This window comes from Girardinichthys multiradiatus, chromosome 5 (assembly GCF_021462225.1).
Source record: "Girardinichthys multiradiatus isolate DD_20200921_A chromosome 5, DD_fGirMul_XY1, whole genome shotgun sequence".
In the NCBI taxonomy this organism is placed as follows: Eukaryota; Metazoa; Chordata; class Actinopteri; order Cyprinodontiformes; family Goodeidae; genus Girardinichthys; species Girardinichthys multiradiatus.
The window spans coordinates 32,383,009-32,669,810 of record NC_061798.1 but is presented as its reverse complement, the minus strand read 5'-3'; the positions used below and the strand labels follow the sequence as shown (position 1 = coordinate 32,669,810).

At 39.6% G+C, this 286,802-nt stretch overlaps 4 protein-coding genes across 17 annotated transcripts; 2 read left to right on the top strand and 2 right to left on the bottom strand.

Annotated features, from left to right (window-relative positions):
* Positions 1–53,946: 53,946 nt before the first annotated feature.
* Positions 53,947–211,981, bottom strand: add3a (adducin 3 (gamma) a). Of its 11 annotated transcripts, none has more exons than XM_047364332.1 (17): positions 211,886–211,964; positions 174,045–174,086; positions 105,947–106,193; positions 84,076–84,214; positions 83,305–83,456; positions 81,680–81,760; positions 77,237–77,386; positions 76,790–76,933; positions 76,363–76,461; positions 75,225–75,401; positions 72,516–72,767; positions 72,259–72,363; positions 65,758–65,844; positions 63,865–63,888; positions 63,330–63,444; positions 59,663–59,755; positions 53,947–55,722 (listed from the first exon to the last, which is right to left on the bottom strand). In XM_047364332.1, the coding sequence occupies exons 3-17, from the start codon at positions 106,139–106,141 to the stop codon at positions 55,481–55,483; spliced, it is 2,055 nt and encodes a 684-aa protein (XP_047220288.1). In that variant the 5' UTR covers positions 106,142–106,193; positions 174,045–174,086; positions 211,886–211,964; the 3' UTR covers positions 53,947–55,480. The 11 variants fall into 11 exon arrangements, with proteins under 11 accessions (XP_047220288.1, XP_047220292.1, XP_047220291.1 ...); XM_047364336.1 differs by lacking the exon at positions 211,886–211,964 and adding an exon at positions 202,273–202,414; XM_047364335.1 differs by lacking the exon at positions 211,886–211,964 and adding an exon at positions 186,373–186,449.
* A 23,898-nt stretch (positions 211,982–235,879) lies between these two features.
* cusr (Copper-only SOD repeat protein) lies at positions 235,880–254,504 on the top strand. Its single transcript, XM_047364343.1, has 10 exons — positions 235,880–236,036; positions 239,764–241,834; positions 242,394–242,493; positions 243,391–243,468; positions 244,176–244,280; positions 244,676–244,808; positions 244,960–245,074; positions 247,830–247,954; positions 251,673–251,753; positions 254,067–254,504. The coding sequence occupies exons 1-10, from the start codon at positions 235,967–235,969 to the stop codon at positions 254,159–254,161; spliced, it is 2,973 nt and encodes a 990-aa protein (XP_047220299.1). The 5' UTR covers positions 235,880–235,966; the 3' UTR covers positions 254,162–254,504.
* Positions 254,505–257,003: 2,499 nt separating this feature from the next.
* xpnpep1 (X-prolyl aminopeptidase (aminopeptidase P) 1, soluble) lies at positions 257,004–279,036 on the top strand. Of its 2 annotated transcripts, none has more exons than XM_047365927.1 (20): positions 257,004–257,150; positions 258,795–258,919; positions 259,349–259,412; positions 259,831–259,935; positions 260,148–260,240; positions 261,475–261,618; positions 261,750–261,845; positions 262,196–262,277; positions 263,494–263,704; positions 271,285–271,374; positions 271,483–271,533; positions 271,896–271,954; positions 272,484–272,561; positions 272,653–272,724; positions 272,910–272,970; positions 273,087–273,156; positions 275,580–275,753; positions 276,986–277,062; positions 277,175–277,273; positions 278,660–279,036. In XM_047365927.1, the coding sequence occupies exons 2-20, from the start codon at positions 258,803–258,805 to the stop codon at positions 278,777–278,779; spliced, it is 1,863 nt and encodes a 620-aa protein (XP_047221883.1). In that variant the 5' UTR covers positions 257,004–257,150; positions 258,795–258,802; the 3' UTR covers positions 278,780–279,036. The 2 variants fall into 2 exon arrangements, with proteins under 2 accessions (XP_047221883.1, XP_047221882.1); XM_047365926.1 differs by lacking the exon at positions 257,004–257,150 and adding an exon at positions 258,580–258,639.
* Positions 279,037–279,250: 214 nt separating this feature from the next.
* Positions 279,251–284,996, bottom strand: si:dkey-246e1.3. 3 transcript variants are annotated; one of them, XM_047365930.1, is made up of 4 exons: positions 284,714–284,996; positions 284,516–284,612; positions 283,897–283,906; positions 279,251–281,583 (listed from the first exon to the last, which is right to left on the bottom strand). In XM_047365930.1, exons 1-4 carry the CDS (start codon positions 284,817–284,819, stop codon positions 281,560–281,562), a joined length of 237 nt encoding a protein of 78 aa, XP_047221886.1. In that variant the 5' UTR covers positions 284,820–284,996; the 3' UTR covers positions 279,251–281,559. The 3 variants fall into 3 exon arrangements, with proteins under 3 accessions (XP_047221886.1, XP_047221885.1, XP_047221884.1); XM_047365929.1 differs by lacking the exon at positions 283,897–283,906 and having other exon boundaries at positions 284,714–284,978; XM_047365928.1 differs by lacking the exon at positions 283,897–283,906 and having other exon boundaries at positions 279,251–281,703; positions 284,714–284,956.
* Between the last annotated feature and the right edge of the window lie 1,806 nt (positions 284,997–286,802).

Below are 286,802 nucleotides of genomic sequence, written 5' to 3'. Positions count from 1 at the left end.
CAGAGAAAACAGGGAACAGGTGTGACAAGGAGGCAGGGAAGCAGAAGGAACAGGTGAAACAAATACAAAGGCTGAGGATGGGCAAAGTAACTAATAAAAAACAGAAACACAGACCAAGCAAACCTATAGACAAAGATAAATAATCAAATGGGGAATAAGAAAACTAGAATAATCATGACTAAAGTAAACAGAGAAACTAGAGGGAACATAGGAACAACAATAACAACCTAAGAACAAACAAAGAACCCATAAAGAAAACCTGAATACAATAGTAAACAAACCTACCCACACTGACTGAATTAACTGGAAAGGAAACAGAAAATAAACTAGTAAACAAGAAGAGTGCAAAGGAACAAATAATAAAACACAAAGATACTAAAGAGAAATAAAACTAGAGAATCCAGGGAAGACCAAAAACTATAATAATTACAATAATAACTAGAAACCTGCAAGCAGCTTTGAAGGCCCTCGCACTGCTCAGCGCAACTCGGGCTGTTGAGCGACCGCAGGAGCCTGGCATCACCTCATACACACCACATACGATGACACCGCGTCACTTCAACACGTCGCCAGTAGGTGGCACTTTGAGCAACATGTGATATGATCTTCGGTCATGCAGAGATCCGGTCTGGCAAAAAGCATTGAAAATTTGGAGTAAATCGGATCTTCCAGAAGGACGCTGCAGTCGCCTGTTTGTTTGTGGGTGGAGCTAAAACAACATCATCAATTGACTGTGTCAAAATGTCCATCATTAAGTCATGATCATGTATACTACATTTCAAGTGGATCCGATGATGTACGAGGGAGATATAACCCTTGAAGTGTCCTAGGGGGCGCTATTGATCCAAATTCCAATGCAATCCAACAGAGGTGTTTGGGGGTTGACAAAGATCAAGCATATTCAGTTTGGAGTGAATCGGACCATGCATGTGTAATTTAGACTCAAACGTATGGCTGTGGCGTGACATCAGAAATTCGCCACGCCATCATAGCCACACCCTCCAGCTGCAGCAGTAAGTACTGGCGACTGTCTAAGACCATCATGTTATCTGTTACTTGGGACAGTTTCACATTGATTAGGTGAAGAACATCAGACACTGATTCTCTAAAGGAAAACGGGACACCTTCTGTTCTCAGGGGGCTGGGCTTCGATGATGTCAGCATCTGACAAGTGAATATTGTTCAGGCCTAGAGGCAGATCAATCCCAGAAGGTTTCATTTGTCTGTGACTTTCCTTGTAGGAGCTATATCAATGTAGTGTTTTATGGCGAGAAGTCATATTTTGCAGCGAGGCCACGCCCACACGCTTTCATGTATGAAAAAGATTTTGATAACTTTTGATCCCCAATCCCTTAAGAGTATACTGAGTGATTTTCAAGTCTCTAAGTCAAAAGCTGTAGGAGGAGTTTGCTCAGATATGCGGGTTAGAAACGGCCAAAACAGGTTCAAAATGGCAACTTCAATCCAAAATGGCCGACTTCCTGTGGGCTTTGGACCAATGCTCCAAGAGACTTTTTTGTAGGTCCTGAGAAGTTACATATGTGTACCAAATTTCAGATTCCTCGGTCAAAGCATGGCTTGGGGCTGATTTTTTCTAATTTTGTAGGGGGCGCTGTGGACGAATTAGGCCACGCCCACCGAATATGTCATCAGATCTCTGTTGGGGACTGGAGAAGGATCAATCACATTGAATTTGTTGCAGATCAGATGATCTATGTGGAAATTAGAGGCAAACGTATGGCCATGGCGTGACGTCTGACTTCGCCGTGCCGCCATGGCCACGCCCTTTTATGAAAAGTCACTGTGCCTCAAACGAAGTTAGACCCACTAGCTATCTGTCTTCTGAAACACTTTCAAGTTGATTGGGTCAAGAGGGTCAGAGAGGCACCTTTTCAAGTGAAAAAAGTGACTTCCGGTTCTGAGGGGGCGTGGCTTTGATGATGTCACAATATGACCCCATAGGATTGTCGGGAACCCAAATGTCCTCCTTCATGCCAACTTTGGTGTGATTTGGAATTTTATTGGGAAAGTTATTGCAATTTTTAACTTTCAGCGGGAACGCCAAGTTGGTGGCCCGGCCACGCCCCCTAAACATGGCCAAAAACTCACGATTTTGATAACTTTTAATCCCCCATGCCTTATCAGCATATAGACCAAATATGAAGGCGATAGCTCAAAATGCCTAGGAGGAGTTCGTTAAAGTTCGAGGTGAGTAAAAGTGAAAAACGGGCAAAAAATCTGCCTTTGACCCAAAATGGCCGACTTCGTGTGCATTTTAGGGCATACCCCCAAGATACTTTTTTTCTTGGTTTGAGGAGTTCTAGCATTGTGCCAAATTTCAGATCTCTACGACTTACGGTTCGGCCTATCTCACGTTTGGGGGCGTGGCTAAGTGGTTTGGCCACGCCCACTGACGACGACATTAAAGAACGAACATTTCACGCGGGGGACAATTTTGGGTAAAATTTGGTGAGTTTTGGGGCATGGCAAAGTCCCCATATTGCCCCGCCAACAGTCCCCGGAAAAAAGAATAAAGAATAAGAATTCGAGCGATTACAATAGGCCCTTGCAGTTTTCCTGTTCGGGCCTAATAATGATAATGATAAACCATACAATTAATAAAAAAACAACCAAAAAAGAACTTAAGAAGTAAACACTAGGAGGCGGAAGAGGGAGAAAAGAAAACATGATACAAAAACCAAAATAGAAAAATCTAAGCAAAAGGTAAACAAACACAAAGCTACAAACAAAGTTCAAAAATGTCACTCCGTGACACTTTATTAGAGAATCCGAAAAGAAACTAATTATCACACTAAATTCGTAATTTAACAGGGAGGTAATTATTTTTGCCACATTTGTTTGCATATTTTTTCCTTATTAAATACATTATCATTTCAACATATCAACGGCCAATAGCCTTGTCTTTTTCTTTCCTTTTTGTTTAGTTGCAGCTTCCTGTTCCAGGTTGGCACTTCATGTTTGAAGCCTCTGGCAGAAGTGATTGAATTATTCCCCTGATGGCTGAACCAATCCCTGAAGAGTCCTTCTTATTTAAATGTCGCTCCTCACTGTGGGAAGGGGGGCTGGAGCTTGACCCGACATTGTCTGGGAAATGTTTTACAATATTGCGCAGAATAGGGCAGCCTGATTCTGATGTAGGTTTTGTTTGGGTTCCGGCTCACGTAGGTGTTGTTGGTAATGATATATCAGATACCGTGGCTAAAGAAGCTTTGAAGCAGGAAAAAGTGGGAGCTGGGGTGGCATTGGGGCAGTCCGAAGGGCGTAGTTTGATCAATGAATATGTTGTTCGCAAGTGGCAGAAGGAATGGGACAGGAAAACAAAAGGAAGGCACTACCACCAAATCCAAAGAAGTATTGGATCCCGTCAATTAGTTTGTGGGAAAGTTCGGAGAGAGCAAGTCATCCTCACAAGGCTTAGACTCGGACATAGTAGGTTGGCCAAAAATCTAGCTCAAATTGGGAAACACCAAGATGGACTCAGTGAGTTCTGTATGTAAAAAAAAAAACTGAGTCAGTTGGACATGTTCTGTTGAAGCTCAAAGTTCAGTTCACACAGATGAAAATGAACTAATTCATGTTCATAGTTCACTTTTTCAAAAAATGAACCAGGTTCACAAACCTAAAAATGAACTAGTTCAGGTTTATTTGTTACATTAAGCCACTATCTTACACAGTAGAATCTCTTCTTAACCATGCCCAGCTGCAAATCACTGCCAGTCCAAAACCAATCAAATGATTGTACCAATAAAGAATCAGGGACAAGAGAATATATTTCACTCCTTAAATAATGTGTGATCGTAATATGTAGAAAGTGGAAAATATCAGGTGCAGTCAAGGTATACTGTATGTGCAGTAAAACATTTATTTAGCCAGCATTCAGTCGCAGGTATTTCCCAAGATAGCTTGGATGCTTTAACTCGATGTGGCGCTTCAAATTTGAAGTGGAAGTGGCTGACGTACGTACTTGTTTGGACCCGGTGGGCACAGTTTGCACAAAAACGTGAAGTTTTTGTGCAAACTGTGCAAGCGTAAACACTGTCGTTTTCGTAAAACCTGACATTTTCCAATGAAAAGTGGCGTTATCAAATGAACGTGAACTTGAACAGTCCGTGTTGCTCATTCTTCTCAAAGTGAACAGCGCTCTCCTTTACATTCATTATTTGAAAACTGATTTGTTCAGTTCACCGTTCACTGAAAATATGAATGTATTTGGTGAACGTCTTTCATTGAACATGTTCATGCTGTCTGTTGAAATGTAGCAAGCATGTCGGCATGTCAGAAAGAATCTTTTTGACATCATAAAGATGGGGTTTTCCTCAATGTCCTTAAGCATTTTGTTAAATCCAGATGTGAATCAAAAGGAGGTTGCTGTTCTTCACTTTATAACTTCTATTGGACTTCACAAAAAAATCTAACTGGAATGTAATGGTGATATAACTTGCGAGACGACTGGAGGAGGACAGCGACATGGCTCTTGGTGTCTAGTTTGCCAAAAATGAAAGAAGAAGAAGGAAAGGTGCGGTGTGTCTTTGTTGGAGCAGCTTGCCTCTTTGCTGGGTGTTTTTGATAGTTTTGACTTGGCTGTTGCATTTTGTAAGATTTATGTGAGTTAATAGTTTCTGCTTTGTGCTCTGGTTAGCTTTGACCTGTGTTTTAGTCTAATTTTATAGTCTAGTTTTTGTTCTCTGTATTTTCATGAGCTCCTACTTGTCTTGTAGCCTGGTTTTGCTAGGGGTTGATATTCAAATACTGTTTTGTTTTAAGAGGTATACAGCCCTTTTGCAAACCCCTACACTTTGTTTGCGATTGCTTTAGTTTTCTGAACCTCAGTGGTTTGTCTTTTGATTATTGTAAATTTTTCATCTTTATTTTAAAAACAAAACAATAAAACATTGTTCTATAAAAGCTTTAACACATGGATGTAATGTTACTCCCCCCCTCCCTGATTTAGCTGGGTCGAAACATTTAAATCGGAGCTTGTCCGGGATCATTTAAATGACCCTGTGTTTTTAATTTCTGTAGAAGTTTTTTGGTTTTCTTACTTGCATCTGTATGGGTTGCGCAGTTGGTTGAGACCGGCTCAGTTTGATAATAACCAGTTTTTGAAATATCTTTAGCTTGATCAACTTGATTGCCATTAATCTGACTCAGCCCTGATTGCTAATCACTTTTCCATTTCCTGTCCTTTACAACGTGTTAAGAAGGAGTTAAAGGAGATTGTGTACAAGCTGGTTAAGTTGGACCTATTGGCTTCTCCTTCTGAAATTCATGTTGCCTCGTCTGTTCTACCAACTGTTGTTGTGTCTTCTACAGAGTTGCCCTCTGATGGTTCTTCTCACAAGATTGCAATGGAACCTCAGGAGCTGACACCAGAAGTGAACACAGAGGTTGGAAGTGGGATTCCGACTCCTGTCACACTTCCTCGGTTTGATCCCCTCTCGGTTTCCAGTGGGTCTGTTAATTCCAAGCTCGATGCTTGATTGAAGGTTCATCTTGCCAGAGTGCAATTTGAGGCCCAGGAAAAAGCAATATAGACTATTTTAGCTTGAAGTCCAGCGGTTGGAAATTAAAGCTGATAAGGCTGCAAAGCTGCGACAGCTAGAGCTTTAATCTCAATTGAGGTTCAGTGTACCTGTTACCACTATAAGTTCTGCTAGTGGTTCCAGTGGGTCCTCTTCATTGAGACCCTTTGATGTTACTAAATATGTGGCTTTAGTACCAGAGTTTCGAGAAACTAAAGTTGACTCTTATTTGTCTGCTTCGAACGGATAGAAAAGCACAGGAGGTTGTAGAGGTTTTGCCTCTTGACGACACCCTTAAGTATAAAGTGGTCAAAGCTGCCATTTTGAAAGCCAGTGAGCTTGTTCCTGAGGCTTACTGGCAGAAATTTAGGTCTTTCAAGAAAAGCCCCACTCAGACCCATGTAGAGTTTAACAGGAAGAAGCCTCTTTAATTGGTGGTGTGCTTCAAGTAAGGTGACCAGCTTTAACACTCTGAGCGAATTAATTTTATTAGAAAAATTCACGAACTGTCTACATGAACGTGATGTAGTACATTTAAATGATCAGAAGGTAGACTCTGTCCTCCGCTGCTTTTTTAGCAGATGAATAAGTACTTACACATAGGACTGTCTTCCTGGCGTGGCCCTGGTGGTGTAGGGGTTAAGCATGTGACCCATGTATAGAGGCTACAGTCTTCAAAGTGCCCGTCCTGGGTTCGAGACCTTTGCCAAATGTCTTCCCCCTCTCTCTTCCCCTATTTCCTGTATACCTACTGTTGGAAAATTGGAAAAATAAAGGCCTCTAGTGCCGCAAAACAAATATTTAAAATCAAAAACGATGTTAAAAAAAAACACTGTTTTCCTGTCTGTACCTAATAAAGGTTTGTCTGTGAAAACAGTTGGTGAAAAATCAGAATCAGAAAAGCTTTATTGGCAAGTACAGTTTTGGACATACAAGGAATTTGTTTTGGCGTAGTCGGTGCAATACAATACAAATGAAACAGTATAAACATATCTACAATATAATATAAATATATGTGCACAGTTTTAAGTGAGTGAGAGTAAATGTAGAGCAGTATAGGATGCGAGAGCAGTACAACAGTGCAGGTGATCCCCAGGCTAACTCTACAAACATGACAAGGAATGTTTCTATTGTCATAAAATGGGTAATGTTTTACTAATTATTTAGCTTTGAAATGAAAAGAGCAGAATTCTTCACAGACCATACCAAAAGGTGTGGGCTTCATTAAAAGTACAGAAGACATTATTGAAAAACCTGAAAGTGGCTGCACTCCTGATCCTTGTTTTGAACCTTTTTTTTTGAGGGTGGGTTACTTTAACTTTCTGGCATGCCAGCGGATCAGCGTCCAATTCGCATTCTGCATGATACTGTAGGCTCACACTCAGTTATCTTGGCAGATTCCTTACCCTTCTCTGAGCTGTTTTCCTGTGGCTACAGTGTTATACTACAAAGAGCTTAAATGGGCTATGCCCGTCGACCTGTACATTTAGAACATTTGCAATCAAAACTGGTTTATCGCACTTTTCCTGTTGCTGTCTGTCCTGCATTGCCAATTAAAGGCATTTCCTTTCTGCTAGGTAATAATATTGCAGATGGTAAGGGAACTCCAGCACTGGAAGTATTAGATGTCCCCTGCTTTGATTAAAAGGATGAGAAGTCCACACAACCTAATGCCACTACTTCTTGTGTGCTCACTCGAGCTCAAAACGTAAAATAAAACCCTGCAACTGATGTTGACTTGTCTGACAGCTTGCTTATGTCAATTTTTCAGATGACGGAAAACCAACTGTCACTGCAGAGATACCTGTGACCCACCAGGTAAGTGATCAAGATGAGCTGCAGTCTGGGGAGCATTCCCTCCCTATCACATGTGCACAACTGTGTGGAACCCAGAAGATAGATCCAACTCTTCAAAAGTTTCACAAGTGTTGTAAGTGCTAGTAACGCTAAAGTTTAAACAGTAGTGTTCTATATCGATGATGGAGTGTTAATGTTCAAATTGCGCCCTGTTGTTCTCCCCGACACTGACTGGAATGTGATTAACCAAATTGTAGTTCCATCTGTTTATCGTAATCACAATTTGTCCTTGGCACACATAGGAAACTGGTCAGGAGATTTGGGGGTAACAAAAACTTACCAGATTATCCTGAAACATTTTTACTGGACAGGCTTAAAAACTGATGTAGGCCAGTATTGCCACAAAATATACATATTAAGATGTAAAATTGTAAGAGGTGAAGGCATTACACAAAACACACACAGTTAGACACACAGGTAAGACAGCGGGAAACACACAAATCAAACATAATTTCCAAGCAGAAACATCTATGAGACACCAATTAGAAAATACTCCTGATTCTAAACTCTTTGTCCACAGGGGCTTCAGACTGGTATCTCTGTGTTTGTCTGCCTCTCTGTTGGAGGTTTGGCACCTAACTGCCCTGCAATATTACAACAACCCGCCCACGTCTCTGATGTGGGACATTGCCAAATTAGCCAGGAAGGCTTTGGGGCAGTGTGTGTCTTCTGCAAATTAGAGAGTAGAGAGAGGGGAGGTTGTGTGCTATGGGAGGCTCATTTAAAATGACCAGAAACTAGGGGTGTGTCGAGATCTCACACCATGAGCCACAACATGTCTCGTCAAAGTGCTAATAGAGCTATCCTGTTGCCATCCAGTTGCTGAAAAATAATTATCATATTGGTATGTGCTCTATATCCTGTATCCTATATGTTTGAGATTCTTTCTTGAAAGGAAGTACTTCTTGAGTTGCGCTGTTTTGGTTAATAAAGACCTCGCATAGCTGGTCACCATCACTTCCTTACACAAGCTTTGAAAACGCTTGGTTTTTATTTTTTGTGTACTTAGTAATTTGTAAACGCAGCGACAGTAGAATAACTGGCCAACCGTTAGCCACTAATGTCAATGTAAAGTTAGCATCTGTAAAATAATGTTTTACAATGATTCCTCTTAGACACCATGTATCATATCATATGTGCTCCCAGTATAATTAATGGCTGTTCATGGCTCATTTGATAGCACATAGAGAGAAATGGGAATCGATTTTGGGAGGGCAAGGCTTTACAAAAGCCAGAGATCCAAAATTGGCCACAAAATTCTGATCAATGCCTCCATATGTCATATTGGTTCAAAAATAAAACCCATCAGTTTATTCCATACATAAATATTCTGGTTTTCCCAATATGAAACTGCAAGAAAAGCTGTTTGAGTATTTGCTTTAAAGAACATTTTGTTAAGGCTTGCCTGGAAAATGGAAATGGCATTCCTTCAAGCAGTGACGACACTTGCAATATTAGTTTGTACTAAAAAAAAAATCAGCCAAGCACAGTTCTGCTTTGTTGCTTTCATGTGGAAGTCATAATCATTATCAACAGAAGATGATCATTAAACAACTCCAATTGTCAGGACACAAGTAAAGCCTTATTACTCAACACATAGCAATGAAGGCACGCTGTACACATTTATATTGCTCTCATTTTTCTTGTAGCTGTGACTGGCTTAAGAGCCCCAGAGACCACAGATGATGGCACACATTCAGAGGAGCTGAAGCAGAGGTGAAAGAAAGGAGCCCGAGGATAGGAAGAAAGCATGCAGACATGCAGAGAGATGCTGTGGGAATGCTCCCTCTGTCATTTTCACACTGGCTTCCTGTTGCCACTGCTCCCATTTCCTGTCCCAGAGGAACTCCCGTGTTTAGCAGCTAACACATCAAACTCCTTACAGTCTATGTTTTTACAACCTATAGTCTGTGGAGCATAGTTTTATTTTGGGATTGATACCTGTGGTGTTTACATCTTAATCCCTGGGAAAGAAATAGACCAAGGTGGTTTTATATAGGTAGCTCACGTTACTAAAATAAATGTGTTACTATTAAAAAAACACAAATTAAAATGTTGGATATATGCAGTGTGGTGGTAAAAATGGAACGAGGGCTTAATTAAGCTTTAGGTGCACTTAATTTGAATCTATAGGTTGTTCTGCAACAAAGAGTGATCTAACAGGTTTGACACAAAATCAGACACCTTCATTTTATCTTGGCTTTGTGCACCGCCTTCCTCCTTCTCAGATGCTTCAGATTTTTTGCTTCTCTCCTTCATGTCTCACTCCTTCGCCTCTCTCCCTCCCCCCAGCTCCCGGTCTGTCTCCGAACGTCCTCCTCTCTCATTCCCCTCCATTCTTTCCTTGTGGTTTTCTGTCTGTTGTGCGTCTGCAGGGGATGTGGGAGGGGGGGGTTTGCAGTCTGCCTGGGGGTGCTGCCTGTGAGAGGAGTGGTAACCTTTCTTTGGGTCTTTGCTGATTTCATTATTTTCATTATTGGGAGACTTCCACCATGGCAATCCCATTAGGATAAGACGGGGCCCAGCAGGAGAGGGCATGCTGCCTGGAGGTGATGGGTGTGTGTGTGTGTGTTTGTGTGTGCCTGTGTACTTGTACTTGTTGCTGAGTGAGAACCAATTTTCGTATTTTTATCGCAAAGTGAGGACATTTTGACAAAGTGAGGACATTTTCCTGGTCCTCACTTTTCCAAATTCCGTTCTTGGGACAGGGTTAGGTTTAGGACTAGGGTATGAATTGAGTTATTGTTAGGGTTAGGATTAGGTATTAACTGGTTAGGGTTAGGGTTAGTGTTAGGGTCAGGGTTAGGCACTACAAATCAAGGAAAATGAATGGAAGTCAATGGAAGTAACTGAAAAGTCCTCATAAAGATAGTAAAACACGGATGTTTGTGTGTGTGTGTGTGCATGTGTGTTCCTGTCTTGGCATCACAGTGAGAACCATTTTCCCGATTTCACCATCAAATTGAGGACCGTTTGTACCAAAGTGAGGACATTTTGCTGGTCCTCACGACCTATTTTGCTAACGGTTAGGTTTAGGACTAAGGTGTGAATTGACTTTAGGTTAAGGTTAGGGTTAGGCATGCACTGGTAATAGTTAGGTTTAGGGTTATTGTCAGGGTTAGGGCATAGAAAGGGTTGAAAATGACTGAAAATCAATGGAAGTCAATGGGAGTCAACACATGGTCCTCACTACATATAGCAAAACAAGAGTGTGTGTGTGTGTGTCAGGGATTTTTAATTTCTAAATCTTTTAGATGCATTGCCAGCTCAGCCACCTTTTGTAATAGATAAAATAACCAAGCTATTAATTTTATAACTGACAAACCACTACATGTAAAGGTGACCACTGACTAAGTTTACTTCCAAGTTATTTTTGTCATATAGCAAATCTTTATGTAAAATGCAGGGAACACAGAGCTGGAAACTTAGCTGTCAACACACTTTGAAGCTCAGATCTCACCGCTATTCACCCAATCTATTAAAATTTTCTGGCAGTAAAATACAATTCTAAAATCTACAATCCAGTGGTTCTGTTTTAAAAAAAAAACTACTTAGCTGGAGAAGTTGCTAAAGACGGATGGTGGATTGAAGATCACAAGCCCAATAGTTGGTATTACCAACGGGCAGAGACTGTAACAGATGGAACAATTCAATTTGTTTATCCTTGCTAAAGTGTTTCATCAGGAAAACAGAAAACATTAAAAGAAGCTATAAAATATTACAAAGCTTAGCAATTTAAGCTTTAATTTGAAAAATTAGAGAATAAGAAGTCAAACATTCATAGATGTTGGAACAAAAATGTGCTAGCTTCGTCTCGTGACATCAGACCTTTATTTCTTATATTCTTGTTCATTGTATATTTGTGTTGTGGTCAAATAAATACATGGGATAAAGCCTTTCCACAGTGTACATTCAGATACAATTTTGGATATGCCCATAGGCATATTTTGGCAAAGAAAAAACACATAAAACAAATAAACAAAAAATATATTTTTTTGGTAGATGCTCAACAAGTCAGAAATCTTCAGCTGGAAAAGTATCTGGTTCACCCGTGACATCACTGCTCATATATCACAGGGATGAGTGTTTTTCAAAATCAGCTAACAATACTGATTTTAATCAGTATTGTAGTAGTAGTTACTACTTGTAGCAGTAATGAAACAAAAATTAGTATAAAACAATCTTTCTTTATTCATCAAAACTCATCTAAAGCTTATTCATTGTTTATGTTGTGTTCATTATATTTGTTTTGTGCTGAAAACTACATAGGTCAATTAAAAAGTATAAACTCAACTAGAATGTTAGATAAGACAAATGTTAGATAAATGTTAGAGATCAGTCACATTAGAAAGCACCTTTTTAAATTGTCAGATATTTTGTTGTCCTCTTCATCTATCTGTCTTTGTGAGACCCTTTTTTCAAAATACAGACATTAACAGTTTAACAAAGAAAGCCACAGACCATGCACTGTGTGTAATCAAACAACTGCATCATACAGATGTATGTGGGTGTGACATTTATTACCCATTTTCAGACAAACTGGTAATTTACATCCACATGTCTCTGAGCTCCCGGAATGAGCATCAGTGGGAGAAAGTTAGCAAATGAATCATCATTAAAGTGAGGAGATGGGGACCTCAGAGGCCTCCCTACAACATCATCATGTGGAGCAGGACTCCCGCCAAGCCCTCATCAACGTGACAGCTTAATGCCCCATTTAGCACCCTTTTGTGTATGTTTGTGTGGGTGAAAACGTAGGAGGGGGGGACGGAAGGAGGCTAATGGCTAAAGAGCCTCATTTAAACCTAAGGGGAAGTGTGGTGGATACGTTTATAGACACCAGACATTTCATCATGAAACCTAGCAACAGTGCCCTAGACTTATACATGCACACACACAGGCTGAACCCTGGACAAATACACTCCTGAACGCTTGACTGAAGAAGCCAAATCCTTATAAGTTCAATACTTTAGTGCTGTTGTCAGCAAAATAAAACACCTTCTCACCCTAAATTGGGTGTCACGGGATACTGGGGTCATGCAAGTTATGATCAGCAGCAAAGTAAGTACACACTGCATGATTAATCTCCAGTGTAAAACAAACCTATAAACAGGATGGAATGGCGAACGTAGATAAAAGCCCAGTAATGGAATTAGACTGGAAAAAGACTGGAGGATGCTTGTTTGTGATCCATGGTTACAATGGCGATTAAGATCAAGTGTCATTACTAAGTGCACACATCATTCCTCATGGTGATCCACACTTGAGATCATTTAGATGTTCTCTAAGGGAGAAGTTATATGTACATTGGCCCAAGTCATGTGAAGGGTTAATTTAGCAAAATCGGACCGTGGAAAATAGATTAGAGATGTTTTTTTGTTTTTTGTTTGTTGTGTCTGTTTATCTTTTGTGGTACTTATATTGTGTTTTTATTAAATTAATTAATTTTGGTTAGTGGATGCAAATTAGATGTGAATGCATGGACTGGTAGGCTACAGATGAATTGCCCTTTGGGATTAATATAATTTTGAACCTGAATCTGAATCTAAAATGTCGGTTGTGATAGCAGCAATAAAACACTAGCTGTTGGCAGAGATGAAATGCCATGGTTACTAAATATCTGTTTGATATCTGACCTGTTGATCTAATTTGTGATTAATAATTAATCTATACCCAGCTGCAAAGCTGTCACATGAAAGGTGACTTTTAGAGGGTGTTTCCCCCGATGTAAGATTAAAACTCGTAAAAGTTTAGCAAAGGAGGTTGATAACATTTCTCTGATGTATTTAACTTTGAAGAAAGTTTGCAAAAAACTTATTTGGTTTCATATCCATGTGGTCTAATTTTTGCAAAGCACAAGATGGTATAAGGTGTAATTAGTTTACTGCTGTAGAAGAGGTCATTGTTGTTACTGGTTCTATAATCTAAGAAGTAGAAGCCATTTCATTCTTGTTAAATCAATGTTTTGCTTTATCTTTGATTTAAAGAGGGCACAAATAAGTGTAGATGACAATTTCTGCCATTAACTCAATGTTCTCTCTTTTTTTCTTCCCCATAGAAAGTATTCCAGGCTCATTGCTTCAGTGTTTACATTTGTCTCTTTCCCAGACAAATCCATTTATGAAGGTACTGTTGCTATTACCTCTGTGAACTCTTTGTTTTTCTTTCACATAAACAGCACTTTGGGACCAAATCAGATTATACTGTGGACCAAAATAACAGCAAATTTTGTTTAGCAATGGTCTGATGCTATAAATGGGTACCTTAACGTAAATTAAGGAAATGGTCCATATAAGTCAAAGGAAGGTTTTTTAAAACCTTTGTGAAAACTGTATTTTCTCCTCTTATTGACCAGTGGTGAAAAAAAGGGTGACCTCAGCAGTTGGTTGTGTATAGGTCTTCTACTTCCGCCTCTCTGTCTGCTCAGACGTTTTTCTCCTAAGCTCCCTGCTTGCTTGCATTCTTTTACTCCTAACTTTTGATCTCTTAGCCAAAATTACGGAAATATTGGACTAAAACTACTTCTTACCAGCGACTCCTGAGGATTATTATTATTTTTATTTTTTTTCCTAAAGGATTTTGATGTTTTTATAATTGAACTAGAAAGCAGGACAAGTTGACGCCAGCTAATCAGCACAAAATGCCTCCCTTCACCACAGAGGACTTCGACAAACATTTACAGAAATTGGCTGCTTTGGAGTTGAAAATCCACCGACTAGAAGTGAATGTGGAGGTGAATATGGGGTACAACGATGATTCAACTCTGCCTGTGATCCCAAACAGTGTCAGCCAGCTCAACAACTCAGCCGGCAATCAGAACACTGAGAATAAACCTACCGGCAGACCCCCCTGGCATGTTTTAGGTGCAGGCCCAAAAAATCAAGGTGGACGACTCACTGGAAGATCTCAGCAATTAAATAAATTAGAATGGCCAGAATTACAGAGAAATGTCCCCGTTTCCCCTGGGAAAAGGAGACTTCAACAGCCAGCTACTGTCACAACAACTGATAGGAGTGAGACAGCTGGAAATAATGGAGTTCCCCTCCAAAACAGATTTGCTCCACTACAGAATGAAAACCAGGAAAACTATCCATCTTCTGAGATCAATAAAAGGTTTGAGAACAACCTTCATTCTAAACAATCTTCTCCTAAATTGCCAGAGAAAAAGCGCCCCACCGGACCAAGAACCCTAATAGTGGGCAACACAGCTGTGGGTGGAATTAAAAACTTCTGCAACAAGAAAAACACAGAAGTTATGATTGGTACCATCACAGAAAAGTGCCCGTCTCTAGAAAACCTTATTATACACAGTGGAGCCATGAATGACGTGGATAAGAAAAAATCAGAAGGACTGAAGGAGGATTTCACTCGTCTGCTGAATATTGTTGGAGGTCTCAATATCAAGGTGCTTCTCAGCGAACCCTTTGCACCGATTTTCTGTGGAGATGAGGTTTTTCCGAGACTTCTGATGATTAATAAGTGGTTGAAAAAAACATGTGCCACCACACCTGTGAACTTCATCGACAACTTTAATATTTTTTAGGAAAAAGGATAACTCTTCAAGCAAGATGGTTTCTGTTTGAACAAGCTGGGAGGCAGACGTCTCATATCTAATCTCTTCTATTCAGTAAATAATCCGCCAGCAGCTTCGACCTTCAGCAGAGAACATGGAGTATCAACAACAATGATAACGCTGCCTCCAACACCTCCAGCAGAAACAACCGGCCAGTTAGCTGAGAAAGAGAGGTCATCACAAAAGGTTTCCCCGTCGAAATCCACTGGAGAAGTGGAATATTCATAGGCCTCCTAAGTCCAAAACAAACGTTTTCAGTGATTTTAATGAGCTTTTATATGTGATATGGGTTGATTATGACTGTTTAATTATTGTGCGAGACTTCAACATTCACATGGACAATCCTGAAGACAGAAGTGCAATAGATCTATGTGACACTCAGAAATTTTGGTTTGACTCAACGTGTTAAACAGCAAACGCACAAACAGGGACATATTTTGGACTTGATCATCACTTTTGTGACTATGAATCTGAACATATTATTTAATATTAATACTTTAATATTTTATCAAATAATATTTCGGTCTGTTAAGGGTTGTCCTGTGAATACCAGCCCAGTAAGGCGATGGTATTAGGACAAAATAGAAAGGTGTGAGACGAGCTCTGACATTATTGAACAGCATAAACTCTGCACATACATGGAATGAATTCACACAATTTCTTAAAATACAAGAATTTATTAACAAAAATAAGTAAACTCAAAGTCAAACATATTTCAATCAACAAACTCTTTACTATGCTAAATAATCCAAGTAAACTACCAACCATAATTAAAGAATCGGGAAGACTAATGGGCTATGTACAATATAAACCAGTTGATTAAAGATGGCTGAAACCATGACCAAAAGAGTGATGCAACATTACCATGCAATGTTTATGTTTGAGAACCAAGGATTATCTTGAAGAATCTGGAAATGGAGTTAAGTTATTCTTGAAACTATGCTTTAGACATCCATTCACAATGCAAGATCAGATAAAATATTATTTTATTAAAATAATGTTTTAAAGAATGATCTGCTGAATAAAACCAACCTTCTGGATGACTAATTCTCAATGGTGTCTCATTAGCTACCTTTATTTATTAAAATAATATTTGAAGAAATATTATTAAGGAAATAGTAAAATATTTAGGGAGGTATTTTGGAAAAGAGCCAAATTTTTTCTGGAGAAATGGGGCTTAATAGTGTTTAATTTGTTATCAAGTTTAGTAAAATAATGTTTAGGGAACTATTATTTACTGGATTGAAAACTAACAACCTTTCTGGGTAAATATTCTTTAGTAGCAAGCTTGTGTTCTTAGCTGTTAGCAGTTAAAGCTAACAAAAGGAGCTGATAGCTTTGCACCAGAATCAAACACACACCTTTAAAAATACCATCAATAAAAAAAAGGGTTAACATGCATAAGCGCGGACGGCTCGTTATGATCAATCTTCTGTGTTTAAAATTACCCCTTTAAATAAAGTTGGTCTTAACTTTAAAAACACACAAACACAGAACACAAAACTGAGTATGTGTGCTGCAGATAGCCTGCTAGCAACAAGATAGCTGAGTTCAACACAAACAGAACCAAACTTCATAAAATGAAAAACGTTTAGATTATTTCATTCTAAATACTTATATCTCTCTGCCCAAACCTAACCTCTGAACCGTGCTGAGGAAACGTTGTCCGGGGCGACGAAGTGTGAAGAAACATCCACTTTGAACCTCCAGAGCTGTTGGGGGCGGTGGCTCGCTGTCCGGTCAACCAAAACTGCATGTTACCGGTAACCATGGTGATGCGGTTCCTGTTGTCCTCCTTTCAGAAACTGCTTCACTCAGCTTACTGGGAATTCTCTGGAAACAGTTCGCTTCTGCAGATCTCAGAGAGAAAGTCAAGCAACGCTTGTACCTTAATGTACCCCTTTTTATGAATGAATACCGGATACACATACAGTGATTCATTTGTACTTAACTTGTGCATATGATTGCGTGATCTTATGACACCCTTGGATCCAGTTGAAGAGTTATGTCTGTTTGCCAGCAAAAAGACATTAGCACGCTGGGCCTCTCCTGTCCCAGTCATCACCATTGTGGAAGAGACAGGATGTAGCAAGAGCGGTGCTTTTATGTGGACAGTGATGTCGCAGGAAGTCCGCAGTTACCCCGTTTCCTGTGCCGGAAGTAGGTTAATGCAATTTATTTTGAAAGTTCCAGAAAAGTTTGTACTGGCCTTTCATGTTGTAACCATGGCTGTGGTCCCAACATCACTAAGGGTCTAAACATTTCCAAGGTGTCTGCAACTGATGTTGCCCTATCTGACCACTTTTCTGTTATTTTTGAAAGCATCATCTCCAATGGATCTGTTTGCCAAAGACACATTATAAGAAAAAAAGCATCTTTAAGGACGGTGCTGCTGAAACCTTTAACCAGATTTACTCTTCTACCTCCACTTTGCACTGTAACAATGTAGATGAGCTGGTAGATAACTTTCATTCTAAAATCTCGGACATCATTGATTCAATTGCTGCAATTAAAGTGAAAGTCATTTCTGGGAAGAAAATGTCTCCGTGAAGAATTGTTCCACCAGTCAGAAGTGAAAAAAAGGAGTGTCAAAAAGCTGAATGCAGGTGGCGAAAGACTGGACTCCAGGTTCACTATATTATCTATAAAGAGAGACTATACAGATATAACCTACAACTGAAAAATGCAAGGGAATCTTTCTTTTCTGAGATCATCAGCAAAAACATTAACAATACTCATGCATTATTTTCCACGGTCAGCAGGCTAACAAACCCTCCTGTAACTGTAGCATCTGAAGTCCACTCTACCAGAGCCTGCGATGAATTTGCTAACTTCTTCACTGAAAAAACCCAAAAGATCAGAGGGGCAGTCAGCACATCCACATCAACTCCAGTACCAAAGTTGTCACCAATTAGAACTGATTTTGACAAAATTTCACAATTTCACCAAATAAACTACAAAAACTTAGAAGAAATCATACAGCAACTAAGCTCTTCTTCCTGCTGTCTCAATTTTTTACCCACAGCATTCCTTAAGAAAGCTTTGCCCGTAATAACATCTGATTTAACACAAATAATAAACGCGTCCCTTTTGTCAGGTGTTTTCCCCCAGGCCCTGAAAACAGCATTAATCAAACCTCTATTGAAAAAGAGCAACTTGGACAAGCTCCTACTATAGAACTACAGGCCTATATCAAACCTCCCCTTCATCAGCAAGATTATTGAAAAAGCTGTGTTTCAACAGTTAAACAACTTCCTAACAATGACCAACCGCTTTGATGTCTTCCAGTCAAGCTTCAATGCTCAACACAGTACAGAGACTGCTCTTGTCAAGGTGTTCAATGACATCCGTAGAAATGCAGACTGTGGAAGAACCACAGTGCTGGTATTATTGGACCTTAGTGCAGCATTACTGTTGATCACTCCATTTTATTAGAGCGCCTGGAAAACTGGGTCGGCCTTTCTAGTACAGCACTCGATTGGTTTAAATCCTACTTGAAGGACAGGGACTTTTTTGTGTCAGTAGGTAACTTTGCATCAGAGCACAAAAATCACATGTGGTGTTCCCGAAGGATCCATCTTAGGGCCCCTCCTATTCAATATCTACATGCTCCCCCTAACTCAGATTTTAATAAACAACAACATAAGTTATCATAACTATGCAGACAACACACAGCTATACGTTACGATGTCACCAGGTGACTATGAACCTGTTCAAGCGCTGGGTAAATGCTTAGAAGAAATCAATGCATCAATGCATGGATGGGCCAAAATTTTCTTCAGCTGAATCAAAATAAAACTGAAGTAATATTCTTTGGACCAAAGGAAGAGCGTTTAAAGGTTAGGACACAGCTTCAGTTAATACAGCTGGAAACCACCAGTCAGGCTCGAAACCTGGGTGTAGTGATGGACTCAGACCTGAACCTTCAGAGACACATAAAGGCAGCAACAAGGTCAGCCTTCTATCACCTAAAGAACATCTCCAGGATTAAAGGACTAATGTCTCAGCAGGACCTTGAAAAACTAATCCATGCGTTCATCTTTAGTAGAATTGATTACTGCAACGGTGTCTTCACAAGTCTGCCTAAAAAAGTCGATCAGACACCTGCAGTTGATCCAGAACGCTGCTGCCCGCATCCTCATTAGAACTAAGAAAGTGGAGCACATCACCCGGTTCTAAAGTTCCTACACTGGCTCCCTGTAGCTCAGAGAATAGAGTTTAAAATACTTCTGTTAGTCTATAAATCACTGAATGGCTTAGCACCAAAATACATTACTGACTTATTGTCAGTGTATCAACCAGCCAGACCTCTCAGGTCATCTCGCTAAAATCTACTCTGCATACCCAGAACCAGAACCAAACATGGAGAAGTAGCTTTTAGTTCTTATACCCCACTGATCTGGAATAAACTCCCAGAAAACTATAAAAGCGCCGAAACCCTAAGTTGCTTTAAATCAAGATTAAAAACGTATTTGTTTACAGTGGCCTTTGAATGTGTTATCTAAACATTATTAGTTAAGTTTTCAGTCCAATTTTTCTTTCGTTTTCTTATCCATCATTCTATTCTTTTTATTTTTATACTGACCTCTGTTGTTTGATTTTCTGTATCATTGTAATGTTTTTCCTTATGTACAGTGCCTTAAGTGCCTTGTTGCTGAAAAGCGCTATATAAATAAACTTGACTTGACTTGACTTGGGTAAATAGGTCCAGGATGGGCCTCAAGCGAGGCAGAGGCCTGGCCAAACAATGAGCCCCAAAGGGAAGGAGCAGCAGAGAGGGTCCTCCAACCTCCACAGTCAAAAACTAGGTCTTTCATTCTCTGCAGACAATGGGGCTGGATGGGGGTGAACGAGTGCAGGAGTGGGAACTTTACTGTCGAGATGATTTGCGCCAGACTAGCACATGTGTAAAAATTGTTCACTCATGAGGTCAAACCTTCATGGCAGAAACATATAAATACAGAGGGAATCCCTCTTAGCTTGGCCTTGTAATCAAGTGTTTTTATAAGGGGGATCTAAATCTGCCACCCTATAAAACATCAAAGTGTTGGCAGAAACAAACAGCTCTCCTCTCTTCATTTCTCTTTACTCTTATAGCTTCTGAATGGTGATTTGATGCATCCTATTCAATCCTCCAGTCACAAACTGTGCTCTGGGATGTTATATTCCCATAGAGATTTACAAAACAAGAATGTATCTTATATCCAATTTCCATGGCTGATTACATGTCAGAACATAAAATTCATTAAGAGTTAAGTCACCAAGGAGGCCAATAACTCTATTTATTTATATAGCTATCATAATCTATTGTTTTTTAAATGTAAGTTTATTTTTGAAAAGGTATTTTTCTGAACAATCCAGAGTGAATTAGGAAGAAGGGATGAAGAATTTTTCTTTTTCTCTCTAAAATGTCTGGACAAAGCCATTGGGCTATGTGAACAGTCTTGAAGAGTCAATTGGTAACTCCCAGGCAGACAGAGGCTTGCATTGTGCCATAGTGATGCGAGAAACAAAGTAGAAGAAAGAAGAGCTAAGTGTTGATATATTCTTCTGATTGAGCAAGAGACGGCGGGAAAAGTTGTTCTTTCTTTCCGTCTTTCTTGTGGAGAGAGACGTGAATAATCAATAAACAGAACGAGGCCAGATCTTCTCCACCTCCTCCACGTTGTAGTTAATCTTTTAGTATGCCCGTCTTTTGCAGATCACCCTGTTTGTGTACTTGTGTGCAGAGGGGTGTCTAGAAAAGAAACAGCCCCACAATCCCCCACTTCTAAGACAAAGGGCGCAGATGGCTAGCTGGCTCTCCTCTGCTTTGAGGTGGGGTGCTGCAAGCAGACGCCTGCAACGGAGCGCCGCGCCCTCCCATGGAGTTCATTTCAGCTCCCCACTAAAAGAGATGGCAGACAGGGGGGCCCTGCTTATAACAAAAAGGGCTCAGACATCCTGAACTCGCCCCCTCTTGAACAACCCAGAGCCCCCTCGCTACTGGCCCACAACCTTTTGCAACTTACCAGGTCAGCATGTGCAGATATGAAAGAGGGAGGAATGCCAAAGTAAAGTACAACATGGATATGAGAAAAACATTTAACTTAAGGAGTTTAGAGTGTGGTAATTTTACTGTAAAGTGGAACTTTTTGGAAGGTGCACGTCCGTTTAGCCTCTGCCAAACAGCTAATACAGTGTCAGCTTTTTAATCAAAATCAAATGTTCAATGAAAGCCATGATAAAGTTTCAGGGGGATTTATTTTGTCTACATGAACACCAACACTTACAGACAGCAACTAGCAGCTTTTAAAACCCAGTGTAACCTGAGTGATTCAAAGAAAGAAACCATGAAAGCGCAAAACATATCAGGAAATGAACAATACTTATATAACTCCAACACAAGAAAAAGTAAATGGCAACCAAGAAATATTTACATAAATAAAAATCCCTATGACTACATTAACTGCTGAGGAGACGAACCAGGAAGTGGTGAATTCTGCTTCTACCAAACAGTGATATTGTTAAAGTGATTGGCATAAACAAGTAAAGATTTAAGAAAAAACACAAATCTATGTTATTAATTGCATTTTCTTTAGACAGGAAGATGCTATATGTCGCATCACTTTAGACAGGTAATTTATGCTCAAAAACCCTCCAGTGTTTCACAATTTTAAAAATCCTGCAAAGAAAAGCGAGCTAAAATTCTTGCACAGTTATGTTAAAGATGTGTTGCAAATTATCACAAATGCTTCATGAGAACCTTTACTGCCTAATCCGACAAAATCAGTTGTTAGGTTTAGTTGGTTGTTACTTTTGACATATAATGCTAGGTCAGTTTGGATATCTGATTTCCTTTCAAACATGAAATCACTGTTTGAAAATGGCCTTTTGTATTTACTCAGATTATCTTTGTCTATTAAGATGTGTTTGATGATCTGAAACATTTAAGTGTGTCAAATATATATATATAAGTGGGTAAAAAAGGGACTGTAGTCTGAAATTCCCTATTTACATTGTCTTCATGAAGTTCCTTATTTATATGGTCAAACATATTGATCTGATTGTCTTGTCTTTTTTAGTGTTGGCCCTTTAATAAGCTTTTGACTTGTCCAGGATGTGCCCCTCCTTTTGTCCCCTGACAGCTGGAAGAAGAATCAGTCCTGTCGCAATTGGGCCAAGTGGGTTTAGAAAATAGATTAATTGAAGGACATGTCCAGATTGGGCAGCAAATATGGAAAGAATCAACCAGCAGATGAGATGTTTTGATCTCTGTGCGCCACTGGGAGGTTATAAGGTCTGTCATGCAAGAAGTACTTTACCTTTTTGTTATATATGCATAAATGCATAGACGGTACTACTGTGAGACTTTTGGATATAAGGATTTGTGAAAAAAAACAACATGAATAAGATTTATTCCTAGGATATCCATCATTGGACTGCATGGTGGAGTAGTTGGTAAAATTATTGCCTTGCAGCAAGGAGGTCCTGAGTTCAAATCTAGGTCTGGGGTCTTTCTGCATGGAGTTTGTTCTCCCTGTGCATGAATGGGTTCTAGGTGCTCTAGTCTCCTCCCACAGTCCAACATGCATACATGCATACTGGCTACTCTGTATTTCACTACATTATAGGAATGATGTGCAGTCTGGAGCAGCACAATTGTAGTGCTGAAAACATTGTTCTCTTGAGAAAAAAAATGCATTTATGATAAGAATATGTTAAGTAGTTCTCCTTGTTGGACCACTTGTTTGCTGAATATTGGACCATTTGCACGTTGCTGGACGCCACCAGGCCTCTTGGCGTTTTCGGCCATTTTGTATCCAGGACAGTCCGTGCCTACAGATCCCGTCGGCCCCCGTGGCTGATAAGACAGGGCCGTCGCAGCCCTGAGGCCACCGTCAACTATATAACAGAGGATGAGACGACCCACCATTTGCTTTTCAGCTGGAGACCATGACACGGTTACCAACATTTGAAGCATCACCCAGAGAAGAGTCCCGAGTGGATCTCATTTATTCTCTCTCGTTGGCCAACGAAGAATTCATAACTGAGGTTTCTGGAATAAGAAGGCCAGAAATGTCACTTTGCCGATCGAAGACGTGAGCTTAACACGTAACTAAAAAAAACCACGGAGTTTCAAGGAGACGAATCACCACCGTGTTTTGTCCTAGTCAACTTTGATGGTCAGATCATATTTTCCCTTTCGCCAAGGAGGCCAGAGGACGAAGATTGACCACTTTTCCTGAAGTTAACTGTGGACGCACAGTAACTTCCAACTTCCACCCCATTCTCTCTCAACCCTGCTCAGAAGGAAGGCTTCAACAAAGTAAAACCCATCCTTTATTTGTATTTCTTTCTTAGAAATTCTGGGCAGGGTACAGGAGGTTTTAGTGCGATGAGATTTGCTATTTAATCTAATGTGTTCTGAATGATATGTGCATGTAACCTTTTATTGAAACTTTGATGTGCCGTGTTGATGTCTGGAGGCCGCTGCGCTCCCCAGCTTTGTGTGTGTTTTGCGGGGTTGTTGAACACCTGAGAGCAAACGCAGGTGCGCTGTGAGACTGGACTGTTAAAATAACCTCACGGTGAAATGCCCCATTTTCTTTGTCTTCAACCTTACTGCTTGCTAGCTTGCCGCCAAAAGTTTTATAACCCTTTGTCTGCTCAAGAGTTGGGGGAGGTTTTATGACTGAGTATAACTGAGTTACAGTTTGAGCGGCGCCCCCACCCTCCACTCACCACCACATTCCTTTGTCATATTATCATTTTTGCCATAACTGCTGGTTGATTCCATACACACCCACTGCTGTTTTGCTTTATTTTGTTTAGTTAGATATTTTACCCCTTTTGTGTAGAACTTTGCATGTTTGAGTAGGTGAAGATTATTAAATCGGAAGAGCGAGTGTATCAGGGCTGTGATTTAATAAATATTCACATAGATGGTAACAGAAGGCATTCTGTGTTTATTTTGTGCAAGAGTGATTCGTCAGTCAAGATAAGGTTGAAGTTCCACACGTTTCGGCAGAAACGGTCGATTAAACAGTGACATCTCTGGTAATAGTTATCAATTATTACTGAGTATTTAACGGTTGTAATTATCAGAGGCGTTGAGCCACAATTACCACACCAGAAGACATCTCTGGTCTCGATTCATAAATGAGGATTTTGGTTAAGAAATTAATTTTGTCAAATTATTATTTTTAATTATAATTATAGATAAAGATTAATTAATCAATAATCATAATTCTAACATCCTTCTTTCCCCAAAATATTCTGCTATGCAGAAAAAGTTTGGAAGATTTGGGAAAATTAAAAGGGTAGATTTATTCTCACCCACACAAAATAGTCTACAAAATAATACACTTTTAGTTCCAGTACAATTAAATAAATGGAGGCCTTGATTTAAGAGAAAGAATAATCCAAATCTGAGGGATAATGATGTGCCACAAAACAACACAGAGCTCTTACACAGTCACCAGCCAGACCACTGATGCAACCTCAGGTGTTCTATGGAAGGAAGCATAAGGCTTCTCACACAAGAAAATTGGCTTTTTTACTGTGATTTTTACTCATTATGTCGTCTGTTAGTACAAAACATCTACTGACATTGGGAGATACTGACATTGGGAGACTAAATTATTAAAATAAATCCATAACTTTTGTTTTCAAGTGTTCCTCCCAACATGTCTTGATCATCTATGAAATCCCATGTTAAGCAGATTTTTAGGGTATTCCTATTTCATCTGTGCAATACTGACAAATGAATATCCAGTTCCAGATGATGCATAAAAACTAGTAATTCATCATTAGCTACCTGTAAAGCCACAATAATTCTGTGAAAAAGCCTTCAGCTGATCCAAGATGTAGCAGAGAGAGTTGTATGTATGAATGCATGGAGTTGAATTTAATTCTGTCTTTATAATTGGATTTTTAATATATTTCTATATTTACATTTGATCCGTTTGTCTTATATAGTACCTTGATACGACATTTGTTGTTAATTTCTGCAATATAAACGGATTGAATTGAGTTGAACCTGTGATTTAGCTAGGCTAGCTGATAATACGATTTCTAGGGGTTAGCTTCTTAGCTCAACTTTTAGCTGCTAATGTGGCATGCATGATTGCATGTAAATTTAAATAAACATGGATTTACTTGTAGATTTTCTTCGTGTGGGATTAAACAAATGAGATAAATGATATTAGACAGGGCCAGGCTTGCTATTTTGCCCTGATTCCACTCATTATGCTCAGATAATCTTATCTGGATTTAGCTACATTGGTGAACATGAGCTAACTTCCCGACCAGTCAGTAAATAAAAAAATATATATAACTAACATGTTGACCTATTTATTTTTAAACCCAGGCATACAATTTTCTTATCTCCAAAGAGTCATACGTTGACAGCCCCTTAAGATGAACTAGTAGCAAAGAGAGGAAAAGGAAAAGATAATCAGCAAGAGAAAAAGATGATAAGGAAAAAAGGTTTGCTTATCATTCAGTTTTATCCTAAAGAAGGCTGCTTGCATGTGTAATCACTGTCAGCCCTACTTTACTTGACCCAGAGTTGACTACCTTGTTTTTGTCACTTTAACCCATATCTGATAGCTAACTTAGCAGAGTTCCCACTCCTGTTTCAGTCACACCCAGACATGTCAACACATATTGTCTACTTTCCCTAAGAGGAGTTTGATTAAGGCCAGGATTCAATGAAAGATAATCTGCAGGTGATTATCTATGGTAGATAGGGACGAGGAAAGGGGAGCCAGATTCATAATCCCTATCTAATACACAGCATTTAGTCCCTTTGACCCAATGGCCCATATCCTGCCTTGTAGAATGCAGAGCCTCTATTGTTATACTGAAAGGCTTACAATGGTTTATCTGGTGGGACCTCAGACACAGTGACATGCTTTTCAGCCCACTCTTAATTTGAGAGGATGGTTTGACCACAGTGTGTGCATTATCAGGCACAGTGAAATGTATGTAAAGAGCCTCGGCAGCTGTCCCATAAACTGAACAGAAAGTAGGGATAACTAAGTAGACAAGGATGGCAAGAGAAAGAGGGGAAGGTGGAATTAAAACTGTCTGTCTGCGAAAGAGGCATGTGTTATGAAGCATATATAGTTTCATTGTTTTCTTGTGGATGTAAGGGTGCATTTATATAACTTGTTTATGAATTTGCAGGATTGCTTCAGAGGCCATTTGATATTTGGAAGCTATAGAAAGCTATAGAAATATGTCTATATGTGAACACCTACAGTACATGTCTGATGCAAATAAATAACCTCAGACATACACTTTATTCCTTCCCTCCATCCATCCATCCATCCATCCATCCATTTTATACCCGCTTCTTCCCTACAAGGTCGCGAGGGATCTGGCGTCTCTTTCCAGCGGTCTACGGGCGAGAGGCTGGGTACACCTTGGACTGGTTGCCAGTCCATTGCAGGGTAACACAAAGATGCACAGGACAAACAACCATGCACCCACCATTTCATACCTAAGGACAATTTAGAGAGACCAGTTAACCCAACAGTTATGTTTTGGACTGTGGGAGGAAGCTGGAGTTACCCGGAGAGAACCCACGCATGCACGGGGAGAATATGCAAATTCCATGCAGGAGGTTCAAGGACCTTCTTGCTGCCAAGCAGTTGCACAGTTCTACCAGCTGTACCACTGTGCAGACCCACAAACACCATATTGCCAGAATTCATTGATTTGGTGGTGTGACCCAATACTTTTGGCAATATAGTGTACGTATGAAACATTCATCAGGATTATTTGCAATTCTGAGCGTGGACTGGCATGCGTTTTGGAGCATGTGTGAGCTGTATTGTGGTATGTGAGAGATAAAGGAAGGCTTGTGTATCTGGTTAAGTGCTTGAAAACATTGTGTGTAACTTGTAATATATGCAAAAGCAGAGAAGAGATGTTGCAGTTTCTTTTGCAGTGAAATAAAGTGTGTGTGTCTGTAAATCCCAGACCATTACAGTGAGTGGAGCCCTTGTTTGTAACCAGCGAATCGAGGTCAATGTAACTCCTGAATAGCATCTTAGTGGCAGAAAAACATGACTGGGGGGAATAAAATCTTCAGCTCCTCTTCGAGTTGGATAAAAGAACCTTTCCTAGGTTTTCCTTTTCCTTTGGTTATTTACTTGATCTTCAGACACATTGTGTTTTGTCATTTATCCACTCAGCTCTCTAAGTTAATGCTCCCCCACCATGTTCCACTCTAATAAAGGCTCTTCCCTGTATATATGGTTTATCTTTTATTTAGTCCTTGCTAAATGTTGTGAGTTGGATCCGCTGGAAGAGGAGAAAGCCGGACAGACTTGGCAGTTCCCACCGCATAGTGAGAGTCTCCTGGGAACGTCTGGCAGAGCCCTCGGCCAGGGATGTATTCAACTCCCACCTCCGGGAGAGCTTTGACCAGATTTCGGGGGATGTTGGAGACATAGAGTCCAAGTGGACCATGTTCTCCTCATCTATTGTTGATGCTGCTGCCCGTAGCTGCAGTTGTAAGGACTGTGATGTCAGGAACTGGGTTGTGTTTGTGTTTTGTGCTTGCTACATGTGTTCAGTGTTCTCAGACGGTGCTGGAGTTCTCAGGTATGCTGGGTGACAGGTGTGACTTATTCTACTGATTACTTTGAGGAGTACTTAAGCAGGAGGCTGCCAGCACTTCGATGCCAGAGTGTTTTGCCCACAGTGGTAACAAACTCAAGCCAAGTGTAACTTTGTTTATGCTCCTTCATAGGCTAAGTAAACCTGAACCCTGGATTTATGTCACTGAATACTGACTACGTGTCCGGAGTTCTTGCTGGATGATCAAGGCTATCTACGTTCTGAGGATTTCATTTCCGATCTACTGTCTTCATTTGTATTCGAATCTAGCTGGCAGTTTCCTGCTACCTTTGCCTGCTGGACCTAGCCGTAAGCGTACCCTGTCCACCCTCCAACGTAAGCATCTGCACACCGAACTCAATCCTGTTTGCTCCAAGCTCACACTAAACAGCACCTAAAGAAACTTCTATAAACCTGGATCCTGAATGCCTCTTCCCCTGGTGACCTGACCCCACCTATTTAGTAAGCTGTTCTCTTAATTGCATTAATTCCTTGTTCTTAGTTTGACATCATTCAGTTCCCTATTTTCACCAGTTCTCTTCCCTTCTTTCCATACAGTTGGAGAATCATCCGTTACGTTCCCGATTATCTTTGTCACAATAAACATCTTCTATATATTCTGTTCTCTGGAGTGTTCTCTGTATGTGGGTCAGATTTATTGCAAACAAAATGACATGCGGTGCCTGTTGCGGCGGCAATCTCAGAACCCGGTGGCGGACACCGGCAGTAAGGGACGCTGTCAAGCTGAAGAGGGAGTCCTATCGGCTGTGGTTGGCTTGGGGGACTCCTGAGGCGGCTGACGGGTACCTTGAGGCCAAGCGTGCCGCGGCCCGGGCTGTGGCAGAGGCAAAAACCCGGGCCTGGGAGGAGTTCGGTGAGGCCATGGCGAAGGACTACCGGTTGGCCTCGAAGCGATTCTAGCAAACCGTCCGGTGCCTCAGGAGAGGAAAGCAGTGCTTCGCCAACACTGTTTACAGTGGGGGTGGGAGGCTGCTGACCTCGACTGGGGACATTATCGGACGGTGGAAGGACTACTTTGAGGATCTCCTCAATCCTGCCATCACGCATTACCTGGTGGAAACAGAGGCTGGGGACTCGGGGTTAGACTCTTTCATCACCCAGGCTGAAGTCACCGAGGTGGTTAAAAAGCTCCGCGGTGGCAGGGCTTCGGGGGTGGATGAGATCCGCCCTGAGTACCGCAAGTCTCTGGATGTTGTAGGGCTGTCATGGTTGACACGCCGCTTCAACATTGCGTGGCGGTCAAGGACAGTGCCTCTGGACTGGCAGACTGGGGTGGTGGTCCCCCTTCATAAGAAGGGTGACCGGAGGGTGTGTTCCAACTACAGGGGGATCACACTCCTCAGCCTCCCTGGTAAGGCCTACGCCAGGGCATTGGAGAGGAGAGTCCGACCGATAGTCGAACCTCGGCTTCAGGAGGAGTAGTGTGGTTTTCGTCCCAGCCGTGGAACACTGGACCAGCTCTATACCCTCTACAGGGTACTCGAGGGTTCATGGGAGTTTGCCCAACTGGTCCATTTTGTTTTGTGGACCTGGAGAAGGCATTCGACTGTGTCCCTCGTGGTGCCCTGTGGAGGGTGCTCCAGAAGTATGGAATCGGTGGCCCTTTATTAGAGGCCATCCGGTCCCTGTACAAGCGGAGCAGGAGTTTGGTCTGCATTGCTGGCACTAAGTCGGACCTGTTCCCGGTGCATGTTGGACTCCGGCTGGGCTGCCCTTTGTCACCGGTCCTGTTCATAACTTTTATGGACAGGATTTCTAGGCACAGCCAAGGGCCGGAGGGGGTCTGGTTTGGGGTCCAGTGGATTTTGTTACTTCTTTTCACAGATGACATGATCCTACTGGCCCCCTCTAGCCAAGACCTACAGCACGTGTTGGGGCGGTTCGCGGCTGAGTGTGAAGCGGCTGGGATGAAGATCAGCTCCTCCAAGTCCGAGGCCATGGTTCTCAATTTCTTCAGTAGTATAAACATTTAGCCTATAAAGTTAATTAGGTCCAATTTGTTTCTTCACCTATACTTCATTTTATAGTCTCCATGTCTCTCCCTTCTTTTCATACTTTTTTGAAACCTTTATATAACCGGGATATAGTCCCGTTGAGCTTAAAAAGCTCTTTTTCAAGTTAGTCCTGGCCAAGAGGCAGAAGTAAATAAAACACAAAAAGTTACACAGTTTAAAAAAACAACAAGCTATGGAAAACAAGTACTGGTACAGGTACAGGGACTTCCTGGAAGAGTTGGTCACTGGGGAGACACACGTGTCTTCTCTCTTCTTGTAAAGTTTTTCACTGTTGTTCCTTTAAAATTTATTTTGGCTGAGAGGGAAGGTTTGAGTGGGACAGACACAAAGTATTAAACTTGTACCTCCCATGGTAAACCCACTTCACCCTCCCTCCAATTGTTGTTGTTGTCACCCTCCAAATCTCTTCTGGCACAGTATAGACGAGAAGCCGGCAGGGGACAGGAAGTTCCCCATGTTTTTTTTAAGTAATCCTTCTCTAATATCAGGATTTGGCATGGCACTTGGAGGGTTAAGGGATTTGAGAGCAGAAGCCAGATAACATGAGCGGTGGCTTCCAGGATGAGTGTAACTACCTCTGAAATGTTTAGGAAGATTAGCATCATACAAATCCAACAGCATGTTGTTACTGCTCAGTAATACCACCTACATTCTGTAAAATAAGCAACGTAAGGATGTTTACTTTTAAAGCCTGTTACAAGTCACCCCACAGCATCTCCGAGTTTAAGATTTGGGCTTTGACTCGGCCCAGGACGGTCCATTTTATTAATTTTTTTTTACTTAATTTATTAAAAAACAAAACAACAAAACAACCATCCTTGGAAAAAGGAAACAAATTATGAATTCACAAAAAATAAAAAATAGAAAGTCCCAACTCAGAGGTCCATCAGAAACACAAGGAAAAACCCACTCAAAACACCAAGACACATAACAAAACATCATCTTAATTATTAACATAATGCTTCATCATAATAAGTTTCAAATTTCTTTTGAAATAAAAAAAAGAATTAGAATGCTTTACCTCACTGTCAAGATCATTTCACAGACTAACACCTTTAACTGAAATACATCTTTCCATCCGCACAGTTCTACATCTATTTTTAAAAAAATCTCAGTTCCTTTTAAATTATATTTACTTTCCCTTTTAATAAATCTGATTTGAATGTTGTTTGGTAACGTTTTCTCATGAGCTTTGTACATATATTTTAAAATACAAATTTCAATCAACTCATGAATATTCAGTAAATTTACTTGTACAAATAGTGGATTTGTATGATCTCTATATCCACTTCGACTAATAACTCTGACAGCTCTTTTCTGTAAGAGGAAGATTGAATTTAGATATGTTTTACATGCGCTACCCCACACTTCCACACAATACGTCAGATATGGTACAATCAATGAGTTGTACAATATATACAAAGCCTTTTGTTCAGAATATCCTTGACTTTATTTATTTCAGCAATGGTTTTAGATACCTTTAGTTACCTTTTATATAATTTATATAAGGTTAATCAATAAGAACACCCAAAAACTTAATTTATTTTGTTTTTTGTACTTCAAATCCTTCAACATACAGTTGATCATCAACACCTTTTTTGCTGCTGCAAAATATCAAATACTTTCTTTTACAAATATTTAAGGATAATCTATTATTATTAAACCATTTTGTTTTTTTTTATAAATTCAGTTCCAACTACCTCTAATACATTTTTTATATTTTCTGCAGGGTAAAAAAAGTTGTATTATCTGCAAATAAAATCCACTTAAAAATTTTAGAAATCATAGTAATATCAGTCATATACAAAAGGAAAAGTACTGGGTTCAATGACTGATCCTCCTGGTACCCCAAAACTAATATTTAGCACAGCAGATTTTGTGTTACTAATCTCTACAAACTGCCTTCTATTTTTTTAAATAACTTGTTAAACATTCTTGTGCCACTCCTCAGATACCGTACTTGTATAACTTTTTCAATAATATTGAGTGATCTAATGTACTGAAGGCTTTTTGTAAATCCACAAATATACTCACCAACTATTGCCTTTTATCCATTGCTGTTGAAATCTCTTCTACCAGTTCAGTTATTGCTGTTGCAGTTGAATTATTTGAGTGAAAACCATATTGACAATTGCTTAAAATGCTATAATTATTGATAAATTTGCTTATCTAGAAACAAATGATTTCTCTAAAATCTATGAAAATTATTGTAGCAGCCAGATCAATATTTATTATATTCGTGCTTATTCCTACCTTTATAGATTGGTATTATTTTAGCAATTTTCATATTGTCTGGAAAAACCCCTCCTGAAAATGACAAATTACAGATATATGTAAATTGGTTCACAACTAAATTTATAATATTCTTAATAAATACCATATTCATGTCTACAAAATCATTAGTGGTCTTATTATTGTACAGCTTGCAATACCTCACTTTTCCCCACTCCATCAAGAAAAGCAAATCGTTACCATATTTCAAATGAAAAAGCATTTTCAGAAATGCTTTTTCATTTTAAGAATGTGGCTGCATTGTTTGACTCAAAAATGAAATTAGTAATCAATAGTCCTATTTGCATTTTAATTTTCTTCTTCAAGACTGCTCATTCTTTCACTTAATTAAAATGAAAAAGAAAAAGACATTTGAGATTTATTTTTCAAAATGTACCCCAGCAAATAGATACCAAAATTCAATTTGAAATGTAAAATTTGAAAATGAAAAAGCATTTCCAGAAATGCTTTTTCATTTTAAGAATGTGGCTGCATTATTTGACCCATAAATAAAATTTGTAATAAATCATCCTATTTGCATTTGCATTTTCTTCTTCAAGACTGCATGTTTTATGCCATAATCAAAAGGAAAACAAAGCAGACATTGCTTTTTCATTTTCGTGGTCTGCCCGCAAAGTACTGCCCAGAACTTGAGAACGAAAAAGCATTCCGAGCGGCGGGCGCAGCAGAGTGACGTCAGCAGCCGCTCCCTGCATTATTCACCCAGTTGTAAATAAACACTTTACCGAACAATACCGTCTCCTGAATTGCTTTCTGCATGTGGGTCAAGTCCTTTAAACTCAACAGTATTATGGTAAGCTTCATCAATAGGTATTTGTTGTGCTAAATTTGGTCCAATATTTGCAAAAAATGTGTTGAAGTCATTTACTATAACGTCTTTATCATAAATATCTTTGTTATCTTTAGTTAAATAATTTGGAACTTTAACTTGTGTTTCATTCTTCTTTACAACTTTATTGATTATTCCCCATACGTCTTTTATACTGTCCATGTTTTTCTCTAACAATTTACTGTAATATTCCTTTTTTGTTTTCTTATAATCCATATCAGTGTATATTTATATTTTTTATACCGCTCTTCTGAATCTTTTGTCCTTACCTTTTAAAACAAGTATTATTTTTTCTAGCAGGCATTTTTTATCCCATTTGTTTGTTGATGGCATTCCTCTTAATGTTACCTCCTAGTTTAATTAAACTGCAGTTTGTATCATATAAGCCAACCAATATTTTAATTAATAAATTTTTTTTATACTAAAGCAATATTGACATCGTCATTATATACTTCATCCCATTGTTGTTTCCTAGGGGTTCTCATAAGGCATTTATAGTCAAGTCAAGTCAAGTTTATTTATATAGCGCTTTTCAGCAACAAGGCACTCAAAGCGCTGTACATGAGGAAAAACATTACAATGATACAGAAAATCAAATCAAATGACATTAATAATCCTTGGGGATTTACTGGTAAGAGCTGGTTCTAATCCAATCTTTCTAATAGAGGTAATTAGCTCACGCTGGTATGAGGCAGTTGTTGTCCCATCATTCAAATAAGCTGGGTCACTGGTATAAAACAGTTTTAGTCTAAACTTTTTTTAAACTAATTATGTTTGGCTGTCACTGGTATGATATACTGTAGTTGTAATACAATCCTTTTAAGAAATCTAAAATTCTCTGGTCATTGGTGTAAAAACAGATTTACTCCAAATTTTAAATACTAATAATATTTGGCTTTCACTGGTAATCCTTCTGAGAAATCAGAAAATCTATAAAAGTAATGAAATCACACATTTAGGTAGATGAGAAAAGAGACCACGTTAAGTAAGAAGAGGGAAAAAAAATGATATTTCACACTTAGCAGGATACAGTTTGAGATTGCAAAAAAACCTCAGCAAAAAGAAGCAACACATATACGAAACAACATTGTGCAGGGGGATCCGGTGAAGGCGGTGTGAAGGGGTGCATATGTTTATCTTGGGCATGTGTGTGTGTGTGCATGTGAGTGTGTGCAAAGTAAGTCCGTGAAGCACTGTTACAGAGGCCATTGTCCTTGATGATTCAATGGAATGTTCATCAACCGGCCACAAAGTTCTGAGCAGGTCCACAAATGTCCTCAGGGAAGGGAGGGGGCAGAGGGAGCAGAGCGTCATGTTTACATAACTTCCAGGAGACGTTGAAGATAGCCAGCAATCAAGGCCGTGCAGGGGAGCCAGATTAAAAAACAACAATTATTTGGGTTAGGCTGACTCTTAATTTTCCGTCAGCCTTGAGAGTCTCACTGGTGCTTCTCAAAGGCGAATCCAAACAGCCAAATTCCTGGTCTTTCGCCAGATCCGAGCGAACAACTTTCTCCAAGATTTATCCCATTTCACCCCTGAGTCCAGGAACCGCAACCTGCCTGCGATCTTGTGTAAGGATCACATCCAGTCTGCGATTTAGCTCACGTAACATCTCAGTGTTAATCGCTCTGCAGATCCCATCATCCATGCCAGGCAGCTGGCCAGAACAGCTGCTGACGTTTTTTTGAATTTCTCGATATGCCAGGTAACCGCCAACGCCAAATAGTAGAAATCCTGTTATCAAACATCCAATTGTGTACACATCCTCGACTGACAATATCGACAGACACACAATCCTCCACTTCTGCCAGGAGTCCATCATGTATCTGGAGAAAAATGTCCCATCTGGACAATAGGGTTCCCCTTCACCCTGTCTTCTCATCGAGAAAATTTTATCAATTGCTTTGAGATACCAGCTGACCAAATCCATAACTCTGAATTTTGGAAGATATGCAAAAAGAGGCTCCAAAAAGAAAGACAAGACACAGAGCTGAAGCAGGGCAGATATGGGAGGGTGCGGGAGACAGAGAAAAGCGTCCTCCTCCACCGAGAGCAGAAAGAAAAGTCAGTGTATAGCTTTAACTGATCGATTCCTTATAACCATCTCTATAAGAACCTGTGTCACAACACTACATTGACTCTCACAGACAATAAACACAGGGAGATGATCACATACATCAGTCATTGATATTTGTTCTAATGGCATTCTATCATCGTTGCTAATATTGACAAAGATGTCGTCAATAATTGTTGCGCTATGTGCTGAAATTCTTGTTGGTTTAGATATCATGGGAAACAGCCCTGTGCTAATCATAGCATTTACAAACTTGTCTGATATCTGTTGTCCCCCTTCAAAGTCTATATTAAAATCCCCGCACAAGAACACTGATTTACGTTGAATCTTATCAAACATCTGTTAATTTGTCAGTAAATAGTTTTACACATGTCCCCAGCTTTCTAAAAACCCATGAAATGATAATATTTTTACCTGTTTCATTGATTATTTCCACTGTAATCATTTCCATGATATCACTAACAACAGCGGTCATTTGGTCAACATGTCTACATTTTAAATTTACATTGATGTATAGAGCTACACCCCCTCCTATTTTATCAACTCTGTTTACATAATCGATTTCATAACCATCAATCTGTACTTCATTTACATCATTATTTTTCAACCAAGTCTATGTCACTGCAATTATACTAAAAGTTTTACTATGTTGACCCAAGCAGTACCTCATCTTGTCTATATTGCGATTTAAACTTCGAACATTGAAATGTACAACAGAAAATGCTCCGTGCATGAAAGGAGCCACCGGATTATTTCTCTGTATAATATCAACAGCCATCATTCCCATTAGGTCTTTTTTCTGATCTCCTCCAACTCACTCAGCTCTTTCATCATTTTTGCAAGAGATCCTTATTTTTCCTTAATGTAAATGTTACCGTTACGAGTCCAAGTTGCAATGATGTATTTCTGTTTTCTTAACCATCTTGCCTCACAAGCAATATTACTGTTCTTCTTTGTCAGATGCTCTTTTATATACACACTAGTACCTTTCAGCTTATTTGATTGCATGAGCAGGCTATTTCCCAGTTTCTTACTAATAAATCTAATAACAACAGGTGTTTTATTTCCTGCCTTAGTAGGTAGGGTGTGACAGATTGTGACATGGATGCTGATGTCCTTGCTGTGCAAAAATTAATCCAGATATAATTAATTAATCTCTTCTCGTGTATTGTTCCAAGTTATCCACTCTTTTATCCACAATTTTCAGTGTTTTAACTTCGTCAATCAACCCAATCAGTCGATCCTGCTGCGAAGTTAGTTTCGATAGGTCAGCAGACATATAGTTCAAAGATCTTTTTATTTCTTCCATGACTCACCCAATTTAGCTCCGATGTTGTCCTACTGACGAGGGATTGGGGCATCAACGTGGGCCTCCTCACACCGCGACCTCACACCAATTCCTGGGGTCTTCACTCTGCTCCACTGTGGGGTTTGGAGGTCCTAGCCTGCAAGCACGCTAGCTTGTTAGCTCGCCAGCCAGTTTATTGCAACTGCATGGCTCGCCGTGGTAATCCACCATTCTCCGCCGCCTTGACTCTGCTCTGCTTCTTAGAAAGTTTGTTTTAGGAAAGTGCTTAACCTTTTGAAACTGTCAGTTAGCCTTTGGTGGATTTAGTGGTATATTTTGGGTCATTGTCAGGTTGCAGAGTCCAGTTCTGCTTCACCTTTAAGCACCCTCTGATACACAGTAAACTGTATGTGCGCTGGCTAGGTCCTGCTGCAGCAAACATCTCAAAACCATAGGATTTACAGCTCCATGCTTCACAGTTATTATGAGGGTCTTTTCCTGGGATTGTGTTTGGTTTGCCACTCATGTAATTACATTTCAATTATTTTGGAGACTTCTTTTAGTATCTTGCGGTCAGCTCTTGAGATGAACTTGCTTGTTTGGCATTTGTATACTAATTTGTATACAGTGTAATGTCTGATCTCAATATTAGACCTTGGGACCCTTTTAAATCCCTGACCAGACTCAGAAGCTGCTAGAGTCTTCTTTCTGAAGGCCTCAGACAGCTCTCTGCATCTTACCATGGTATTTGTTCTCACTTCAACAGTCAGCAGTACACCAACCTAAATGTCTGGTTAGAATAGGGCAAACCTCCTTCAAAGGAGGGATGGGGGGCTTTGACCAAGCACAAAAAAAGTCCTATCACTCCCTCAATGTCGTAAGCCAAGAAGGTGATTTCCGTCTAATGGCCAACTCCATCCTTAGGCAGTCCAACATTGCAGCTATTAGAAAAAATCCAAGTTTTGGAGTAACTCGACTTTGGATGCTCATTGAATTATCCCCATTATACTTTTATCCTCTTTCCGATTATTGTTTTAGGTTTCCAGTCTATAAATAAGCCTTACTAGTTTAGGTTTTCAGCAAAAAAAAAGTTTTTTAAAAGAGTTGTTCAAACAATAGTAGAACTGTATCATCAACAAATTATACAAAACAATCGACATTAAATGGCCAGTTATAATAACTCTGCTAATGCAGACCACACTTAATGGAAAATGCAAAATAGGAAAGAAAAAAGGGGTAGGGTTTGGCTGGAGTTCGAGGGTCTATCCATGCAAGCAGGACATGCCCGAACACCCTTGTTATTGTTGAAAGAAACAACGATAATTGGATGTGAAAGGAGAGGAGGAGGGTGTGAGGATACCAAACGCAGAAGCTACAAAATTAGATGCTTTTATAGTGTGGGATTAAACTGGAAGTGATTTAGGTCTTGTCTTTTTTCCAAAAATAATTACTTCACAATTCCTCCTTGTAAAAGCTCTGAGGTGTTTGTTGAATGGCTGGTTTCGACATTATTTCCTAACTTGCTTGTTGAATATTTTCTGTTGTCAAGAAGATCCTCTGCATCACCTTTAAAGGGTTATGATAAAGTATTTTCTTGACAACACAAACTTTCTGCTAATTATTACCTCATTGTGCAGTTGTTCTGTACTTTGACTGGTATGTTGCCTTCTTTCAACTCAACATTAGCGTTTAACCCAGTGGTTCCCAAACTTGGGGTTGGGGCCCTACCTGGGGTCAGAAATCTGAAAGTTTGGGGTCTTTATATTCTTTACTATGAATGTTATAACAGCAAAAAACAGTTCTTGAAACTAGATAAAAATAATACATTTAGTGCTGATGTGGTATGTGTTGTCACTATGTGCCTCTGTTTAATTGTCGATAATTGGGGTCACTTGCAAAGTTATCTTGTGGACTGAAAACTGAAAAGTTTGTTACCATTAATGTAAGTGGTTTTTGATCATTGTTTACTAAAAAGTTCAAGACAATCGGCTGGATCTCATTTGACAAATGGTCTGCAAATTATAACAGCATTGTTTAGATAAAAGTATTGATATTTTCCCTGTGGAATTGGTTACAGCTGAACTGAAGGGAACTTCTAAAAACAGCTACTATAAATATTCCAGTCATTACCATTAGAAGTGACTTTGTTGTGTTCACAAAATGAAGGGGAAAACAATTGCAGTAACTGTAATTTACCAAGATACCCTGCAAGCTAAGTAAAACTAATTCTGCTCCCAAAAAGTCAAAACATTCCTTTGAAGCCCCAACTTTACTTGAAACTTCAAGGCCAGATAAGTATAGGCTCCTACTGATAATGGGGAGCAGGATCTTAGCCAACATTCCCAACCATTAATCAGTGTCACTTGAAAAACCAAGCCTCCCATTAGCGTTCCATTGTAGAGATAGTGGCTGACACAAAGGAGGAGGATCAGGCCACAAGACACAACTCCCAGCAGCCAGGCTGCTCCTATTGACCCCCCCCCCCCCCCCTATGGCAGATGCACCCCTTTTGTGAAGGAACAAGGCTTCTGTCGGAGGTGTTCACCTCTCCTCCCCCATTGCCATTTTGCCATTTTTGCAGTGAGTTCTGACAGAAAGGAAGGAAGAAAAGAGAGCATAAGGAAAATGGCGTGCTCAGTAATTTAAATTATTCTCTATCTGAGATGTCCTTTGACCCTGCTTGTAGCATAGAAAGGATGTAAGCCTAAACACTATATATGTCGGAGGAGGACTTTGGGTCGGACCAAAGCGCAGACAAAAGCTCGGTAGCCGCATCATAGTTTATTCTTAAAAAAGGTCGAAACGTAACAAAAACACTGCAGGTATGAATCCAGAGACAAAATGTAGCATAAAATCAAAGCGAAGCATAAACAAAGCATAGACGTGGTAGGGAACGGGGTAGTAACACAACACAAATAACAGAATAACAGAGACACCAAACCAACTAATATACTGGGGAAATAACAGGTGCGACAAGGGGGCAGGGAAGGAGCAGGAACAGGTGAAACAAATACAAAGGCTGAGGAAGAGTGAAAGGACAGAAAACACAAACTAAGCAAGAGAATAAATCAGAGGAGGAAATAAAGAACTAGAATAACTATGAACTAAAGTAAACAGAGAAACTAGAGGTGAACATAGAAACAATAACCTAAGAAATAAACAAAGAGCCATAAGGAAAATCTAAATTACAAAATAAACCATCACAAGAACCCATAAAGTCCAAAATGTCACTCCATGACAATATCTGTTGCATGGGGTTGTAATTGTTTTTAGATACAGAGACGTTTGAGAATGAAGGTGTGAAAAAAAGGTTAGAACAGACAGAAAAATACAATCCAGTTCTGTTTATTTAACCCTGTGGATCTGTAAGTTTTATTCATCAGATCTACATCTGTAGGAAAGTTGTAACCTCTGAGCTTAAGTTACTTTTCCTAAAACTAGTTCCCAGTTTATTACTTCCTCCCTGTGTACTAAAAGCATTCTGTCTTAGTCTATTTCTCTTGTTTTTTTCATGAATGATGGAAGTGCTCACAATAATGCTCCAATGTTTAGCAGAAAACCAATAGTATATATTATCAAGACCTTGAATTGCAATTTATTTTCATTTATTATAGTTTCTTATCTCATTTTGGACCCTTTATAAGCTACTGATAAACAGAAATAACTAAAAGCAAACTCCTACTGGATGATAATTACATTATCATGCAGTAAAACAGTTAAGTTGAATCCTTTCGAATTAGCACATTTTAGAGTGTAGTTGGTACTTGCTGTAAATTAAAGAAACCCCACAATTATTTAGTTTAAATGAAAAACCTTAAATGTTGCTAAGTGTGGCTACAATTAGTATAATTCTCAGAGAGACCTTCATGACAAATTTAGCTAGTTCATGCACTAACAGGGTGCAATAATGCATTTTGTGGGCTGGTTGTTGTCTGCTGTGTGCAATCCATGCAGTTAGGCTATTAAAGACACATTACAGTGTTTCTGTTTTTCTGTGTACTTTTCCTTCTTGCTATAAGCATGGCTATAAGAATTAAAGGTTTGTACTTTAACCATCAATACTGAAAAGATTACTTAAAAGAGTACCATTAGTTTTGACCCTGTGCCATTTAGTGCTCTTATAGTTTTAGTCGGTTTGTACCAGACCTTTTCAGGTACAAAACTTTCTGGTTCTGATCATGCATAAATTCCCAACTGCCTTGGTGATATTTTGTATCTAGTTTGACAAGCAAATATTAAAATTCATTTTCTGTCATCTACTTACAATCTGTTGTAAAGAAATGTAGTCTAATTTAGAAATGTAGTTTATGTGACTACGTATACCAGCAGGAGGTGGCTGATAACTACATGGTTTGATCTGGGTATGCAATCTTTCAGATTTCAAAAAAGCTGACTGGCCAAAATGGGACTCAGAACCAAAATCAAAGGATACAAAATTATGTAATATGAAACCTTCAGATAATAACATATATTAAATTTTAATAAGTTAGTATTTTTATGTTAGTTTTTTCTACATTTCACTAAACCTAGTTAATTACCAAGATAAATAAACTGCTATTTACAGATACAGTATATAGGTATGAGATGCTCTAGTTACACAAATGGAATGGATGGGTATGCATGGATGGGTGGCAAAATGTGTGGTTTAAGCTGGTCAAATTAGTCCAAATTATCCCTATTTTCTTCGCTGTTTGATACCAATAACAATTGTGTGAGAGGGTAGGCTTGCATTTATCTATACGTAACCATTGTCTGGCACCTCTGGACTCCAGATTGAACTCTTTAGTGCAGAGGTATACTATTTTTCAATGTACAGAGATTTCATAATGATTTCCTCAAATTGAAAAAAGTGGCAGCACTAATGAGTGTACAGTTAGCTTAAAGCTACTTTGCTCATGAAAAAGTGTCATAGTTGAGGGTTTTTGTGGATCAAAGTGCAGAGACAGGCGAGGAGACAGCATGGCAAGCTGAACAATATTTAAATCCAAACTGGCAAAGCAGAAGGCTGGCAGGCAGGGTGTACAGAGGGTTTTACAGGAGTCCAGGTCAGACAGAGTAATGAGAAAACAAAGGGAACTAGACGCAGGGAAGGTGACGCAACAAACCAGCGAGGAATAAGGAAAACAAACCAACTAATATACAGAGAGTAATCAATGTGGAACAAAAGACAGGTAATCAGTAGAACTAGGGACAGGTGTGATATGGGAAGCAGGGAGGCTGAAGGACAGGTGAAACTAATACAAAGACTAAACCATGGGAGAAGGGACTAATTAACAAACTCAGAGAAACAGACCTAAGCAAACTATAACAACCTAAGATATAAGAACCTGGCAAATAAGAATTAACAAAAGAAACCATAAAGGAAACCCTAACTGCAAAAGTAAACAAACCCAACCAAACACTGACTGAAACTAACTGGGAAGGGAGCAGAGAAAGCGATGACCTAGAATAAATGCAAACAATAAGTGGAACAAAGTATAGTGGCAAACAATAACTACATGCTAACCTATAGAAGGAACTGAAACAATAAAAACTAACACGGGGAACTAAACTAGGGATAAGGCTGAGAAGAACTACAAACATAAAGGGAGATGAACACTGAGTCAATAACTGAAGGGGAAACTAATGACAAGAGGAGTAACAGGGAAAATAAACTAATAAACTAGAAGAGTGCAGCAATAACAAATAACCTAACCATAAACAAACACAGAGACACTAAACAGGAACTAAACTAGAGAACCCAAGGAAGCAAGAGAACTGTAATAATAATAATAATAATAATAACAATAATAATAATAATAATAATAATAACAATAACAATGAGAAACCATTCTAAGTAATAAATAAATGGGAAAGCAACCACCAAGAGAACTATGGGCAAGGGGAGAAAGAACTACAAACACTAGGAGGCAGGAGAGAGAACAAAACTATCAGGAAACAGAAGGGAATAAACAAACATGGCTACAAAACCCAAAGACATACAAACACGGAACTGAAGAGTAAACAAACACAAAACCACAACAAGGTCCAACATGGCAGATCCTAACAAAAAGGGTCCAAATTCTGTTCTGTTATCCACAGACTTTAGTGTGATTTTTATAGTTTGAGACCATATAGTCTCAAAGTAACCTCCCCTTGTACAATTCCACTGAAGTACTGTTTGTTTTCGCGAGTCATTGAAATTCAGATCAACACCACCCAATAAACCCTGTCAAGTGCAGTTCGCCCAAATCCAGTGCACTTCATTCAGTTCAATCTCCTTCTCTTTAGGTCAATTTCATTGACTGGACTCATGCCCAGGGCAATCAAATCCAGTGTAGCCTACTTCATCCCACTTTAGCCCAATCCAGGAGAGTGGCTAAGTTTGCTTTGTAAAGTATTCCTGTCACGTCATTCCCCGTAAACCAACACCAAGCCAAACCGAGCTTGGATCAACATATTTTCAGGCCTCTCTCCATCTCTTCCTTCCTGCGATCCCTGGTTTCTGGTGATAAGGAGGTTATGCAGTGTGTTTGCTGTTGACAAGGCAGTATAGATCACAATAAGTAGCTCTTCCTTTTTCTGCTGAGGATGCATAAACACAAGCTTCCGTCATCTTCTTTGTAAAAGACCATCGATTCTCAGAGCAGTTCAAACACAAGACCAACAAATGATGAGGTCAGGATGAGAACATTGCTTTGACACTCATCAATATATATAGAGGTCAGACACTGTGCTTAGTATAAAATATGTACTGAATTTTGCTAAAAACTGAGCAAAAGTCCATTTCTTGTTACTATTGAATCATTGACATGTGCAGGCGGAAATAGGATGCTATTGATCTTCTGTTGAGGTTTGGATTTCCAGCTGGGAGAGGATGCTGGTCTCAGTGTAGAATAGGAGGAGAAGATAACCGAGTGCACTATATATAACCTTTAGCAGGGAGTCAATAGCTGGGGGAACAAATGAAATGGTGGCTAAATGCAATTTTTGCCACTCACTCCTCCCAATCAATTGCCAAATTTGTCACATAGATCTCTTAATATTGAGAATAAATCATGCAGAAATTAGAGGAAGAGGCTGTTTTATATGGGTCTACTTTAAGTTTTCTTCATTATGCAATCAATTCTAATTTTGTATTGCTTTATTATGTATTTTTCTTTTTGATACCACAGCTTTAGTGTAGTTTGTTATTTATTTTTCCAAACCTTGTCACAGAGCAGAAGAAACTTTCTCTTTACTTTGTCCATGATTTTCCATTCCAATCCTGGCCTGGGCTCTTTCTGCGTGGAATTTGCAGGTTCCCCCTATACTCTAACTGCAGACCACAGTCCAAAAACAAACTGTTAGGTTCATTCCCTTCAGGTATGAGTGTGTGCGTGCATGGTTGCCCTATGTGTCTCTGTGTTGCCCCGTGATAGACCGGCAACCTGTTGTTCCCCGTCTTCCGCCCAATGAGTGCTGAAGATAGGCACCAGCGTGGTCGGAAGAGTAGCGGTTATACAGGTCCTTCTCAAAATATTAGCATATTGTGATAAAGTTCATTATTTTCCATAATGTCATGATGAAAATTTAACATTCATATATTTTAGATTCATTGCATACTAACTGAAATATTTCAGGTCTTTTATTGTCTTAATACGGATGATTTTGGCATACAGCTCATGAAAACCCAAAATTCCTATCTCACAAAATTAGCATATCATTAAAAGGGTCTCTAAATGAGCTATGAACCTAATCATCTGAATCAACAAGTTAACTCTAAACACCTGCAAAATATTCCTCAGGCCTTTAAAACTCCCAGCCTGGTTCATCACTCAAAACCCCAATCATGGGTAAGACTGCCGACCTGACTGCTGTCCAGAAGGCCACTATTGACACCCTCAAGCAAGAGGGTAAAACACAGAAAGAAATTTCTGAACCAATAGGCTGTTCCCAGAGTGCTGTATCAAGGCACCTCAGTGGGAAGTCTGTGGGAAGGAAAAAGTGTGGCAGAAAACGCTGCACAACGAGAAGAGGTGACCGGACCCTGAGGAAGATTGTGGAGAAGGGCCGATTCCAGACCTTGGGGGACCTGCGGAAGCAGTGGACTGAGTCTGGAGTAGAAACATCCAGAGCCACCGTGCACAGGCGTGTGCAGGAGATGGGCTACAGGTGCCGCATTCCCCAGGTCAAGCCACTTTTGAACCAGAAACAGCGGCAGAAGCGCCTGACCTGGGCTACAGAGAAGCAGCACTGGACTGTTGCTCAGTGGTCCAAAGTACTTTTTTTGGATGAAAGCAAATTCTGCATGTCATTCGGAAATCAAGGTGCCAGAGTCTGGAGGAAGACTGGGGAGAAGGAAATGCCAAAATGCCAGAAGTCCAGTGTCAAGGACCCACAGTCAGTGATGGTCTGGGGTGCCGTGTCAGCTGCTGGTGTTGGTCCACTGTGTTTTATCAAGGGCAGGGTCAATGCAGCTAGCTATCAGGAGATTTAGGAGCACTTCATGCTTCCATCTGCTGAAAAGCTTTATGGAGATGAAGATTTCATTTTTCAGCACGACCTGGCACCTGCTCACAGTGCCAAAACCACTGGTAAATGGTTTACTGACCATGGTATCAATGTGCTCAATTGGCCTGCCAACTCTCCTGACCTGAACCCCATAGAGAATCTGTGGGATATTGTGAAGAGAACGTTGAGAGACTCAAGACCCAACACTCTGGATGAGCTAAAGGCCGCTATCGAAGCATCCTGGGCCTCCATAAGACCTCAGCAGTGCCACAGGCTGATTGCCTCCATGCCATGCCGCATTGAAGCAGTAATTTCTGCAAAAAGATTCTCGACCAAGTATTGAGTGCATAACTGTACATGATTATTTGAAGGTTGACGTTTTTTGTATTAAAAACACTTTTCTTTTATTGGTCGGATGAAATATGCTAATTTTGTGAGATAAGAATTTTGGGTTTTCATGAGCTGTATGCCAAAATCATCCGTATTAAGACAATAAAAGACCTGAAATATTTCAGTTAGTGTGCAATGAATCTAAAATATATGAATGTTAAATTTTCATCATGACATAATGGAAAATAATGAACTTTATCACAATATGCTAATTTTTTGAGAAGGACCTGTATATTGATTGTATTACTGTATGACGGCTGAATAAGAAGGCTACTGCCAACACTGTTGCCTCTTAATTTGCTTCCGGCCCTCGTTGTCATGAAGAAGTGAGCGAAGCCGAGCAGCAGCCAAATAATCTGTCTTCCTAGTTTAATATAAAAACAGATAAAGTCTCTGCAGTGTTTGTCTTGGAGAAAAGTATAGAGTGCATACTAAATGAACTACAAGAAAGCTTCATAATATTTAGAGATGACCACGTGGTCCGATTTGGAGTTAGGTGAGAATACACACCACAGGTTTGCAGCAGTTTTATGACTTTGCATATTTGTGTGTTTGTGTGGGTGGTCCCACAGGGGTGGGGAAGTTGATGAGTATTTGTACTCAGACCTAACTGACCCCCTATGTTATTGTTCTGTAATTTATTCCAGTGGCGTCTGGGCATCACTACAGTCTTTGGTGAAGTGTGAAGTGCAAGTGTGTGTGTGTATTAGAGAGTGTGTGTCATTATTTCCACAATCCCCTCTTAGAACATCCATCTGGATGTGAGTAGATTTTTTGTTTTGACACCCGTAGCACGGTGCAGTCTGGAAAAGTTTCACCTCTTTCTAAAAAACATGTTGAAGTAGGGCAAGTTTGATGATGACTTATTTATTACAGGAGTGTTTGACTGGCTACACAGTATATTAATGTAAATATTAATGTGAATACGTCTTAAATGGGACCAAAATTCAGGCAGGAGCCTGTGAGGAACATGGTGGCAAAAAGGGTTGAATGATAGCAAAAGAAAAACTTTCTGGTTTAACAGGAGGAGACCAGGGCACGGACCCAGGGTGAGCGGAACACAAGAAACCAACAGAGAACAATGAAAACCAAAGAGCTTAAATACACAGAAGCGACATAGAACCCAGGTGAGTCTAATCAGAGAGATGCCAAACAGCTGGGGGAGAGTGCTGAGCAGGTTGACCTGCAAGACACAAACACCCATGAATCATGACATCATGAGTTTTTCCCATGTTGTACAGTTACAATAGCAAAAATAGCAAAAAGCAGTACATAACTGTGAAATGGAAGGCAAATGACACATTAATTTGTTCACAAAGAAGATAAAGAAAAGTTCGGCCTACATTTGAATTTATCCTTCTTTGGTGTGATAACCCTAAATAAAAGCAACCAATCACTTTCTGAAGTTCCTAATTAGTCCCCCTGTGTGTTATTATACTGTGAAGTCCTCAGAGGTTTGTTAGAGAACATTAGTGAACAAACATTATGAAGACCAAGGGACACAGCAGACAGGTCAGTGTTAAAGCTGTGAAGAATTTTAAAGCAGGGTTAGGTTATAAAACAATATTTTAAGATTGGAATAAGATTGGAATATATCACAGACCACTGGTGGTCCATCATCTGAAAATGGAAAGAGGGTGGAAGAACTATAGAAAAACAAATAAGATCAGGGATTAAAACCATTTCTTCTCTGAGATGAACAGAAGCACATCACACTGCAGTTTTCTGCATCAAGAAACTGAAACAAAGTTCCCTTAAGACAAACAAAATGCACAGTCTTAGAATAATTCATACAACTTTATTTTCTAACAGGAGAGTTGACATATAAAATGCAGTATGCAGATATCACATTCACTGACACTGGGACAAGATTATAGTGTTTACATACTTAAACTAGCAGCATTTATAACATAAATGAGGTTACATAAAAGGGAAAATGGGACCAAACTAGTTTCCTTAATTTCTGTCCAGCACACCTTGACAAGGTTCATTTGGGTTCTTAAAATATCCAGTTAAAGTGCTTGGGTTATCTGTAAAAATTTAAACATTAAAAGTACTTCTTAAAGTGCAAAAAAGAACAAGTATAGCAGTTTATATTAACCAAGGGAAATCCATGGAAGCTTATATGACTAGTAAACATTGTGTTGTTGGATTTCTAAGTCAAAAATGAGACTTCCAAGAAAATAATTCACTATTTACCACAAAACAAAAATAATTTATGAGTGATAAATTGTACCAACAACACCATATATTTGCATATCTTTATGTTAATCTTACAGTGTAAGAGGAGGAAAGGCACAAAGGATTTTCAAAGGCCCTCTGTAGCTTAAATGCTTGGATTCTGCAGATAGCATCATGTGTTGTGACTTTGACTGGGATCCTTGCAGCATGAAGCATGATGCTTGATAATAATACCAGAAGATGTAGAAGATGTGGATATGGCTAAAAAACCTGAAAGCAGGCAAGTCCTTTAATGGCTATTGAGCCTTAAAAGAGTAACTCCACAAATCTTTACACTTATTAGAAGGTTTAAAGGTCACTTTACAGAAACATCTCATCAGTAGTTATCTGCAAAGAAAGAGAAATAAACATGAATATCTCAGACGGCAAGCAAACAAGGTCTCATTCATGCTCAAGACTTAAATAATTCTTTCACTTTGGCTTGGATACCAAGCTTATTTTCAATGACCACAGTTTCTTCCTCAGTCTCTCAGTCTCCCCTGCCTTTTAATGAAGTTTGTAACCAAATCAGTTAAGATCAAAAAGATCATAGCATGGGTCTTTTGAAGCCCTTGAGCTTCCTTGGAAATGACTGCAATTGAGGAGGGTGTGGCTCCAATCCCCTTTTTAGGCTGAGAAATGTTTTGGTTATATACACCTGTAGTTTCTAGAAATGCGTTAGGCTTAATTAGGTCTGCACTGCAAGATCAAATCAGGGCCTTTACTGTAGGACACACAAGGGGAACCATTGTCATTTGGAGCATTTGTGGGTCATGCCAGCAGAAGTTTCAAAGTTTATATTCCTTTGTGCTTTTTGTGGTTCTTCAAATAAACATAGGAATGTAGCTTCAGTTCTGTTGGGTTGGAGTTAATCAAGCTTTCAAGATGATATAGCAGAAATTGTAAAACTTATTTTAATCTGATGGCTGAGCTGGATCTCAGGCTGCTCGATGCTTTGATTGTGACTGAAGATTATTAGTTTCAAAAATAATATGAAAACATTATTGTAAAGATTGTCGCTCCGGTTTTACAGCATCTGTGGATTTTCTGTCTAATGTGAGCCAGAGAAAGGAATGCACACAGGAATAGATCAGTGGATGTAACATCACAGCTTCTAAATCTTGCAGCTTCCTGGTGTGCAGAAAGTTACTTTTCTAAGGGGGGCTGTGGCCATCTTGACCCCACTGTTCAATATATTAAGCTCACAACATGTTCTGTGCAGAGGTCAACAACAGAGCTGGATGGGCTTTTATTATGGAGGCTATTAATCCCTGAAATGAAAGCAACATGCTGCAACATCGTTGATGTAAACCTCTAAAACTTCTTATGTATAAGCATATTTGTCAAGTGGATGCAAACGTACACATCATTTCAAAGTTGTTTCAAATACAAATATATAAACAATGGTGTAAATTTGTATTTAGCCTGTAAGAGTCAACCTTCCCCAGCAATTGCTTTGCTTTTTGGGTATGTGTCCACAAACATTACACATCTAGAGCTTTTGTTTGCCCTATGTCCTTTGTAAAATAACCAAAGCTCAGTCAGATTGAATGGAGAGCATCTGTAAACAGAGGTTTTAAGTCTTACCAAAGTTTCACAACGGTTTTGGGTCTAGACTTTGACTGGTCCATTAGCTTTGATCTAAACCATTCTATTGTAAGTTTCTTGGCTGTGTGTTTACGGCCACTGTCCTGCTGGAAGGTAATCCTCCACTGCAGATTTTCTATCATATTTTACCTTAGAGGTGGTGGGTTTAGGAACTTATTCAGTGTTCGTTTGTCCTCGGAAAATTATCTGACCAGAGCACCTACTTCCGCATGTTTACTGTGTCCCCTACATGACTTGCAGCGAACTGCAAACAATAGTTCTCATGAGTTTCTCCTTGCCACACTTCCATAACAGTCAGATTGGGAGAGTGCATGCCAAATAGTTGGCCTCTAAACAGATTCTCCCACTTGAGCTCTAGATGTCTGCAGCTCATCCAAAGTTACCACAGTCCTCTTGGTTGCTGCTTTGATAATACTCTCCTTGTTTATGTGGACCATAATTAATGGGTAAGTTTGCAGTTGTGCCATGCTCGTTCTACCTTCAGATGATGGATTGAACAGTGCTCTTTGAGATGTCTAAAAGTTGGGATATTGTTTTATAACCTGACCTCTGTTTTAAACGTCTTCATCATTTTATCCCGGACCTGTCCGCTGTGTTCCTTGGTCTTCGAGATGCTGTTTGTTCACTAATTCTTCTAACAAATCTCAGAGGCCGTCACAGAACAGTTCAATTTATACTGAGATTAAATGCAAGGGGACTTTATATGCCAATTAAATCACTTTCTGATGGTAGTGCGATACTTTTATCAAGGGGTATCAGAGTAAAGGTACCTAAATACACGTGTAGACCATATTTTGTTTTTCTTTGTAAAAAGTTTGGAAAACATGTAACCAATATCTTCAAAAAAGTAGCTACCTTGTGTTGGAATATCATGTAGAACCACAAAACTATATGAAATATGTGGTCAGAAATTCTAAGAAGTTCAAAGGGTACAAATTACTTTGCATTGTACTGTAAATATCTGCCTAAGTGTTTGCCACACGGACAAAATCCACAAACAGATCATAAAAAATCCTAAGAGTTATGAAGTAATAGAAAATAAAGTTTAAAAATGAGCTTTTCTGACTTCCTGTAGTTGCTAGCAGTGCTACAATGTGAAAACCTGCTTGGACATTAAGAGGAACAACTGGATTTCACATCTTTTCATCCTCCTCTACTTCTGTGCAACAAAAATGACATCATTCTTCATGTAAAAATATCACAAGGGGGGTACAGTCACTTGTAGCCGCTGTAGCTTCTACTCAGATATGCATTTTGACAGATACTTCACGTCTTATAGCCACACATCAGCACTTGCAGGCCAGTAGATAGCCTTTATTAGTCAAAATGTTAAAAAACAGGAACTAAGCAATTCAGAAATAAGGTAGAAACTTGCAACTGCGTAGTACTTCAAGCTTTGGGAGACTTTTTAGAGACATAGAGTATATTTTAGATTAAACATCTGGCTAATTTATAAGTGTATTTACTCTCTACTTTCTCCATTTTCTGTGCTTTTTTCTTCTGACCTTTAAAACAACCATAAACATATTCCATATGTTTATGGTAAATTCTTGTTCTGAATAAGAGGCTGCTGTTAAAGCTGTACCCTCCCCTACAGTTAAGATGGTAAATTAAACAACATGAGAAATGCCAAACTTAACTTGAATGAAATGGGTTGTGATGCAGAAAACATGAAAAAAATGAGCTTCCTTTTCTTAAAATACCGTTTTTATTTGTGAATTTACACAGATTAGCAACACATCTAAAAGCAACTCCATTAGATAACCATTTATATAGGATTTCACAGATCACAAAGTAGCTTGGCTCATCCTGACATGCCAAAGCAAAACGCATTCTTTTTGTTTTTGACAGAAAAAAAAAGAATGGATAGAGAGGCATTAGTAAAGCAAGGTGCAAACAGTTAAAAACACAATAGGAGAAAATAAAACGGATGAAATGCATTTCTTCTTAGAGCAAGATCAGCTCATAAAATACTTAAAAGGAGGCCTCAAGCTCTCTGCAAACTAAAAGCAAAGTGTGTTCTGTGGTACAAATGGAGGATGGAAAAAATACATTTTCAAAAGGAGAGATGTTACGGAAGTAGAAAATCTGAGTGATAAAAACATGGTGTGTTAGTGTCAGCTTGTCCATTCCTCTCTCTAACTACACACACAAACTCCATTTCCAAACTCACGCCTCGCTTCCCTTCTCCACCCTCCAGTTGTGTGACCCACCCACACCCTCGCCCAGAGCCAGAAAGCTGTTGTTTAACAAGCTAAAGATGCTCCCCCGCATCCTCCATCCAAATCCAATACTTCACATTGCTCGCTGGGATATTGGTACATCTATTTAAACTGCAAGAAGGGGGGATGGGGGTATATGCAGCACGCCATCGCCGGTTTGGGCTGAGCAGAGTTCAGCTGTGGGTCATCTGACTGTTGCAGCGTGATTGTGTTTTCAAGGGCAGGCTTTGAGGAAAAACATAACTGGGCTCAGAGTGGGATCAAATAAAGATAAAAACATCTATCATGTAATGTTCCAGTTTTTAAAGAAAATTAGAATGAATTAAGTAAGCAAGACTGCATCTGCTATGAATTGTGAGTTGGGGAAGCCTGAGGGGAGTCAGTGCAGTCGCTGGAGGGATTTCTACAGATGTCTCACTGGAGCCCATGAAGTCCGAGCAGGCAGATAAGAGTTTCTACCTCTGTCAATAATAAAGTTGGAAAGAAAATTAAAATATGGCTTAAAGAAAAACATACACCAACACACCACACTAAAGACAACCCAACTCCCATTTCTCAGGCCCTGTCCACATCAACCCAGATATTTTACAAAACAATTTATTTTCTGCTCCACTTGTAGGTAAACACTGAGATTTAAAAAATGCTTTTCAAAGAGGAGACAACAAACACACTTCTAGTGTATACCAGCTATTTACCCCCCTTGGGAACGTTTACGTTTTGTAAATAATTCCCAAGTGGCTTTAACTAGTTTAGCAAAAAACAGAACTTAACAGGTTAAATATTATTTGCTGCCTTAAGAGCTCACATTTTTATTTAGCCATGACAAAAAGAAGGTGCTTTCATTGTGTAGTCCTTAAAGCTTGTAAAATCAAGTTGAAATTTAGAATTTTCTCCCAATTTACACGCAGTATAAAGACTATAGTAAAGGTTTGAGCTGCCTCTTGATGAAAGCTTCAGGCCAAAAACAAAATAAATCAGTTTAGACTTCAGGAAAGGAATTGATGCTGACAAAGCAACATTTCCAAGTGTCAAGAACTGGAGTGAGAAGCATCATTAATGAATTCAAAGACAGTCACAGAGCAAAGAAAACACCTGGCAGAGGTAGGAAGCTCAAAAGATAAAAGACACCAGAAAGAAAACTAGTAAGTGATGTCTCTAAAGAACCCAGAACAACTGCTAAGAGACAAATGAAGGGCCTGGTCAAGTCCGGAACAATAATCTGAAAGAAGCTTGTCCTTTGGCCAGATGAGACAAAATTACAGCTCTTTGGCCATAGAGACGCTGCCTATACTTGGAGGAAGATGGAGGTCTATAACCCAAAGAATACCATTCCCACAGCACAACATGGTGATGCGAGGATTATGGTGTGGGGTGTGGTATGTTCTAATGTGTCTAGACCTCGGAAATTTCATCAAGGTGGAAGTAAACATGAAGAAAGAGGCATATGTAAAGATTGTGAAAGAAAACCTAAAGGAGTCAGGAGAAAAACTGGGTTTTGGTGATTGAAGTGTCCTAAAACAAGACAAAGACACAAAACACGTGTTGCTGCTGGTGAAAAAATAGCTCCAGAAAATCAAAATAACTGGCAGGACTACGCAAAGCCCTGCTAGAAAACCATCACATCACCATCTGAAAGAGTCTGAGATTTAACAAAGAAGAATTGGTTGGCAGATGTGTCAGACACTTACAATAAAAAATACAACAAACGACTGCAAGCTGTGATCCAGCAAAATGGATTATTAGGATTGAGGGGGCTAATTATTTTGACCATGGCAGTTTTTTTATTTCTGTAAAATAATTGTGTTTCCTTAATGAAACGTGAAATAATGTACATCCAAATTAAACCTAAATGAGTTGTTGATAATTATTTGCTCTGTTTAACAGCACTTGGGAAATACATAAAAAAACAAAGAAGGGCCAACAATTTTTAACTTAACTACGAGACGAAAAGTTAAATAGCTACAACCTAGCCCTGCTTTAGCCTCACTCTTCTTCTTTTGAATTTTGATGTATTTAATCACCACCTGCTGGTGCTGAGCAGCTATTATAGTGTTACTGATCGGAATCTAATGCAGATTTATTCAAAAATGAAGGAAAAAAATGTGGGTTTATCACAATATCCAGAAGAATAATTAAGCTGGGGCCTAAAGTTCAGCTGTCGAGCGTCAATCGCTTGATGTTTTTAGAGAAAATAAAAACAAACAAAACACAAACAGGATCTGACCTAAATTTTTTTTATTTCACCCAAGATTATCCCTCTCCTATCTTTCTGCTCACTTTCTAGGCCCCGACCTTTCTCGAACACCATGCCACGCTTGCCACTTGCACGACTTTTACCAAATACTTTATAATCTCCTTCACCGGTGAAAACACGTGCAACAAAAACATGTCACATGCTGCAGGAAAAGTGCTGCGCAACAACAAAATAAAAGCACAAAGTTACCAATCTACAGCCAGAATATCCAGTTTTCACATGATCATGCTCCTCGAGATTACAATGCTGGCGAGGATATCCAGTTGTTGCTCAAACAGAAAATTTGTGCTATGTCTGAACCCTGCAAAAGCTTAGAAGTGAGTGTTTGCACCTGCATTGGACACTGTGAGATTTTCACTACAGTTTCATGGTATTTACACAAACATCTATAACATAATTGATCCTATTTAGAATAGAAGATCAACTATAGGTCAACATATTGATTATTAAAGTTATGATATATATAACATTTACTGACAGGTGGCGCCCCTTCAGTTTTAACGCTATGACTGAACGTGTGTGTGAATGTTTGTATCGGTAGATTCTGTTTAGTTCTGACGAAAGGTCAAAGTTCTGTTTGTCGTTAACTTCCTGTAAGACTTTTCAGTGGGGGTTACAATGTCTGGGCAGAGAAAAATAAAAAAAATATCAAGTGTATTTAGGTCCTCATGAGCATCCTGATCATTTGTTTATCTTCGATTTACCACAAGGTATTCTGAAATTATTTTTGGAATGGTTGTGTTTCTTTTTTAATTTTTACCACAGGTAAGTTATAGTATTTTACTGTTTGGGGACTTTTGGGGACTTAATGTGGCTAGCTCTTAACAGAAATTATAAATGTAAATTGGTAAAAATATGTTTTAGCATAATCTTAACTGAAACAACCAGATTTTAGATGATAGTTATACTGAATAAATTAGGACATCCTGATGCTGATGATGCTCGTTTTGTCAGATAATACCAAAATACCTTTTGCAATAACAACCTTTAAGAATGTACTACACATACTTCTCATTAGACCCACATTTCTGTATTAAAAATACTTTTTTATTGGTCTGATATAATATTTTAATCTTAAATGTTGCGTTTTTCATTAGCTGTAAGCGGAAAATCATTATAATTAACAGAAATAAAGTCTTTAAAACATTACTCTGTGTGTAATTAATCTATATATTGTGTTTCATATAGTGAACTAAGTTACTAAAATAAATGAACTTTCAACAATATTCTAATATACTGAGATGCACCGGTATAACCTTTGAGTCAGTAACTGGCCCATGCCTCGTGCAAGACGGTGTTGATTGATATAAAACTGCATTCAGTAAAAACGATCATATTTCATGAGAAACAAACAGAGACGCTCTCCTAAAATGATTTTCTCCCAGTCATTTTGGCAAACAAAAACAACAGTGAAGAGAGATGAAGAGGACACCATGTAAAAAATGCTTCATAAATATGAGATGATGTCATTTGAAACAGTCAGCCTTCCTCCTCACTATGTACTCTAGCAACCTTTAACCGTATCTATAGTTCAACCACAATCTTTGGAGGAGAAAGCCCTCCATGCAGAGCAATTTAGGAGCCACAGTAAATATATCAGCTCAAAGCTTCCTGCTGTTTTTATTCCCAAAACTAGTTTTCCAGTGTGATGTAATATCTTATGTGGCCTCTCTGTTTCCTGTGCAGACAAAGCGGGAAAATTCAAAGGGGGAATGCAAAGGACTATATGAAGCAAAACACAGACAAAGAGGCTTCCAGTTTAGTTTCAAGTCAAGGTAAAAAAAAAAAAGGGAGAGGAGCCAGTTATTCAGGATCTAAGTGACACTTCCAAGGAGCCGTGTTAGAGTACTGCAAGAGTTATCAGGTATGTAGAAACACCAACGCCAGCCCTTTTCTTATCGCTCCCATCTGCTGCGGCTTTAATCAGTGGGCCCATACACCCACCTACCCCGAAGTTTCACAAACATTCTTTCTTTGCAAAATTACTTTGTCTTTTTATTCCAAACTTGTTTTTTTGATGATTTTGTTAAATCTTTCTTCTGCCTTTTGTACATAAAACCTCTTGTTAAAAAAATCAAATATAATTAAAAACAAAAACATAAAGGGACAGACAAAAACAACAGAAAGAAAGGGGATTCGGCCCCTCTTTTCTCTTTACGCGGGCACTGCTCCAGACTTCTCCAGCTGTCCGCCGCCTACTCGCTCTCTCAGGCCTCCATCTTCTCTTTCTTTTTGTTCTTCTTCAGGAAGGACGGCGTGCGGAACTTCTTCTTCTTCTTGGTGTTGGGTGACTTGGAGGGGGAGCTCTCGGGGGACAGCACCTCTTCGATCTTCTCGCTGGAGCGCACAGTGATCTCCACGCTCTCTGCGCTGGTGGTCAGCTGACTTATGCGCTTGGACAGCTCCTCGTCATGGTTATCCTTGCCGTTCATCAGGCCCGTGTGGTTCTCTGGAGGGAGGAGAGTAAGACACTGTGAAAGTAGCACTTAATTCTAAAATACATAACCACAGATTGATTGTTTTTAATGACTATCTCTTTTTCATTGTGGAATAACTTGGAAAAAGTCTCGGGTCAGCTGTCATCGCCGTTCTGTTTCCAGGTACTCAAGTATTTTCAGCAACTATGGATATAAATAGTTATCAAAATGCTCAAATATCGAGTATACATTTATTTAATCATTATTACTACACCCTTTTTTCCATTTGTTGTGGTTCTGATTCTGGTTTGGCCCATTCGCCTATTTTATAAATGTGACATATTAGGGACCCTGTTTAAAACATATTTAATATAACTTCATGCTGGTAGATATTTTTAAATAGAGTCACATACATTACATTAGCAGATTACAGGTCCTTCTCAAAATATTAGCATATTGTGATAAAGTTCATTATTTTCTATAATGTAATGATGAAAATTTAACATTCATACATTTTAGATTCATTGCACACTAACTGAAATATTTCAGGTCTTTTATTGTCTTAATACGGATGATTTTGGCATACAGCTCATGAAAACCCAAAATTCCTATCTCACAAAATTAGCATATTTCATCCGACCAAAAAAAGAAAAGTGTTTTTAATACAAAAAACGTCAACCTTCAAATAATCATGTACAGTTATGCACTCAATACTTGGTCGGGAATCCTTTGGCAGAAATGACTGCTTCAATGCGGCGTGGCATGGAGGCAATCAGCCTGTGGCACTGCTGAGGTCTTATGGAGGCCCAGGATGCTTCGATAGCGGCCTTTAGCTCATCCAGAGTGTTGGGTCTTGAGTCTCTCAACGTTCTCTTCACAATATCCCACAGATTCTCTATGGGGTTCAGGTCAGGAGAGTTGGCAGGCCAATTGAGCACATTGATACCATGGTCAGTAAACCATTTACCAGTGGTTTTGGCACTGTGAGCAGGTGCCAGGTCGTGCTGAAAAATGAAATCTTCATCTCCATAAAGCTTTTCAGCAGATGGAAGCATGAAGTGCTCCAAAATCTCCTGATAGCTAGCTGCATTGACCCTGCCCTTGATAAAACACAGTGGACCAACACCAGCAGCTGACACGGCACCCCAGACCATCACTGACTGTGGGTACTTGACACTGGACTTCTGGCATTTTGGCATTTCCTTCTCCCCAGTCTTCCTCCAGACTCTGGCACCTTGATTTCCGAATGACATGCAGAATTTGCTTTCATCTGAAAAAGGTACTTTGGACCACTGAGCAACAGTCCAGTGCTGCTTCTCTGTAGCCCAGGTCAGGCGCTTCTGCTGCTGTTTCTGGTTCAAAAGTGGCTTGACCTGGGGAATGCGGCACCTGTGGCCCATTTCCTGCACACGCCTGTGCACGGTGGCTCTGGATGTTTCTACTCCAGACTCAGTCCACTGCTTCCGCAGGTCCCCCAAGGTCTGGAATCGGCCCTTCTCCACAATCTTCCTCAGGGTCCGGTCACCTCTTCTCGTTGTGCAGCGTTTTCTGCCACACTTTTTCCTTCCCACAGACTTCCCACTGAGGTGCCTTGATACAGCACTCTGGGAACAGCCTATTCGTTCAGAAATTTATTTCTGTGTCTTACCCTCTTGCTTGAGGGTGTCAATAGTGGCCTTCTGGACAGCAGTCAGGTCGGCAGTCTTACCCATGATTGGGGTTTTGAGTGATGAACCAGGCTGGGAGTTTTAAAGGCCTCAGGAATCTTTTGCAGGTGTTTAGAGTTAACTCGTTGATTCAGATGATTAGGTTCATAGCTCGTTTAGAGACCCTTTTAATGATATGCTAATATCTTGTGAGATAGGAATTTTGGGTTTTCATGAGCTGTATGACAAAATCATCCGTATTAAAACAATAAAAGACCTGAAATATTTCAGTTAGTGTGCAATGAATCTAAAATATATGAATGTTAAATTTTCATCATGACATTATGGAAAATAATGAACTTTATCACAATATGCTAATATTTTGAGAAGGACCTGTATGATTAAAATATTAGATAGAATACAGAGAATTATACTACAAATCAAATGTTTGGAAGCAAGATCCTATTTCAACAAAAAAATGGTTTCATTGGTTTAATTTGCAACACAATAAACATAATTATTATATCAGCAGTCACTTATCAAAATACCCTTGTGATGCAGGGTCAGTACGAAATGATGAAACATCTCGGTCATGGCTAAACGTTTTGAAATCAAAAGAGATATTTTTTACAAACCAAGCTGTGAATTGAAATTGAGTCTGTTTTAAAAGTGATCAGTCAAAATGCATTTAATTGTAAAATAAAAGAAATGTAAATGAAAATTTACATATTTTCAAAAACCTCAGTTGTGTTGTGTTTTAGGCCAGCTGCGAACTGGCCTGCTGCCATCATTTCAGTGACCTTATGGTTAGCTCAGGGTTAAGTGTTAACAAGGACAGGGCGGCTCGGATTACTCAATCAATCCTTGCAGAATAGTTGCTTTGAAATGGGGCGTTAGCACTATAAATATTGATGCTTTGCACAAACTTGGTGTTTTTTTTCTGAAACCTATAAAACAACAGTTTTTAGTCTTAAAAACAATTGCTCATGACTGCGCAGAGCATCAGCCTAAAATACAAACTGTAATATATTGCTGATGTTTTGTCCCAGATGACATTTCAGAAGTAGGTTTTACAAAACACACCAATTCCCTTCAAACCCCCCTGAACTTTCACTTTCAGCTCATTATGCTCCAAATATTTCGTAATAATCCATCACTAAAATAAATAAACAGAGTCCAGTCACCTAATAGCCTAGAGATTCTGCCCTCCTTTTCAATTTAACAAAAACAGTGCTGTAAAGCCACCCTCCTATTAACCGTTCACGTAACGGCTCTAATGGTGTCGTATAATTTGCTTTGGGTTAATGCAAGTTAGAGGATCCAGGGCGCTGATATAACGTTACAGCACGAAGCACGTCACTGGACCTACCTGTTTATTTACACATTAGAAAATGGCAGGCGATTTAAAGGAGCGGTGACCTGGTTTCAGTACAAGAACCGACTGACCCCGTAACGGTGGCGTCAGATTATACGGGCCCCCTGAGTTAGACTGCTGTCATAGGGGTAATTGCTATTGTGTGGCTTTGCGTGTTTGCGCTGGAAGGAAGTTGACAGGAACTCAATCCCAGGGTGCTATTATTTACAACTGCTAATGGGCCTTGTGTGATCTTTGTGGTGCATTAACCAGTTTCAAGTGTCACATGTGAAGCTACATGTTGAAGGAGAATATACGCTAGGCCAACACAGCAATAAATCATGTTATCTGCCATTTCTGAGTATTTATTTAACTCAAGGTGAAACATAAATAGTATATATTTTACCAGCATTAATGTAGTATCAGACAGGGAGTCGGGATTTCCAGTCGGCTTATTTTAAAGGGCATAAATCAAAATCGGGGACAAAAACACTCGATCATGTTTATAAAATAATAAATACAGTAGCTATCATATACACAAGTTGATATCCAACTCTCTAATGCCAGATGAAAGCTTTTTATACCTAAGATCTCAAATTTGCTTGTCTGATGGATTTTCTATTTAAAAGACCCGAGTTTCATGATGCCTCATATTATACAGTGAATAAAAGTGGATGTAATTTGATAAAAAGAACATGCTTTAGAAGCTTAATTTGTATTACTAAAGCAAACTAAAGTAAAAGTGAAAATATGTTGACAAAGACAAAAAGTCAATCATCTAATAAGCTGTGGTTTTGTGTGAAAAAAAAAAATCGTTAGTTCAGAATCAAGCAATAACATAAATATGGAGAAGAAACCCTGCATGTTAAATTTTTAGTTTAAGTAAAAATTTCACTCTCATGCCCAAATATTAAGGGACATTAGATTTAAGAGACAAACAGCACTGCAACAGTCTCTCTCTGTGAGTGATACCTTCTTTAGCCGGAGTGCTTTGCGGGGACTGGGTGACAGATAGAGACTGAGAGAGAGTGGAGCCGTCGTCGGAGGTTAGCTCGTGCTCGCCATCTGCAGGGAGGTTGGTGGGGGGTGAGGGTGTGGGTGAGAGGATTGCAGCATAACGTTGGAGTGGAGTGGGGGTTAAAGTAAAGGGATGACAGAGGGGGTGAGTGGGATGAGAGGTTGGAGAGATTTAGGAGGGAGGGGAGGAAGAGATTAGTGATGATACACACACACAGACGGACACATGTTAGAATCAGGCCATGCACAGCTGATTTCTCAAAAAACTTGAAAAAGAAAATCCTTGTCTGCTGATCATCAGGCTCTCTTTGTGCCATCAGTCTTTTTTCTGTGGGTGGCTGAGCCTCCTTTGTAACATGCTAGGCTCTAACATCCTAGTGAGGAGACAGATGCTCTGAGCAGCCTCTCGCTGACCACAAAAGCATCTACTTCTCCCCCCATAGTGACAATTTTACAGCACAGCAAACCCAAGTATTACCTTTGATCCTCACATAAAGCGGTTCAAAGACAGCAAAATTAAATTGTTGTTCTGGAGACTTTGTGGCCCCAAGAGGCTTTTTTTCTGGGATACATGACAAACATCCTGCATGTAGATGGTGTGTAATGGGTGTTATGCAGACTTTCTGACCCCAAAATGTCACCATCTGCTGGGGCTGGTGGACCTTGCAGATTGTTTTCTACCTCTCTTACCATCCTGCTGACTGTGCATGGTGGCAGGATAAATTTCGGTCCTCATATAGGCAACTTCAAGTTAATGTTTATGTATCAATTTTCTGACTAATGAAGAACATCCATTTAGATTTACCTTACATCAAGGGCATGTATTCCTGTCTTTCCCATTGTGAAGACTGGGTAATGAGAAATGAACCCATGCCATGTAATATTTTTAACCCAGGGAAATAGTAAGTCACAGATTAATAATTAAAACTTCCTAAACTATCTGATCAAGTAGAAATTAAAAAATCCCTTTGTTACATTTATTTTACTGATATTTTTAAAGACGTTCCTAATTGGGGATTTTAGTGAAAACAATTATTTCATCACCAAGTTTTTTTTCCATTAAGGAATTAATGTTCTAAAATTAAATGTTGAATTTTTGAAATATTTTACTACTATTCTAAAAACATTTGATTTCTTTATTTGAATTTTAACGCATTGTCACCGGGTTTCGCATTGAGCAATAAGGGCTGTGTATATATTTATGTAAACATTTTGCAATAACTTTGACGCTAGCTTTTCTCAGTAGTTTGAAACTAAGCCTTGCATTAGCAGCTTTTTTAGCCCTTTGCAGCTCCTCTGAACACACCATTTACAGAGGGGTTGTGCAACAACCTGGTTTGTGTGGTTCAAATGTCTTATCACATGTTCTCCATGCGGGGAATGAAGCTAGAAACTGGTCACATCAACAATGTGGAGATTAGTATCAGCTTAGCTTGAAGTGATACTTTTGCTTGGGTCTTGTCATTTAAACCAATATTAATCTTATTAAAAGTGCTCTCCGTAGATGCATGGATCTGCTCTTTTACATTTTTTACTCAAAATACGTTTTTGGGATTCAAAATCATGAGCATCCATACTTTGCAGGAGACAATTAATCAGAAGTCAACATACAACCAAGTGCATGTGAGCACGTTTGTATGTGTGGAGAATGTCTCGGGCCTCTCCAGACGGTCTTCAACATGCATCCAGATGGGTCACCAGAGATTCATGGGGCTGTGGGGGCAACAGTGTCATAGCAACGGGCTGTGATCATGTGGCGGGTGTGAAGACCTGCTGTTGGTTCAGTCTGCCGTCTTAGTCACGCTGGACTGTCACGCAGGCTCTTTCATATGCACATGACAGTACAGAACATTTGGACGTATACCATACACATGCATGAACACATGCCCTCGCTCGTACACACGCACACATAAAACAACCAGATTTAAAGCTGGTCCAATGTGCCAGGAGCTCTGCAGAGTGACAAGTTAACCACAAGGAATGAACCCCTCCACTGCTGTCTGCCCACTTTTGACTTTCTGCTCATCTTTCTAAAGAGATAATATGATTAGCATTGACTTTGAGCGTCTGCAGACAGAATACTGCTAAAGAAGGCAAAAAAACTCCTGTTTTAAAGTTGTCTGCTGATTAGACAGAGGATGCAGCGCTACAAACGCAAGTTAAATCGAGGTTTACCACCAACTGCAGAGTTCAAGGAGAACGAACCTGTTTCAAGAGAGAAGTAATAAATCTGCAAGTCGAAATATGAGGGTAAGGAGGACTGCAGAACACAATTTCATCCGGATTAAAATAAAGATCAACTAGAAATCTGCTCCAAATGTTTGATCTGATCTGCCAGTTAACAGCTGAACAGCTTTTTTGCTTGAATGTATGATGAAAATTAGATTTTAAATGAGCTGAAACCAATGACTACGCTTTGCTGTGAACGCATATGAAACAATAAACATTGATCTGAAAAAATATTGACCTTTAAAGGCTTTGATCTTTTTTTTGCAAAGATTAGCATTTTTAAAAAGGCAGAACCTTTAGTTTCAAAGTTAATAAATATTAAGAAGAAAATTCAAATTAGGAATAAAGTGCCTTTTGATGTGTTTTACTTACTGGTGATTACAGAACTTTTTTTCTTGTGTGGTTTCAGAGAAATGTGAAGATGCTGTGCTACAGTGGGGGAGATCTATGATGATTTTGACCATTATGACCATTTTGTTACTGTTTAGTTTGTTCTTTAGGTCTTGCTTTCTTTTTATTTCCCTACGCGTGTTGTTAGGTGTTTTCCTTATTACTTCAATCTTTTGAGTTTTCTTCCTTCTACTGGTCTTGGAGTTATTTTCTGTTAGATATTTGGGTTTTCTTGTGTTTCTGTTTCTGCTCTGGTTAATTAGTCTTCCACCCTTGGCCACAGCCACCATGTAATCTTGTTGATTCTGCTCACCTGCACCACCTCATTTTGTCTACAGTGTGCACCCGTTTCTTTTCCCTTTTAAGCTCCTGTTTATCTGTGATGACTGCCTGTTATTCTGCTTCATTCTTGGTTACTCTTCATGCCCATTTCTGCCTGTTACTCCACCCATGCTGGGTTTCCAGTTGTTCCTGTGCAACTCTGCAAACAAACTCTGCATTTGGGTCCTTCACAAACTGAATCACTTCCAAGGAGTTCTGCGCATGGGTTCTTGTGAAATACAAAGTGTCCAGGCCAGAAAGAACTCTGTTTTTGATTCTTGCAGCCTCGAGTAAAAGAACTAATTTCTCATTTGAGGTTTTAGCCTCTGAAGCAGAAATACACCTTTTGGCTTTTAGTAAATTTTTGCATCTGCCTTTAGGGATCGTAAAAATAACATTTTAACTGTTAATGTTGCACCAAAAAGAGAAGCAACTATTCATAACAACTAGCCTTAAAAGGACATTTGCACTATCAGTCCAACTCCTCCTCTTGCGTCCTCAAAATGGTCTTATCCTGTGTGTAAATGGGCTGTATATGATTTGCTGATCTGGTTTATTTAGGGTTGCCAATATTTTGCTGTACAATGAAGCATCACAAGTTTGTACGACTGGATAGCCACCGTCAATGCGTGTTTGTGAGTATGAACATTGATCCGTGTGTGTTAGTGTGTGCGTGCCATACCGCTGAGGCCAAGTTGCCTTCTCTCCACGTTTTTGTGGTACTCCTTTTCCAACAGCTCGCTGAATGGGTTGGGAGGAAGAGGAGCCATATGCTCATCCTCTGTGGGCACGTATGGCTGAGGAGGAGGAGGGGAGGACGAGGAGAGCAAAGGGTGAGCACAGGAGCACTGATGCACATACAGACTAAAAACACTGATACCAGCACTGTTCATAACAATGATAAATCAAAGTACATCTAATAATCCAACATATATCCTTCAGTCAAACTACAATAAACACTTCTGCTGAGATTTGCATGTATAAACAAGGGATGAACACGTATCATGCTCCAAATAAAACATCATAATTTAACAACCCATGACAATAAGTGAAACTTGTCCAAAATAAATATTAAACTGGTGGAAACAAATTAAAAATAAAAGTCGGTCTACAGGCACAACAACATGCAGTGTCTGAAAATGAAACTAAATAAACTGAAAGGTGGGGACAATGAATTAAAACCCACTACAAACAGGACAATGCTTGACAATATTTACCAGCACTCTTATTTGCCCCAGTTCCTTCAAGACAAAATACCAACAAAGAAAAAAAGGAATCAGCACCAAAGAGTCTGGATATTTATTAACATATAGTTTAAATGTAAGTTATGTTTTATTCTTGTAGTTTTGAGTGATGCTGTGCAGAAGTTTACATTTCCTGCTTTATTTACATGTTTGTCTCCCCCTAGTGGCCCAAAGTGAACGATGGATGATAGAGAAGAAACTGACGACAGCAAGGTGGGCTTGTCAAGCTTTGAGTCTTTGTGTATCTATACATGTGCATCTGAATACAATAGAACATAATCTTAGGGATTTTTAATACAGAAATGTTATGTTGTGGCCCTGTTGGAACCACTGCAATCATAGATAAGACTGCAGATTTGAACTGTCCAGCAGACAGTAATTAACTACCTCCACAAGGAGAGCAACCCACAAAAGGTCATTCTTAAAGAAGCTGGCTTTTCAGAGTACTGTAGCACATCAATGGAAGGTTCAGTGGAAGGAAAAAGTGTACTATAAAAATTTCCAACTGCAGCCTTAGAACGATTATGATTGATGCAAAGCCCATTCAAAAGGCTGGGGAGATTCACAAGGTTTGGACTGCAGCTAGAGTCGGTAGTTCAGGAGCCATCACACACAGATGTATCCATAGGCTACAACTGTTGACATCCAAAGCCTTTTACCCAGGCTAATGAGAAAAATGACTGGACTGTTCCTAAGTTCTCCAAAGTCCTCTTTTCAGGTGAAAGTAAAGTCTGCATGTCAATTGGAAATCAAGGTCCCAGTGTCTGGATGAAGAGTGGAGACTCACAGAATCCACATTGCTTGAAGTCTAGTGTGAAGTTTCTACAGTCAGTGATGATTTAGGGAGCCATGTCATCTGCTGGTGTTGGTCGACTGTGCTTTATCAAGTCCAAAGTCAGGGCATCAGTGTATCTTTAGAAAACATCATGGTTCCTTCTGGAAATGCTGGTTTCATTTTCCAGCGGGACTCGGCACCTGCACACAGTGCCAAAGGTACCCATACCAGCTTTAATGATCATTGGCTAGCAAACGGGCATGAACTAAACTGGAGTTCTGTCAAAAGGAAGATGAGAGACACCAGAACCAACAACGCAGTGGAGCTGAAGACTGCCATAAAAGCAACCAGAGTTCCTCAACACCTCAGCAGAGCCACAGGCTGATCTTCTCCATGTCCCACTGCATTGATGGAGTAAATCATGCAAAAGGACCCCTGACCAAGTATTGAGACATATACTGTACAGTATTTGGACATACTTAATAGGAGAACAACAGTTTTGTATTAAAAATGTTTTTATTGATCATAGTGTAATTTTGTGTCTAATTAATGGGTTTTACTCAATCCATATTCATTAAAATATCAATTAAAATCAACATAAATAAAAGGTTTGAATATATCACAGTGTAATACATTTTTGTGTTGAATCACCAAAAATATACTTTTCAATGAGATTCTAATTTATTGAGATGTGAAATGCATTCTGGCAAATCTAAAAGGAGCCACCGGCATCCCAACATGACCTTTAGTTGATCGGGACACAACTCGTTCTTTATCATTTCTATACGTTTGTTTATTTTAAAATTAAAAAAGTGACATTCTGATTAACTATCCTGTAACCAGAGCAAACATAAACAAGACTGTTCAGTTTTTCAAATGCCTGCCACTGCTTTGAATTTAACAAAGAAGCCGCTTTTTACCTGTAACATCAAATACAAGCGGCATTAAGTCCCACATTCTTGTAAAAACACGCATTCTTCCAACGCTGTCACAGAGCACAGAGCTACAGTAACATTTGAAATGACCACAGATGCACAGCTGTGTTTGTGGAACTCTGCGTGTGGTGTTTTTCTATATTAGATATTTCTCACCTGTCGTGGTTGATCAACAGGAATGCCGGCAAGGTGCTGAGACCGCGGGCCTGATGTCATCACATCTAACCGGTTCTGCTCTCTGATCTGAAACGAGACAAATAAAAACACACCATTATGATGTCAGCAGGAGTCTGAAGGGTTTAAAACTGGTGTTGTATCTGCAAACAAAATTCAGTAAAACATAATTTTTCATTTTCAGTTTTCATCTTACTTAAAATAAAATATAATCTGACAATAAAAAATAAATGTTTTATTGAAATTACCTGAGCCTAAACTATCGGCACCCCAAACAATTGCTATAAAATAAATATATAAGATGTGTATTTCTAAATTTCTCCTTTACTTTTTGAAATTGTTCAGATTGTTCCCTGAGACAAACACGTGATAGGAAAATGGGCTAATTTTCCTGAGCCGGGCTTCAAAATGGCAAAAACATGAGAACTTCAAGTAGGGCAAATGAGTGTTGCTAATAAAGTTTATCTTACCTTTAACCACAGTGGGCAGGGTTGTACAAAAACCTCCAAATCTCACTGTTAGATAAGTGCAGCAAAGAGTGGCATCTAGGGGGCAACACGTCTACATAATAATTAGATGCTGCCTAGATGCCATCTAGCTGTTTGGAAGGCATGGCAGAAAAAGGCTTTTCTGTTCTACCAGTACAAATGTGAACGTGTGATTTCCTAAACTTTTCTGGGTCTTTACCCAGAACTGCTATTGTAGTATAGTGCTATAGTCAGGTGAGGCTGCAGGGTTCCTACACAGTCTCGAAAGGTTTGCAATTTGTTTAAGTATACATGTCCTTCTCAAAATATTAGCATATTGTGATAAAGTTCATTATTTTCCATAATGTCATGATGAAAATTTAACATTCATATATTTTAGATTCATTGCACACTAACTGAAATATTTCAGGTCTTTTATTGTCTTAATACGGATGATTGTGGCATACAGCTCATGAAAACCCAAAATTCCTATCTCACAAAATTAGCATATTTCATCCGACCGATAAAAGAAAAGTGTTTTTAATACAAAAAACGTCAACCTTCAAATAATCATGTACAGTTATGCACTCAATACTTGGTCGGGAATCCTTTGGCAGAAATGACTGCTTCAATGCGGCGTGGCATGGAGGCAATCAGCCTGTGGCACTGCTGAGGTCTTATGGAGGCCCAGGATGCTTCGATAGCGGCCTTTAGCTCATCCAGAGTGTTGGGTCTTGAGTTTCTCAACGTTCTCTTCACAATATCCCACAGATTCTCTATGGGGTTCAGGTCAGGAGAGTTGGCAGGCCAATTGAGCACAGTGATACCATGGTCAGTAAACCATTTACCAGTGGTTTTGGCACTGTGAGCAGGTGCCGGGTCGTGCTGAAAAATGAAATCTTCATCTCCATAAAGCTTTTCAGCAGATGGAAGCATGAAGTGCTCCAAAATCTCCTGATAGCTAGCTGCATTGACCCTGCCCTTGATAAAACACAGTGGACAAACACCAGCAGCTGACACGGCACCCCAGACCATCACTGACTGTGGGTACTTGACACTGGACTTCTGGCATTTTGGCATTTCCTTCTCCCCAGTCTTCCTCCAGACTGGCACCTTGATTTCCGAATGACATGCAGAATTTGCTTTCATCCGAAAAACGTACTTTGGACCACTGAGCAACAGTCCAGTGCTGCTTCTCTGTAGCCCAGGTCAGGCGCTTCTGCTGCTGTTTCTGGTTCAAAAGTGGCTTGACCTGGGTAATGCGGCACCTGTAGCCCATTTCCTGCACACGCCTGTGGACGGTGGCTCTGGATGCTTCTAGTCCACACTCAGTCCACTGCATCCGCAGGTCCCCCAAGGTCTGGAATCGGCCCTTCTCCACAATCTTCCTCAGGGTCCGGTCACCTCTTCTCGTTGTGCAGCGTTTTCTGTCACACTTTTTCCTTCCCACAGACTTCCCACTGAGGTGCCTTGATACAGCACTCTGGGAACAGCCTATTCGTTCAGAAACTTCTTTCTGTGTCTTACCCTCTTGCTTGAGGGTGTCAATAGTGGCCTTCTGGACAGCAGTCAGGTCGGCAGTCTTACCCATGATTGGGGTTTTGAGTGATGAACCAGGCTGGGAGTTTTAAAGGCCTCAGGAATCTTTTGCAGGTGTTTAGAGTTAACTCGTTGATTCAGATGATTAGGTTCATAGCTTGTTTAGAGACCCTTTTAATGATATGCTAATTTTGTGAGATAGGAATTTTGGGTTTTCATGAGCTGTATGCCAAAATCATCCGTATTAAGACAATAAAAGACCTGAAATATTTCAGTTAGTGTGCAATGAATCTAAAATATATGAATGTTAAATTTTCATCATTACATTATAGAAAATAATGAACTTTATCACAATATGCTAATTTTTTGAGAAGGACCTGTATAAGTATGGAAAACAAATTGAAATGTGGAAAAGCACCTCCACGCCCACTGTTAAATACAGTACTGTTTCTCTTCCAAAAGCCCTGAAAACCTTGTTAGAGTACATATCATTGTGAACTCTGAAATACCACGAGATTTTCAAATAAAAATATGATGGTTTCTGCCAGAAAACCAAAAATAGGTAGTCAATTTGTCACGGCTTATATGGCGGAGGACCCCAGAATGCAGACAAGCAGGCAGCAACGTGGCGTGGTGAGTTGAAAAAAGATTTAATAACCAAAAAGAAACTTGCAGGCAGACAGGTAGTTGCAGATGCAGGCGAAAAACCAGGTGAAACGAGGAGACTGAATACTAGGTGCAGGTGAACCGAATGAAGATGATTGAAAACAGACAGGAGAGAACAAAACGTGGGTAGAGCAGAAAAGAGACTCTTAAATACAAACTAATAGAAACATAACTAGCCCCGCACAGGCACAAAGTTCAGGCAGGCACCAGGACCTGCAACACAGAGTCCTGGGTGGTCGGCAGCGAAGTCGTGGAGGCCGACAGAGGTGTAGAAACCGCCTGCGGAGGCTGGCGACGCCGACGAAGGCAAAGACAAGGAGGCCAGCAGGGACGTAGAGACCTTGGCGGCCGGCAGCGAAAACCAGGAGGCCAGCAGGGATGTAGAGACCTTGGCGGCCGGCGGTGAAGTCGAAGACCAGGAGGCCAGTAGGGACGTAGAGACCGTGGAGGCTGGCGTAGGCGGGAAACTGCAGGTTGGTCGGGAAACCTGTGGTGGCTGAACAGGAATGTAGGAGGCCGGCGATGAAGGAACTGAAGGTCTGGAGGTCGGCCAAGCAGAGTAGAGGACCCTCAGTCTGGAGGTCGACCATGGAGCGTAGAGGACCCTCCCGAAAACTCGGTGGAACTCCGGAGGATTGGAGTCAGGCTTGGAGTCAGGCTTGGCCTTTACGGTGCCTGGTGATCCCTCGGAGACAGGAACAACAGAGCCGACGGGACCCTCGGAGACAGGAACAGAGCCGACGGGACCCTCGGAGACAGATGCAGAGTCTGGGGGACACTCGGAGGCCAGAACGAGGACAAGCTGCTCCTTCAACCCCTCAGAAACAGGATCCGGCGGTGCTTCCTCCTCGAACCCCTCGTCTCTGGGTTCAGAGGCCAGGATGAGGACTAATTTCTCCTCAAACCGCTCAGGAACAGGATCTGGTGGCGGGTCGTCTTCAAATCCTTCATCATAGGGTTCATGAACCAGGACGAGAACCAGTCTCTCGCTGAACCCCTGGAAAGCCTTTAGACCAGGAGCAGAAGCTAAGGCGTCGCCGAGACCCTCAGTGGCGTGGGCAGGGGCGGAGGGGTCGCCGGGACCCTCAGTGGCTTGAGCAGGGGCTGAGGCATCGCCGGGACCCCCGATGACTTGAGCCGAGGCGTCCCTCTTCCGACATCCTCTGCGGCGTGTGGAGGAGGTTGAGGCAGACTTGGGCGGCACAATGGCGGTTCCCTGGAGACCTGGAGTGGGTTGCTCGGCAGCAGCGCTCTGAAGTCCTGGAGAGGATGGAGGTGGGCGACAGTAAAACTGCCTTATTGCTGTCCGGTAATCCTCCTTCATCTGCCTGATTTTCTTCCTAAGCTCAGGAGAGGAATACAGGAGACTGGTCCTCCTGAAGCTCTTAATCTGGCGGCAAAAAACCTTAACCGCTCCTCCAGCTCGTCTGGTGTTGCCACAGAACATTGGACTGTAGCGAGCGAAGACGGCATGGGCGGAGCTGCAACGAGCCTGGGAGACAGTGCTGTGGCAGACAAAGACGCAGGATTACTCGCTGCAGCCCTCACGTCAGCGGGCATGGAACCCACCTCCATGCCGGCCGAAAAGCAGAAAGTTTCTTTGGCAGGAGGAGGACATCGGCTTTGCTGCCAGATCTGGGTGTGCAACCAGGGGAGCAGGCGGAGAACGGCGCTGAACCATCTCACGCTCCATCTGCTCCAGCAGCAGTGGTGAGGGCAGAACCTCCAGATCGGCCGGCAGATGTCTCATCCATGTGCTGCTGAACCCAGCGATCACTGGCGCTCTCTTGCTTACCGTCTGTGAAGTCCAATTTTGCCGGAAACATTCTGTCACGGCTTGTATGGCGGAGGACCCCAGAATGCAGACAAGCAGGAAGCAACGTGGCGTGGTGAGTTGAAAATAGATTTAATAACTGTAAGGATTATGATTATTGATTAATTAATATTCATCAAGAATTATAATTTAAAATCATAATTTAAAAAAATTAATTTCTTCACCAAAAATCATTACTTACGAATAGAAATCAGAGATATCCTCTGGTGTTGTGATTATGGGCTCAAAGCTCTTTAATAATTACAAATTATTAACCAAACCACAAACTGTCACTGTTTATTCAACCACTTCACCGAAGGTGGGGGAACTTTGACCTTGTTTTGACAGATAAATCACTCTTGCACGAAATAAACACAAATGCTTCTCTTAATTATATATATGAAGATTTACTGAGGCCAAATAATCCTGATATACCATTATTCTGGTCCAAAAACCTTCACCTAACTAACAAGCATCATTCTACACAAAGGGAATAAAAATGACTACCTAACCATGGTAATAAAAGAAAAATATGTATATGCATTTAGTGTCTATGAAGATCAAACCAGCGGTTTTATGGACAAAATGTGTAATTTGAGTTAAATGGAAAGAAATCCTCCTGTCGTGTTGATGTCTCAATTGCAGCAATCATGAAACGGTGTGGCCACGCTCCAAATCTTGACAAAGAGTCCTAAACTCTGAGGCGGGAACTCAATGGAAAATCTTCAGCAATAAAACTGGAACAAAGAGTGGTCGGGCGAGGCCCAGACCGCAGTTGCTTTGAATGAAAACTTTTAAAAGTCCAACTTCTAACTCCTGGCTGATTTGGGATCAGCCGGACAAAACATTAACCACAATTCAGCAGCGCTTGCACAGCAAATCAAAACACAGCTCAGCATATCATAATTCAATCAGTATTGCATGCAACAACTTGATACCTTGGAAAAACTACTGGTGATCCTACATCACCTTAACTGCCTCATCCTGCCCAGACCTCTAGATGCACCTATCCGGTTTAATATGAAAAGAACGAAATTACTTTGACGTTGATTTCTGCTCTCCACTGGTCGAGGAGGGATTAGGTCTGAAGAAAAAGGAGGGGAAGGGGATCACGCGTCCGTGATCGAATTAAGGAAAAAAATGGTAATTTCTCATCCGTCCAGGAGGGGAAAAGATGAAACGTTAGTCGACTGCATACACAAGGAGGAAAACTCATCTCCGTGGACATAGAACCTCTGTGGGTCTCCACCTGCGCCAACAGCGGCGCGGTCCTCGATCGGTAAATAAATCTCCTGATCTTCTCGTATCAGACAGATTTGCAGCTTTCAAGCTCGTAGGGAATGGCCTTGTGGAGCAAAAGTTCGCCTGCGAGCTTTTGTCTCTCCAGAAATGCACCTCCGTTGCGCTGTCCTTTGAGACAGGCGGGAAATGGCAACGAAACTCTGCATCTCAGCCGGTTTATACTCCCAGTGATGTGTCTGTATGGAGCAAGAACCAGGTGAAACGAGGAGACTAGGTGAAAGAATACTAGGTGCAGGTGAACTGAATGAAGATGACTGAAAACATACAGGAGAGAATTCAAAACGTGGCTAGAGCGGAAAACAGACTCATGATTCAAAACCTATCAAGAATAATAATAATAATTATTATTATAAGAATATCTGTACTAAGAGTGCTAATAGGTGTGGAGGACCGGGATATTTAAAGAGATGATGCTTTTCACTTCAAGAACAGTGAACATCTTTAAAATCACTGCTTTTGAGGTGTCTTGTAAGTTTTTGAAATGATTAAAAATGACAGAGAACCCTTGGTTTGGTTCTGAATCGACTATTTCAATAAAGAAATAAAATGACATATAATCCTTCTTTTCTTATGTTCTCATGATTGAAATCTGTGCGTTCCCATTGACTGACAAATAATTAAGCTCAACTTTCTAAATTCTTAATGTGCAAATAGTTCATCTTGCAGAAGTAACCAAGAGAAAGAAGCTTGACTCACCTTGTTCCTTTTCTGCTGCACCTCAGTGGGGTCTGTGTTTAGAGGGACGAACTGATTTGGGTCTTCAATCCGGATCGGAGTTCCTGTTTCATCCGCCCTCATCCACTATGAAGGGCAGAAAGTTAATTGCAAATGAATCACTTTTGCTGAGTTTTATGTTGTGCGTTTACCGTTCCCCCACTAGATGGAGCTCTGGCACTGCATGTTTGAGAAGAAAAAGCCAACTGTTTTGGATGCAGGAATATTTTTTTGCTCACCGTGGTTGTCCGACTGTTGCAGCGCTCCTCTCCGGCCTCCACGCTGACCTTGGTGTAGCTGTTGGGGGAGTTGAGCCAGCGCGTCTTCTCCCTCTGCTGCCGCTGCTGAAGGAACTTGAAGGGCAGCCGCGTGGCGTCTACGTCCTCCTCAAACGTGAACGCCGTGACGGTGGCGGGGATCTCCACTTCACTCTTGTGCCTCGGCTTCTCCCGAATGATGGGGTGTCGGTAAGCATAACCTGTCCTGTAGCCCTGAGTTGAAGGAGAAGATGGAAAATAGTCTTTAATCTGGAAATGTTTAGATTCACCAGGGTCTTTACATGGGTATGTCATGTCACAAACACACATTTCAGCGCATTTTATTAGGACTTTATTTGATAGACCAACACAAAATACAGCACTGTTGTAAAGTGGAAAGATGCATGATGCAAGGTTTCCAAATATATAAAAATGTGTGCATTTGCATTTGTATTTAGACCATTTCCTCTGACATCCCTAAACAAAATCCAGTGCAACCAGTAACCATCCAAAGTCATATAATTAGTAAAATACTTGCAGTTTATTATTAGTCATGCAAGGGATACACCAAACATGTGGAAGAAGGTCAAATGTAAACAAAACCTTTTTTGTCCAGCATGCAAACAAGCTATCTAGGGAGAAAAACTAATGATGTATCTTCAACCACCCTGCACAAACCATCCACACAGTAAAACAAGGGGGTGGCAGTATCATGGGAAGATGTATGGAGCTAAATACAGGGTAATCCAGGACAAAAACCTTGTAGAGGCTGCAAAATAAATGAGACTGAGGAGGAGATTCACCTTCCAGCTGTAAAATGACTAAACATACAGCCAGAGCCACAATGGCCTATTCATCTGTTAAAATGGTCTGGTCAAAGTCTATATCCAATATGGCTAGTCGTATATATATATATATATATATATATATATATGTTGTTTGTGGTCGTTTGTGGTTGTTTGTGGTCTTAAATGTGACACAATCAGGAAAGATTCTAGGGATCTACACACTTTCACCAGCCACTGTGAGTCCTACTGTCTATCAATTTCTAAATTTACAATATCCATTGGGCATTTACTCTTTGACATTTCCTTCCTGTTAATGCTGGTTTAGTTTTCTCATAGGTCTTCATTCAGATGGACAAAAAACCCAAAAACAAAACAGCGCAGTAGCTGCAGAGTATCAAACACAGCAGAAGACAGACTCTGAGCTATTTCCTCTCACATCCATCTCCCTCCGTCCTTCTCTTCTTTTGCTCTCCGCTTCATCCTAATTTCTCCAGTTATCCCTCTCATATTCCCATTTCCTCTCACTCAACTGTGTCACTGCTATTTTTCACTCAACTTTCCACACACATCTTTTCTTTTCATCTACACCCCGCGGTCAAAGCTGACCTTTTGACTTGACTTCATCACCCAGCTGAGCTGGCAGAGATCTCTTTCCGGCAACATCCTGCTTTCAGTGCAGTTGTTTCAACACTCACAGCTGGAAGCTTGAAGAGCTCAAGAGGAGGACAACTCTGCTTTTGTCGCCTTCGCTCTCATCGCTGTCTCTGCCCCTTGGGCAAAGACCAATAACTTACACAAAATACATGAGTAAGAAGGAAAAAGGACAGCAACCGACTTTTTGTTCATCAGGCTGAGGCAATGGCTCACTAGGTAAAAAGTTGAAGTGATGGAAGCACAGAGGGAATGGAGGACAGGCAGTAAGAACACAAGACGAACTCTACAACACTAAATCTCTGCCCGCCTCCTAGAGACATAGAAGCTTCCTGCTGTTATCATGTAGAAAAGAAAAGGACCACTGACCAGAGCACCTTCTTCCATATGTTTGCTGTACCCTCCAGATGGCTTGTTACAAATTGTTATCAGAACTGCTAAGCGCTTCCTTTACTCACCCCTCTTCAATAAAGGCCAAATTTGTCAACTAATAGTTCTTATGTAAACATTCTCCCACCTGAGCTGTGGGTCTCTACGGTTCCTCCAGAGTTGCCATGGGCCTCCTGCCTATTTCTCTGATTAATGCTGCCTAGCCTGTCAGTTCAGGTGGACGGCCAGTTTGTTCTGTGAGATGTTCACGACGTGGGATATTGTTTTTGAACCTAACCCTGTTTTAAACCTCTCTTCAACTTTATCCTCCATCTATATCTGGAGTTTCCTGTTCTGATGCTGTTGTTCTTAAGACAACCTCAGAGGCCTTCACAGAACACCCGGATTTATAATGAGAATAAATTACACACACTGTTTACTAATTAAGTGACTCGGAAGGTGACTGGTTGCAAGGAATTTAATTACAGTTTAAAAGGGGCTGCATACACACTTGTCAGATTATTATTTGTAGAAAATTCTTTTAACAACTTTAAACAGACCGTTTAATCAGAACCCTGCCACTGCTTTTAATTATTCATTTCAATAAGTGGATGATACAGGCATGTTTATTTCCTTTTTAAGTCTTGAGTATTTATGATATTGAATATTGTGTAACGCTTTAGCTTTGTATTTTTGCTGTCTATGTATTTATATGTGCTGTTTTCACCAATCATCTTGACCAAGGCTTGCAGGCAGCAGGTCAAGATGATTGAATTAAGCCACTTAATTAACATAAAATCAAGCTTCAACCACCTTTACCAGGGGTGCCAATAAATGCAGATTTTAATCCTATTTCTGATGCCAAACAAGTCCATTAACTCACCAGATTATCCAGCATCCTCATCAGAGACTCAAACTCCAGCTCTCCAATCTTCCACTTGTACTGCCCGGCCATGTTGACGGCCGCCGCTGTAGCCACGGCAAACACTCGAGACTTGTACTTCTCCGGGTCCAGCACTATGAGGTTGTCAACTCCTCCAGCACATGAGATGGCATTCACCTATAAACCATACGTTTTGGACAGAAAGACGAGAGTGTGAGCTTCTGTTGCCGATGGACATCTGAGATTTTAGATCATACACTTCAACTGGAACTCAGCTTATTTCTGTACAGGGGAAAGACGTGATTTACCAAAACTAAAGATGAGATAACACAGAATCAAACAGTAAAGCAGCTCAGAAGATACAGAGCCCGACGTACAGCAAATACATCCCAGGGGTTTATTTTGTAGAATTTAAGCTGGGCTTTGCAAGATGGATTAATGTTTTTCTTTTGCTTGACAGGGTGAGAGTCATTTGGGAGATTTGGTGTGCTATATTACAGAAGAAGGGGAGGAGGGGCGAGCTGTCAGCTCAAAATCCAGTGTTTACAAGCAACCACAAAAAAACAAACATATATAAGCAAAGACTGTTCGGATTTACATAATTTGAGAATGAAAGTTAATATAAGTCAGTATTTACTGTTCAGGAATGTCCCCTGCTTCAATAAGATTCAGAAAAAACAGCTACAGAGCCATATAACAGTATTAAAACACATGGAACATTTTCACATTTTGTTATAATCACCAACTTTAATGTATTTTAATGACAACTATGCATCGTTTTCCTGTCATTTTACAATTACGCACTGCTTTGTGTTGGCCTACTGTATAAATACACCAATAAAATAAAGTTTGTGGTTGCAACATGACAAAATATAAAAAATCACACAGACAGTTTCTCCCGTCATTGAACTCCTAATAGTCTAATTAAAAGACTGTGTTTTGCCAAACATTGTCTGGATGGCAAGAGATTATGAGTGTACTGACTGATTTTCAAATGGTCTGAATGGGACAATATGAGAGCCGCTGGTGGGATATTAGATTTACTGGGAAAGCTGCCGTCCTGCTGGTTAGCTGAATGTTTGCAGAAGCTGAGGGGAGCTGGGAATGTGCAGTAGGCTCCATGTCTAACTGTGCATACCTGGATTTCGCAGGCATACTGGGCATTGTAGATGTAGTGGAAGGCCTCTTCGATTGTCTCCCCGAGAGCGACCACGCCGTGATTTCTCAATACCAAAATCTGCAGTAGGTCAAAAAGGGAGGGGGACATTTTTGGAGCATTTGTTTGTCTAGCATGCTTCAGTTCAGAAAGACAAAAATCATAAATTAACCCAAAGACAGAGGATACTCCCACAGGATGCACCACTGTTTCCTTTTTCAGATACACCCCACCCTGATAATTACCTCTTTATTTTCTTTACTTCAAGGCCCAGATATAGAACTTCCTTTGCCTCGGATATTTTTAAAACTACTTGAGATACATGCTTGGACCAAATAATTTAAAAAGGATGGGGACAACCCCACTAGAGAATATTACTCATTGCAAAGAGCTATCCTGGTCCTCCCACCTTTGCTGTTGGACCGAGGGCTTTCTGCAGCTCTCTGCGTTCCTCCTGGTCATCCAGGCTGCCTTGGTAGTTGTAGTAAGCGATATCTCCCAAGATCAACGCCTCCTGGGAGATGGGTAGGATGCCATACTTCATAGATGACACCTAAATTGGGATAAAGGAGAAAAAAAGCGAGACGGGATGATTTGGAAGGGCTGCTTCATGCATCTCAGACATCTGAAATATTCTTGAGATCCTATAATCAGTGCACTTTGTTTTCATGTTAAGAGTAACTGTCTTTTAGATCAGTCTTTACGTTTGTGATATAAATGCAATCTTCAAATTCCTCACGCCATCTCTTCAAAATGAGCTTTGTGCAGTTAGCAGGAGTAGCATGCAGAAACGTCTAACAGTCACTTGCTATAGGGATGCCCAGATAAGACACTGTCTGATGTAACGTGTACTCACAGCTGCTGTGGCAGGAGTGTGCACATGTATGATGCAGCGGATGTCCGGACGCATTGAGTAGATGGCAGCATGTGGACTGAAACCCGCCGAGTCAATCCGCAGGTTGGTGGAGCCCTGCTCAATCACGTCCCCAATGATGTTCACCTTCACCTGAGAGCACGAGGACAAATGATTTGTTTTGGTTGTGTGTGCCGATGTTGCAATCCCGTCCCAAGTAACAGATCCATCCAGGCATATTTTTACTTGATTGGCATTGTAATCATTTGTCAGTTGCACCAACACAAAGGCCCTTACTTTTTAAAGGGCACAATTTTGATCAATATGGGCCAATTTCAATATGCATGGCTTTCAAAACTGCCATGCTTATTGTAGTGCTGATCTAATAAATCTGGGGATTCGCTAACTGTCTAAATGTCTTAAAATGATGCTTTCAAGGACAGAGTCTATATTGAATGCTGCATCATGTGACCTGCTCCACAGGTGTGGGGAAGGTCAGCATAGAGAGCAGCTGAAACGGCAGTAATAAAATATTACAACATTCGAAGAAAAACACAAAGTTTACGAAGTAAGAGATTAACTTTTTTTCTGAACGTATTAAGCAAAAATGAACAGCAACAAATGACTGAGTCATATTAAAACATGGGGTAAACATGCTAGCATGAGCCTTGTACAGGTATCATTATTGTTTTCAATCTAAAGATCTAATCAAACCTACTTAACGCTTGGAAAAAAGATAAATAGTATTTTATAAAAAACATACACTCTAAAAATGGTTTTATTGTAAAAATTAAAGGCTTCAAATGAATTCCACTTGTATTTTCAGTTTTAGAAAAAAAAACTATATTATTCACTTTTACAAAACTTTTTTTGCAGTAGTGTCAGAAATGACGTTATCTGCTCCTCTAGAGGAAAGAAATTGGAACACCACCAGGAAACGTAATATAAACAGGGAATGATCATGATGTCCTTTGCATGGACAACTTCATTACCAGTCAATTAGTAGTTATTACATTACCTTACAGAGGAAATTTAAAGGCAATGATAGAGCTTGAAGTGAGTCAGAATGAAGACAGACATAAGCAAACATCTAAACCTGAAGGAGGAGCAACACCAAAATTGACAGCAGATTCCAGCTGTCACAGTAAAGCAGAATAACAAACTGGAAACTTTACTTTGCCTGCAGATATTGTACATCACAGTAACCACATGTTTTCATGATATGCTCCAGGGCTGGCCAGACCAGATTTCTCTTTCACAAAGTCCAACACCACACGAGAAGCCATTTATCATTTAGTCAGATGCGAATGCATAACGCCTAATTCAACAAAGAAAGGATGAAGCAGCAAAGAGGATGTGCTGGGAATAAGAGTGCTGTATCTATGGTTGAAAATGACTAGCCCTGTAGCAAAAAGCAACATCATTTTAAATATCTTTTAAAATCAAAATATATATCATGCTAAATAAATAAGGAAACAATCTGCTATATGACTTAAAGTTGTCACCCTGCAATTAAACCTCCTGGGCTTTGTTCAGAGCAACATCCCTCTGCTCAGTAACCGTTTCAGGTTATTGGTTTGAATTTTCTCTTTTCTTGATTTAGTTGAATACATTTTTTCTTTGCCTTTAAATCCAACGTTTTCTACATGTCATGGATTTTCATGTTAGTAAATCCATTCAAGTAAAGATGTTCTTATGACCTCATGGAATCGCAGTTTGCCCCAGCAGGACCTCGGTCCTAAACAATAAGGTACAAAACCAAAGCTTGTCTGCAAGGGCTTCAGGCATCCTTTTGAACAGGAAAACAAAGCAGTGTTGATGACAGGAGAATATTTACACAGAGGTTTTAGTTTATTGAGAGGAGAACAAAACAATGTTTTTCAACTGGTAGCAGCTATGTGGCACTCAAGCCACATGAATGTTTCCACAATATAACCACATTTGGTGATAGACCACATCGATACACATGATAGACCAAAACAGTGCATTATTGTGAAGTGGAAATAAAACAGTGCATTTTTTAAATTCCGCACAATAAATTGATTTCTGAAGCCACCTAGGTAGTGACAAGAACCTCAGAAAATTTGACCGTTTTCCCACATTTACGTACACTGAATGAGGGATGGTCTAAAGGCCTTCACCGAGACTTTAAACTGAGCAAAAAAATCATTTATTCAGTGGACGATCTGGGATTGTCAGAACATGCAGTGTTAATGAGTGTAATGATCACAGACGTTTTATTTAGATCCAGGTGAATTTAGGTCACCACCATATCCTTTAAAGTAGCAATCTTATTTCGATAGTTTAGAACAGTTTTTTTAAATGATCTGTAGCATTTTACATAATAATTTGTGTTAAATGCACACTTGCCTTTTTTATTCTTTCTTAATGACTTGCAAACCTTAGACCTTGAATCAGACACTGCTGTTTCCAGCTGGACATGGTGCTATCTCTTTTCTTTCTTCTGATACTAAATCAGTAGGATTCAGAAAAACAGTAGATTGAGTTTCAAACTTGATTTGTAATGTGTCCTGAACGCACAGTTTCCCAATTCCTCCCCTAGTGTGCTGACCAGCAACTGATAACATCACAATGTGCATCCGAAAGAGCTGGGACACATCAAAACCCGGGCCAAAAGTAAGGCATTAACATATCATTTTATTCAAGGTTGTTTTCTGGTGTCGGAACCTTTTCAACCTCAAAAACCTTTAGGAGTCTTCTTTTTCATCTCCAAACTTTCCCCATAGCTGTTAATGAGGTAAAAGAAATCTAAATATAATTTAGTGCCAAAGCAGCACTAAAATCAACTCAGTCAATAGAGTCAGAGGTGACTGTTGGGACAACCAGGCACTAAATCCTGGAATATGCTGCGAGTGATGCTCAATCTTTCCACTCTTATGTGGAGGTTTCACCAGATGAGGTTCTATTGATCTTCCACCCACCCAGATGGAGGTGAATGGTACCAGTCAAGCGTAAATCAATGCATCATATTAATCTCCACGCAGACAGCTGGCAGGATGTTGTACATTGATTTGGTTAGATCACTAAAATTTCTTTATATGACAAAAACTGCCAAAAGCTCACAACCCTGCAGCCTTCTCTCTGACACCCGTCTGACCCTGATGCAACCTCTGGAGTCTTTATTCCAGATGACTTCCTCCTAATCAACCTCCATGCTTCTCCAACTCAGCCATGTAACTAGAGACCTCAATGCATCAAAACAGACTGAAAGAGGAGAAATAAAGGAAGGGGGGAGGAGATTAGAAAAAAACTAATAAAGACAGCAGGGACAGAAAGGCAGCAAAACAGGGACAGCATGACATGTCTAAAAGAGCTACACTTCATTATTTTGTCCCAGCTTTCTGAAAATGTCGCCTTTCCTCTCCCACAAACATCACTGCTCAACTAAAGTAAAGATGACTGTGACTTTTATGCACACACCTATAAAAGATTAACTGATTTGATCCAACATCTGTCATGGTTCCTTCTAGTCCTGCACAATATTAGGCAAACATTTAAATGAGATTATATTCCTAGAAATTGTGATGATTTTGATAACGGTTCCCCCACCTTTTCTGGCTCCTTCTGTCTTTACCATTATACCATCTTCTCACCATTCTTTGTAAACATTAGCTACAGATCTACTGAAGATTGACATCAGCTGTCGATTGGGACCAAGTCTAGAAATACAAATGTTTTTATATTTATTTCCTTTTTTCACTTATTAAGACTGGGAAAACTGTTAGATAAAATTCCATACTCCTTACTTCCTTACTGTGTAGAAACATGTTATCTAAAAAAGAAGGAATATGACAACATGAAGTTCAACTTTTTCAATTATTAAAAAGTTTGAGAAGAAACTTCAGCAAAGATTATAATCACTGTGTACCAACCCGTCTTGCAGGTCAGACAGAGAAAATAAAGATACAGAGTGAGGGCAACAACACATAGACCTTTGTTCCCAACAATAATAATCCTTCATTTCTAAGTTTAGTGAATCTGAAGAAGCTCAAATGAAAGACCGAATACATAAATGAAGCTTAATAGTCAGAGAAAAACAGAAGGATGAGAAAAAGCCGACCAATATACAACTGACCGTATTTAATCAGATGTTCAAGATAAAACATCAACACCTTGCATTCTTTGAAACGAAACTAGAGATAAACTACCTTCTTTCTGCTTGTAGTATCTGATGACAAACAAAACACAAGCTACAGCCTCACTAATGTCAACATGAGAGGAGCCAGTGACTCTCAACATGACAAATACAGACAGACACAATGGAAACCCTCTAAACGAAAGACTCATCAGGTTAACCGGACAGTTAACACATTGCAGAATCAAACAAAGTAAAAAGGTGAAAAAACATCATCAGGGTGCTAATAGTAACAACTAGACAGCAGATCGTACAGTAACACCAGCCTGAATTTTGCTCATGTTTCTTACCAGGTTTGATGCAGAAGCTTCTGCGAATGACAGCCCTCTGGGGATGATGAGTATGTGATCTTGTTCTTTACTCACTCGACCCTAAGGGGAAACGATGAGATCAAAGTTTCTTCTTTTCTTTAAGAAAGAATGGTACACTCAAATTTCTCTAAAATTATTTCCTAACATAGAACTACGAGTCAATAATAACACATTCAGGGAGGAGTTTCTCTCTGTATGTTATTTTCAAAAAGCTGCTCTGCAATGAATGACAGCCAGCTAAGAGCTGCATGTGTGCTCATTGAATATACGCAGCAACACCTCCTCACATCCTTGGGTAAAAAGCTTCAAAATAAATACATGTCTTATTGTAGTAGCAAAGTTTTTAGGTTAAAAATACAGAAAATCCAACCTTTAATTTCAGTACATTTATTCAACTGGGGAAAAGGTCTCAGGTTAAGAAGTAACGGTTGTTATCCACCATTACTGGCTTCTGTACAAATCTTCTTAAATAAATGTAACTGAAACATTTTGATCAGAATTTCTAGGAACTTCTAATGCATAATGACTTTCTCTTTCCCTGGAGTACAGAAATTACATAACATTGAGGCCCATATCTCGCAGCTGCTGGTCACTAGGCTGGATGAATAAGAACCTGTATTAATCTTGCCGCCGGGCACAGTGAGCAGGTTGGTAAAGGAGCCGAAGTCACAAAATCCCACAAAGTCTCCATAACAACCATTAGATGATACATTATATGGGACAAATTATCTGATTTCAATGTTTGTAGGAATCAACTTCCATGGTCACAGATGTATAACATCAAGCACCTAGGTATACAGATTGCTTCTAGAAACATTTGTGCCTGAAGCTCATTGAATTCCAGTGTGGTGCCTTGATAGGATGGCACCTGTGCAATAAGTCCAGTCATGTCATTTCGTAGCTACTAAATATTCCACCATCAACTGTTAGTGGTATTACAACAACGTGGAAGTGAATGAGAATGAAAGCACCTCAGACATGAACTGGTAGGCCACGTATAATCACAGAGAGGGGTCAGAGGATGCTGAAGAGCATAGTGTGCAGAGGTCGTCAACGTTCTGCAGAGTCAGTTGTTACGGACCTCCAAACATCTTGTGGCCTTCAGATTAGCTCAAGAACAGTGCACAGAGAACCTTATGAAATTGGTTTCTGTGGCCGGGCAGATGTATCCTAACTTTACATCACCAAGTGAAATCCAAAGTGTGAGATGCAATGAGGTAAAAACATTGCAGATGTGTTCTCTGGACTAATAAATCATGCCTCTCTTCTTAGTAATTCAATGGATGAGACTTGGTTTGGCAGCATCCAGGAAGTATCCTGATTGTATTGTGTTAAGTTTAGGGGTTACATTATTGTGTAGGATTGTTTTTCAGGAGTTCGACTCATTTTAGAAGGTTTCAGGCTAACAACTTTGTGTATATGTTTTTTAACATAGATTTGTTCTCCCACTGATGAATGTACTCAACCTAAAGCCTAACTGTTTATTCCTATTGTGAGATTCTGCTACTCTGATAAAAGATGAGTTTATTTTAAGGCTTTTTACATATCTTCACCAAATGTGGCAGGCACTGTGGTATTTGTTACTGCCGTTGTGCTTGACTTACTGTGATGTAGGAGTTGGAGAAGTGGGCCCAGCTGAACAGGTCCACCAGTCTGTAGAGGCTGGCCAGTTTACAGCGTGTCAGCTTCTCGCCTTTCACCAGAGAGGAGGATTCCACTCCGTACAAGTCATTTATGGGAGTCACCATCCCCAGACCTAAATGATCATAGTTAAATCAGAGGGGAAAAAGAAAATGCAGGTTATAAATGCTGTTTGTGCAGATGAGGTAGTTTTAGTAAGAAAAATGGACTTCACTCAGGAACAAACCCCTCTAAATACAACATCTGGACTTTTATCTGCTGATCCATCTGACGCATATGGCTCCACACCAGAACCCTAAATTACTCTGTGATGTTATTCAACCCCAACCTCTCCTTGGCTGTCAGTCTGAGTATCTGTTAAGGAGGATCTAAAATGAACTGCTACATTGCCTTTGACGTGTAACTCTGCATTAGTTGTGCATTCCTCTGCTCTGATTGGAAGCAGATTTCACATATGGACTCTTGGACAAAACTCACAGAGGATCAAAACCCCGTGAAGTATTCCCAGGTCTTCCGGAGTCTGGAGTTGGGCTGTCTAAGAGCATTAATGCCCTCAAGTGTACAAAGCCTGTGTTTGGATATGGATCTCTTTTCTCCCAATACTGATGCTGTGACGTTTTTTTTTTTTTTTTTTGAGGCATTTCCAAATTGGTTACTCTCAACAACAGCTTGTTCTTATGAAGCCTTGTGTCTGGTTCCCCTGGGTAACAGGCCAAGGCACAAGAAGCACTTACTGTGAGGGGAAGTGTTGAAACCGGCCACTGAGCTGGCCATGAAGAAGTCTGCGATCTGCCTGAGGGCCAGCAGTCCGGTCGGGTTGTTCCCCTTTCGCTGCTGCTCCTGGATCAGACACTCCAACTCCTCTTTGAAAGCCTTCAAGACAAAAAAGAGGAAAAATTGTGAAATCACAAATCTGTGTTAAAATACTGATTTGTTGGTAAAACTGGCTTGTCTTTGTTATTTTTTTATAGAGTCAACGAAAGAAACGAGAATTACAGGGCTCAGTGTTTCACTTTTGCAGGGTCAAATTTCTAGATTTTTTTACAGCAGTTTCACTTTGACCTAACTCATTAGTAGTCTTATTTGTAGGCTCCACAAAACAGCACGATGCTAAAACTGGTTTCTGATTTTTGGTGTGGCAATATGCCATTTTACAGCTTTTTTAGCGTCTGGATTAATTTAGATCACCTTTATGACAAAATCTGGAACTGTTGAACTTACCATATATATACTGGAGTATTCTTTAATAAATACAACTATTTACACAACAAATCTTTGCTTTAGTAACATTGTTGGTACCTATGTTTCATCTGTAAAAGTAAAAAAAAATATCACTTGTACTGATCTGGTCTACTTTTAAACTGGCTTCAGTTTAAAGACTACAGGTACAGTTCAACCTGAATTACAACTTTTCTTCAGAAAGCAGTAACATGGACAGTTTAGACTTTTGAATAAGTGTGAATTCTGACAGTAAGTCAAAAACCAAAATACTGAAGGGTAAAATGTTAAAATCAATGTGTAAAATCAGAGTTAAAGAATATTTAAAAACCAAACCATGTATAAACAGCAGCATGTATTATGTATTAGATTTTTTCCCTTTAGAAAATTGATGATGAAAAACAAAGTCTGGAAAATCAAAACTTTTTTCATACCTTATTTTCCTATATTCAGACTTGGAAAAATGTGAAGCTAAATTTCATACTTGTCCAGACTTTTCAAGCCTGTGCCCTGGAATAAAGTGGCTCAGGCAGAAGTCTATGTCTATGGGTTGACTTCTTTTTTAATTGCAAGCCTGAAGAAAGGGCTGCTGGCTCTTCTTTGAATGGTAAAGTATGTAGTGGCAGTGCTGCCAAAATCCATAGTTGTGCTACCTTATGGGCACGTCATGTCAAACAGTTACATGGCCTATAGAACAATGCTAACTGTCTTTGTTATTTATTATTTCATCATGCAATGATTCTAGCCATGTTTTTGTACATGATTAACGACTCTATTTTGCTAGAAATGACTGCAATCTTAAGTGCTGTTAATTTTTTAACGGAGGTGATAATAGGTGTTTGGAACACATGACTGTAATTTCATTTGTTTTCAATAGGGACAGTTGTTTAGACATACACATTTTAAATAAAAAGCTGCTTGTTGCTGATGGTGGTCAGAGGCCTCAGTGGCGCCTGTGTATGGCCGCCTCACTTCTGTCAGTGCGCCCCAGGACAGCTGTAGCTACATTGTAGCCCACCACTGTCAGCGTGTGAATGTGCGTATGAATGGGTAGATGACTGATTGTAGTGTAAAGCGCTTTGGGGTCTCTAGGGACTTGATAAAGCGCTGTACAAGTTCAGGCCATCTACCAATGTTGGAACAAATAAAAATTGTATTTAGAGATTCCACTGTATTAACATTCTGTGAGACTTGGTATTCATAAACACCGGATCTGAATCGAACTGGTATTAGGAAATAAAAATATTGATCTGGACCTATATTGCATTTTCAAAAAACTCAACTTGGCCCAGAATGTTCAACAACTGGAAATGAAACAAACAGACAAGCTGACAAGATGATTGCAAACAGCCAGATGACAGAGTAAAGAATTCAGAAAGAAGCCATGTCAACAGGTGTAATAACAGCACGACTGATCATAGATTATAAATCCTCCACGCGTGTCAATCTGACTCCTCCTTAAAGGATCAGCAATGGCTGACCACACAAGACGTGTTGGGATTGGTTTTGTAGTTATCTTACTCTTCTACATTGTGATTGGCTTGTTGGTGTGAGTGTTCACTGCTAATCCTCATGTTCAGGCCACAGCTATGTGATGAGTTCAGGGACACCAGAAACTACGCTGCATGCTAACAATGTCTCATATAAGAGCACAAAAACAAATAGAGCTGGCTGGAGGAATATTCAGTACGGAATGATTTTATGTTTTAGAACAATATTTCAGCAAATTGTGTCTAAATATTAAACAAATATTCAAAGAGCAATTATGAGACTTGTCAGGAAATATGAACCCCAAAGCTACACAATGCATATAGGCAAGCCTGAAGCCCAGACCGCAGAGGTAACAACATAAAATACTACAGCAGGTGTCTCCAGGTAATCTCTATGTGACTTTCAGGGAGGTGCACCAACCTTTATTTACCTGCTAATGTCATTAAAGCTGTGACCAATGCGGAGGATTATTAAGATGGACCGCTAGACAAACACATTCGGTCAAGTTAAAGTCTGCCAATCTGTGAGTTTGAGATGCATGGATTTGGCTTCTCTTCATACAGTCTTTTCATGATGACAGTTTCTGAATCGCTGTTCTTAAAATGTACTTTGATTAAAAAATGGTGTCCAATCACTGCTACAGCTCATCTGAACCACCATCTGAAAAGTAACACACATCAGGATTTGTTTTGTCAGTAAACACCAACAGCAGGATGCAGAAAATATGCAGCGATTTCCTTTTTTTGTTGGTAAAACATTTTACATTATAGTGAAAAAAGCAGAAGCTGTGTGTCTGTAGATTGCTGGTGTTACCTAGACTCACTGCAAATATTGTCATCTGTGTTTATTTAAAAAAAAGGTATCCCTAGAGTGGACATACAGCACCCTTCACGCTGTTAGCTCTGGTAAAGATGTGCAGCAAAAAAGGCAACAAATAAATGTATTTTTATTTGCTATACAACTGACTTCTATTATTAAAAACTGATTTCTTTTTTAGTAAATCATACTTTCTATCTTACTTTGTTCCTTGTCTGCAACTGAGATGCTTTTTGCTGGTCCTGGTCTGTAGACATAATCTTAGGCATAAATCACTGTGTTTCAGCTGCCGTTTAATGTTGGCTAAATTTGGCTCAACATTTATTCAGGTTTTCACCAGCTGGGCCTCCACCTATCTATTAAAGTTCCAAAGTATAATTTGGAAACACCCCAGGTACAGGTTCTACATTTGCGAGTAATTAAATATGACAAAATGATGAATGACAATCAACTTGTTTCATCAAAATATTTCCAACTATGAGATATATATTTGGCTATGGTATAAAGACTTTGAATTACACAATACTTAGCATGCATGTACCAAGTACTGTGAATTAAAGCACAAAAACTGAGTCATATTAAATAACTCGTGGATGAAGGCTAAATAGAACGGCGAAGCATCAGACTAAACAGAAAAGTGACTGGAAACAGCTTTCAGCTTAATCAACCCTGGGCAGTGGCCAGTCAATCTCTCTGTTGCTGAGTGAGAAACAGTCAAAGTTAGTCATTTTCACAATCAGTTTGGTGTTTCATATGAAGTACAGAGACGCAAGAATCTGTTTAAAATTTTTAGGATGACATTTCTAAAACACATCTGAGGTCTATTTAGGCTGCGATACAGCAATAGAAAGCAAGACTTTCAGTAAATAACAGGAAGGCTAAAATGAGTTCAGCAAAGTTTTTCTGCTTCATTGTTTTATACTCGCGTTGAACCTCTAATAAAATTGAAATCAGGTTTTTATGTACACTTAATAAATATAGAAGTGTTTCTCGCCCTGTCTGACAATAATTTTGACAAGACTTCTCCTGTTTTAGCTCAGTTAGGATTATAAAAAATATTTCAAGCTGCTAAATGACAGAATGAGAGACCATTATTTACACAATTATTTTCTTTAAGGCAGAGGTTTACACATATATCCCTATTTTTTGGTAGAATTGTCACTAAGATGTATTATTATATCAGATGTTTTATTTCCTACCACAATCTTAGAATAATTTGCCGTAATTTTTGGCCAATTTCTACTTGACAGAACTGTGGTAACTGAGTCAGATTTTGGGCCACCATGCTCCCACACACCTTTTCAGCTCTGCTCATAAAGTTTCTTTGATGTGCTCTTTGATGTACTCTATGATGAACTTCTATGATGTACTCACTTTGTAACAAATTAGCCAGTACGACTAAGATCAGTTTCCATTTTGAACCACTTGTGCCCAAGTTTTAACTTTCCGGCTAATGTCTTGAAATGAAACTTCAATATTTCAACATAATGTTCTTTACTCATTGCGTCGTCTATTTTGTCAAGCGTACCAGTCCCTCCTGCAGCAAAACACCTACAAAATATGATGCTACCACTCTCGCAAACAGCATCTACAGGCTGTAATCTGGCTTTTTATGTTGCTTTTGGAGCAATGGCTTCTTCAACACCCTTGCTGAGAGGCAATTATAGCCCCTGTCTGTACAGGACTGATTTCACTGTGGATAATGACACACCTTTATTAACTTCAGGCAGCATCTTCACAAGGTCTTTTGCTTCTGCTCAGGGGTTGATTTGTACATTTTCCACCATCCATCATCATCCATCACCTCCATCATCTCTAGGAACCCAACTTCTTTCTGAGAGGTGTGATGGTTGGACATTCCCATGGTGTTTATAGCTGCATTTAACTGTTTCAACAGATAAACATGGGACCTTCAGGTGTTGGGATGTGGGACCCAAAAATGAACTAGACCTGTGGAGGTCCACATTTCTCTTCTTGAAATCTTAGTTGATTTCTTTTCAATTTTTCACAAAAAGAGCCAGTGTGATAGGTGTGTTGCCATAAAATACTTCCACAGGGATGCCTTCAGTGTATGAAAATGTGAATTAATCAATCAGAAGCTTACAAAACCGGGCATCATCATTTGTTTTTTTTTATATTGCTTAAAAGAATAGGGGAAAAAAATAGAGAAAACAAGAAAACAGGTCAAGACAGTTTCTATGTGCTAACACCTCCAGTATGGCAACATCAAATATTCATGCCTTAACATTATCTCTCTACTCATGCAGCAGATGACATGCTCCCAGTAGAGCTGCATTTGTGCACAGAAACATGTCTAACCCGTTACCTTCCCTTTTTTTCTCCAGTAACCCCATGAGAAAGGTCCATTAGTGTCCCACCAACAGAGACGGGTCTCTGGTTTTATGCTTCTGTGGGTGTGTTTTTGTTGAAAGCAGAGCAGACCAACCGTGACAGGACACATACAGCCCCAGATCACTGCTGGTTCTGAACACAAGCCAGACATTCCTCGGTCACTGGTTGTGAGGTTGCCATAGCAGCCGGTCAATTGCGGATGTAGACAAGGGTGCTCTATTTTTTTTGTTATTGGTTTGCAGTTTTTTTTTGCTGAATGAGAGTGTTTTAGAGATGGTAGTGCCAACAGCAAACTTGTTGCCCGACGAGAAAGGTCTTTCTTTACGCTCTGTAAAAGGCTGGCTCTGTTCTGGGGACTCCTCTGGAACCTCTGGAGATCATTGTGGAAAGACGGATTCTTCATAAAATGAAGAACATTATGGAGAACCCGGAGCATCCTCTTCATGAGACTGTCCTACAACAACAGAGTGTCTTCAGTCAGAGGCTTCTTCAGATCTGCTGTAAGACGGAGCGCTACAGGAGATCCTTCCTGCCCACAGCCATCAGCATCTACAACGGCTCTTTGAAGAAACCTTCATAATATGAGCTATAACAACATTTAATTTCCCTTTGGGAATAATAAAGTATTTTTGAATTGAATTGAATTGTACTGTAGAGTTCTTACTGGTTTCATGCTGCCAATGTCATATTGCTGGGTATGTGGTAGGACCAAAGTGCAGAGAAGAGGCAAGGAGCACGATGAATGAAGGTAAGTTGAATTTAATAATTCCACACTCACAGAGGCAGGCAGGAAACTCCGAGATCCAGCAGGGAACTAAGGCCACTAAGGAACTTAAATACAAGCAAGAAATGCAGTGAGAACCAATGAACCACAAGACCAGGTAATCAATGAAAACACAAAACAGGTGTGGGTGACACTACTGGGAGACAGAGAGTGTGAAACCAATTAAGTAACAGGAGGTGGATGCAGCTCGCTCTTGAGCTCCTCCAGGACAGGAACCGGAAGTGGAGGCAGTCCGTCACCGAACCCCTCACGGGCAGGAACAGGACGTGATGGCGGTTCATCTTTGGACCCCTCCAGAATAGGACCAGAAACGGGATCAGGGAGTGAAGGCAGCCCGTCCTTGAACCCCTCACAGACCGGAACAGAATGTAACAGCAGTTCACTCATGGACCCCTCCGGAACAGGACCAGGAACAGGTAGCTGAGGTAATTGGGTCACGGAGGCTGGAGATGTGCCGTTGTGCCGGGCCTCAGTGGAGAGGCGCGCAGAGGGAGCAGGAAGCCTCTGCATGGAAGGGGTGATTTCCTCCAGAGCTTTCTGACGCTTGGCCTTGATGGAAAGGTGGATCAAATTATACTGGGGGGAAAAGCTGCCCCATTCCTGCTGTTGACTACCTCTAATCTCCGCCATGGTGAGCTGGGAAAGGTTGTAAGGTGTGAAAATAACCTGGCTATTACTTCAACTCTTTTGAACTCCTTCTCCATTCTTCTTGCTTGGTCCATGTGGCTAGATCTTTCTGTTATAATGCTGGGCTTGTGGTAGGACCAAATTGCAGAGAAGAGGCCAGGAGCACGATGAATGAAGGCAAGTTAATTTTAATAAGTCCACACTCACAGAGGCAGGCAGGAAAACCAGGAGTATCCAGAAATGGAGCCAGACTAGAACTGAGAGTAACCAGACGTAACCAGGTGCAACACAGGGTATCAACGACAAGGATATCAATGACGTAAAACAACAGACAAACTCAGAGATCCAGCAGGTAACTAAGGCAACTAAGGAACTTCAATACAAACAAGAAATGCAGTGAGAACCAATGAACGACAAGACCAGGTAATCAAGGAAAACACAAAACAGGTGTGGGTGACATTACTGCGAGACAGAGGGAGTGAAACCAATTAACAAGGCAAGACGCAGAACTAAAGGTAAACATAGATCCAAACCAGGTATAAAAAACAAAAATACAAACCCAAAACTCAGTCACTGGCTGGGTATGACAGCCAGTGAACTTTACACTAGTTGCTTCTGGAAAGTAATAACTCCCGACCCTTAAATTGTGCGCAAAGTGAGCTTTTGCACAGCAGCAGGGCAAGTTGTGACAATTACATTGCAGACAAATGTGACAGCAAATGTTGGCACAAAGTGGATTCTAAATACAAGCTTCATTTGACGTCAGGTTTCCTAGACTAATGTTTATTTTGACAGTGTTAGGTTATTCAAGGAGCGCAGAAGTAAATATCTGGGTTTACGTAGCTGACAAATAACTAGCGACAGTAAAAGTAGTAGGAGAGCTTAATGAGGTGAACGCCTGTAAAACCAAAACAATATGCTGGAAATTTAGAAAACTATTGAGCGGATGGTAATTGGGAAAGGGCCGTTTTCAGTCACCACTTTCACATTCAGTTGTCTCACAATAGATTATATTATATAAATCCACAATTCAGTTAAAAGAGTGAGCTTGAATAGTTAGTAGATTGAATTGCACACAGTGATGTATCTTTTTACAAGAATTATGGCATCAATGCAGAATGGCATGGGGGAAATCACCCTGTGGTTCTGCTCAGCCGTTCAGAAAACCCAGGTTGCCTTCAGCTTCTCTACAAAATTGGGAGATGAGAGACACTGTACTCTCACCTTCCTCTTGACAACACCCCATAGACTCTCTATGAGATGTAGGTGAGTCAGCTGGCCAATCAAGCACGGTAACATGGAGGTCATTAAAGCAAGTTTTGGTACTTTTGGGGGCTGCACTCTGGCGCAGTTGGTAGCACTGTTGCCTTATAGCAAGAAGGTCCTAAGTTTGACTCCCGGCATGAGGTCTTTCTGCATAGAGTTTGCATGTTTTCCCTGAGCATGAGTGGGTTCTCTCTGGGTACTCTGGCTTCCTCCCACAGTCCAAAAACATGACTGTTAGGTTAATTGGTCTCTCTAAATTGCCTTTAGGTGTGCTCCCCCGTGACACTGTATGAAAGAAGTGGGTATAGAAAATGGATGGATGGGTGGTACTATTGGTGGTGTGGGCAGGTGCAAGTCATACCAAAGTCAAATTCCTTGTTCGCGAATACAATATTGGCCAATAAAGCTTATTCTGTTGTAAGACTTCATAGAAATAAACTCTTGTAGTATTTAACTGTATGTAATGAGTCTATACAAGAAGTGTATGAAAAATAAATGAACTTTTTGATGATGTTCTAATGTATTACGTCACATCTGTACTTCAGAATGTGCATAATCTTAGAGAAAGTGCACATTTTGTTATACTTTGACACTAAATATTTCTAACTTACATCATCATGCAGTAAAACCAATCAGATACCATGAGAGGCGCCATGACAACACACGTCAAGAACCATTTAAACTGGCAGACATCTGCTCCCTGATATGTGCGTGCGCGTTCTCAAGAAGATTATAACAGCAGGGATTTGATTCCTCTCATCGAAACAGATTAATCCGGGAATATAAAGTGGATCGTATCGTTTATATTTTAGAGCTCACACACACACATACACACATCTACAGCAATGAAAACAACATCACATGTCAGCTGTGATTTTCAGCTGCTGTGGTGGGTTTGAAGCCTTTCATCACATCTGCTCCTTTAAAACCAAAAAGAGGAAATCAGATAAGAGATCAAGTTACATCATTACAGCAAATAGAACAACTATCCATTCCAGTGCACTGCCAGAGTCGAATTATTGTCTGAAACACAACATTAAGCACGTCTGTTCACTAGTATAGAATCATAGGAATGAGGAAATGTATATGTGACGTTTCTTCTAACTTTCATAATGAAAGATTGGAGCATTACAACTTGGGCATGCTGAAGCCTTAAAGAAGAGTGTAACTCCTTGTGAAAAAAAAACTATCTGCTCTTATGGCCTCGTTTGTTGGATCATTTAGAACCTCCGTTAAAGGTTTAAGGTTAAATAAAGGTTAAATAAATATACTTAGAATTCATATTGTTACTTATTATTTTAGTCTGTATGTTTTTGCGTTGTAACAATCCTCAAAGTGTGACTAAAACATTTTCTCTGCATGCTCTCTGTGTTCTCCTGTCCTGCAAGGTCCCTTATTTCTTGTAATAACTGAGTTTCTGCAGGAGTCAATGCTGCAGATGCAGGTGAAGCTAAAACTATCGCCTGTCATCCTTTGACAAAAAAACTTGTTACTTTCACTAACTTTCCTGAAATGAAGCCAATCCGACACGTCTCTGCTTGCATCTTAAACGAAAGTTGTCTCGCTTTAGATAGCTTCCGGATTACATCACTCACACACATTTGTATCTTCATGTTGAAGACAAATGCAGCATTACCAAAAGTGACTGTCATGGTTTTCACTAGCAATAATATTTTTAAACGGCCAACCTAGTCTAAATGACAGAAGTCTTCTTTCAGTCAGCTGAGTGGCAGTGTGCAGCAACAGGTGATGGAGAGGGTAGCTCTGTGCTACTCCTTGCTCCGTAAAGCCTTGTAAAACACCTGTCATTCTGGGACTCCAGCACTTTCTCAGGGATCTAATTTAAGTGGTTTTGTAATGGTAGCTTTTTATGGATGGATGAATGGATGGATGGATGGATGGTCATATGGACAGACGCAAACAACTTCTATGAATACAAACATATTTCCCCACTATATAAGATTTTGTTTGCAGCACTAGTGACCTTTATTTTTTTAGTGTTTTTTTCTTTGTTTGTGTTTTACAGTAGGTAAACAGAAAACAGGGGAGGACAGAGAGAGGAAGACATGTAGCAAATGTTGCCGGGGCTCAAACCCGTGACCGCCACATTGAGGACCAAAGCCCGGGTAGATGGGCTCCACTTTCATCCAGCCCTGGAAAATATTCAAAGCGGATTCTGAACTTTTTCAGACTCTAGAGAAACCCTGTAAAGTTCACACTTAGATAAACGAGTTTATCATAAAATATTTCATTCTCAGTCCCAAAAAAATGCTTCACAGTCCACCTGAAAGAACAAACTGGCCTGGATTTTTATTATTCTGCTTATTCAAACTAGTCTAACAAAGACAAACGGACGAGGGCCATTGCAGGCTCCAAATGAGAGCACTGAAACACAAAGTACAAATTATCCTCAGACAAGGACACACATTCCAACTTTGTCCTAAAAGGCAAACGGTCTGAGGGCAGATCAGGCCTGTAATTTCAGACACTGTCTCCCCAGTTATACAAGCATAGGGCTGCTCCTTCAAGCCTCCAACGTGACAGTGTTAGAAAATGGAGAAGAGCCGGCATGCAAAACTCCCAATCCTATCGATCCTACCCATTTCACTTCAGACTGTGCGTCAGGGAAACTGCTCACAGACTGCAGCTGCTACATCTCAGGACTCTGTGATAACTCTCCGCTCTTTTGCAGAGACAGTGCACTTGTTCACCTCTACAGAAGGCATATGGGCTAATTTAGATTTATTGCAACCTTTAAAATCAAAAGGTAAGCTCATTAGTGCACGAAGACAACAGTGAATCATTACTGGATTATTTAGGGTTTGATGATTTCAAACACATTTGCATCCATCCCTCCATCATCTACAGCCGCTTATCCTTAAAACAGGCAAGATTGGCTTGTGCCTATCTACAGGGGTCAGGGGGCGAGAGGTGGGGTACATCCTGCACAGATCGCCGGTCCATCACAGGGCAACATAGAGACACAGAGGGCAGGGCGCTTTACCCCTGTGCCATCACCCCCCCCCCACCAATAATCAAAGCATATTCCCCTAATCTCTATCTGATCTCTACCAATCAGATCAGAGCATATGCAGTTCATTGATGCATCTATAGAGTGAATGGAGTTCTTAGTTTTTGCATCTCATGAAGGAAAAATATATTTTTTTTTTAGGTATCACTAATCAAAGGCATCTACTGACAATTTGGGCAAAATGTCTTGTGCAGCTGATAGGGAATATGGTTTATTAGTATTGGTTTAAACAAGATCAAAAGCAAAAAAAAAACAACAGTAAGTGCTTCGGGCAAACCATCCTGGACTGAATTGTCAAAACTCAAAATTGGACTGGAACTCCATTATAACCAGATTGGGCCTTCTCCATTTTCTTCATGTAAAATAACTTCCAGCAATCTCCCATAAAGTAAGAAAAGCCTGAGGTAATTTTACTATCCCTAAAAGAAAACAGATTTGTACCTTCCCAAGCACACCATAAAAACACCAATGAATATGCAGTTTATATATTGTGCAGGAACAAAAACAAATCATAACAGAACAGGCCAACACTTTGATCAGTAAGTAATAAAACATGTTATTTGCACAAATTTCAGTTGCAAGATAAGTAAACCAAAGTAAAACTTGAAAAAAACAAAATAATTTTTCTTCAGTTTTTGAGATCTCACAAAGGACTGGGAAGAGTCCTGATCTTGAAGGAATTGCTCCTCTCTTGGAAGTTGAGCAGCCTGAAATTCCCAAAGGGAAACAGTTGCCAGAGGATGGCTCAATGAGGAAATGTGGCAGCTTTAAAGAGACCCTCTGCAGAGACATCAACCACTAATGTTCTATTAAACGAGACCTTCAGGACTCAAAAGAGAAAGCAGGAAAACATAATGAACAACACTTCTGACATCTCCTTCACATGTGGGGGTTCTCAGCGGAGCCCATCGAAGTGCCATAAATTACCCGCTTGTGATCCCTGGACAGCATGTGAGGCAGGCATTCTTTGAAAACCACAGAACAAGTGCAAATGGGGGATCACTAAATCACTTCCATGGACAAAGAATAAACAGCACTATAAGCTTTAGATGTAAAGATGAGACAAAAGAATGAAGGGGAGAAAGAGAGAAAATAAAAGCAGGATGAATGAGGATGCTTAAAATAGAAGCAGCATGTGGAGGAACAAGTAAAATTCAATTTAATCTAAATTTAATCTGGTGCTTGTGATGGCTTCTACCCTCCCCATATCAGTTATGGTAAACCCCAGCTGCAAAAGGTACACAGAGAGGCTTTCCGCATAATATAACGAATACCTTGATTTAGACTGTACCAAAAAATCTGTTTTTATGGATTCATGCGCAAGAAAATCTTCTGTTTGTGTCACAGAAAACCAACTCAGAGAGCCTCATTAAAGGCCTTAATTCAAATTTCATTATGTGTATGTCATTCAAATAAGTCCCTTACCGATGCAAGACCATTTTCTGTGACTTTACTTCAAACCCAAAAAACTATTTTGTTTAGTAGTCAGTAAGATGAAATACATAAGGAAGGATTAAAAGCATGAGGATAATGTGGAGGTTCAGGAGAAAATTATGACCCTTTATCGTTGAAGGTAAAAAAATTCAACAGCTCTGTTAATTCCAACAAATTCATCATCAGCTTGTCCACATAACACATAAAGAGAAAGTTGCTGCAAGTACAGTGCCTTGCAAAAGTATTTATACCCCTTGCATTTTTGTCACTTCTAACTCCAAACTATTTTATTGGACTCTAATGTGATGAATTGTCCAAAACAAACTGGTGCATGATTGTGAAGTGAAATGGTAAATGGACTGAGCTTATATAATGCTTTTCCCATCATACTAACCACTCAACACTCTTAATACTATAGCCACAATCACCCAAAGATGTGCAGATCAGTAAGGCACTTAACTCGAGTAAGTAACTTGGGCTAAGGGCCGGTTTAGGGGCACATCAGCATGTGACAGGAGGAAGTTGGAATCAAACCCCCAACTTTCTGCTGCAAGACAACTACTCTACACACTAAGCCACTGTAACCTAAGGTAAATGATACATGTTTTAAATTTTTTTTTTTTTTTACAAATACATATAAGAAAATTGTAGCCTGTATTTGTATACCGCCGCTTTTACTTTGGTGTCACCAAATAAATTCCAGTGGAGCCAATTTGCCTTCTAAAGTCACCAAATTAGTAAAAGAAAATCCCACTGTGTGAAATGTAAACATCTGCTAGAGAACTTTAACTAGAAAACAAGGTGGTGGCAGCATCAAGCTGTGGGCATGGGTGTAGTTCCAGAAATATAAACCTGTTACAGGCTGAAAAAGACTTGAGACTGAAGCAGAGATTCACCTATCACCTGGACAATGACCCCTTAACATACAGCAAGAGCTACAGTAGGACAGTTTAGATCAAAACATATTCATATGTTAGAACAGCCCAATCGAAGCTCAAAACAAACCCAATTGAAAATCTGTGACAAAATCTGAAAAGTGATGTTCACAGGCACTCTCCATTAAAACCAGACTGACCTCTCTAGCTGTCCAAAGCTGGTAGAGACCACAACAGACTTGCAGCTGTAACTGCAGTCAAAGGTGGTTCTGCAACATACTGACTCAGAGGGCAGGAATGTAAACCCAAAACCTTCTAGACTTTTCTTTGTTCGCAACAAGAAAATAAAAACCATGTCTGCTTTTCTTTCCACTTCACAATTATGCAAAACTTTGTGTTGGTCTATCACAAAAAGTCCCAATAAAATATACTGAAGTTTGGAATGACAAACATTTGTTTGTGAATACCTTTGCAAGGCAATGTCTTGTGCAATCAGAGTGTGGAGTTTTTTCACCTTACATTTCCTAACAGTTTGAGGGGTTACATTAATCTTGCACTGCTGTTGAACACACACTAAATAAGTTTCCATACTGCTTGGTAGACAGCAAAATGTTTAGTTGTCCCGTGTTTTGTTGTAGGCATTTAAAAGTAAACACAGGTGCATGCAAGAGAGCATTGAGTGAAGTTGGCAGTGTGAATCCTGTCCCGCCTGATCTAAACTGGTCGAGCTTAAAATAAAACCTGCCATCTGAGCAGTTACAACATGTAATCAGCAACCGCTACCTGACCCATAAAATGACAATGAAAACAGAGAACGTATGGATGGAAAACAAAAAAGGAGAGAAAAACCAGCTATTGACGTGCTGCTTCTTCTACAAAATGGAAAATATGGAGAAACAGACATAATTCAGCATCCAGCTGGTGTCACACAACTTATTGTTGTGTCTGAATATTAGAAAAGTTGCCCTAAGAGGCCAGAGGTCTTTATTTTAACACTCAATGGAGCCACCTGTTTGCTGGTGCCAGATATCTATTTAGCTGCCCTTCAAAACCACATGGAGCAGAAACAACACACCATGCAGTGTGTGACCACAAGTGCAACACACAATCGAAACGATGAACAGAAACCCACTGCGTTGCAGCTGTAAATAATGACGCCAGCTAACCATCAAACGGTTGACACAACAGTTATTATAGTTGTTCAAAAAGGAGACTGCACATCTGGACCCAAACAGTTTATAGGAATAAAGAGAAAAAATTTAATAAAAAATAACTTTTTACAACTTCTTCATCACTACCCTGGTCATACTCTGCAACCCCGAAATTCACTATAGTGACAAAAGTATTTATTTACCCATCCTAACCATGGAGTTCAGGTGATCCAATCACTTCCCTGGCCATATGTGGATAAAATCCAAGCTAAGACAATTATTTTTAATAGTTGCTACTCTTAAAGTTTGCATACAGTAGACACATTTGGTTGTTTGTGCCTTATAGATTTATTTATTGTCATTATAAGTATTTTAGGAGTATATAATTACTATTAATTATTACAGCAGGAAAAAAGACAGTCATGGTGTGTAAACTAAAAGCATCACACATCACTGATGTTGAGGCAATATATGTGTAAATCAACAATGAAACTGTATAATTCGACTCAAGGTTATCAAACTGAGAATCTCATGACTAGAGTCAACTACCAAATTTAAATTTCCCACCAGTGACGAAAAAGACATTTACTACTATAATATGTTTACTTCATATTTAAATATGTAGCCGCCATGATTAATGACAGTAAAAGACAAAGCTGTGCAGCACAGGTTTGCTTTTCATTTCTGTAGTGTCTGTAGAAATCCAAGATTCATATAAATCACCAGTTCTTCCACTGAGTAGCTCTGCCAAAAAACTTAACATGCTGAATTACTTCTGATAAGGATGGAATGGAGGTTGCTTTGCTAGACATACAACATAAAATTTTATCGATGGTTGGTCAGGACATGGACAATCAATAATGGCACAACAGCGGCCTGCTGCAAACCGTCTGCTTAGGGCACCACCCTTAGATGCACTCAGCTGCTCGCTCTGCTTCAACTCCTAAAACTGGGACACCAGCAGGGAGTGAAGTGGAAACCTGCAGTGGAAATTTGCTCTTGCCCTTTAAGACTACACTGACAAACAGTGAACGCCAAGGGAACCACACTGAGCATGTACAGAGAATTTAAATACATTTTAAAGTCAGAGGAAGAACAGGTAACCAAGGAATTTCTACACAAACATCTTGTCAGGCTTAAAGTGAATGTCCACCTGAATATATCCTAATCTTTGTTCTTACAAGTCCTCAGAGGTTTGTTGCAACTGCAAACCTACCAAGACACTTCTTGTCCACCTAAATGGACAGGCTGAGCTGGTAAGGCATTAATCCGAGAAGCAACCAGGAGGCCCATGGTAACTGGAGGAGCTGCAGAGACCCGTAGCATGGATGGGAGAATCAGCTGAAAGGACAAGTATTAGTCCTGCTCTCTACAAATCTGGCATTTATAGCCAGCATTTATAGAAAGCCTCTGTTGAAATAAACCCAAAGAAGTCCCGTTTGTAGATTGCCAAAAGCCATGAAGGGGACACAGTAATCATATGGAACAAGATGCTCTGGTTAGATGAGACCACAGATGAACTTTTAGACATCTAAAACACTATGTATGGCAGAAAGTTAACACTGCACATAGCTCTGAATGCAATATCTCCATGGTGAAACACGGTGGTGGCAGTATCATGCTAAAACAGCTAAATACAGGGCAATCCTGGAGGAAAATCTGTTAGAGGCAGAAAACTACTCAGAGGTTCATCTTCAAAGAGGACAATGACACTAAACATTCAACCAGCTCTACAGTGGAACGGTTTACATCAAAGTATATTCACGTGTTAGAATGGCCCAGTCAAAGTCCAGACCTTAATCTGAGAATCTGTGGAAAGCTTTGAAAATCAATGTTCAAAGATTGTGTACATTAAGTGTGAACACACCTGAGCTGTTTTGCAAAGAAAAATGGCCAAAAATGAAAGTGTCTAGATGTGCAAAGTTGGAAGAGACGTCCCTCAAGACTTGCAGCTGTTACTGTATTCATTTGTGCTTTTTATGACATGCACTCCCTATTCAACGTCCGTCCTTATCTTTAAAGTAACCATAAATCTGTCCCTAACACTATTCTGTAAAACAGTACATACAAATACACACACACAACACCTCTATCCAGTTCTAAACAGTAAGGTGTTCATCCGTGAGAAACGAGCCTTGAGTCAATACTGCAGAGTAAATATCCAAATATGGTGAACATGTTGTAAAATCTCCAAACAACTGTTCAAAGGGCACAACTCAGAAAAGGATAATGATCTCCTGTCTCTACACAAGCCTGTGAATGTGTCAGAATATATGAACACAAATGGGCTGATGTAAAAAAGAAACACAAGTATTAGGAATTTCAGAAAGGCAAATGAACGTGATGCACATTTCAAAAGTTTGTCAGCTGCAATGGCACCCACACCTCTACCCTCAAACCCAGAACTTAGTTTGCGGAGTAACCATAAGTCCTAATAACTCTAAGCCAAAGGCAAAAGAAAACTACATTAATCGTGTTTGCTCATATTTGTGATCATAAAGCTAATTTATTAAGAGAGAACATGAACCAACTTGAATGCTGCACACTTAGTGAGCATTCGTAGAGTTTTAACAGTGAGTCTGAGCGAGGGTGTGGTAGCTGTTGGTTGCATTATGGTTTCAGTGAACCACTGACTGTTGTGATTCTGTTGCCAGTGTCATAACATCAACACAAGTAGTAACACACAGGCACAACTGATGTAGCCGCTGCTGCAACTTATTGAGACATGTCTTGATTAAGGCAGAATAACTGAAGTGAGAGAGAAAATGGGAAACGATTACTTAAAGTATTAGTGGGTGGGGGGAACAGTTTATTTTCCAACAACTTAATGTTGTATCTCCCTGCAGTTTGTAGATTAAACTGGAATATAAAACAGGAAAATATGTCTTTTCTCTTTTAGTTTAGTTTAACTACAGTACATCCTTCACAGCCTTTATTTCAGCTTTTAGATCCCTCTGAATACCCTTCACCTAGGGATGGGTACCGATTTCGGTCGTTTCATAGATATCGACCAAATTCCGTCAGTACTACTGAGTACATATTCACATAAAATCAAATGGTACCACGTTTCAGTACCAAAACACATCATTGTTACACTGAGGGAGCAGAAGAGCGAGCAATTTTCCATGGCTGACATGAACACAGCATTGCACGCCCAGGAGCGTTATGAAGTCAGTAGCCGCTGGTACCGTCAACAAAGGAAGCATGGCTGATAGAAGGCGCTTGAAAGTATAGGTCCACTTTTCAAAATGCGATGCAGATTATGGTCGCTGCAATATTTGTGAAGCGAAGTGCAAGGCCAGTGGCGCGAATCCTTCTAATCTGAGGAAGTACCTGCTTAAGCAAAATACTTTTCTCAAGGCTGAAGAGTGCCCAACTTTCATCAGCCTCAGATATACGACTTCAACTCCTGCATTCGACACCGTTAGCACGCCTGCATCCATTAGCGACACGTTGTCTGTGCAGGGCAACATGGGAGATTGTAACTGAGATGTTACAACACAAATAACTGGTTGTTGTTTTGATATATTAATCAACGTTTTTACATTGAGAAGTAAATATGTTAAATTGAAAAATGTTGAGATTTTATTATTAAACGAAATAACATTTATCAACACATAAATACACACAAAAGTACCAAACATTGGTACTCCTTGAATACAGATATAATTTCCCAGGTACCGGGCATCGGTACCGTATCAGTTCAGATGTGAAAGGTACCCATCCCTACCTTCAGCCAGCAATGAAATGACAATTAAATAAATATTTCTGTCTAATGTTTACACCTTGAGGCTCGTATTCAGATCAGCTGAGGAATTTGAAGCACACAAACATGGGTAGGCCATACAAATCCCACCAACTTAAACATCTATGGTGCATTCCTTAATATTTATTCACAGCTCCATGTGAGCTTACATGTTCCCGCACCATAAAATTCACATGGGATCAACATGATGACAAGCAGCCTTTATTGAGCATGTATCATAATAAAACCATTGTTTATTAGTTTTCTTACCTACATGATAAAAAGTCATGCATCTGAGGCCTCTAACCCAACTGACTGGTTACTAAGTTGAAACAAGTTCTTGGGGTCGTACCTAATAAACAACCACTTAGCTGATGATCAACTAATACTTGGAAGTGCTGTTCTTCCTCTACTGCACTCACTCCCCAGTATGAAAGTGTGAATGCGAGATTTATTTTGAAACCTGCCTCGATGTCCAACAGTCTGGTAAAAGTTAGAGAAAAACTTCACCTTGTTTCACTAGTGTCCAACTAGAAAAATTCTAGCTTTGATTTGAGTAGATTTATTCAGTGAGGAAAATGGCATGCTAAAAAATATGTGGCTTTTAAAAGAAAATCACAAATTATGGGTCAGTCCCAATAAATTAAATGTAACTGAAGTGCTCTTGTAATATAAACTTTTCTAAAATTGGTCTGTGTTTCTAAGAAACGTTTAACTAGTAATCCACGACTTCCCTGCTTCCCTCAGGTATTAATATGATGTGATAAAGATGCCTATTAGCCACTCTTCAAAATGAGGAAAGGGGAACAAACCACTAAAGTAAATCATGTGTTTTGATCCTCATAAATCAGTTACTTGACCTACAATAACAGTAGGGCTGAAAAATATATTGTACATATCGTTATCCTAATTTAAGTGTTTGCAGTAGTATTATTACAAGTACTACATGGAAGGAAATATATTATTTTCAATAATATTGTTCCCAGTTTCATAAATGTATGCTTTGCATGGCTATTGGACAGAGTCTGACTACAGTACAGGTCCTTCTCAAAATATTAGCATATTGTGATAAAGTTCATTATTTTCCATAATGTCATGATGAAAATTTAACATTCATATATTTTAGATTCATTGCACACTAACTGAAATATTTCAGGTCTTTTATTGTCTTAATACGGATGATTTTGGCATACAGCTCATGAAAACCCAAAATTCCTATCTCACAAAATTAGCATATCATTAAAAGGGTCTCTAAACGAGCTATGAACCTAATCATCTGAATCAACGAGTTAACTCTAAACACCTGCAAAAGATTCCTGAGGCCTTTAAAACTCCCAGCCTGGTTCATCACTCAAAACCCCAATCATGGGTAAGACTGCCGACCTGACTGCTGTCCAGAAGGCCACTATTGACACCCTCAAGCAAGAGGGTAAGACACAGAAAGAAATTTCTGAACGAATAGGCTGTTCCCAGAGTGCTGTATCAAGGCACCTCAGTGGGAAGTCTGTGGGAAGGAAAAAGTGTGGCAGAAAACGCTGCACTACGAGAAGAGGTGACCGGACCCTGAGGAAGATTGTGGAGAAGGGCCGATTCCAAACCTTGGGGGACCTCCGGAAGCAGTGGACTGAGTCTGGAGTAGAAACATCCAGAGCCACCGTGCACAGGCGTGTGCAGGAAATGGGCTACAGGTGCCGCATTCCCCAGGTCAAGCCACTTTTGAACCAGAAACAGCGGCAGAAGCGCCTGACCTGGGCTACAGAGAAGCAGCACTGGACTGTTGCTCAGTGGTCCAAAGTACTTTTTTCAGATGAAAGCAAATTCTGCATGTCATTCGGAAATCAAGGTGCCAGAGTCTGGAGGAAGACTGGGGAGAAGGAAATGCCAAAATGCCAGAAGTCCAGTGTCAAGTACCCACAGTCAGTGATGGTCTGGGGTGCCGTGTCAGCTGCTGGTGTTGGTCCACTGTGTTTTATCAAGGGCAGGGTCAATGCAGCTAGCTATCAGGAGATTTTGGAGCACTTCATGCTTCCATCTGCTGAAAAGCTTTATGGAGATGAAGATTTCATTTTTCAGCACGACCTGGCACCTGCTCACAGTGCCAAAACCACTGGTAAATGGTTTACTGACCATGGTATCACTGTGCTCAATTGGCCTGCCAACTCTCCTGACCTGAACCCCATAGAGAATCTGTGGGATATTGTGAAGAGAACGTTGAGAGACTCAAGACCCAACACTCTGGATGAGCTAAAGGCCGCTATCGAAGCATCCTGGGCCTCCATAAGACCTCAGCAGTGCCACAGGCTGATTGCCTCCATGCCACGCCGCATTGAAGCAGTCATTTCTGCCAAAGGATTCCCGACCAAGTATTGAGTGCATAACTGTACATGATTATTTGAAGGTTGATGTTTTTTGTATTAAAAACACTTTTCTTTTATTGATCGGATGAAATATGCTAATTTTGTGAGATAGGAGTTTTGGGTTTTCATGAGCTGTATGCCAAAATCATCCGTATTAAGACAATAAAAGACCTGAAATATTTCAGTTATTGTGCAATGAATCTAAAATATATGAATGTTAAATTTTCATCATGACATTATGGAAAATAATTAACTTTATCACAATATGCTAATATTTTGAGAAGGACCTGTAGATGCTAACACCTGACACAAGTAATGATACTGAAGATACTAAGGATCAACATGAGTGTCGGAGGCATCATGATGAGAAAGAGAAGAAAGGGGGAAAAGGTGGATTTATTGCCACTGACATCATCATGGCATTATATCACTTAAATATCCCAATCGCCTGCTTTTCTAACATTTTGCAGAACTAATTAAGAGTAATAGTTAAAAAAATTAAACAACTGAAATTGTGACACGCAAGGTAGTACAAGGAAACAAGAAGATGGTAAGGGACATACAAAGAAAACCTTAAAAGCACACTGTTAGACAACTGTAGCAACGAGTGACAGGGCCTAGATGCTATCTTCCTGCTAACTGGTTGTTTGAGAGCCATGATGGAAAAGGTATTTTCATTCCCACCTTCACAATAATCACATCTGGAATTTGCTAAACTCTAAAATCACTTGAATTGTGTTTTGTGTCAGATAAGACCACGATTGAGCTTTTTGCCAAAACATAACTAAACGTGTATTTGCCTTATTTCCACTGTCAAGTATAGTGGAGGATTAATGATGCTGAGGGCCTGTTTCTCTTCACAGGGAGCCTTATTAGACACCATGGCATCATAAGCGCTTTGAAATACCGGGACATTTAAAAAATATGAGAACTGCTGAAAAACTGCACAATGGCTTGGATCTTTCAGCGGTATAATGATTTAAGACAAGAGTCCAAATCAGCACAAAATTGCCTCACCAGACACAAAAAACACATTTTTTTAATTACCATGGTTGACACCCCTTTGTTTCTCTCTGGGCTTTAACCCTGTTTGAGATATTGGCTTTTCTGGTTTCATTGTTGTTTGTTTTAATGAATCAGCTCTCTATTGTACTTGTTTTATTGTGTTGTTGCTTTAATTGCTTTTAAAATTTCTTGTTTTATTAGCCTTTCAGGGTGTGTAAACCCCTTTGACCAATGAAGTTGTTACAGAAATAAAGTATTGTTGAGTAAATGAGGCTTTGGAATGTCAGAGGTGAGATTTTCCTATATTTCTCTATGTGAGATTATGTTACTGCAATAAAATATATTTTTTGAAGGATTTTTCCATATCTTCAACAGAGGTACTTATAGGAGTCAGAGGCACTATAAGTGAATGTACCACGGATGGACTGTCAATATTTCCTGCTTTGCACTTACTGGACTCTGTAGTATTTGGGTGACACGTTTCTTCTGCTCCAGAACATTAAAGTCCTGCCGGAGATCTGGCGACATTTTTCTGGCTCTGATGTACTCCGGATCATTGACATTGACTCGGTCGAAATAGCGCTCCTTCGTCCCCCCACCTGGTGGTGGAGGAGTGGTCACCACCCCCTGATGGCTGTCCGCACTCATGCCTGCTTCACCTTGCTGCTTTGCTCTATGGCTGCTGCTTTGACCCTCTTACCTGAAAAACAAAGACATGGACATATTAGAATATAACATACAATACAATAACATGCTGTTCGTGCTTGTGCTCCAAAAGCAAAGCGGTGGTGAAAAGAACAGAACTACAGCCATGTTGGATGCAAATCCTGCAGTAATCATGGTGCAGAGCAGATTTGCTTGCAGTGAGTAAAATGCAAAAGAAGAAATGTACCAGCGTATTTTGCTGTTCATGTATATGCTCATTTATCTTTAAGCTACTGCAGTGCAAAAAACTTCACACTTGTGGGCAAATAAGAGTCATATTACACACTTGAACACTGCATCGCAAAAGTATTTCTAGTATTTCTAAGCCTTTTGTGGTATGTCTCTACCAGCTTGGCACATCTGGGGAATGAAATTCATCTTTGCAGAATGTTTTCTCTAAACATCAGATGAAACCAGATGTCGGGAGTGAAAGACTAATAGTTGTCATTTCAACAGATTCTCCCACCTGAGCTGTGGATCTCTGCAGTTCCTTCAGAGTTACAGTGGGACTAAAGACTGTTTTCTTATTAATGCTGTCCTTGCTCAGTTTAGGTGTCTTTATTGGTCTTTCCGTTTTCATATGACAGCTTAAATAGTGCTCATTGAGATGCTCCAAGATTGGGATATTCCTTAAACCAACTGCTTTCCCAAAACATTCTCACTGACCTGTCTGCTGTGTTCCTTGGTCTTCACAATCGTGTTTGTAACTAATGTTCTCTGACAAACCTCTGAGCCCTTCACAGCTCAGCTGTATGTACACTGAGATTAAATTACACATGGGTGGAGTCTTTTTGCTAATTAGGTGACATTAGGAGAAAATTGGTTTTATAAAGGCGTTTTAGAGTAAAGGCGGCAGAACATAAATGCCCGCCACACATAAGATTTTTATTTGTAAAATATTTTGAAAACCATGTATCCTTTTAGTTCCACTTTGCAATTATCACTTCTTTGTGTTGATACATGATATTATAAAGCAACCTTTTGACAAAATATTTAAAAGAAAAGATTAAAACCTCAATAACACATTTTCCCCAAATTAATCAAAGGTTTACACCAAAATATAATCACATATGCTACGAATCTCACTTTACGTCTGTACTGTATCCTAATGAAAGATTTCCCCCTGCTTAAGGCCATCACTAGCCAAAGTAATTGAAAACACCGAGCATGGGACAATCAAACTTAACAGCAAACAACATAATGACTTGTCTGTCATCACCAGATGAGACAAACAACATTTTGCTGTGTGCTCGTCAAACAGGAAGGGGACAGGCCCTTTTATCGGCCCTCAGAGAGGTACTTTTCATTGTGTCAATGCTGTGTCCTAACAGCAGAGGTTTTGTTCTGCACACAGACAAGTCACCAGTGCGTACAGGTCATTCTGACAGCTCGGACCACAAAGTGCATGGGAAGGACAAGTAGACCTTGACTGACTTGGGAGTTGGTTTACTCCTACTGTTCATTCTCAGGTCATCTGGCATGACAACAAGCACTTTGCAGGATGTACAAGTTGCAAGGTAGAGCAACAGAGGCAAAAGGCTTTGTTGCTTTGCCAAAGAAAAATAACAAAGGGGATAACAATCTAACAAACACAAGAGTTCATAAACCAACTCAATTCTGTAAGGTAAAGGAAATTAAATAAGATACCTTCCAGGTGCCTCTACAACAGCTATAGCTGCTGTTAATAATCAGGTGGTATATTAGGAATAGGTGGAGCTAATGAGAATGCTGCCAGATGGTTTCTTGGCATGCAGAGGAATGGGAGTAAGAGAGCAGAAAAAAATCAAAGAAAGAAATCCGCTGATTTCTGTCTTCAAAAGCTTAGGAAGGTTGCAATTTAGCCATTATTAGTCCACAATTTACTTCTTCATCCCTTTAAAGTCTCACTGCTGTCACCTCAGTAGGTGGAAAGATGGTAAAGAGGTGTTATTTGGTTTGACAGATGCCACTAAGCAGCTCATTCTGGTTAAATGCCACTTATAGAGACAACCAAAATTAGCCAAGCGACACGTAGCTCAGCCAGTAGAGCAGAGGCATAGCACTCAGACATGACAAAGTCAAAATAAACCCTCCCACATGGAGAGAAGTGTACTATGGAAAGCAATGTTTTCACAAGACTTTATTTGCAGAACAGTATCATGCTGTCAACCTGTTAGAGGCATCAAAATGACATGAAACTGGGGTGAAAGTTCAGCTTCCAAAAGGACAGCAATCCTAAACATATGACCAGAGACACAAATTGAAGCGTTAAAGTGTTAAAAAAAGGTCTAGTCATAGTCCACACCTAAATTGCCACTAAACAGTAAACAAGAATTGTCAAGTCTTGTTAACAGACACTCTCCATCCAATCAGACAAGGCTTTAACTGCTTTGCAAAGAAGAAAGGGCAAAAAGCTCAGCGCCTTTATGTGCAAAATGTTTTGTGGTCTTTTGTGGTATGTCACTACCACCACTGGTAGAGGTGTACCATAAAAGACCATGAAAGATGGTTCAACCAAGTACTGACTCTGAGAGGCTCAACGAAAATCTGAACATTTCTCGGATTTCCTTTTTTGGGAAAAATTTTAAAACCATAAACCCTCTTCCCAATCATGCATTCCCTTGCAAATGTCAAAAGGCGAGAAACCTCAACAGATGCCGAAACAGCACAAACTTTTTGGGTGGAGTTGGTGCATAAAGTGCCAAACATAGTCACACTGACATAAGAAATAAATAGAAAAATATCTATTCTCATCTAACCTATGGATGTAGGATCTGCACACACAGGTGTCACAACCGGTATTTCCTAAATGTATTTTACTTCTAAACATAAACTAGGAAAACAGGAAACAGTGCACGTTTAACTATATTCTCCAGCTAAGACTATGATTTATATTACAGAAATGAATAAAAGCCCCCACAAAAAAATTATTCCGTAATTGAAGGCAGCTGTAGAGCATTGAGTTATGTAACTTGATACAGAACCTATCGTCCTGCCTGTAATGCTCTGCTTACAGAGGAGTTGCGTGATCAGAATGCAATACACTAAAACCTAAAACCAAAGCAAAAAAAAAAAAAAAAGTGATCAAACTGGGTAGATATTGTCGCATTAAGCTAAAGATGATTTAAGAGAGCAAATATGGGACTTTTTATCCATTACTTTGCAGTGTTTGCTCTGATGGAGTTTCATGCTACATCAAAGCCAAAAACTAGAAAAAAACAACCTAAAGTTAAAAGCATTCACAATACTTTGGAGAAGGTGTGGCTGACAAGCGAAGTTCAGGCTTGAAATTTGTTCTGATAAGGATTCTGCATGGCTGAATGGAACAGCTGGAGCTTCACCAAAATAAAGTCACATCTCCCACCCAAAACACATACACGTGCACACACACACATACACACACACACACACATCCGTGTTTTACTATCTTTATGAGGACTTTTCAGTTACTTCCATTGACTTCCATTCATTTTCCTTGATTTTTAGTGCCTAACCCTAACCCTAACCAGTTAATACCTAACCCTAACCCTAACAATAACTCAATTCATACCCTAGTCCTAAACCTAACCCTTGTCCCAAGAACGGAATTTAAAAAAGTGAGGACCAGGAAAATGTCCTCACTTTGTCAAAATGTCCTCACTTTGCGATAAAAATACGAAAAATGGTTCTCGCTCAGCAACAAGTACAAGAACACACACACACACAGACTCCCAATGTCAATATCAGTCAATAGAAAATTGTGTGACCAAATCCAGAAATATTGAATGTTTCAGAGTTAAGGTAGAATGTATTTGCTGTATTCTGGTTTTGTTTGTGTTTCCCACACCACTACAGATGTTTGCTTGATTTAAACAAAGCACACAGGAGATCTAGAACAAATTCAGTTCTCTCTCAATCAAATTATGCTTAATAACCTACTGGAAACTACAGGGGTTGGACAATGAAACTAAAATACATGTCATTTTAGTGTGGGAGGTTTCATGGCTAAATTGGACCAGCCTGGTAGCCAGTCTTCATTGATTGCACATTGCACCAGTAAGAGCAGAGTGTGAAGGTTCAATTAGCAGGGTAAGAGCACAGTTTTGCTCAAAATATTGAAATGCACACAACATTATAGGTGACATACCAGAGTTCAAAAGAGGACAAATTGTTGGTGCACGTCTTGCTGGCGCATCTGTGACCAAGACAGCAAGTCTTTGTGATGTATCAAGAGCCACGGTATCCAGGGTAATGTCAGCATACCACCAAGAAGGACGAACCACATCCAACAGGATTAACTGTGGACACAAGAGGAAGCTGTCTGAAAGGGACGTTTGGGTGCTAACCCAGATTGTATCCAAAAAACATAAAACCACGGCTGCCCAAATCATGGCAGAATTAAATGTGCACCTCAACTCTCCTGTTTCTACCAGAACTGTCCATCGGGAGTTCCACAGGGTCAATATACACGGCCGGGCTGCTATAGCCAAACCTTTGGTCACTCATGCCAATGCCAAACGTCGGTTTCAATGGTGCAAGGAGCGCAAATCTTGGGCTGTGGACAATGTGAAACATGTATTGTTCTCTGATGAGTCCACCTTTACTGTTTTCCCCACATCCAGGAGAGTTATGGTGTGGAGAAGCCCCAAAGAAGCGTACCACCCAGACTGTTGCATGCCCAGAGTGAAGCATGGGGGTGGATCAGTGATGGTTTGGGCTGCCATATCATGGCATTCCCTTGGCCCAATACTTGTGCTAGATGGGCGCGTCACTGCCAAGGACTACCGAACCATTCTTGAGGACCATGTGCATCCAATGGTTCAAACATTGTATCCTGAAGGCGGTGCCGTGTATCAGGATGACAATGCACCAATACACACAGCAAGACTGGTGAAAGATTGGTTTGATGAACATGAAAGTGAAGTTGAACATCTCCCATGGCCTGCACAGTCATCAGATCTAAATATTATTGAGCCACTTTGGGGTGTTTTGGAGGAGCGAGTCAGGAAACGTTTTCCTCCACCAGTATCACGTAGTGACCTGGCCACTATCCTGCAAGAAGAATGGCTTAAAATCCCTCTGACCACTGTGCAGGACTTGTATATGTCATTCCCAAGACGAATTGATGCTGTATTGGCCGCAAAAGGAGGCCCTACACCATACTAATAAATTATTGTGGTCTAAAACCAAGTGTTTCAGTTTCATTGTCCAACCCCTGTACATATACCCTTGACATTTGAGGACAGTGCTGGATGGGAATTGATTTGAACTCCACAGATGTGTGGCTGATAGAGGAGGCAGGATGTGTTTACTGAAGGGCGCTGAAGAGCAACTGGAGCCCCAGGCAAGATTACCACCAAATCTCACCCTGTGACCCTCAATGACCCTTTCTGCATTGCTCTCATGTGTGTTCAGAAGGCCCGACCAGACCTTCATACATTTTTTTAGTATATATTTACATAAAACAATAGTTAAATGTCATCTTCCTTCAGGATTGAGTGATTAATTATTTTATCTTTGAAGGTAAAAAATCATCACTTATCAAAAAAGACTCATCAGTTTATATTAAAAAAAGCAGCTGAAATGAGCAATTATTAAGCTACACAGCATGTTTATATTCTGTTGATTTAATCATCTGAAAACCAGTTTAGTAGAGATGCAGTAATAAATTATCTTGTGACTGAAACTGGCCAGTTTTCAGCTTGGTCAGGCCTAAGTGGTGACCTGCCAGTCAGAAACAAAACAAACCTAATCTTTTTCTGATCGGTAAACACACGTGTCCACTATTACTGTGGCAATAACGACACTCATCGGTTTGGAAGCTGTTACTGAGTAAAGCAGAGCCAAAGTTATCTATTATAGGTTTCAGACAGGTGTTTGAGAAATAAGTCAGAGGAAACAGTTTTTATCTATGACATGCACAGATATGTTTAAGATCCATTCAGGCTCACAAGACTGTGAGTGAGAGAAAGCGAAACTTTTAGCAGTTAATAGTAAGGATGAAGGGAGTACATCAAAGTTGCTCTTTTTCATCCTTTTAAGTTTCACCGTCTGTTTTGAAACGTGTTCAATCTGGAAATGTTGGAAACCTTTAGAAACTTTTAGAGCTAAGGTAAGCCTGTCAACCACCACTTACAGCAAGAAGGCTGGAAAAAAAGGGTTTGAATGCTGTTTGTACATCTTCATATTTCTTAAACTGGAATTAGTTAAAACCAGTATGAGCAGGTCAATATTTTACAAAACCTGGATCACTCTATGTCTACTATTTAATACTAGAGCTCTGATATACTAGAGATCTGATTTCTCTGTGTCCACACAGGTACACCAACGTGGCCGTCCTCTAAAACTAGAAGTTAAATTGAGGTTTGGATTTATGTTCTTGCAGGTGATGAACAGAGGACTTGTTCCTTTCAGTAATGAATAAATGGTTTGCCCATCTGTCCAGTGAGAGGGATATTTTCTTGTCAGTGTCAAGGACGTTACTTTTTGCCTCCACTGTTCCTATTAAAGAAAAGCAACTTTTACCTTATCCTGACCAGGCATACTGCAAAAGGCCAAACCTGCATCGTGTTTCCTCTTTTTCTTATTGGCTATATATGGTGGGACTTTTACCAATGTTTGCGTGTGTTTATACAGAGGTTGTGTAACAGCAGATCAAGATACACTAATGTCACTTGCACCAATCATTGAACAATTATGTAACAATACTTATTTTCTTCTGGGAATGTGTTCATGCTGGGAAAATGCTGGAAAAAAAACATAAAAACAGATTTCTACAAGGTGTGACAGTTCTGCACACAGAGTAACAAAGATGGTTCACAATAAATGAAAATGTTTTTATCCAGAATTGTATAGAACTATGGTAAAATGTATATGACCGTTAAAGTTATTTATTTATCTTTTGTACATGGCCCCCTCTCCGGATGTCGCAGGGGCTGGGGTCGGGGCGGGGGGTCGGGGTCCGGGCTGGGGTTGCTCAGGTTCACGCACCAGCCCAGGTTCAGGTGCTGGGGCGGTCTGTCTGTGAGTGAGTGTACGACGTCAATTGTTGTTTGTCTTTACGTTGGGTGCGTGGGTGTGAGTGTTTTTATGTGTACGCACGAGGGTGGGAATGTTTGATTATCACTGTGTGTGCCTGTTTTTTGTGTCAGGTTATGTCTTGGACTGCTCCCTCTCCTGTTGCTGTGCACTACCAGTCAGCTGACTGAAAGAAGGCAGCTGCCCTTTTCCCATGGTTACAACAAAGATATATTTCTTTGTTTGGATACACGGAGTCACAAACATGGGTGTTTATGATGTCCATACTCTACTTTATTAATGACAATAAATACATGCCATATGTTAATACATTACAAGCACATTCAATTAAACAACAACAATACTGTATTTTGCCGATGCCATTTGCACTTTAATGACATTTTACTCTACGATGCCTTACTCCATATCCAGCTGCAAAAAGGACATTTCTGTGCAACAAAATTGTCTGAAACAACTTGTTTAACAACTTGTTGCATAGAAATGTGCAATGGTAATAAAGGAATCTATCTATTGTAACTGTAATATTTACTATATTTGGTCATTTTTGGGGCAGTAGTTTTAACTGTTGCTTTTCTCCTTTACATAAATGGTGTAAGTCTTAGCCTAAATGAAGTAATTTATTACAGTAACTGTAATAAAACTGTAGTTAAACTGTGATGTCTGACTTTACCCAGACATTTGGATGTTTTACAGCATTTCCGTCTAGTTAAACAACCTAATCATTTTTTCACTTTTTTGTCTCATAGGAGTGGTGCGGATGAACAAAACAAAAGCAGAGAAGTTACACCCAGTTGATGCATGACTACTTTCAATTTTCCATTTTCATTTCAGCTGACAGAAATAGCCCTCCCCCTATCTGTATCTCATGCTCCTCTGGTGTATCTCCAAGACAAGGTTGCTCACTCATCATGCTTTGGTTCCCTTCTGAGATAGGACAGAAACCAAACGATATGATCCACTGATTCAGACAACACCTAGCTATTTATATTTATCTTAAGATAGCCAATTAATTTGGAAAGTTACGCATGTACAGTATTATCTGCTCTTTTGATCTCTTTTTCTGATCCAGCTGATTGGGTGTTACTTTTTCCTATGTTATCAACATAAATTATTTTCTCCTAAAGGTTTCCTCCCAGTTCCTGTTATTCTGACTGTGTTGTAAGAACTGTGTAGAATAAGGTGATTCAAACAACAACTACAATCCATGCTGCAGCCAGTTGTAAAGGCCGCTGACCAAACTCAGCAAGAAGGGCATCAACCAACACCTCCCATCTCTCTCTCTTTCTCTCTCTCTCTCTCACACACACACACACACACACACTTCATATATTCAAAACCAACCTGCTTGTGTTTCTGCCACCCCTATAAATAGATAAAACCACCCTTTCGGGTTCTGTTACAACCCCGACAACAACAATGCCAGGAAAGAATATTTACGTTGCTAATTATATCCACGCCGACAGCAGCACTGAAGTAAAATAAGTCATTACTTATTAAAATTCAATAGGAAGTAAGAGTCATCCCTGCCTGAACATGCCAATTGACAGATTTAACAGAGAAACCATAAGGAAGGTGAGCATGCCAAACACTCAGAAGCTTACACAATCGGGTGGCTTTACTGTAACATGAAGAAAGTTTGTTTCCTCTGATGCAATGAAATGTTTAGTTTAAGCTCGGTTGCTGGTTTCAGAGCAGCATCTGCTTCTTATATAGATTGCAATTTTGTTTTATTCTAACCGCATTCCATCTATTTTTTATATCAAAATCTGACTGCTGCAGCTCCAGTGACCCTAAAATAGCTGTATGTGTCATACTTTCAGACAACCTCCAGACTTGCACATTAGAGATAATAAGTAGGGCTAATCTCCTCTTGTGCTCACACTCACTGCACTGGTACTGCCAACCGTGTTTATGGAGCAGGAGTGTGTTTCTCTCTGAGAGTGGGATACCAACATGGAATTTCCCTGAAACTACAACTAGACGTCATCTCGAGTCAAAGTCAAGGAGCTGATACACAGAGAGATGGTCTTTCTGCAAAATGCATGGGTGTGTAATAGTGCTAAATGTTTAGATATGTGATCATAAGACAAAAAAATCACAAAGGTTAAATTAAGTGCATTGACACAAAAGATCAACCTTTAAACTTATAAACCAGAGCCCAACAAACCTTATATTCACTCCTCAGTCAGTGAATGGGAGAAAACAGGCAGTAGTAGTAGACGGCAGAAGCAAAACTCATGTCTCTATTTTCACTCTGCTGCTGCTGCTCCCGTGTCTGTACTCGATTCCAATAGAGAAGCCGGGACGGACGGGTAAAAGGGGAAGAGCGGGATAACAAGAGACTGAGAGCCGGGTAGTCGATCAGAAAAACACGGGTCACTTCATTTGTCCGTCCAGATTTTCCATCCAGATGCTCTCTGGTGGGGCTACTGACTAACACTGGATTCTCCCAGAGTTCGGCAGGCTCCTCTCTCCGACAGCCCCACTGTTCATCAGAGTGAGGGGTATAAACAGCTGTGAGTGCGTGTGTGAGAGGAGGTCTGTGTGTGTGTCCTCTGAGAATGAGGGTGTGTGTGTGTGTGTGTTTGTGTGGAAAAGAAGCTAAAGGGACCACGTGATGCGGGCTTAATCCCCCGCCCACTGGCCTAGAGGGACGCGCAGAGCCACACAAACACATTCAGCCAAAGACACAGACATATACAGACTGTTGGACCAATCAAAGCTCAGGCTTACACACTAATCACCCCTCCTCCGCTGCTGCTGACTGCTCTCTCTCTCTCCGTCTACTACACTCATTTTATCACCACTTTTTTTCCTTGATCTATTCCCTCTCTGGTCCATCTCACACATTCCACAATCACTGCTGCCCGTCTTCTTTTGTACATCTCTCTCTCACACCCTCTTCCACCCCTACACCCAGTTCTGGGCAACTGTACTAAAGATCAGTGTTTACGAGTTTGGCTACCACACAACCTTCTACAGTAGAAGCAACTGCATGCCTTTTACTGCGGAGTCAATTCTCCAAGAGGGTTTTATCTCACTTGCCGATGAACATAAAATCAAAACATCTTAGATTTCTAAACAGAAATGACACCTTCACTGTCAAATGTCAGAGTTAAAGGTCAACAGCTTTGCAGGTGAATGCACTTCAGTGTCTGACTTGAAGTTCAGCTATCTGATGCATTGGCCTGTTAGTTACTCAAAAAACCTCCACTTACAGGTTATACACAACCCTAATCTCATCAACTGCACCAACAAGTTTGTTTACTTTAGTCTGCTTTATCCCAACAGGAAGGATGTGAAGAACTGAAACAGCCATTGTTAAAAATAATTACAGATGCAGATTTTCAGCATGATCAGCCCTGGTTGGGAACCAAAGAAGACTCAAAATTTGCTATTTTCAGTATATAAGATTGAAAATCAGGTCCGTGGAAGCAAAGAAATTAAAAATTAAATTGGCATGTACATATTTATCCAGCCCCTTTGCTATGAAGCCTCCCAAACGTTCTGGTGCAACCAATTAGCTTCGAAAGTGACATAATTAGTTAAATTAATTCCACCTGTTTGCAATCTAAGTGTCACATGATCTGTCAGTATAAAGAGACCTTTAAAAAAGGCTCCAGAGGCTGCAACACTACTAATTGCTCTCCCAACAAGTCAGGAACAACGTTGCTGAGAAGTACAAGTCAGGGTGGGGTTATAAAAATCCCCACCCTCCAAATCTATGATGCTCCTTAAACACCAACAAATTCATCATCTTCAAATGGAAGGCACATGGTACCTCAACAAACCTGCCAAGAGAGAGCTGCCCACCAAAACTCACAGACTGGGCAAGGAGGTCGTTAATCAGAGAGGAACAACAGAGACCAAACATAACCTTGAAGGAGTTGCAGAGTTCCACAGCAGAGACTGGACTATCTGTCTATAGGACCACAATATGCTGAACACTCCATAAAGCTGGGCTTTATGAAAACGTGGCCAGAAAAAAGTCATTACTTAGTGTTAAACATAACGAGGCACTTTCTGAGTTTGTCAAAAGGCATGTGGGTGACTCCTTAAATGTATGCAGGAAGGTGCTCTGGTTAGATGAGACTAAAATGAGAATAACCTTTTCGGCGACCAGAGAAAACGCTTTGTGTGGCGCAAACCCAACACATCCCATCACAACTAGAACACTATACTCACAGTGAAACATGGCGGTGGCAGCATCATGCTGTGGGGATTTATTTCAGCAGCAGGGACTGGGAAACTGGTCTTAGTCGAGGGAAAGAAGGATGGTGCTAAATACAGGGATCTTCTGTGATGAAAGAAAGAGCTAACTCTCAAATAATCCATTTTAATTCCAGGTTGTGAGGCAACAAGACATTCAAAAAGTTTAAATACATGGCATCAGATGAGGTGGCTAATCAGCATTAAACCTTGTATTACAAACCAGTTTTGTGTAGTAGAGCAAATTAGGTGGTTTTCAGAATGCAAGCCAATAACAGCTATGGTTTGGACAATAAACTGCGGTGCCACCTATGTGTCGGCTGCACGGTGGCGCAGTTGGTAGCACTGTTGCCTGGGTTCGATTCCCTGCCAGGGGTCTTTCTGCATGGAGTTTGCATGTTCTCCCCTTGCATGCGTGGGTTCTCACCAGGGACTCCGCCTTCCTCCCACAGTCCAAAGACATGCCTGTTAGGTTAATTGATCACTCTAAATTGCCCTTAGGTGTGTGAATGAGTGTGTGCGTGGTTGTTTGTGTGTTGCCCTGCGATGGACTGGCGACCTGTCCAGGGTGTACCCCGCTTCTCGCCCATAGACTGCTGGAGATAGGCACCAGCTTCCCCGCAACCCATAAGCGGTAGAAAATGACTGACAACCTATGTGTCTTCTTGAGTAAAACCAATAATATAATTAAATCAGCTACTGAGACAAAAAAGGAAGAAGAACAAGGGAGAGGAATCTATGAGACACTATGATACAGACAGCAGAGGTGGGCTCTTCTTCCACATTGACCGGCTTCTTTCTACTCATTTGGTAAAGTTTGATGGTTATCCTTTGTCTATTGGCTGAACGAGTAAGCCTCACATCACACCTTGGTCAAAGTTAACTATTTTTCAACGCTGACTACGGTACAGCATAGACTCTGCCAGCTCCATGCCAAGATGGTCTATGCCCTCTACTTGCACTTGGCTCAGCACAGTGCAAATGTGTTGTTGTGCAGGTTTCAGAAAACCTTTTCTTCCACTTCATATTTCTGGTCAAAATGATTCGTTCTGTGGGAGAATACAAGACTTTTGGCAGATAACAGGAAGGCTAAACAAATTCTAGCAAAGAACCTATTTTTTAACCTATTGAGCATTTAACCTTGGCAGTCTGAGTTAAAGTAAAGAAATACATTCCTTAGGAGATACAAATGAAGTCTGTAGTTGACTTTTGCTTGATGTTCTAACAGCAGTAATTGCTAATATAGGATGCTTTTCTGCAATCATTTTTTCTTTGTGATAAGATTGTAAAACTCTGTTTTATACACATGCACACAGAGTAACATCACCTCTGCTGTTAATAAAACAATTATTGACTGTTCACATCAGGAAGGCTAGAATGAATATTTAAAATGCTGCTCTAAAATCTGTATCAGCAGGTCAAAGCTTCACACAAGAATGAACTTTAAACCAGACAAGAGATGGGTCAGTGGATGATGTTATCTTCCATTCCCAGTTGCTGGCTGGTGCCATGATGGTGAGATACAGCAACGCTTCTAATGTAAATATATGCAAATGAATTAAAAGTAATACTGGCACCTAGATTTAAGTGACAAGTAAAGCATAAACTACAAACTGAAAAAAATTGCTTCAATAAAAAGATAGATGGAGACCTTAAGCTTTAAATAGCAATCCAGTAAAAGACACACAGGGCCCATATTTCCTCTTGTAATAACTGGCTGTGATCCAGTTCATAAGCCACATATGCAAGAGGAAACAAACTATACAAGCAGCTACGAAAACCAGTCAGTCAAGTCCTGAATCACTGTGTTGCTGTTTGCTTTAAGCAGACTCACTAACTCGATCTCAGCAGCTCTCTTATTTGAATATCTCTGACATACATCATTTCGCGCTACTATAAAACTGTAAACAGTGCAAAAAAAAAGTTCAGGATTAAGTTTACGAGTTAACGGCAGCCATGTTTAGAAATATTCATATTCAACAGTTTTTACAGTGCTATATAAAAAGTATTTGTCCTCTTACAGATTCCTTCTTTTTACACCATTAACTTTTTTGGATTATCATAGAAATTTTGATATCATACAAAGAAAAAAGTACAAAATGGAGAAATTCTCGTAGGCCGCTCACTCCTGGGAAGGTTCACCCATTTTCTTTGTTTTCTTCCAGTTAGGAATAATTAATCTCACTGTGGTTTGTCTGGGTCCCAAAGCCTAAGATATTAATTTGTAACCCTTTCCAGGCTGATAGATGCCAGTTACTTTGTTTCTTTTAATTCAAGATAAATGGTAAACTGACTGGTTTTATAGAGAGCTTTTCTGGTCTTACCAACCATTCAAAGCGTTTTATGCTAGAACCACATTCACCCAGTCAAACTCACTAACGCACATACATTCATACACCAAAACGCGAGTTTGGTAGGCAGACTGGGGTTGGGCACTTTGTCCAGGATCTAAATCATTAAGTGCGCAAAAAAACGAAAAAAGAAGAAATCGGTTATGAGACAAAAACTTTCCACAGCACTGTAGCATCTGGAAAGTTCTGGGAGTTTCCAGTTTTTATCTTTTGCAAGGACGTGCTTGATATTGTTGTAGATCTATTTTAAACAGGGTTAAAAAACTTATTTTCAGAGATAGTTGCCTACAGGAACCTGAAGACTTAAATGTCAAGGAGGAATTATAGGACTTAAGTACAAGGTGATGCAAGAAAAACAGAATAAAGCTGCAGTCTGAATGAAGGTAACGGATAAACAAAAGCTGCTGTATCCGTTAGGAACGTATGACACATCTGTCTTGGCTCATGTTCAAAACAGACTCATGTTATGTGATTTCACAACTGCTTCCCTGACTAAACTGATACTTAAACTTCGTCTGTCTATCGAAACTATCGAAACTTTCTCTCCTTGAAAAATTAAAGCAATTTATGCAAACATTTGAGCAGGTGTCAGGTTTCATGCCAAAAGTCCTTTGCTTACATTCCTTCAGTAATAACTAGCCGCAGCGCAGACTGACCACATCACCTGATATTGTAGATGATAAGGAGTTTTCGTATTAGCTCCTACAAGAATAGGGGCATCAACACGACAACAGATGCCTCGCCAATCCCATCAGGTGATTCATGACGAATCAGTCTGAAAACCTGCTAACACAGAAACCTGCGTTGTTTTGTAACATCTCAGTCTGGACGTCTGTTATCTGTTCAAACCTGCTTCTGCAGCTACCACATTGTGCTATTTAACATACCACAATGCAAATTGGTTACATGTTGTCATGCCATTATTATGCATATAGTTCATTAGCAAAAGAAGAAGAAGACATATAATTCTGAGAGTTTTGTTGTTAACATTAGGGATGTCTGTGTTTAGGTGAGTTAAGTTTGCCTCTCTGATTCCCTTGGTAAAATGAACCAGAATCTGTGATAAGCTGTTCCTCTCAGGAATTTGTTTAGGTGATGAAAACCTGTAACAATAAAATTATTTGATCTGTGTTTGGTTTCATATTTTCAATAATGGAAAAAAAGGAAAAGGCAGCTTGGAAAAATATTTGCCCATTTCTAACAAAAACCTCAGCCATGTGTTTATATAGAGCGAGCTGGAGAGGTAATAAAACTACACATTTACACACTATCATCGTGGAAATGTCTTAATTCCTAATATTTGGTGACTGCTAACAATGTAAAGAAGCAGATTTCTTTAAATGGCATCACATGCATGTGGCGAAAATCAGCAGGGTGACTGCTTGGGGGGCTGCAGATGGTTTTCACCAATAAACAAGAGCTATGATCCAAGGAACACCACATGACCTCTTCCCTTTTCCATCAAACTGTGACCTATTCACAACAAGGAACAACATTTTGCTCTCAGATATTGCTTGCACAGCTGTTCTATGAAATTAAATTACAAAAAAATCCCCAGGAGACAACTCTATTTGTACCCAGCAGCTTGACATGAACTTAAGCAGTTAAAGCTGCCTTTTAATAAGACTCATCATTACTCATCAAAGGAACAAGTTTTAGCTGAAAAGGTAAGGAAAAACAAAAAACTTGATATCAGTCCATACATATGCTGGCAAAGTAGATCCCCCAGATTAGTTTCACAAATCAGTACAAACGGCACCATCTGCAGTTTTACTGATTGGGATTAAACAAGAAACAACGAAAAAGCAGAGATGTAACAGTTGTCTAAATTGGTATTAAACGTTGTTTGGGCTGGTTAAATGGTCCCGTCAAGCCTAACTTTGTTTAAACTAAATTTAGATAGGACACAGAGACACAAAATCTCATGTTTGTAAGATTATTTACAGCGCTAAATCAGGACAATAACCAGCCAACCTGAAACAGTCCTAAACAAGACAGAGACTGCAAACCTCCGCCACCCGACTTAGTCACTGATCCGTATCACCAATGTAATTTAATGGATTCTTCCTTTCCATTGAGCTGAGACACGCTTCCAGTAAAATATTACTAAGAAATCAGACAAACAGACATACAAACTCAACTGAAAACATCACCTACATGGCAGAGGTAAAAATGTCTATGAGGTCCAGAGTTCAGTGGGATAGATGACAAAACACGGACATTTTTGGTGGTTTATAAAATGGTTAGACTCATTTGTTACGTTTTTCATTTCAAAATGAACTTGTTTCAACACCCACTAGAGTAATGGAATAACTGGCTAATGGGAAAATATTTAAAATCACCATCTGTAGAACTTCTGAATAGAGCCACATCAAGGCTGGACTCAGACGATCAACAGCTTGATCGGCACAAGGCGGTGACATGGTAGTAAAAACTGTCTTTGGTTTCGTGTTTTCAACCGCTGTCTGTCATGTAGCATGCAAGATTTGGAAATATTGGCAGCTTTTTCAGAGTAAAGGCAGGGATTTACATTCTCTCAAATACCCAGACGGAGACTTCTGCTTCAGCAATGCTATCTACTCTGAATGCACTAATCGTTAATGTTAGACGCTTAAGTGAGTTTTTATAATGTTAACTTCATAATCAGTTTGTGTTTGTTATGAAATATAAAACCCTGTTTAACAACAACTACTCTCTAACAGACATGATGTGACATCACTGATGCCCCAATTTAAATAACTGCCCATGGAAGGAAGCTAGAAAACATACTCTGAATGATGTTCTTATGTATTCTTCTTTATTAAAATCGGCTTATACTGGTAACAGCAGATTAAAGCTTTAGAAAAATGCAGAGACTGAAACATGGCCGCAAAATTCTGATCAGTGCATCTGTAATTATAGATTTTCCTTTTACTTTGCAAACTTAAACTTTAATTTTGTTCAGGAAACTAGTTCAAAGCTGATGCAGGCCCCCATCAATCGAGCAGGGACCATTTCAAGACAATGACCTTGCACTCACGTCTTACTGGTTGATAACAGCTAGCTTGTCTCTGAACATTGAGTAATTACAACCCAACAGGAACAAAAACAACTGTTTTTGTTTCAGCTTGACTCATGTGACATATTACAGACATGGTCAGACTAATCTCAGCCGCAGTCAGTTTGTTTACAGCATACTCTACCATTACTGCTCAGCTATTATCAAGTAAAATGATTAATGAGTCCTTTGCACACCACAGCACTTTTAAATAATACCATCCTAGAGATGAAGTCATTCACTCCTTGAGCACTGTAATAAGCTGTGGAGAACAACAAAAAGAATAACAGAGGAAAGGGCTGGACCCTCTGCAGGGCTGACATCTTTTTACTGCCAAAAAACTGAGACCAGAAGTGTTACATCAAATGCCAGGCAGTAATATGAGAGAAGTGAGGGGGTATGGTAAGTGACGCCAGGGATGTAGGAATCTACAAACACTTCAGTTCACTTGGAAGCCTCACAGCTTTGTGTCGAAAACACGAACTTGCCTTGGAGGCCCCACAGTGTGAAATGCAACAGTTGAGGTATTTTTTTGTAAGAGATTAAAATTTGGGTTGTGAATGGTTGGGAAACAAAACAAGTGACACAAGAGACAATTTCCTTGCAAAAAGAGCTTGTTTTGACTATTTTTACTTCGAACTCTATTTTCCCACATTACAAAGAGGTCACGCTGTGACTTCAAGGTAAAATAAAGCTATATGCTGGCCTCTAACATTGGTTGTACCAGTTTTTGTCCTTCGAATGCAACATCATTAGGGATAGACTTGGGCAAATTAAAGAAGAACAAAGTTATTTGTCATCTGTAACCTGCAGTTTTTGCACTTTGTTTAATCTTTTTTAAATTAAAATACAAAATTTAGCCACATTAGCTTTTTTTTTAAATGTTATAAGGAGCGTTCTTTTGAGTTTTGCAAGCTATCACCTTTATTTTAATTCCTATAAATTAAAAATAGAAATTAAGTAACATAACGGCAGGTAAATGAAAAGAAACGTTTAAAGCTAACACAGTCCACTGTTAAGCAGGCTCTGAACAGCCTATCTAGGTTTCCGTTTGTTCGGGAGGAATCCTAAGTAGTCACTAATGCACATCCAAGTGGCAATGAGGTATTTGGAGAGCAGCTAATGTTTAACGCATGGAGATTGGTTCACATTCACTAATTGGCAGGCGAACAATACGGTTTCTGTCTGAGTAAAGGTAGCGAGGATGAGAAACACACCAATACATGGACTTTCCGTGTGATTCCAGAGGTCTGTCTGTGCCTTAAGGTTTATGTGCTAATCATAAACCTCTAAAGAATAAGCGGCGGCGGGTGGGTAAGGAACCAATGCATCTCTGTGTGTATTTTAAGAGGACTGCATCCTCCATTAGGTAAGACTGGATAGGGCCTGGAAGTAACAGTGGGAAGTTACCACCAAGTACCCCACCTGGGTCAAACAAGTTTTCAGGTAAAGACAAAATCACTCAAGACTGGCAGTTTAAATTATTGGATAATGTTTAGTTACCCATAATCAATGCTGCATAAAACATCCACAACTAGAAATATTGCCCAACATTCGAATTTGCCATTCTTGTAAGTGACGAAAAATGTAGTACCTTTGCTTTAGCTAGCTGACCAGCAGTGCACAACAGCAAGAGGGGAAGGGGCAGCATTGTGTTACTGTACTTTGAACCCCATATGCTCTTTTAGTATCCATGACATGATTTTGTGTTTTTCCATGATCTGAAGTATTCCAAAACAGCTAAATATATATATTTCAACCAGCTGAGTGGCAGAGTGTACCAACAGGTGGGGTAGGGGGAGGACTCAAAACTTTAAAAACAGTATGAGGGACAAATATTAGCAGTTTTAAAGCAATAACTTTATAAAACTATGTTTCGCCTTGATACTGGAAACATGCCTATTCTGCACTAAAATAGATAGAATGACTCACCCATACAAATGCGGTGGAACAAATTGTGTAGGTGTGTGGCTTCTGACTTTAGGTTATCTGCATTATTTATGGTGGTTGATAATTCTCTGTCTAACGTATCAGAAAAGTTGTTTTTCCAGCTGGTTTCTCACATTTTTAGATGCAGTTTTGATCGCAGTTTGAAGATTAAAACCGGATCCAAACAGTCTACTGCAACTACATACAGCTGTCTCCACAGCAATAACAGCCAATCAGACGACAGCTTTTACACTCCGTTTGTAAATGCCATGCAAGTATTGAGTCAATATTTGGAATCAATGTTATTGTTTTTACAAACACAGGTTGTCGTGTATTTACCTTCAGATGTTATTATTTGATTTCATCCCAATATGTCTACATTAATCAAACAAATGGCTAAACAGACCTCAAAGCTGAGCTCGACCAGGAAAGGAAGCAATAATTTGAATCACGTGTGTGACCCGTTTGAAGTTATTTGCATGATAATGAAGAGACTTGAGAGGAAAGGGGGATAAAAAGACGCTTTGAAGTTCCAGATACCACAGCCCAATTCCTCTGAATCAAAGCTGTAAAATGCATTTCAGTTACTTTGTGCAAGTAGCATGAAATAATCCACCATCAGACCTGAATTAACAGATCAGACTGTCTGTTCATGCACATCTCATCAGAAAAGCAGCACTGCAACCCAGATAAACAAATCCAAAAACAATCCTAAATTTGCAATGTTGTGAAACAAATAATTTAGGGTTTGTTTAATTGTAGACAGGATTTGTAATAACATGGGAAAACAGCTAAGAAAGTTAACTGAACATGTAGTCACTTACTTCCCAGAGTATTAAAACACAGAAAATCGTCCTCTCTTCTGATTGGCCAGTTTGATTGGTAACTACCCAATCGGTTTAGGGGCTAAACATTGTGCCAGAACTTCAATTGCAACTTAGGCGGCACATGAAGAGAGCAGCTGAGTTTTCACACTGATGTCTGCTTAATCTCTAATCAGATGCTCACAAACTGCACCAGACTTTTATACTGGCATTTCTACTGCTGCATAAAGCTCAACTTCTTAGGAAAGTAACGTTCACAACGTTACAAAGCTGGATCTACAAGTCAAAAAATATTTAGGGCCTTAAACTGAAGGCTGAAATGAATATCACATCATTATTTGGGTTTTATTTTCTCATTTGGAAGGGTACAGGTAATTTTATACAAAATCACTAGAGGGATTTTCACATGGGATAAAACCAGGAGTTATTGAAAATTAAACAACAAGACAAATAAACAAAAACAGGGCACTGTGCGTGGAGTAGTGGTAGAGCGTGCGACCTGTGCTCAGAGGCTTCAGTCCTTGACATAGCCGTCCCTGGTTCGAGTCCCAAGTCCAGGGACCTGTGCTGCACTTCATCCCTCTTTCTTCACCCCACTTCCTGTTTGCCTGCTTTCAAATAACAAAAATAAAGGCCACTAGTGCTGCAAGAAAATAAATAAATAAAGAAAAAAATAAAGAGCTTAAAAAAGGCACAAAGATGGAAAAACAGAAACAGAGGTGATCCCAGGTCCTGGGTTCGCGGGCCTTTCTGCATGGAGTTTTTCCCCATGCATGTGTGGGTTCCCACTGGGTACTTTGGCTTATTGTCCCGCAGTCCAAAAACATGACTGTTACTGTTAATTGGTCTCTGTAAATTGTCCTTAGGTGTGAGTGTATGTGTGCACTCACACCTAAAGAACATTCACACCTGCCTCTCACCCAGTGACCGCTTCAACTGCCAGTTGTTTGTCCCAGCAAGGATAAGCAGGTGGATGGATGTATCTAAACTAAAATCTTCATTTAATTCAAACCACTTAATGGGCAACCGTGGCAATGGTTGTCAGAGGACTCGGTGGCTCCAATTGTATGGCAGCCTCACATCCGTCAGTCTACAGTGTAGCCTACCACTGTCAGTGTGTCAATGTGTGGATGAATGGGTGTATGACTGTAGTCTAAAGTGCTTTGGGGTCTCTGGGGACTTGATAAAGCGCTATACAAGTACAGACCATTAACTTATAAAAAACTATTAATATCAACAATAAAACAAGATAATAAAGTATAGTAAAAACTGTTTTTTTTAAATGAATATAAAGCCAAACTAAAAGTGTAATGAAAGTGCAGATGTAATTAACCTAAGATAAGGGGAAATTAGGAATAAGTAATCTTATTTACTAAAAGCGAGCAGCAGCTATAATTATTGCATTTCTGGTTTAAGTAAAATAAATTAGATCATGTTACCTATTTAGTTTACAGTAAGAATCTAATCCTGGCCCATGGTAATGCATCACCAATGCTTTACAGTAGTCCAACTAATGTATTTTTACTACATTTCATCATATAAATTAAGTTTGTTTACTCTATTAAGTCATTTGAGGCTCATGTTTCAGCAATTAGCAAGAATTTAAAGCAATCACAAACTAATAAGCCCAAATGAAATGAGAATAAACCTTCTGCACCCAAACACACTGCCGGCTGGTCAGGATAATCACCCTGTAATTATGGTAATGACAGAGTCGCAGACAGTTGAAAAAGTCCCTGTTTGCTTCAATCACGCAAACAAAAACAGTTCCGGCCCGGGCATCTAAGCTGCTAACTGCTGCAGTATGTCTTCAGTGCCAGATTTCCCATGTAATGCCGCCACAGCGACTTGACCTGCTCCTCTGCTGAGCGGCACCGTTACGTTCTGCATGCTGAGTTAGCTTTGGTGTTAATCATTTGACATTTCTTTCAAGCTGTTTCTGAAATCAATGCCCCATTGAAGGATTTTGTGAAAACTACATGGATTTATTAAAGCACCACAGTATAGTTCAACATCCTCATTTGCTCCACTTTAGAAAGATCTTTGTAGTAGCTGTTTCAAATCAACAGCTTGTGTTGAGTAGTTTTGGTTTGCAATAAAAGCAAGAACTCCTCTGATGCACAACCAAGCACCGTTCCAGGAAGTGGCTGCATCTCAGTTTAGCAAAATCCAAACAGTTTTCTTGGTGAAATTTGATAGTGTTCAGAGGGTCTGTAGAGTTTGGTCAAGTTTCCAAAGCGGTCAGACAAAAAAACAACTTCAGACGCAACAGTGGAAAGGTCTGTTTGACCATCTGACCAACCGCTCCAAGCAACAGCGCTCGAGTTAAACTTAAATTTCAAATTCTTCTGTTTGTCATTTTATTCATACATAATCAACATTTCATATCAGTTGAAGCCACGAAATCAAGACTGACTCATTGCTAACAAAAAACACATTGTAGCAATTAAAACCCATCCGTGCAACATATTTTAGGTTTACAGAAGCATCTGGAAGGATGTCGTTTCTGAAACAACTCAAAGAAGTTAACGAGTTGAAGACAAGAACATGCCCTGTCCTACATTTCAAACAGATGAATTAACTATTTCTGAACTGCCAGTCTCAGGTGCAACTGCAGAAAGAAACACTGAAAGGGACTCAATGTAAGGCAGCAACTGGACTCATGTCCTATTGGGACAACAGAGCCTAACTGCAGCTCCATTGGCTAAGAGAGAAAACGCATGGACAGCCCAAAAAATAGGGCAGGACTGTAAGTTGAAGGAAAAGGTTACATAATTTTCAATTTGTTTTGCAAGTAAATATCTAAAAACTGAGGCATGCATTTGCATATTTGCCTTCTTTACTTAGATACCCCTAAATAAATTTCAGTGCAACGAACCACCCAATTTCATGTAGACCAAAGAACACAGCAAATAAGTATTGGATTAGGTTGTGGAGAAATTTAAAAACATTTATGATATAACACAATATTCAAGGCTTTGAATATATCATGGATAACTAAAAAAATCTATCCATCATCTGAAAATGGAAAGAATATGGCACAACGTTAAGCCTACAAAGACATGGCCATCCACCTGAACTGATAGGTCAGCAAGGAGAGCAAGGGAAGCAGCCAAGAGGTCCATGGTAACTCTGCAGCAGCAGAGATCTGTATCTCAGGTGGAATAATTTGTCAACGGCACAACTAATAATCATGCACTCCACAAATCTGACCTTATGGAAAAAAATAGCAAGAAATCTATTGCTGAAACAAACCCATTAGACATTGAGTTTGCAGTTCGCCACAAGCCATGGAGGGGAGACAGCAAACATGTGGAAGATGGTCAGATGAGACTAAATTAAACCTTTTAGCCTACATGCAAAACACTACAGGTGTTAGAATACTAAACCTTCGCATCAGCCTGAACACATCATCTCTAGAATGAAACATGGTGGTGGCAGCATCATGCCGTGATATGTTTCTCTTCTGCAGTGACAGGGAAGCTGGTCAGAGTTGATGGGAAGATAACGTTTAATACACAATCAGAATCAGCTTTATTGCCAAGTTCGTACATACAAACAAGGAATGTGACTCCGGTACACTTTGCTCTCTGGGTTTTTTTGTTTAATGTGTTATAAGATATATTTATGCATATATCTCTACGTCCTTAAATATACATATATACAAAGGTGCATTTGCAACTTCAGTATGCAGTTGTCTGGTACTCTATTAAATGTTCATCAGAGAAACAGCCTGGGGGAAGAAACCGTCTCTGTGGCGGCTGGTTTTAGTAAACAGTGTTCTGTAGCGGCGGCCTGAAGGTAAAATTCAGTCAAAAAAGGAATCTGAAAACAGATGCATGCCACACTTTTTTCAAGTATTTGTGAAAAAAACAAAACATAACAAATGACTGCATTATCTTCATCCCCTTTAAAATTATGCACCACTTACTTTTCATAAAATTCAATTATAGTGCATTAAAGTTTATGGTTGTAACGTAATGATAAACAAAAAAAGTTCACGGGTCCTAAATACATTGGCAAGCCAAGTATACTGAGTGTATTGCCTGACAAGATGAGGTCTCTGGAGAACCACTAAATGAGGAGATGTATTTATCATGAATTAAAATTTGTAAAAGATTTGTAAAAGGTAGAAAAGATGTGTATTTCAAGTAATCGCTGATTTATTTTTTCATTTTAGAAAGCACTATTATGTGAAAGCAGCATAGTCATAAGCTGATAATTATAGTAACAAACTGTAATAAGTAGCAATGATCTATCGATTAATGAGTGCACTGAGGTGGTGATGAGAAATTATCCTTTATATAGAGAAAACGGTTTCAAGGCAGAGTCACAGTCACACAACACATCAGTAACAGGCTTGTTTTCATCAAGGAGGTTCAGCTCTATGGGAAGAGATGATGCTAGTGCCTCCGGTGTAATGCAAGAAATAAAGATGAAAACAGCAGAGAACTGCATTGTTTCAAGTCATTTTGTCACTTAAAACATATTTACAGTTTATGGTGCTTATCTGGTTGTTACTGCAAAAACGGTTGTCTTATTATCACTAGTTTCACACATATACGTTTTATGGACTCTGTGTTAAACACTCCCACGTCGCTCACCAGCTGTTCTCACCATTGATCAGTAATTACATATGTTTATTCACAATGATATAAACAATTATCACCAGATCATAGTTTAAAAAAAAGGCAACCATGCCTATATACTAAGCTGCCAATGTGTGTTCTAAATTCATTTGAAAACAGAAACTAACCACAGTTAAAGAAGCAGCCAACATAATAAAAACCGACCAGAGGAAGACCAAGAATGATGACAAAGACCTGCTACTGGAGTACAATTTCAACTTTTTCTAATATTGATGGTTTTTAGTAGTAGTGTGAGTTGCTCTGCCGATAGAAATACTAAGAGCTGGTACTAAAGCCTATTTACTTTGGACTCAGACTGCAACACAACATAGAAAATCATTCATGTTGTTTGCCATGTTATATGCTGGAGCAAGAATGCCGGGTGCTTCCCATTATGCTCGATGGAGTCTGTGAATTCCCACACTGCTTAACAGATGTACAAAACTCCTATGGTGAGATCATTTTGGTTCAGTGTCAAAGTGGCAAAATATCATGGTACTGGGTGAAACAGGACCAAGATACACTATATTTGTCTACCTTAACATGTACATGAACTTTGATTACATCCTATTCTTAATCTATAAGGTTCCACAAGGTTTAGGAGTGTGTTTATAGTTAGACGAGAAAACAAGAATTGCAGCCTCTGCTCTAGTTCATCCCAAAGGTGTTCAAGAAGGTTGAGGTCAGGACTCTGTGCAGGCCAGTCAAGTTTCTCCACACCAAACTTCATCTACCTGCAGCCATTGAAGTGACTGTAGCACCATAGTTCATTGATTTCAAATACATTTGGCAATATCATGTATTTTTACATCCTACCACTGCATTGGCTGCAACAAAAAGAATCTGACCAAGGAGGTGACATGAACAGTTCACAGATAAAGGCCTTCATCATGTCCAGGTCCCCAAGCACATAGAGATTCATATGCATTGTGTCCATTTAGTAGGGGTCCTAGCTGGAGAGAAGGGCTCACTCCTCCAGTTTGTGCACATGGTTTCTAGGAGATCAGTAGAATCTGTGTGTTCTTCAGGCTGCAGTTGAAAAGCAAAATTGGTTTGTCACAACGTCAAAAAGAAGTTCCTGACATTTAACTTGTTAATGAGGTGGGATAAAGAGAAGGAGAAAAGCGGTTCACAGGTTTTATGTTATTTTACGATAGCTGTTGTGTGACCCCTACAATTTGACTTCAAATTTCAGATCAGCTGATCATTTAAAACCATCCATCTATCCATTTTCTATACCCGCTTCTTCCGTACATGTTCGCTGGGGAGCTGGTGCCTATCTCCAGCGGTCTACGGGCAAAAGGCAGGGTACACTGTGGACAGGTCGCCAGTCCATCGCAACACAGAGACAGACAGGACAAGCAACCAAGCACACAGTCATTCAAACCTAAGGGCAATTAAGAGAGACCAATTAACCTAACAGTTATGTTTGGCTTCCTCCCACAGTTCCAAGAGTAGCCGTAGAGAACCCATGCATGCACGGGGAGAACATGCAAGCTCCATGCAGAAAGACCGCCGGAGGACTTCCGGCCAGGGTAGAACTGCAAGGCAACAGTGCTACCAAATGTGCCATTGTGCAGGCCTCATTTAAAACCGTCTTTGAATTTTGTGTTCATGATTCCTTCTAGTTGTACTTACCAAGAAATATTTATAGTGCTCTGCAGCAGTGTAAGATTTATTGTGCAAAGCTGCAGTGCACAGCAGCGAGCTGCATCTGCACAGATACCACCTCCCCGAACGGATCTGCCCAGGCTGCTGATATGCTGATGAAAATAATGATATTTCCTCCTCCACAACAAGGCTGAAACTGATGGTGGAGGTGCAGAAACCTCCTATTTTGTTGAGAATTTCTGAGGGTGGTGAGGAGACATTGTGATTCTGCTGGGAGAAATATTGTAATAGGATGGCCCAGAAAGTAAGTAAGAAAGAACTTATGCGCTTGATACAAAGAGCACAGTAGAGTCGCAACAGTCTTGAAGATCTTGGAGACTGTATGGCAGTCTAAATTTGATGTAAAGCATATTAAGTGAGCATATTTATAAATATTCTAGAGAAACCTTTGAAAAGAGAAGACTCAGCATATTAAATTCAAAAGGAAAAAAATTCTCACTACTTCAGATGTCATCAGTTAAAATGAACTCACATCAACAGTCAGGCTGTGCTTTATGTTGTCGCAACATATGATATTAACAGCTGCAGCATCCCAGGACATAAAGTGGGAGTAGAGAAGATGTTCTAACAGCATTAATATACAGCTAAGTACATGAAAAGCAATAAAGTTCAAGAGTTCATGGGGAGTTCATGAGCTTATTTTCTCCTTTCTTATCAGATACATCATGTGGTTCCAGTCTAGTTCTCCCTAAATGAAAAAAAATGTAATTATGAAACAAATGAAACAAATGCAGCTGGTACAATTGTATGACTCGTCCGTGGTCAGGCAAAGAGGCTAAACAGTGAGAGGGTGTCGGCCATGGAGATCTGAGTGTGTGTGGGTGTGTGTGTGTATGTGTGTGTGTGTGTGCCATGTGTCTCGGGACTATCCATTACACAATCCGAGGAAACAGACGGATACGATATGTCAGAGTCTGTGTCTGAATGAGATCATTATGCATGAAGCAGAACTGCAGTCCCTTTTTGCACACATTTGAAAACACAAACAACCGAATGCTTACAAGAGTTTCTATAGAAACTCCAAACAAACAGTCCATTTGAGCAGTGACCCCACCCCATCAGAAAATAGAAAAGAATGAAGACAGAGAAGCAAAACCAGGAATAAAAGTTAGAAAGTGAGAGCGCAAATGAAGGCAGCAGTGAAGGAAATGTGACAGTGTTGCTGCATGTGCTTCAGTTTATTCATTCTACAGAGTTTTTCAGTGAGACACTTAAGAGAAGCCCTCTTAATCCCACATCCATCTTTATATTTTGTAACTTCAAAGCTTTCCATGTGAAACCATTTGCTTTGTTTAGCCAACTGGAAAGTCTTTATTTCACAAGAAGGATGAGAAATTGTGAAACTTCCTCATCCCACCAGTCTCCCACAGGCTTCTAATGTTATTCCACCTCACAGGTCAAAAACAGAGCACACAAACTGCCCTCCCAACAGACATATTCATTCAGCTTCGTACTTCAGGAACAGACAAGGGAGCATTTTAACAATAGAACCACAGCTGTGTATCAAAGTCAAGCCTGGTTATTGAAGGTTAGAGACTTCTCAGTTCAATCAAGGTTGAAGACACCCACATCCGCAGATTTAAAAAAGCACTGGTGTTTAGATGTCATGATGGATAAAAAAGAACCTTTGCCCACTTGGACTTTGGCCATTTTGTCAACATGAAGCGTGTCTTAGTTGTTGCCAGAGAAATGTTTGCAGTGAAGAAAAGAATGTCACTCTTTAATATCTGTGTGAAAGTAGCACAAATTGACTAGATAAAGATTCTAGGTTATTTGAAATAAAAATATTTTAACAAAAACATTTTAATACACTCAATCGACATGCTATTTCAGGTCAAAGTAGACTTTTTCCCATCATGTGTCCTGTCCACATTTTCTGGGGTAAGTTTCTATCCTAGTAGACTGTCTTTAGCCATATCCTCAGGGTGGGGGCTAGATAAAGGCCCTGGAAAAGGTCTCTGGCTCCTGGAAAAAGCCTTTAATTTCACAGAAATTTTATTCCTTTGACTATTTCTGATGTGCATTTCAACACCAGCGTCCAAACCAGCAAAAAAAAAAAACTATAAACAATGATTCGACCACAATGTTTACATTTTATGACTTTTATAAAGTCTATAAACTTCATGAAAAGGTCTAGCTTTAACAAACTTTAATGAAATTCACATGAACCTTGGTGTTCACTCAGAAAGCCCTGTGTCGCATATAAGGTATACAAAGTCACTCCAAAATCCATGTAAATGACTGCCCTGAATGTGCAATGTTATATTTTTCTGCAACATGAACCGTTTTGTATGTAGGTGTTCAAAATAATAAGAATAACCATAAGAGGAACAGAAGAGATGAGAACGAGGGAGCTTGGGTCAGGATTACAATCTGCTGTTCTACATTTGACTATTTTAGAGTTGTTACTATCTGAAACTGGATTAAAATCGTTATTTTATTAATTAAAGCAAGCCTAGGCTGCATATCCCAAAGAAGCATTAACATGTTTCTTTAATATTTCTATAAAGGTGAGGTGGTTTCATTACTGTATTTGAATGTAAACAGTGTAAAACGGGGGCTGCACGGTGGCGCAGTTGCCTTGCAGCAAGACGGTCCTGGGTTCGACTCCCGCCCGGTGGTCTTTCTGCATGGAGTTTGCATGTTCTCCCCGTGGGTTCTCTCTGGGTACTCCTGCGTCCTCCCACAGTCCAAAGCATGACTGTTAGTTTAATTGGTTTCTCCAAATTGCCCTTAGGTATGTGAATGAGTGTGTGCATGGTTGTTTGTGTGTTGCCCTGCGATGGACTGGTGACCTGTCCAGGGTGTACCGCGCCTCCCCCCCATAGACTGCTGGAGATAGGCACCAGCTTCCCCGCGACCCTCTATGGAATAAGCGGTATAGAAAATGACTGATAGTGTAAAACACTGTTAATTATGATATTATGTGTGAGTGGTTGTGCTTGAATATTAAGTTTGTAAACAAAAATACTTCTAAGACCAGATCTCACAGCCCTGCTTAATATCAGTGTACTGCACATGGACAGATATTAGAGAAGCTAACAGTAACTTTTATTGTCCTATATAATAAAAAAGCTTGAGTCTTTATAAATTAGTATTTTAGGAAAATCTGCATTAAAGTGCACATGGATGGTCTTTATCAGTCGTTTCATGTGCTGTAACCACTGTCTATCTTATCTGAGTGATCCCTAAAAAGCTGTCTGAGGGAACAAGGGCCTAAGGAGTGGATTGTTTGTATAATTCAGTTTATCCCTCCATGTTTCCGGGCCTGTCAGATTTGAGCCTCTGGGTTTTCAACACAAATTCACAAAGCACTCATCTCAGAAAAGAAAGTGTCAGAAATTATGCTGGTGACACTCAAAAGTTCAGGAACCTTGGAGGACTGGCCTCGGGGGCTGTTCTTTGTCTTCTCATGAGCTGATACACCGTTGTTCTCTTGTCTAAAACAAAATGCAGAAATGACTATAATTCCTTAACAATCTTGAGTACTGATTTTTTTGGAAATCTTGAACTGAGTAAAATCAAATATGAAAATCTTTGAGGTCATAACTTAATTTCATCTTATGCCTGAAATTACATAAAAATGAATGGAGGATAAATTAAAAGTTTATAGTCATTTTTCCACCTATTTTATCATGTTTACTTTGAGAAGGCCAGATGTTAAAGGTCTGTGACTCAATCTTCCTGGTCTAATTTTCCCAATTTGCTGTTAGGGTAATTATTTCTATTCATCCTTTTCTTTCTCTGTCTCCTTATCGCAGTAATTTTCTGGAAGCCCACATGTGCAGTCCCCAGTGCTTTGGTGTCTCTCCCCTCCTTTCTCTTACAGTCACAGAGTCTTGTGTTTGTGTGTGTTAGAAAGAAACTTCCTGTGTGGTCCAGGGGGGCAATGGATCTTGACCAGAAGTCAGAGGTTTCTGCTGAAATTGACTATGAACTAATTTGCATGATGCATTAGAATATCTCGGCCTGACTGATACATACCATCCATTCAGTCATTCTATCAATAAAGGTAGTGCCTGTGTTTTCCTCAGATTAAACCCAACAAGAACATAAATTAAGGCATTTATCGGGACTGAAATACTAACCGAGGCTTCAGTGGGCAATAACAATTCCTAAGATCAATTCACCAAAAATGGAGAATAATACTGGGCCTGAAAACCTTATATCTGTTACACTCTTTTTAAATGTATTTCCACTCCCGGTTATGTCTATCTCTTCTTTATGCTTAAAGAAGAAACATTGTTCACAATTTCTGATGGTGAAAGCAAAAATGTCCTTCTAAAGAGAGGAAAATTACAATCTTCCTACTATCACATGAGGCCTCAAGCATTTTCATATGATGTTTTTACTTTTAGAGTTGTGTTTCTAGGGCACAGAAAACAGAAAAGCTGATGACAGGACAACACCAAATTCAACTACTTTAGGTAGGTTTTAAAAATGAGAATAGTTGAATTATGAAAAAACACGAATGAATACAGTGTATTGTAAAAGTATTCGAACCTGCTGTACTTTTTCACATTCAGTTTCATTACAACCACAAACTTTAATGAACTCTATTGGGATTTTATGTGATAGACCAACACAAAATAATGCATAACTGTAAAGTGGAAGGAAAAGGAAACCTTTTCATGGATAAAAGTGTTTGCAGTTTCTTCAACAACAGACTTTAATCAGTTTAATTTCAACAATACCTTTCTTTTCAACTGTCGTCCTTATGGTCCAGATTTGTGCATCGCACAACTAAAAGCTGACATGTTAACATATTCTTCACCCTGAACTGAGTAATGCCATCCTTGGTAGGACTGCAATTGTGGCAACCTCTTTCCTTTTCAGAAAATGGATTGAACCACACTTTCTGAGATAAATCTCTGCTAGATATTCAAAGCTTTAGATATTTCTCCATAACCCTATTTTAAAAATCTTTGTTGCGTTTCCTGGTCTTCATGGTGCTGTTACAAATTTTCTCTGACGAGTCCTTCATAGAACTGCATTTATAATTAGATTTAATTACAGGTAGGTGGACTCTATTTACTGATGATCGGTATAAGAGCAAAGGCAGCTGAATGCAAATGGACACCACATTTGTTTGATTTTTATTGATAAAGGGTTTTGAAAACCATGTATGAATCATTTTTCTTCCAAACAAAAGTTGTGCTACTTTGTGTTGCATATCACACAAAATACACAAATAAATGTTTGGGAAAAGGAATATTTTTGCAAGGCACTATAAATAACTTTTGAGGTTATTAAAGTTATGAATGAAAATTTGCTTTTTTCATTGTTCGAACAAGTAGATCCATCTGTTTCCCTTAAACACTATTCCCAGTAACAATCCCATAAATACACCAATCTGTGCAAACTACAATCTGTCTTTATCAGAAAGAGTTTAAAGGATGTCAAAGGAAATGCTGTGTTTTTCTTTCTGACTCTTGTTCCTGACAAACCGTGTGGTACATGACTCACAGTGAAGACCAAGACCAAATGATGCAACCAGGAAGGAAAACTGGTGGATGAACCTTGTAACATCCGCAGCAGCTGAGTTCTACGGGAAGTTTCCCGTCATTTTCCAAAGAAATACAAAGAAATGTGCTGCTTTTAAAGGAATTGGCTCCACCATGGACATTTAGAAAATTGTAGTGTTTGTTAAAAAATATATATTTCTGATCTGGAGGATATTAAAAGCAGGACATTTATAGATTAGGCATGGGTCTGTTTCTGGTGTCAAGGTATACCAATCTTAAAAAGTTTGGAAACTGCTGGAATTTCCCTTCACACCATTCATATTTTCTTAGGGTGCTTTTAATGCCAGAGAAAATGCTGTCCAGCTGTAGGGAGCATTGCAACACAAGACAACCCCTCTCCCAATCTGTTGCTACACACTGCCAGTCAGGTGGCTGAAAGAAGGCTCCTACAACGTTCCTTCACTTCCAAGAATTCAACTGTTTGCAAATATTTTCATTTGAGAAACCCATGCAGTCATGACATGCAAAGTAAAGTAGCACCACCCATCATTCCTATCAAGGTAACTAGTTTCACAACCAGCTGGTAAGCCGCAATCGACATGGCTGTTAAGCAGCTGACAGCAGACTAGTTATCTGACTAGCTAGCCTGACTCATTAACCAGCTAAAATGAACTTATCATACAACCAGATATATTCTGCACAATCAGCATATTTACTCATTCTAAATTTTTCAGCTATTTATTAACTTTGCTTAAGAAGACTGAGAAAAATATAGATAGCAATAAATTGATGGTAAAAGTTTCACAAATAAATACCACGTAACGATAGTATTTTACTAAGGACTTTCATAATGCATGAATCTCCAACTGACCTTTTGGCAGATATGTGTCTGAAGATATTGAGTTCAAAGCTAAGCTGTTGAAGCAGCTGGAGGTTTGGCAGCATGTTTGTGCTTACTCTCTGCATTCACTCAGCTTCTCCGTCTTGATATCTTGACATCAGAATCTTTAGGTTCTACGTAGTGAATTCACAGGATGCCTGTCTGGCCACTGCATGTGTCACTGTCAGTTTAAATTTGAATAGCTCTTATAAGGACACAGCTGATGGGGAAAAGATAAAACTTTAAAAGGCAGAACAAGAGCAACAAAGCAGCAGTAAAGATAGGATTACACCACTGATGGTGCATCATAATGTTATGATTTGGGGTTGTTTGGTTTTTGGTTATGGGTTTTTTCCTTATGTTTTTCACTGCTCAAGTTTTGAATCATGCTTCTGTTTATTATTTTTCTGGTCATTTTTTAGTCTTGTTCATGTTTTGTCAAGTTTGGTTTTGTTTGTATATTACAGTCTCTGTTTTTGCCACAGCCACGTTTTGTTCTGTCTGTCAATTAGTTTATTCGGTCCACCTGTTCAAAGTTGATCTGTCTCCTTGCTCCACCTGGTTTTCACTCCATATATACACACCTGTTAAGTTAGTCATGGGGGGGAAACATTTCTCAGATCATGTCTTGTTCTCAAACCAAGTCTTGTTTTTTGATCATGCCATGCCTGTCTCGCCTGCCCGTTGTTTTGTTCCTGCCTCCTGCTGTGAGTGAGTTTTTGTTATTAAACCTTTTGCACTTACCATCACGCTGCCTGCTCGTCTGCATTCTGGGGTCCTATATCTCGCAAGCCTTAACACATAAAGCAGAAAGGATTATCTTTAAAACCTTCAAACTTACATGTCTGATCGTTTTCCTGCAATCAGGATTACTCAGACATTAATTTGGAAAAACAAAGAAATCTTGCCAGCTAATGGCTACCTGGAATCATAGTATGTCACTGAATTAGCAGGACAAGTGAGCTGAGCTTATGTTACCCCAACCTCTGCCTAAGAGCTATTCAATGTTCTCTTTAAAGACAAATGAATATCAAACTTATACCCGCAGTCTAAAATAAATGCAGGAAATTCATAAAAATCGAAAAATACAAATTTTAGAGTTAAGAGACAAACGTTTCCCATGTGATTTCCGCATTAATTCTCTACAGTGGAAATAACTTGTTTCTCTAATATTTTTAAAAGTTGAACAATTCACTCCAAATTAGTTCATTTCAGGGCACAAAAAACATTGCCTCAATGTTGCAACACATCTATTACTGTCAACAATAGGTCTTTTCACACGATGGTTTCACAATATGTCAAATAATTGTGAAAGACAAATCCTTCTTTACGCCACCCCTACCTTTCACAAGTAAACCATTTAGGGCAGCCAACTTTGTGACGAGGAGTGCTTTACTAAGAGAAGCCAACATCATGGAAGCAGTGATGTTATCATTGATCTTTGTTGGCTGCACAAACTTCACATCTACTTGCACAGAGGCATAGCAGCGATGTTTCAACCTCAACCTGTCGGCCTTTCTTAACACTCACCAACACGTCCCGAACATATCCTGACCGTGGCTTGAAAGTGTCTTCTGGAAGAGACTAACGGTTACATAGAAAATACCAGTGGCTCAGTGTTCAGCTGTGTTTCTATCCTGGACTAAGCCAATAATAAAAAAGTATTGCTGCATATATTTACTCTCTAGTACTTTTTTCCCATAAAAACTACAACTGGCTTCATGTTTCTGTGTTTAGCTGTGTCTTTTTCTTGTCATCTCAACCCCTGGTTGGTTGTGACAGATTGCTGCTTATACTGAGGTTAGATCTGCTGGAGGTTTCTTCATGTTAAGGCGAATGGTTCCTCCCCACTGTCACCAAATGCTTTGTTAGGATGAAAACTGGGGTTGCTGCAAAGTCAACAGCTCGATAAAATCAGCTGGGCTTCTTTAGATACCTTTTTAATTAAATGCCATTCAGTGATCAACTAGATGTGACTGTGTTGTGTTAAAAATTGAATTAAATTAGACAGTGTCTGGATCTAAACCTGACAATGTGATATTGTATTGAAATGAACTGGACTGACTGAATTTAGACATAAATAGGTTCTATATAATTAAACATGATTTTATGTCTTGTAAAAGTGGCTAGATGACATTTGCTGTTAGTTGGCAGTACATAAAAACCCTAAATTGGACTGAACCAAACAGACCATAGTGCAAACTGAAGGTTTTCTTTTAATTGTCTGCAATGGTGACTTCAAGCGATGACTTTAGACAGTAACCTCTTTCGCAAAACACCTAAAGCCAAGACAGAGATGGCTTTTCTTCATTTCTGTTTTCTGATTGGAACGAGGCGGGATGTTGGCCTGAAGTCAACCTGCCATGGTTACGCATAAATGCGTGAAGGTCACAGCCCTGAATTACTTGACAAATTGGTGTGTAACCCATTTCTTGCCACTAATTAACATAGGGAGGTACCTTGAGATGGCAAAGAAAAATTAGATCATTGGGCTTGAGCCAATAGGGTAGTCTTTCTTGTAGCGGTTATGCTTGTAAATAGAGACTCAGAAGGCATCACATGCCATGCATGCCATGTGATTCTCTTTAAGGACCCCGCTTAGTGCTATTCCAAGCCTCCTTTAGTTTTGAAATGTTAGCTTGATTTTAAAAGCTCACAGGACATTGTCTGTTGTATTGCTGATTTATATGATTTATGAAAAATCAATAGAGCAGAACTATCTTGTGAAAGAGGCTATAGATAAGCATATTAAATTCTAAAGTTAGTTTCTGTGCACATTTATATTTAAAATATTGTTTTGTTCAACCAAGAAGTTTGTTTCTAACAGGAAATTTGAAGAAAAAAGTATCTATTTCTATTTACAATTTAATAAAAAATAATAGCATGTCAGGTGTATACCTTTCCTGTGTCATTTATACCTTTTCCAGTAATCAGTGGAAAACCCTTTATTGACATGACAGTAATGAAACCCTTTTTAATTGCTATCCAGCTTTTTGCATGTTTCCACTGTTCCTTTGATGATTTATCTTTGGTCATGAACTCCAGGTCTTTCAGTTTGGAAAGTTTCCCTGACATTGCCCTAAACGTTAGCTCCCTCCACATATTTTCTGTTAGATTCAAGTTAGGACTCTGGCTGGGTCACTCTAAAACATTATTTCCATCAGAAGACACACAAAGATTAGTTTGTATCTTAAACCACCAGGATAAGAATGGGGAATCATAGTCTTTTTCCACACTATTGCTCAAAAATATACATCGTAATGAGAACTTTGATTTATCATGATAAAGGTAAGCTGTAATTAATTATGTCTGCAGACCCCCAAAAACTGACAGCTTAGTTGAAATCATTAATTTTGCTGTTTGAGGTTTTTTTTGTCCATCGTTGCTTCTGTTAAGGGTGATTATATAACTATTTTGAACATATAGGTTAAGGAACATATTGTGAGATTCATTGGTGATAAATCTGCACTACTTCCACTACTGATGTAATGAAGTGGTGTACAATTGAGTAAGTTTTACTCTTAGAGGAGTATTCATGTTTGTGAGGTGTTGACTATCTGCATTGACAGGTGTATTGCCAAAAAGACTATACTGAATTCTCAAATACATTTTATAATCACTTCTATTTTCAACACAATAAATTTAACAAAAGTTTGCAATTAAATTTTAAGTCCATTTTGCCCATCCCTTGCCAAGGGGATGAATCATTTTGGGTTTAACCATAGCAGAGGACTCTGGATTGTTGGTACATTAGACTCGGGTTTCATGCTGATTGTCCACCAATTTGTCTGGAAAAGGCGAGGATCACTTTGAGGCTCCATGCTGCAGTCATTTTGAAATAGGCATAATCATGCACAGGAAAACAGACTGGTATGTAAGCCTCCTGTCTCCTGGAGGTACCGACAGTGGGAGAGATAATGTAGATATATGTCTTTTAGCTTTGTATGGTGATACCACAGGTATGCACCAGGACATTCCCAACTCCTTTTATTTCCACTCTCTGGGTTAATTTTCCTTAACTGACAGGAGCACACTGACCCCTTTGCTCCCACAATGTCCTTTAAATCTCCTCGTAGGTTTTCTTTGTTTATGACACAAGAAAATGTGCAGATAGAAAAGAGCAACTGGCTTGTTAGAGTATCATCTCTGGGCAGAAAAAAAGGCTGTGATTTGAGCTGATTTATTGGCTGTCTGATGGAACACACAGGCCTGTCACTTTAGCTCTTAGATCACAGCAGAACATAGTTGTGAGTCCTCTGGGTTCACGCTCTGCACCAGTAAGGCTTTCATGTCCCCCTCTCTGTTTAACCAATCACAAACCCCTCTCTCCTTCACAGCAGGCCCATCTCAAATCTGCTGTTTAAAAATGAGCACAGAGGGATATTTCCAAGTTTATAAGGAAACCGCTGCAGATTTATGGCCAGTAGGTGGATAGAGTCGGACAACATAAAGCACTCGACGGAAATAACTCGTCACAGAAAATGAGACATGTGAATCTTATTAACAACCCATAGCGCTTATGGCTTTAACAGACAACAATGGCAGAAAAGACCGATCCAGGATTTCCAGGGAAGAAAAGCATCACATGACCCAGTCAGCTTTTTAAAAGATACTCATAGCAGAAATAAAAAATTTGCAGAAACAATTATTTGGAGTGAAATCCACAGTTTCATTGTTTAAGTCTGACTTTCTCTGGCTGTCTTATTTCTATCCCGATCTGGTCTCCCTTGGCTTTCTAAATCCGTCTTTGTCCCTACGCTCCGTTATTTTCCCTGCAGTCTGTGTGAATCCATCCGTTTCTAATCCCCATCCTGTACGGGCGAATGAAACCTCAGCGATCATTTGTCCAAATCTTTGTTTGGGGTTCAGTAGAGAGTGGCTCCCTCTAATCCCCCACGCCCCTAACTCCCTCCCTCTCTCGATGCATCCGTCCCTATCACCTTTCCCCTCTTCCACTATCCCACGTTCCATCACTGTTTCCACAGCTTCAATCACTCACTCTTCCCCCCATTCAGTAAATCCATCTTTCACCTCCTTGGTCCTCCTCAGGACTCACACTTTCTTGTTGAGCGAAGGACAGAGCAGTCTCCTGGCAGCTGTCCACCCTTCCACGTGGGTGGAAAAATAAACAAGTGTCCACATGTTCCTAAAGAATTTTAATGACTTCCATGTCTCTGGCTTCGTTACCTGCCAAACTCCAGGCAGCACGAGGGAAGCAGTGGACTCCGAATGAGGCGGTTCAGCGCCACTCATGACGAGCTTTGTGAACCCGAGCCAAGATGTGTCCTTTGAAGCGCTGAGCAGCTTTCTAGCTTTCTACGTGAGATGCCAAATGGACAAAACTATCAATTGAAATAGAGGGCAAAAGTTTAAACTGGAAATAAAGAACAAAAAAATACGTGTCTAGTGTTACTTTTTTACATATGAGTAAAATTTTCCAATATAAAAAATGTTGATCTGATAAAAGATACATCAGCTGGATCATAATAATGAACGATTTCTTTCACATGTGCATAAAGAAACTTGCCTGTATAACTAGCAGGTTTTAAATAGGAACCCTATACAGTTAAGCCCAACATTAATCATACTCCTGTTAGACCTAGATGTAAAATTATTGTTACTCAATTAAGTTTGCTTCATACAGGTATCTCTCAAAAGATCATAAAACAATGTAAAAAGAGTTTCAGCTTTGAAAAAATTGATTCATCTTTTTGCATTTATATTAAAAAATAGTATGATGTAACTTATTCAATAAGCAATAGAAAAATATTTATTAACATTACAGCAGTCAAACCCTTCTTGTAATTGCTGACCAGCTATTTGCATTTCCACTAATATTTTGATAAATTATCTTTGGTAATGAGCTCGAAGTCGGTTGGAAGGTCTCCTTACTATCACCCTAATCCTCAGCTGCCTCCACAGATTCTGTATCAGATTAATGTCCGTACTCTGGCTCATTTGCTCCAAAATGTTAATATTACTTTGGCTCAGAAGAAACGTGTTGGTAAAATTTAAGGGAGGTTAATAATGTTGGGTATTATTGCAGTGCATTGCTTTACTGTAATTTCCCAAACAGATCACAACCAATTTCAACAGCGTTAATGCCCAAATATAAAAATGTCAATGTGTGAAAAAAGTATAATTCAGTTCTGTCATGTTTGGGTTGTAAAAGAAGTAAATGCAGAGCAAACTTAAAGTGAGGATGAGAGTTTTAATAGACAAAATGAAAAGAACTAACAAGATCAGGCAGACTAGCAGGAGCAACTGGAAACATGGCGAAATCGGGCATGGAGCAGAGAAACAAACCAAACAACAGTAAAACGGAAGGAACGAGTGAGGAACAAGGAGAAATGTTAGTATATATGCTGAGGCAGGGTAGAGAGAAAGCAGAGCAAAGGAAGAAAAGACAAACATCTATGAAGCTGAACAAGAAACCCTAGGGAGAAATCTAACAGGAAACAATCTAAATGTAAAAGAACAACAAGAAAAACCCCAAAGAATGAACTAAAGAAATACACCTAACAATAATGAGCACAAAGAAAAGAACCTATATGGCAAAACCTAAATGGTACAAATACTGGAATATGGCAAGACCATTAGAACATTACAAAGGAAATGCTGAAAAACATGAACCCAAATGAAAACTATAACCTAACACATCAGGATCAGTTTATTTATTTAGTGCCAATTAACAACACATACTTTCTCGAGGCACTTCAAAAGAATAAGATCCCATTAAAATTAGAATATATCAACAAATCAATTGAAATATGCAGTCAGATTCAACTTCAATTATATATATTCTAATTTGATCCTAGTTAATAACACAGTGCAGGCAAGTTCATTTTCATATGCTAATTGGTAAAAAAGTTTTTTTTTCTCAGGAAACCACACTGATTGCTTTAAGTCATTAACTTTGCAGCTATCACTTCTCCTAAATGAGCAAGTAGCGACTCGTGTTAAGGAGTGATTAACTGTACAGCAATCTCTCATGCTGAGCATGGATGTGGCGACAGTGGAAAGAAATTGCTCCTTTCAACAGTAAAACACGTTCAGTAGAACCCAGCTCGGTGTGCGAACAACGTAGCTGACTGCAATTAACTAATTTTAAACTTGATCGGCCCTGATCGATAAAGCTTGAAGCTCGTTTTCTTCCTAATTAGTGAACTCACCATATGTAAGCACTACCAGGTTGAGTTGACATCTCTTCCCAATATTGAAGTTGTCACCGCAGTTAGTTTCACTGTCACTAAAATGTTTAAAGTTAAGGGTGCACAGAAAGGTAAGAAAAAACTTTAAACGTAACTGTAAGAGATGTGAAGATATGTTTTGTTTACTTGCGGATGTGAGGGAGGGCAACACTTTTACCAGATAACATTAAGGCTGAATTGAGTACAGCAAAGTTGCTACGTTTTATCTTTGTGATTGTTCCATCTCCATCTGTAATGGGACATGCAGGATTTGGAAATGCTGGCAGCCATTTTCAAATTCTTTCAGGGATTGATTGTTTTAATAATGCTGCACTAATCACATTAATCATTGTAAGATGATAAAGAAAGTTTCATATGTGAACTCAGCAACCATTTTGTCCATGTTTTAAAATCTTAAAAGCCCATTTTGCTGCAACGTCTCACTCACACAGCAGTGAGATGTCACATCTGCTCCTAATATGACTAATTAATGGCTAATGGCTTACTGCAAAATGGCTAGAAAAAAAGTATTTCAAAAATAATATTATTACATATTCTTACAATACAGTTCCTAAGGAAAAATCTGACTCGGCCAAAGTTGTTATTGGCAGGTCAAAGTTGAACAATAACAGGAGATCGGAGTTAGGCCATAAACGTCTGATTGGGCCTCTCTAGTTATTATTATCATTATTATAAAGTTTTCAAGGTGAATAAAGGACTATAGTCCTTTTTGTACATGAAAGACTGCAGGTAATGGACCATGTAGTTATTTAACATACAGCATTTTCAATGGTACATATTTATCCATATTTGACCTGTTTACATGTATCTATGTAATACATGTAAACAGGTCAAATGCCAGAAAAAAATCCCAGCTGAGAGTGTATTTTAATAAAGCCATGACCCCTGGTTGTTAGGCCCCACCACAGAGACCAGACCTGGAGAAAAGACAGGAGGAGGTTGATTGAGGTTTCTGTCAGAGCCTCATGCGAGGTCATAAATCAGGGTAATTACTCCTGTCAGACTAAATATAGACACATATATGAAACTGAGTGGCAAACAATTTGTCCAACAACATATAAATCAGTCCATAATATATGTATATGTCTGTCTATATACACCTGATACATTTTAAGAAATATTCTTCTAACAGTAAGCTTGTGTTGCATCTGTGTATTTTACTTCCACCTGGCAGCTTATTGCCATCATAAGCAGCAGATTACAAAATCAGACAGTGGGTTTTATTGCAGGCGTGTCAGCGGTGGGGAACACCCAGCCCACTGGCGGGGCCAATGTTTAGATTTAAGATCTCTTCAGTAAAGCTTTATTTTCCCCCCTCAACCCAGGACCAGCTGCAGAGGAAATGACAATACAAGGGGAAAACAGATATTCATAACATCTCCTTCCACAAAAACTCAAAATCTTTCTTGCTAACTTATTCCCCTTGTAAATGCAGAACTGCTTTTTTTCTGTGTCTCGCCCCTACAACCCCCCACGCCACCCCTACGTCTAAATCTGCATTATCTTCGGTTCATCTGCACGTTGTAACCCTTGACCCATGAAATCTATACCTTGCTCTGTTTTCCACATACTCAGGGAGCTCACACACACAGATTTAGTTTCTTCTGTCTTTTCCCTCTCTGGACCAAATTTTCTCTCATGCAAGATGAGTCTTTGTTGTGGCCTCTAACTTGGGGCTCACAATGATTTGTAGACTTAGAAATTTGGGGTGTGAGGACCGCTTTAAATTTAAAAAGACGAATCTTTAAGTCTGAAAAGTAATCATAAGCATTGGCTGTAATATTGTCCGGATTTACTCTAATCAAAAAGAGCCAACTACTGATGCTATTAAAATATTTTAACAGTCATTAAGTAACTAAACTCCAAATCATATAGTAAATAGGTACACATTTGTTAATGTCAGATAAGACATCATGTGGCTGTGGAGAAGAATGGAGATTAGACTGGGTTTGATAAAAGGGACAATACCAACTTTATTCTTGGATCAGATATTTGGTGGATTTACTGGTTCTGTGTTACTGTGGGTCACATTTTGCTTGCTTTTACTCTAGAGGTTTAAGCTTACAGTCGAAGAGATATTGCATGTTTACATATTAAAATATAAGGTAAATTGTATATAAACCAGTGTTTCATACTGTCTATTAATACAGCAGGTAAAACAAGTACTAAACACAACATTGTCTTATTAGGCCACTGTCATAGAGCTCATTTATAATATCGGCAACAACCCAGGTAGTCCATTTTCATAAAAAATCAAAGCAAATTAATCAACAACTGAAATATGGATATAAAAATGTGAATGACACAGGAACAATTATTAAAGTGGAGGCAATTTTTTGGTAGTGACAAAATTTAGCTCTAACCATTACCAATAGTACAGGTCCTTCTCAAAATATTAGCATATTGTGATAAAGTTAATTATTTTCCATAATGTCATGATGAAAATTTAACATTCATATATTTTAGATTCATTGCACACTAACTGAAATATTTCAGGTCTTTTATTGTCTTAATACGGATAATTTTGGCATACAGCTCATGAAAACCCAAAATTCCTATCTCACAAAATTAGCATATTTCATCCGACCAATAAAAGAAAAGTGTTTTTAATACAAAAAACGTCAACCTTCAAATAATCATGTACAGTTATGCACTCAATACTTGGTCGGGAATCCTTTGGCAGAAATGACTGCTTCAATGCGGCATGGCATGGAGGCAATCAGCCTGTGGCACTGCTGAGGTCTTATGGAGGCCCAGGATGCTTCGATAGCGGCCTTTAGCTCATCCAGAGTGTTGGGTCTTGAGTCTCTCAACGTTCTCTTCACAATATCCCACAGATTCTCTATGGGGTTCAGGTCAGGAGAGTTGGCAGGCCAATTGAGCACAGTGATACCATGGTCAGTAAACCATTTACCAGTGGTTGTGGCACTGTGAGCAGGTGCCAGGTCGTGCTGAAAAATGAAATCTTCATCTCCATAAAGCTTTTCAGCAGATGGAAGCATAAAGTGCTCCAAAATCTCCTGATAGCTAGCTGCATTGACCCTGCCCTTGATAAAACACAGTGGACCAACACCAGCAACTGACACGGCACCCCAGACCATCACTGACTGTGGGTACTTGACACTGGACTTCTGGCATTTTGGCATTTCCTTCTCCCCAGTCTTCCTCCAGACTCTAGCACCTTGATTTCCGAATGACATGCAGAATTTGCTTTCATCCGAAAAAAGTACTTTGGACCACTGAGCAACAGTCCAGTGTTGCTTCTCTGTAGCCCAGGTCAGGCGCTTCTGCCGCTGTTTCTGGTTTAAAAGTGGCTTGACCTGGGGAATGCGGCACCTGTAACCCATTTCCTGCACACGCCTGTGCACGGTGGCTCTGGATGTTTCTACTCCAGACTCAGTGCACTGCTTCCGCAGGTCCCCCAAGGTCTGGAATCGGCCCTTCTCCACAATCTTCCTCAGGGTCCGGTCACCTCTTCTCGTTGTGCAGCGTTTTCTGCCACACTTTTTCCTTCCCACAGACTTCCCACTGAGGTGCCTTGATACAGCACTCTGGGAACAGCCTATTCGTTCAGAAATGTCTTTCTGTGTCTTACCCTCTTGCTTGAGGGTGTCAATAGTGGCCTTCTGGACAGCAGTCAGGTCGGCAGTCTTACCCAGGATTGGGGTTTTGAGTGATGAACCAGGCTGGGAGTTTTAAAGGCCTCAGGAATCTTTTGCAGGTGTTTAGAGTTAACTCGTTGATTCAGATGATTAGGTTCATAGCTCGTTTAGAGACCCTTTTAATGATATGCTAATTTTGTGATAGGAATTTTGGGTTTTCATGAGCTGTATGCCAAAATCATCCGTATTAAGACAATAAAAGACCTGAAATATTTCAGTTAGTGTGTAATGAATCTAAAATATATGAATGTTAAATTTTCATCATGACATTATGAAAAATAATGAACTTTATCACAATATGCTAATATTTTGAGAAGGACCTGTATGTTTTGCACCAGCAAGTCTTTTTTAAGGTCTCTTTGCCTTTATCAACTGAAGTACTCTGATGGCCTTCAAGAAGGTCGTCAGTTAATATTAAACCAGCTAATGTTGATTTGCACAGCAGTAAGAATGCTTTCTAAATTCTGACAGATTTTAGATGGTTCCTTGGTTTTCTTTGTCTTTTTGCACATCTTTTTCTTAATGTGTTCATATTTCCTGTACAGTTCTACTTCATGACACTCAACTGGATTTATGGACTAATTTGTTTAGATTTTTCTCTATCTGTTGTCGACATGTAGTGTAAACAATCCACAATCCTGCACTGCATCTCTTGGCCAAACAAATACCACATGGCCAGCCACCTCCCCTCCAAAAACACACACACAAACCAAAACAAGATGAAAATAAACAATGGTTGTTAATATCAGCCACCTGTACTTATGGGACTAATACCGATATGTTAACATCAGCGAATACCGATCTTAATGCAGATATATTGTGCATCTCTGTTTGTCTTCCTGACGAATAATTGCATGGGCAGAGCTTAATCATATGGGGCCAGAGCTCATTATGAAAGCCTGCTACTATTGGACATTCGGATGCTTACAGTGGCCTTCTCTGGAGATATTTCAGCATTACAACACAGAAAACAAACAAGGGAGCTGAAATATATTAAAGTTATAGTGATGGGATGCAGAGCCCCTGCTGTGCTAATGCTTCAAATCGCAAATAAAAACAGTTTAAACAACATCTCTGTTTTTTTTTTTTAGGTGTTTGGTTTGATTTTATAATCTCACAGGTACACAGCGTAAAATCAACTCTACTGATCATTAATAAACAGAATTATCGGTGAAAAGGATTGTTAAATTGCAGTTACTGAGTGATTTGAGTGATTTTCTTGGTATATTAAAGAGCTTTCTGACCATTTTATCATTTATTCCACATATTAAAGCTCCAGTTAGTTGCTAAATGCTTGCCTGGAAAGAATGAACTGTATGCCATCTGCAATCTGTCCTTATGATTGGATTCAATTTACTGTTTTTGCCTTGAGGAAACTTAGGTTGTGAATTTACGCTATATTAAAAACTGAATTGAATTGTATTGGAAGACAAAAACATGGTTGACATCAGAGATCATCGAAATGTCTAAAATCTAATAGAAAATGTAACGGAAAAAACAATAATATTCAGTAGTAAATACAAGAGCATTTGTTGGATTAAGAAAACAACTATTAACTGAAGCTAAAACAAAGTACAACATTCAACCTGATTTAGACTAATTGGAGTCAGAAAAGCATTATAACCAACTCCAGTCTGCATATGATTAAAAACTGAGACTTTGCAAACTAAAATCAAAACAACATCAAACCACAATAGGCCCTTAAAGAGGGGAAATAACATTATTGAGAGTATACATATTTTGGCCAAGCAGAATATAAAAAAAACAGCAGCTTTAAACGTTAGCCTTTTCCTGTGGGTCTTTCTAATATACCAATATCACACCTCTTCCTTTCAGTTTTAGGTACCCTTTATAATGTTGATATTTCTTCCTGTAGCAGACGGCTCAGCTGATTAACTGTGATGATGGGATAAATGAGACCTCAACCACTAGTTTTTCGTAATAAAAAAAGAGGCAAAAGCATAACGAAAACGGAATACCCAAAGGACCCAATAGGAGGGGAATGAGGATCGATGTTGGAAATCAGATGTGGATATTTAAGAAAAGATGCCAAACATATCCCAGAAAACTTTGCAGACAACAAAGTGAATAAATGTGAACCATGTGTTCATACTTCATTTATTTTCCTTCCAGCTGTTTTGCTTTCATGTTTTAGTGTGATGTCCCTTTAAAAAAAACTCTGGCAGTGGTGGAAATTTTCTCCACTTTAGTAACTAGGTTTGGTTTAAGCCAAACATCAACCACAGATGTTTCAGCGATGAGCTCTTCTCCACCACTCTGATGTAATTCCCTTGATGGGACTGCGACGTCAAACTGAAGTGTCTACCCACTGATGTCTACTTATTTATCTCTTCTGGACAGGATAAACCCCAATTCTGACTTCATAAATGACTTCCAGGCTTCAGTTAAGTAGGAAAGGAGATACTATAAAGAAACTATATAAATCAGAGTTAATATCTGACAGGAGACAAAAGCTCTTATGCTGACTGATGGCATTACTGGTTTGGGGGGAAATTGTGGTTGATCCCAAGGATATGATTGTAATTTGTAATTTGTCTAGGTAGTGCCTTGCAAAGGCATTCATACTTGGTTTTACTTTTTTCTCTGTTTTACAACCACAACCGCCAATGTCTCCAAGTACTGTGACAGACCAACCAAAAGTAGTGCAAGTGTGATGTGGCAAAACAATGACACTTTTTTTTCACAAATACAGGTTTTTTAATAAAAATCCAAAAATATGACATAGACTACAGTACCCCTAGGTAACCAATTAACCAGTCACCTAATTAAGGTGCGGTGCACGGTGTAGCGGTAGAGTGCGCGGCCCATATACGGAGGCTTCAGTCCTCTGCGCAGCCGTCCAGGGTTGGAGTCCCGACCCTGGAGACCTGTTCTGCATATCTTCCCTGTCTCTTCACCCAACTTTCTGTCTGCCTACTTTGGAAAAATAAAAAAAGGCCACTAGTGCTGCTGCTGCTGCAAAAAAATCTTGTTAAAAAAACAGTCACCTAATTAGTAATTACAGCTCACATGTTTAAATAATCTTAGTATACTTCCAGTTGTTGTGTGAAGCCTTGAGATGTTTGTCTGATGATATTAGTGAACAAACAGCTTCATGAAGATCAAGAAACATAGCAGACAGGTCGATAATAAAGTTGTGGAGAGCTTTAAAGCCTTGTTCCGCTATAAAAGTGTCCCAAACTTTAAACATCTCACAGAGCTCTCTTTAGTAAATCGTGAAAAATGGAAAGAGTTTCACACAACGGCAAGCCTACCAAGATATGGCCATTCACCTTAACAGGCATGGAGAGCCTTAATCAAAAAAGCAGCCAAGAGGCCAATGGCAACTCTAAAGGAGCTGCAGATATCGACACTGTTTATAGGCCAAATATCAGTTGTGCTCTCCACAGATCTGGCTAATACGAAAAACAATGTTGAAATGAAGCCATAATAACTCATGTTTGCAGTTTGCCATAAGCCATGAAGGTGACACAGCAAACATTTGGATGAAGCTTCAAACTAACTCTGCACATAAGAGTGAACACATTAACCCCACAATAAAACATGGTGGTGGCAGCCTCAAGCTTTGGGGATGCCTTTTAGCAGGTGCAAAGAAATGATCATATATCCAAAAGATACAATGAAGTTTGTGGTTTTAAATAACAAAATGTGAAAAACAATTCTATGAGTATGAATACTTTTGCATGGTACTGTAAATGAATGTTATTGTGTAACTTTTTTTTGCTTAAATCACACTTTATATCACACGTTAAAGTTCATTAACCCGTTATTAATTGAATTTAGGCAGATTTTTGCATTAATTAAACAGTGTAAAGCAAGCCTAAAATTGATCAAAACCAGATATTTCCCTCTAAGAATACGGGCTTAAATCATTTAAATGGACCTTAACTGTTCATTGCTGTTTGTCTCAGAAGCTCCTTGTTTACTGAACGCTGTAACTTGAAGGATTAAAAAATTTACTCATTTAGGGGATTTGAAATAAATTCTAGTAAAAGTCAATGAGCTGTTAAACATAAAAAATGCTCATAAAACACCTTTCAAACACTTTGCTCCCTTTTTTTCTGCTAACCGCAGCGAGAGTGGAACAGGAAAGACATCTCTTTGATGCTGAGTGACACAGCAGAACCAAAGCCATGCATAATCAAATGCTGGCTGACTTAAAAAGGTTGAAAAATTCCTCCATTTAAAGAGCTTATCTGGTCTAATGACAGTCCCAGAGATTCAACTCAATAAATACAGCTAAAAAAACATGATAAATGTAGAGCTTAAAAGGAATGTAGGCAAATATCCCAGAGTTTGAGATAAAATTACAGATGTTTTCTCAGTGGTTTTTCAGCAATAACTATTTTCTTTGCTAATATACTTTTTGTCTATATCCTGCCTTTGCAGCTGTATTTAAAATCTAAATATATATCCTATGACCAAATTAGCAGCCTGGATTAACTCTCACTTACATCCAAGTTATCAAGCATCCAGGGTATCAAGTGCTGCATATGTTACAGCATATAACTCATGAGTACAAAACTCAAGGATGTTTGCAGCTTAAAGTCCTTAATACACACTTTTGGTGCCTTTCAAAGTGTTACTAAGCATACTGTTAGCTAGCGGGCATGAATAAACCTTGGAAGAGTACAAGAAAGCAGTGATGTTGGAGAGATTTGTTAAAAAACAGCCTTTTTCTTCACAGCTGAGGAACAAAGAGGAAGCAGAGAGGAGAAGGTTTTATGGAGGCAGACCAGGGGAAGCTTGGTTAAAGGTAGCAGGGACAGAGGTGCACAAAAAAAGTTACTTAGCTTGATTTTTAATACTTATGATTCATATTTTTTAGCCCAGTCTTAGCTTATTTATTCATTGTACTTAAGCTATTTATTGATTTTATCATGCGCTCACTAGTAAGAATTTTTTGCAAAGCATAAAAGTTCCTCCATTCTTTCACATAAAAGACCTGAAAGTAGTTTTGGGAGAAACACTGCATACAGGACAGAGACAGAGTGTAGTGTTCTGTTTAACTTGTTTTATATAAAAATCCAACTCTAACTTCAATTTGTTGCATTGTTAAAGCAGGAGCGTGGGAAGGTAAAACAAAAAACTCTTTGGCGTTTCATACATTTTGTCCTAGTCTACCTCCATAAACGAACCATGTTGAACCCATGTAATCAACCATTGTGCATCAGTTTATTTCTCTTCATTATTAAGTACTTTCACTATTCACATATTTTTTCTACATTACCCATCAATATAACTGATTGTTGTTCTGATCACTGGGCCAATGATGATTGATCAAAATAAAATAACTCTTAGCAACCTCCTACAGGTCATTTGTCACATAATCACATTTGTTTTGTACACTATGAGAAGACTGGACAGACATTTTGTGTCTGATCCAAGAAATATATTGCTCAGGAGAATCTGATGCAGATAATAAAATGATGAGAATGCTGCGCAACAACTTTGTATTTAAAACACTGAACCGATCTGAAAAGCCTGCATGAGGATCTTGATTTAAACAGAGCTCACTGGGGATCGCTTTGTATGACGTGAAATAACAAAGTGATCCATTGTTTACTGTGCTGCATGTTTATTTTGGAACTATGACCTGAAAGGGGAAAGAGTGAAACTTGGGTCACCATCTCGGTGTTTGCTTTTGCTTAGCCCCTCTCTATATGAGACCCTGCATGTTTGCATTTGTTTTAACTTAACACCACAATCCAGAATCGGATCACATTCTAATTATAATCATCACAGAATGACCAGAACAAAATAAAAAAGCCTCAGAGCTTTTTATTTGGAACAGATTTCCTCTCCCTGTTGCTTCAACAGGTGACTTTTGCCAGTATAGTATTATATTTGAATTATAAATCCTAGATTTAAGAAGGGACATGCAGAGATCCTGTTCACACTCACATACACCCATGGTATACATGCACACGCAGTCAGTGGTTGGAGATGACGCTATAGAAAACAAAATTAAGTCCAGCTGGAGCAGACAGCTGGAAACCGTGCAGATGACATAATGATGGGATGGCAAGCCAGCAAACAACTCAACAAACACATAACCACAGTGTCGTTACATATAACCAGCCCTTCAGAATGCAACTCTGAGAAAAGAGTAACCTCAGTGTTTTCATGTTAAAACAACCACTTCTACTTTTATTACTTTGCAAAAGTGCAAAAAAGTCCACATAAAAACTTTCAGAGATTTTCAGAAAGCCTGAGGAAACACTGATGAACATTTCTTATTACAGGATAATAATTAGGCTCTTGGAATCAAATTTGAAGGAATTGGTTTCAAACGTTTGCACAGAACATAAGCTGTGGTAATTGGAGACATAAGGGAACAAAACTGGAGAGGCACTTGAAGCACTAAGGTTGATTTAAACACCCTGATTGTATTTCATCAAAACATTAAATATTTGTTCAGTTCTTTAGCCTCAGCCTGGAGAGAACACATTCTTAGAGCTCACTTTAAAAATGTTAGGAGACCTTTAAGAGCTGGAATGAAATAAGTCAGAGAGAAATGTATCTGAATTCTCATCTCAAACCCTTGACCTAAGAACAGGCATGTGGAGTTAGATTTGTGTGGATAGCAGAGAACCTCAGGAGATGAAAACAAGGCCAGCAGGACTGCAAATCATTTAGCCTGGAACAGCGACATCTTTTTTCAAGAGCCTAGCATGCAAAGTCATTCATGAAACAATGTGGAAACCTTAGAGGAGAACAAACAAAGCCTTCAGCAAGGGTCCTGCTTTATTGCTTCTTTGCAAAAGAGCTGCACAAATATTTGATTAAAAGAGCTGAAATTTTTATAAGGGGCGAGGCCATCACCATGCCAACGAGTGCAATGCATGCTCTTTAGCCTCAATCTTGCAGCTGATTTTCTGCATTTAAAGAGGAACTTATTAAAAAATACTTCGACAATATTGATCAAGGTGTGACATCCTCCAAAAGAAGAAAACACAATATTAAATATAATACATATATATAATAATATTAAAACATAATTTGCGATCAACCCACCTCTGTCAGAGATTTGTTATAGAAGATTTACATAAGATGTGGGCAAAAAAGACCAAGTTCAACATACTGGCAAGTTATATTACTGGCAGCAGAGTTGAAATGCTTGGCGCTTGAAATATTGTAGCCTACGAAATATAGAAACATCTCAGTAAATTAGAATATCATCAAAGCGTTGGGATGTCCAAAGCACCGCCCAGGGGCCATCTGAGGCCCTTATGATTTTCTGTGATTTTGGAATTATATACCTTTGTTACAATTAGGGAAATATAAGGCATCCTGTATGTTTTGGATCTACAAAACATGCACAGAAAAAATAATAATAAAAATTTCATGGCCCAGGAGTAATTTCAACTTGTCAGTTTAGGCCCCTGTTTGGACACCGATATATGTATTCATATTTATTTTGACAACTATGGCTTACAGCTAATGTAAAAAACAACAAACATAGTGTGTAATGAATGTAAATAATGTGACTTTCACTATAAAACTGAATTAATTCACTTTTTATGATATTCAAATTTATTGAGATTTAAGCAATCCTTTGGCATTTAAAAGATGAAAACTTATTCTAGTTTTAATTCATGTGGTAATCAGAACTTTCACAGAAGCAAATATTTTAACCTGCACCGTAGGCTGTGCTGTGGCTGGTCTGACAGCAGAAAGCTTCGGTGTTAGCAGAAATCTTACTCCACCTAAAAAACAACTCCAGCACAAACAAGATTCAACTTGGCCCTAAATCTGCTGATTGTTTCAGCTTCTAGTGAGACTGTTCACAGCAGCAGATGGGAAATGGTTGTGGTTCAGTGTAGAAATCAGAGATGCTTTATCTGAAATGGTTTCTGTGATTTCTCAGAGTTAGTTTTTGTGTTCTGGGGGCTGGGGTGGCCTCCATGCTGTGCTAAGAAGAACTAAATTGTCATGGAAAACATTTCAAGCAACATACTGGAAGTGTAATGAAACAAAGGTATTAGAGGAAGACATCTGGGGAGCAAGGGAATAAATAACAAACCAAACACCTTCCCATCAGTCAGCTGATTATCTAGCATTAGGGTCTTTTATGAAAAAAAAAGCAGAAAACAACTGTCCAAAATAAACTGGCACCTCATAAAAGTCTCCTTATCCCTATTCTTTCATCAGCAAACAAACACCATTGGAAATGAGGCACTTCAGTGCATCACTTTCCAATTTGTGCAGCCGTTAAAGATTTGGACAGTACCCAAGCAACTTCAGTTTTCTCTTATGTTAAAACACTGATTTTATAACATGTGCAAGACCGAACACAGGTAGCAACCCATGTCTTATGGGTGAGGGATAGAGGCATTAAGCCCAGCCCCCCTCTGCAAACCCCCACCACCTTCCTAGAAGCATGCTGAAACTTGAGAAAGCGGCACCTCTCATATGCATAGTGAAAGCCATTCAAAGCTCCCAGCTCTATTCTTCTCCACAGTAAAAGAACTCAATCTGAAAGGAGGGAAAATGGCCCCTGTTGCACTGAGCAAACTGGATCTAAAAAACCAGCAGAGAGACTTCTAAAGTTATAACACTGACTGAGAAGGGAAACATTAAATGTATGCCTAATTTATGAAACTGTGCTGGAGATAATAAATGAACAGGCTCTTCTTAAGCACTGCAGCTCTATAAAATATCACCAGCCTGGACAGTTGCGATATAGCAGCCCTGACAACTGGAAACACGGCACCCATTCATTCAGAGTAAGGCACAGAGAGGCGACATCCATGCACCTAACAACTATTAACGTGAAGAATTTGCTGAACAAACCTGCAGGACAGCCAAACAGAGACACTTCCTCTTCAGCAGAGAGCTGTGATCCACCTGCACTGCAGCGAGTCCTCGCTCTAACACGCCTCTCCCATTTAGCCAGAACTCAGTGCAAAACTGTTGCTGCCCTCTTTCCCTTTTGTGCCCCTCCCACAGTATCTCCTCTTTTTAGCACTCTTTCTTTATCCACCAGAGCAGCAGCCTCTCCTGGTATGTCTGGAGAAAAATGCAAAGTAATCTGCAGCAGGCACTGCAATGGACTGGTCAGCACGCTGGGAGAGAGGGGGACAATTCAGAGGAAAACGGGGGGAGGGGTAACTTAAATTCACACATACATCACACAGTATGAGGTGACAGGGCTTTTTGTTGGACTGCCCCGATAAAGATGTCAAAAATGTGCCTACCTTCCACATCTCTGTTACTTGAAGTTCTACAACAATGGACAAAGATGTTAAAACAAACAAAGTAGTAACATAAAAGGTAAGAATAATCCTGAATACATTTCAAATGTTCTCTTGTAGTTTATTCTCCTCTTTTGGAGCCGATGTCAAATTTTCAAATTTACAAATTTTATAAAGTGGCTGGGAGATTTTCTTTCATTAAGGTCCAACAGAGAACCTGACTTTCTTTCCTACCAGTAAAGAACGGTTGTCCCACCATTACTCATCATATGTAAAAACATCCAACATTTTCCCTGTTCTCATATAAACAAATAACTTAATGTATCATCAGTGATTAAATCTTTATTGGCAAAAAAGCTTCTTCTAATTGCACACCAGATTTTGCATGTTTGCTCTGGTATTTTAAAGATTCATCTTTGGTGATGAGCTCCAAGCCTTTGGCGCTGGAAGGCCTATTTTCCACCACCCTAATCTTTAGCTCCCTCTGCAGATTTACAGTTGTCAGAAATTTGAGTCCTATTTGTTTGTCTGTTAAAGAGGACAAAAAGTAAAACAAAGTCTGTTTTTAAAAACTATAACTGACATCAGATGCAGTACTGCATTTGTTCAACTGCAGAGGCACTTCCAAATTCCTCTCCCATCCACTGAGCATGGGCACTCCCTCACTGAGGGTTCAACTAAATGCAACAGAGACTGAAGCCAAAGATTTTATTGTTCATGCATGAGACATTACTCAAAGGTCGGTGAAGAAATGAACAGGAGCATTGCCTTCAGCTTGTCTAACACAAAGGCTAAATTGTTGGTGTCAGTTAAAGTTACAAGTTAATCCTATAAATGAATATTTAATTGCAGCTTTCTCTATAAACATTTCCATTAGGGACTCAAACGATTAATTTCTGCAAGCCAAAGGCAAACAATAATTATAAGAACCAAAACCCATCGACCACACTCAGGAGCAGCATAAAGAAAGTCTGCCATCTGAGCTTATATTAGTTTAGAATCGCGCCATCAGGAAGAAAAACTGGGGATTACTGGAAGACACAGGATCATTGATGTACTGCATAACCAACTGTTAGTGTCTTAGTGGCAGGGATTCCCTGCTAGCTCGGCTTGTCTCTGAGGTAAGTGTGGTTTTATGTTTGTCAAACTACGTCTGGGAGAAGAGGATCAATCTTTCATCAACCCTGAAAGCAAGTGAATCTCCCACGCTGGAAACTATTTGTAAGAAGCTGTGGTGGGTTGAAGCTCAACTAAAATGAATGTCTTGTCATAAGTAATTTGTAGTTAGCAAGTAATATGTTGGCAAAAACAAAAAAATGTCCAGGAAACTATTTTCCCTGTACACACATTCATTTATTAAATAGCATTTTGAACACAAAAACAAGCCAAGCAGACTTTCTCACAGTGCTTTTTTAGCCTTTTCAGACTGAGCATACCTTTCCCAGAATACACCTTACCATCTGGCCTCCTACAGCATAGCTAGAGCTGGATGCCTGCTCTAACTTTAGCACATATATTTGTGGAATTACGCAGGGGCTTGGCAGTCTCCATGGTTAATATAGGGATGCACATCCCTATTATTTATGAGAGTGATTACATTTTTTTCATTTCAGCTGTGTTTAGGCCTGTAACTTTTCATGGTTATATTCATTTCCATGACCAAAATCAAGAAATATGTAAAATACAAAAAAATGTGAAAGAAAAAACTAATTACATATGAAACTTGGGCATTAATTGCATACTATTATGTCCAGCCAAGAGAAAAGTATGTATAGCAGGCTGAATTTCAGTTCATGTAGAGTGATATGGCAATTTATATATCTATATCTAGTGTAAAGGGCAAAAACAAGATAAATGTTGTCTAAGGGCAGTAGTTTAAAGATCTAACAAACTAGCACCATGTAGGGATTTAAAAGCACTGCCTGTGTGTTATTCACCATAGGAAGAAATGATTGCTTTTGTCAAAAACTGTGATTTAAAACACAAAAATGATGTCCCCATTCAGATATATGTTGTAATTTCTGTGCTACGCAGTGGTTGTTCTCGTTAAGTTATAAATACACTATAATCATGTAACTCTCGAATCAATATACAGTGGGGAGAAACACTGCCGATTTTACAGGTTTTTCCACTGCAAAGTATGTAGAAGTCTTTAATTTTTATATGGTATTAATAGGTACTCTTCAACTGTGAGTGACAGAATCTAAAACAAAAATCCAGAAAATCACAGTGTGATTTTTAAGTAATTAATTTGCATTTATTGCATGACATTAATATTTGAACCCTATAACAACCAGTAAGAATTCCAGCTCTCATGGGCCTGTTAGTTCTCCTTTAAGAAGCCCTCCTGTTTTCACTTCAATACCCAGACAGAGGGAGATTGACTGTTATCCTGAACTTCTTCCATTTTCTTATAATTGTGCCAACAGTTGCCTTCTCACCAAACTGCTTGGCTATTTTCCGTCCCAGTCTTGTGCAGGTCTACTATTTTATCCCTGATGTCCTCACACAGCTCTCTGGTCTTGGCCATTCTAGAGAGGTTGGAGTTTGTTTGTTTGATTGAGTGAGTGAGTGGACAGGTGTCTTTTATACAGATAACGAGTTCAAATAGGCGCAGTTAATACAGGTAATGAGTGGAGAACAGGATGGCTTCTTAAAGAAGAACTAACAGGCTAGTGAGAGACGGGATTCTTACTGGTTGTTAAGTGATCAAAAACTTATGTCATGCAATAAAATGCTAATTGATTACTAAAAAATTACAAAATGTGATTTTCTGGATTTTTGTTTTAAATTCCATGGGTCATTTAACATAATCTGGGGACATCAGCAGACATGTACTTACAAATAAAAAGTAAAAATCACTGCAAAATACAGCATTTTCTTATCTTATAAACTTTATGCTCACATACAACGACTGTGTTCACCCTAGTGTTTTGGGTTTATTACTTCCACCGAGCTCTCCTCTGTTCCTTGCAAAGATTATATTTGCAGCAACAATTCTTACCTGATCCTTTTTCTGTGCTCCCACACAGGTCATATTTATCCAGAAAACAGTCAGTGTCATATGAACAACAATAATCCAACAGAAACTGCAGATCCAGTTTTACATTTTATCCATATATGACTTGGTTTTTAAAAGAAGCAAGGCTACAAAGGCTTTTTGTTTACAAAAAGTGCTTTTAAAACTACTTAAGATAAATTATGATATAACTATGTTTTATATGTTTTTGCAGCTATAAAATATATTTGCCCTCAAAAAGTTTTAATATTGGCAATTTACAAGACATCTTCTATTTACATAAAAATGTTAAACTAATAAAGCATTATGTTTCTTGCTCCATTATAAAGAAAAAATAAATAAATAAATTGCACATTAACAGTAGTTTGTGAGAAATAGGCTTAGGTTAAGGAAACATCGCCCCCATACCCAGGCATTTTTTATAAAAAAGGTGAGTCACCACAATATAGTTTCATCGTGATATGTGCTAACTGGTGTATGTTTATGAATGACAGAAAAGAGGCAATTGCATATGATTTACACTTTCAATTGGTCTTTGAAATTAAGGTGAACAATAGCTCCATTTGATTTGATAAATTGATCTACTTAAAAAAAAGCCAGTTTAGATACCTACTACTTTTTATATTGAATCAGGTTTAATTTGCTATGGATCCCCAGCTAGACCCAAAAAAGCCCTGAAAGTTTCTTGGATATAATCAACGGTTCTTTCCACTGGTAGATGTGAGTAATCTGCAGCATTGCCTAATCAAAAGCATAAAGCGTAGTGCCAAGAGAAGCAAACACACACACACACTCTCACACACACGCACGCACGCACGCACGCACACACACATATCTGTGTTTTACTATCTTCATGAGGACTTTCAGTTACTTCTGTCCCAAGAACAAAATTTGGAAAGGTGAGGACCAGGAAAATGTCCTCACTTTGTCAAAATGTCCTCACTTTGTCAAAATGTCCTCACTTTGCGATAAAAATACGAAAAATGGTTCTCGCAACAAGTACAAGAACACACACACACACACAGAACTGCAATGTCAAAGAAAATTAAGGACACTTTCTTCAGGATCTGTCTCCATTTAACAAGAACAAAACATGCATGCATCAGTACCCCTTCACACAACACATACCATGAGATACACACACTTTCTCCACCTAGAAACAATCTGCATGCAGACTGAATCAATCCTTTTCACTACCAGCAAGAACAAGGGCATAGCAAACCATGCAAATGCTGATGCAAGCTAAAATCCCCTAAAAACCCAGAGCTAGAACTGGGATTCACCTGCCACAGCCTGCATTGCGCTTCTGGACTGTGTCCACTTCTAGAAACAAAACATGACTTAGCAAAAAGAACGACAATGTCTGTTAAAGCAGTGGGGTTATTATGCTGAATTACTATGTTTATTATACTGCATTAAAAACCACATGTGGTCAGACTACAAAAATAAAGCACCCAGAGCAGCCATTCATGTCAGATATTTTGTAATCTGCCTCTAACTGATGATGAAGAAATTAATGTAAAGCACACCCACATTTGATATTAAACGGGTAACATTGGGAACAAATATTGTAAAAAGAAAGTGAAAATAAATATTAAATTGATACTGTTTAAAATCTCACACTCATCAGCTTTCTGAATTACATGCAGCCAGGGCATTGTATTTAATAACATCCTAAACCGGATGATCACACATGAAATCAGCTGTTCAGACCCACAAACATTTCCCCCAAAAACACATAAAACAAAACCACAATGAAACAGAAATTTATTGAAGGTCCTTATGCAAACCAGCATCTGCAGAAGGAGGGAGCAGGCAGAAAGCAGCTGCTTGTAATTAGACTGCTTATATCGGATGTAACGGAAAGACAACTACGGTGAATCCGCAGAGCATGAATATCCAATATCCAACCTTAAACTAACTTCATACTGGTCAAATGTCCATGGTTTTGCACTTTAAAGTCTTTGTCCTCATTATTGCCATGGCTGACAAAAGAATTTCCTCATTAAGCCAAAATTGTAACTTCTTCAGTCAAACGTTGGCGATTCACCAGTCCGGACAGCAGCGCCTCTCCACTCCTATGTCAGTTCTGGCTTACTTGTTGCAGGTATTGAGAAATACCTGCAACAAGTAAGGCAAGTTCTAAGAAGTCAGCTCAATGGCAAGAACAAGGTCTGGGCAATCAACATCAATGCCTTGCAGATAATCAGATGGTCTTTTGGGATAAGTTGTCCAAAGGAGGAGACGCAGACCACAGATGTTAAAACATAAAAGCTACTCATCATGTATGGTAGAGTCCACCCCAAATCCAGTATCCACAGGCAATACATGAAGCACACAGAAGGAGGCAGATGACTAGTGAGCATCAGAGCCACTATCCAATATGAAACATCCAAGCACCAAGAGTACATCAGGAAGGTGGCCCCAAGGGATGAGGGGCTCAGTAAATGTCTCAGACAATGAAAACTGGAAGAGAAGGAGCATGAGGAACCATTATGGGATGCATCACCGACAGATACCTGAAGTGGCTGATATGACCAAATCATAGCAATGGCTAGAGAGGGCAGGTCTGAGGGACAGCACAGAAGTACTGATCATAGCAGTGCTGGAGTAGGCCTCGAGCACCGGATCAGTAGAAACAAAGATTTCAGACACAAACAGACAAAATAGTAATGGCCAACCAACAGCATTGGGATCATTGATAAGCACCAGACAAGAGCCATTGTGATCGACGTGGCTATTGCAAACAATGGAAACATTAGAAAAACAGAACATGACAAAGTGAAGAAATACAAAGGGTTCAGAGAAGCGCTAGAGAAAGCCTGGCGGGTGAAAGAAGCAGTAGTGCTTATGGTCACTGGAGCACTCGAGGCAGTGACCCCACACAGAAGAAGTGGCTCCAACAAATTCCTGGAGAAACATGGGAGATCTCACTCCAGAAGAGCACAGTCCTAGAAACAGCAAAGGTACTGCAAGTCATAAGCTTCTAGGCCCCTGGCAGAGGACCGGCGCAGTTGGTAGCACTGTTGCCTTGCAGCAAGAAGGTCCCGGGTTCAACTCCTGGCCAGGGGTCTTTCTGCATGGAGTTTGCATGTTCTCCCCGTGCATGTGTGGGTTCTGTCTGGGTACTCCAGCTTCCTCCCACAGTTCAAAAACATGACTGTTAGGTTAACTGATTTCTCTAAATTGCCCTTAGGCGTGAATGAGTGTGTGCATGGTTGCTTGGCCTGTGTTCCCCTGTGATGGACTGGCAACCTATATATATATATATATATATATATATAAAGTTTTGGAACGCCTTTCTTATTTAATGGTTTTCTTTATGTTTATGACTATTTACATTGTATGTAGGTTCTCACTGAAGACATCCAAACTGTGAATGAACACATTTGCAATTATGTAGCAAACCACAAATTGTAAAATGACTTTGTTATATTGTAGAATCCTTAAAGTAGCCGCCCTTTGCTATAATGTCTGAAATATTAACTTCTGGCCGTCTCTCAATGAATCTTTGGGAAGTTCTTTCAAGACTCTTTGGAAAACCATTTTAGGTGACCACCTCATGAAGCTCATGGAGAGAATAATAACAGAGCAAAGCAGTCATCAAAGAAAAGGGTGGCTATTTTGTAAAAATCTAAAATATGAAAATGTTTAGTTATTTCACACTTTTTGTTTACTACATAATTACATGTGTGTTCATTCACAAGTTTGTTGTCTCTGGTAAGAATGTACAATTTAAATAGTAGAGACACAAGTAAGAAAGGCATTTTGAACGGTAATGTATATGTATATATATACAGTACAGACCAAAAGTTTGGACACACCTTCTCATTCAAAGAGTTTTCTTTATTTTCATGACTATGAATATTGTAGCTTCACACTGAAGGCATCAAAACTATGAATTAACATGTGGAATAATATACTGAACAAAAAAGTGTGAAAGAAGTGAAAATATGTCTTATATTCTAGGTTCTTCAAAGTAGCCACCTTTTGCTTTGATTACTGCTCCACACACTCTTGGCATTCTGTTGATGAGCTTCAAGAGGTAGTCACCTGAAATGGTTTTCCAACAGTCTTGAAGGAGTTCCCAGAGATGTTTAACACTTGTTGGCCCTTTTGCCTTCACTCTGCAGTCCAGCTCACCCCAAACCATCTCGATTGGGTTCAGGTCCGTTGACTGTGGAGGCCAGGTCATCTGGCGCAGCACCCATCACTCTCCTTCTTGGTCAAATAGCCCTTACACAGCCTGGAGGTGTGTTTGGGGTCATTGTCCTGTTGAAAAATAAATGATGGTCCAACTAAACACAAACCGGACGGAATAGCATGTAGCTGCAAGATTCTGTGTTAGCCATGCTGGTTCAGTATTTTTTCAGTACTTTTTTCAGTAATTTTGAATAAATACTCAACAGTGTCACCAGGAAAGCACCATCACACCTCCTCCTCCATGCTTCACGGTGGGAACCAGACATGTAGAGTCCATCCGTTCACCTTTTCTGCGCCGCACAAAGACACGGTGGTTGGAACCAAAGATCTCAAACTTGGACTCATCAGACCAAAGCACATATTTCCACTGGTCTAATGTCCATTCCTTGTGTTCTTTAGGCCAAACGAGTCTCTTCTGCTTGTTGCCTGTCCTCAGCAGTGGTTTCCTGCAGCTATTTTACCGTGAAGGCCTGATTCACACAGTCTCCTCTTAGCAGTTGTTCTAGAGATGTGTCTGCTGCTAGAACTCTGTGTGGCATTGACCTGTTCTCTAATCTGAGCTGCTGTTAACCTGCGATTTCTGAGGCTGGTGACTCGGATTAACTTATCATCTGCAGCAGAGGTGACTCTTGGTCTTCCTTTCCTGGGGCGGTCCTCATGTGAGCCAGTTTCTTTGTAGAGCTTGATGGTTTTTGCGACTGCACTTGGGGACACTTTCAAAGTTTTCCCAATTGTTCGGACTGACTGACCTTAATTTCTTAAAGTAATGATGGCCACTCGCTTTTCTTTACTTGGCTACTTTTTTCTTGCCATAATACAAATTATAACAGTAGGACTATCAGCTGTGTACTGTATCCACCTCCTGCACAACACAACTGATGGTCCTAATCCCATTTATTAGGCTTGAAATCCCACTTATTAAACCTGACAGGTTTAATACACTGTGAAGTGAAAACCATTTCAGGTGACTACCTCTTGAAGCTCTTCAACAAAATGCCAAGAGTGTGTGGAGCAGTAATCAAAGCAAAAGGTGGCTACTTTGAAGAACCTAGAATATAAGACATATTTTCAGTTGTTTCACACTTTTTTGTTCAGTATATAATTCTACATGTGATAATTCATGTTTTTGATGCCTTCACTGTGAAGCTACAATATTCATAGTCATGAAAATAAAGAAAACTCTTTGAATGAGAAGGTGGGTCCAAACTTTTGGTCTGTACTATATATATATATATATATATATATATAAATAATTTTATTTTATTTATTTTTTTTTTCGAGGAGGATGTCAACATTCCTGCCCCTAATGTAATATTCATGAGCAAATGTGGACCGCAGCAATAATTTAACATGACAAATGGCCCCAAGCATCTGGCTTTGATATAATATAGAACAATTTATTTTTATCTGATAAGTCTGTGGCGGGGAGACGTTTCAGACCAAGTGTGGTGGGGGATGTAGGAAGGCATGCTGTAACTCTCCGTGTTGACTTCAACGCTTTGTGACATCAGGACATAACAGTGTGCCCTAATGAGCTCATGTCTAGCACAAGGAAGGGAGGTGTTACATAAAATTAAGCTGAACAACATGATCCTTGAATGTAGGATTTCTGAATCTACACTTTTTAATCTAATGGATGAACCTTAATAAGTAAACATCATGGTGGATTCATGTTACTCATGTCATATTAAACAAAAAGGCCTTGAGTAATTCAATACAGGCTATAAAAGTGATCAACATTCAGTTTCATCTCAGTGCAGTCCAGAGGGAGACATTAGAATATAAAGCAAGACTAGAGATCCAGTCAAAGCGAAATTCAGACAAACACAGATTAGTGCCCAGCATTGCTTCTTACAACAATAGTCAAGAGTAGATGTCCACCTTCTGCTGCCAAAATGACTGATTTAAATCAATTTAAGATGAGGCAGTGGAATATATTTAAACATGCAAAGATGTTTTAGTGGGTGAGTAAACAAGGACCACCAGCAGGGAACATTTTTGAATATTTGCATGGTTTGATAGTAAATTACTGTGGGTGTCAGCATGTTTTAAATGTTCTGCCAATTGATAAATAAAATCATGAAGACCCTTATATCAAAAAAGCAAATAAAAAAACTGAGAAGCGAAAGATAGAAATGTCTGCTTTAGGTTGCTGGTGTGCCTAACATTCTGGTTTTCCTCTGGAGACTTGTTAAATATAAATCAAAAAGAAAATGGTGGTCAGATATGCATGTAATGTTTTCTTGTTGAAGATTTTATTTCAGAACTTGGTCAGAATCCACAAAATAAGAACCCTTATAAGAGGAGAGCTCACTTTACCCACAAACTACACAAACACAAAAATGTTTTACAAAAATGTAACATTTAAAAAAAACTAATCTATGAAACATTTATTCTGGATTGTGGAAAATTGTGCAAATTCCCTAAGTTTTGTTCTCTGCTTTATTTATAAGTGTATTTTGGAAACTAGTTTGTTGTTTCATAAACGTTTCCTTATTCTTTAGTGTGTTGGGTTTTTTAAGGAATGAGCTCACCTGTTAACATAATAATAATCATATTCCTTCTATAAAAATATTTAATACCATGTTTTCTGTTTTAAATCTGCCTTTTTTATTTATTTAGTTGTCTTTGAATTCTTTTTTTTCTGCTTAATTCTGTTTTGTCCATCATTACTGGCTTTTTCTGCCTATTGTCATACTTGTTTCTGCCTTTTAGACTTTTGAGGGTAGTTCCATAAATAATCTCAAACAGAAGGAGGTCAGTCAGAGTTATTCTGGTTTGATCAGTGGTCCTAATCTCTCAAATTTTGTGACAGGTTGACTGGCCAAAACGGGGATCAGTACAAACAATGGGTGTAAAATAAACTTTTAATACAAATAAAATGTACAGGAGATTTGAGCATTTTTATAATTTCATTTATGCTATACATTAAAGAATTTAACTAACATGAGAATTAAGCAATATGCAATGTTAAATTACATGAATATGAAGTGGTTTGTTTATGGCTACAAAATGTAGGTAATTGTGGACACAATGCCAATAAATAGGTGCAGATTGGGAAAACATAACAATTGCTGCCACAAGAAATGTGTGAATATGATTTACTGGGGTAGCAACATGAACAGTCCTGACTGCTCATCCTCCCTCTAGGTTAACTCCATTTTCTCCTCCAGAGTCATGAGGAGGCTTCAATGAATCAGCCTATTGAGCTGAACAGAACTGTGCATTGGCTTTAACACTGTCAGATTGTGTGTGTATGCATGTGTGTGTCAGTATGCATGTGTGTGTCAGTGCTGCCCCACTTTCCCAGCCTCCCAAAATACAAAGCTGTCATTTGTTGCCTCTCTGCTCAACAAAAGCTCCAAAGGCCACAAGAGCTGAAAGTGAAATTTGAAAGAGTGAGTTTGAATCTGTGTCGTGCCTGTATTCTTATATGAAATGCTAAATTTGCAAATTTCTGCTTGTTTGGTCTCTAACAGGCAGACAAGTGAACAGAAAATGACTCCAGCCTTTTTATATTGAATGATTTTTATAAGGGCACTGGAATTCAATATGCACTTCTTATCATTTTTCAACAAAACCAAGACATGGATTAACAAACATCCACAAACCAAAAGATCCAGAGTCATATCAGCAAGATCAGAACAATTATTGTCCCATCTTAAGAAAATAGCAACCAGCAGAAAACAAATCATAATAAATGGGGCCTTAAAGCACTAACCAAAACCAGTACATGAACAATCAAGCACTGACACAAGCGCACACAAACCAACATAATCTGCCTCATGTCAGCATGCATGAGTCACAGAGCAGACAGCTGTTCTTTATCAGGAAAACTCCCACTTGGAGTGTAATTAAGACAGTGTATATCTGAGAATCAGATTATGTCAGTTCTTGGAAAGGAAACTAAAATAAAAAATAATCAGCCAACGGGGTCAGTGGAAATCAGTTGACGAGAGAGAGCGATCAGTCCGAGGAAAAAATGAATGAGTGAATTTATTAAACCGTTCATTTTGTCAAATGTATCCTTGCTGACTAAATGTTGCTACAATTAACTATTTGTTCAAGAAATCTAATGTAAATCCAGAAGTTTTCAATAATTGTAGACAAATCTGGTTATGATGATGCTGAAGTTCCTATTTCAGATTTTGTATTTTGACAGGGATTCTTGACTAGTTTTATTCAAGTCATTTTGTAGGAGTTTTTTCTACAATTAAAGGCTAAGAGTTTTCCTTGCTGCCAGCTCTTGTACTTAATAGGTAATCAGTACACTTGTCTTCATTCTGTGACCTGGCTGCCAGTCCTTGTCAGATCCCTCTTATTTCATTCTGAATAATTCTGGTCAAATTTAATGGTTTGTTTTTGGAGATTTGAGTTTAATTATTTTAGTTTTTCTGCATCCTAAAGCTGGGCTACTGCTTGCCTGCATTTTGAGCCTTCTTCAACCACCTACATATAACAATTATATATAGTCAGTCAGTCACTTTCTACCGCTTATTCCATAGTGGGTCACAGGGAAGCTGGTGCATATCTCCAGCAGTCTATGGGCGAAAGGCGGGGTACACCCTGCGCCAGTCCATCATGTCATAATTTCTTACCAGTTACAGATACTTTGTCCCAACTGGAGTCTCTGAAGGACAAGCTTGATGTAATGTTGTAAAACCTATATAAGTGTTCTTATTTGTTTCTAAATACATAGGTAAATTTTACACATACAGTTTGGGGAAGAGAAAGGCTAACTGACGTTAGCATATTCACTCTTAGTTTTAATATGACTTGTTGGTATTGGATCTCAGAGCGATTCCAGGTAATAATATGTGGAGAAAACTTACTAAAAAAGTTATTCTCCTGTGTTGGAGATATTTTATTTACTGACTTATATGAATTACATATTCTGAGTTATTTTGGTTCAAGATCTGGTCCTGCAGCTGTGCACCCACCCCCCGCAGTTAATAGTCCTGCAGTAAATAATAAATTGGATAGCAATTGTTTCCTAAGGACAGAAAGGTGAAAATCTGTGTATCAACTGATTTTATTTATTTTATTGAATTTATGGTATGTTCTATGACAAAAAAAAGTCCAAATGCACAAAGAACAGAACACAAGAATAAGCTAAGAAACTAAAACACAAAGGAACAAACTGAGTATGGCAACACCTTTCCAACAATAATGAACACAGAGAAATATAGTGAGTTGGCATTTCGAAACGATAATAAAGAACTTAGAAGTGATCAAAACACAAATTAAACGAAAACCCAAACACCCAAGGATCATAACACTGATCCACTTTACAGGAGTGATGTACTGAAGAAAAACACACTCAGAATATACTGAAAAATTTGAGGATAGGTCTCACGTCACAACAGAGTTAAATAAAAACAGACAGGAATTAAGTAAAATTAGCTTGTAGATATATTAGAACTTAAGAGTGAAGTCCAAAATTGCATTATGCTATTTTATAAACAAAGAAAAAACAAAAAGAAAGATTAGATGCCATCAAAGAAATAGTAACTTTCACTACTAAGTCAAACCGGGAACATGTCAAAAGGCAAGCTGATTAAGTTGTTTTATTAGTCTACATTACATGTAGATTTTTGCCATCAGCCTACGATAAACTACAGAAATCACAATGAAACTCATTAAGAGATTACATGAACAGCTGCTAATCCATCCTCTATTGTGGGGTAATTTATAAATTGGAGCATTAGGAGCTTAGCCACAGAGCTTAGTTGTGGTTTGCATTTAAAATTGGAAACATGCCCAAAATCCCAACGTCAGTTTCAGTGAGAAGCATGTGGCAATCAGGGTTAAAAAGGCGGATAACTTAATTCACGACATAAGTAGTAAACATACGAAATAAACGGTCTGAATATCCATTCCCGTCTGTAAGAGTGAGACAAGTTTCATCCTTGTTAGTGTTAACCAGCCTGCCATAAAACTGTGCTTTGCGCAACCAGTTCAAAACATCCACAGCCTTTATCCGTGAGTAAGACTTGCAAAACTGTATTACAGGACATGCGGAATAATTCTTTTCATCAAAACAAATTAGATTTAGCTAAATATTCAAGTGTTTTTCAGTCTTTACAATGACCTTCGAGGTAAAAGAGCAGTGAAAGTATAGCGAAAGGCAGTGTAGCCCGTTGCGTCTGTATCTGTGCTCTGTAGCAGCTCTCCTTCAAAGACTCACCGTGTTGGAAGCACAGAGCACATACAGGGGTTGGACAATAAAACTGAAACACCTGGTTTTAGACCACAATAATTTATTAGTATGGTGTAGGGCCTCCTTTGTATTGTATTGGTACATTGTCATCCTGATACACGGCACCACCTTCAGGATACAATGTTTGAACCACTGGATGCACATGGTCCTCAAGAATGGTTCGGTAGTCCTTGGCAGTGACGCGCCCATCTAGCACAAGTATTGGGCCAAGGGAATGCCATGATATGGCAGCCCAAACCATCACTGATCCACCCCCATGCTTCACTCTGGGCATGCAACAGTCTGGGTGGTACGCTTCTTTGGGGCTTCTCCACACCGTAACTCTCCCAGATGTGGGGAAAACAGTAAAGGTGGACTCATCAGAGAACAATACATGTTTCACATTGTCCACAGCCCAAGATTTGCGCTCCTTGCACCATTGAAACCGACGTTTGGCATTGGCATGAGTGACCAAAGGTTTGGCTATAGCAGCCCGGCTGTGTATATTGACCCTGTGGAGCTCCCGACGGACAGTTCTGGTGGAAACAGGAGAGTTGAGGTGCACATTTAATTCTGCCATAATTTGGGCAGCCGTGGTTTTATGTTTTTGGATACAATCCGGGTTAGCACCCGAACATCCCTTTCAAACAGCTTCCTCTTGCGTCCACAGTTAATCCTGTTGGATGTGGTTCGTCCTTCTTGGTGGTATGCTGACATTACCCTGGATACCGTGGCTCTTGATACATCACAAAGACTTGCTGTCTTGGTCACAGATGCGCCAGCAAGACGTGCACCGACAATTTGTCCTCTTTTGAACTCTGGTATGTCACCCATAATGTTGTGTGCATTTCAATATTTTGAGCAAAACTGTGCTCTTACCCTGCTAATTGAACCTTCACACTCTGCTCTTACTGGTGCAATGTGCAATCAATGAAGACTGGCTACCAGGCTGGTCCAATTTAGCCATGAAACCTCCCACACTAAAATGACAGGTGTTTCAGTTTCATTGTCCAACCCCTGTATGTACGAGTAGTCATTAAAAAGTTTGAGACTCAGACTCAAGTTTATAAAGCATAGAACAACCTAACATTAGTCTAGCATTTTAGCAAACCCTTCCGCATCACTAGCAGGAGCAAAATATACTTTTATTAGCGACTGCTGTTGCATGGGGGTAACGCAACCCAAGTAAGTACAGGTGGCTATCTTGAGGAAACCCTGTGGGAAACAAAATATCGTTAATTTAAAAAAAGAGATTCTGTTCACCTTGTTTACTATAACATGAAACAAATGAGCTGGTTTAAGAAATATATATTTAGGAATAGCCAGCACAAAATGTCTAGAAAACTACCCAAAAGACAAAATTCAGTTAAACTGTTAAAGCTTTGCACATTTGCTGTTTTATTAAATAGAAAATGTTTTTCAACATAACATTCAAAGTAGAAAATCCATCCTTACCAATAAGAACCTAATAGAGGCCAAAGCTGAACATATCGACTCATACAGAAAAAGAAGAAGGTGAAAAAAGACAAAATAGAAAATTTTACCAAACAAAGATTTTTAAGATAATTTGTATCAAATATTGTGTGGCACAAATAAAAATAAAGGAAACATGGAGTCATAAGCAAGTAAAAGCAAATAAAATATTAATGCATTATATTGGCCTGGATTGTGCATACACAGTTAATGCAAAACCCCCCACAAAAGACAAAAAAGGAAACAAAGCAGATAGACTTCTACCATTAAAAGTGGCAGTGAAGTATACTTGAAAAGCTGGCAGGTGAATGGCGTTTTAGCATCTGAGCTGAAGATGTGAAGGAGAACCCTAAGAACAGCCAAGTTGCTCCCTGCTCCAGAAAATGTTCCATTGATGTGATCCTATGCATTATTTCCCTCCAAGACATGCTTTAACTGCAGCAGCATTCAAAACTATCAAAGACTCTCTATGGCTGTTTTGCTAAAAGTACTGTAAGAGAGGTGTTGACACAAATTTCTTTAAAAAGAAACTACTTTATGCACACAAATAAACTGTCCAAAAGTATCTCTTAAGTTAAGCACAAACCAAAGCGTCATTCATTCCAGGTTTGCCAAAAAGAGTCCAATACTGCTCTCCTTTTAGCTGCTGCGTCCTTGTCAGAAACCACAAAGGAGGATAAGAAGCGGAGGGAAGAAAAGCCAAATATTTCCATTTCATTCAACGCTTGATTTAAACATTTCCTCCTTTACTTTATTTCCATCCTGATGTACTTGTTATGTGTAAAACAATTTGCTAAATAGAGCAGCGGTGTTCCTCTAATTAACAGGTGTCAAGGTTCAATAGCTGAAATGAGACATGTGAAATTCCTACCTCCTAGGGGACTGTCCTCTCCACTTAATCACGTCCTGTCAGCTACGGAAAAAAAAACAAAAAACGTATTTTTACTTCATGTGTTCCAGTCTTCAAGGACTTTTGCAACCAGGCATTACAATTTCTGAGACACAGTAAGTATCGAAGGTTAAGACACCTGACAGCTCGAGGCAGAAATAAGCATTTACTTTAAATACTGTTCACCCACAGCGTGTTTTCTGAGGTCTGTAACAAGGAACAACAATAAAAATAGGGAAATCATTACTTCTCAAGAAAGAAAAGCTTTTCATTGGTCTTGAAACCTCAGTATACTTTGTAACTTAAAGTGCAAATACAGAAGAAGTTTAAGGTAAAACTATGATTTTCAAAGCATGTTCCATAAGTTCTATGAGATGATTAACACTTTAAATCCCATACGTTGTAAAAGTATTCATACCCCATGAACTTTCCCACTTTTTATTACACTGTAGTCGCAAAATTTGACGTATTTTACTGGGATTTTATGTGGTTGAAAAACACAAAGTAGCACATAATTGGGAAGTGTGAGGAAAATTATAAATTGTTTGCATGTTTTGATTAGACATAAAAAAAGGTATCATCCCCTATTAACCCATACTTTTAGAACAAATTTTCACTGTAACTGCAGCTGACAAGCTTCCCTGTCTGTGTTAAAGAAAAGGATCCCCACAGCTTGACGCTCCCAACACCATGTTTTACAATAGGGATGGTGTGTTCAGTATGATGTGCAGTTTTAGTTTCCCTCTATATATATACTATTCTGTATGTAGGTAAAATCTGACCAGAGCTTCCTCTTCTATGTCTTGAAGCTCTGGATCTCTGCAGGTCCTCTAGAGTTACCACAGGTCTCTTGCTTCTCTGCCTGTCAGTTTAAAAGTACAACCATGTCTTGGTAGGTTTGCAGTTGCAGCATTCTTCTTCCCTTTTCAGATGTTGGACTGAAGAAGGTTCTGTGAGTTATTCAAAGTTGGGGATGTTGTTTTATAACGTAACCCTGCTTTAAGCTTTTCTACGCATTTCTCCCTCACCTCTTTGCTGTGTTCCTTGGTCCTTACAAAGCCATTTGGTTATTAATGTTTTCAAAGCGGCTGGATTATATTGAGATCTATTATGAACAGGTGGACTTCTTTTACGCCATGGGACTCCTCTAGGCAATTTGTTGCCTGTTGTTTGGTATCAGAATGGGCTCGGGGTTGAGGGGCTGGATTCAAAGGTAGTTTCTAGAATTTCATTTATAAACTATTTTAAAAACCATGTATAATTTTTCTTCCACCTCTCAAGTATTCGAGTTGACCTATCACATAACCTACCAATGGAATACCTAAAGTTTTGTGGTTATAATTTGAGAGAATTTGAGGAAGTTGAAGGGGATGTAAATAATTTTGCAAGGCACACTGCATTTAGATTTAAAAGATCTTCACCTTAACAGAATTTCTAACAAATCTGTTACATTTATTTTACGATCCTGTTCTTGTAGTCCTGACATTACTAGGATTTTTTTTTTAAATTAAGAATTAATGTTTTCATTTGCACCACATAAATTTCCTTTGTGCTTTTACCTGCCTATTTGTCAGAGTTCTGATAGTTTCCACGGCTGGCAGTGGATTGTAGTTTTCACTCTGTGCTGCCAGTCACATCACACTGCAGGAAGCCCAAAGGAATCAGTTTTCCCTCAATGATCATCTATGTCATCTACAAAAACACCTACTGTGTCAACACCAGGAAGCACAGCTCACTGTGGGAGAACAAGAGCTGACTGATGACATGTGAGATGTGTTATTGTTGAGGTCGTTGAGCCTGAATTCCATTATGATGATGATAGCTGATCAGTGGGAGGTTTAGGACTGGTCCCAAATAACACTCCAGGAGGATGAGAAAAGGAGGCCTACAAACATTAATAGCACACTTGTTGTTGGTCATAGAAATACATCGGAGGAGAAGATCTATTATACCCTTGGCCAAAGTAGATGCTGGTATGGGAATAATTTTGAGCTTAACCGTAGATATATACTTATTTAAATATTTGAAAGTTGGATTGTAAAATTTTTGAAAATAACTAAGGTCCTGGACTCATGAAAGGCAACACGTCTATTTCCACAGACAGACAACCAATTCAAGTGTCAATTTGTCAAAATAAGTTTTCAGTAAAAATCTGAGATCACTCTGTTGTAATCTCATTTTTAAGAAGGTCCCGGGTCATTAGCACCTGTGCCCTTTCATATCCCCTTTATCGCCATTATTTATACAGATGATTCCCATCAACACATGAGGTCTCATTTTCACAACAGACCTGCAAGGGTTAAAATGCCTTGCCATTTTAACCTTATAACCTTATTTTATACCTGATAAACAAACCGTTTGTACCAGCATACATAAGCCATTTCTTAAAACTGTTACACCCTCTTTTCAATTATTCAGGTTCAGCATGGGAATTGCTGCAAACTCTGCTGCAGACCACTGCAAGGTGCTCAAAAAACAGTGTCAGGCACTGGAGAAGCGGTAGGTGAAGACAGAGCAGTTGACGGTGGAGAGGTCTGGACTCGGGATCAGTGTGGAGAGACTTGAGACAAGACTTCAGCTTGGGACCTGGAGGGCTGAAGAGAGCCACATAAACTGGTAGGGTATGCTAGATATATTCCACAGTGTGTGACAACAGCCTTGCCTTTTTTTTGGTCCAGAAATTACAGCGCAAACCAGGAACTTCTGTGAATGTCTAAGGACTCACTTATTTGGAGTTGACACAATTAACATAAATGGAAAAAATTATTACAGGGGCAAAAAGAAATGCAGGTGTGACAGGTACAACCAGAACAAAGATAAATGAGGGCAATGACACCACAGCCCAAGACAGGAAAATATGATGAGATATGTCTTTGTTCTTTACTCAGGTTGCACCTTATTATTCTTGTATTGGATAAAGGGTTCATTGCAGTGAGGAATAATGTGGTATATTAAGTTATTTAGCCCATCTGATGGATTCATCTTTATTTATTTATTAATCTTTTACCAAATATATTTGTTTTCTGTGAACAAAATTTATTATTACTGTTTTGAAATATGTAATTGCACATTTTATGTTTTTTTTTGTTTTGTTTTTAAGAGGAATGGTCATATTTCTATCTTCAACAAAAGTTACTTTTTTGACCCATTTTGTTTGGTTGGGATGGAGGAGCTGAATATTGTTTTCATTTTTTAAAGGGGGGAACAACAGAAAAAGTTAGAACCACTTGTCTGATGTAATATTCTAATGTTTTCATTAGCTGTAAGTGAAAAATTATAATTAACAGAAATAAAGAGTTGAAAACATCAGTCTGTGCGAAATTAATCTATACAACTTGTTAGTGAATTGAGTTACTAAAATTAATAAATTTTTGAATAATATGGTAATTTGGTTATTATGACTGCATTTCCCCACTCCCAGAACCAAAAATGGTTCAAATTATCAGCAGAAAGATTGCTAACAACACTAATTTATTTTAAAGCTTTAACAAAGTAAAACTCTGGACATGTCTAACAAGTCATATCTTGCTGAAGGGGAGATGCAGTGAGACGTGAGAAACCAGCACAGTTACATAACACGTTTTTCTGCTGACCGCTGCGGTGGCCTTGGTGATTTGGCAGATATGACTGTCCAGCAAGACAGCATGACCTTCTTTAGCCTCGTTACATAAAACCCAGAGACATTCTGAGTGTTTAAATTTTTTAACTCATCGCGGATTTAGTTTTTTCAGCAGGTGATGTCACTCATATGGATATATAACAGGCCAGATTTAAAAATGTATACCATTAAATCCCAAAGATGAGAAGAGTATATTGACTGTCACATCTTTCATCATGCAACAGCTCATTATTCTCATTCTTATGAAGGTGATGTGAGCTGAAAAGATGAAATCATTCAAACTTGTCATTCTTCAGATTTGTCAGACTTTTATCTTCATTCTTAGCTCCAGAATATCCACCCATCTATTGTCTATACTTGTTTATCCTTGGAGGGTCACAGAAGGGCTGGTGCCTATCTCCAGCGGTCATTGGATGATCCTGGAAAGGTCACCAGAGCATCAAAGGGCACCAAAGAGACACATAGGAGAACCTTAAAGGAATTCACGCATGCATGTAGAGAACATGCAAACTCCATGCAGAAAGAGCCATGGCTGGGCTTCTTGCCGCAAGGTCACCATGCTAACCACTGTTCCTCTGCCTAGTCCAGCTCCAAAACAGTAGGCAGAAAAACCTGAATGTCAGGCCAATTGGGGCCATAAAGTTTGTTCAAACGAAAGAAATTTGAACCTGAAAAATAAAAGTTTGTTCAGAAGAAAACAATTTGAACCTAAAAAATAAAAGTTTGTTCAAAAGAAAAACATTTGAACCTGAAAAAGTATTTTGAACCTCCCCCCAAAAAATTTGAAAACTGGAAAAAAGGTTTTGCAACGGAAAAAAAAACAGATGTGAAACTGGAAAAAAACAAGTTCAAAACTTTGATTCAGCTTGTGGGACGGTGGTTCAGTTCAGCCCGTCAACCACCGGCCCACCGACCTGCACAGACGCAGGGCAAGCGCAACATCAAGTACGGAAAAGGCGACAGTTTGTGGTGCGCTGATATTTTTCTGGACCATTCTGCCCTAAACTATGCCATATCAACCTCTTAAGGATAACCTTTATTTATATGACTCATAGCAGTTTTTCCCATTTATACCTTAATGATATATAGCATAAGTTCTAATGTTTCCTTTTTGTTAGAATAGGACAAGAATGCTCATTGACACACATTACAAGGATAAATGGCCCAAGGTTTGTCATGAATGACCTGTGGCTGGGGCACTGGGTTTGATGGTGGAGCAGGCTGTAACTGGTTTGATTAGAATGCAGCAGCACACTTAGATTAAGGATGGACACCCGCTACTACACAACCTACCAGATAGACACCACAATGGTGACACATAGTCTACTGATAAACACTGAGGGAGGAAACATCCATTGCATTGGAGTGCCAGATATAAAACTACATGTGACCTTCTATCGGGGCTCTTCCTCATCCTTTCACAGACACTACGGTCGGAGACGGGAGCCTTAGCGGTGATCTCTAATCATTCCTCTGTCTAATTTAGATTAAAGGAGCTGAAAGTTAGAAACTGTTTGAGATTTGTTCATTTTAAGAGTCAGTGTATTCAGAAAATACCGGCTCGTTTGCATCTGGTTTCATTCCTGCCGCTTAGTCTGGCGGTTCTTTTGCTTTATATTGAGAGCATGGGAAATCTCCAACACTGACTTAAAATGCTGTGCAAATCTGTCAAGATCATATTTTCTCCTCTGAGATGCACATCGTGTATTCACGCAAGCATGTTATCTTTCAAAACCAATCACTCGTACTCGTACTCGTCGTCTTCCGCTTATCCGGGACCGGGTCGCGGGGGCAGCAGACTCAGCAGAGACGCCCAGACGTCCCTCTCTCCAGACACCTCCTCCAGTTCCTCCAGGGGGAGCCCAAGGCGTTCCCAGGCCAGCCGAGAGACATAGTCCCTCCAGCGTGTCCTGGGCCATCCCCTCCTCCCGGAGGCCCAGGGGACCAATCACATATATATAGAATATCGATGATGTATTACAGATAATCCCAGTTCCCACGGTCCCTGAATGCAACAGCTGGGAATATGTTGTTCAGCCGCTGTGTTGAGCAGTCAGTCATGGTTCCACACCCCCTTGATCTGAGGCCCCGCCCCCCACGCCAAAACAGGGCCAAAAGTTTGAAGATGGAAAAAAAATCTGCAAGTTCGAAAAAAAAAAACTTGAATCTGAAAAGTAGGTTTCTTTTCAGTTGCAAAACCTTTTTTTTCAGTTTTCAAATTTTTTGGGGGAAGGTTCAAAATAACTTTTCAGGTTCAAATGTTTTTCTTCTGAACAAACTTTTATTTTTCGGGTTCAAATTGTTTTTGTTTGAACAAACGTTTGGCCCTGTTTTGGCCAATTTAGCTCCATAAGGAAACAACAAACTGTATTTTATAACATATAATTTGGTCTAAAAGTCAATCTGAATGATCACATGAACAGATCAGTTTTTGGGAATTTCTGTCTGGCAATAATTTCCTCTGAGAAATTGTTTAGTCACAGGTGGGTCAATTATATTAAAGGATGACAAACAGAGCTGTTCAGGCCTGGACCGATGCAAGCACAATTTCATACACACAATTTGTGCAAACACACATATACCCCACAGGAGCCTATACTGATTTCAGATGTGAGCTATTACACACATAAAGAGTTGGATAAAGAGCTGACTAAAACACCCCACAAGACAACACAGCCTCACTGTAGCCTTTTATTATTGCAGCTGCAGCAACAAATCAATTAAATTAAAATCTGGTTATATTAACAACTGAGAATGTCATCATTAATTAGTTGAATCTATTTAATGAGACACAGCATGCACACTGGCAACATCAGCAGCGATAGAGGCAACAATCAGCCAATGTTCTGCTCTATGTGAACAAAAGTATAGATAATAACATAATAAACTTAACATAATTCATTTTTAGCACTGCAACATTTTCTGTTTTTTGTTTTTTTAAGGCAGTCACTCATCATTATTTTAATAGATGGAAACATTTAGTAACACATTCTTACAAATGCATTGCATAACCCGCAATTGCATGATAATGTTAGTACTGGAATCAACCCTTAGACTTGCCGTTTTCTGAGTTCAGTAAGTTCAAAACTTAAAATACTTTAAAAACACTTTCATTAATATGTACACAACAAAAACGTCAAGCTTTTATGGAGAGGGCATTGAAATAGTACAGATACAATTAATGATGTTTCTGTCTGAGACTGAACTACAAGGAAGAAAAGCAAGTATTCCCCTAAGTAAAGAGTGTCTGAGAGTGTCGCAGAGAAATGAGCACCAATACAAAGATACATATCCCTGAGTAGCTGAAAACTCTCCATTCTAGATCAACAATATGATAATTTAAATTTGATTAATTCAGAAAAAATGGTTTAGAAAAGATCATTGTGACAGAACATCCAGAGCAAAAATGAGACCTTGAAGAAACTGGTGCAGAAACAAATATTTAACTGAAAGGCGTCTAATATGTGTTTTGTGGAGCCAAATAAAGCCTGAATCATTTTATCATTGGACCAAAGTATCAATTAGATTTCTAAGATGAAATCTCCTGATATTAAAATGTGCCAATATTTGAAATCTGTCTCATGAAGCACCATTCAGTTACTGTCAGCATATGACTTCAGGAGGTTTAGATTCAAAATTATTTCTCATTTAACTAAGAAGTTTGAGTCTGATAGGAAATGAGACAGATATCTTTCAAAACAGGAAAGGTGAACAGAGTACAGCAAAGTTGCTTTACTTTATTATACTATTGCTGATTCTTTAAACCACAGTTTGTAATTTATGAAACCGTTTCTATATTTGTGAAACTACAATAATAAAATTATCATAAAGCCAGTATGGTGTATCATATGTTTTTTCAGCCAGATGCATCATTAAACCACTATAATTTAAGGTAACCTATCAATGGTTTCGCAGATTATATCCTGGGTATTTGAAGCAGGGTATAATTTACATTTCCAAAAAGAGACCACAGAAAAATATTATCACTGTTAAATGACCGAAAAACAAGGCTTCTGTCTTCAGGGCTAAATGGTTTCATCTTCAGACAGTCACTTAAAAGCAAAGTCTTTCTGAATGGATCCACTAAACAGCCTTGCTGAGGGATAGGTTGAAGAAGAGGTGCTTCCATGGTGGAAATCTTTGCACGTTAACTCGAACAACACGCCTATTTCTCTTACTTCCCTCTTTCTCTTAAGTCCCATGGCCATGAATGAGATTTTCCAGAGTATAGCATCGGATTTTGGATAAAACTCAAAACATCTAATCTAGGCCTCGGTAGCAAAGCCTTCCTGATCCCAAGATGGATGACATCAAATAACAAAGCTGACCACAACCATTAGGAAAATACCATACAAATACAGCAGTCCATACAGAATGCAGAAACATGGTAAGCAGGATATTTAACGGCTTTATGTTTGTGCATTTCTTTCTAACCCTACAACCCAAAATGTATCTGTGACCATCTTGAATAGAGGTAACAAAAGTTTTGCCGCATCCCATGATTTCCTCTGCTGAGGTAAAGGAAATTCTGCCTTCGCATACTTCCCGTCCAGCGACAAGAGTCCAAGAAATGTGACACAACACCAGGCATATCTGATAGGGTATCTCTCCCTGGCTCCAACCAGACACATCCTCAGTGGAAACTGTGTGTGTCTGTTTTTCAGAACCCTCGGGGCAATGGACTTGTCATGCGAACAGTACATTTGTTGGGTGAATTCTTGCCTCACAGAATTTGTTTTAAAATAAACTGTAGTAAGAACGTTTTCTGTCTTTCCCTCATTTGTTTTTTACACGGTAAAATAAATGGACAGTTCACTGTAATCTGTATCTCTTAACAGTTACAAAATGCAAAAAAGTCACAAAACTCCAAAGTGAACAAATGGGAAACACTCCTTCAACAATACCAGAATACTCATGTATACGTGAATTAAAATAATCTAAAATATTAAATCTATTATCTATCTATAAGACTATTTCACTTATGTAGTACCTTGTAAAAGTATTCATACGTATCCCTTGAACTTATTTACATTTGATTCAATACTTCGTAGAACCACCTTTTGCTGCAGTTACAGCTGCAACACTTTTGAGGTATCTCTCTACCTAGAGAGTCTGTGAAGAACAACTTTCTTCTCCTGGCAAGATTCTCAAATTGTCTTAGGTTTGGGCTTTGCTTGGGCCATTTTAACATATAAATATACTTTGATCTTAATCACTTCATTGTAGCTTTGGCTGTATGTTTAGCTTTCTGGATGTTCAAAGTTAAATTTTGGTCTCATCTGACCAGACCATCTTCTTCCACATGTTTGCTGTGTCCCCTGCTAACCGTATCTTCTAGCAAACTTTAAATGGGACTTCTTATAGCTTTCTTTCAACAATTGCTTTCTTCTTGACCATCTTCAACAAAGGCCTGTCAACATATTCTCCCACCTGAGCTATGGATGTCTGCAGCTCCTCCAAAGTTAAAATAGGCCTCTTGGTTGCTTCTCTGATTATTGCCCTTGTTTCCGACTTGGTAATTTAGGTGGACGGCCATGTCTTGGTAGGTTTGCAGTTATGCAATACTATTTCCATCTTCAGATGATAGACTGAACAGTCCTCAGAGATAATCAAAGCTTTACATGTTGTTTTATAGCCTAACTCTGTACTAAACTTCTCCACAACTCTATCCTTGACATATCTGCTGTCTTCCTTGGTCTTCATGATGCTGTTCGTTCACTAAGGTTTTGTAACAAACCTCTAAGGCTTTAACAGAACTGCTGCAGTTGAAAATTACAAACAGGCAGACAATATTTACTTAATTAGGTGGCTTCTGAAGGCATTTGGTTGCACTAGGGCTGCACAATGTATCGTGTGCATTATTCAAATCGTAAAGGAGTGTTTGTAGTGCAATATTTGCTGGCTAATATATTCCAAGGGTTGGGAATTTCCATACTACATGCTAATTTAATAAACCTTGACAGAGTCTCAGCAGCAGACATTTGACAGTATCCAAAATGCTAAATGATCACAGAATGATGGAAGTACAGATGAGAAAGAGAGCAAAGAACAAAATAAGCATATATCACATCTGATATTGCCATCGAAAGATTTTCGGTTGCACTGAATTTTATTTAGTGCTATCAGAGTAAAAAGCGCTGAATACAAACGCTTCCCACACTTTGGATTTTTATCTGCAAAAAATCTAGAAAACTATTCATCATTTTCCTCCCACATCACATTTATGCCACATTTATTGTTTGTCTATTAGAGGGGTCCCCCAAAGAGCTTTTTGTCCGCACTGCAAAGGATTTTCTCTTTTACTACGTAGATAGATATAGACATTTTATTCCTGCCAACTGCCATGTCTGACTTCCGAACAGGCGCAACAGGCAGCTATGTGTGTCAGTGACATTCTCGTCCACACTCCAAGCCAGCTGGTGGCAATAATGCACCACATCGTTGTATGCCAACCGCCAGAAACAACAAAGAAGAAGAAGCTATGCAGGGTTCTTGAAGAGGGTTGCCAAGTTACTGGTTTGGGAGCTCACGCTTGCTGACAGTACAATGACATAGTAGGGCACAGTTGACTGAGTAAAAGAAGATGGCTTTGTCTAAAATACATAAAGTGGACAAAGAAAATTGCACATTTAAAGATGAATGGGCAGTAGCATAAGCTTTTCTTTCATCTTCTGTCTGGTGTAAGGCCAGTCTGCCTTATATGTCCTGAATCAGTTGTACTTATGAAGAGTGGAAATTTAAAGAGACATTATGAAACCAAAAATAAGAACTTCAACAAAAGCTATCTGCCAGGGTCTGACGGTAAGACAAGGACAATAAATGCACTGAGGGAACAGTATGAGCGAGCTAAATGGCTAATTACACGGTCTCTTACGGCACAACAGTGAACATACGAGTGTTCACTGTGAGTACAGTGGATTTTTAGGAAAACACAGAAAGCCTTTCACTGACTGGGAAATGATCAAAGAGTGCATGGAAGCTGTGGCAGAAACACTGTTAGATAGAAAAGAAGGACAACAGCTTAAGGAAAAGGTTAAGCAAATTACCACATCTGCCACAAGCACAACAAGAAGAGCAGAAATATTATACCAAGACTGAGCCATTCAAAGTGTTTTAAATATTGGTACATAAATTGAATTGCTCTTTTCTATTCAACAGATGGACCTGTACAGGGTGTGCCCCGGCTCTCGCCCTTAGACTGCTGGAGAGAAGCACCAACTCCCCCGCGACGCAGTATGGAAGTATAGAAATGGATGGATGGATGTTCAGCAGATGATTTCATGGACATATAAATAATTGATCAGTAGTTAAAAAATGAAAACTCTAGTGTTGAAATAACTCCAAACTAACACTCTTGAGAGTTTTAATTTGACGAAGAGAACTAAAATCAACCCACCGACAAACAAACTGCACAGTTTTTTTTAACAACTGTTTTAGGGTGGATCTGTCTTTTACAAAACTGCTTTGTAGCAATCTGAATGCACAGGATGTAATGCAATGTTGCTCCTTGGGTAACTGAAACTTGTAACACATTGGGAACACTGGGTGTGACAGCTTGAAATATGCTTCAGCTTGTTTATTTCTGCTCAGGCTCACCAGGTTCCCATTTATAATGAAGAATGAATGATGTGAGGGCAAAGCAGAGGAAGGTGAGAGGTAACCTGTGGGAGTTATGACAGATGAAGTTGCTGTACGTGCGCGCCATATACTGTAACTAACATTTGGCTGTCATTATACTTGTGTTGATGTTTTTTTTAGATTATTTTAAGAAAGATATATGTTTAAATGTTATTGTGTAAAATATAGATAGAAATACGTGTATTATTGCTGTTTAGGTTCCAAGGGACAAAAAAAAACAACCAATAACGGCACTAATTATAGGAAAGGCACTAGTGCATTGGAAATAACAATGTGTAAAATTTTAAACATCCACAAGGGAAAACCACTCGGGCCCAATCAAATGTTAACAGTCCAATTAAATAAAGACCTAAATGTATTTAACATGCACATTTTACAGAAAAGTAAAACACACACACGCCACAGACATATAGAGAAACTGCGTTCCAATACCACATGGGGGTGGGGGCCTTCTGAACCAAATGCAACATGCGTCACTAATGACCTGCAGCAAGCATCCAGCAGAGGAGAGGCACAGGAATAAAAGTACAATGTAAGGGCAGATGGTGCATATACACTGTTAGTGCTGCAGGAACATTGGTCTCAACATGAAACTGAGACTTAAGCACAGTGTGACATTAGGTCACAGTTTTAAATTTCAAACACAGAAAATACAACAGATTACATTGCAGCTGCAAATGGGAGGAAAGTTGATGATGATTTATGGCATTCTAGGCTGTGATTAAGTCTATTCAAATCATCAGCATGACTCTGTAAAGGCCTTTCATTATGTCTAAGATTTCTAATACACTTTTCACACCATTGTGTTTTCCTTGAATGCCAATGCTGTGCCAAAATAGCTGATCTTAGGTAAGTAATGCTCCAGCGATGCCTTTCTGCCCATCTGACACATCAGCATCTATAATGAGTTCTCCAACTAAGAGAGGTTGCCATGAATTTTTCCGGACCTGTTGAAAAATTCCTTCACATATGTGTTGCAACTAAAAGACACAGCAATGCTGTTGCTTAATTTCATGCTACGTCTGCTGTCTGCACCTGTGAAGACTTACTCACCTCCACATGCCGAGCGTGGCAACATGGTAGGACACCTCGTTTTATTTCCAGATAAATTCAATTAATAGATCTGCGACCACTTGGGAAACCTCACCTATTGTCGAAAGAGTGGAGAGTAGGGATGAGTGGTGTGGACTTAAAATTGACAACATTTTGTGGTATTTATAGTGATAATGATAAAAGTGATCATAAACAGTATATAAAATTTATCACATTTTGCTATGACCTTATCTCATACTTAACAAAAAATTTATCCTATTCATTATTAAATAGGCTTTTTATGTATACCCCTTACATTGGGTAGTGCAACTATACCTGTAAACAGGTTGCAATAATTGATTGCTAAGGTACTTTAAGGTTCATTTATATAAATATTTGCCCGCATTAAACCAAAAGAAGAAAAACAATTTCAAAAGCAAAAGTCATCCATACTGGCAGTTTTGGGGGTTTGTAAACATCATCACTTTTATTGTAACCTTTTTTTTTACTGATAATAAAATGTATAATAATTGCCCATCCCTAGTGGAGATACACAGAGAAATCATCTGGTGACTGGGATTGGATGGTTTTACATCAAACCAGCTCTTATTGGCCAGTCACAAACTTGTCATCTGCTCTTTTGTCTAATCAGTGGACGCTCTGTCCTAACAGTTCAGGCTGAAAACAACACTCTTCATTGTAGAAGTTGTTACTGAACGAAGAGGACTCAGCTAATTTGTGTATCGATGGTGTGTTTAAAACGAAGTCAGAGGAAGCACAAAAGGTAAAGGAAGATTTGAAAAAAGGAAAATATTTTTTACAGAGGCATGTAGATTGTTCATTCACCAATGTTCCTGCAGCACTAACAGTATATATGCACCATCTGCCCCTACATTGTACTTTTATTCCTGTGCCTCAACACAGATTCATCGATTTACGTTTCACATCAGGTTAAACTTCCTTTACGGCATATTGAGCTGGAGCAGTGCAGCATACATGAGCTTGGCGGATATCAATCACCAAGTCAAATGAGCATATATAAGAAGCGTCATGTAAACAAATGATGGTCAAACAGTAACACTTATGCTACCTGTAGCTATTAGCTAAACATGCCGGATTAGCATAGTGTGCCGCCAGTGTTACGTTGGTCTGGGTTTCTCTTGCCCTTACCTCAGCATAACTTCTGTTGCCTAGCAACCGTGTTAGCGTGAAGCGCGGAGCTGTGAAGCTGAACAAATGGAGCCTCAAGGTTAATAACGCTGTCTCTACTGTAAATAACTACACGGTTTTTATTTACCATTTTACATATTGCTGATGGCTTATAATGCTGTTTTGTTTTAAATTGTTATTGTTTGATGATCTTGTTCATTATTCAGGCATTAAAAATGTTGAAATTTGTTTTTGTGTTCATTGACATAAAAATCTAACACTAGATAAAATACATTGATGACAAATACCATTTGTTTAATTAATTTGTAAAGCTTTCAACAACTTAAACACCAACACATTAACTTTAGGAACAAAGTTTAAATCAGTTTATTTGCAGAGCATAATAATAATAATTATTATAGTTATAATAAATATACCAAACATTAACATTAGATTCCATCTGACTGAATTATATCTGTTTAACTTCCACCCATTGGGGAAACCCAGCGGGATTTTGAAAACAATGTGCCGGGAGTCAGCTGTTCTCTCGGGGTTTAGCGCACCTCAACAACCCGGTCAGCTAACAGCTGGCGAGGCGAGCCGGCTACTGGGGCAGCGGACGAACACATCGGCGCATTTGTGTAATTAAGCGATATCTTGATAAACTGATCAGATATTTTAGTTTTACACAACTACATTGTCGTCTAAAAACATTGTAAAAGTTCAGTTGTTTCACAGAATGTGCAATATATCCAATTTTATTCACAACTTCTCTCTCTCGTCCGGCCTTTGCTACTTCCGTTTGGACAATCTACTTTGACCCGCAATGAGTCATGGCATAGGGTGGGACACAGAAGATACACCAGACCTTCAAATCTGGGGATAAGAAGGACGCATTTGTTGGAACCTTGGAGATTGGACAGCATTCCCCGCCTCATCCAGGACATTTGCGGCCTAAAAATGCGTTCTTCAAAGGATGCAGTCCTGAATTTGAACACAGTGTTAGTGAATGACATACGTGAATCAGTAAATCTGTGTTTGATTAATCTGTGGCTTCAAGGACCCGGATGTTTGAGTCCCCTCCGGAACGCAAACCTCCTGAAAAAAAAAAGGAATGCTAAGATAATAGTTTGACGTTGTCTAAAATAATTAAAAAGTGATTTTTTTTTTTATGGCAGTAAAAAAGTAAATCATAAAATATCACACGGTTTGCGTTTAAAAAGTCACTGGGTTGGAACATTTCAATTTATTTAGATTTAGGGTGCATCGTACCATGCATCAGCAGTAGCTAATTCCCAAAAGGTTGGAAATTCCAAATGAAAGTAGATACAACAATCATGAAGTTCATTAGCTGTCATCCCCGGGTTTTGTCATTTTGTATTGTTTCTTAAGTTTCTGTCCTCATGTTTTTTTTACTCCTTCAGCAGCCCAGTCTCGTTAGTGTAATCAGTCACCTTCCCTCAGTTACCTGCAACCCGGTTCCACACCTGTTTCATGTTCCATCTGATTACCTGTCACCCATTTTCATTGGTTCTCCTTCCTCTCTCCCTCAGCATATATACAGGGGTTGGACAATGACAATGAAACACCTGTCTTTTTAGTGTGGGAAGTTTCATGGCTAAATTGGACCAGCCTGGTAGCCAGTCTTCATTGATTGCACATTGCACCAGTAAGACCAGTGTGAAGGTTCAATTAGCAGGGTAAGAACACAGTTTTGCTCAAAATATTGAAATGCACACAACATTATAGGTGACATACCAGAGTTCAAAAGAGGACAAATTGTTGGTGCACGTCTTGCTGGCGCATCTGTGACCAAGACAGCAAGTCTTTGTGATGTATCAAGAGCCACGGTATCCAGGGTAATGTCAGCATACCACCAAGAAGGACAAACCACATCCAACAGGATTAACTGTGGACGCAAGAGGAAGCTTGTATATGTCATTCCCAAGACGAATTGACGCTGTATTGGCCGCAAATGGAGGCCCTACACCATACTAATAAATTATTGTGGTCTAAAACCAGGTGTTTCAGTTTCATTGTCCAACCCTTGTATATGTTTGGTTATTTTCATTGTTCCTCGCTCAGTCCTCCTGTTTACTTCCATCCTGATTCCTGTTCCATGTCATTGTTTGAACCTTTGGAGACTCGTGTAAGTTTATCTATTTTGTTATTAAAGTCTAAAGATCCTTAAATCCGCTACGCTGCTGCCAAGCGTTTTTCTATACTCCGGGTCAGTTCAACCACACATTATGACAGTAAGACTGAGCCATGAAACGGGCCGGGCAGAAAAACTAGTGCAATGGTGTCAGCAGCAGGGTGAGGAATTAAAGGCTAGATACGGGGAGGATATTGAAATAGAGCCCTCACCCATTCTGTTGGGGAACCCACGAGAACCCACGTGGGTTCTTCTGGTCCGAGGACGGACCGCCTCTGATCCATGCTCCAGAGGGGTCCGAGGGTGGATCACCTCTGATCCAAGTCCCAGAGGGGTCTGAGGACAGACCGCCTCTGATCCAAGTCCCAGAGGGGTCCGAGGATGGACCGCCTTTGATCCAGGTTCCATGTCTGACTGACTGCGTTCCAGGGCTTACTGACTGTGTTCCAGGACCCGTTGACTGTGTTCCAGGACCCGTTGACTGTGTTCCAGGGCTTACTGACTGTGTTCCAGGGCCCGCTGACTGCGTTCCAGGGCCTGCTGACTGCGTTCCAGGGCCTGCTGACTGCGTTCCAGGGCCTGCTGACTGTGTTCCAGGGCTTATTTACTGTGCTCCTGAGCTGACTTACTGTGCTCCAGAGCTGACTTATTGTGCTCCAGACGACTGTGCTCCAGAGCTGACCGACTGTGTTCCAGGCCTTATTCCAGGCTCTATTAACTGTGTTCCAGAGCTAACTTACTGTGTTCCTGAACTGACTAACTGTGCTCCAGAGCTAACTTACTGTGCTCCAGAGTGGACCGACTGTGCTCCAGAGCTGACAGACTGTGTTCCAGGGCCCGCTGACTGTGTTCCAGGCCTTATTTACTGTGCTCCAGAGCTGACTGACTGTGCTCCAGAGCTGACCTCTACGCTCCGCGGCCGACCCTCCAGATCGTCGGTCCCGAGGGTCTTATACTCTCCTTGGCGGACTACTGGACCCCCTGCTCAGTCGCCGCAGGCCACCCAGACTCCTGTTCAGTCGCCGCAGGGCACCCAGACTCCTGTTCAGTCGCCACAGGGCACCCAGACTCCTGCTCAGTCGCCGCAGGGCACCCAGACCTCTGCTCCACCGCCAGCCTCCTGACAAGCCACTTCGTGGATTCTCCGGGTCACATCACAGACCTCCTGACAGGCAGCTCCTTCGTCGCAGACCTCCTGATTGCCGGCTTGGGGGTAATCTCATGCTCTGCCCTTTTGGAGTGTATCTTTTGTTTAACTTTTTTGTTTATAGGTGTTTTTGTTGTTTATTTCTGTTGGTTTTTACCTTCTAGCTTCTTGTGTTCATTTTAGTTCATTTATTTATCTGTGTTCCCCAGGTTTTGTCAATTTGTATTGTTAAGTTTCTGCCCTCATGTTTGTTTTTCTCCCTCAGCAGCACAGTCTCGTTAGTGTAATCAGTCACCTTCCCTCAGTTCCACTGCAACCCTGTTCCACACCTGTTTCATGTTTCATCTGATTACCCATCACCCATTTTCATTGGTTCTCACTCCTTTCTCCCTCAGTATATATGTGTTTGGTTATTTTCATTGTTCCTCACTCAGTCCTCCTGTTTACTTCAATCCTGATTCCTGTTCCATGTCATTGTTTGAACCTTTGGAGACTTATGTAAGTTTATCTATTTTTGTTATTAACGTCTAAAGATTCTTAAATCTGCTATGCTGCTGCCAAGCATTTTTCTACACTCCAGTTCCGTTCAACCACACATTATGACATTAGCAAGTCAAACAATAAAAACAAAATCTGGATTTCCAGGCTATAATTTGTCTTGTGAAGGAGATGTGCTGTAATTATTTTAGTTGGGTTTTATTTCTACAGGTACTTCTGTCCAATAACTGTGTGGATTTTATTGTATTTGGAAGTTTTCAATGATGCAAAGAGAGAGGTCTGTAACATCGGGAACCTTTTTTGAAAAACTGTATTATTTTGACGTCAATATCTATCTGTGTCGACCATTTTAACTTTAACTATAATGTAGAAAATAAATAAATAAAACTTAGGATTAAAACCAATACCATCACCTGAACATATTATTAAGCTTAAATAACACATTTAAGGACAGATTTTGTTTCTACAGAATAAACACCAATACAAATGAGTGAGAAGTGATATCTGAAAACCAGAGGAGCACTGACATCACAGTGATGATTCACGATGAAATTACAACTTCTACTGCATCTTAAATGTCAGCACTGATTTAAAAGATGGCATTCAGAGTCACATCCCATCCAGTCTCGGATGCAAATCCAGCTCACTGAAATGATGAAAGCCTTGACTGAGTCAGTCAGGACAGCAAATAAATGCCAAACCCAAGGCTTAGCAGCGCTGATCCAGCACCGCATCTTGGTAGTGACCATGATGATCATTTTGTAAATAAGCTGACCCAATTAGAGACAGGCCAGTAAAGATAAGCACATGAAGTAGATATTCAGCAGCTAGCTGAGCTCAGCGCTGCCAGCTGGGATTTGACGCAGAGCGAGTGATTTAACTATAGCTTGGTGTTTGTTTGCATGTGTGCACACACACAGACCGAAACAGATACACGGGTGTGCCCACCAGATGATTTGGTAAATGAAGGCATTTGGTCACAGAGGCAACAGAGAGTGTTTCCTGGACACATGGAAGGTGAATAAGAGTTCATAAACAAGCACACAGATTTTCATTTCCTCTTTTCTAAGTATTTCATGTTAATGTTTCCAGAGCCAACAGTAAAACTTTCTGTCACACAATGGGACACTAAACAGTTTAATTCAAAATATTTCAAACTGTTTTTTTAACTACTCAGAGTGGGTAGACAGTGGGAGACATACGAAACCAAAAGACCAGACAACATAACCTGAATAAATACGAAGATCAGTCAGTCATTTTCTACCGCTTATTCCATAGTGGGTCGCGGGGGAGCTGGTGCCCATCTCCAGCAGTCTATGGGCGAGAGGCAGGGTACACCCTGGACAGGTCGCCAGTCCATCGCAGGGCAACACACAAACAACCATGCACACACTCATTCATACACCTAAGGGCAATTTAGAGTTACCAATTAACCTAACATGCATGTCTTTAGACTGTGGGAGGAAGGCGGAGTACCCGGTGAGAACCCACGCATGCATGGGGAGAACATGCAAACTCCATGCAGAAAGACCCCCGGCCGGGAACCGAACCCAGGACCTTCTTGCTGCAAGGCAACAGTGCTACCAACCACTGGCAGTAGTTGGGATCACTGGAGCCTTTTCCATCACTGTGACTACATAAATTTTAGCTTACTGTTCTTTGAAAATTTGTTTTAATTCAGCAACATTTGAGGCTTTTTAAATCATGCTGCATCCAAAGCCCATCAGCAATTCCACATCTGAATGGCTACAAAAAACAAAAAAGAAGATTTGGAGTAGTCAAAGTCTGGACCTACCGTTCATGCTTGAAAACACTCCTGTGTGGCTGAATTGAAACCATTCAGCAAAAAAGAGTGGACCCAACTTCTTTACTCGGTGGCAGTTATTGCAAACACTTGATCACATTTTTGGCCGCCAACCGTGGCACATTAAGTTATTAGGTTTTTACTACAATTTACTTTTTAACATAAAGTCAAGGTGGTGTGGACAGTTTTTCTTTCTTTTAATAAGGGAATTCATCATTTTAATACTGCATGCTGGATTTAGTCAGGTTATGTTTGTCTGATATTAAAACTTGTTTCATGAGCTTTGCAGGCAAAAACCAGAACAATCTGTAGGGCAAATACTTTTTTACTGTACAGTATGCTATATGATGCATACCTTGAAGAGCACTATGGTCAATCAGTTGGTACCCATCAGACCTCCTGCAGCCGTATGTGTCTTCCAGCTGTCCTGAGGTCTGGGCAGGTCCACAGAGGTAATTGTGCCTTTTCAGTTGTAGTATCATTTAATTGTCTGTTATAAACTCATTTATTCTCTCATGGGTACATTTTATTGTACTTTTACTTATTACTTTATTCTGTATTTATTTTGTTGCTTTTTGGATAAATTGAGAAACTGTTTTGCTTAACCTGTGTTGTTTCTGAATGTACTTTAAAAATAAATGTAACATTTTTGACGTTAGATGTGAATATCAGGAGGGCCGAGTAAAGATTGCTGAACTATTTTAAGCCAGCTTTTTTCCATGTGTTTTGTATTGTACTGCTTTGCCAAGGGAGGTCATTTCATTAGCTTTTCAAACGATAAAACTTTTCATTTTTCCAAAATAAAGTTGTGAATCACTAGTCTATGTTTTGGCTCAACATGCCAGGCTGATACACAATAGAGAAATGAGACTAGAGCATTTAAAAAGCCTGTGTGCTTGCATGCAGTTGAACTTTTCAATCACCTTCAAAAATAGAAGCCCTTCATGCATTCCCACACAGCGAGGGGATCAACACCCACAAGGCAGACATCCGTGAAACCTACTCAAAGGTCCAGAAATACACACAAACATACGTTTAGCTTCATAAGGAGCTCACATAGATACCCACAGTGAAAAATGGAACTGTTTCACAGACTTTACATGCAAGTAATTAAGCTTTGCCAGTAAATATATGACTTGACAGGCAAATGAATAGATTTGGTGACCTGGAAGTTTTTATCTAATCTGCATATTAATTCAGGCCCTTGGGGCACAGTAATAGGGATGGACACTCACCAACATAACTGGCAAACAGCCCAGGCGATACAGCACACTGAGTCAGTGCCATTCCCTGCTCATCCGGGGTATTTTTCATACTAATTTAACTGACTAAAGACTCAAATTGTTATGGATCTAACCTTATAAAGAATTATCAGACGGTTATATAATCCCAACCATCGGAGTTTAAATTAACAGACCGTTGGAGTTTAGACAAGAAAAGACTCCTGACTTTCAACCCATAATAGCTCAAGTTAATAAAGTATGCTGACTTGATAATAACTGTAATTACAGATAAGATAGAATCAATCATGGCTACTCCAGAAGATTAAGAAAAGTATAGCCTGGTCGAGTCAATATTCCCAAGTCAGCTTTCCATGATGAGAAACGCTCAAGTCACAGAGTCAGTTTAATAAGAAGACAACAGGAGAAGGGCAGAGGGATGAAAAGAGCCGCTGTTTGTCTGGAAAGCTCATCTGGACAAAAATCTGTCACCTCTCCTTCTTGTGTAGTCAGAGGTTGACCCTGTTACCCTGGCTGCTCCACTCTAATATCTATGCAAAAATCTCTAAGCTGCATGGGAAGATCACCTGCTGACGCATAGCTAGGCTAGGTAGACAACGGCTTGCGTATATGCAAAATGTGAAAACAATAAAATTCTTGCCTTTTAACTAATGCGCACGACAGAAAAACAATCATCTTTTTGACATTGCAAACTAGGGTTGCATGATATCAGGAAAACATAACATTGCAATATTGTTGGTGTATATTGCAATGACAATAACATTATCATCATAACCTAACACACCCACCTCTCCTCCGTGAGAGTATCCCACCAATTTTTCTGATCTGATCTCTATCTAAACTCTAATCTAATAAACTACAAAAACTTAGAAGAAATCGTACACCAACTAAGCTCTTCTTCCTGCTCTCTCGATGTTTTACCCACGGCTTTCCTTAAGAAAGCTTTGCCTGTCATAACATCTGATTTAACACAAATAATAAACACGTCCCTTTTGTCAGTTGTTTTCCCCCAGGCCCTGAAAACAGCATTAATCAAACCTCTATTGAAAAAGAGCAACTTGGACCATCTGCTACTACAGACCTACAGGCCTATATGAAACCTCCCCTTCATCAGCAAGATTATTGAAAAAGCTGTGTTTCAGCAGATAAACAACTTCCTAACAATGACCAACCGCGTCAATGTCTTTCAGTCAGGCTTCCGTGCTCACCACAGTACAGAGACTGCTCTTGTCAAGGTGTTCAATGACATCCGTATAAATGCAGACTGTGGAAGAACCACAGTGCTAGTATTATTGGACCTTAGTGCAGCATTCATCACTTTTGATCACTCCATTTTATTAGAGCACCTGGAAAACTGGGTCGCCCTTTCTGGTACAGCACTCAATTGGTTTAAATCCTACTTGAAGGACAGGGAATGTTTTGTGTCAGTAGGTAACTTTACATCAGAGAGCACAAAAATCACATGTAGCATTCCCCAAGGGTCCATCTTTGGACCCCTCCTATTCAATATCTACATGCTCCCCCTAACTCAGATAAAATCTGAGTTAGGGGGAGTTATAACTATGCAGATGACACACAGCTATACGTTACGATGTCACCAGGTGACCACGAACCCATTCAAGCGCTGGGTAAATGCTTAGAATTAATCAATGCATGGATGGGCCTAACTTTTCTTCAGCTGAATCAAAACAAAACTGAAGTAATAATCTTTGGACCAAAGGAAGAGCGTTTAAAAGTTAGCACACAGCTTCAGTTAATACAGCTGGAAACCACCAGTCAGGATCGAAACCTGGGTGTAGTGATGGACTCAGACCTGAACCTTCAGAGACACATAAAGGCAGCAACAAGGTCAGCCTTCTATCACCTAAAGAACATCTCCAGGATTAAAGGACTAATGTCTCAGCAGGACCTTGAAAAACTAATTCATGAGTTCATCTTTAGGAGAATTTATTACTGCAACGGTGTCTTCACAGGTCTGCCTAAAAAAGTCGATCAGACACCTGCAGTTGATCCAGAATGCTGCTGCCCGCGTCCTCACTAGAACTAAGAAAGTGGAGCACATCACCCCGGTTCTAAAGTTCCTACACTGGCTCCCTGTAGCTCAGAGAATAGAGTTTAAAATACTTCTGTTAGTCTATAAATCACTGAATGGCTTAGCACCAAAATACATAACAGACTTGTTGTCAGTGTATCAACCAGCCAGACTTCTCAGGTCTTCTGGCTCAAATCTACTCTGCCTACCAGAACCAGAACCAAACATAGAGCAGCAGCTTTTAGTTCTTATGCTCCACTAATCTGGAATAAACTGCCAGAAAACTGTAAAACCACTGAAACCCTAAGTTGCTTTAAATCATGATTAAAAACGTATTTGTTTAGAGTGGCCTTTGAATGTGTTATCTAAACATTATTAGTTAAGTTTTCAGTCCAATTTTCGTTTCATTTTCTTATCCATCATTCTATTCTCTTTTATTTTTTTTTTAATTATATGAATGTTAAATTTTCATCATTACATTATGGAAAATAATGAACTTCATCACAATATGCTAATATTTTGAGAAGGACCTGTATCTCTAGAACTAACCACCTACTTTCTTTCAGCATGTAAACAAGGACAATAATGTCCTCAAAAATCTCTCTTGCGTAGTTTAAAAAGTCCAAAATACAGCTACATTTTACACCTTTGGTGTTGTTTGATGGTAGGGACATTCCTTCACAGCATTCTGCTGGTTTGTAGCCATGCATAGGCCCAGGCATCACTTTCCATCCAGCTCCTACTGAGGAAGACCTTTTCTCTTTTTCCTGCAGGTGGTGGCCGAAGCGCAGTGGTGGTCAGGGCCCTAGGACAATGTTGAAAATAGCTGTTCTGTCTTAAATAAAAGCAGTAATTCATGTTTTTCTTACTAAAAGTCATTACACCATGATTATCTCATACCAGTTCATTCTTTACTCTAAGCAGTATAGAAAGTAACAAACATTGTACATTGATCCTTTCCCTGGAGGACATGGATCGTTGTTTTTTGTTTGTCACTGCCAAACAATTTCACAAGTAATCTTTGAGACTGTGAGCTTCTCAAGAACAAAATGTTGTTGGGAGTATTAAATGTGCACGTTGTGTTAGCATGAAAATGATACCATGTTATGATATTTGTTTGTTTTCCAATTAAATTCCTGGAAGCCACCAAACAAATATCTAAAATGTCAAGACTGTGTAGTATTTCAGATATAGAACATACACCTTGTCTTCTGGTCTTATTAGGTGTAATGGGCATTTATACAAAAGCTTTATGGTATGAGGTTTAATTAGTCCTCTCCTGTGCTATCACGCTAATCCAAGATCCAAATCTGTTCAAATTTGCAGTGAGCTGGAATGCTGAGAAAGGCAAGAATACGCAAGTCCACTTGTTTGTGAACCCATGTCCTCTCACAAAGAAAACAGAGCCCAAGGCTTCATCAAATTGCAGTGTGCAGAGAGAATGGAGCCACATGTTTTTGATAAGTCCTCTAACAGAACAGAGTGAGGTAATGATGAAGTCACCTGAGTCCTCTGGACAGGTTCAAATTCACAGCGCTGGGCATGTGTTAAATAGTTTCAGGCACACAGATGCACACATGCCTTTTCTGTCGAATTTTACATAATGGAAAGTAGTCTAAAAACAGTAGATTGGTCGCCACTTTCAGCCCCTACACATCCCAGCTGGTTGGATAAATCATCTGTTCAATGGGTTGTTGTTAGCTACAACCAATCAGATAAGTTAATTGATGCTGACAGGCAATAAAGAACACTGGCTACATTTGCGTTTTTCTAGATAAGAACATCCTCACATTTTCAAAGGTTTTTACATGAGTTTCATATAAAACTTTCCATCTATATTCCTATTTTATTTTTTTTAGGAGCCTCACTTTACTTTTCTGTACCCATCCAGAGTGTTAATTACATCTGTTTACAAAACATGGAGCATTACTAAGTTAACTCCCACATCCCAAAGTTCTGTTGGTTTTCACCCACAGTACTGTATTGAATAAAGGAGTCTAAAGCATTAGTTATTAAGTTATGGCTCTGTTTGAGATTCTCATGTTATGCTATCCTCGAGTAAAATGGAAAACCAATAATTGTTCCTAGTGCTGCTTAATTATTGATTTTTACAATTATGATATTATCTGAAACATTAATTTATTTTGATTTTGATACATAAACCTAAGCAGACATATATAATAACCATCCAACTACTTTAGTAAAAGTTTTGAAATAAATAAAATACAGCTTTTTATCATCCAGCTCTTTACAGAGTAGCACAAGTATAACAAGCTGATGTTAGCTCATCTATTAGTTGGGCTACCTGCTCAGGTAGCCAGCCTGCAGTCAGATTTTTAACAGATATATAACTTGCACTGGGTTTTGCATGAATAAAAATAGTTTCAAACCGCTAAACTTGGTTTTCTTTTAAGTGAAGGAAGAGTTCAACCGCCCTCTTTCAGCCAGCTGGATCAAACAAAGCTATTTGAAAAAATTTTTTCAAAAGGGCTTTAAACCATAGGAACTGTATAGTGTGACGTTGTATTGCTTTTGGAACCGCACCTTTTAATACTTCGGTGTATCTTGACACTGCCATCTCTCTGTTTGTGATTAAGATTTCATGTTCCTGTCTTCATAATCAAGAATATTTTATTGTTTGCCCTGGAAATGACATTGTTTGGTATAAAACTATAATCAAATGTTGTTTATGTAGCTTTATTTATTTATTTAAAAGGGATGTTTCAGGTACAGTTTCAGAATATTGTTGTCCTTATTGTTGTCCTTATTGGTAAAGGCTAGTATGTAGGATCAAAGTTGAGAGCACCTAAATGCAGAAACACTGGAGTGTTGTTCTTTTAATGATCAAACCAAAGCAAATTAGAAAAAGGAGAGGTAAGTAAGATGAGCAGGGAATGTGACAATAAAATATAACTTAACATTAGACTAAGGAACAAAAAAGTAGATGTACTGAGAAGGGTGAACAGTGAGTGGAAACAGATGGCCTGTTTACTGAGGACATCTGGAGGCAAAGACAATTATGAGGACTGAATAAAAAACAATTGTTAATCAACAGTAAGCTATAAGAATTACAGATATAGATCAATTTAAAAGACCAAAAACTAAAAAACTAAAACAAAAATGAAGCTGTTTTTTCTCTTTTTCACATGGAACTCTTTAAATGTGTCAAAATATGACAAATTGCATTAAGTCCTTTATACCTCTAGAGAACAAAACATGGCCAGAGTTCAATGGGATTTAGAAAAGTTAAAATATTTAAAAATCAAAGCACAGCAAAACTTCTCACTGTTTTTGTCACTTGTTTGGCTGAGGTATCTAGCTTTAGTTTCACTCTTCATCCTCTAACTAATGATAAATCTCTATTTCCCCCAGTCATATATAGCACAGCCAAATCCCCGATTTTATTGACATGACTTTGATTCCCCACATACCCGTGAACTAAAAGCATGACTTGTAAGCGTCTACTGGGATGGTCTTTTCAAAGGTTTACATAGATTTGTCAATAGAATCTCAACACACCAATAGTAGTATATCACAACACCTGGACCCTGCTTGAAGCTGCATGGCAAGACCTTAGGTAGTAAAACCTCCCTGGTGCTTGCTTCCCTTCACTGGCTTCCTGTTTGTTTTAGAACAGAGGTTAAAGTTTTATTGATTACCTAAAAGGCCTGAATGGGCAGGCTCCTGTATAGCTGTCTGACCTCCTGCAGCCGTATGTGCCTTCCAGCTGTCCTGAGGTCCAGGCAGGTCCACAGAGGTAATCGTGCCTTTTCAGTTGTAGCTCCTAAACTGTGGACCAAGCTCCCCCTTCATATAAGACAGGCTTCAACTCTTGGTTTTTTAGGTCTTTTCTAAAAACACATTCACAAACACTCACTGGCTTTTGGTTTTTAATGTTAAACTATTGTAATTTGTTGTTTTGTTTGCAGTTGTTTTTAAATATGTATATATATATATATATATATATATATATATATATATATATATATATATATATATATATATATATATATATATATATATATATATATTTATAGTCAGTCAGTCATTTTCTACTGCTTATTCCATAGTGGGTCACGGGGGAGCTGGTGCCTATCTCCAGCAGTCTATGGGCGAAAGGCAGGGTACACCCTGGACAGGTCGCCAGTCCATCGCAGGGCAACACACATACAACCATGCACACACTCATTCATACACCTAAGGGCAATTTAGAGTGACCAATTAACCTAACAGGCATATTTTTGGACTGTGGGAGGAAGCCAGAGTACCCGGTGAGATCCCACACATGCATGGGGAGAACATTATATATATATATATATATATATATATATATATATATATATATCATATATCATATGTGTAGATCAGGGTCAGATATTACACCGAGGCCAAAGATCTAGGCTCCATGGGCCTTTGTTCCTCCCAGTCTAAAACACATATGCCTCATAATAAAATATACATAATGGTATCACAAATTGTAAATAAACAAATGTTTCTTGTGCTGGATATGCACACAAGTCCAGGCCAAGTTACACAAATAAATAAATAAAAAATTTTTGTTTTCATCAAATGCATCTGTCTACTCTGCCAATAACAGTGCAGTGGTGTGGATTATTTGAATCCTGCATCCTGTGCCTTTAGGTTTAATTTACCACTTGAACATTTACCAACAATATTCTAATCTTACATTTATTAGAAGAGACACAAACTGCTATGAGCTGCTTTGAATGACAAAATTTGCTTTCTTACAATCAACGTTGATGATTTGGTAATAACCTTCGAAATATCATTCAGAGAATTAAATAGTTTATAAACAAACCCTTATAACTTATCCTTTTGCCAAATCTTTGTAGGATAACAGTTTAACTTCAGATTGCTTTTGAATCCCCAACTCATGCAAGACCAAGAAGGACTTCTTCTTTACCAAAATACTTAAGGTCAAGGAGCGTGGTGGGATCATCATGGGGACGGAAAAGACAACAAAATGTGAGGTAGTTACAATTGATATAATCATTGCAGTATTACAACAACAGTATCTCAACTTCTTTTCTTTCATATCAAGGAGCCCTAATCAAATTCATTCTTCATTTTTTCGAAGTGGATCTCAAAATGTCACACTTGTTAATTCAACTATGGTTGGGTAATACTTCAGTAGATGACCTTGACCTCTGATAAAGCTAAATTTCTGATGATGTTTGAACTAGGCTGTTACTGGGTTTGAATCTAAACCTGACCAATCAGAGCTCTAACTGTGCTGCTATTGGAATGAATAATTATTCAGTAATTTTAATAATTAGGAGTTCATGTAACAGGATTTAATTGTAATTTCTTTAAATTGTGTGCTTTGTGCCTTTCTATACATAAACTGACTTTAAATAAACCAAAGTGCCTGCAAATACATTCAGTATTCATGTAGCTTTCTTTTTACCGAATGTTTTTAATGATCTCCCTTTAAATGCTTTGTTGTTTTTATCTGTTTTTTGTATTTAATGGAGTCACTACTTGAATTTGTGTATTTTATCTGCATTTTATCTTTTCTCTGTCCCTCCTTTTATTTTATTAGTTTTTTTCCGACTGTAGTACTCGGGAGAGTACTCATTTTTGTAAATGAAATGATGCGCTATTACTAAAATGTATTATTATTATTATTATGTGCACACTGAGAAAAGGTCTTTTTACATAGAGATCTGTAAATGCCGACATACTTCAGTGTACCATCTAATCAATCACTACTGTCATGCTAACAAAGGTTTAATAAGATGTTACTGAGTACATCTACAGACCAAGTCCTACTGATACACCTTTAAACAACCTTCAAAGCGCACGCATCCAGCTCTGTCAACAAAATGGCAAAACAAAAGCTGATATGAGATCATATAATAAATGATTAATTACCTGTAAAGGACCAGTCTCTCCTGGGCCTTGTTAATGGTTTAGACCCAGTAGTTTTGTGGCCCACACCATCACTGATATTCACTGAAAACAGTGGATTAAACCAGCGGCCAGCGGGGCTCGGCAGCCGGCCAACGTGCTGTGGAGATCTGCTGCACCAGCTACAGCGGACTCGCTGGCTCACAATATGGCAGGAAGTCGCGTCTCTTTCACACAAAGTGGCGGTGCACTTTTTCGCAAATCCCTCGTTTCAAATGAAGTACACGTGATTCAGACGGGATGTCAAGTTCCATTATTTATGTTTGTCCTGATTCCGCCACACGGAGAGCATAAAACATAATGTGATTTAACATGGCTGCTTTTAAATCTTACCAGGACGTTACGTTAACACGAAAGTATGTTTTCGAGCTCTCAAAATGGGCGGAGTTATCCTGCAGTTTGGATGTAATGTAGGTAAAATGATGTCAAAGATATAGTATAACAAACAGCGCAAGATTTATGTCGTTCTTACATTGCATTTTTAATTCATTGTGAATGTAACAGTAATATTGTCGTAGGAATTTTCTTTACTCTTGTCAAACGCAATAATCGGCTTGATAACTACACTTTGCTCACTACAGACACGGAAGGAAACCTCTCTATACTGGTTAAAGATTATTAAATAGATAGTACATTGGCTCCATCTGGTGGTAAGATAGGTTTATATGTACTTTTTACCTTTAGTCCGTCCGTTGATTCTGTTTTTCTGTTCTGCACTTGTTTTTAAAGGACTTTATAAACAAGTGTCTTGGTATGGTATGAAACACACCGTATCAGTTTATATCATCATTTGTTACAAAGCATAATAACATAATAACCTACACAAACTACTGGACTGCCTGCTCTCTACAGACTCGAGACTTGTCTTGGACTTGGCCCTCAAAGACTTGACTTGGACTTTAATATTAATTGTAATCTTTATTTTATTTGTCACTGCAATTGTACATTCAAATGAAATTTGTCTACTGCATTTAAACCAACCCACGGGGACAGCTGTGCAGCATTTCTGGGCTAAGGGTCTTCCTTAGGGACCCAATGTGGCAGTCTGTGGGATTCAAACGAGGTACTTGCAGCCTTCTGAGAAAACAAGCATGCTGCTCTAACCACTAGACTACCACTGCTACAAAAGTGAACAAAATGACTTGTGAACATCTCTGCACTCCCAACACTGTAGATAGGTTAATATGTCAACATGGCGTTGGGTCTGCCTTATCTAATCAATTATCACTATCAGAACTGATACTGAAGTCATTCTAGGGTATGATATCACACTTAGGCCACTGATCCAGCGGTTCTCTTTGGATACAGGTCATATTTTGGACACTTGAAATTTCAAGCTTTCAACTTACAAAACTGTGTGCAATTAAATAATGAATTATACATAGGAAACTCATAAATTGTATACAAACAAATGTTTTGAATATATCAAGAGATTTTTGTTTCAGATATGACTGATAAATGCAAGTTTATTGAGCCCGGTGAAACTTGCCACTGTCAGTGGACAATCTGGCAACTGCAGATTAATCTCTCTACTTCTCAGCATCACCTTCTTTGGAGATGTTTTAGTGTTGAAAAGAAGATATTATAACTCAGAGGCCCATTACTGTTTTGTGTAAAACTTTAGAATTAATTTGTTGAACTGTTTTAGTAATAATATTTTAGGACAAAACTCGGTGCAGCAACACTCAGAGCTCTACTGAAGAGCAACAGAAAGTCATTTTATTTTATTGAACTTTCCATCTCCATCTGCCATGGAGCATAAAGGATTTCAAAGTGAAATCCTTTGAGCGACTGAAGTTGAAACATCTGAAGAACATCACAGGCCCTTGCTGGACCCCCTGCAGTTTGCTTATCAGGAAAACAGGTTGGCAGATGGCGAAGTCAGTTTGGGACTACACAATCTGCAATACCTCGACCATCCAGTGATGTACGCCAGGATCATCATTGTGGCCTTTAGCACCGCCTTCAACACCATGAAACTAGATATCCTCCATCTTCCCTACTTCTCTTGTCTCTGTACACAAGTGACTGCACCTCTGATGGTCCTCATGCACAGACACTGTTCACAAGAAAGCACAGCAGAAACTCTACTTAATGAGACAACTCCAGAAGTGCAACTTTCCACAGGAGCTGCTGGTTATCTTCTACACTGGCATTATTCAGTATGTGCCGTGTTTGACCATCACTGTGTGGTTTGTCTCATCAACAAAGTGACTGACCTTACCTTCATTCAAGACCTGTACCAGCATACAAATTTTACAATTGGTTGTACATGCTTAAAGGGGGTTTATGTCAGTTTAAAGAGCACTTTGTGTTCCAAAAACACCTGCAGATCTCAGTGCAAAAGTAACAAAACCATAAGTAAACAGAAAACCTGAAACATTTCATTCAGCTTTACTCGTACTCGTTTAGCTTTAGATGTCTTTAAAAAGAAATTCTTAATGCTGCCTTGCCTCTTGCATCTTCACAAAGTTAAAAAAACACAAACTTAAAAACCATTCTTCCTAAATTTTACCAGCATGTTACCTGCTCAACAAGAGGTCAAACATGCTTGACCACATGTACAGTAACATTAAAGACAGATATAAAGTCCCAATCCTTCCTCATTTAGGACAGTCAGACCACCTGTCACTTTTTCTCACCCCAGCCTACATACCACTCAGGCGTTTTCTGCCCAAAGTGACATATATAAAGATCTGGGGTTTCATGTATAAAAGTGGCAGAAGCACAAAACGGGGCCTGCAACAGGCGTCAGTCATTTTCCAAGCAAAGGTTGTGAGCAAACCTAAACAAACTTGATGGGAGAATGTGCTGTCACTCACCCAATCTCTGACCCATACATACACTCGTTTTGGAGACACAGGAAACTGCCGACGCAGATGGTGATGTGAGGAACTGAAGCCACACTGCATCATGATTCCTCTCAGACACTCAATTTCATATCAAACTAATCATAGATAGACACCAGTGGCGGCAGGCCCATTGGGGGCGCTGGGCCGCCACCCTGCCTGATAAAAGTGGGGGAAATGTAAAATATATTTTTACAAATTCTGTTTTTTATATTATATATATATATATATATATATATATATATATATATAACTCCAAGCCCTAACAAGAACCCAGCGAAAGTATAGGGAATGCAGTATTATATGTTTCACTAAGACATGGCTGCAGAATCATATCCCTGACTCCAGCGTCCATACGAGCGGACAGAGATTTAAAGAGAAGTGGCAAACGGAAAGGAGCAGGATTAGCAGTATTTGTGTACAACAGATGGTAAATCCAGGACATGTTACTATAAAGTGTCGTCTCTTGAAGTGTTAGCAGTAAGTTTTTGTCCATATTATTTACCCAGAAAGTTTACCAGTTTTACTTTGGCAACGGTTTACGTTCCACCATCAGCTGCTACCAACACCACATGTGATGTTATGGGCTCAGTTGTTGCTAAGCTTAAACAACGTTCCAATGCGTTTGTGGCAATATCTGGTGATTTTAATCACACCTCACTCTCTGCTACATCTTCAACGTTTCAACAGTTTGTCAGCTGCTCTACCAGAGAAAACTAAATGTTTGATTTGTTTCATGCAGAAGTCAAGAACTCATACATATCTAAGGCAAGACCTCCTCTAGGCAAATGAGATCACAATTTTGTTTTTCTCTGCTCCAAATATAAACTCCTTATTCAGAGGCAACTTGTAATAAAGAGAACTGTGAAAATGTTGGTGGTCACAGGAAGGTGAAGAAGCCCTAAGAGGTTGCTTTGAGGCTGAAAACTGGAATGCACTGTGCCAGCCCCATGGAGAGGACATCAATGCCATGACTGAGTGTGTAACCAACTATATAAACTTTTGTGAGGACAACACCATCCCCTCCAGAATGGTGAGATGCTTCCTTATTAACAAACCCTGGATTACCAGTGACCTAAAGGACCTGCTCAAAAAGAAAACACAAAAAACAACAAAAAAAGGGCCTTCAGAGAAGGAGACATGGAATTATTGGGGAGTATACAGAAGTAACTTAAAGCCAAGATAAAAAAAACAACAAGGAGGTGTACAGGAAAAAGCTAAAGAGCAAGCTCCAGCAAAGCAATATCAGAGATGTGTGGTCAGGGATGAAGAAGATAACAGGCTTCAAGCTGAAGGACAATAAGACCAGTGGATGTCTTCACAGAGCCAATGAACTAAACACGTTCTGCATTAGGTTCAGTTCAGAAACATGCTTAGCATCCTTCTCTCCTGCTCACAGCCAAAAATAAATCCCACCCTCCTTTGACACACAGCTTTCCTGTCACACCTCAAATGTTTTATCTTCCACCTCAGCCATGGACCCATCTACATGTTTGCCTTCAACCAAATCACAAGAGGCTGATGTTCCCTTTGCCCTCCGTCTTTCACCTGTGTCTCTAGAAGTCAGGTCAAGAGGCAGTTAAAGAGACTGAACTGAATAAGGCTGCAGGTCGAGATTGTGTCAGCCCAAGAGTCCTGAAGGCCTGTGCAGAGGGCTTGTGAGGGATTCTGCAGCACCTCCTTAACTTTAGCCTGACCCAGGAGAAGGTTCCGGTGTTGTTCTGGTACCAAAGAAAACTAACCCATCAAGTCTCAATGATTACAGACCTGTTGCCCTGACATCTCACATCATGAAGATCTTAAAGAGACTCATGCTGGTCTACCTGAGTAAGGAAAGAAGCAACCTTCTGGACACCCTGCAGTTTGACAGAAATACTCAGATGATTCTGCAGTCGTGGGGTGTATCAGAGATGGACAAGAAGCTGAGTACAAGGAGCTGGTGGATCACTTTGTGGCACAGTGTGGAAACAATCATCTCATCTTGAACGTGAATAAAACAAAGGAAATGATTGTAGACTTTAAGAGAACCAGGAATAGGTCAAACACTATTTCCATCATAGGAGAAGAAGTGGAGGTGGTGGAAGAGTATAAATATGTTCATGTTCACCTGCAGATTGAAGTGCAACTGTGAAGCCATATACAAAAAGGGACAGAGCAGTCTGTACTTCTTAAGGGAGCTGAGGACCTCTGGTGTTTGAGGCAAAATGCTGTATATCTTCTATGTGATCTCTTCTGCCATCATCTGCTGGGGTGGCAGCATCAGAGTCAGGGACTTAAAAAAGCTCAAGCTGATAAAGAAGGCTGGCTCTGTTCTGGGGACTCCTCTGGAGATCATTGTGCAAAGCATTCTTCATAAAATGACGAACATTATGTAGAACCCTGAGCATCCTCTTCATGAGACTAACGACAACAGAGTGTCTTCACTCAGAGGTCTTGTCAGATCTACTATAAGGCTGACTGACCGCTACAGGAGATCTTTCCTGCCCACAGCAATCAGCATCTACAACGGCTTTTTGAAGAAACCTGCATAATATGAGCTACAACAATATTTAATTTCCCTTTGGGATTAATAAAGTATTTTTTTATTGAATTGAATAAAAAATTTCCATGTCTGCTTTTGTTAGATTCGGATCTTCAAGGCAATTCTTCACTCACTGGAAATATTTATTATAAATAAACATGAGCTTTCTATTGTTAGCAATTTCTAGGATAAGGTAATATGTGGATCTTTCTCTTTGTTGTTACTTTGGTTCTTTTTATTACTAACCTGTCTGGTTTTCCAGGAAAAGTTTATTGAATCTGTTGTGTTTTGTACCCTAGCTATAGAACTGAATGTCTCTGTCTGTGCGAATAATCTGCTTTGTATTGACCTTGCTTGAACTGAGCCCACTTGAGATGACCATATGAGTTCTGACAGCCTAGTTCCCGTTTACTTTTAAATGCCAGTGACTAAATCTAATGACTTGATAAACATACTTTACTAAAAGAAATGTTTCAGAAGAAAGTTTTGGTGCATCATTTTTACATTAAGGATATAATACCCACCTTTAGTTTAGAGTCCAACCACAAAGTCCTACCATCTTAGCAGGTCCATTTTCAGGGTAGCTTTCATATATTAGTTATAACCAGAGGTGAGTAGCGTAGACAAATCTTGTACTTATGTAAGAATAGCATTACTGCAGTATATTTTTAAACAGACAGACCCAAAAACAAACTCCACGACAGCAGCCCTGCATATATACATTCACGCTTCATGTCAGTTTACTGTCCGATTTACCTTACATGCATGTTGTTTACAATTCGTGGGGGATTACCATATCATAATGTATTTTCCATGATACAGAATAATAGCTTCATCGGTTTTCACAAAAACAGAAAAAACAAAATAGATCTGAATCTTCAAGGAAGTAGGAAACATTGATGTTTGTGTGTAAAACTCTAAACTATCACAACGCCCGAACCTTTCAATCAATACCTCGTAAATAAAGAAAACAATGTACATTCCAATTGCTGATCTCAGGTCGCATCTTTCTGCTTTAGGTTTTGCTGATTCATTTTTAAAAAATGACTCACAAGATGAAATTGGGAAATGATTCAACACAAATCACCTGATAAATAGAGCAAACCATAAGGAAAAAGTGACAAATCTTATATCTGTTTCTTGAGAATCACCTAATTGATAAAAACAAAGTGAAATTAATGTGTGGCTGTGATAACCCTAAAGGTGATGATTAGTTCCAATGACCTTTGAACATAAAAGTCATCGATTCTGAAGATCTTTGTTTGATTTTCTTTATCTCTGCTTCTGAATGCAGAAAGTACACAATATAAAGTATATGTGAATATTTGTTGAAGACCTACTTTATTTAATGGAGGAGTGTGCTAAGGTCTACATTTGAACTATTCTTGCATCCTAGGACATACACAGAAAACCCAAAAGTCTAATAAAAAATGCATTCTAGATCATGAACAACATTGATCCACATTTTGTTAAAAAAGAAAAAGTTTTGGTTTTATGTGGAAAAAAATGATTACTTTTAATAAACAATTAATATATGACACAGCAAAAGGCCATACTCCAATACAGGTCTAAACCGAATGGCCAGTCTATCCAGACTAGCTCAGCACACAACACTCTTCATTACTAATTGAACCATTTCAAGCAAAGTGCTTAAGATTGAAGAGAACAGCTCTTCCTGTAAGTGGTGTTCCTATACGATTAAATGGAACCACAAAGAGAGCACGTTGCAAGTAGCACCTTAGAATAAATGTAAACCTAAAATACTTTGCAAAACATTTGCATTTGCGTTATCTGTGGTATCTCACACCAGCAGTGCCTCCAGTAAGACCTCTTAATTAAATGTCTTGTGTTGAATTTGGTCTGTTGCTAATAAGGTATTATTAGTATGTTGTACTATACGGGTCCTTCTCAAAATACTAGCATATTGTGATAAAGTTCATTATTTTCCATAATGTAATGATGAAAATTTAACATTCATATATTTTAGATTCATTGCACACTAACTGAAATATTTCAGGTCTTTTATATCTGCAGTTACTGGGAAAGAAACAGTCTAAGGATAAATGCATTTCCTGCTTATTAAGAGAAAATGGTCAGAGTCCCCTTTTAAAAAGCCAAGAAATAAAACCTAACAGCAATATTTGGCACAATGACACAGATTAAATTATTTAAATGAAACAAATGCATGTCCATGACTTACACCCTTTGTGGCAAACAGCAGTAGTACTACAACAAAGATGAAAAAAATATCACCTTACTCAAAATACATAAAAGTACAATTATCTAAACTGCTACACAGCTCATGAAAACCCAAAATTGCTATCTCACAAAATTAGCATATCATTAAAAGGGTCTCTAAACGAGCTATGAACCTAATCATCTGAATCAACGAGTTAACTCTAAACACCTGCAAAAGATTCCTGGGGCCTTTAAAACTCCCAGCTTGGTTCATCACTCAAAACCCCAATCATGGGTAAGACTGCCGACCTGACTGCTGTCCAGAAGGCTACTATTGACACCCTCAAGCAAGAGGGTAAGACACAGAAAGAAATTTCTGAACAAATAGGCTGTTCCCAGAGTGCTGTATCAAGGCACCTCAGTGGGAAGTCTGTGGGAAGGAAAAAGTGTGGCAGAAAACGCTGCACAACGAGAAGAGGTGACCGGACCCTGAGGAAGATTGTGGAGAAGGGCCGATTCCAGACCTTGGGGGACCTGCGGAAGCAGTGGACTGAGTCTGGAGTAGAAACATCCAGAGCCACCGTGCACAGGCGTGTGCAGGAAATGGGCTACAGGTGCCGCATTCCCCAGGTCAAGCCACTTTTGAACCAGAAACAGCAGCAGAAGCGCCTGACCTGGGCTACAGAGAAGCAGCACTGGACTGTTGCTCAGTGGTCCAAAGTACTTTTTTCGGATGAAAGCAAATTCTGCATGTCATTTGGAAATCAAGGTGCCAGAGTCTGGAGGAAGACTGGGGAGAAGGAAATGCCAAAATGCCAGAAGTCCAGTGTCAAGTACCCACAGTCAGTGATGGTCTGGGGTGCCGTGTCAGCTGCTGGTGTTGGTCCACTGTGTTTTATCAAGGGCAGGGTCAATGCAGCTAGCTATCAGGAGATTTTGGAGCACTTCATGCTTCCATCTGTTGAAAAGCTTTATGGAGATGAAGATTTCATTTTTCAGCACGACCTGGCACCTGCTCACAGTGCCACAACCACTGGTAAATGGTTTACTGACCATGGTATCACTGTGCTCAATTGGCCTGCCAACTCTCCTGACCTGAACCCCATAGAGAATCTGTGGGATATTGTGAAGAGAACGTTGAGAGACTCAAGACCCAACACTCTGGATGAGCTAAAGGCCGCTATCGAAGCATCCTGGGCCTCCATAAGACCTCAGCAGTGCCACTGGCTGATTGCCTCCATGCCACGCCGCATTGAAGCAGTCATTTCTGCAAAAGGATTCCCGACCAAGTATTGAGTGCATAACTGTACATGATTATTTGAAGGTTGACGTTTTTTGTATTAAAAACTCTTTTCTTTTTTTGGTCGGATGAAATATGCTAATTTTGTGAGATAGGAATTTTGGGTTTTCATGAGCTGTATGCCAAAATCATCCGTATTAAGACAATAAAAGACCTGAAATATTTCAGTTAGTGTGCAATGAATCTAAAATATATGAATGTTAAATTTTCATCATGACATTATGGAATATAATGAACTTTATCACAATATGCTAATATTTTGAGAAGGACCTGTGTATGTATGTATATATATATGTGTGTAAGGATTATTGATTAATTAATATTCATCAAGAATTATTGTCAAGTGGTTCCCACTTTGCTGGGCTTACACTGCAGGTTTCCCCCACTTGAAAAGGCAGCTTGCTTCAATAGGATTCAAACTGGATTTCACTCAGTGAACCAGAAACAATTTGTCTTTTCCTCCTTTCCTTTATTTTTAAAGTTCACAGGTGGTCACAATAAGTGAAAACCCTTAAACACAAAGAAAACACAAAGAAAACACAAAAAGTGTTAAGCAAAAACCCAATAAACCACATTTAACTATGATCAAAATAATTAGCCCTTTAAATGATTATGAATAATTCTTGAAACTAAGTATAACATCCCAAATTACACCCAAAAATCAAACAAATATATTTAAAGCATTAAATATCAGTTTCTACATATATTCAAGTACAGTCTGCAGCTCACCAGCTCCTTCCTTTCCTTGAAACAAACTTTCTCAGTCCTGCAGTGTCCATTTTCCAGCACCTCTCCCACACATCGTCAGCAGCTCATGTGTTAGAGTGTACCTCCAAACAATTTATTTAATCATCTCCACCTGGAGAAAACAGGCTGCTGCCACCAGGGTGGGAGACACATCCAGACCTGCACTCAGCCAGAAAGGGGCGGGGCCTGAAGCTCAGCTCAACAATTATAATTTTAAATCATAATTTGAAAACAAAAATGAATTTCTTAACCAGAAATTATTACTTACGAATAGAAATCAGCGATATCCTCTGGTGTTGTGATTATGGGCTCAAAGCTCTTTAATAATTACAAATTATTAACCAAACCACAAACTGTCACTGTTTATTCAACCACTTCACCGAAGGTGGGGGAACTTCGACCTTGTTTTGACAGATAAATCACTCTTGCACGAAATAAACACAAATGCTTCTCTTAATTATATATATGAAGATTTACTGAAGCCAAATAATCCTGATATACCATTATTCTGGTCCAAAAACCTTCACCTAACTAACAAGCATCATTCTACACAAAGGGAATAAAAATCAAAACACAGCTCAGCATATCATAATTCAATCAGTATTGCATGCAACAACTTGATACCTTGGAAAAACTACTGGTGATCCTACATCACCTTAACTGCCTCATCCTGCCCAGACCTCTAGATGCACCTATCCGGTTTAATATGAAAAGAACAAAATTACTTTGACGTTGATTTCTGCTCTCCACTGGTCGAGGAGGGATTAGGTCTGAAGAAAAAGGAGAGGAGGGGGATCACACGTCCGTGATCGAATTAAGGAAAAAAAAAGGTAACTTCTCATCCGTCCAGGAGGGGAAAAGATGAAGAACCTTTAGTCGACTGCATACACAAGGAGGAAAAACTCATCTCCTCGGACATAGAACCTCTGTAGGTTTTCATCTGCGCCGGGTGTGGCGCGGTCTTCGATCGGTAAATAAATCTCCTGATCTTCTCGTATCAGACAGATTTCCAGCTTTCAAGCTCTTCCGGGAATGGCCTTATGGAGCAAAAGTTTGCCTGCGAGCTTTTGTCTCTCCAGAAATGCGCCTCCGTTGCGCTGTCCTTTGAGACAGGCGGGAAATGGCCCCGAAACTCTGCATCTCAGCCAGTTTATACTCCCAGTGACGTCAGAGCTGCGACGTCTGTTGAGCTGCGTATGTCAAAATGTGCGACCAAAATGGATGGCTCCAACATCCCCCCTAGGTTCGATGGGTGTGATTAATCGCAGTCTTTGAAGCTACTGGGTCCATCCATCATAGGAGCTGAGACTCAATGATCCATGATCCTTGAAGAAGCAAAAGAAATAAAGAAAAAAACAAAAATACTGTCCTCATGTTCCTCTCGGCAGGAACGGGAGTTCACAGTTCAGTTTGTTTCTCAAAGGCCTATGACTGGGCAGGACAAAACTCTGACTAACTCATACCTGTCTATGTCATTCAATGAGAAAAATACAAAACAATACATTCACATCATCATCACATTTTTTTGGTCATCAGCTCTGGTAACCCTGAGACAAAGTGAAACAACAATAAAAAGAAAGAAAAAAAAAACCAAGATAACCACATAATGGGGTCAAAGCTTAGTCGTCCAATTGCAGTCAGGCACGGGAATCAGCCTGTGGCATTGGCAAAGGTAGCGCTATGAACCAAGGGAAAATAAATGTGAAGGAGTCAATTGTGGTTTGTAACCAACTATGCAGTGTGTTATCTTAAAATCAATGTTTAACATGAGTTTAGGTTTAAACAAATTAGCTCTTTCAAATGATGATGGGATTTAACATAACTCCTGTCTCTAAACTTTTCAGATTGGAAAAGGGAAAGAAAAAAAAAAAGTATAATAATAATAATGGAACTGCACTACTTAGGCTATCAGCCAGGTGTGTTCGTGGAGGTTGCAAGGTGTTTGCTGTGGTGGACTTTAGGATTTTCTCTACTAAATCCAGCAGAACTAGGCAAGTAGGTATCCGTGCCTCGGTGAGACTGCCTACAGATGAACCAACCTCTCTTAATAAGACTTTGCATGAAATCTCTGGGAGCATGTGTGTCCATTAAATCATTCTTAATCACTTCTGTGAGGGTCTGCAGTGCCTGCAGAGGGTTAATGGAAAAATAGAGTGCAACTTGCAGTTTAACACTGTGTATAACTGAAAGGTAGTGATATTTTTAACAGTTCCTGTTGAAGAAAGTTGTTAGTGGTTGGGGCATGTTAATGTGAGTTTATGAAACATGCACCTATTTAAACTGGTCCTACGCACTGGTCTCTCCTCTCCCGGACATGGAGACAAGCTCTGTTCTTGGGGAGAAGACTTCGATGTAGAACTTCATCTGGTGCAGCAAAAAAGCAGCAGCTGCGATGACGGTGTCATTTGGTGCTGACTTAATGAAGCTGCATGTCACAGTTAGGAGGAATTTGTTACCTCCTGCTAATTTTGGAAGTGGTTCGACCCAGTTGGTCTGAAGGTGGAACCAAAGTAATGTAACCCCCCTTCGCTGAAGCGGAGGTTGACCGATTGGCTGGGATGGTTGAAACTGGCAGGAGGTTAAGCATCCTTGGATGTAGACCTGAGTGTCGTGAGACGTTGGAGGCCAGTACGCCACCTGTTGGAGTGTGGCTTTGTAGCTCCTATGGCCCCCTACAGGAGAGTAATGGGTGAAGGCTAATGTGACCCCCCTTTGGTCGGTTGGAACCATGCTGAAAGCTTGGGAGAGCTGTCTGATGCCAATCTGCACACTGGAGGTGCACACTCTGGCTGTCTTAAGGAGAGGGCGGAGCCCGTCTGCTAAGAGGAATGTGTGGCTGTGTTGTGCCTCAGTTAAAAGGGGATCTTCTTGGCACACGCAGTCATACAGCTCTCTACCAGTTGATAATTTCTCTAGCCAGAAAGCTAGAAGCACTTCTGGTATGAACATGGTTTCCAGGTGTACATCTTCCACCACTTTGGGGTTGTGAGGTTTCACACCTGGGTTCTTTAAAGAGTGAGGAAATGATGCATCACTGCATCTGGGAGGAGTTTTCTGGGTGACTGGGTGCAGCTGTGTCCCAGAGGTCCCCATGTCTGGCACCGACGAGGGCCTGAGAGGTTCTTTGGACTCCTCTAAGCTGGCAACCTGGTTTGTCACCAAGGATGGTTTGCTGCTTGCAACCAGTGGTTTTTGCACCTCCGCCTGGACCTAGAGTTGGTCCTGGTGGCAGTCAATGAGTGGGGCCAGCCTGTCCAGCAGCTCCTGGCCATCAAGGAAAAGCTCTGTGTTTAATGTGCACATAGATGGGGTGCACCAGAGTCATGTATTTGAATGTGATGTCCATCTCCACCCAGCTGGTGATGCTTACATCACAAGCTTCAGCCTGAAGTAGTTTAATGAGGGAGAGCATGGCTCTACTCACCTCCTCAAACAAGTCCGAGAACATCAGGCTGATCTCTGATCCTTTTTAAAATGGAACCTCAGTTTGACATGTCCTCATATACTGGTGAGATAGTATAGGTAACCTGTGTGTTCATTTTGGTTCAGTTTACCTAAGAACCTTGGAGAAATGGTTTGTGGTGTTTCTCCTGGAGAGGTCCCAAGGGGTCCTTGGAGATTCCCAGGTCTCTCCATCTGATCAGGTAGCCTCTGATGGCTGTGGAGACTGGGTCCACACCTAGTCGTGCTGGCGGGGGTTTTGGATCCGGTTTCACCGGATGGTCAGCTGCTTCTAATGATGGTGGAGGTTGGGCACATGCCTGGCGCACTGCTTCTGTCAGAATCTTGCGGAAGGCCACCTCCATCTCTCTCCTTGGGTTCCATCCTGCATGTTGAGTCCAACCTTTACCATCAGGCTTACCTTTGGGCCTCACATGATGGTCAGGTCGTCTGTTCGACCGGAAGTGGTCCAGCAACTTTGACTGTGGCTGGTACTCAGTACCACCCCCCCGGTCCAGCTGACCGAACATAAGTTGTTCCTTTAACCTATTCTTAACATGGGTCCTGTTTGAAGGCATTTCTCTGCCTTCTAACGCAAGACTGTCTTCTTCTGTGTGGACCTGTAAAACTCTAACCTCACCTTCTGATCCATTAGTAGGGCTTGCACTTGTTTCCCACGCCATCTGAGCGTGTTTACGGATCTCTTGCATGGTGAGGGTTTTTGTTCTACAGTACACAGTAACGTCGTAACGTGCGCTTTCATGAAGGTTGTGGAGGAACAAAGATTTAAAAGCATGTTCCTCCTCTATGCCAGGAGCATTACCACCTCTCAGGCGCTGGTAATGCTCTCTGGGTGCTTCGCTTTTATTTTGCTGGATAACGAAAGCACCAAGTGCTGTGGAGGCCCGGTCCGTGGATGGCCCCAACATATGCTTCCAATAGGTTAAATTATCAGGCAGCATAGAATAAATCTTCCCTGTTACGCTGATGACACTCAGCTTTACTTATCCATGAATCCTGATGAACCCAACCAGTTAGATAGACTACAAGCATGTCTTGAAGACATAAAAACTTGGATGACTTTAAATTTTCTGCTTCTAAATTCAGACAAGACAAAAGTTGTCGTCTTTGGACCGGAGTCTTTAAAAAAGAAACTGCTTAGTCAATCACTTAACCTGGATGGCATTAAATTGACCTCCGATAATAAAGTAAAAAACCTTGATGATCCAGCTCCATCATACATCAGAGATCTGATTGTTCCATACGTTCCTAACAGGGCACTTCGTTCTCAGACTGCAGGTTTACTGGTGGTTCCTAGAGTCTCTAGAAGTAGAATGGGAGGCAGATCCTTTAGTTATCAGGCTCCTCTCCTGTGGAACCAGCTCCCGGTTTTGGTCCGTGAGGCAGACACCCTGTCTACTTTTAAGGCTAGGCTTAAAACGTTCCTTTTTGATATAGCTTATAGTTAGAGTGGCTTAGGTTATCAGGGAGGGAGCCTTCCTCCCTCCCTGTTGGTTGGAGTAAGTGGGAGTCGGGTTTAGCCTAAACCGGCTCAGTTATGGTTGAGGTGCAAACACACCCTCCATTTCTGCTACCTGTATGACCCCTTCTCTTTTCTAATAGTTATAATCAGTCTGACAGAGAGAGGTATCCCAGTCCTTGTGGTTTTTAGTATAACAATGACCATCAGTGGAACACTTTGTGGGGTGCCTTGAGACGACATTGTTGTAAATAAGCGCCGTTTAATTAAATAATCTGAACTGAAACTATCTGTGTAGTTATGCTGCTATAGGCTTAGGCTGCTGGAGGACATAATGACCACTTTCACCCTCTTCGTTACAATCTCACACTACTCTCCAATTTTGCATTATGTGCTGTTATTTCAGCTTTTAACTTTGTTCTCTCTCTCTTTTCTCTTCCTAGAAGCTACACCTGGCCTGGCTCTGTGTCTACCTTTCTGGAGAGGGGAATTGTCCGAGCTTCTGCTGGCAACAACTTAATGCTCACCCTCTATCGATGATCCACATAGCCCTGTCTTTTAGTGTTTAACCCTTGCTCTCTCCTAGATATAGCAATTGACTGAGCTTTTACTGTAGCTAATTAAATGTGCTCTCTTTTAGAATCTAACCTTGAAAACTGGCTCAGAGTTGATCTGTTCTTTCTTTCTAGATGAAATGACTAAAGGAGTTACATCCATTAACATTTACTTTTCCTTCCCATAGAAAGTACTCCTAGGTCAGTGCTTCTTTGTTCTCTTTGTGTCTCTGCTCTGTTCTCTCAAACCCCCAGTCGGTCGTGGCAGATGGCCGCTCACACTGAGCCTGGTTCTGCTGGAGGTTTCTTCCTGTTAAAAGGGAGTTTTTCCTCTCCACTGTCGCTACATGCATGCTCAGTATGAGGGATTGCTGCAAAGTCAACGCCAGTGACTGTCCACTGTCTCTACATGCTCATCCAGGAGGAGTGAATGCTACAAGTGACTCTGACTCAATGCAATCTGCTGGGTTTCCTTAGATAGAAAAACTTTTTATCCAATTTGAATAAATAACTGAATCTGACTGCACTGTTCAATGGTTACGATTAATTGGAATGTATGTACCTGACTTTTGTGAAGTGCCTTGAGACGACATGTGTTGTGAATTGGCGCTATATAAATAAACTGAATTGAATTGAATTGAATAGTATGTTGGTGGTTGCTGTAACATTGTGCATAGCAGGTTTATATCTGGTTCCTTAGGGCATTTTTTGTTTGTGTTAAGTCACATTAAGGCCATGTCCACATGGAGCCGAGGACAGTATCTGCACAGAAAAGCTTGACCATAAAGATGAAACCACCCAAAGATGAAGGTGCCGTAATACTAGGTGTTGTAATAAATAATATTAGACGTTGTGATACTTCTGCCACACCAGTGAGTGGCGCAGCAACAGAGGTAACAAAAATCACATTGCGCATGTGCATGAAAGTGTCTTAGGAAGAAGACATGGCAATCTAAGCATCTTCAGACGTAGTTTCCCAACTCCCATTCGTGTTCATGCTCGCCATAGAGGAGCAGGAGATTTTGTGTAAAGCGCACAAAAGATAACTCAGAAGTCCACCATTGTTATTGCTTTTGTTTTTGGCTAGTCAGTGCATGCTAGTGAGGTAGAGGGGAGGTAAGCTCACCAACTTTCCCACCCTGGAAGATGGTTTTAAATGGAATTGGTTTAGCAGCCGCTTCATGTGGATGAAGCTCCATATCCAACCAAGAAGTTTTGCGGATACTCTCAAACCCAGCTCTGTGTGGACGTGGCCTAAGTATCATTTCAAAGCGCTCTTTGAAGAAACTTCTATAATATGAGCTACAACAACATTTAAGAATAAAAATCATAATGAGAATATTCAATAAAATATATAAGGGAACCATTAAACACAAGTGTGCTAACCTACAGAATTAGAACATGAATCCTGCCCTGTGCTGTTATTCTATATTTCATTTTTTTAACAACCTCAGGATTGTTAAAGCCATGTCCATATGTTCTATCCATATAGAAGGATGTAATATTGATCCCTGTGTAGATAATGGCCTTCTGCCAGATACCATATTGAAGGGACATGAAGGCCAAAGCCACAGACCTAGTACTAGTGTTAAAAAAGTTCCAACTGGCTATTTGCTGTGGTACTATAGAGATTATAGTATGTTTTGTTTATCTCAACGAATCACCCTACTTAATGTTTGTAAAGCTGCCAACAGAAAGTATAGCTAGACTTAAATATAATTTTCTATTAAGCTTTTGTTGATCTTTGTGGCTACACTGTGGCACAGTTAGTAGAACTATTGCCTTGCTCTTTGAATAAACATTTCCAGAGCCCAGATCTCTACAGCATCGCCTGCTGCAGCTTCACCTACCACTTCTCCAGCACCTCCCACTGTTTCTTCAGCGACTTCCAGCAGTCTGTAGCATAGTGTGATTCCCACATCTGCAGCAGCAGTGGTGCCCATGTCCGCAGCAACAACTGTTCCAAATCTGCAGCAGTTACATCCACTTCCATGGCAACAGCTCCTACAACTTCCTCTGTGCAGCTCAGAGCACCAGAACCTGCTCCTAGTCTCAAGCTGCTGCAGAGTCAGTCACAACTACCACCAGGTCAATCATTGTTTCCTGTTCCAGAGTTTTCTAACAAGGGCGTCCAGGTAGGCTCTCTTCCATCTCCTGTTCCTGAGTTCGCTGACAAGGGTCTAGCTGGGCTCGTCTCCGCCTCCTGTTCTTGTTCCAAAGTTCTACGATGAGGGGGTCCAGATGTGCTCGCCTCCGTCTCCTGCCCCTGAGTTTTATCGAGGGTTACTCCAGCATTTGTGGGTTCTACATGCTTGCTGGTTGACCTCCTGGCAAGGCTCTCCTTGGGGTTTCCATGTCTCCTGGTAAGCCTCTCAACAAGGCTCTCAGTGGGTTCTCCCTGCTTCCTGGTCGGCCTCCCGACAAGGCTCTTGGTAGGTTCTCCATGCCTCCTGGTCAGTCTACTAATAATGCTCTCCCTGGGTTCTCCACCCTTCCCAGTCAACCTTCTGACAAGACCCTCTATGGGTTCTCCCAGTCCCCTGGCCAAGCTCCAGACCTCCTTTACTACCGACTGCCTCTGGGGCTCCTACGGTACCGCTGGCCTCCAACTTCCTGCACCTTCATGGCTTCCTCATCTGATCACCTTCCACGACTCCTCCATCAAAAGCCCCAGCCATTCCAGCATGGGACTCGGAGGTTTCTTTGCTGGAACTGATGCCTGCCAGATCTCTGTATTTCCTCGAGGTGACCTCTGAGTCACCTGTCTGAACTCTGTTTTTTTGCTATTGTTTGTTTTTTGCTCTCCTTTCAAATTCCCTCTGCACGCCTAGTTTTGGGCTGGTTTTTGTTGTTTGTTTTTTCCTTTCAAAACTCTGGAGGTCCTGTTATTATCCTTGTGTGTTTGGGTATTGGTTTTCATTTGTTTGTATTTTGATCACACCTGAGTTCTTTTATATTCTGTCAGAAAGATATGGCCATCTTTTAGGTTTAGTTTCTTACTATTGTGTTCTATTCTCTGTGTATTCCAGCTTATTCTGTTAGGTCAGTATTCGTCTTTTCCCATAGCTTGTAGTTTTCTTTGTGTCCAGTTTAGTTCCCTCTGTGTTAATTGGTCTTTTTCCCTCAGTTCCACTGCTTAGCACTCTCCTCTGCCAGCTGCTCCCTCTTACCCTGATTAGGTCACTTGGAACCAATGTCATTCTCTACTCCTCCCTCAGTATATAAGCTCACTGGTTTCATTGTTCTTTACCGATTCCCCTCGTTACTCTTTTCGTTCTCCATGCCCTGTTAACCTTGTTCCAGTTCTGTAAGTTTTCTGTATTATCATTCAATTGAACACTCCATTGGATTAATACCAGAAAAGCTGCTGGACCCAATGGACTCATAGAGGAACTATGTGCCATTTTTTTCACAGTTTATTGTGCCTTGCTGCCTTGACCACCATCATACCAGTCTCCAAGCAGACAGCAGTCACCTACCCTAATGCCTGAAAGCGGTGACTAGGACTGTGGTTATCATGAAGTGCCTGGAAAGACTGACACTGAGTCATGTTATAGCAGCTCCAAAACAGCAGTATGGCTCCAAATCTTTTAATATGTGATGCAGAATACGTTCGCTGCAATATTTGTGAGGCGAAGTGCAAGGCCGGCAGTGGGAATACCTCTAATCTGAGGAAGCACCTGGTTAAGCACAAGATGATCCTCAAAGCTGAAGAATGCACAATTTTTGTCAGCCTCAGAGCTATGGCTGCAACTCCTGTATTCAGCACCGTCAGCACGCCAACATCTGTTGGCGACTCGTCGTCTGCAGCCAGCCCCATGGGGTGCATTATTAAGAAAAAAAGACTGCATAGTTAGTTAAGGGTTTTCCAGCTGAAGACATTTGTGGAAGAACTACGATGTTACGATATAACGTTGTTTTGATTTATTCATTAAAGTTTATATATTGAGAAATAAATATGTTAAATTGAAAAATTTGGAGATTATTAAATGAATTAACATTCATTAGAATCAGAATCAGAATCAGAAAAGCTTTATTGCCAAGTACGTTTTTGGACATACAAGGAATTTGTTTTGGCGTAGTCGGTGCAATACAGTACAAATTAAACAGTATAAACATATCTACAATATAATATAAATATATGTGCACAGTTTTAAGTGAGTGAGAGTAAATATAGAGCACTATAAGATGCAAGAGCAATACAACAGTGCAGGTGATCATTGTGCAAGTAAAGCAGTGCAAGTAAAGCAGGAGTCCAAGCTGAGCGTTAATGTAACGCATAGAGTTACAAGTTACAAGTGTCCTGTCAGCAAAAAAAGGGGGGGTGTGGGGGAAAGGGACAGTGTCAGGGTGGTTTCCGGGCTTTGTTAACCAGGCTGGTGGCAGATGGGAAAAAACTGTTCTTGTGGCGTGAGGTTTTGGTCCGGATGGACCGCAGCCTCCTGCCAGAGGGGAGAGTCTCAAAGAGTCTGTGACCGGGGTGGGAGGGATCAGCCAGAATCTTCCCTGCCCGCTTCAGGGTCCTGGAGGTGTACAGTTCCTGGAGCGACAGTAGACTGCAGCCAATCACCTTCTCAGCAGACCGAATGACACGCTGCAGCCTGCCCTTATCCTTGGCTGTAGCAGCGGCGTACCAGATGGTGATGGAGGAGGTGAGGATGGACTCAATGATGGCTGTGTAGAAGTGCACCATCATAGTCTTTGGCAGGTTGAATTTCTTCAGCTGCCGCAGGAAGAACATCCTCTGCTGGGCTTTCTTGATGAGGGAGCTGATGTTTGGCTCCCACTTGAGATCCTGGGAGATGATGGTTCCCAGGAAGCGGAAAGATTCCACAGTGTCAATTGTGGAGTCACAGAGGGTGATGGGGGCAGGTGGGGCTGGGTTCTGCCTGAAGTCCACAACCATCTCCACTGTCTTTAGAGCGTTGAGCTCAAGGTTGTTCTGGCTGCACCAGTCCAACAGATGGTCCACCTCCCATCTGTACGCAGACTCGTCACCATCAGAGATGAGTCCGATCAGGGTGGTGTCGTCCGCAAACTTCAGAAGCTTGACAGACTGGTGACTGGAGGTGCAGCTGTTGGTGTACAGGGAGAAGAGCAGAGGAGAGAGAACACAGCCTTGGGGTGAACCGGTGCTGATGGTCAGGGAGTCAGAGACGTGCTTCCCCAGCCTCACGCGCTGCTTCCTGTCAGACAGGAAGTCAGTGATCCACCTGCAGGTGGAGTCGGGCACACTCAGCTGGGAGAGCTTCTCCTGTAGCAGAACTGGGACGATGGTGTTGAAGGCAGAGCTGAAATCCACAAACAGGATCCTGGCGTAGGTTCCTGTGGAGTCCAGGTGCACACAAAAGTACCCGTTAAGTATGATACCGATTCCCAGGTACCGGGCATCAGTACCGTATCAATTCAAATATGAAAGGTAACCATCCCTGTGGCTGTGGACTGAGGACTTCCTCACTGACATCATATCTGCAAATGACACCACAGTGATAGGGTAATTACTGAAGGCAATACAAGCACCTAAAGAGAGGAGGCACAGAGACTGACTGAGTGGTGTTTAGACAACAACCTGACACTAAACACCCAAAAGACAAAATAACTTATCGATGACTTCAGAAAACAGAAGGAACAGCATCAGCCATGTCTGACAATGTTTCCAGTTTTATATTCCTGAGAATACACATCTTAGAATACCTCACATGAACATCAAACCCTAACTTACTGATTAAAAAAGCACAGCAATGACTGTATGTCCTTAGAACACTGAAATTTGGATTGTCACAACATCACTTAGTCTCCTTCTACTGCTGTCCATTGAGAACATCCTGACCTTCTGATTCTGACTCTGATTCTTTGGAATCCTCTTGTGGTACAGCAGCAGCTCAGCAGCAAACAAAATGCCTCTTCCATGAGTCATAAAGACTGCCGGTTGTATCACCAACACAAACCTACCCACCTCATGATTCTTCTGGAAGGCATCAAGCATCACCAGGGACCCTTACCATCCAGCAGACAAATAGTTTGATCTTCTCCCATGAGTTAGGAGAAACAGGTCCATTAAAGTACAGACCACAAGACTGACTAACAGTTTTTATCCAAAGGCCATTGCCACACAGAACTCTGCAGGAACACTTTAATGTTTGTATGAACGTGTGCAATAATGTAACAGTGAGCAATAACTTGATACTATGAGTGAAATAACACTGGGTTGTTTTGAAGCAATCAGTACACCTGCTTTAGTATTCCACGTATGTAGGGCTGTGCAATGTAGTAAAATCCCTTCAGTTTATGGAATTTTATTTTTATATCATCTTTTTTTGTCTTGCCTGGGCACCGTTTGTGGAGAGCACCTCAATCATGTTGTGGATTCTATGTGTATGCAATCAGTTTCCCTAAACAATTTAAGCACAGTTGGGATGGCGAGCACTCATGAACCGCAAATGTTCAACTACAATGAAAAAACACCTCATTGACTTCCTGGCTGTTCTGCATGCTCTGCTGTTTGTACCATAGCACAGAGGTCCGCAACCCAGGTACTCAATCATTTCCCTTACATTTTTCATATTTCTTTTGCAACATGCTTGGTTCATATATATTTTAGATTTTTTCTAGATATTATCAAGGCCTAAAAGACACTGGTAATTATTCACTATGCTAAACTTAGGAAAACATCAGAGGCGCAGGAATGTGGACTCTTGGGACCACAGATGATTCTCCGAGGTCTGTGTGTATCCATCTCCTGGTTCTGTTTGTATCTGTAACCCCCCTGCTCTGCTCCAAGATCTATTCCCAACATAAGTATAGAATAGTGTATGCTTCTTTAACTCTACATTTCTGATTCATTAATTTGAAATAAAATGGACTTCCTGTCCTTTAAAACAGTGTTTCCCAACCTTTTTTGACTAGTCTACAGCCTCAGCCATTTTGTTATACCACGAGTACCCCCTCAGTTAATCGTGTAGAATGAAATAGAATGTACAACAACTGATTATTAAATGAAAATCATTTCTTTTATCTCTTAACTTGAACATTTAGTTCTTAGGCATTTTTTTTATTTTCAGCTAAAATTAAACATTAAACTCTGTTGCCATGAAAGTGAAGTAGTAATCTAAATAAATACAAAATAACATAAAAAAAAAACCTGCCTTTGTCATAACAACACTGGAGCTCTTTTGAATAAGTCCCCGATAAACATACATTTAAACTTAAAACGTTCAGGCTCGCTATATCAGTTTTACTGTTTTCACTGAGTTTTGATGAGAAACCCAAACTTAGTTTTTTTTTGATAAGCTTTGATAGACCTGGAGGCAGAGTGGAAACAGCTGTTACTTTTCTCTATCTCTCCTATCTAGCGGAGCATCGTGCAGGTGAACAGTAATGACAACCCCCCCCGCTTTAGTCTTTCCCTTCTGTAGTTGTTTAATTGTGCCTTTTTTGCTCCTTTGGTTGAAGCTTGGTGTATGTTGCATCTGGGTCCTAATAAAGCATCACACATACAAGAATTATCCCAACTAACTGATGATATTAACACAACATCTTGGAAATAAAATATTAAACGTTTCCACGTACCCCCTGCAATGTGCTCACATACCACTAGGGGTATGAGTAACCCACAATTGGGAATCACTGCTTTAAAAGACAGATAAACACTGAAAAAACTTAAGCAGCACATTTTATGCAGTCAATGCAGCAAAGAGTGGTGAAATCTCTGTAAATGTGACATAAAACAGCAGCAAACACATGACACGGCACAGGAGGCCCTACACCATACTAATACATTATTGTGGTCTAAAACCAGGTGTTTCAGTTTCATTGTCCAACCCCTATATATACATTATATCACAGATTACCTATTTATTTATGAAATGAGAATCTGTGTCTGAAAGTATAAATACACAAAGTGTCTCTAAGCTTCACCCCATGGTGTTTGGGTAGATTAATTTAGTTCATATTGAGTAATCTCGAATACGACATAAAATATTTCTTTAGTAGATAGTAAGATAGTGTTTACTGCCTGAAACTAGATCTCTGATTTCCCAGAACAGCAACATTAATGGCTGAAAGTCTAGCAACATTTTAACTTAAATTAGTTTGTGTTTCAGACAGGAAAAAAAATGTTTCACATCCTTAAACGGAACCTAAAGGATACAGTTTTTTTCCTCAAAATGGAACATAAATTACCTCTTTAATTTTATTTAGATATTTTAATTGTTAATTCTTGGTAAGGGAACATTAGTGAAGGAGGACAGCACAGGGCTCACAGAGAAGGTGTTTCACAGGGTTTTTTCATCCCAACTCAACATCCTGCAGTTAGAGTTGACCAACAGGCTAAATATGTTTTTCTGGTGAGAGCAAACAACGCACTGAGAAGACAACCACCCACATTCTGGTTCTTATCTCAATGGATGCAGAAACAGTCTGCATCTAGCGCAAGAAACAGTCCTATCTTTGGTCATTGACTTGCACAAGGTACATTAGACCGCATGAGATAAACACTTCTTTCAACCACAATGTTGGCAATAGAAAACATTACAAACATTACATTAATCTGAAATTATATCACAGAAATTTAGGTTGTCAATGCTGCCCTTGCCTAAAATTATTTCGAATATTTTCTCCATGACTCTTCTGTGCAAAAATAACAAGTTTCAGGCAAGGGAGGATCAGTGATGGTTTGACATTATTTGGTTCTGTTTAGGTAGGAAAACTTTACTGGCCGTCAGTTAATTCTTACATTACTCCTCACCTCTCCCTGACTCTTTATATTTGGCACCCCAAAGGACAATCCTCAGTCAGAGATCAGTTGTACGTTTCCACAAGTTTATTAAAACCAATTTGAATTCAGAGAGGGGACATCACACTTACACTGGTACCTGGAAACGTCTGTGTTGTCTCACTGGGGGTGCGCCACATTACATTTTATACCCCACGCTGCTATGCAGTACACATACACAATCATTCTGTCTGTGGATGTCTCCCCAGCAACAGTATCAGTATTGAAATAAACAATGACATAATCAACCCTTTCCCGTGTCCAAACATGCCCGTCATCCAGTCTTCTAACAGATTGTCTAGTCCTGAGTGCTCATGCATAGTGGCTGAAAGCGTTTTTAATCCTTCTTAAGCTTTTGAGACGGAACCATCAGGTGCAGTGTTGGTGGGTATGTGCCATTTCTCCGTAGAGGCGTAAAAGGGCCAGCCCTGGTTTTGTTGGCAATGGGTGGAGTGCTGCGTTTTGATACTTTATTGTCTGGATGACTGGAGCATGCTTGGAAAGGCAGTTCACAGAACAATCTGAAAATCAATGTAACAATGAAGAATGCTAAAACACCTATACCTACCATGACCCAACCCTTAAGGGGCCTGGGTCCTAGATTTTCACCTCCCATTCTTTTCGAAGGTACCTGCAAAGGAAGATGAGGATTAACAATATGGTGAAACACAAAAGACCTTTTTATTATTATTATTTTTTTAAAGTTCAGAGTGTTCAGTTCAGTTCTTGGTGGGAGAGCAGCTACGACCACCAGTGAAAGAGAGGAAAGCTCAATCACATCCGCCTCTTCTGTGTGATGTCCTGGTCTTCACTCACAGGTGTAGACTGACCTGGAGCTAAGTGGTCTCACCAGGGGATTATTCTGCCCCTATTGGTGGGACCACTGATCTGACGGTGCACCTAAGGTGTTGACTAACCTTTAGGTGTAAATGAACACTTTCTCACCCTAGGGGATTATTCTGCCCCTTGAATTGGGTGAGAAAGATCTTCTGGTGTGCTGGTGTTGTCCCTCTGGTTCTGCTGGACCTCTGGCAGCGATCTCTGTGGTGCCTCTGCTGCTGCACACTGGCTCCAATGATACCACGTGTCTCCTTTGCCCTTGACCCTCACCGCATGTGAGGTTCTCTCTGTGACCTGGAATGGACCCATCCACCTGGGCTCTGACCACTTCCTTTTGATCACCTTCAGCAGGATCCACTCAGCTTCGGACGTGGTTGGCTGAGGTCCCTTGGTTGGTTTCTCTGGAACCTGTTTTGAGAACTCTGTAACCAAAATTAAGTTGGTGTCTGAGGTGTCCTGCCAGTCCCCAGCTGCCAGAGAGCGCTTTACCACTCCTCTCAATTCCTTAATCTTTAACTGAACCCCTAATGCTTTAGAACTTAGTTCTATTAATTTATTTACAAAATGAGTTCCGTTATCTGACCTTATAATCTGTGGGATACCATATGTGGGGGAGAAATGTGTAACTAGGTTAATCTATTACCACTAGGCAATATTTCTTCCCCTGTGTTTGCAACAAATTATGCATGATCTGCAAAAATTCTTTGCATAGTCAGAAATATTTATAGTGTAGCATTAATGCTTTACCAGATGTGACATATTCCCCCCTTGACACATGGGTCTTCCCCATGTGTCACTGTAGCCGCTGTCCTTATTACATTTAAAAATGAGATCACTATTTTTGGTAGTTGCTATCATTTTAAATAGTGCTTGGTTTAGTTCTTATTAAAAATAAAAATAAAAACTCACTCACTGATGAACACAAAAAATGAAGGGCATATTATATCTTATAATCTTAGTTTATCTTACCCAGTTTTATAGATACAACATACAGTTTCAGTCAGCTTTGTATTTAGTTCAAGTAACTAAAATTTGTTTCAATTAACTCAAGTTTTCTCTATTTCAGTCCAGTCCAGTAATTCTGTTAAGGTTCATTTCATCTTGTGTTAAGTTTGAGTCTAATTCAATCATTTTGAACCTGACTGGAAAAAGTCTAAACGTCTGTTAAAATCTTTTTGTTTTACCATAGAGAACTGACCTAATATTATTATGGTAATGTTGAGGACTCTAATTTTTACATAACGTGAAACAGACATTTATTTCACAAAAACAGAAAGTCAAATACAGACATTTGGCCACATGAAAGTTTAAATACCCTGTTTGTAAAAGAATTGTGAAAAATTGAAGACGGGTTTATGAACTTTCTTATGGTTATGTAACGATGATGCAACTCAACCAGAACCCAAAACACAGCCAGACAAGAGAATGGTTAACCAAAATTTTAATATAAAAAATAATAATAATAATTGGGTAGAAGAGGTTCCACTGAAGTGGTCAGACAGGAAGGACAGGAATGGAGGTTTATCAGGGAACTGAAATCCAGCCGGGGAGGAAGGGGAAGTGGACAACAGGAGGTCTTGGGGGTTCCAGGAACAAACAGGAGACAGAGAATATTTCCACCAACCAGATGCAGAAGCGGGAGACAATCCAAGGTAAAGCACTGGAGGGTTTCAGGTAGGGATAGTCCAGTAATCCAGAGACAAAGTCAGAGACAGGCAAGTTTCAGCAACGTGAGGTCAGGACTTTTCCGAACAGCAGAAGGACAAGGCAGAAATCTGTGGTCAAAAAACAGGCAGGATCAGATAACCAGAAAAAACTCTTGAAACATGAATCAAGGCTTGAAAGCTGTGACAGAGGCAACAGACGATCTCGCACTGAGCTGGTGACGAGCAGCTGATTAAATAGGAGCAGCCCAGTGCAGGTGAAGGCAATGAGTAATCAGCACAGTCAAGGTGAGCTGAAGGCCTGGAATCATGACAGGTTATCAGTATTTTTAATACAGGTAGAACCTTTGCTATCTTTATATGATTTTTCGGAAAAGATTCTGGAAACCTTATTAAGATATAAGTTTGGCAATGATCATCAGAACATCAGACCTTTATTAGCGCTTTTAAGGTCCCTCAAAGAAGCATTACAATGAAATCAGTCATTCCCATTCACACACATTCACACACTACTTACTTATTTCTCTGTCAGAGTCATTTTATTTGCAAAAATTTGAACATAATTTGACTTCTATTATTCTTAAAATGTACATCGTTTCCTCATAACCCCTTTTGTTTCCACTAGGTCTATTTTGAACGCTTCAATTCTTTTTTATTCACCAAGAATCAATAAGGTGGTCTTAGTGGGTCCACCTTAAAGGTGTTATCTGTTGGGTGTCATGTTATCATTGTCAGGTCAGTGAGGTTCATAAGTCAGTCTGAACCTTGGTCATTTGGTCTGTGCACATAATGTTTCATAGATCCAGCCTATGATTAGTCAGCAAAACGTCCACCTATAGGAGAGAAATTGATTGTTAATGAATGAGCTGCATTTCCTAGAAACACCATCTTCCTCCTGGATGAGCATCACCTGTTGAAAAACTTTCATCATTATTTGTTTCACATATTCACTCAGATCTTTATATTATATCAGTAGGTGAAGTTGTTAATATCTCATGTAGACTGACATATACTGTTGCATTTGGAGAGGATCTCAGATTAAATAAACATAGTTAGAGCTTCAATCCAGGTTCATTTTGTGTCTGCAGACTTTAGCCAATTCCTCTTTTTTTTTTTATACATAAAGAGCAAGATTCAAAACATTTTCAAAAGGCAGATTGTGGCAGAATGTAGACAAAACTATTTATTGATTGACAAGATAACATTCAAGCACACAATCACCATATTAAAAGCTCTACTTCTAGAGAATCACTAAATTTCTGGGGTCCAATTTTGGCCCGCGGACCTTAAGCCCGACACATGCAGGGCAGAGTTACAATCCCCATCTCTCAGCAGAGACAGGCTTCTGCCTTTTGTGCAGAAGTGTTATCTCTGTTTTCAGGCAGCTCCATCTCTTTGTCAAGGTCGCCTCACAGAGCTGAAATTTAACTTCTCTCAAAGAGGAAAATCAAGAATGCGCACAATCTGAGCCAAATATGAAATTATTTCCCTGTAAAATGAATATTTTGCATTTCATCATGGTATTGTTGGTAGTATAACATTTAGCACCCTAAAGAGTTTTTACACCTTACAAAAGTATTCACACTTTCAAATGTTTTCGCACCCAAAGACGTTTTCGCACTCAAAAAAGTATTAGCAGTCAAAAAAGTATTGGCATATCTTGAACTGTCAGTTAGCTTAATGACACCAGGGAAAACTTTCAATCTAATAAATCACCAATGATTCTGTATGCAAAACTAATTCTTCAAACTAGGTTAAACTATTTCATTAACCTTTTAATAGTAAAACACATAAATCTAAATGTCATGCTACATCCTTAATTATTATACAAAAAACATGTTTTCAAGGCAACAATCACTACAAGCATTTTGATTCTATTGTCTCTTAAACAGTGTTAAAACTCAGGAAGGGAGGTACTGAGCGTTACCATGACAACAAAGGCATGAACCAACCTGGTAGGTGGGCGGAGTCAGGCAGAACTAACCTCTGATTGGCAGCCTATGGGCGGGACCACAGTTTCTTCATTCCAACCCATCTTAGTGAACTTTAAACTACAAAACTATTAGCATGCACCTACCTCAGAAACAAACTGCTTCTTAACTCTCCTGAAAACTCAAAGTTTTAATCAATCTGGGATTTAGAAACATTATTCTAAACATGGATTATTGTGTCATGCAACATATAATCAAACCTTCATTCCATCAAAACAAAGACAAAACATCAAAGACAGACAAATGGCCAAATTTAAACTTCAAGAACTCAAAGAAATTTTTAACAATCTCTTTTCAGAATATGTTTTCTCAGCCATATATTTTAATGCTGTAATTGATTAATTTTGTTATGACAATCTTCAGGATCCTTTTTAAAATGAGTGCACATAGTCCAAAGAGATCTCAAAGTATTTAGAAACACAGCAACAGTTTTCTCTTAAATGAATCCAAATTCACTGATGCTGAAACCTTTTGCTAATTCTTTGTACTGTAACTCTGTAATAATAATAACTACAATTCTGAGAGTTATTGTTATAATTCTCTTGTTGTTTTGCTCAATTTAATCGCAGCTGCATTCAAGACTTTCTCTGCTCAGGTTAAATGCAAAGAACTATTTTAAGTCGGCATTGACATTTTTATGGTATACCCAAACAAAACAAAAACTGCAGTGTTTGACTTAATCAGAAATTAAAATAATAAGCTTGACTCCAAACTGGACTTTTTTCCACATAGTGTTTTAAAGGGAAGACACACATAATTTTCCTTAATTTGGCTATTTAAAATTTGAGAGTTGGGGAGAAAATTATTACTATAACCCCTCTTTAATAATCCAAATGCTGATAAATGTTCCAATATTTTATGATTTAGTAATCTGAAATTACTCTGTGTACCTTTGTACTCCTATGTATTTTTTTAATCTTTAAACCTTAAGAAATCAAACAAGGAGACTGGAGTTTGAGCCGACCATCCTCTTTAGTATTGAGAGAGCTTTTATTTGTTTTTCTTTTCCTAAAATGAACAATGATGTTAACTTTCTGCAGATTGAAGAGAGGAGTGGCTAAATATTCCCAGACCTGTTATTTCTGCTTGGACAATTATCAGATTTAAAAATCACTAGTTCACAGCTCCTAATTTACCTCAGATCATATTTGCTCCTAACCCAGTTCATAATAAGCTTCAGACAACATTCTGCTAAAAAGCCAAAAACATAAAATACAGATCTGTTTTAAAATAAAGAAAAAGCATGCTTACAAATTTGGTACTGTGGTGGAAAATAACTCCACAGTTCTGAAGGCCTTTTATATGCAGTCTTTTAGGAAACATGAGATTAGTTTAATTTTTGTGTGGTACCACTGTCCAATCAGAATCTCTTACCTTCAAAAATAACACAATTTTTTCATTCTCATTTTAAAGGTTTGATATACCAAGGAAAATGTGTTTAACAAAACCAATTACTCTCAAAAGTTTAAAAGGTTTTAGCCAGTGATATCTTAGAAAACAAGTGTTTTAATATTTCTATGCAACACAGAACTGATTAGGTTTCTCTTTCCTTCTTCAAAGGGAGAAAAAAGAACCTGCAGAACCAAGCCTTTCATAGTTTTTGTCAGGACCTGATATAAGGTACAGTGTAAATCAACACGCTGCATGAATCAGAAGAGGGAAGGAAAGAAATTAATTTAACCTCATCCCAGCAGCTGCTGTGAAAAACAATGAATTTGTACTTTCCATAAGCGTCAGTTAGCACTTGCGGACAAAAACTGCACCGAACTGTAAATACTGTGTCAGAGACTGTATGAAGACCATCTGCAGTAGAACTAAGCCTGTTTTAATGAGGTCTCTACCCATTAGATTTATGGGATACAAACTCTGACAACAGAAAATAATACCTGAAGGAGAAACCCATCAGGTTTTACGCATGCGCTGGGTTTTAAAAAAAATGCTCCTTCATGAGATCTGTCCTGAGAATAACATAGAAACACTTGGTTACTGCTGAGTTTTGGAGATGTTGTAACTTCCTCTGCTTTTAATAACTTTTAATAACTAGAATAATTGACCCTGAATATTCCACGACGAAAGAGAACTTGTTTCTCTAAAAGAATTAACTGGAAAGTATCAAATGAGTTAAGTTATCACCCTTTTAAAGATACTTTTCTAACCCTAAAATAATATTTTAACCCGCTATATCTGTCAACGTCAAGCAAGCGTCACATGAGCAGCGGTTAATAAGCGTTCTTCATTGCAGAAAATAGGAAAAGATTTATGCAAATGTGTGTGTGTTTGTACGTTACCCCCATCAGTTTCTAAATCGCTCCAGAGTCAGACTGTCATGGCACACAGTCCTCTATCAGTCCAAAAAACAACCCAGGCCCTTCAGGTCTGTTGGTGGGACATTCAATCCTTCTTGTCCACTTTAACTTCTCCAGGAGGGAGAAAGAACTTTGCTCCGGCCTGTTTATCTTCTGCCCGCATAAGATGTGCTTTCAATATAAATCCAGTGTATCGCTCTTCTGGCTCTGCAGCAGCATGGATCGTTGTCCATCTCAGTGGGTTTGGGCCAGACTACTTCTGAGTTTCGTTCTGGTGGAAACTCACACTGCGATTTACAGCAGCAGACAGACAGGCAGGCAGGCAGGCTCTCTCTTTCAGGCCGTGCTGAAGAAGCGTTTCTAAAGTCCACGCTCAAAAACGCAGATGTTACACTCAAATCCCATACATGTGTGTATGTGTGTGTGTGTGTGTGTGTGTGTGTGTGTGTGTGTGTGTGTGTGTGAGAGAAGCAGATGAAAAAGTTTAGAATAGGTTCAGATTTTGCACACAGAAATATTATCAGTCAGTCAGTCAGTTGTCCACCATAACATGCACTATACTCCTTTCTTTTCTGACTGATCGCAATATTTAAGACAAACGAAACTTCCTGCAGGAAAGTTTTAACTCTTTAAGACCTTAATTGATGCACTCTGTGCTTTTTAATCTTTTTCTTATGTTTTTTATTTTTCTCATCTCCATCCATCAACTGTTTTACTTGAAACTATCTAAACTATTTAACTTATTTATCCTAAAACTTCCACTCTGTGAAAAACCAAACTTATCTTCCCAAATTAAAGCATATTTAACACAATCGCGCAAAGGGCCTTGAACCCTTCCACTCAGCGGGACTTTTTCAATCTCTCCTGGTCCGACCGCTGTGATGCCAAACCCGGCTTGACACCTAGAAATCAACCCTCCGTTGACTCCCTGGAATTCCTTTCACTTAATCTTATTATCACAGTTTCACCATTTAAGTATCTCAACTGTCTTCCCTCACCTGCCAGTTCAGGGTCTCGGGGTCCTATCCCTGGCCACTTTGAGGCGTCCTCAGTCCCTCGGGGAGGCTCTTACTAACCCCAGCCTAAATACCCCAGTCCTCGTCAGGACTGAGTTTGGATTGCCAAATCCGGAACTTATTTACTTCAACACCGTCACCATTTAAGTATCTTCAGTGAAAAGTATGTTACAGCCTCAACATTCAAGTATCTTGGCTAAAATTTATCTTGTCTCAATCAACAAATATCTTTACGCAATATATCATTTCTTTACCGTAATCCATTATTTCAACCAACAAATATTTTACCCAAAACTGATCAAGACTGTAAATTTAAGAGAAAACAGATATCTGTTCCACAACACCACCTACACTATTAGCAGGCAAAAGGAGAATAAATATAGATCTATTTACCTTTTGTTTTGGGTCGACCCTTTGGTGTTGTAGAACGACGTCCGCCTCGTAGTCAATTAATTATCCTTTAGTTAGTGCCAAATCCGGGTCACGGCACCAATTGTTGAGGTAGGAAAACTTTACTGGCCGTCAGTTAATTCTTACATTACTCCTCACCTCTCCCCGACTCTTTTTATTTGGCACCCCAAAGGACAATCCTCAGTCAGAGATCAGTTGTACGTTTCCACAAGTTTATTAAAACCAATCTGAATTCAGAGAGGGGACACACACTTACACTGGTACCTGGAAACGTCTGTGTGTTGTCTCACTGGGGGTGCGCCACATTACATTTTATACTCCACGCTGCTATGCAGTACACATACACAATCATTCTGTCTGTGGATGTCTCCCCAGCAACAATATCAAAGAAACAGAGATACATTTCATCATTTAATTAAAGAATTGTTTCCCACACGTCTTCAGGAATCTTCAGTGAGAGGAGTACCATGCCTCCCTAATCCACTGCCAGCTTCTCACGATACAGACAGAAAACACCTGCAAGCTTTAACCTTGAATAATAAACACTCATTGTGTGACCACATTAGAAGCTACTGTTTAAGGATTTTTCTAACTCTCAAAAGCATAACTAAAAACTCCTAATAATAATCAATCTATAAGCAGCAAATCCCAAATATATCTTCGCTTTAGCTACTAATGATAAGGCATTTATATTTCCACAGTGCAAACAACAATCATGAAAACCTGGGTTTATGACACCAACATGGATATCTTCTTTCAGTCTCACATTGTTCTCAACTCAAATATGCCCTGTGGCCCCAAGCACTAGGCTGTAAATAAGAAACTGAGGTGAGGTGAGATGAGATGAGATTTCTATCATATATGTAAAACACACTCTCTGACACCAACAGAAGGAGAACTGAACTAAAATCATCATGAAGACAAAGGAACAGAGGAACAAAGATCTGAGGAAGTTTATGGTTCTGGTTATGGTTTTGCATGACCCAGTAAATTCAAACCCTTGTATTTAACTTAGAATATTTGCTTAAGAATAAACATTTGTACTCCTAGTATTTTACGAGTCTATGGAATGGGCAGGTTTAGAAATTTAATGAATAGATAATATTTCATGTTGAAAAGTATTTTTTTTTATCTTATTTTGTCATCGAATTTTATTTGCAAGTGTGTTTCTATATATGATTGATTCTAAATATGGGAGTAAAATAATCTCAGACATTTTTAGACATTGAATTTATAACACTGAATTTTTATCCAGTGCAATTATGTATGTGATTTTTTTTGTTCCACCAGCAACATTTTCACCTTAATTTATAAGTCATTCAACAGGTTTTCTTCCTCCACTTTTTTTTACTGGAGCAGATGCCAAAGTGCCAGTTCCTCTTCCTCCACCCATGAGGCATTGTAACTACGCAGGCCAATCACAAGCTACCACAGAAAAAAAAAAAAAAAACAGAAGCAAAGGGGAGGCTGCCTAGTGCTTAAATGCAGCCACAGATGATCAGTTTTTTACAAAGACACGCAGCTTCTGAATCATTCTGCTCTCCTTAGACATCCTAGTTTCGATGTTTGCAGAGAGGTTTTGATTCAATGTGCTCAGTTCCTACCTTGTTTGCAGAAATGTGGCTTTTCACAGTGGCCCTGCTGTTTGCTGCACTAGGTGAGTCATTTTTTTTTAACCATTGCAAACAAGCCAGAGTAGTAATTAAAACACTACGAACTGCTTATTATAACTATTTTTAATCATGTGGCATAGACAGAGGTCCGGCATGCATTTCACAACTGTTATTTACAGAGTGACTTTTTTGCATTCTTATCACACAACAGCACGTGTCCAGTGACTTGTGGTTTGAAACATTGTAGGATTATTTGTAATGTTTGTAATGTTTAACTTGACAGTCAAGCATTTATTGCACCATCACCATTAAGGATAAAAACTGACTGCTTGGAATGAGTTTTTCTGCAGCTCAATATGATGCTACAGGGAAACTCTATGATTCCTTCTCCCATGTCAACAAAAAAGATCCTTCACCTATATTTCAAATTGTAAACAAAACCATCTGGGTCATGTTGCGGAACAACGATTTCCATTGTTAAATGTAGCTTCAAATGTTCTACCGTCTGATTCATCCTAAAGAAATTAAAGTTACAGGTTTAACAGAATTTTAGAAGAGAAACTAAAGTCCTAACAGTGGAACCAACTCTCTCATGTTGGAAGCAACTTCATCTGCCTGATTCATTCTGATTCTAGTAAGATGAACTAGAATTTATTTTGCACAAATTAATTGCCTTTTTTTTCTAAACAATTGTCTGGTGTATAATTTCACCTTTAATCACCTGTCCCAGAGGATCAAACATATTTTTAAATCAGACAAACCAAAAATCCGTTTTCAAATGAAGCTTTTGGTTTATTAAGGGGAAAAGAGCTGAATTCATGGTTTCAATTATGGCATGTTTTCTAGGTCCTGAAGTAGCAAAGCAGCCCCAGACCATGACTCACTCGTTACTGTGCTAGTTTATCTGTTGTTTAGGGTCAGCAATGCTTTTAGTCTTGGAAGTCTCCCATGAATGCCATTGTGGCTCAGTATCCTTATTATTAAATCATTAACAGTGACCTTAACTGAAACAAGTGAGATCTGCAGTGCTTTGGCACTATATGCTGTTGTTGGTTCTTTTGTGCCCATCTGGAGGATTCATTGATACAGTGTTGAAGTAATTTTGGTAGGTAGCCACTCCTTTAGGGTTCATCATTGTTTCATGTTTTCTCCATTTGTAAATAATGGTTCTCATTGTGGTCCACTGGAGTCCCAAATCCTTAGAAATGACAATGTGACCCTTTCAAGACTAATAGATGTTAAAGATTTTGTTTCTTATCAAATATTGAATTTCTTGAGATAAGGGCATCCTGTGTTGCGTCTTGCGATTTTTAACCCTAATTAATGTTATCAGACAGGTTCTGTTTAAGTGATTTCCTCTAATTCTAGAGGTCCGGCAGTAATCAAGCCTAGGTTGGGCTAGTAAAGTGGTACCAAAAATATGAGTTTAATCACAGTGTATTCATGATTTAACATCAAGGTTAATTATATTTTTACAGAGAGCCTTGCTGGTTTGATTTAACATTGGTTTGGATACTATTTTTCCTTTAATAAACAAAATCATCATTTGTGCATTTACTCAGGTTATCTTTGTCTGGTTTTAAAATGTACTCCCTGATCTAAACATTTAAGTGTGGCAAAAACACAGCAACAGAATAAATCTCTGGAGGGCAAATACTTTTTCACAGGATGTATCACACTTAACAGTCACTTATTTCATGAGTCTTTTTACCAGACGCTTGTGGAGACTTTTACACAAAAACGTAAAACTTTTTCTCATAACATGTCATTTTCAAATTCTTCGGATCTTAAACATTTACTATTAACATTTATAATTCTTTATGTCTGTATATGCCACATCTGTATATTTCATAACAGATATGCAAATTGAAAAAAATTAACTTGTATTCTGTATGTTTTATATGTATACACATTTGGATTCCTTTTTCATTCCCAGGAAACTTAGCTGTTGACCACAGAAAGACTTCACTTTGTCTGCATGACATTTAACATTTCAAATAATTTGCATTGATTTGTATTTAAACCAATGTCCAGGGTGTACCCCGCCTCTCGCCCATAGATTGCTGGAGATAGGCACCAGCTTCTCCGTGACCCACTATGGAATAAGTGGTAGAAAATGACTGACTGACTGACTGAATGTATTTAAACCAGACTATTTTCCAAAGTGGACCTCTCTGTCTGGTAAAATGCTTTAAGGTGGCATTTGTTTTTAATTTATCTTGTCTAAATAACCTCAGTACATTTTAATTGAATAATTTAAGACCTTTTAAACAGTTTCCACTGTTTGCTTCAACATTTTTGCAGCATTTGTACCTTTAATTTAATTTTCAATATGCTACTTCTGCTTTAAAGTGCATCCTTAGTTTCAGCCTTTGTCAACTTTTTTCAAAATGTTGTATTTTGAAAAGGCTGAAAACAGCGAAACATAAAATTATTGATACTGCTTCTAGTACAGCTTTTACAACATAAATTCAAATGTTAAGCAACAGGCTGAACTTGCTGAGATGTGTTCATGAATTTTTTAGTTTTAATGTATGCTGACGTTTAAGCTCAACTTCATAACGTATGCTGAGTTGCCAAGAAGTTGGTGTCATAATTTCTTTATTTTCTATTTTTTTAAATTGTTCTAACAACAAAAGAGGAGTTCAACCTAAAAGTAGGAATATTTGTACTCACACACAACTAAAAATCATGTGTTTGGTACATTTGTTTGTATTTAAGCTTCTCTTTAAATGACTAAAATTTAGTTTAAAAATCTAAATAACATTATCTAGTTTTTGTGCTACTGTTGCTGATAGATACTGTTTGGTATCTACTTTGGTTCTGCAACCCTGATTTAAATGAATAGGTCCTTATCAGGCCTCTGCAGAGCTTGGTGAAATGTAGAGGAGCTAATTCAGGTGTGTTGAAGCAGGAAAACGTCAAATACATGCAGGACACCGTCCCTCAAGGACTGAAATTGGACCCCACTGTTTTAGTTTGTGTAGCTTCAGATAAGAGGAGAAAGAAGCAATGGCTTTGTTTCTAAACCTGCCGGAACAATGCATCTTTTGGTTTGAACTGCCACATGTCCAGAAAATGGATTTCATTAAATCTAAATGGGTTGATTTAAATTCAGCAAAAAGATACAATTAACTAAATGAGTATTATCATTCAGACAGATATGTGCAGACTTTATTTTTTGATGGCATCTGTTTAAAGAGTAAATGTGCTTATGTTAGTGTTTTTATGGATAACCTTTATGTTCTGCTGCAGAATGAAGAAGGTTTATTCACATAGTTTCACAATAATAACGAATTTTCAGTATCTTAGACAAAAATAACGTTTTGGTTCAGAAAGTAGTTTGGTGCAGCCTTCAGCTTGTACAAGGCAGATGAAGAAACCTTATGGTCTCTGTAGATAAAAACCGAAAGCTAACACCAAAAGGAAACTTCTCAAAATGAAAGATGTTAAAACATTTAAAGTATTTTGAAAGTTTTTTTACATTTAAAATAGATCAGACAAAAGAAACTAATGGAATTTAATTTATTTATAACAATAGATACTATATTTTTGTTGGCATAGCCAATTTGGACAACCGACTAAACACATCTTGAACAGGTAACTGGTAAAATAATTATGCTGTCATATTTTAAGGCAAACAAGCAGTAATAATACTGACATCTACCAAGACTCACTAAAATGAGGGTTGGTAGAAAATGTTTCATAGCAGGCGTGTTCTTGTTCAACTATTGTTAACAATGAGTTGCTTCTTTATCTTGTATGTTTCAGATTTCATTTCCTGTGCTAAGTTTGTGGCACCTTTCAACATGAAAGGAGTCATGGGTCAGGTGCAGTTTGACTCTGACAACCAGATTGCCAGAGTAAATGTTTCTGGTGCAGGATCCTGTGGTGTGGTAAACATTTCCCTCACCGTGTTCCCAGTTATGTACGGCCACTTCGGTCAACCCTGCTCTGAGACCAACATTGGCGTCAGCGTCTTCACCTTCACTGTTGATCCTTCTTCAAAGTTCCCCATCAATGTGTCACGTCTCTTTGAAGAAACATCAAACTTGGATGACCTTTCGCTGTCTTTGCAGACATGCAATGGCACCAAAGTATGCACAGTTATAAGTCAAGGTCAGACAGTATTGACTCGTCAGGCAAGGTTCACAGAATCTGTTGCTGGTAACATTTACATACGTGCTAATCTTAACAATACCAACCCAAGGCTTCTTGCAGACCTGGTGACTATTGGTCAGGTGAATGCCCCAGAAACCAATATCACAATTTTTGGATCCACAAGTGGAGCAAGTACTTGCAGCATACTGCTTGGAAGCTTAGATGCAGCAACTTTAACAGTTTTGGGTGTTGTAAAAGTTGGAAACCCTCAGAGTCCTCAGAAATCCCGCCAGGACCTAAGTGGCTTTACTGCATACACTTATCTTCTCCTCAGCTTGGGCTCCAGTTACAAGTGTGCGCAGGTATACACTATGTCAGAAAAAAAGGTGAGAGCTGTTATTAACATGGGAGGGATCATGGGATACTTCAACTTTCGTCAGGCTTCCCCGTTTGATCTGACACAGTTCAGCGTGAATCTGACAAACTTAAGGGAAAAGGTTGGGCCCTACCACGTCCATCATTTCCCTGTCCCTTCAGTCAGTTCAAGCCAGTGCTCTAATGATAATGTGGGTGGTCACTGGAATCCGTTTGCAGCCAACACAACTTCCTCAACATACCCTGCAGGGCCTGGGTCAACTCATGACATGTACGAGATTGGTGACCTGAGTGCCAAACATATGTTTCTTACAAACAGAAATGCAGTGGACATGACATTCACTGACTTCAACCTTCCTCTGTTTGGACAGAACAGCATTGTAGGTCGCTCAGTCGTGATTCATAAGGTTGGTGGTGCCAGATATGCTTGTGCCAGCATTGGCTATCCTGGAGAGGTGATCGTGGGCAGTGCCACATTTCAGACCCCCGTAGTTGGAAAGATCAAGTTTACTCAGTTGGTAAACAATCCCCTGTCGGATGTGTCCATCTTTATGGATATGTCATATGGAGATCCCACAACAACACCGACCCAAAACCATAACTGGCACGTTCATATATTCCCCATTAGCTCAGAGAGGGATGATGACAAAGGGTGGTGCAGCACAACAAGTGGCCACTGGAATCATTTTAACATCAGCACAACTGATAGCAGCTATGCCCTTCACTGCAGCCCATCTTGTCCCCTATGTTGTGAGACCGGAGACCTCGCCAATAAACACAGCACCATTAATCTTGACACCAACTTAGGAGGAGTGAACTCCAAACACTTTTTCACTGATGTCACTTCCTGGTTAGACGGGTCAGGTATTATTGGACGTTCTGTGGTCATCCATGAAGCACAAAGGGGAGGCCCGAGGATCGCTTGTGCCAATGTTACAATGATGCGGGTCCCTGAAGCCAGTTTAGGTAGTTGGTTTGGCCCTGGATCGTCCAGTGGAGAGGTGAAATTCTCTCAAGCTATCCCACAGGGCCCCACAGTAATCAGTGTGTCCCTAACATACCTACAGGGCTTAGCTGGAGGCTACCATGTCCACATTTTGCCCATTGTAGGTGGGAGGAGTGATCCCTGCTCTAATGCAAACATCCTGGGCCACTTCAACCCACTGGCCTGGAACACATCCAGTTCCCCTTCACCTGGAGTGGGCACTGTAGACCAGTATGAGATAGGGGACATCAGTGGGAAGTTTGGGATGCTCAATGGCCAAAATGACTTTAAGGCTGTCTATGAGGACCCTAACATGCCTCTTACTGGACCTTACAGCATCGTGGGAAGATCTGTTGTAGTCCACTACACCAATGGATCAAGGTGAGAACCAACAAGCTTTCAGATATATAATAATAAAGAAAAAAAAGATGACAGGGAATGAAAATGAAAGACAGAAGTTCATGAAATGTTTTACATAGTATTACCACAGCCTCCTTTGCTTTCAGTAGAACTGGGTTGCAACATTTTTACTCTAACCACAGATTCCTTGAATATAAGATCAATACTTAAAGTTCCTTCAAAGAAGAGGAAGTAGTTATCCTCCCGAAAGCCTTTCATGAGATAACGAAGAAGCACAAAAATGGCATAAAGTTGTAAGAGAACACAACAATGCCTTTGAAAAAGATATCCAATCTTCACTTTGTCTGGCCACAAAAGCAAACCTTGCCAATGTATTAAAGGTACCCGTATAAATTCTCACAGCCATAATCAGATAAACCTGAGTGTTTTGTGTTATAAAACTAAGATGTGTTCCTCTTTCTGAGGAGATTACTAAATATACAGAATATTGAGACAGAAAAAAATCATATAGGGTTTAAGCCTGCTGGGCTTTGCTATCCTGAGCCCGTCTCATAAAGGTGTGTGTGTATTTTCTCTACAGGATGAGGTGTGCAGATGTCTCAGCAGACAGAAATACAGGGGGACAATGGACCCTTGCCAAGGCTACATTTAACGGAACAGTGACTGGGACAATCACCATGGTAGAAACCACAAAAAGACCTTTACTTCTTCTTTTTGCTTGCTGCAGGATGTTTTCCTCTGACTTTAAACAATTAAATAACATTAACTAATACACTTATCCAATGTTGTATTTGTTTGAGATCTAGATGCTAAACCTCAAACAATGCAAAACATTACTGCATAGGTATTTAGTTTTTGCTTTAACAGAAAAGAGAAAATCTGCTGGCTGTGGCTAATGCAGCTTTAGATCTCAAACAGAGATAGCAGGTGCCCAGTGGAGGTTCAGTGTGCATCACACCCTGATATTTTTTTGATTCCTAAACAGCATACTTTCACTCATGTTGGAAACCTAAAACAGAAATTATGTAAGTAATGTGTAAAATGAATCAGAATCTCTCCTGTATAAAGAATATAGAAGATATATCACCAAACAGTTGACTTAAAGTCACCAAAAAAGGTATGTAGATTAACAGGATTCAAAAACTGTCAATGGAGGGAAGTGAATAGGAGGCACTTAAAGAGCATCTGAAGCAGAAGAGGAAATAAATAGACAAGAAACCTGGAAAGCACGGGTGAGAGATGCAGCTTAGCATCTATCTGCTGGTTAACTGTAAATGTGTTTTCACTGAACTATGAGGCTCACCCTGCTATCAGCTGTTTCTGTCAGCTGCCATCCAGAAGCCCCATACTGAGTCCTGCACTACACCTAAACCCCTAAAGAGCTATCAAGAAGGAAGCAACAACATTAGCTTATTTTGAGCTGGCAAAATAATTTTAGGAGTTCCTCCGCAATTACTAAAAAACACAAATATTCACACATTTAATGGATATGTCAGTATCAGTTTCTGTATTCAGAAGACATCAATCAGCCAGTATGTCTACTCATATCAGGCACCTTTGGTTTTTCTCTCTTCAAGCGCCAGCAAGTGTTTCCTGATGGGAGTACCAGTGATGTGGCACTGGAAGTTGACCTTAAGTCATCTGCAAGCCGAAATGTAAGTACTGTAGAGTGAGATGCATGTATAAGATTACAACTTTAGTCATTTAGAGCACTGGTCCGTGGTCCCAAATCATCAAGTATGGGGCCTTGAGATTCTCTTAAAATATCCTAAGTAAATATCCCAAATTAAAAGCATATTTATGGTGTAAATTTCACACAAGAAAAAAACAACTGTTCTTACAAATATTAAAAAATATGGGTAGTTAGTGCTGCCATTATACCTACTATAGTATATTACTAGTAATGCTTGTATGTGTAACCAATTAGTCAGGGCCACAAATCCATGCCACTGTGGTCCTTGGGGTCTGAAGCTGAAAGTTTTGGAAACAATCCATAAAAGTCAAAATCCTACAATAAAAAAAGGTTTTAAAAATATGTGATAATATGTTTTAAAGAGTTACTATAGAAACTTTCATTGTAACTCTTGAGGGGAAAAGAAGCTACAAATAGACTATACAATAACCCCACTTCATTCGCCATTTCAGGGAGAACAATGTGAGAAAAAACAAAATAAAGATTGATTAGAAAACAAGAGATCACCAAATAGTGCAATTTGTCTATTGACATTGATAAAAAGAACTAGGTGTCGGTTTTCTCTAATTATTCATGCATTTGTTTCTGCATGCATGTGTTTTTTTACATTTAAGAATTGAATCGAAAAAGAATGCAGAAACACATATTGTGTTTTAAATCTTCTTACAGATTCCTGTGGCCTCCTTATTTATTGCAAGCAACCGTGTGGATGCTGTGAGCGGCATGTGCAACACCGTGGGAGACACATTTAATCCCTTTAACATGAAGCTACTGGTGAGACTGGTACTGTTGAGTGGTGATACATCATCAGATGCAAATATATTTTCAATCTGAGGAGAATTTAAGGAACACTTTAGCATGAAATGATCCCAGATAAAATAATTTACAGCAAACTAAGACAAATGCAGACCAGAAAGAGTACAAATAGTTGGGATGTTTGTGGCTTATTTTTAATAGATACTTCATTTCATTATCTGCAGAACACATGGAATGAGATAGGTTACTTTCAATAAACTGTGCAAAAAATTATACCAGGGCGTTCTTTTAGAGCCCTGATAAAATTGCATTTAATCTCAGATAGTTGGTATTCACAGTCTTAATCCCATATATCTTTGCTCTTTTTTGTGGTAATTGTATATCCTACACCCTCATTTCTATTTCTCTTTCAGAGCTCCAGCTGTTCATTAGAAAATCAGTTGAGCTGTGTGGTGGGGGACATTTCCGCAAGGCAAGGCAACATCAGCCTGACTGGGAGAGAAGTCTACACTGATAGCAACATCCAGCTCTCAGGGGACCACACAGGTGAGGCACTTGAAAATAGTATCTGTAGCAGTGGGAAACATCAAAGGCTTAAGCAGCAATGCTAGTTTTACAGTTCCTTACATAAAACCCCTTCCATTCATCATTTTGTTGAGCTTAATAATGTGACTTAATATTATGTATATGATTCAAGTTGTTCACAGATCTCTTGTGCTGAAGAGTGATAGCAACATCCTTGCATGTGCTGACATCCTCCCAGAATCCCAGTCTGCAAAGCAGACCTTTCCCAGTGTGAGCTCCTTCAGCCGGTCAGTATGAAATATTTCTCTCACAATTCACTTATTTATCTTTTTTTTTTTTTTTTAAAAGGGGGAAAAATAATTCACTTATTTTTGCAAACACAGCCCCAGTCCTAACAACATCCGACTCCTGAACTGCTCATGCGACAAAATCTTTTTAAATTCCCTTAAAGCATTCCAGATATGGGAATATCTGACTGTAAATATCAGAGACAAGCTCTGCTATAAATTTAACAATGACCTAACAAGTAAAGAGTTTCATGTATTCTTAAGTGCAGTGTTTAAAAGATTTTGTTATTGGCTTTATTTTTTGTTTGCAACACTCTATTGCTCTAGGTTGCACCTGTAGAAACTAAGGTGTGTCATACTGCAAAAACCTGTAGAATTTCTAAATTTACTAATCGATTTTATAAATTCAATTTGTTTTTGACAGACCTGATAAAAACACAATAAATTAGTCATATGCCCCTTCACCATTTTTGCAACCATTTTTGTTCCTTTGTTTTATTCCCACATTTTATCCTGATTTGCCACCATTTTTTATTTTCTGTATTTTATTTTTCCGTATTTAAATTTAATTGCATTTTATTTTCTGATAACCATCTAATTGATTGTGGTTTTCATTCCTGTCTGGGTCAGTTGACTCATGAGTTTTATCTCATGATAAGCCAAAGTTACTATGAGCCACTACTTGATGGTAGATATTATTTATTGGGTCACATTACAACACTTCACTATGTGTAGATTTTAGAAAATTACTTTGAACTATTGGTTGTCAAAGCAGTACGAAACATCTTTATTGCGGGTACAATTTGATGCATGGTTGGTAAGTAACACCCTATGGTGGACGGCCAGTTTCAGGCTTACCCACAAAAGTCACAAAAGGGGAAGAATTGAAATGACCAGAACCCTTTACATACAGACTGGAATCCATAGTGTCTAGTAAGTATTTGTCCATACAAATGTTGCATGTAAAAAAACAAACTGTCAAAATGTGTACTTTTCTGGGGTTTTTTCTTGAAAACTAAATGCATGCAGAACTTGATATTCATCAGTTGCACCACGTAGCTGGGTATTAGTGGAACCTTGAAAACAAATGTTGGATTAAGCAATATCCACAAAGCAAAACGTAATTTATAAAAATCTAAAACAGCCAACATTGTCGAACTGTCGTGACAATGTGGATGAAAGGTTAAAAGTCACCTACATGAGGATATCTCAGGCCCTGTCCACACTCAACAGATATTTTGCTAAACATAAATTTTTCCGCTGCATTTGCACTTATCATTCATATGCAAACTGCGGTTTTGGCGAGAGCAGCTGAGATTCTTGAAAACACTTTTTTATGAAGTGAAGATTAGAAAAATCTCTGTTGTGGTGCATATATATGGGGCTGATGTCTGGAGATTTTTAAAAACAATGACATGGTTGCTCACTCTGGCGCTTTATGTGTAATTCCACATCTGTCTCACTTTGTGGTGACTTTGTTTTAACTTAACTTTAAATGTAAGATGACAAAAAAATCCATGACTGAGAGGAAAGAAAACATGAGCTGTGGCCTATTTCGGAGAATCTAGCCTTTAGTCTAGCACTGCTTTAACCAAGCTCTGGATCGTCTTTTGAAGTTTGATGTTGTCAGTATTAACATTATTCCCCCTGTTGTTGCAGCTTCTGTATTACAACGTTTTTTTAATCCAACAGACCACGTAGAGTCAAAAACAAAGGAAAAAATATCTGCTTACAAAAAGTATCCAAGCATCAAGTGGGCTAACCGAACTGATACTTTGAATATCCTTGTTTAGACTAAATTTGGCTTAAAAAAAAATCTTATTTTCATCCTATTTTGCAGGGTTACATTAAAAAAAGGACTAGCCCGACATAAAATAGACATACAACAGATGTCCATGGATAGACACTGCTGTGTAATAATACGGCTCTAGGTTAATGTGTCTTACACAATTGCTGGGATAGGTCTGAATTGAATTGACTTAAATGAAAGCTGCTTTAAAAGCGTAAGGTTAATATTTTTATATTTGTTAATGTAAAAATTAAGATAAAGGATAAAAAAAAATCTTGAAAATATTTAGCCTGCATGCTCACGATCAGCACCACAAAATGATTGACTGATTAAATCTAACAAAGTGTGCAAACACATGTGGCTAACAGCCAAAAAGGCTGAGTCCAAAGTACTTCTGTTTTCTGCACTCCCTAGGAAAAAAATAACCTCTCATTATATATAATTATGCATCTATTTGGTAATTTACCTCTTTTAACCATCCAGACACCACTTTTAAGCCCAACCAGTAAAACTGGTATTTTATGTCAGGAAGAGCTGCTCTTTTTATTCAGGATTTAATAGATACTGTATTGCTGTTTTCATCCAGAGGGCATTGCATTTGTGACTTTAAGTGATTCAGTTTGCCTTAGTCTCTACAAAGTCTGAGTGTTGTTTTGGTTTGCAGACAAGAACCAGACTAAATCTGGAAGCGTGCGAAGACAAGCTGAGTGCAATATACAACCTTATTAGGGTTTTTATTGCAAACACAAAGAGTTAAAAGGCTTAGTGTCAGTATGTTGGCACAAACACACAATTATAGGTTAAACCACTGCTAAATTTGGCTGACCTGTAGAAAAAAAAAATCAGATAATCTAGTTTAGATCCGAGCCAAACAATTCCGGAGGATTTCCATCACTGCTGTCTGGGTTTGAATCCAGTTATTTGTTCTCACAAAACTAAAAGTTATTTCTTTTTACTCATACCCAGATATGATTTTCGGAGGAGAGTGGCAGATGTTCTGCAGACAGAAATGGTGAGGATAACCATCTTGCCCGGCTCTCCAGTCTCTGCAGCCAATGACCTATGTCAAACAGTCAACTACATGCTGTCTGGTAAGGCAGATACATGCATAATTTGCATCATCTTTTTGTTATACATACAGTACAACACACCAAGGACTATGAGACAAGTCTTTTAAATATGTCAAAAGCCCCTTTCTCTCTTTTAGATTGAATAAATCTGCAGTGCCTTGTAAAATTATTAACACATCTTGAACATTTTGACATTCTGTCACAACTACAAATTTTAAAGTGGCTGTGACATCAAATGTTTATGATAAATCCAATTACATTTATGGAAAGGAAACGATAATAACATTTTTCAAACTGTATATTCATGCCATTGAAATGAACAATTGTTGAGATATATGATCATAAATTTCACTATATAGGCACCTCCAGACTACTCCTTTGGGCTCTTTTATGACATAGAAGGGGAACCTTCTATGTCATAAAACTGACTGCAGCTACAATGGCTGACAACACAAACAGTAGCAAAGAATCTGTTTCCGCACCACCATGAAACAGAACAAGCACAACATCAGTATTATAAGAAACAAATGTAGCTTCGCTGCACTCAGTGAACTCACCCGTTGTAGAAACAAACAGGAAAATATCTACATGCATAAAATGAGACGTGAAGCAGTTTTAGCTGGCTCAACGTCCACATAATTAGTTGTTTTGGACTTGTTATGGTTCTTGGAGCTCCTCTGGGCTTCGCAGCCGACCGGACAGGAGCAGATACAGTGTAAATCCAGGGTTACAGTTAATACAGAACTGAGTGAAACAACCGGAGGCGAAGTGAGCATCATGGAGCAATATTAGAATTTTTAAAAAACATTTATTTAAATATATTGTATGCGCATGTAATTTATTTTCTTTTAATGATAATAATTTTGGATTTTTATTAATAATAAAATAATTAACAATAACTACCGATGTCTAAATGTACTTTTGTGACAAGGAAGTGTTGTTACCTGCTGAGTCTTGATCCGTTTAGCAACAGCAGCGGCAACCTTTTCCTTGGCGATCTTTTCCCATGAGGTGCTCTGAACAGCATCGTTATAGACTCTGCTTCAACATTCTCCTTCGTCTGTCAGATATCCTGACTGCTGACATCATTTCTCTTACAACTTCAGAGGTATCTTATTTGAAGCAAATTGCCAAAAAGTCCTCCAAACATACATGGCTGTGCTTGGTGGGACCAGTCCATTTGTTTCTCTTCAGTTTTCCAGCTCTGATCCAGGCTGCTCTGATCCTCTTCACAAAGTAGTGTAGACTCAGAGCTGCTGTCGTAGTGTTGCTGGCACCACCAGCAATGCACCATTTCACCATATTAACACTGTTTTTAACAAAACTTGGCTTCTACCTGAACCATTTATCATTGACACTCACACAATGAATGACAGGAGACTTCCCCTTTGACATAATTTCCGGGGAACTTTGGACTTGCAAAATCTAACAACAAAAATGTCTTTTTTGTGTCACAATTGTCTTTTATCACATCTTTAATTCTAATATAATGTCAATTACTGCCCTTCAATATTAAGTTGTTTTCTTTAAATTTCAACATTTGTGGGAAAAGCGTGTCACAGGCACTTTAATGTATTGAACTAGGATTTTTATATTATAGACCAACGCAAAGTCATGCATGACAGTGAAGTGGAAGGAAAATGATCCATAATTTTAAACGTATTTACAAATAAAAATCTAGAAAATGTGACACACATTTGTATACAGCTCCCTATGTCAATACCATGTAGAATCACATTTGGATTGAATTACAGCTGTAAGTCTTTAAGGAATGTCACTACCAGCTTTAATCTAGAATGAAAAATTGTTCCCTTTTCTGCTATACCAAATGTCCCAACTCAGATTGGAATGAAAGTATATGTTAACATCAATTCTCAAATTGTGCTACAGATTCTCAGTTGGATTTAGGTCTGGACTGTGACAGGACCATTCTAACACATGAATATGCTTTAAATGTAATCTTTCCATTTTATCACTGGCTTTTTAATGACATTCTCATGCTGGAAGGAGAACCTCGGCCTCAGTCTCAAGTCTTTACAGACTCCAATAGGTTTACTTCCCTTCCAGGAGTGTCCTGTATTTAGCTCTGTCCATTTTCCCATCAACTCTGTTCAGTTTCTCTGCTCCTGCTGAAGGAAAGTCTCCCCAGATCATGACGCTGCCACCACATATGTTTCACATCGAGATGTTGTGCTCAGGGTGATGTGCAGTGTTCATTTCTCTCTAGAGTCCCTTTGATTTCACCTGACCATAGTACCTTCTTTCACATGTTTGCGCTGAGTGCTACATGGTTTGAGGTAAACTGCAAACTTGTGGCTTAAGTCAGGATTTCTGCCACTCTTCCATAAGATTTATGGACTCCATAACTAGTAGTTGTCTTTTTTAATGGATTCTCCCACCAAAGCTGTGGATGTCTGCAGTTCCTTCAGAAATATTATCAACATCTTGGCTGCTTTTCTGATTGATGCTGTAAACTTGACCATAGCTTTATCCCTGAGCTGTCTTCTGTGTTGTTTGCTCTTCATGATAATGCTCGTTCACGGATGCTCTCTAAACAAACCTTTGAGGCTTTCACAGAACAGTTGGATTTATATTTAGATAAAATTAAATGCAACTGGACTCAGTTTACTAATTAGGTGACATCTGAATGCACACATTGGTGTCCTGGACATTATTTTGGGAAATCAGGTTAAAGGACACTAATTACAAATGCAAGCCGCACTTTTCCAATGTGTATTTAAAAACCACTTATCATTTTTCTTCCACTTCCTATTTACTACTTTGCATAGATCAATCACATAAAATCCAAATTGATTACACTGAATTGTGTGAAATGTGACAAAATGTAAAAAAGAAACGTATAAGGTATATTAATAATTTTGCAAATCACTGAAACATAAACTCAGAACAAAAATACATTACATGTAATATGGTTGAAATCGATGTCAGATAAGTCCCAGTATGATGTTATTATGGCCTTTAAGAACTTTGGAAAACTTTGCAGCTAATCTTTGCAACAGCGTAATAGTGGTTAAGTGATGCAAACATGTAACAATAAAAGTAAATTGTAATTTGGAAAAAAGCAGCATTCAGGATGATTTATGCTGTATTTACTTCCAAGTGTATGGTATTGTGTCTAAAATTCTAACTTCATCAGTTTTTTAAGTCTATGTGCCCAAGGCTTCTAACACTAAACTGCGAAGCTTGAAAGTCCAGAAACCAGGACAATGAACAATTACAGGCATTGAAAATCTTTAGAAAACCAAAAACTGCTTAGTAACCTGACGCCAGGGTTGAGTGTCTGTGCGTCTCATTTTCTGACCCTTCCTCTTTCCCAGGGGGGTGAAACAGAGCGGTATCTGTACAGAAGTTCTATACAGTGTAGTACAGGACAGGTAATTTTATCCTCACAAGTCTCCCACAAGGTAAAAAGTTTACCACTGCAATGAGACCCTTGAACCCCTCCCCTACTCCTCCTTTTTCCTGTGCTCGTATGCCTGGTAGAGGCACTAGAAAAGTTGCAGGTAAGACATCTTAAAATGATGTTTCCCTTGTTAGCGTTAAGGAGGGAAATGTTTTGATTTACAAACCGTGTGATTAGATAAGCTTCCCACATAAACATATAGTGGGCTTTTATTTAGGTACAGTAATTATTCAATAAAACAAAGCTTGATGTGCTTTCTTGCTGAATATCAGAATTGTTATTGTAAAATGTTGAATGATTTTGTGTATTTTAAAGGGGATGTCAGCACAGAACTGCTTAATTCTGTCAAAACCAGTAGGACGATGGGCCCGTTCAGAGAGTCTGGCACATGTACAAGTAAGTACACTCCATACAACCACTTATGTTTAGCTTTTACCTTTACATTTATGTTAGATTATTTAGACACCTTTTGATGTGAGAGACTTCGACTTTAATGGACAAAAGACTGGAAGAGGTCCCTAAAGACTGTACAGGTCCTTCTCAAAATATTAGCCTAACTTTGGCATTAGCTTTTTCTTAAAGAACAGCAAGTTGTGCAAAACGTACTGAAACACTGAACAGTTGGATATGTGAATTCAAAAGTTTAGAGGGGATCACATTAAGGTCAACCTGTAAAGGTTACAGTGCATTTTAGGTTCATCTGGAAATTTTCACCCAGAACCCAAATATCCTATATAACGTTTGGTGAGCAGTGTACATATGATCTGATATTTATCTGCTACAATAAATCTTTTATTTATTTATTATTTATATGTGTCATTTTTAAAACTAAACTGGAAATAAATTAACTTAATAAATAAATACATTTATTTATATATGTATTTATATATATATCAAATATACAGGTCCTTCTCAAAAAATTAGCATATTGTTATAAAGTTCATTATTTTCTATAATGTAATGATGAAAATTTAACATTCATATATTTTAGATTCATTGCACACTAACTGAAATATTTCAGGTCTTTTATTGTCTTAATACGGATGATTTTGGCATACAGCTCATGAAAACCCAAAATTCCTATCTCACAAAATTAGCATATTTCATCCAACCAATAAAAGAAAAGTGTTTTTAATACAAAAAACGTCAACCTTCAAATAATCATGTACAGTTATACACTCAATACTTGGTCGGGAATCCTTTGGCAGAAATGACTGCTTCAATGCGGCGTGGCATGGAGGCAATCAGCCTGTGGCACTGCTGAGGTCTTATGGAGGCCCAGGATGCTTCGATAGCGGCCTTTAGCTCATCCAGAGTGTTGGGTCTTGAGTCTCTCAACGTTCTCTTCACAATATCCCACAGATTCTCTATGGGGTTCAGGTCAGGAGAGTTGGCAGGCCAATTGAGCACAGTGATACCATGGTCAGTAAACCATTTACCAGTGGTTTTGGCACTGTGAGCAGGTGCCAGGTCATGCTGAAAAATGAAATCTTCATCTTCATAAAGCTTTTCAGCAGATGGAAGCATGAAGTGCTCCAAAATCTCCTGATAGCTAGCTGCATTGACCCTGCCCTTGATGAAACACAGTGGACCAACACCAGCAGCTGACACGGCACCCCAGACCATCACTGACTGTGGGTACTTGACACTGGACTTCTGGCATTTTGGCATTTCCTTCTCCCCAGTCTTCCTCCAGACTCTGGCACCTTGATTTCCGAATGACATGCAGAATTTGCTTTCATCCGAGAAAAGTACTTTGGACCACCGAGCAACAGTCCAGTGCTGCTTCTCTGTAGCCCAGGTCAGGCGCTTCTGCCGCTGTTTCTGGTTTAAAAGTGGCTTGACCTGGGGAATGCGGCACCTGTAGCCCATTTCCTGCACACACCTGTGCACGGTGGCTCTGGATGTTTCTACTCCAGATTCAGTCCACTGCTTCCGCAGGTCCCCCAAGGTCTGGAATCGGCCCTTCTCCACAATCTTCCTCAGGGTCCGGTCACCTCTTCTCGTTGTGCAGCGTTTTCTGCCACACTTTTTCCTTCCCACAGACTTCCCACTGAGGTGCCTTGATACAGCACTCTGGGAACAGCCTATTCGTTCAAAAATTTCTTTCTGTGTCTTACCCTCTTGCTTGAGGGTGTCAATAGTGGCCTTCTGGACAGCAGTCAGGTCGGCAGTCTTACCCATGATTGGGGTTTTGAGTGATGAACCAGGCTGGGAGTTTTAAAGGCCTCAGGAATCTTTTGCAGGTGTTTAGAGTTAACTCGTTGATTCAGATGATTAGGTTCATAGCTCGTTTAGAGACCCTTTTAATGATATGCTAATATCTTGTGAGATAGGAATTTTGGGTTTTCATGAGCTGTATGCCAAAATCATCCGTATTAAGACAATAAAAGACCTGAAATATTTCAGTTAGTGTGCAATGAATCTAAAATATATGAATGTTAAATTTTCATCATGACATTATGGAAAATAATGAACTTTATTATAATATGCTAATATTTTGAGAAGGACCTGTATTTCTGGTTTTAATAATGCATGTTGCATGTTATTTTTTGAGACATTAAAGCATTTTTATATTTTAGATTCTTCCAAATAGACACCCCATGTAATTTTAAAAAGAATGTCAGAGTCTATAAACAGTATATGAACCAGAGCCCCAGCTAAAGGAGATTCTTGAATAACGTGCATGATCCTTTCTGATTTCTTCAGGAATTTCTGCAGGGCAGATCTTAGTGCCAGGATTGTTCCCATTGTGCCTGATGTTTGCTGCTGCCTTCCTGCTACCATCTGCTGCTTCTACATAAAGTCTGATCATCAAAGTGGAGACACATGGATCCTCCTGTCATAAAACTGTGAATCTGAAATGTCACCCACCAAATGTTACATTGGTCACTGAGTAAATAATGGACAGTTCTGTACAAACCTTATGTGCAAATGAAGATCTTCCAGGTTTTATCAAAGAACTAATTTAGGTCATAAATACAGATAGACTACTTGGTATGTCTGCTTATGTTTTTTTGTAGAAATGTCATGTTTTGGCAACTGTTATTGTTATTCATGTGGGTAAGAGGTATTCCTGTTTCTTGAACTTCAATTTAAATAGTTGTAAATACCTCAAATTTTTGAATAAAATTTTTCAGAATTGTATTATTTCTGTCCTGCTTGACAGAGAAAGAAGATAATTTGATGAGTGACAAGAAAAAGAGGCACCAAAAGTTGCTGAACGCTAAACAAAAGGATCCAAATGCAGATTTTGTTAATTAGCCAAAGGTCAGAAAACATGAGCATTAGGGGCATTGTTTACTCACTCTGAAAGAAAGTGGGCAGCACCAAAAATAGTTATAATAATAAAACAGCAAATTATGTGTAGATTTGTTTTTTAAGAGAGATCATTTAGGATATGGTACTTTCCTAAATGATCTCTCATATAATAATCAAATGAATTTATTTCAGTGATTTGTTTTGCCATGAATGAAGTTTTTTTTCTACTACTTATCTTTGTGGTCCTACCTTAATGGCAGGTTTTCACAATGTTAATATTGTAGACAGTTATTAATTTATTTAAACATGAATCAGTTTCTGAATCTTAGTTTTAAGCTAATTTTCCTTATGACCCTCAACAAAATATGATATTGCACAATAAACAATTTTTAAGTGATTAGAATTACTGCTATATGAAAATTTATTTAATGTTCCTGCTTACATATACTAAATTATGAGTGTTTAAATAGAATCTTCTATTTTTAATGCTGAGAAATAAAAGCACTCATAACGCTTTATTTCAGTGTGACACTTACTCGGAATAATAATGATAATAGGAGATTAATAGGCTTTTATTCTTCTCTGGCTTAGAAAAAAAATGATTAAACATTAAAGTGAGTCAGATTTTGCACAAGTCTAGAAAAATGCCTCTTTAAGCATTGTTAGTTTTTTAAAAGGAAATATAGAACTTTTAAAGATAATTACTATGCCAATATATAACAAAACAAGAAGAAGAGTCAAGAAAAGGTTTTTCCTTTTTATTTCCTTAATCATGTATTTAAGTGTGCTGTTAGTGGAGTATGTTTCAAGGTAAAACTGGAGGGGAAATCATTATGAGAAACTTGAATTTCTTTTGTTTTGAGTGAGAAAAGTAGGTAGGAAAAAGGAAATTTTCTTTTTGCAAATTCAGTATGTGATAATTTGAGGTAAAATGTTTAGGTACAAGTTTGTATGTGTAGGGTGTATAGATAGATTTTCTTTTCCAGAATTAGTGCCTTTAGATAAGGGTTACCAACCATCTTTTAAAATATTGAGCCGTCATAGTGTAGACTTCAAAGATCTTGTTTCATTATTATAAAAACTAACATTGAAGAAACTTTGATTTGTTTTTGGTAAGATTTAGAATAACTTTATTCATGGATGAGAAATTATTTCTATAAGATAATAAAAACATTTGAAATGCGAAACGGTCTTTATGGTTGAACTGGAGTCTGCTGCATATAGTGGGATATGAATTTTACCTGTCGGTCTTGCTAAGTGCCTCGAGAATACATTTAATGTGCATTGGAGATTCATAAACAAGACATACGGGATTATATTGAGTATAAACACAGCACCCTCCACAAGTACTGGTGTTCCTGGTAAAGATGTGTAGAAAAACCTTAAAACATATAGTTACTACAGAGACTTGGCGACCCCAAGGTGCAACTCTTTGGTTCTATTATCTAATGGTGAGCTTTGGAGATATTTTTTTTACTCCATTACCATCCTCCTCAATTTGCCTGTTGGCAAAATTAAGTTGAGTTCTCGTTTAATCTTGTTTTGTCACAGTTCTGTTTTTTTTTTACACATTCTAAGTATTACTCTGAATGTGGTTTGGACAAGTTTAAGTGAGTAGCCTACCTTGTTTCTTGTCAACATTCCCTGACTGATGAAGATAAGCAAATGTCGGCCTTTCCTGATTGGTAATTACTGTTGTCTTTCCTATTTTAAACAATGGTGAAAAGAAATTAACGTCTGTGTAACATTCAAGATTCTTTATTTGTCTCCCTTGGGAGAAATTCTCTCTGGGTATCAGGATGACAGGAAAACAGAAAATGACAGATAATTAAATGACAATTCTTTACATGTTTAAAATATATATATATAGACTATGAATCACAAATGTTTTCCAATTAAATTTTTTGGAACCGATAGAACACCCCAGTCAATTAAACTAAAAAAGCAAAGGATGATACTGTTTCTTAATATTTAGTTTCTAGGGATTGTTAAGGGGAACCAATGTGTGTTAAAAACAATTATTGGTTATTTAACGATTATTTTAAGACTTCTTACGCATCATGTATAAAATAGGACGTTAAAGGGAGTAACTTTCTGTCTTTTTTTCAGAGTTCAGACTTTTTTGAAAGGAAAATATAGCTATTGCTGAAACAACTGTGGACTTTATGTCAATTCAGCTTTACTATTATTACTATTATATCGGTGTGACTATTTTTTCAATGCAAATATCGGTGTGCAAATTAATACAAAGGCGTAGCCATACATCTCTTTTGCGTTCTTAAACTTTAATGTCGAGAAAGTAAACACTTTTAATGTGTACTGCTTAAAGTGAAAACCTAAACATTCACAAAGGAAGAGGCGAGTCTGGATCCCTCTGCGCCTACTGGCAGAAGCCACGGTCATGTGACCAGTGACGTTAGCAACAAAATGGCAGCCTCCTTGTTTAGTAAATTGACACAAGGTACAAGCTGGTAAACAAAAAACGCCTCGATTTTTCACCCCGGAGCCACATTTTGAAAGGCGGAAGAGCGGGTGTGTATCAAGTGTTTCACTGGCGGATTGTGGCGGTGCTTTAGCTAGCGGTGGTTTGGAGGTTTGAAGCTTTTCTCACAGAGAAGCTGCGGACGTTAACTGTTTCCAGATTGATTGTAACCAGGCATAAGTCTGTGATCTGCTACCCGCTTTAAAAGCAGTTAGAAACATGTCTTTAAATCGGTCTGTTTAACCGGGAGAAACGCCTTCATCTTTACTACACCCACACGCCACCACACCCACTACGTAATTCATAAATGAGTTACTGTTATCACCGGCTTGTTGATTAACTCATGCCTGCATAAGAAAGAAAAGCAAAAAAAAAAAAAAAACGTTTACAAGGCATGAGTTTTATTTAAATGTTTATACGCCACAACATACGTATTTATTTAAGTTGTACGTGACGAGCAATAGCTGCTAAGTTACAAACTGGATTGAAATGAGTCATCTTATTCATTTTCTAAACTTGTAAACAACAATCGCATTCGTAGTTTTTAGCCAATAGAAGAGCTCATCAATGAAGAGCATTGAGATGTGATTGGTCGGTTTGTGGTTGTTGACATTGAGGTATGTCGCCCATCACTTGACGAGGAGGTGGTGAAGTCACGGATCTTCTCTTAGAAGGTTGTAGCAAAGGAAGTGACACAACGTAAATGACAGTATTATCAAAAGTTAATTTATTTCAAAAGATGAGGTTTGTTTGCTATATATATATATATATATATATATATATATATATATATATATATATATATATATATATATATATATATATATAAAATGCGAAAAGTAAGTTTAAACATTTTGAATATCCCAAAATTCAGTTTCACCAATCATTACAATATTAGAAAAGGCTAATAAAAAATACTACACACAATCTTGGGGAAGAATGCTGACTTGACAGTCCTCCAGCAGAAAGTCAGTGACACCTTCCACAAGTACGGTAAGCTACAAAAAGTCATTGCCAAAGTAGCTTGTTGCTGTCCACAGAGTGCTGTATCCAAGCATATTTGTGAGAACCTAGGTGGAAGGAAAGCATCTGGTAGTAAAAGGTTTGTTTTTAGTACAGAAGTGTTGGCCAATATATACACTCAATACTTCAGCTGCCATCTTCCTTACCTTTTGTGGCCTATGTTCCTTGTGAAGGGTGTCATTGGCAGTCTTCCTTATGACTAGACCATAACATGGCAATAACAGAATTATCCTGTATGAAAAGCTATTTCTTAATTGGTCCACTAAAATAAATGTTCTTGGAGAAAGCGAATTTTAGCTTTTTATTAGTTGTGTGCCAAAATGATGTTCTGATTTATTGAACTGGCTTTAATTTGTGGGTGTTTTTTTGTAATGTTTAACCCTGCATGGCATCATAGTTGCTGAACTTGCACATTATGGCAGGTTAAAGATCTAGGTGTGGTTTGCGACTATGAGCTCCACGTACATTCAGTTAGGCTGCGTGCAGCTGCAGTCAACATGGCTTCCCAACAGTCAGGTAATATGCAGCTAATTAGTAAGATCCAGTAAAGTATGACGGTACTGAGGCTTTTTGATCTAAGCTGCTACTTTTTAACTCGTAACAGTGTACTTCTTAAAAAGTGTTTATTTTAAATTAATCAGATTTTGAAAATATGTGCTTTTGTCATGCAGAAACAGCTATGTCTCCAAAGATCACAGGGGATCTTCTCCGGGTTCTTCGGCAGGCAATGAGGAATTGTAAATATTTCTCAGAGCCGATCCACGCCTACATAGTCCCATCTGGAGATGCACATCAGGTGAGTCCAAATCATGCACATTACTTACTTGTCTATGCTTCTTCGGTTTACTGCTACATAATTACCAGGTGTCTCATGGATTCTCTCCTCTAAGTCTGGTTTGCATTAAAACATTGCTGATGCATTTATTTTAAAATAGTTACCCTCCACAGTTTTTACTTCACTCTTCATTTGAAACCATAGAAGCTAATAAGTGTCCTGCAAAGGTATTCATTCCTCTTGAACTTTTCCACCTTCCGTCACTTTCTAACCTCAAACTTTATTTTATTTGGATGCTGGGTTGCTTGCTTTAGCTGTCTCAGGAAATGTAATCATCCAATGTCCTAAGTCTATTAGGAAATAGAAAAACAAATGTGTGGTATTAGGGTTCAGTAACCACTTCACACTGACTGTGAATGAAGTTGATTTGTGCCTGTTTTTGCCTTCCAGAGTGAATACATTGCACCATGTGACTGCAGACGGGAATACATCTGTGGATTCAATGGTTCTGCAGGTATGTTTTTGCTGTTATGTGGGCAGAGGTAAAGAGTGATGATTCTAAGCTGCTGCTTAGATTCACCAAATTTTACTTTTTTGACCTGTTCAAAAAACCTTTCAGGTTTATACCTATTCTCATTTTCATTTTACTAAATGCAGCACCTGGTGTTAGTGTTGGATTATGTAAAAGCAGGTGTGATTTAATCATCCCCTTTCACTCAGAAACAAGCATCTTTTGTAAGGAAGCGAAAACAAGGTCGCTTGCTCTCAAACCGGGCCATCTCTGCTGTAATCTGAGATGTTACCGTTTAAAACTGTGTGACGTGGCTCCTCAGAACAGGTCAAACTGCATGTGACCCTGTATGTAACTGTCCTGAAACATCAGCTGTGTGACACTCGGTAAGAAGCTGTTTTGTTCCTGCTTCATTATGCAGGAACAGCCATTATCACTGAGCACCACGCTGCCATGTGGACAGACGGGCGATATTTCCTCCAGGCCAGCCAGCAGATGGACAACAACTGGACTCTTATGAAGATGGGTGAGGTCCTCATTGGTGTTTTGGTTGAACAGAGCCTTACAAAGAAGGGTCCAATTGATGTGATGTAAGCAATGACAACAAACATTACACATATTTAACAGGGCTGTTGTTTGCACAGGCAAAAAAAGAGATAAACCATTGGTTGATACGTCTGACTAGTTGTCCTCAGCTTAAAATTCAGATTGTTATGGAATTTGTTTAACTACATATAGGACTGAAGGAGACACCATCACAGGAGGACTGGCTGATCAGCGTCTTGCCGGAAAACTCCAAAGTGGGAGTAGATCCTTGGATCCTTGCTGCTGGTATGAGACATTGTTTTATTTCCTCAGTCTATCAGGCTTCATGTATTTCCATTAACGCTACATATTGATATTTCTTTGTAGAGAGTGATGTATCTAGCTTCCTGTAGCCCCTTTCAGACTAAATTAAGACCAACCTGAGGGGCAGCCTTTAATCCTACAGGCTCCAGGATCTCCAAGATGAGCGTTGCTGGTTGGGGAAAAATTAGGACAAATTCTCTTCAGTGTAAAGGCAGTCATGACACTACTGCACTCTTGCTCAACACAGGGTTCTTGCACACCTTATCACAATGCTAATGCCCAAGGTATTATCTGCACTTGCAGGTTTGCGCACAATCTATGGTTATTCCTTATTTATAGATACTGTAAGTGTTCTGCACCTCTACCGTTAGTATGAGATGATGCAGGTGAGAGCTTTGTTTTTACAGATGTGGCCCTCTGCCGAGAATGCCAACCTGCACAATGGTTTTGTTCTGGTGCAGTTCAAAAGGGCATTCATAAGGACACAAGAACACATAATCCACAATCTGTTACTTTACTGATCACTGTGAGATGATAACAGTGTGTCTCTGAATTCTTAGTCGAGGTGTGACTTTAATCCCTATGGGGCGTTGCTTGTGTTTTTACTCCTTCTACTTTCTCATCGGTAAACACAATACCAGGCTTTCACTTTGACAGCATCATTGATGCATTTTACATTTCAAACGCAGCCTGAAAAACTCACACCTTCCCTTGGTCTCCAACCAACTGGCTCATATACACAATTTGGAGGATATGTGACTCTCTCTCCAGCTGGGAGCTGGCATATGCTTAACCTGTCCACTCTTCTCTAAAAGTTTCTGAAAATCAACCGCTAACACTACCAGAGTCCTCTGTGCAGCACCTGGACCCAGACTTGTTTTCATCCCAGTGCTTAACCACCACAGTCTCACCACTGAAATTTTGTGCATGTTAAGAACAGTCCTGAGAACTCTTGCTCCATCATATGTAATATGGAGCACAGTCTGTTCCTGCTGCACCCAAGAAGACCTCTTCAAGACCTTGCAGAGAACATCCATGTTCTGGCTAATTTTATTTAATGTCATGGTGTGGTTGTAGTCTGGTGTAATGGGGGCTTTGCACAATAAACAGTAAATTAAAAAAGAATAAATACATTCAAACAAGATAAAACCCAAAAGAGTTAAGACATCATAGCAAATAAATACATGTGTATTAAACTTGTAATGTTGTGTCTCAGACCAGTGGAAGAACATCTCCAAGGCTCTGACCAGTGCTGGCCATTCGCTGGTGGCGGTACAGGACAACCTGATTGATGTAGTCTGGACAGACCGACCTGAAAGACCGAGCACACAGCTCCGCACCCTGGGACTGGAATTCACTGGTAACACTGTTGGTGCATGCAGAATCTGTTCATAATGAAAGAAGAAAAACATTAAAGGGAATCCAAAGGTTATAATCTGCTGTTTCCACATGTGTGATAACTGTTTATGAACTCAGTACTTTGGGTTATAGGTATTTCCTGGCAGGACAAGATCACGACACTACGAGCCAAGATGACCGAGAGGAAGATCAGCTGGTTTGTCGCCACAGCTCTGGATGAGATTGCATGTACGTTAGGTTCAAAGGAACGCGTCAAGCTTCAGTGTGTCCATAAAGGAGCCAGTATTATTTAGTGTATGTAACAAATAAAGACCCTAGAGATGCACGTTTTTCTCAAATAGGCTCTTGTTGTGGATTGTTTGACCTGAGAGATGCAGCCACCCACTAAAATGCTGACTTCAATGTGTTCAAGTCAGAATTTTTACAGTTTGATAACAGGATTTATGATTAATCCAAATTATTTATAAATCTTTTAAACAATAATTGGAAAGAATAAATATTGTTACATGGTAAACCAGTTTTTATAAACCAGTTATTATAAAATGTATTTATTGCTTTTTTTTTTTTCATTTTTTCAGGGCTTTTCAACCTGCGAGGCGCAGACATTAATTACAACCCAGTGTTCTTTGCATATGCCATCGTGGGAATGAACTCCATAAGGTAACAGCAGCAGCAGCAAACTGGTGTCAAACCATTAAAGCTACTAGACTGTATTAATGATGTTACTGGTGTAAAACTGGATTTTAATTACGGGAAAAACTATTCACATTTGTTATGCCTACAAAGATAATTTAGATGGATTGGATATATATTTTTAATAAAAACATGATAACATGAAATAGATTAAAAGATGTCCAAAAGCATCACATCAAGACTCAATCTAAAGATATTCAAAAACTGATGAGAAACAGAAATCCTCAACATCTATGAGTCTGGAAAGGGTTACAAACTCTTTTCTAAGGCTTTGGGACTCCAGTGAACCACAGTTAGAGGCAAATGGAGCAAACATGGAATAGCTGTGAAACTTCCCAGGACCAATGGTCTGCAGGCCTCTATTTCCTTAGTAAAGGTCAGTGTTCATGGTTCCACAAAAAGAAAAAGAACGGAGCAATCATGGGATCCTTTTGAGAGTTCCAAGGACAGAAACAATGGCCAGAACCACTGCTGACCAAAAAGAACTGAATGGCCCATGATTATCCTCTAGATTTTTTTAAAAATATTCTGTGGAGCGATGAGGCAAATGTAGAACTATTTTGAAACTTTGGATCCCATTACATCCTGCATAAAACTAACATTTCACAATAAGCACCTCATACAGAAGGCCAAGCATGGCGGTGGTAGTGTGATGATCTGGGGCTGCTTTGCTGCTTCCAGACCTGAACTACTTGCTATAAGTGATGACACCATGAATTCTCTACCAGAAAGTCTTGAAGGAGAATGTACCTCCATCGGTTTGTGACACTAAGCTCAAGGACACCTAGGATATGCAGCAGAGCAATGATTCATGGTGAAGCACACCAGCAAGTTCACCTGTGAATGGTGCAATATATTTTCTTTAGAAGTGAAATTTTCATTTTCTAACTGCTTTTTGTAATTGGGTTTTGTTTCTTTGATATTAAAAAGGTTTGATGATCTAAAACATTTAAACCTGCGGAAAGAGCAGAAGTAGAAGAAATGTGCAGAAACCTATTTTACCACACTGTACAAGTAACCTGATTTTCCTTTGCATTTATGCATTTTTATCATGTTAAACACTGCTGCATGTACAGAGCAGACTTTATCTTTAAAATCAAAGCAGACGGTGTTTTAAAAAAAATTTTTTTTATGTATCTTCTTTTTAAATTAACGCTCCCCCTACCTTCATCCGTCCTGCTAGGCTTTTTGTGGACCTGAAGCGCCTTTCTGCCCCAGTTGTAAGGCAGCACCTGCAGCTGGACTCCCCCAGCCGGCCTGAGCTGAGCATCCAGACGTTCCCGTATGAGTCGGTCTACACAGAACTCCAGGCGATCTGCGCCGCGCTCGGACCTAAAGATAAAGTGTGGATCTGTGACAAGGCCAGCTGCGCTCTCACGCAGATCATCCCCAAGGTGAGAGAAGCCACATACGTTTAGCTCGCTCTGGGCCTCATGACAAAGGGATACAACTTGCTGAGTGTTATCGGAATTCAGTCCTTACTAAGCAGGAAAAATTGCTTGTGTGCATCCTCATACTGGCTGTTACCAGCCACTTGTGCTTGCATTTGTAATCTGTGTCTCAGAAAGGCTGTAGAAACACACCCATACACATCGTTTCTGAGCATCAGTTTTGAAGTTATTTTTAGATATACAACAGTTATCATGGGAGCTACCCATTACCTACCAGTCTTACCAGGCTTAGATGCAGATATGCGGAAATTTTTAATTAAAAAAAGTTGTCATAAAAATGCTTTTTGAAATGATTTTGATCCACCCCTCATTTATCCCCATCATGCCAGCCACAACTGCTCAACCGGGTGGATGTGCTGCAGGAACTGTGTTCATTATCTGTTTTATTTACCGAGTCCATTATTTAATAGGAGGCATTGCTTCTCTTATGCTCAAAAGGGGCAAAAGATTATCAAGATGCAACAATCCTTTTGAATGAATTAAATTTGTATTCAGATTTCCTACTCTAAATCCCCTTCAAATTCGAGGGTCCCTGACCCTAAACCTAATAACGTGGAATGGCAAATGCGCAAAAATTCAAGAAATGAATTATGGATTAAAGTTTTCATTTTCAAATGTTAGTTTTTACCGAGACAGAGACAGATGATTTTCACTCAGAATCAGGTTTCAGATTCAGAAACAGAATCAGAAAAGCTTTATTGCCAATTACGTTTTTGGACATACAAGGAATTTGTTTTGGCGTAGTCGGTGCAATACAATACAAATTAAACAGTATAAACATATCTACAATATAATATAAATATATGTGCACAGTTTTAAGTGAGTGAGAGTAAATATAGAGCAGTATTGGATGCCAGAGCGGTACAACAGTACAGATGATCATTGTGCAAGTAAAGCAGGAGTCCATGCTGAACGTTAATGTAACGCATAGAGTTACAGGTTACAGGTGTCCTGTCAGCAAAAAAGGGGGGTGTGGGGGAAAGGGAGAGTGTCAGGGTGGTTTCCAGGCTTTGTTAACAAGGCTGGTGGCAGATGGGAAAAAACTGTTCTTGTGGCCAGAGGGGAGAGTTTCAAAGAGTCTGTGACCGGGGTGGGAGGGATCAGCCAGAATCTTCCCTGCCCGCTTCAGGGTCCTGGAGGTGTACAGTTCCTGGAGCGACAGTAGACTGCAGCCAATCACCTTCTCAGCAGACCGAATGACACGCTGCAGCTTGCCCTTATCCTTGGCTGTAGCAGCGGCGTACCAGATGGTGATGGAGGAGGTGAGGATGGACTCAATGATGGCTGTGTAGAAGTGCACCATCATAGTCTTTGGCAGGTTGAATTTCTTCAGCTGCCGCAGGAAGAACATCCTCTGCTGGGCTTTCTTGATGAGGGAGCTGATGTTTGGCTCCCACTTGAGATCCTGGGAGATGATGGTTCCCAGGAAGCGGAAAGATTCCACAGTGTCAATTGTGGAGTCACAGAGGGTGATGGGGGCAGGTGGTGCTGGGTTCTGCCTGAAGTCCACAACCATCTCCACTGTCTTTAGAGCGTTGAGCTCAAAGTTGTTCTGGCTGCACCAGTCCAACAGATGGTCCACCTCCCATCTGTACGCGGACTCGTCACCATCAGAGATGAGTCCGATCAGGGTGGTGTCGTCCGCAAACTTCAGAAGCTTGACAGACTGGTGACTGGAGGTGCAGCTGTTGGTGTACAGGGAGAAGAGCAGAGGAGAGAGAACACAGCCTTGGGGGGAACCGGTGCTGATGGTCAGAGAGTCAGAGATGTGCTTAAATCCACAAACAGGATCCTGGCGTAGGTTCCTGTGGAGTCCAGGTGCCGGAGGATGAAGTGAAGGGCTAGGTTGACTGCATCATCTACAGACCTGTTGGCTCTGTAGGCAAACTGCAGGGGGTCCAGGAGGGGGTCGGTGATGTCTTTTAGGTGTGAGAGCACAAGGCGCTCAAAGGACTTCATCACCACAGAGGTCAGGGCGACAGGTCTGAAGTCATTAAGCCCTGTGGTCCTTGGCTTCTTGGGAACAGGGACGATGGTGGAGGACTTGAAGCAGGCTGGCACATGACATGTCTCCAGTGAGGTGTTAAAAATGTCTGTGAAGACTGGAGACAGCTGATCAGCGCAGTGCTTCAGGCTGGCTGGTGAGACAGAATCCGGACCAGCAGCTTTCCGGGGGTTCTGTCTCCTGAAGAGTTTGTTGACGTCCCTCTCCTGGATGGAAAGAGCCGTCCCCGGCGTGGGTAGGGCGCTGGTGGGGGGGAACTTCAGGGTGGGGGTTGGAGGTGCCAAGGCCCCTCTTGAGGTTGGGGAGGTGGGGGTGGTGAATTGTGGCTGCAGCTGTTGGGGGGTATTGTGGGGGATGGTTGCAGGACTGTCCCTTTGTCTTTCAAAGCGGCAGTAGAACTCGTTCAGGTTGTTGGCGAGGCGTCGGTCGTTGATGGAGTGGGGGGCTTTCGGCTTGTAGTTGGTGATTTGCTTGAGCCCTTTCCAGACAGACGCAGAGTCGTTGGCTGAGAACTAGTTTTGGAGCTTCTCAGAGTACAGTCGTTTGGCCTCTTTCACTGCCTTGCCAAACTTGTACTTCGCCTCTCTGTCTTTGTCCCCACTCCTGAAGGCCTCTTCCTTATCCAGTCTTAACCTTCTGAGTTTAGCTGTAAACCAGGGTTTGTCGTTGTTGTAACTCACCCTGGTGCATGATGGTACACAGCTGTCCTCACAGAAGCTGATGTAGGAAGTCACAGCCTCTATGTACTCATCCAGACTGTTGGTAGTAGTCCTGAATACATCCCAGTCTGTACAGCCTAAACACGCCTGGAGATTCTCCACAGCCTCACTGCTCCACTTCCTTGTCGTCCTCACAACAGGTTTGCAGAGCTTTAGTTTCTGCCTGTATGCAGGAATCAGGTGGACAATGATGTGGTCGGATTGGCTCAGTGCAGCACGTGGGACGGCGTGATAAGCGTCTCTGATGGTGGTGTAACAGTGATCCAGAATGTTGTCCTCTCTGGTCGGACATTTAATAAACTGTCTATATTTGGGGAGTTCGTGGGTGAGATTACCTTTAAAGTCGCCAACGACGATAACTAAGGAGTCCGGGTTGGTCCGCTCCACACTCAGTACCTGGTCGGCGAGCATGCGCTGTGCGACCTGCACGTTAGCTTGCGGCGGGATGTAAACACCGACCAGGATGAACGAAGCGAACTCACGGGGGGAATAGAAAGGTTTATTATAACCTCGACAAGGGAGAATAATTTTACAGCATTGGCCATGTACTCAGGTGTGCTGCCAAATCATTCTGACTAGACAAAGCAAGGGGTTTTCTGTATAACAGCTTCAACAGCTCTCAAGGTAACCTCCTTGAGAGCCAGACTCACAGAGGAGGGACCAAGGTGAAACCTGTTGTAATTCTCTCCTAGACATGTTAACAATGGAAATTGAACCTTACATAGTTTGGCATACATGTTATATCATATGAGTGCTCTGGAGAAGGCTGAGGAGGCATTTCTTTAAGACTAAACAGAATCATCTGTCCTAACCCTTGCCAGAGATCAAGGCTGTAACGGAACAACAAAGAAGGGGTTCCAAAACTTTTATCAGGCCATAAACCAAAGCATTCAAACAAGCCACAAAAAATTTCATCAACAGTCACTTATTTTGTAGTTAGTTACAAAAAACACAAAAAAATTTATTATGGTTTTAATCTATTCTGTTTAAACTAAAAAGTTGCTCTTGTCAATAAATTAATACATTTGGTGATATTTTGGGTTGGTGCGTAGGTTAACCAATCAGATCTCAGGGTTTATGTGATGTCATACAGTGACAGTTTAAATTCATCAGTCAGTCATTTTCTACCGCTTATTCCATAGTGGGTCGCGGGGGAGCTGGTGCCTATCTCCAGCAGTCTATGGGCGAGAAGCAGGGTACACCCTGGACAGGTCGCCAGTCCATCACAGGGCAACACACAAACAACCATGCACACACTCATTCATACACCTAAGGGCAATTTAGAGTTACCAATTAACCTAACAGGTACGTCTTTGGACTGTGGGAGGAAGCCGAAGTACCCGGTGAGAACCCACGCATGCACGCGGAGAACATGCAAACTTATGCAAACTCCATGCAGAAAGACCCCCAGACAGGAATTGAACCCAGGACCTTCTTGCTGCAAGGCAACAGTGCTATCAACTGCGCCCCCGTGCAGCAGTTTAAATTATTTCATGTATTTGGTGCATTGTTGCACATCAATCATTAGAATTAGAATAGTTAAAATGGAATTATTAAAATTAAATAAATCCTGAGATAACTATATAGGAATTTGACTTAGAATTTCTTTCAGTTTTAATGAATGGATTTTCTGTTATTTATTTCTGTCTTTAATATACAGGTCCTTCTCAAAAAATTAGCATATTGTTATAAAGTTCATTATTTTCCATAATGTCATGATGAAAATGTAACATTCATATATTTTAGATTCATTGCACACTAACTGAACTATTTCAGGTCTTTTATTGTCTTAATACAGATGATTTTGGCATACAGCTCATGAAAACCCAAAATTCCTATCTCACAAAATTAGCATATCATTAAAAGGGTCTCTAAATGAGCTATGAACCTAATCATCTGAATCAACGAGTTAACTCTAAACACCTGCAAAAGATTCCTGAGGCCTTTAAAACTCCCAGCCTGGTTCATCACTCAAAACCCCAATCATGGGTAAGACTGCCGACCTGACTGCTGTCCAGAAGGCCACTATTGACACCCTCAAGCCAGAGGGTAAGACACAGAAAGAAATTTCTGAACGAATAGGCTGTTCCCAGAGTGCTGTATCAAGGCACCTCAGTGGGAAGTCTGTGGGAAGGAAAAAGTGTGGCAGAAAACGCTGCACAACGAGAAGAGGTGACCGAACCCTGAGGAAGATTGTGGAGAAGGGCCGATTCCAGACCTTGGGGGACCTGCGGAAGCAGTGGACTGAGTCTGGAGTAGAAACATCTAGAGCCACCGTGCACAGGCGTGTGCAGGAAATGGGCTACAGGTGCCGCATTCCCCAGACCTGGGCTACAGAGAAGCAGCACTGGACTGTTGCTCAGTGGTCCAAAGTACTTTTTTCGGATGAAAGCAAATTCTGCATGTCATTCAGAAATCAAGGTGCCAGAGTCTGGAGGAAGACTGGGGAGAAGGAAATGCCAAAATGCCAGAAGTCCAGTGTCAAGTACCCACAGTCAGTGATGGTCTGGGGTGCCGTGTCAGCTGCTGGTGTTGGTCCACTGTGTTTTATCAAGGGCAGGGTCAATGCAGCTAGCTATCAGGAGATTTTGGAGCACTTCATGCTTCCATCTGCTGAAAAGCTTTATGGAGATGAAGATTTCATTTTTCAGCACGACCTGGCACCTGCTCACAGTGCCAAAACCACTGGTAAATGGTTTACTGACCATGGTATCACTGTGCTCAATGGGCCTGCCAACTCTCCTGACCTGAACCCCATAGAGAATCTGTAGGATATTGTGAAGAGAACGTTAAGAGACTCAAGACCCAACACTCTGGATGAGCTAAAGGCCGCTATCGAAGCATCCTGGGCCTCCATAAGACCTCAGCAGTGCCACAGGCTGATTGCCTCCATGCCACGCCACATTGAAGCAGTCATTTCTGCAAAAGGATTCCCGACCAAGTATTGAGTGCATAACTGTACATGATTATTTGAAGGTTGACGTTTTTTGTATTAAAAACACTTTTCTTTTATTGGTCGGATGAAATATGCTAATTTTGTGAGATAGGAATTTTGGGTTTTCATGAGCTGTATGCCAAAATCATCCGTATTAAGACAATAAAAGACCTGAAATATTTCAGTTAGTGTGCAATGAATCTAAAATATATGAATGTTAAATTTTCATCATTACATTATAGAAAATAATGAACTTTATAACAATATGCTAATTTTTTGAGAAGGACCTGTATATTTGATATATATATAAATACATATATAAATAAATGTATTTATTTATTAAGTTAATTTATTTCCAGTTTAGTTTTAAAAATGACACATATAAATAATAAATAAATAAAAGATTTATTGTAGCAGATAAATATCAGATCATATGTACACTGCTCACCAAACGTTATATAGGATATTTGGGTTCTGGGTGAAAATTTCCAGATGAACCTAAAATGCACTGTAACCTTTACAGGTTGACCTTAATGTGATCCCCTCTAAACTTTTGAATTCACATATCCAACTGTTCAGTGTTTCAGTACGTTTTGCACAACTTGCTGTTCTTTAAGAAAAAGCTAATGCCAAAATTCACAACAGGAGTTTGATCCATGAATCAACCAATAACTTTTCTGTTTCAATCAGAATTGTTATTTAAACAGCCGTCCTTATCATGCCGGTCACATTTGACTTCGTGAAACCAAGACGACACCTAACAATTGATCAACAGAACAACAGTACCTCACCGTTGGGAGGTTTCAAACAGGATGTTTCCAGATTAAATTGGCCACTGAGTTTAAAGTGCCCTCAGCATGTTGCAACAGAGATACAGAAAGACTGGAAGAGTCACAGAAAGGCATGGAATTGCACATCCTTTGGCCACATCCCACACTGATGACCACCTCATTGTGAACAGTGCCCTGCAGAACCGGATGATGATTACCGCATAACTCCAGGCACATTTAAGGGAGATGAGAGGCACCCAAGTGTCAGACCATTTGATACCGTTTCCATCAGCGTGGTCGCTAGACGTCCTGCAAGGGTACCTGATCACACCACCAGGCACAGGCATCATCGTCTTGCATGGGCCAGAAGGCATTTACGGTGGAAGAGGGCCCAGTGTGCCTCAGTGCTGTTCTCTGATGACATCATTAATCCAGTCATCGTGCCCCTGCTTTAACAACACAGCCCTAATTTCATCTTCATGGACGAAAATGCTCAAACTCGTCAGATTTACATCATTAGGAAACGGCTCCTGGAGATGGTGGTACCTTGAATGGAGTGGCCTGCACTTTCTCTAGACCTAAATCCCATAGGATTTAGGTCGCCGTCTAGAGGCTTGTAACTTTGTACCCCAGAACCTCAATGACCTGAGAGCCGCCCTTCAAGAAGAGTGAAATGCGATGCCTCTGCAGACAATAAGTCCACTTGTGAACAGCAAGAGACGTCATTTACAACCTGAAATTTATGATCAAGGCCACATGACACGTTATTGATACATTGACATTTCTTTTTGTGGTATACAAACCATCGTTTCACTGTTGTTGGCTTTTGTTTCAATAAATTGTGTCAGATGAGGAAATCACCATTGCATGCTTCTACTTAAATGCCCTGCTTTCATGATGTAATATCACAATGGCCCAAACTTTTCACATTTTCTCTAAGTTTCATCCGAAAGCCAAATATCCCTAACTTTTTGGGAGTACTGTATGTTAAAACAGTAGGATTGACAGAGGGTGCACTTTCCCTATAGGTCTTGGATAAATTAAAAGGTAGTGATTTATGTTACCTCCTATTAATATTCCTTTTTATCATTTAGGTTCACAGGACTCCAATTCCCTACACTCCACTCTGCCTCGCTAAGGCAGTAAAGAATGCCACCGAGATCAAAGGCATGAAAATGGCCCACGTAAGAGCTTGGAATATGTAACTGACATAAAACATAAGCCTTTTTAAAGTTTAACCTTTTAAAACTTTTTAAAGTTAAACCCAGATCTTTTTTTACCCCCACCAACAGACCAAGGATGCTGTTGCTCTTTGTGAACTCTTCGCTTGGTTGGAAAAAGAGGTATTTTGGTATTTTTGGGCAAATTATCTTTGAAGAAAACATATAAAGATTCCAGACAAACAAGATAAAATCAATTAATGTAATGTCTAGACCTGTTTTCAGTTAAGGCTGTTAGGCCATGTTGAGGTTCCAGTTTACGTTCTTTACATATGACTCATAACAGGGCTTTTACTTTTAATACATTACTGCAGAGACATAGGAACAAGCCTTAGGAAAATTACAAGATTGCATCTTTTGGTTGTTTGAAAATGGGGTCACTTTGTTCAAGTAGAAACTTTTACATCACGTAGTGCCACTTAAGGTTTAAAGTGTGCCAGTGTTGTTTTACCACACTTGTCTTTGCTTCGGCGGCTGGTTTCTAGATTCCCCAAGGCAACGTGACTGAGATCTCTGCGGCTGATAAGGCTGAGGAACTCCGCAGGTGATTTTCAGTTTTCCTTGTGCAGTTCATGAGGTTACTCTGGTTCCCTTTATGTCACCTTTAATTTCACAGGGTTCCTACACAGTCTGGAGAAGTGTGGAATTTGGTTGAAAATGTTCCAGGTCTAAATATGTGGTTTTAATGGACTCCATATTAAAAACCTGATGTTCAGAAATGTCTGCCATAAATGCATGTTAAAATTTCATGGCAAACTTTTTGTATTCAAACTTTAAGATTGGAACATTTGAATCTGGAAAGCCACTGATCAGCGGAAATAGCGCCCTCTACTGGATTGTTTAGTGAAAAAAGTATCCACTGGAGATCTGAAAATAATTACTTTTTTTTGCTATCATAATTATTATGTTTTTCTTTCTATATATTATGAAACAGGAGCTTTTATCAGCTCAGCTTCATGAGATTCATTGTATTTGTACATTTTCAGTGTGGTTCAGTTTGTTAAAGTTTAGAGATTATAAAACACTGTGTGCAGGATGGGCTGAATGAATGTTCTTCCTCTTTTTCTCCTCAGTCAGCAGAAAGACTTTGTTGGCCTCAGCTTCCCCACAATCTCCAGCGTGGGTCCAAATGGAGCCATCATACATTACACGTCAGTGAGAAGATGAGACATGGAAACAAAAAGTATTTGTGTAGTTTTGATCTTTGAAATGGTTAAACCAACCCACCTTTCCTTCTTGCAGACCCCTTCCTGAAACCAACAGAACTCTCACAGTGAATGAAGTTTATCTGATTGACTCTGGAGCTCAGTACATGTAAATATTATGCTATTATATATCTCAGTTATTGTTCCCTACTCAGCTCTTCTGTGGCTTTTACTGCTTTATTCAACCTCTATCTATTACAATGATCAACCAAGACAGCAGAGATTTATATTGCTTTGTCTTTTTTGTTTTCCGTACTATTGCATATATCTGAAAATGTGTTGTGTGTTTGGCAGCGATGGAACCACGGATGTCACGCGCACCATGCACTTTGGGACGCCATCTGCTTTTGAGAAGGTAAACCTGTTTATTGTCGTCAAAATGAATTCAACATATGGTTTTATTGACTGAATCTGTTGTGTTAAGTGTGGCTAACTTTGCATTTATTCCTTTTGCACATTTTTCCCATCCAGGAATGCTTTACTTATGTGCTGAAGGGACACATAGCTGTGAGTGCTGCCATTTTCCCCAATGGAACTAAAGGTGACTAGTTCTCTATAACACATTACTCTTCAAGTGGATTTATCAGGGTTAGGCAATAAGTCTATACTTCAGAAAGGTTTCAGTGTTATTCTGCTGAACGAAGTCACAAATTTCTGAGTTTCTAATACTTTCTGGAATACTTTCTTTTTATTTACATGAGTACAATGATTCAGCTTGTTCACCATTGCTTATGGTCTGGACTAGAAGGAATATTTCTGAAGACTGGTGAAGTTTCAACATAAGTTTTTCTTTTGTAAAAAGTAAGATGAAAAGCTGTAAAGCTTCACTTTAGCTTGCCAGCTTACAGCATGACCAACTGGTACAAAATGTCGGTCGTTGCAAGAATGCTGCAACGACTAGGAATGATCAGATTCTTTGTTATTTAGAACTGACTTGGAAACTGTATATCAGATTACGATGCTTAACACAGTGTAAAACACCAAGGGGTGCTGCTCTCGATTCACTGGACATGCAAATTAACCACTACCAACTGTCCGCACCAAGGTATTTGTTTTAGACTGCCGAAACACTCGTACTCGTCATCTTCCGCTCCACCTGGGACCAGGTCATAGGGGCAGCAGACTCAGTAGAGACACCCTGACGTCCCTCTCCCCAGACACCTCCTCCAGCTCCTCCGGGGGGAGCCCAAGGCGTTCCCGGGCCAGCCGAGAGACATAGTTCCTCCACCGTGTCCTGGGCCGTCCCCCTCTCGATGTGGAGGAGCAGTGGCTCTACTTCAAGCCCCTCCCGGATGGCCGAGCTCCTCAACCTATCTCTAAGGGAGTGCCCGGCCACCCTACGGAAGAAGCTCATTTCAGCCGCTTGTATCCAAGATCTCGTTCTCTCAGATGAACCATGACCCAAAGTTCATGGCCATAGGTGAGGGTAGGAACGTAAACCGACCGGTAAATCGAGAGCTTCGCTTTTCGGCTCAGCTCTCTCTTCATCACAATGGACCGGCACAGCGCCCCCATTTCTGTGGCAGCCGCACCGATCCGTCTGTCGATCTCCCGCTCCATTCTTCCCTCACTCGTGAACAAGACCCTGAGATACTTGAACTCCTCCACTTGAGGCAGGAACTCCCCTCCAACCTGAAGAGGACAAGCCACCCTTTTCCGGTTGAGATCCATGGCCTCAGACTTGGAGGAGCAGATCTTCATCCCAGCCGCTTTACACTTGTCTACGAACCGCCCCAGTGCATGCTGTAGGTCTTGGCTAGAAGGGGCCAGCAGGACCGCGTTATCTGCAAAAAGAAGAGACATCCAAAGAAATCCTCTGGTCCCCAAACCAGACCCCCTCCTGCGCCTAGAAATCCTGTCCATAAAAGTTGTGAACAGGACCAGTGACAAAGGGCAGTCCTGCCGGAGTCCAACATGCACCGGGAACAGGTCCGACTTAGTGTTGGCAATGCGGACCAAACTCCTGCTCCACTTGTACAGAGACCGAATGGACCGCAAGGGAGTCGACTCCGTACTCCTGTAGCAACCCCACAGGGCACCACGAGTGACACAGTTAAATGCCTTCTCCAGGTCCACAAAACACGTGAACACATCCAGAGACTAGAGGTAGTCGTGGCGGATCTCATCCACCCCCAAAGTGCTGCCACCGTGGAGCTTTTTAACCACCTCAGTGACTTCAGCCTGGGTGATGAAAGAGTCTAACCCTGAGTCCCCAGCCTCTGTTTCCACCAGGGAATCTGTGACGGCAGGATTGAGGAGATCCTTGTAGTACTCCTTTCACTGCCCGATAAGGAGCCTCCGAGGGGGCAGGGATATGACCATCTCATCCACTGGGGTAACCCTAACACGAGACGGGTCACTCCAGAGTAGAAGAAAGTCCAGCCTCTCTCGAGGAGCTGGGTTCCAGAGCCCATGCTGTGTGTGGAGGTGAGCCTGACTATTTCCAGTCGATATCTCTTCTGCACAAGCTCAGGCTCCTCAACCCCCAGTGAGGTGACATTCCACGTCCCTAGAGCCAGCCTAAGCATCCGGAGATTGGACCGTCGAGGTCTGCTGCTCGATCCTCTTTGCACTTGTCCCTTATGGTTCCCCTTGCAGGTGGTGGGCCCACTGGGGATGGCCTCACGTCTCTCGTTCTCGCTTGGCCTGGGTGGGTCCCGCGAGGAGCATCCCGGCCACCAGGCGCTCTCCGATGAGTCCCAACCCCAGGCCTGGCTCCAGGGTGGGACCCTGGCTCCGCCCTGTAGTCCTCATGAAGGCATCTGCTTGCTATGGGAGACCCTACCAGGGGCATTGAAGCCTCAGGCAACATAGCCTCTAGGATCATTCGAGCACTCAAACCCCTCCACCACGTTAAGGTGGCGGTTCAAGGAGGGGCCACCTGGCGAAACACAATAGAATATATATGCTGTTATTTACGTCCACAGCCTTTTTCCAATGACTAACTGTCTTCCTGTGTTCCAGGCCACCTCCTGGACTCGTTTGCCCGTGCGGCCCTGTGGGAATCGGGACTGGACTACCTTCATGGAACGGGTCATGGTGTGGGCTGCTTCCTCAACGTCCACGAGGGGCCCTGCGGCATCAGCTACAAAACCTTCGCAGACGAGCCTCTGGAGGCTGGCATGATCGTCAGCGATGGTACAACACTGGGTGGGAGAGAGGGATTATTGTTACTAAAGTCAGAAAGGTTTGAGTCTGTAAGAGCAAGTTCAAAGGGATTACCACTGTTTACTTGTTCTTATCTTTGTTCATGGGTTTGCACTGCTAAGCCTTGAGTTTGGAGATAAATATCTAATTTATTTGATTGTTAGGCATAATTTCTTCTTGCAGTGACGGAGATAAATCTGACATTGCAACTTTGTACAAAATACAGCAATGTCGGAATCCGTTGGTTCTTTTTTTATTTTTGGGGTTATTTATTAAGAAATTATTATTTTCCTCATGCAACATTACAGAATAAAGTTGTTGATGTGATTTGTTGGACATTTTCTCTTCAGCATGAAGAAAGAACCCATTTGGTTCAAATATTGCCAAGAAAGCAACACTATTCATATGATCACTTGTTTCCTTTCACAAAAAACTAGTAAACAGTAGGATTTGTTAAAGGTATTCATATTTTTTTAAAGTTCTGTGTTTTATTTAATTAAACTATAGATCAAGTAGTTTGTTTATTAATGGTTTTGAAAGAATTTAAGTAAACTGAGAGGAAATCTTCTCAATGTCAGTGACTGTGTCTAATAGTTCACTTAGATCAACATACAAATCAATATGATTAATTTTATTCCATCTTAACTGCATTACTGGTGAATGCTTTGTTTTCCACTGAGTGGTGGGTAAAAAGAAAATGATTTGTTTTGCATCTCAGCTTTAAATTAGTTTACATGGGCTTTTTGTCTTTAAGGTTTCATAAAATGGTAAAGTTCCTTAAACTGTCTGGTGATTAAATGTTATTTAAGAGGTGTTGAGGATATTTGTGTTGATGTAAGAATTTTTTAAGCTCTATTTTCATGAACATTTCTTAAACCACCAACTGATGCCTGCTGATGCAAACTCAACACACTCCATTTAATTTACATTTCATTTGTGCTTCATTCAAATTAACAATATTTACCTCATTTAGAATCTGTTTGACTCCAAAAACACAAATAATACATTTTTTCTGTAGTTGTAAATAAATTCAGACAGAAAGGTGTTAGGTTTTAGTTAGTCTGGAACATTTTTAATTATTACAGCTTGTATTTCTCTGCTGTCATTTATTAAAAGAATACATCACACATGTTGCACCTCGGCGTTAGTTGATATTTGAGATATGTTTGTACGTTCTCCAAAAACGACATAATCCTTTCTTTATTTTTGTGTTGTTTTTCTAGAGCCTGGATACTATGAAGATGGATCGTTTGGCATTCGTATTGAAAATGTGGTCCTTGTTGTCCCTGCTAAACCCAAAGTAAAAACATATTTACAAACAACATCTCAAAAAGCCATAAATTCCATCCAGAGTCATCTTGTGGCGTGATTTATTTATTTTTTCCCTTCCTTTCTTCCGTCTATGTTTGAAGTACAACTACAGAAACAGGGGTAGTCTGACGTTTGAGCCTCTGACTTTCGTCCCCGTCCAGGTGAAATTGATAAACACAGAACTGCTCACCGAGAAGGAGGTGAGAGATATCCAGCTGATCACACAGTTCTGTTGAAAAGTTAATATACACACATCATGTGCATGAATGTTATAAATGTAGGCTTTTAAAGATTTTCTTGAACTGTTCTTTTTATGGTGGAATGATAAAACAGCATACAGACTTTAATTTCTTTCATTTATTGTGGCTTTTCCCTGATCGATGTGGTTGAAATTAAACACACAGTGCAGGCTCAAATCTATTCATAATCTCTCACTAATGTCTGGTAATATATCCCTTAGCAGACTACATCTGGAGCATGTGATATGATGTATGTCACAATCAGCAAGCTGCAGGCATCTAGCCTGGATGTTTGACCGTTCTTCTTGGCTTAAGTTTAAACTGGTTGCTTTTCAGCCACGTAACTTGACTTTAAAGCTTAGCCCATACGTTTTCAGCAAGGCTGAGGTCGGGAAATTCCAGAAGGTTAATGTAAGCCACCTTTATGCCTTGCAAAACCAGCTTTGATTTTTTTACATGTACTCGGAGGGTGCTGGTCAAGAAGTGGAGTACCTGGAGTGCCTGCTCCGAAATCAACACCTACAGGCATGAGTGAAATGTGCAGCTTCCTCCATTAGAAAAGCTTAATTGTCAGATAAGACAAGGATTGAGATATCTGGCCACAATGACAGGACGTATGTTGGCGGGAGTCAAGGTCATTCTTTCAGACTTTAGAAAAGTATAGCTACTGTTAAGCATGGTGGTGGTAGCATCATGCTATGGGGATGCTTTGTGCTGGTGCATTGCACAAATTCAATAGAATAAAGGAGCTAGAAGACGACGATGATCTCCAAATCCTTCAACTTAACCTCTAATCAACAGCTGGACTGTTTCACAGGACAAAGATCCCAAACACACATCAAAACTGAATATAAAATGAATTAAAAGGGCTTACATTAAGCTTCTAGAATGGGTTTACCAAAACACCAACCTAGACCCCATTAGAAATGTGGGGACTGTGCTTTAAAGCTGGGTTCATGTCAGGAAACCAACCAATTATAATGAACTCTACTAATCCTAAGAAGAACTGCCAAATGTCCCTACAACGTGTGTAGCCAAGATCCAGTTTCATAAGATGCATTTTTCCCAGCAGTAGCTGGGGTGTACTTATATATTTGAGCTTGTATGTGTGATGTTGACCCTGTGTGAATTACAGATAATCCGCAATAAATTCCAACCATTTGTTGTTTTTTAAAATGATGAGGTCATGTCCAGGATGAGTGTATGTAAACTGATCAGATATATGCCTGTATTTTGTAAAGTAACTTAATTAAACATGAAGCTTTAAGTGTTCTCTATTATTCTCAGAAATGTGTTCATGTCACAGTGTCCTCATCATTTCTCCACCCTCCTGTTTGCTTCCTGCAGAAAAACTGGGTGAATGAGTACCACCGGAAATGCAGAGAGGTGGTTGGTGCTGAGCTGGAGAGGCAGGGTAGGATGGAGGCTCTGCACTGGCTGATCAGGGAGACGCAGGCCATCATCTGAACCATCCAAGGATTAACATCTTTTTCACTCTCTTCACTCAGCGATTGCTCTGCAAGGATAATCGTTTTACTTATTCTCATTTCTGTCAGTGATCCACACTCTACTTCATTTTTAAACATCATCACCAGTTTTATTAAAACCTGTTAATAGTCAAACACTTCGGATTCTTTTTCTATTTTATGTCTCAAAAATGTGACAATGATGTTTTTAAAGGTTCTGTCAATACTTTCTATTAAAGGTACATTGTGCAAAATTAACTGAAATCAGTGTCTTCAGATATGTTTGTATTGGTCAAACAATAACCATTCAAATTTTCTGAAATTTGATGATTTAATCTGTATCATGGGTAGACTTCTGAAGTTTATTAATAAAATAAAATATCATTCAGCTTTCTGAATGAACTGAGTGGCAGATAGAGGATGGAAAGGTTCATACAAGTCCACATAAAATAACAACTGAACGCTTGTTTCCTTTCTTTTTTATATTAAACAAATCAAATTTCCTGGTGGACTGCGCTGACTTTGGACTTGATAAAGCACAATGAACACATACCAACAGATGACATAGCTTCCCAGATTATCACTGACTGTGAAAACTTCATACTGCACCTCAAACAACTTGGATTATGTGCCTATTGACCCTTCCTCCACTTGACCCTGATATTCAAATTAAGTGTAAATGTTCTTTCATTTGAAAAGAGGACTTTGGACCGCTTAATCCTGATAAGACACTTCTGATGTCTCTGATTCAGGAGTGGCCTTACAAAAGAAATGTGACAGTTGTCGTTCATGTCCTGGATACTCTTAAAACCCTTCACAGTCCTCTCAATGCAGCAGTAATCCCTGTAGTTTTTTAGCAACTTTCTCTACCATACTTTTTCTTTTCACTCAACTTTCCATTAATATGCTTAAATGACAGCCGTTTTAGGATTGGCCTTTTTGTAGCTTACTCACTTGTAGAGAGTGTCAGTGAAATACTGGTCAACTCAGCAGACTTCCACATGATTGTGTCGGTCATAACGTTTCTGTATTAAAAATACATATGTTTGGTGTTTTGTATTAAAGTTTCTCAGAAAATGAAATTTGAGTTTTTATGATCTGTAGGAGATAATCATCAAAATGAACAGACATAAATATTTGAAATTTCTCACTGTGTTTTGTTTCACTTTTTAGCTAAATTATAAATAAATTGTTTTGATGATGTCATAAACAGCACCAGGGTGTCAATGCTGAGCTGGCAGATTAAGACAGATTGTTTTTCCCTTTTAAATTAAGTGAAGCTCTTTTTAACAGCATAATACTTGTTTTTCCTGTGGTGGCAAATTATTTGTTTCATGGCCTTATATTTTAAATAGGGGTAGGCAATATAAGTCTAAAATGAATGATTTTAATTACAAATTACTAACTTTTAATGGTCAAAAGTTAATCTTAATCAACACTGAGAAATACTGTGTAAATCTGTGAAGCAAAAGCTAAACTTTAGAGGAAGGAAAAGTTAAAAATGACGTTTTGGTATCACAAATACCACCAATTTCAACATTATTTGCCAAAAAAAAGGCAAAAAATGTGAATTGACCTGAATGTCAATGTTTATGTTGGATAGAGTAAAACTACACTAAGACTAAACTATAATCTTAAAGCCTGCAGGTTCAGAGTCTTAATGAGCCTAAGGTTGTTGTAAGTGCAGTTATGGTGCATGATGGTCTGTTTTACGTTCATTAACAGTTTGTAATTAGTTTAAGCTCAGGTTCTGGAGTCATGAAAATATATCTATGATTAAAGCTACTGCCACAGCAGCTATGGGTTCAAACAGTACAGAAACATGCAGTTTATGTTAACTGGCCACTCCAAATGGTCCTTATGTGTGTGAGTGTGTGCATGGTTGTCTCTCCTAAACCTTCTCCACCATACTGTTCCAATTTAGTCCATTCATTGAGATGACAGAAAAAGCGCAGGCTGTATGAAGAATTGAATGTTGATTAAGGGAGAGTCCACACCCCATCCCCCCGTTGATAGGCACTGTCATTTGGCTGAAATAAGACTATTGTCCTTTTGCTTTGCTTACAAAAAAGACAAATTTGGCTAGATTTAGAGAAGGTAATGGTTTGGGAAGTAAAAAAGTACCACCCGTCACTCTTATTAAGGTAGCATTACAGTTAAGCAGCTGAATGCAGACTTGCTGCCGCACTATTTACCGACCTAATATCAGCAGCAGAAATGTCTTCACAATAAGCACATGAAAACACCAACAACATTTAGCAGTAGTTTAGAGTACACATTGCCTATGTATGGAAAACCAAAATAACAATACATAACTGTTAATTATGGAACAGTATTATAACCATAATAATACATGTATAATAATATTTTAGCAGCTGTAAAAATAACAGTTTGTTTCGTTTTAAATAAAAGAAATTATATTCTGTTATTTAATCATGATATTTTTAATCAAGATAATCAAAGTTAAAATCTCATCCTGGCTCATGCCAATGAGAATTTTATTACAAGAATAAAACAGATTAGGAACCCTATATAAGTTTCTGAAAGAGGCAGGGGTTAAACTTCAAACTAAATGTTTAAAGCTGCATGTAAAACATGGGAGGGTCCAGAATGAATCCACTGCTGGGGTCACAGGCATACTCTTGTAACGACGGTGGCATTGTCATCACAGTCGGCCCCTGTGGTCTGCTGCTGCTGGTTGTGGCTTTTTTACGTTCCTCCTCCTCTTCCTCATTTAATCCCACAGGCAGAGGGTTACTGTAGATATAGTAGACCCTGGAGTTATCCTTTGCAGCCTCTGGTCTCCTGAAGAATGCGAGAGGTTTGATGAAACTGGTTGACCGCTTCACAGCCTTGACCGCCACAGGATTCTCCGTCTCACCATGAGTCACGGCGCTCTCATAAACATGGGCTCTCTTTGACTGCCTGGTCAAAATCATATTTAAATGTATATTAAAGTGCCTTCTGTGTGCATTTAAACTTATAGTGAGGTGAAAAAGTATTTGCTGCCTCACAAAATTGTTCTTTTTGCTTGTTTTTGTCTCACTCAAATGTTTCAGCAAGCAACTTTTAATATACAAAGATGACTTGGATAAATACAAAAATCTGTTTTTAAATGAGAATTTCATTTATTAGGGGGATGAGCTATTCAAACCAATCTGATCCTATGTGAAAAATTTAAACTATAAAAAATGAAGCAAGACACAGGCCTGATTACTGCCAGGCTTGTAGAATCGTAAAAACAACTAAATAGAACCTGTCTGAGAACATGAAGTAGGCTAAAAGATCTCAGAAAGAGATCCATGCCCCAATTTTAAGAAACTCAAAAACAGATAAGCAACAAAGTCATGGGCATCTATCAGTCTGGAGAGAGTTACAAAGCTGGATGGCAGCTGCACCTCCAGTCACCAGTCTGTCAAGCTTCTGAAGTTTGCGGACGACACCACCCTGATCGGACTCATCTCTGATGGTGATGAGTCTGCGTACAGATGGGAGGTGGACCATCTGTTGGACTGGTGCAGCCAGAACAACCTTGAGCTCAACGCTCTAAAGACAGTGGAGATGGTTGTGAACTTCAGGCAGAACCCAGCACCACCTGCCCCCATCACCCTCTGTGACTCCACAATTGACACTGTGGAATCTTTCCGCTTCCTGGGAACCATCATCTCCCAGGATCTCAAGTGGGAGCCAAACATCAGCTCCCTCATCAAGAAAGCCCAGCAGAGGATGTTCTTCCTGCGGCAGCTGAAGAAATTCAACCTGCCAAAGACTATGATGGTGCACTTCTACACAGCCATCATTGAGTCCATCCTCACCTCCTCCATCACCATCTGGTACGCCGCTGCTACAGCCAAGGATAAGGGCAGGCTGCAGCGTGTCATTCGGTCTGCTGAGAAGGTGATTGGCTGCAGTCTACTGTCGCTCCAGGAACTGTACACCTCCAGGACCCTGAAGCGGGCAGGGAAGATTCTGGCTGATCCCTCCCACCCCGGTCACAGACTCTTTGAGACTCTCCCCTCTGGCAGGAGGCTGCGGTCCATCCGGACCAAAACCTCACGCCACAAGAACAGTTTTTTCCCATCTGCCACCAGCCTGGTTAACAAAGCCTGGAAACCACCCTGACACTCTCCCTTTCCCCCACACCCCCCCCTTTGTTTGCTGACAGGACACCTGTAACCTGTAACTCTATGTGTTACATTAACGTTCAGCATGGACTCCTGCTTTACTTGCACAATGATCACCTGCACTGTTGTATTGCTCTTGCATCTTATACTGCTCTATATTTACTCTCACTCACTTAAAACTGTGCACATATATTTATATTATATTGTAGATATGTTTATACTGTTTAATTTGTATTGTATTGCACCGACTACGCCAAAACAAATTCCTTGTATGTCCAAAAACGTACTTGGCAATAAAGCTTTTCTGATTCTGATTCTGATCACAGAGAGGGCCATTACCCACACATAACAAAAACATGGAAAAGTGGTGAGCCTTTCCAAGAGTGGCCTTTAACCAAAATTACTCCTAGAGCTCATCGCTGACTCAGGCAGGACCTCACAAAAAACCCCAGAACAACATCTAAAGCAATGCAGGTCTCACTTGCCTCAGTTAAGATCACTGTTGATCCATCCTGTCTATACCTGCTTATCTTTGCTGGGCTGCTGGTGTCTATCTCCAGCAGACACTGGGTGAGAGGCGGCGAACGCACTGAACAGGTTGGAAGTACATCCCAGGTAAACACAGAGACACTCAGGACAAACCACCACGCACACAATAAGTCAACAATAAAAACGAAACTGAGCAAAACTGGCATCCAAGGAAGAGATTGAGGCAGAAAACCACAGCTGACCAAAAAGAACACAAAGGCCTCACATTAGTCAAAAAACACAATAATTATTCCTAACACCTTTGGTAAAAAAGACAAAAGTGGAACTTTTTGTATAATGTGTGTCCTTTTTTCATCTGGCATAAAGCCACCACCGCATTTTAGAAATGAAACAGCATACTATAAGTCAGATTTGGTGGTGGTAATGTAAAGCTGTGGGGATGCTTTGCTTCTTCTTGACCTGGATGACCAGCTGTGATTGATGGAACCATGAATTCTGCTCTCACCCAGAAAATCCTGAATGAAAATGTACAGTCATCAGTTTGTAACCGTAATGCAGCAGGACAATGGTCATAAGCACACCAATAATTCAACCTCTGAGTAGCACAAGAAAACCAAAATTAGGGTTTTGGAGTGGCCTAATCAAAGTCTGAACTTAAATCTGATTTGGGTGTTGTGGTATGACCTTAAACAGGTTGTTTATGCCCAAACCCCTCCAATTTACAGTAGTAAAACAAATGATGCAAAGAAGAGAAGGCTATAATATAAATGACTCATTGCCACCAAGGGTGGTGCACAACCAGTTAGTACAGTTAGGGGGCATTTACTTTTCCACATAGGAAGAAGGTAGGATTTATTTTTCCCCTTAATAACAAATCATCATCTAAAAGCAAATTGTTTACTTACTACAAAAAATATTGTTTTAATTAAACTTTTGCATTTCAGAATCACTTAGAGCATTTAGATAAAATAGTTAAATCTCTCTTTGATTGTAAAACATAAATTCTCATATTTACAGTCAAACCTGGACGGTTAAACTAGCGGTCTGTTTAACAGAAAATCCTGTGAAATACTAAGAAACAGTCTCGGAGTGTGTATCAAATAAAATAGCTTCTTGGTGCTGACCTGTTGCGGCTGTAGCAGATGCTGATGCAGTAGAGGCCAGTAACTGTGAGGATGAACAAGGCCAGGCCGATGATGACGATTTTAAACGCTTTGTCCTCTGGGTAACACAGAACACAGAAAAACAGACAGCTCTGAACATTCCACAATAGCTGCTCCTTTTGAAATAATTTATATGCAAGTCTTACAAGTGTTACCCACCAAACATGGACGCGTTCACCTCCCTGTCCTGTAGTTCGAAACCTGCCGTCCTGTTCAGACGGAGGCTCTGTGCCATCAGGGCTCCGTCCTCCTGGGCTCCACTCATTTTGCTGCCATTGGCATCTAAAACAGACTCCTCTGAGCCTCTTCTCACCGGATTCAGAGAGTTCCCCAACCATGTGACTCAAACGGTTAGAGCGCTGCCATGGCAACACCCTCCATCTTTTGTCAGTTCTAGTTGGACACCCCCTTTTCTGGCTGTCCGCTGCTCCGGCTTGTTTACTGCTCATTAATCTGTGCAGCTTTCTGGGGGTACACAGAGGGGAGGGAGATGCTATGCTTGTTATACTGTAATAAGATTTGAGTGGTGACCCAGAACCAGTGAGTTTGCATATTTCCATCTGCTAAAACAAAAACAAAAAAAGCATTCAATAGAAAGAAATTATTTGCACTATATGCATTCTAGAAAGGTTTGTGCTGCATATGCATTAAAATTACAATCTCCATAAAAAGTAATACAAAGCTGAACATGGTAGTTCAGTATCCCCAAAATCAAGCATTTTCTTTTTATTTTTAAAATATATAATTTGCCTCTCAGGACAGTTATGAAGCTGTATTTATTAATTCTACATAAACCAACCAACTTTTGTTTTGTTTTTTTCATAGCAGACTCACCAATACAGAGTTTATTGCCAAAGAATTTAAAACTAGTGGGACAGATCAGAATTTCATTTTTTTTCTCCTATCGATGTTTACCCTGCAGAAATGCACAAACGCTCAGGATGTACGATTTAACGGCTCCAGAACTGTCCGAACCAAGCCAGCAATAAGTCAACAAAGACGCCTTCTTCTTTATTCTTTCCGCTTCAAGTCATGTTGCGCCTCGACAGGCATTATGTAATACACCAAAGTGTCTAATTAAACAGGTTTTACAGTTCTGTCTTAGAAGAGGAGCTGCCAAACAAAGTGAACCAGGACAAAGTTTGAGGAATGTAATTTGTGTTCGCAGGAATCTTCTCAAGTCACTTAGACAGGACAGGGCAGAGATACAAAACAGGAGCTGGCCAAGAAAAACTATTATTTACTTATTATAACTGCTGTTATCAAAATGCAGATTTAAAGAAAGCAGATCCTCTGTCGATTCTAACATTTTAACGTAAAAAAAAATCTGGTCAACCCCAGGTTCTAAAATTTAAATCTAACCTCAAGTGGAAAAACATACTCACTACTCCATTGGGTCATTATCTATAAAAAAAAAATGATGAAGCCAACATGGTTTCAAAAAAATGTATTGTACTAATTATTTTAATAATTATTAGATATTCTAGATGCTCTATTTTGAAAGTTCTTGTATCAAACCTTGTAGCAAACCTTTGAGCAATGGCACATATTGATGTGGGGTCCAAGTATCGCCTCATGCTACCAGCAGTGACACTGACCCAGGTCCAATGCAAAACTACTGAAAAGTATTTTAAAAAATGAGGAGGGAAAAATGTCTTTGGTCTCCACCTGCAAAACATTCATGTTTTGGGGATTAGTTTATTGTTGCCTCTTTAGTGCACCTGTAGTGAATTTCATTAACACCAAACAGCTGACACTGATTAACAACCCCCTCTTTAATTTTTCTTGAGCAGTGTATATATATATGTATAAAAACATGATGGGGGCAGCACTTGGGTGCCGCTGTTAGCACTACTTAGCACTCCTTTCTGCATATTGTTAGCATGACCAGACTGATGCACCCTTTGAAATCACACAGGACCAGTGCAAGGATTGGCATAAAGGTTGCAGTTACAACTTTCTGCAAACCTTCACAACCATAGCACCCACCATGTGCTTCAAATCCAAATGTCATATTTTAAAAGCTGATAAAAATATCTTACAGCACCTTCTCTGCTCATAAAAGCACAGAAGCCTCAATGCTGGATGGACTGTTTGTCACTGTCATGAACTTAATTAAACAGAAGCAGTGAAATGTTGTAGCTTTGTTAATTACGGCCTGTAAGAAAGAAACATATATCTAAAAGGGGCAATGAAGAAGAGGAATATGTAGTTACAAGAGCATAAAAGAAACAGTAAAGGAGAAGAA

Excerpts from the sequence above, each read along its gene's own strand:
- add3a (XM_047364338.1), bottom strand. The coding sequence starts at position 106,141 with ATGAGTGCGGACAGCCATCAGGGGGTGGTGACCACTCCTCCACCACCA. Across the intron at positions 72,768-75,224 it reads TGAGGATGCTGGATAATCTG|GGCTACAGGACAGGTTATGC; the intron begins GTGAGTTAATGG and ends CCTTCAACTCAG. Across the intron at positions 59,756-63,329 it reads AAGGCAACTTGGCCTCAGCG|ATGGCGAGCACGAGCTAACC; the intron begins GTATGGCACGCA and ends ACCTCCCTGCAG.
- cusr (XM_047364343.1), top strand. The coding sequence starts at position 235,967 with ATGTGCTCAGTTCCTACCTTGTTTGCAGAAATGTGGCTTTTCACAGTG. Across the intron at positions 243,469-244,175 it reads AGTCATCTGCAAGCCGAAAT|ATTCCTGTGGCCTCCTTATT; the intron begins GTAAGTACTGTA and ends ATCTTCTTACAG. Across the intron at positions 245,075-247,829 it reads AGTGTGAGCTCCTTCAGCCG|ATATGATTTTCGGAGGAGAG; the intron begins GTCAGTATGAAA and ends ACTCATACCCAG.
- xpnpep1 (XM_047365926.1), top strand. Across the intron at positions 263,705-271,284 it reads TCACGCAGATCATCCCCAAG|GTTCACAGGACTCCAATTCC; the intron begins GTGAGAGAAGCC and ends TTTATCATTTAG. Across the intron at positions 272,562-272,652 it reads GGAGCCATCATACATTACAC|ACCCCTTCCTGAAACCAACA; the intron begins GTCAGTGAGAAG and ends TCCTTCTTGCAG.
- si:dkey-246e1.3 (XM_047365928.1), bottom strand. The coding sequence starts at position 284,819 with ATGAGTGGAGCCCAGGAGGACGGAGCCCTGATGGCACAGAGCCTCCGT. Across the intron at positions 284,613-284,713 it reads GGTGAACGCGTCCATGTTTG|AGGACAAAGCGTTTAAAATC; the intron begins GTGGGTAACACT and ends TGTGTTACCCAG. Across the intron at positions 281,704-284,515 it reads ATCTGCTACAGCCGCAACAG|GCAGTCAAAGAGAGCCCATG; the intron begins GTCAGCACCAAG and ends GATTTTGACCAG.